The 288358-nt window shown below is 40.7% G+C and overlaps 1 protein-coding gene across 3 annotated transcripts; it reads right to left on the bottom strand.

Annotated features, from left to right (window-relative positions):
- Positions 1-144995: 144995 nt before the first annotated feature.
- On the bottom strand, positions 144996-282606 carry LOC136865874 (luciferin 4-monooxygenase). Of its 3 annotated transcripts, XM_068226980.1 has the most exons (8): positions 282450-282606; positions 234357-234564; positions 227258-227558; positions 197183-197351; positions 189794-190063; positions 173019-173246; positions 165485-165650; positions 144996-145729 (listed from the first exon to the last, which is right to left on the bottom strand). In XM_068226980.1, exons 1-8 carry the CDS (start codon positions 282564-282566, stop codon positions 145614-145616), a joined length of 1575 nt encoding a protein of 524 aa, XP_068083081.1. In that variant the 5' UTR covers positions 282567-282606; the 3' UTR covers positions 144996-145613. The 3 variants fall into 3 exon arrangements, with proteins under 3 accessions (XP_068083081.1, XP_068083082.1, XP_068083083.1); XM_068226981.1 differs by lacking the exon at positions 173019-173246; XM_068226982.1 differs by lacking the exon at positions 189794-190063.
- Positions 282607-288358: the final 5752 nt, after the last annotated feature.

Below are 288358 nucleotides of genomic sequence, written 5' to 3'. Positions count from 1 at the left end.
AATGTGGAATACATACCAACGTGATCATTGTAGCTATTGAAGGGTACATTGTGAGGCAGAAATGCCGAACTCCATAGCTGATGACTGAATGGGTAGGTCACCTTTTTCGCAGTAAGGATAGACGTTTCTTGAGGTCTCTCTGCACCTGAGATGCAACACAGGGAAACTCATAACCCACGTCTATTGTGGTCAGTATAGATATGAGCCAAATGTTGCCATGTGGTAGTGAGAAATGTCGATGTAAACACAATGTATGTATTGATATACACGATCACAACGGTCTTGTAGTGGGCTTGTCTACCTGCCGGCGGTGGGACGCCATGTTTTTCAAATCGGAGCACCATCTCTGTCTTGAACAGCAGCCATCATTCTGTGGTGGTGCTGGCGATTTTGGTTTCAAAAGGAAGTATACTCCCTGGCACGTAAGCCTATACACTAAGGTTACAACCTTACCCTTTCTCCCCTATTAATATTGAAGGTAGTGAATTTTAGTTACTTTCTAACTGTTAGGTTCGATTCAGTGTTGCTAACCATACAGTTCAGCGACCCTACTTGCCGATACGACGTCTTACGGATAGTGCTAATCCGGCACGTTGGCACTGTACAGTCATGGTTTATTGCGTGTATTGCCACTGCCGTATTCCTAGAAACACGGATTTTCGTGTATAATTAAAGCATATTAATGTTTCTGTTGTATTGTAAGTCTGTATACCAAGTGAATAGAATCCTGACATATTTATAACGTAGATGATGTGAAATCACGAGCTCAGCATTTCGTTCCATGCTTACTTATAAAATTCGATTACGGGGTCTAAGAAGCAAGAAAAATCTCCAAGAACTCCTTCCGAAAGGAAGAAACATAACCTCCTATATAAAGGCAAGTTCAGTTCAAATGGAAGGAAATTTCGTTATCAACTAACGTAACGTAACGTAACGTAACGTAACGTAACCTAACCTAACCTTAGCTAACCTAACCTAACCTAACCTAACCTAACCTAACCTAACCTAACCTAACCTAACCTTGTCTTGTCACGATCTTGGCACTGTTTGCAGACGTAGCTTTTGTGTATTCTTATTGAATTACGACATATGTACATGTAATATATTTGCTAGTGTGTATTATTACAGCGTGGTTCCTCTTCAGTCCGACAAATAATAGTAAATTTCCAGAAGGGAGCTGAATTATTTACACAAGGTAAACACGGTTAGAGTACGGTTATAGTAACGCGTATATCGAGATAAAGGCAGAAATATATAACATTACTTTGAGTGAGGGGGTGAGAAATGGTGGCGGTGGTGATTATTGTTTTAAGAGAAAGTACAACTAGGCAGCCAACCTCTATATAACACTAATCAGAGGTATAAATGGAAGGGATCTTCGAAAAATGAAGATATCGGCCAGAGGTAGACAGGGCCACGAAGGGCGTGAAAATGAAAGACTCCCTAGTCCTAGCAACCTAACAGTATCGGGGTCAGAAAAGAACAAGAGTTGATCAAGTAAGGTCAGATAGGATGGATGAAAGTGAGGAACCAGGCACAAGTAAGTGGAAGCAATGCCAGGACTCAGCTAAGGGCTCCGTGGTCCCCAACCCACGCTCCAAAGTTCAGAGCCCCTGCAGCCCCTTTTAGTCGCCTCTTACGACAAGCAGGGGATACCGTGTGTGTTATTCTACCGCCCCAAACCCACAGGGGGAGGGGGAGAGAGAGTGCGTGCATTTTTTTAAATTCTTCATTATGGGTGAAAACTGACGTAATTATGAATAACTTTATTGACAATTTATTATCGTTTACGTGGGTAAAGGAATCTCCATCATTGATACTTCCATTAACGTTAGTTTGTTGATGGTTACGTGTCGTTTTTTCAATATGTAACTACTAAGTTGGCAACAGTGAAGAGAATTGGGCAGCGATATTTTCCTTTTAGTGTATATGCTTATGTGGCGAGTACTATACAAGTAGGTGAATATTCCCTCAGCACAAATGAAATGGAGACAAAAATTTAAATAAACTAAAATAATTTAATCGAAATCAACTTTCAACCTATAACGTCTTTTTCGAACTCACAACCTCCCGATATCGCTTTGGTTGCTCTACCAATTGAGCTAAGGTGGCCTAAGTCATACCTGTTCTGTCGGGGAAGGTTGCTATTTTGGCTCCCATTGGTGTCCGGTTGGCCATTTTTGTTCTGTATTCAACATCTCTTCAACACGTACAATATGTACAGGACAGACCTAATAGGTTGAAAGTTGATTTCGATTACAATGCGGTCGTGAACACCTTGAAAGACAAGAGAAGGAAAGTTCTTATTCATAGGACATATGCAATATTATGTTTTGAAGAAATGATTAGCATTTAAACCATGTCGGTCCTCAGGTTCAAGGTCCACATCGATATCTCGGCGCACCACCACCGACTGGTAAAATGGATCAGTGTAACTCGAGCAGACGTGCAGGATGCCTCGCAGATGTATGCGAGAACCGGACCGTCATATGAGAGAGTTTGAAGGACGGCGCAATATTGCCATGAGAGAACGTGATGTATCCATCCGGGGAATTGCTGCTCGTGTGGGACGAAGTGTGTCGGCAATGCAACGGATGAGTACAGAGTGGTTCGCAGAAGGCCGTAGAACACAACGAGACGGGTCTGGTCTCACCACCCAGACCACCGCCCGAGAAGATCGACACCTCATCCGAATGGCATTGCAGGACAAATCTGCTTCCTCCTAGGCTCTGCCTCAACAGCGGGACAGTGTAACACATTACAGTCCGCCGCCGTTTATCACGGTCTGGGTGACCAGCGCGTCGTCCGCTTTTCCGCCTACCTTTGACTGAAAATGAAAAATGAAAACCTACAACCTGTTTTCCAGTCATGGACCGGGTCAGGGATATTTGATGAATGAAGCAGATATATAGGCCAGTACGATGGGGTCGCCACTCCCAAAGTGATATTTTAATGACTGATAAATGCTATGAAATGAGAATGGAGAGTGTTGCTGGAATGAAAGATGACAGGGAAAACCGGTGTACCCGGAGAAAAACCTATCCCGCCTCCGCTTTGTCCAGCACAAATCTCACATGGAGTGACCGGGATTTGAACCACGGTATCCAGCGGTGAGAGGCCGACGCGCTGCCGTCTGAGGCACGGAGGCTCCTCTACCTTTGACTAATGTTCATAAACACGTCAGATTGTAATAGTGTATGGAACGATGTCACTAGGGGCAGGGATGGCAGCAGATAGTGTTTTCAGACGAATCCAGCTTCTGTTTGTTTGAAAATGATGGCCATATTTTGGTTCGCCGCAGACAGGGGGAGAGGCATCACATTGGCTGTATTCGCACAAGAAATACAACGCCAACTCAAGGCCTTATGGTGTGGGGTGCTATCGGGTACAACCACAAATCACAGTTGATGCCTTTCCAGGGCACTGTGACCAGTTTGATCTATGTGAATGGTATCCTACGACCAGTAGCCATACCCTTTATGCACGACACCACAGACGCCATATTTCAACAGGGCAATGCGCACCACATGTTGCTACACGAACACGTGCCTTCTTGTTGTCACAGGATGTCAGACTGTTGCCCTGGCCCGCCCGATCACCGGACTTGTCGCCAATCGAAAATATGTACAATATGGTGAAAAGACGGGTGCAGCGCTGTCACCCAGTGGCAACCACCGAGGATGAACTGTAAAACCAAGTGAATGCAGCAAGTATGGCTATACTCCAGGGTGCCATTCGCGCCTTATACGCGTCGACGCCATCACGCATGGAGCAAGTTATCAGTACCCATGGAGGACCCAATGCCTACTAGGCAACAGAACACATGCTGAACCTAGGTGAGTGAAATACTAATCGTTTCTGCAGAACATACTAAAGAATATGTCCCGTGAATATGAACTTCCAATTTCTAGTATTTCAAGGGGTTCTGATTTTGATGAAAATGGATAGTTTATTCAACGGAAGAATTTGAAAGTGAATCAAAACAAATCACACATGATTTTATTTGACTGAGATGTCACTAAAGCATCAAAATGGAGCGAGGGGAGCTGTTAACACACACTGTTGGTGATGGTGTGTATTCCACACCGGCAGCCCCACATATTGCTGATCCCTGGCAGCGCGGTGAGCTGGCACTCGCAGCACCTCCCAGAAGAAGGAAATTACTGGAAGGCAGTTTTCGGCAGTGTCTCTATCTCGAAAGTTAAGATGAAATTCTCCGTGTCGTAAAGGTTGTAACCGACACGCCTCTTACGAGGTTTAACGTGGATAATTTCTCTAAGAGCAAAGCTGCGGATAAGGTCATCGTCTGAGGCCATGATCAAGTCCCAATTTAAGATAACTCCTTTACAGAGGTTAAGGGACTTGTGGCTCCCAACCTTAACTCACAATGACCCGAAGACTGTGGCTGCGAAGAGCTTTCTGCTCTGCACGAGGAATTTCCGCATTTCATCTACTTCACCAATGAGACCCACCGTAGCATTACTATTCAGGAACGGGTACTCTTGAAGAAAGTTCTGTCCACCGACCCTCGTCGCAACTGGAAATACTGGTAGACGTTCTTCAGATGCTTCCTTATTTCTCAGGTGATTAAAACGTTTGCGCTTCTTTACTGAACTTTTAAAGGACGCCGTATGAAAGCCGACAACTTTAGAAAAACCGAAATACAAATTATTCATAATTTCCATTTTCATTCCACGAGTATTTAGGAAGTATTCTGTCAACCGTCAGCAAAGACCCACTAGGCGAGGTAAGACTTTACACTTCATATGGCACCCAATATCTGCAGGTGGGCCACTACTGACCACTATCACCTTGTCAAACCGAAACTTGTGATTGCTGGAGGATGAAACCTCCATACAAACTTATACTCCCCGAGTCAGGGAGGGTTGCTAGGCAGTAAGAGAGATGAAATTTAATACGATAGGGATAGAAAAGGAAGAAACTGAAGTGAAAAAGAAGTACACAGACACTCCTCCGGCAACTCGGGGTTCGCCATGTTAGTCTGGCCCTACTCCGATGCCAATCCAGTATGTGTAAATCTGAGTTGATATAGATGTCGATTCCCATAGACAACCTGAAATATTTGTCCCGAATGAGTATATTTATAACACCAATATAAATGGTTCTTTATTGGACATTATACATTTTCCAGCTAACTCATTCCTGGTTGCCAGCGTTTCGCCCTCGTGTCCCAAGTTGGGCGTTCTGTATCCGACAGCGTGATGCTACGGAGGCAGCTCAGTCCCTCCTCCTCCTTACAGTTTTTGCGGACAAAGGCCCTCCCCCTCTACTATTTTTCGAAGAAGCCAAACTGGACAGGCTTTATGTCACCATCCGACGCGTGACCTCCCCTCCTAAACAAGATAAAACATGTTTTAATCAATCCTGTTACGGAGTGCCTTGCTCCCTCTACTCAGAGGAACACATTTTTTTGTACTTGGAAAATATATAATCTGCTGTTATCTTAAAGATTTGCATAGTCAGCTTCCATTCCCCATCGTGTTCTGAACAAAAATTTTATCTTTATTATAAATATATGATAGAAGGAGGGCGCGGTAGCTTGTTGATAAAAAGAAGGCAAATTGACAAGCATTCAGATGATGATGACTGCATGGAATAAAACTACCACTCTCTCCTTATTTGGTGAATTTAACATCAAATACAATAGTCACCGTCAACAGATTAAAAATCATGGATTCGAACTCTGTTCTCTTTCTGTTCAACATTAGAATTAAAAATCTCTAACACATGCATCACATGGATTTTGAACCCTGCTCCCTCACTTCATCGTCAGAATAAAAAGTAAAAAGTATCTAATACAGCCAACAATAGGAATTGAACCCTACTCTCACAGGATTAATGCTAGAATAAAAATACCTCACTCCTTATTTTGTATGCTGTCTACACATGATTCATAACACAGATAGCTTAAAAAAATTACATGGATGGAATCGAACACTGAAAGTCTCTGATGTGCAAGAATAACAACCGACTTTACATGATTATAAACGCACTACTTCTTTGGTGTTATACGCACCCAACCTTTTCTATCGTAAAACCGAACACACACAAAAACACGGAATCGGTTGTAGGACAAGCAAATGCTGTGAGGTAGCCCTTACACACGTACATTTCCTCACTACGCGCAAGCACACATGAGTTTCAATTCTCTGCACACTTCATTTACAGATATAGCAATCACATTTTTAGTATTTAATTTTGATTACCTGAGATACATGTAAAGAAGAACATGTTATAAGAGAGATGGTAGTAACATATACACCTTCTGGTATCGATTAGCATTATGAGGTTAGCAAAAAGGCTTTACGTCTCTATCTGACAAACAAAATAACTATGAACAGCATCCTCTCGCTGCCGAGATGATTTATTTTAAATTTAATCATGACTCACACACAGAATGGTATATAACTACTCAGTTAATTGCTTGGACGGCGCTGGCCTTATCGTCGCAATAAAACCGGTTTAATCTTGTTTTTGGCTGTGTGAGGTAGAGGAAGGGGAGATGGACCGAAAATGTATTCATACATTGTCTGTTGTTAACCCTCTACTGCCCAAATTATTTTGTTGTGTTTAAAAAAAAATTCTCTGCCATATACTAAGCAAAATATGTTGTAAACTACACATAAATGCAGTTTTTATTGAATTTCATTTTTGATTTTCAAAAATTAGGTTTGTGACTTCCAGGTCACACTGAGCAGTAATGTTTTAATATGTGAAAATTGACTAATTTATAAAATATTCAAGATGCTTACCTTTGGTTTCTATATTTTTTATGCATATAATTTGTTAGTAATAACACAAAACATAATTGTAAAACTAGCTATCCGCCATGTGCCTGGGAAATGCTCCCAACCGTTGCCTACGTTATAATACAAGGCCTGGAAATAGAGCCCGTAAAACGCTATGGAAGTGGTTACACTGAAGTTCAATGCCGGGCCGCTAGGATCGCTATCTCGCCCCCTGTCTACCAGGCTCACGCCTTTAAACGTATTCATTAACTGAGTTGGTTGTGAATGTATTATGTATTTGTCTGATGTTAAGCATTCGCAGTTCCAGTCATAGTTTATTCACGAGAAATTAAAGGTAGTGGAATTTCGTTTCACAATTTCCAGTGAATATTCAATATTCGAAACATTATACAGAGGAAGTATTACGCATGAGATACGAATTCAAGCCGATCGAAGTAGGCCTCTGCCTAAGTTTTGATCCGAGTTACGTCATAAGAATCGGGCGATCCCAAAATTTGTCACTGGACTTTTTTTAAACTATGCTACTGTGACCGGCAATCATTTGAGAGGCATTTTCAAACTCAGAAATCTTAAATTAGGAAACCAACGAGGAAAATAATTTGCCCAATAAATTTCACGAAAATGAATGTAGCAAGAGCTAAAAATATTGTATTTTCCCCTGAAACAATCTCTGGTTTGAAAAGTATGGAGGTGGTTTTGTCCCGAGAGCATAAAATACAGTTTAAAATAAGCCATTTGTTTTATGGAGCATTTTATTAAATTGTTCAGTGCGCATAACGTCTGCAACACCTCACATGGGACATATTCAGGAACTAGAACAAACGAGCCTCTGTTAACAGGGCGAGTTGGTCGTACGGTTAGGGGCGCGCGGCTGTGAGCTTGCATCCGGGAGATAGTGGGTTCGAATCCCACTGTTGGCAGCCCTGAAGATGGTTTTTCGTGGTTTCCCATTTTGACAGCAGGCAAATGCTGGGGCTGTACCTTAATTAAGGCCACGGCCGCTTTCTTCCAACTCCTAGGCCTTTCCTATCCCATCGTCGCCATAATACCTATCTGTGTCGGTGCGATGTAAAGCCACTAGCAAAAAAAAAGCATCTTTTAGTACTGAAGATGAACTCCTCGGTTGGCTAATTAATGATATCCTGTCATATATTAAGAAACTTAAAAATGCATTCAGAGAAAGTAAAAAAGAATCATTAGAAAAATGTATCAGGCATAGATCTTGACTACCCAGTCCACTGTGGCCTGCGTAAAATACCTCATAAGTATACATTTGCATTATGCATTGACGAGGAACCTAACGATCTGACATCGAGCTCTTCTTCACCTACCTAAGACGCCAAGCGGAATACAATGACATTATGGTTCGTGTGGCAAAAGAAAAAAACAGACTGTAAAGGCTGTTTAGAACATATCTCTTCGCCAGCTACTCAAATTCCAACATTGTGTCTTATTCGTTTTCAAGATCGAGGAGCCCTCAGATACCGAAAATCATCGCCTGTGGCACTTCTGCAGTGAACTACGGAATTTGTCACTTCCGCTACGCAGTACTTGTCCCGAAGAGAGTTACTAAAAGGTGTACGTTTATTTTTTCGAAAGACATGTTCAACAGTGAAATTAAGTGTGAAAAGTGTAAAGGCGACAAACCACCTCTTTTTCTACTATGAAAATTTCTGAGACCTCTGTTAGACAACATTGCTTTGAGCCACTCAAGTAGAAAAGAGAAAGTTTTAAACTTGATAAGAAGCCCCTCAGAAGGAAAGTTTTGAAACTTCAACGACATATCCAAGCCAATGCAGCATCGCTCTATAAATAGAGTACTGTCAATACTCGCAAAAACATTCAGTTCTTTTTATTTAGGATATACTTTACTTATTGACATATACGGCCATGCGACTACAAGGGGGCAAGAACGCGATCCTAGCGGCTGAATGGTGAACTAGGAAGCAACCCGTTTCCACGAGTGCATTTCAAGGCCTTGTATTATAGCGTAGGCAACGCTCCCAACCATACATTTGGCGCTTCCTGGTGGCTTATGCATATAACTATTAAACTATAAACAGTTGAAAATCACACAGCCATACTGTAACTTGAAAGTTACACTAGGAAGTAGTGGCTTAATTGGATTCTAACAGTAGAAAATGTGTACAGAATGATGTGTGACTTCAAAGTCACATTGGGCAGTAGAGGGATAACTTACCTTGTTTATAAAATTATTTCACTCTTTTAGTCACTACTTACGACAAGCAGGGCGATATCGTAAAAATCCCTAATCTGGCTATATATCGAACATAGTCACAAAAAATGAATCTGTTACGCTGAATAGCTCGGACGGCTACTAAGGCGGCACCCTTTTAGTCGTCTCTTTCAACAGGTTTTTGATAAAGAGAACACTGAATTTTTGATTGTAACATTCGAGCTTGTACTGTAGATTTGAACACTAGATACTTTTAGTTGTCTACTGTAATGTTGACATTACTTAGTGAATAATAATATTTACCTGGTGTAAAATAGGAAACCACGTAATTCTATGGTCATGGCTGACGGCATAAGTAATTGAAAGGTACAACACCTAGTATTTTGCTTCGTAGTGTTAATTTGTATTACGTATTCCGCGGTGCCTACACAATAAAACATAAATGAAGTATGATTTAACTAGATTGTAAAAAATAAGGAAACAACGGGATGGTTAGCGAACACAAGCTGTATGACAAGAACTACGATTATTATTTTCATTACTTCTGAACATGCATCACAGTACTTACTTTAAAACGTGATTGATTGTTATATTGTAAGAACAAAGATACCGAGAATGAACATCAGGCAGAGGATACTATTCTTAAAACAATAATCACTACTGCTATTAATGTTAATAAGACGATGGATGTACAGTGGTACCTCCTCTTAAAACCATAATCACTACTACAATAAATTATAATAGAAGATGGATGTATAGTTGTACTTCTGCCCGTGGTTTCACATTTTTACTCTACGCATATAGAAGTTACGAATGAACTATCCCTAGAATTTAACAAAGGCACGCAGCATTAAAATATTACTACGAACACAGAACACATTTTAATCGTAATTATATTGAAGAAAATATGCATCGTTTGAAGAAAACAATATAACCAGCTCGATAGCTGCAGTCCCTTAAGTGCAGCCAGTATCCAGTATTCGGGAGATAGTGGGTTCGAACCCCACTGTCGGCAGCTCTGAAGGTGGTTTTCCGTGGTTTCCCATTTCCACACCAGGCAAATGCTGGGGCTGTACCTTAACTTAGGCCATGGCCGCTTCCTTCCCAGTCCTAGCCCTTTCCTGTCCCATCGTCACCATAAGACCTCTCTGTGTCTATGCGACGTAAAACCAATAGCAAAGAAAGATAAAATAATCACTACTACTATTAATAAAGGATAGATCTACACACGCGCACACAAGCTGTAAGCTCCCTTAAAACAATAATCACTACTGCTATTAATCATCATACGCTAAATAAATAATAATAAATAACTGCTATTAATGACAATGGAGGATGGATGTACAGTTGTACTTCCTCTTAAAACAATAATCACCACTACCACTACTATTGATGTTAATATACGATTAGCCGACAAGCTACCAAGCAAATGCTAGGACCCAATCAGTATTGTTCTGTCTCCTCAGTAAAATGATTAGCGATGTTACTGTGCAAATGCTGGGGAGGGATGTCTGTAAAAAATAAGCTACCTATCTCTTTCGAATACACAATTACATAGCCACTGAGCTTAAATAAAAAATTTCAATCACAGAACCTTGAACTTCCTTTGAAGAAAACAACGGGAAACTAACTTGCTGACTTTTCTTTATAAGCCTCTTCTGTGTTGCCTACACAATAAGAAAGACCTAGGTTAAAATATCGTATACTTTGAAAATCATTCTCCCCTAAGCGGTTTATGTGGTGGTTGACTCTCAAAAACACAATAGGCCTATTCTTTCTTCCGAAACCGTTTCAAGCACGAACTTACTTTTTTATGAAGGGTGGTCTTCCGTATCCGAGATGTATATACATATTTTAAAACATTCACCCTAAAGAAAGTATACATGTCGAGAAGGGCAGCTAGCCTTAAATCTATAATAATCTGAGGTTATACCCCGCTCTAAGATTATGTTGGGAAGGGACATGTCGAGAAGGGTAGAAGGCCTTAAAACTAGTGGCCTTAGGTCCCTTCTAAGATGGGAAGGGAGATGTAGAGAAGGTCAGCTAGCCTTGAAACTAGGGTCCTTCGACCGCACCAGGATGGTGTCGGGAAGGGGCGTGTCGAGAAGGACAGCTTGCCTTAAAACTAGAGTCCTCTGATGTTTTTTTGCTAGGGGCCTTACGTCGCACCGACACAGATAGGTCTTATGGCGACGATGGGATAGGAAAGGCCTAGGAGTTGGAAGGAAGCGGCCGTGGCCTTAATTAAGGTACAGCCCCAGCATTTGCCTGGTGTGAAAATGGAAACCACGGAAAACCATTTTCAGGGCTGCCGATAGTGGGATTCGAACCTACTATCTCCCGGATGCAAGCTCACAGACGCGCGCCTCTACGCGCACGGCCAACTCGCCCGGTCCTCTGATGTTAGGCCCCCTCCAAGATGGTAACATGTCTGGAAGGGCAACATGCCTTAAACTAGGGTTCTTAGGCCATCTCCAAGATGATGTCGAGAAAGGCAGCTAGCCTTAAATCTAGGATCCTCTGAGATTAGGCCCACTAAGATAGTGTCGAACACGGCTAAGTCCCGTCAAGATAGCAGCTGTAAGATTAGGGTCGTTCAAAAATTCCGCGCCCAAATTGCACGTGATTAGACCTTTCAAGGTGACAGTTGTCATTTGTCAGCTGTTACTTATTCAAATTCTGCGGCCCACGTTGTTAAGCTGGCAGCAGTGAGGTTAGCCACGTTCACTGTCGTCTTGACAGCTGTTTGAATTCCGTGCTCCCACGTAGTTAAGAGGGCAGCAGCGAGGTTAGGACCTTTCAAGATGGGAACCGTGAGGTTAGCTACGTTCACTTGTTCAACAAGTACACGTGGTTAGTACCTGTCAAGATAACAGCAGTGAGGTCAGCCGCGGTCACTTGTTCAAATTCCGTGCCGCACGTGCCACATAGAGTACGGTTAGGACCTGTTGAGATGGCAGCAGTGACGTTAGCTACGCCCACGTGTTTAAAAACGTGAGGTTAGGGTCTCTCAATATGACAGCTTTCATCTTGACAGCTGTCAGAACACGTGGCTTTGTTTACAAACAATAACACGTGGCCGGTCACGTGGTCAATATGTCATGGGGTCATTGACCGTGACCGGTGTCAATGGCCTCGGGTGCTGACCTAGGACAAAAATGCTGACGAGGTGGCTCAGAATCCCCCTTTCCCTACTGCTGCACCATGTTGTAATTTTACCAGAAGCGTCTTCTTTTGTGTCCTAGGTGTAAAATATCGTATACTTGAAAATCATGCTGTCCTAAGCGGTTTAGATGGTGGTTGACTCTCCAAAATACAACAGGCCTATTCATTCTTCAGAAACCGTTTCAGGCACGAACATAACTTTTTTATGAAGGGTGGTCTTCAGTGTCCTAGTTGTATATACATATTTTAAAACTTTCACCCTTAAGAAAGTACGCATTCCTCCATTATCGTTCGACGTACAAAATTAAAATTTGACAGGTTGGTAGCTTTCACAGCCTAGATGTTTAATAACGTAGGGTTTAAAACATTCAAATTCTTCCGTATGGGGTCCAAAGGATTGTTAGATCAGAAAATAAATAATCATTCCGCCAAAACCGTTTGACGTACGAACTGAGGGCGTATTTTACAGGCTTGGGTGACAGTGAACTCCCCAAAATGTAAAGTTTTCAATAATAACTTTCATTTGTAAACCGATGCGAAGCGCGGGTATCTTGATATTTTATTAATATTTCTTGTGATATCTTCCCCCCACGTGGCCCGGGTTCGATTCCCGGCACTGCAATGAATTTTAAAAATGGTATGAAAACTGGAACCGAGTCCACTCAGCCTCAGGAGGTCAACTGAACAGACGAGGTTTCCATTTCCGTCTCAGCAATCCTCGAAGTGGTTTTCCGTGGTTTCTCAATTCTCCTCCAGGCAAATGACGGGATGGTATGTAACTTAAGGCCACAGGCGCTTCCTTTCCTCTTTCTTGTCTATCCCTTAAAATCTTCCCATACCCCACACAAGGCCCCTGCTCAGCATTGTAGGTGAGGCTGATTGGGCGAGGTACTGGTCCTCCTTCCCAATTTCATACTCGAACCGAAGTCTCACACTCCAGGCTACTCCCATTGAGGCAGTAAAGGTGGGATCGCTCGCTGAGTCCGAAGGAAAAATAGACCCTGGAGTGCAAACGGACAAAGCAGAAGGAGAAGAAGAATAATTAATACTTCTTATTCTACTTCCAATTCCTCTGCCATTTCCTCTGGCGTCACGAAAGAGAGCTTTATCGCATTTGTATACTAGATTTAGTTTTACGACCAGATGCCCTTCCTGATACCAATCCTTCGTAGTGGGATGTATTCACTTCCGTGGGTTTGTGCGGTGGTTCGATAGCATAGCTAGAGGAATTACACTAACGTGGCTGAAATTGTGGACAGAAAAGTTAGTCGAACTCACGACCATTAGAACCAAAACATTACTCTATCCATTCGGCCGGAGAAATAAATAAATAAATAAATAAATAAATAAATAAATAAATAAATAAATAAATAAATAAATGCATCCATTAATTAATGTTGTTTTATAAAACCAATCACCTGTGCCGAATGACTTCACTGTAAGTACCAAATAAATAAATAAATAAATAAATAAATAAATAAATAAATAAATAAATAAATAAATAAATAAATAAATAAATAAATAAATAAATAAATAAATGCATCAATTAATTAATGTTGTTTTATAAAACTAATCACCTGTGCCGAATGACGTCACTGTAAGTACCTCCTCTTCTGAATGCCAGACCCATGGTTATCGGGTACACGGTGGTCTCGGGAAGTGACAGGATTCTGCATTCCAGCTTTGATCGAAGAGCTTCAATAAAATTTTCGGGGAAAATGAAGGCTACTCTTTCTCTACAGACTCTCTGTAGTGCCTCCATGAGGTTCCTCGGCAAATTATTCGTGTGAGGAGACAGTTTCTTCAAGAACAGTTGCCTTATTAGAGGATCCCTGCTGACCTGTAAACGAAAATAAACCTGTAAGATCCACAAGAAGTGAGGAATAGGTGAGGCGGTACAATCAATCAATGATCTGCTGTCGCCTAGGTAGTAGATTCTCTATCCGATGTTTACCTAGCTTTCTCTTAAAGGTTTTCAAAAACTTGAGTTTTTAGCTAACATTCCAAACCCTCACACTTCGTCCAATAAATGAAGATTTGCTCCTGTTCGTCTTCTTGAATTTCAAATTGATTACTATCCTCCCTAGCTCCGCTCAAGTTTATTGGTCTACACATTTCATTCCACGCCATCTCTACACTGACAGTTATAAACATAGTAACTCGTCTGCTTACTCCTAAGTCGTCCCAGCCCAAATTTGCAACATTTTCGTAACACTATTCTTTTGTCCGAAATCACCCAGAACAAATCGTGCTGCTGTTTACCACTTCTCGTATAAAGTAGTCCTGGAGGGGGTCCCATACATTAGAGCCATACTCCGTCTCCTTCACAACCACTAAATACCCTCGTAACCACGTGAAGAGATCTGGAAACTTTCTTAACAACCTCGTTAAAGTGGTAATCCCTAAATCAGTTAGATTGGTATCATAGTTATATTTTGGTGTCATTATTGAACACCATTGAACAACAGGAACATTCTTCTTAATTGAGATGACGGAAACGTGAATGTGATTATTCCAACTATAACTAGTGTCGTGCATTGTTTGAACCTGAGATGGGTAACCAGAACATGTGCCTTGCTGCAAATGGAACCACTATCACGGAGAGTGTAATCTAAAAATCCTGAGTTTCCTTCAATTCGTTCGACAAGTCATATTCGAAGTGAAGTTGGCTGCCTAGGGAGGATGACCTCGGTTACCTTACTGCACTTCATCCAGAGATTAGTAAGCCTTTGTGTACAAAGAGCGAAGGCCGGTAATTTGTAGGTATAAAAGAATGATGGAGTGGTTGAGTTAAACATTACTTTTGAGCTGAAGTTCACCATGCTACGTGAATCGACGGACAGCGTTGTGACTAAAATTCTAAACAATGAATATGAACTAATCAGGAGACTATTTTCTTATTATTAACATGCCTGATGTTACTTACCATCCACTATCGAATATCGTCACAAGACTATAAAAAGAATATTTTTACTTCATCATTATTAGTGTGTGTGCGTGCTTCTACATCGAAGATCATCGATAGGAAAGAAGAAATCAGGGACGATGGAGTAACAAAACTTGTTTATGCAAATCTTGCACTGAATCTAATGATACACTAGTAAGTATGGCTATTACATGTTTCTATAAACTTTGCCCAGTTCTGGTGTTTGGAAAAAATTCCTACCTGTGATCACTACAGAAAATCTGTAGACAGGGTATGTTTCCAGTGAAACGTCCAATGCACTGCTCACATATAAATCCGGCAAAGGTTATTTAGGAGAACACGTTCGCAAATATAGTGATAGCGCTTCTCGCCAAGCATTGCCCTGCAATACAAAGCAAAACAAACTAGCGCTTGTGTTTTCATGTGTGCCAATGTTTTCCGATCGTTCAACACTGTTGCTGTGGAAGACTTTAAAGAATTAGGGCATGAAGCGATTAATATCGGTGTTAATTTTGGCGAAGTAGGCATTGTTGATGTGTTACAACATCCTTACACCATTAGCAGAAACTTATACCTGTAACTGAGATAGCGCATGAAGGAGCGAGTATCAAGTGGAAGGTCGAACGAACATAGCTCGCCTCGCTTTTGAGAAGCAAATTCGGTCACAGTTATGCTCGACAAATATGAACCGAGCATTGAGCGCTTTTGGCATGAAACAAGCAACGAGTTTAAGTTGAAAAGTATGTCTGTCCACTACCTAGTGATGATGCTCACTGCTCTACGCTGAACTGATGCCTGCCTGGTGAGATATTCAGTTGCTCGTGCTATTGATGTGAGGACTTCGCTCCCCTTGGGGAGATTGTTGTTGCTTTCTGCCGTCTCTTCATTTCTCGAGTTTCTCCGAAGGATGCGAGGGAATTTAAAGATCACGTGCGTAAAAGCCATCACACATAGAATGCTAAGTTAAGCTACGCTACTGTAAGCAATGCCAAGCTATGGTGTGCTATGACACATATAAAAAGCTAAGATAATCTCTGCTAGGCAGCCTTCTAATTATAGAGTATTAATTGAAGAGGATGCTTTCTTATTGGCCGCTGTCGGGGAAGATCAAGAAAGAGAAAGAAACGGAAAGAGGAGAAGATTTGTTTATGTAAAGTTGAACGGATTCCATCATTTGATTCAAGCATTGCATGGAGATGATGCATTAAAAATTATTTTCGTCTAAATCATGAACCCCTTCATGAACTACCTTCTATCACTAATGACTAAATTTAGAATAATGAACATGAAGTACCTAAATTATATAATGTAGGGTAAAACTGTATTCTACATTACTGGAAGAATCGCCACATGGCTGTGTACGGCCAGCTGAGAGAGGAAAAAACGGGTCTCATATTCATTTGCTTATTAATCACAGCAGGAGATGATCTAAAACATCGAGTGAGATCGGGACACTTCGGAAGTCCTCCAGAAATTAGCTAATGTTAGCTAATAATCCCGACTGTGAGCGATTTAGGCACTGTCATGAGCGAGCAAGTAATTAATTACGAATTTTGGAATCATGTGATGAAGCTCACTTGACAGGGGTAAATATATTTAATTATGCCCCGAGTGAAGTTCGCCTGTCTGTCGATAGAGTGCAATTAGCATGAGGCAAGATCACCCAGTCAAAATACGCTGGAATGTTGTCCAACGAATTAATTAATTACGCCCGTGCAAGAAGCAGGAGAAATAAACGAACAACACCATTGTGTTCGGCAAAATAGGCGGAATCTCTGGAGTGAGTCTCGAGAAATCGGTGCAGCGGTTAACAGATGGAATGATTGGACAATAAGAGATAACGCAAGGTACCGCATCCCCAGATTGCGTATAAATACCCTTTCTCCAAACGAGTAAAGAACTCCGGAATCATCCGTCCGATAGGACGAACCTGTGCTGGTCCGACATCAAGAAAAGGACTTAGAGAAATTAGTGTTAGAAGCTAGCCTTGGAAATCTCAAAAGACAGTTGGTTTGAGAGAGAAGAAATTTATAAAGTGTTAATGAGGAATAGAGACAACTCTGAATTTAAAACATTTTATTTACGACAGTTCATCATAGTAGGTGGGAATATGATAGTAGTTATATGTAGGATTTATGAACTTCCGCGAAGAAGACGGCGAGGTCCCAGATAGCTCATTTAAATTATTATTAACACGGTCATTTTGATACTCGGTAAAGGAGAACAGGTTTCTTTTTTGCTAGTGGCTTTACGTCGCACCGATACAGACAGGTTTTATGGCGAGGATGGGATTGGAAGGAGCTAGGAGTGGGAAGGAAGCATCCGTGGCCTTAATTGAGGTACAGTCCCAGCATTTACCTGGTGTGAAAATGGGAACCACGGAAAACCATATTCAGGACTGTCGACAGCGGGGTTCGAACCCACTATCTCCCGGATGCAAGCTCACAGCTGCGCGCTCCTAACCGCACGACCAACTCGCCTGGTAGGAAAACTGTTGGTCTCTTGTGAGAGATAGCATCATTTTCCCACGGTCATTCACGTTTGGTAAACACCTGGTAAAAAGAGGTAGGAGCTTTCCACGATTCCGTCAGTTGACTGGCCAATAACGGAGTGGTGCGGTCCATTTTGTGTTGTGTGCATAATAAAATCTGTTATTATGTTAGTTCAGGCTCAAGAAAATTGATTTTTGTTGCATCAAGACGTATGCTGATAAGGTAGTATTTATGTGAAGAATGCCGCCAACCATTACGAGCTATCAAGTCGGATGATGCTGGCTTGCTAAATGCAGCCAAGATGACACCACATCAATCAACACAATTACAGGTCTGTCTAATTCCAATATAATGTCTATTTGGTTAAAAATATAAATGCTTGTCCCTTTAAATTAGGTAGTAAATCATGGCACCCCGTTGTATATGTGGCGTGTGTAGAATTAAGGGTGTTGCAATGACAATTACGTGTAATTTCGATAATCCAGGAAACACTCCAGGTGCGATTGTCTGTTAGTTTTTGTTTCTTAAAAGGCGTGTTAAATTTCTTAAAATGCGAAGATAAATATTACAATGACAATCAGTTCAATCTATTCGTACCGGTAAAAGTTATAGTAATGATAATGATCAAGATAACAATTATAAATGTATTAAACTCAAATATTAACAATAATAATAACAATGATAATATTCACGTTAGGAAAAGATTGAGAAAATAGTAATAATGTATTAAGCAGTTGTGTGAGGGAGTTTTACAATTTTATATCTAAATCCAGTTAAGTGAGATAATTTTTGCATTCTGGAGACTTAATTTTGTGACACCGTGTATTTGAGGTATAGAATCAAGGCATGTTATTTTGCTCCTGAGGTCTGGGAAAATTTAGAGAAGCTACTTTGTGGTCACTATGAAGTTGTTTGGTTATGGGATAGCTCCTACTTAAAATCTGATCAAGCAAGAAGTAATAAATCCCAATGATGAACAAAATATTATGAGAATAATTTGGAAGAAAGTTTGAGGCAGAATAAGCGTTGTGTTTTATTAGTGGGAAGTTCTAAGCAGCATGCCGAAGAGAAAAGTCCCTGTAGTTTGATGGAGAGGGGTTTTTGTGACAGGGTGTATATGTTGATGTGTAATATTTCCAAGACAGGCTGTCTAAGAGGAGCGACATCCTGTAGCGATCCTGAATTATATTAAACGTAGCGATTGAAAACTTTAAGGATTGTCAAATCCAAGTGAATGCGTTGTAACGCATATTTTAAGGACAAGTGAAGTCTCGCATGATTATTACTTTACGTAAGACTGTCGATAACGTCACTTAAGTCAAGTTGACGATTTCACTTGATACCAGCTATGTGCATTCTGTTATAGCCGACCTCATGAACAAGATATATTCTTACGCAAGGTCGAGGTAATACTCAGTTATTGGAAATTTGAATTTCATTCCGTATCTTTACGAAGCGAAAAACATCACGGATTTGGAACGTTGCGGGTATAAGAATGAATTTATCAGATTGAGAGTTTACCCTGTGTATGCTGATGAGAGTTCACCTCACTCGAGAATTTACAATGATACATGTTTGGACTGTTGATATTGCAGGTTATTTGGAGCCTCACACTATAGGCTATGCCGCTAATATCGTGGTGGTTGTGATTATTGTTTTCAGTGATATCACGCAACATCACACGAGATTTGAGTTTACTTGTATTTAGCGAAATTCATTGCATGCTTTTAAATTTTAATAAGTGATAGATTGAATTATTCAAACCCGTTATTTAATTTCGGTTTCACAGTTTACCGTAGGAAATGACATAGTTGATATTATTCCTAATTCGAGTTCATTTCCGTAGCGGATTTTTGTTCATGTGTTCGAATTTCAATGATAATTAGATTTAAATATCCGGACATTGTTTTAAATTTTCTATTTCACCCCACAGTATCAGTGATGGGTAGATACCATAGTGTTGGCTAAATGATAGGTTCAGGATGCCGCATGTACATGATTATTGTTCGAGGTGTGTGGACTCTGTAGCATTGGGTCAACGATAGGATCAGGATGCCGTTTGTCTAACTCAAAAGTTAGGTATGTTCATGAATCGACTTGAAAGACGATAGTGTCTGCAGTAGTGGATGCAGGTACGGAAGATATTAGCAGGTACAATTAAGGCCATATTTCGGCATAAACTTTACTAGCTGGAAGTTGTTCCCATAATAGCGTTGCATCAGTAGTGGCTTAAATGTAAGATTTGTCACATGTGGAAAACTGGCTAATGGTCCCTACTACTTATCCGCGTGCGTTCAATTTCGATGAACTTTCGTTTTCTATTTGACATCGTTATTCGCTTATTTCCAGATTGAATTGTTCGAGTGAGTGGTATGTAACGATAATGCAGTGTGTTCACACTCAGTTTTTTGTACTGAGGAATTTACACTACGAATTTTGTTTCCATTCGTCAGCTGTTATAATGTTTTATTTTAATTTACGTTATTCCCGTTACTTAGGTGAGCCGTAGGTCTACCGATCATTCGTAGTTTAAGGGGATAAGTGTAAGTAGACAGTTTTAATAACAAAGTACATCAGAGGGATATGTGATGATAAAAATTTGTTCATGAGTAGCCAGTATGGATTTAGAAGTCATTTTCTTGTGAGGTACAATTGGTGGGATTTCAGCAGGACATATCAGATCAGTTGGATTCAGGAGGCCAGTTAGATTGCATAGCCATAGATCTTTCCAAAGCCTTTGATAGAGTGAAACATGGAATTTATTAAAGAAATTGGAGGGAACAGGATTGGACGTAACGGTTATACGTTGGATAAGAACATTTCTAAATTCAAGGGTTCAGAAAGTCAAAGTAGGAAATAATATATCACAGGAAGAGAAAGTTTGGAAGGCAATAGCACAGGGTAGTAAAATTGGTCCGTTACATTTCTTAATATAAGCAAATGATTTAGGGAACAATATAACATCAAAAATAAGATTGTATGCAGATGACATAATTGTTTATAGGGAAATAAATAACATTGAGGATAGTTCAGAATTACAAAGGGACCTTGAGAGTATCCAACAATGGGTTGAAGGAAATAATACGAAGGTTAATGGAGGCAAATCAACTGTTACAACATTTACAAACAGGAGTTTAACACGGAAGTTGAATATAGTTTGGATGAGGTAGTTAACCCGAAAGATGGCAAGTGCAAATACTTAGGCCATCCCAGTGGGGACAGGTTTTTAGCCTTTCTCCCCAAACATTTTAGGCCTAGGTGACTCACCTTTGAAATTTTTATCACCTTGGAATTTTATCCCTACTCTGTTTTAATTTTATTTCCTGTGCGACTTATGTCGCTAAATTTCATTGCATCTTATCCGCCCGCGGGGTTATACTCCATTGTTCATATACGATGTATTCTGCTCCTATCCTTGTTATTTTCTGGTCCTGTGTTGGGCCAACTCTAGAGTGCGTCTCTCTCCCGTAGCTCGTTTGCTAGCCAGCTAAGTTCTGCTTCTCGTAGCTAGTTGGCATGAAGTCAGTTCATTGTCGTCCATCATGGATGCTGGATGTGTCTTGCGTTGGCTCATGGCTAGAGCATCAAAATACCACAGCATGCCTGGGTAATTCATAAATTATGGGGCCTAATGCCCTCAAAAGTTTTTATGATTCTTCTGGGAGTGGACGTCCCCAACTTACAAACTAATTTTATACATTCGGACGGTTGTGAGTATAAGATCCCGACTGCCGCCATGCGTTAGCTTACGTGCAAGGACCAAATGTAAGTTCTGTTTTTCAAGATAATATTGTTGTTATGTTCTTTTCTCCTGGTGCTGGATTGCCTCGTGTCAAAACTTAATTAACTTTGTGGATATTATTCCGTCCTACGAATAACAGTTCTGGTAGGTCTTCATTCCAAATGAACTTGGATATTTTGTAAAGTGAAAAGTACTCGGCTTACTAACTGCACCTTTTCAAACTCCGTACCGCAGGAAGAACTCTATCAAAACCTGTTTATGTCTCTGCATTTTTCTGCGAGAAATGACTTCATTGTTAATCTTAACCATATTTCGCATCATGTAAAAGATATGTTGTTAATAAGAAATGAATTAATTTGACTAACGCGTAGTCGTCTGCTGTAAAAATTGAGACCACGCGATTTTCCCAGGAAACCCGAATCTTCTTATTCTCTAGTTCTCCTTTTCCGTATGTAAAATATTTTTTAAATGGTTCTTGCTCTTGTTGGTTGTTTCTATGGCAACCGCTGCCATTGGAGATGCGTTGTTGGCTTGATGATTATTAAAAAAAGATTGATGTGATAATTTGGCAGTGGCCTGAAGTTTGAGCTGTTGCTATTTCCCTCTCGTTTACTATTTTATTGGAATGCATTCGCTCTGTATTTATGATATATGATATTGTGTTGATTTGGGCATGGTTGTTGTGTTGATGTGTTTAACCCTTAAATCTTGGTGTTTGATGATTTATTTTCGCGGGTTGTCGCCCTAGTTTAGAGGTACCTCGTATCTTTAATGAAGCGCGGTGAATTTTGGGTCGTGTTGTTGACCTGTTTTGTGTTAACCTTGGTGTCTCTTTTCGTTTTGAACTGGTATTCGGTCTACTTTCCTTTACTCTTCCCGGAGTCCCCTTGAGTTCTGGTTTCTTCGTGAGTCTCTCATTATTAAGTCCTATAATAAATTAAAATTAATTACAAATAAATAATTAAAATAAATTAAAGGGCAAGAAGTCGTGTAAAGTTTTGAAACTAATGTGCTGGAAAAACTGTTTATATTAACGGCTTCTAATAGTAGATGATTTTTCTCCTTGATTATTTCATTTTTTAATGTTCATTTTTGTTTTTTAATTTAGAAAGCGTCCCTCATCTCAATAGAAAATGTTCTGGCTTTATCCAGTCTTAATTTATTTAATTGACTTCTATCTTCTATCTATTGTTGGGAAGCATACAGATCGTTACATGTCATAATGAGGCTACTTAAAGGATACAACAAAGAATTAAAAGAAAAATGTTACTTAAGTGTGGTTCGTCCATTATTGGAATATGCAAACAGTGCTTGGGATCCTCTCCAAGATTACTTAATCAAAGATATAGATAGTGTGCAGAGGAAAGCAGCAATATTTGTAACAGGAGACTTTAGGAAAAAAAGTAGTGTCAGAAATATTAGAGGAACTTGAGTGGGAAACTTTAAGTAAGAGAAGGGAGAAAACTAGACTTATAGGATTATATAGAGCCTATACAGGAGAATAACCGCGGGAAGAAATCCATGAGAGGCTTCAGTTGGAAAATAATTATATTAGCAGAACTGACCATAAGTATAAAATTAAAAGGAATTTTAGCAGAAGCGATTGGGGTAATTTTCATTCATTGGGAAGGGCGTGAAAGAGTGGAAGAGTTTACCAGGGGTAGTGTTTGATCCATTTCCAAAATCTGTACAGATATTCAAGAAGAGAATATACAGCAACAGAAAAAATAAATGAAATGTTAGAGGGCATTCGACCAGTGCAGGATATTGTAAATAAAATATGTGTGTGATTAAACTAAATCCATCCCCAGGTCTATGGAGTTTGCACAGCCGAAGTAGGGGACTGCCTGAAGGGGTGAAGTACAGTGGGGACTTCGAGGGCCCTGGGACGGCTACGGTAGCTGTGAAGGCCCTTCAGGAACTCTGAGAAGTGGTAGCAAAAGGGGCTCTGTTTAAGATGCAGCAGGTCGTTATGCTACTTAGGCTCCAAAAAGTGTAAAAAATAAATGAGTAAAAACATGCAATGTTAATTTTAATCTTATACCAGTTGTATAGTATTATTAGAAGTAATTTCGCATACTGTATATGAGTTGACTATGTTTGTAAGTACAGGAGTTATTATAAGTATAAATTTGTAAACAATATAAATTTACTATGGATGAGGTGTAAATTTAATAGAAAAAGCTGCTAGCGTAAATTGTATAATATCGTATTCTGTGAACATCTTTTTCTCTTGTTAATTTAAAATTTAGTGCTTGACAATAACGTATTTTAGTGTACCATTTACCACCGAGATAGGCACCTCATTTGCAAATAAAGAGATTTTGATTTGATTTGATTTGATTTGATTTGATTTGATTTGATTTGATTTGATTTGATTTGATTTGATTTGATTTGATTTGATTTGATTTGATTTGATTTGATTTGATTTGATTTGATTTGATTTGATTTGATTTGATTTGATTTGATTTGATTTGATTTGATTTGATTTGATTTGATTTGATTTGATTTGATTTGATTTGATTTGATTTGATTTGATTTGATTTGATTTGATTTGATTTGATTTGATTTGATTTGATTTGATTTGATTTGATTTGATTTGATTTGATTTGATTTGATTTGATTTGATTTGATTTGATTTGATTTGATTTGATTTGATTTGATTTGATTTGATTTGATTTGATTTGATTTGATTTGATTTGATTTGATTTGATTTGATTTGATTTGATTTGATTTGATTTGATTTGATTTGATTTGATTTGATTTGATTTGATTTGATTTGATTTGATTTGATTTGATTTGATTTGATTTGATTTGATTTGATTTGATTTGATTTGATTTGATTTGATTTGATTTGATTTGATTTGATTTGATTTGATTTGATTTGATTTGATTTGATTTGATTTGATTTGATTTGATTTGATTTGATTTGATTTGATTTGATTTGATTTGATTTGATTCGATTCGATTTGATTTGATTTGATTTGATTTGATTTGATTTGATTTGATTTGATTTGATTTGATTTGATTTGATTTGATTTGATTTGATTTGATTTGATTTGATTTGTAATTTTAATTGTAGTTATGTATAATTGGAAAGATTTCATGTTGTTGTTTTATATTGTGGCCGTGTACTTCAACTAATTTAACGACGTAACTGTTTCACAACCTGCAAGATGGCTTAATAAGAAAATTTGTAGACTGATTTATCACTTCATTGTTTGGCGTTTCTTCTAAATGCATAGTGAATTAAAAATTCTCTGCATTTCACAGTTTTGTTCCATCAGAACGATGTAACATAAGATCCTCTGGGATGAAGTGTCGTTGGTTCATTCTGAACATCTGTTTGGGGACATCTATATTTCAGCATCGGGATTCAACTAAGTTAACCCTTTCAGACCGAGTACGCACAATTGTGCGGGTTCGTATTTTAGTTATCCCTGACCGTATTTGATGTTTTTTCGGCGCTACACCGGACTGCAGTGATTGTGCAGGACACATGGCGTGTATTTCAATTGATTTTAGTATGCGCTTGACCGCCAGGGCGAAGGAAGAAGAGTTTAAAAAGCACAGATGATCGGCGAGATGGCAGGAAGCAGTAGTGCCGAAAGTAAGTATTTATTTACTGCGTTTATATTAATCTAGAAGCTTTACTGAATACCGGAATATATTCAATGAAGTGTGTACATTGGTTAGTGAACGTAAATTTTGAAGCTACACCATCGTACGTGATACAACGAGGTTTTGAATTTTGATACGCACAATTGTGTTGGTCCTGTTTTTCGGATGTTAGTTTTTATTTTATAAAATAAATTATTAATATGTGTATTGAGCAGCATTTTAGTCAGTTCTTGACGTACAAACAAAAATTCACACCTCCAGTTTTCTTTCAGGTCTGAAAGGGTTAAGGATGTCGCGAGATGACAGCACATGGTGGAATTTTATTTCAGATTGAGATGATTGCTGCTAACTCGTAATGAATACCATGCTTTCAAGTAACATTTTGCAACGTATCCAGAGCAACAGATAGTTAATTTGGTTCGATTTAGGATCCATTCAGGGGATGTTCCTGTATGCGGGAGAATATTCGACTGGTGGATAACCTTAATTAAATGTAGATCTGGAATTCCACTTGTTGAAGGTTAGATATTTCACGGATCTTGTGGGTTAACTCTCAGTTATCTTTTGGGTCAGTGTTGCCCATTTTCAGGTTTCATGTTCCTTTTCTGGTTTTGCTGTTCACAAATCTTATATTGCATTTTCACACTTTAAAGACACTGAAGTAAATAATTTCAGGATATTTCCACGCTTCACATCACGAAATGTGATTGCGTTACAACATTTTGTGGCAAATTTAATTTTTTCCTGGGTTATTCAGTAAATATGATTATCGTGATTTTATTCAATACATTTTTAACAAACATATTTCTGCGCCTCATTTGAAGTAGTTATGTTCTCCTCTGAACCCTGTCGATCGGTCAGTGATGTGACTGAAAAGAATAAGACGCGACCCCGAGATATAGGACTCAATATTGTTCTACCGAAGTAGCCGAGGCATACAACCGACGATGGGACGGTAAGTTGAAGGGTTCAGTATGTAAATGCAATACATCAATTTCCAGAGTTTCATTTATTTCTTGCCAACCGTTGTCTTTCATGGTTATAATAATAATAAGAAGAAGAAGAAGAAGAAATCGACAGACAAGTTTTTTAAAAATCTTCAATCAGTCTTTCTTCCTTTCGTCTGCCTTCCAAGATAAGTAACAAACACATAAACATTAAGCAATATAATAGCTACTGTATTCAGGTATTACAGGAAAGTCACACGCATGCTAGATGCCGGGCAAAAAAAGTGATTACCCGCATGTTCGAAGCCAGTTAAGGCTATGAAAATCGCCTCCTTAGTGATCTGTAAAATTTAACTTGGTATTGCTTAGGTTAGCGTAGTTTAGCATAGCAGTCTGCGTGCCATTCCATGTAATTACATTGGAACGAATTCTTCATTAAGTTGCGTATCTTATGTTAGCTTTCTGTGTTTGATGACCTTAAGTGAATGTCAAACACATATTTCTGACCTTCAAATGAATAACCTGACTAAAATTAAATTCTAATGTGAGAAATCTGCGTGTATCTCGTGTGGAACTCTGTATGAAATGTAATTGTTTTGGGGCTGTATCTTTGGAAACATGAATGTCGAAACATGCTCTTCGAGTGGAGAGTGTTGAGAAAGATCTTTGGACCTCATTGGGATGGGAATGACTAAAAAAGCAGAGAGGACTAAGATTTGTGTTGACCCAAGCCTTCATTGAACATTTTAAGCTAGAAAGTCGAAATGGCAGGATATGAGGCCCGCAAGGTTTGCGGTGCTTCCTGAATGCCGCGTGCCGGTAAACACATACCGTTCGCACATACCCGCAGAAAACCCGTCAACTTCCATGAATGGATAATCAAAGAGAAAAACAGAGAGAAAGGTAATAAAACATATCTAATTACAGCAAGTGTGGAAAATGCTCTCCCTGAACAAGCGTTATATTGTGTGACAATATTTCGGTTCCCCCTCTGCCATTCAGTCTCTTGAATCTTTTAAATACACAGGCCAACGAGGAAAAAACCATTTTCATGAAGTGGGAGTGTTCTTATGGGTCTTAGTATGTTGTATGCGAATATGACAATAAGAAGCTGTATTACCCACCATATCTTACATTTCAAAACTAAATATTTAATGAACTTAAATTTATAGCAAATTCGAAGGTATATAATTAATATATAGATTAATATATAGGCAATAAATTGTTTAAATTAAAACGACAGTGGTTGCACTACACTTAACAAGGCATTGACAGAATTGTCTCACTATTATAGGGAGAGCCAACTGAGACCAAATCCGAATAAAAGACAGACTTGCGCTTTCCACCTTATAAACAGACAAGCAGCAAGGTCCCCTAATATTACCTGGGAAGGAATCACACTAGAACACTGCACAACTCTGAAATATCTAGGAATCACCCTCCGTCGTGCTCTGACATAGATGAGGCAGTGCCTGATTATCAAACAAAAAGTGGCAGCGGAAACAAAATTATAAGGAGGTTAACAGACGCAACATAGGGAGCTGACCCTACCACTATAAGAACATTTCCCTTGCACTCTGTTACTGTGTCGGAGAATATGCAAACCCAGTGTGGTCTCGATCGAGTCATGCCAAATTAGTAGATGTTGATCTTAACGATACATGCCGGATCATCACAGAGTGCTTAAAGCCCACTCCGCTTGACAAACTTCAATGCCTTGCTGGTATTGCAGCTCATGGCATCAGTAGAGACGTAGCGGCAAGACGTGAGATGTACAAACTTTGTACATGGACACGAACCAGAAACCCCACGTCTAAAACCAAGGAACAGCGTCCTCAGAACCACAGAGGCTCTTGTCGGGACACCGCAGTGATATCTGGCGTGAAAGGTTTAACAGCCCTGAGGGATGGCTCACATTCTGTAAAAAACTTCCCGCTGGATACACAGAGAAACACATGGAGATCGCTCAGTAGATTACAATCAATAGATAACAGTCAGATCGCAGCATTCTTGATTCCTATTTCTCTTCTTTTTGCGCAAGAACCTCGTGGATCTGGAAAACATCCTTACATCACTTCTACACATGAAATTAGGCCGAATGAAACAGTTCGTGCAAGCCTTATCAAAAGTTGGGTAATGTTTCAAGAATCTCCGCGAGAAGTTTCCTCATTTATTATAGGCAAAAATTAAAGTAGGCGCGTTTGTTAGACCTGATATTCGAATGTAAGTGAACATCAGTGAGAGGGAGGCTTGGGTGTCATTCATGCAAGTTGTTACCAAGTTCATGGGCAAAAAAACGTGCCCACGTTATATTTCCACTAGTATGTAAGCCTGTCTTCGACAGTAAAATTTAGTGTGTAAAATGTAATTGAAATGAACATGTTAGTGTTTCTTAGGAACAATAGTTACACTTTCTACTTTAGATACATATCAATTGTTCAGAATCGTAACAGGAATTATTAAATTTACACATCAACCATACTTCGTTGGCAGAAACGTATTTTTCATTCAAAAAAGTACGAAATCCCTGGTCGTGAAGTTGTAGATCGGAGTTGTACTTGAACGTTCACGGTTCTGGTAACTCTATAGTGTACCAGGAAAGCCTAGGTCCTGGCGCATATCAATTGGAAAAACTTTATTTCAGCATACAATTTCCGTCCGACATGCGAACAGCTAAGCGAAGGAACATTCCAGTACATACCACACTCCGCGAGCGAACCAGGCGAGGTCAAGCTTGAAACTCGCCTCCCCTAGAGATATTTCTCGAAAGAATTTTTCTTTCGTGAACTTTTTAACGCCTTAACCGATTTGAACAGGACCAACGCTAAATTGTAGCAGACATCCTAAAAGGGAAATCCTGTACATTTCAAAACAATCTGTCCAGTAGTTTCTGAGTTATAACAATATAAATTTTAAGAAGATTGAGCGCTCTCGGTCACATGATTAAGAACACCCCTCCCGACGCAGATATATAGGCCAGTATGTCAAGGCTGACAAGCAGTGCAGCGGTCCAGTCCAGTCCAGTGCAGTGCAGAGCAGTGCAGTATGTGTGTGTGTGTGTGTGTGTGTGTGTGTGTGTGTGTGTGTGTGTGTGTGAGAGAGAGAGAGAGAGAGAGAGTGAGACAGAGGGGAGACTGACCCTCGTACAGTCTGTCAGTGCAGTCTCGAAGATAGTACTTTCCGTCGCGTTTCGCGGAGACGAAATTATGGGATAATCAATCGCCATCGCACTTGTAAAAGACGTCGCACCGTACTTAGTTTATCGTGCCGCGACTACGATATAATTCACAGACATTTCAAAATATAACACATGTGAAATCATTGAAATACGAAGTCAAATATTTTATATTCACGGACTAGAACATGACGTGTGGACTCAGTTAATTTCACATAATATTGAACTACTACAAAAAACAGAAACTGTCGTGTACAATAACTCTAATTTTAAGGACTCATTTCTTTTAATACAGTATGTCTTTGAACTGTGTTTCTTTATTTACGTAGTGTTCGTGCCACATTAGGACACGACTTACTCCAATGATAAACTTGGTAAATATTAAAAACTTTTTCTAAGGTAATATAATACTATCACAACCAGAAAATCAGTGTTGTCTGCTTGGATAGTGATTCAAAGACTGTGATCAGAGACTGTGATAAAAGTGTTTGAACTGTGTATTTATGGACGTTCTCAGTTACGATTTCAAATAGTGTTTTATACAGCAACGACTGTGATTATTAATTTCACGTCATAAAATTAAAATACGAACTGAACTGTGTTTGACAGTGAATGATAGCATCTGTAATTACTACTCGCGCCAATTGACCTTTCCGTATGCTAAAATCACCTCCACGCGCAGCGGAAATCTTGGTGAAATTCTACAAGATCCAGCTACCTCAAACATCAGCTCATCTATGGTACCCATCGAGGGACGTCAACGTGGTTTCTTCGTGGAACATCAAGTTCGAGTCTCCATCCGCACTCCGCGGAATGTTCCAGACTCCCATTCTCCACATCAACATTTGTAAGCCAAATTTTCTTTACTAAGTGAGTAGTCACAAACTGACTGACTTTTTCTTATCAATCTTAAACAGTGATTTTTTCAGTGCTGCGTGTGAACGATATTACGTAGTTTTTCATCATTACTCAAATATTCATCTTTAATGATAAATTTATTTTTCAAAATTTGATATTCATATTACATAGAAGAACTCTAGGATTTTCAAGTGTTCTATATTTAAAGGCTAACAAACTAAGAAACTCTGTACAGACATTTAAATTCTTATTCCAATTTTAATTATAAGTGTGTGTGCATTTCATGAATTAATACTTAGAAAGACTTTAGGTGAAGAACTGACACTTCGTGTTTTCACAAAATTTAGAGGGACTACAGGATCAGTGATATTTATTTATTTTCACGAACTCAATTCAAGAAGATTTACGTTTAAACTTTTGATTTCAATGAAAATCTGAGTCTTATATTGATATTGCAGGGTAATGAATCATTCAACATTATTAATAAACTAGCTGATGTACCCGTGCTTCGCTACGGGATTCTCAGAAAGACTGACTTGGTGGTTTTCCTAACTGAATTCAACATAGGTCATTACAAAAACGTCCGTAGGAATGTAGCGATTGAAAGCAATGTTATCATATAAAATACTTGATCAAATGAGAAACCGCACACTTTCTCACTTTCAACGAACAGTATTACGGTGCCGATCTAAGAGTCCAAAGTTCCAGAGCTGGAATAACAGGTCGCAGACTGCCATGAACACTTCTCTGTCATTATTCCGTTAAATACGCACACTACTCATTCCAATCAGTGGCTCAGAGTAGGGATTGTATAGCTCGAATACTATGATGAACCAGTGTGTTACGTACAAGATATATCAGAAAATGTATGAACCAGAGGAATGGCACGCTAAAGAAGAAAGTTCTCTTACACCCCAGCTACTTCCCACCAATATACAGGCAGGCTGTTACAGTCGGTACGACCAGGCGAGTTTGCCGTGTGGTTAGGGGCGCGCAGCTGTGAGCTTGCATCCGGGAGATAGTGGATTCGAACCCCACTGCCGGCAAACTTGAAAATGGTATTCGGGAGATAGTGGGTTTGAGCCCCACTGTTGGCAGCCCTGACGATGGTTTTCCGTGGTTTCCCATTTTCATACCAGGCAAATGCTGGGACTGTACCTTAATTAAAGCCACGGCCGCTTCCTTCCACTTCCTAGACCTTTCCTATCCCATCGTCGCCATAAGACATATCTGTGTCGGTGCGACGTTAAGCAAAAAAATGGTATTCCGTGGTTTCCCATTTTCACACCAGTCACGCCAGGCTGTACCTTAAAGCCAAGGCCGCTTCCTTCACACCACTATTCATTTCCTATCCCATCGTCGCCGTAAGACTTACCTGTGTCGGTGCGCCGTCAAGTAAATTTAAAAAAAAAATCGGTACGCTGCAGTAATCCTATCTATAGGGGATGAGAGGAAACAGAAGACAAAAAGCACATCACAACAAACAATGGACAATGTAATGTTATTGTTGATAAAGTTTATGAGCTTTCTATATTGCAGGCCTTGACATTAGTTTTCTTTCGACTCTGTGATATTAGGGTGTCTTACAAAATTATTTATATCGTAGACTGTAGTTCCTTATTCTCAGACCTTACATACCGATTTTCACTAAATTCTGTTTACCCATTTTCTCGTGACTCGGCGCTGATATGGACTTAGTAACAAAAATCCAAATTCATGAATATCTCCGAATATATGCGGTATGGTAACAATGTATAAGACATAAGTGATCGGAAATTTAATTTCTTACATAACTACTACTGACTTACGACGAACTAAAGTTATGTCAGTTATGTAGTATTTATCGATACGACCACTAATAACATAAATAACTTATTTGAGAATTACATTGCAGACCTTCCCCTAAACTACCATTTCACTCAGCAATAAAATAATTTGTAGCCTAGATTGCAGTGGTTCATCACCCGACATTACATACCGATTTCCATTAAATTAACTTCAGCCGTTTTCTCGTGATGCGTGCACATACATACAGACAGACAGACAGATAGACAGACATTACAGACAGAAATTACGGAAATAGATTTATCGATACGACCACTAATAACATAAATAACTTATTTGAGAATTACATTTCAGGCCTTCCCCTAAACTACCATTTCACTCAGCGTGATTAAAATAATTTATAGCCTAGATTGTAGCGGTTCATCACCCGACTTTACATTCCGATTTTCATTAAATTCACTTCAGCCGTTTTCTCGTGATGCGTGCACATACATACAGACAGACAGACAGATAGACAGACAGACAGACAGACAGAAATTATGGAAAAGTAAAAAATGCATTTTCTTCTTACTGTAGACATGACCGATATAGAAATACCATTCTTTTCAAATTCTGAACAATGTACAGACAAAATTCTTATTTTACATATATAGATTATTTGGAAAAGGTATAACCATCTATTATTCGCCCTGCGATTCTATCCTGCTCTGTATCGGCTCCAAAATCAACCTCCACTCCCTGAGGTCCTTCTCATGCCCTAAAACCACGAACTTTTTCTGGTACAATAGAAATGGACCTACACTGGAGTGGAGAGGTCCATCCCAAATGTATGTCAAGTTTGATAAAGTTAGTTCCAGTGCCTTGTTGCGTGTCACAGAGGAGACTAGATTCAGAGGAAATTGCCTCTCCGCTTAATGGTATGTCAGTATTTCCAAATCTGTTTATGGCATAAACAGGCTCTTCCTGCAGCTGAGCCCATCAGGTTTTCTGCATGAACAATATTCTTGTCTAGCTTTACCACAGTCAAACTCGTCGCACCATTTGCACGTAGATTGGTCCCTAAGTTCGTACCTTCATTTTTGTTGCAACTCCTTTCAACATCCCAATAAACCCAAATAATAACACTGAATATTTGTATTTACTTCCAGTATATTAACTTGATAAATAACAGACAGCAGCCCAAACAATATGGCGGTCGCGCGTGTCTGTTGGCACATTGGTGAGGAGCCGTATTTTATCTTATTCTGTGCTCGTTGGCAATCGTCTACAATGAAGCATCAGACACATCACTTTCTTTTAAAAGTGCTAAATGTTTTATTGTGAGAATATCTGTGTGAATTTCTTGTAAAGAAGTCATAGAAATGTATAACTAGTACCAGTTTCATCTGTTGAAACCTTCTCGGTTTGTGAATGACAGACAGAATTAAGCATTTTATATATATAAATTGTAGCCAATATGTTGGGTAAGTTCAAAAGGTTAGGATGTTTGATGAGTCTGAACAATCACTTTGATGTTTTTCAGGTAATTTGGAGGAACTGAGTGAGGAGAAAAGTGAGCGTTTCCATAAAGGTGTCAAAGTTACGGGAAGAATGTATCAGGGCTGCTGGAATACCAGACTACTTATGGTCAGTTCATCGAGCGACTGACGGGACACATAAGCGCCTGCAATAGACTTGTTTTTATCTTTATAATAAAAAAACTTTAAACATATTGTAACACTAGCAAATGTACCCGTGCTTCGCTACGGTATTCTGCATTGTATACGAATATTGCAGTAAATACTGTACATGCAGTAAATAAGATTGTTTTAAAATATCATGTCTCTTAGCGTTATCCGAGAAATAGCATGGAGAGGTCCCCATACGTTGTTTCCAATGTAAAGTGCTTGTTACGGATTTGTGATGATAACGACAGGCTCACTTGCCTACTGCCATTCACAATCGAGTTGGGAAGTTTACATTATAATTTCAGGCCCCGTTGCCTACTACAATCGATTTGGGGAGTTTCCGTTACAATGGCAGCCCCCTTTCCTACTTCCAGGCATATTACAAATTGAGGAGTTTTTATTATAATGGCAGGAAACTTCCCTACAACCAGTCAAAATTGAGTTGTGCCGTTATCATTAAAATGACAGGCCCCTTTTTCCAACTGCCAGCCAGCTTACTGCCAGTCACAGCAAGTTGGTGAGTTTCCATCAAAATAGCAGGCCACTATGCCTAATGCCAGTCACATTTTAGATGGGTACATCTGTTTATAACTGCGGGAACGCTTGCCTAGAGCCAAACACAGTCGGGTAAGGGGAGTTTTGAACAAAACTGCATGCTCCCTTGCCTTCTGCAAGTCAAATCGAGAAGTGAATTATTCATTACAATGGTAGGCCTGCCTTATTAATGCCAGTTACACAGGAATTGGAGAAGGACCCCATTCCTAGTGCCAGTCAAAGTCCGTGTGGGCAGTACTGATTACAATAGCAGACGCACCCTTTCTCGATCGCTACAAAATCGACATCAATGAATATATATATTTCGACATAAGAAAGTATGTGCTTGTTTACAATATTGCAGACCTTCATTTACAGATTAACTGCTGCTAAACGGTACATCATATCGACAAAGGATTGTACCATAAGACGCCGGATTTAGCGGCCTAAATTGCTGGTCTTACGATATCTCATTTATTCATGGGTCAGATTGAGTTAGAAACGTGGAATAGGTAAAATTTGTGTATATCTCACATTGCATTGCTTTTCGGATAATTAAGTGACAGCTACATACATAGCATTTGGCTCACATATGGCTACTGGGTGGACCAATTTTCGTGTAGAGTTTGATGATTATATCCTTCCTATAAATGATGGAAGGTATGAATTATGTATGTGAAAAGTCCAAATTTACTTAACATCGAGGAATAGAGAAACATCAAACGTAAAAGGGGTAGAAATACGACAAAAAGTCGTAAGACCAAGGTTGTAGATCACTCCAAACTGAACGGGGATTGTGCCATCCGTTTGTGATAATACTTCCCAAAGGTCTGCACCATCATTAAAATTGCCTCCATATTTCGATATTCTTCGGGATGAAAAGGGAAAAATTTAAAGATCTTCGAAGTTTTCCGTCCGTTACAGGCTAAAACGTATAATTTTGCTAAATTTCAATATCCTTCTTCGACTAGCAGATTATGCCGCAACCTGGGTTTTTGGTGAGGAGTGCAAAAATTAGGACTTTCAAGAAACTAAACCAAAAAATGTGCAGATGGACATTATTACCCCTTCAACGTGTAGCTGTACGAAAATTTCTATAAAATAATCAATGTACAGGCACACAGTCGTTACGATTTTATTTATATATATAGATAAGGAACCTGCTCCACGTACAACACCTTTTGTGCTATATCCGCTGGACGTAACCTGAGAAACGAACCGTTCATGATATCTCCCTTATTAATCCTCCTGACGAAAAAATTCACATGAAAAAATGTTTTAGAGATGGAATTTCATCACGTTTGGTCGATTTCCAGTCAGGTTGGTCTTGTACTGTATATATTGTGTAAGAGTAAAATCACCATTTCGGTTCCCTATAAACCGCCAGTCCATTCCGGGAACATGAAATGTTATTGACAATTAACACCTACCGTTGGACAGGTGGATGTTAATGTAAAGTTTGACTCAAATATCTTCAGTAGTTTTCAAGTTGTAAGAAATACGCTTTACACGCACCCGCTCTTGAGTTAAGTCCGGTGGGACTTGTACCGGAAAACGGTCCGTTAATGATATCTCCCTTATTAATCCTCGTATTGAAATGATGCACATGAGGAAAATGGCTTAGAAATTAATTTCCAATAAGGCTGGTAAATTTACATTAAGTTTGGTTGTGTATATTTTGTGGGAATGCAAAATCACGGTTTCGGTTTCGCATAATCCCTCAGTCAATTCAGGTATTTAGAAACAATATTTGCCCTAAAACCTACCAAAGGACAGGTGGATTCTAAATATAAAGTTTGGTGGAAATATATCCAGTAGTTTCCAAGGTATAGACAAACAGATAAACAAACAAACGAACAGAGAGACACAAAAACTGAATATATGCAGATGGTCATTATTACACCTGAAACGGATAACTGTACGGAAATTTCGCCAAAATTGTCAATGTAAAGACACACTCTAGAAGTGCAGACCTTTATTTCGATAGTTACTGCTTTGAAACTGTACGACGTATCTACAAACGGACTTCACCATCAGACGCCCCTTTCAGTGCTCTACATGGTTGGTCCTATGACATCTTCTCGTATTTTCTATATTTATGGGTTAGATTGAGTTAGACTCATTGAATGGGGTGAAATTTTGTACAGTTTTCACATAGTACTTTATATATTTCATACTCATGTGACAGCTAGAATCACAAAATTTGGCTATAACATGGTCAATGGTCATGTCAATGTGCGTGCCGAATGTCTTGAATCTACCTTTCCTATAAGTGTGCCAAATGATAACATATACGTGTAAAATTACAAAATCGACTTGAAATCGAGAAATACAGCTGTATTTAACGTATTAGGGATAGAAATACGACGAAAAGTCATACGGCAAAAGTTGTAGATCTCTCCAAAATGAAACGCTATTTGCTTTCTGACTTGTGATACGACTTACTGATTAGCCACCAATTACCCCGAAACGAAGGTCTGCACCGTCGTTAAAATTGCATCCATATTTCGGAATTTTCCTGGGCCAAAAGTTATACATTTGCGTAGCTTAGAATATTTCCTCAAAGAAAAGAGTGTCCAGCATTCGGGATTAGCACTCGCATACATACGTGGTAATTAAGGAAGAAAATAATACAGTTTAGTAAGTTGAAATTAATAGAAAATGGATTATAACTGAGGACATCCGGATGACGACAAATATGTAAATACCAAGTGAGTGTATTGGAAAATCAAATGCTCCTCAATAAATTATGCCGGTGTGGGTTATGGATATAAGAAAGCGGTAATCGGAGAGAAATTTAGGCGTAGAGATTCTTAGGTAATCAGACAAGAAGATGAATATTTGTGTTATTACTTAAGCTATTCGAGGACGGTTATAACCTCCTATGATATTCCGCCAATATCCCGCAGAATGGCCGATTGACGACTCTCTTGCTTTCTACCCAAGGAACAACCAAGAATTTAAAGGAATGATGAAGAAAATGGCAATACGTTACTTCCCTGCTGGCAAGCAGTCAGAGACGTTGCTATGGTAACCCATATGTTCGTTGTCGTTCTGTCGGTCACTCAATGCAGAGCATGGTATCGGCAGAAAATAGTAAATTCCTTCGTCATTTGAAGAGTAAGGTAAATTATGAACATAACGAAAGTTGTTTATACTGAAGAGACCTTTCACATACGGTCCACAGAGTTTACATAAAATCAATAGTATAAGAGAAAATGGAGTAAAACCGTTTTGGTTTTCCTATAATTCCCGTTTTTTTCAAAGATTTTAAAATGATATGCATATCGAAACCTTCCCCGGGATGAGTATACTCTAAATATGAAGTCTGGTTGAGATCTATCCAGCCGTTTCGACGTGATGGTGGAACAAACAAACAAACAAACAGACAAACAGACACGAAAAGTAAAAACCACCGATTCGGTCTTGAGTTGACCTAAAACGGACAAATATTTGAAGATTTGGCAAAACAAAAGGAGTTACAGACAGCGGAATCCCCTACAACTTTAGTTATAAGATTAATTTGGTTTCCATTCCTATAGTATGTTCCACTAATTTTCTGGTTTGTAACGAAGTCATATTGTGACTAATCCGGCGGTGATAGAAAATAATTGACGGCAGATCTGGAATCAATAAAAACAAAACCATAAGAATTTAGGTTTAAAAGTGTTTTTGAAACTTTGTGTTTTGTTGGTCCGTGATATCGGGGCGATTTGCATTTTAAAATATGAAGCACAAAAAATGCGATCTTCAATATTTAATACGGAAGCTATGAAAGGCACTAAATCTTTCAATTACTGTTGTATAAGAAGCAATCACCATGTACGCTGTACGGGAACATCTCGCAGACTAGCTGAAACAATGACATCACTGGGCGAGCAGTATGGATCAGTTTGCTGTGCATCTGGTATCAGTCAGTCTCCTTCAGTAGATCCGCTAGCTAACTTTGTTTTCTTTCCCAGCTACCAAATGAATGCTACATGCAAACTGCAATGAAGTATTCTAAACATACAGATTCAAAATAAGGCGCTATAACCTGATTTCATTCCTGATCATTTATCAGTGCAAAAGTAGTCAACGAATAGAACTAAATGGCTATTTGATGATGTTCAAGCAAACTGTCAGCATTCTTTTTATATGCTGTTGTGCTTTGAGGAATTAATCAAGCTTTTCAACTCCAAACCTAAACTGAGGAGATTACTGTATTCTTAAAATAATTTCAATCATGAAATGTAAATTTTCGATGTTATGGTCCTTGCATTGTCATTTACTAGAGCAATTGTCCTACATGATTTAGAAAATAAACGACTCAACTACACTCAAGAACAAATGCATAACCTACCTTAAAATAACCTTCATAGAAGCTGTTTTCACCAAAATGAGTCCATAGCTATCTTCTTTCAGGAGCCCCTCCAAAGTAGTGAATGGTAAACTTGGAGGAGGTTTCTCAGTCAAGTAAGCAACTAAATTGGCCGAATAGGAAGCCCAGAGTACACCAACTGTGGCGAACATGACCCAGTAAATGAGGCGCGAGGGCCACTGCTTCGGGGTTGTCCCACAAGCTGAAAAATACATGTACTGTTAGGCTTCTGGATAACTTCAGAGGGTATCTTCATTATGAGACAAAAATATTATTACATATTTAGGATGCAGAAAAGAAACAAATCCGTAATAACGAGCAATGTTGTTGTTGTTGATGATAACGTAAGAACAAGCTAAATGGTTATTTCAATTCCTAAATGGTTATTTCAGTTCCAAACCGTAATTGGTTTGTCAGCTGAACGAGCAGTTGTTGGGAAATTTTATAAATAACATTTCTTATAAATATTTCTTCACTGCTGCGAGATTTCTACTGAGCACATGCAGCAACGAAGGGAGATACGCAACTTCACTGTTAAACGCCTACCTTTGGCTATCAAATACTCAATTATGTTCCCAGAAGGGAACCATAATTGAGTCGTCTGTTTGCAAAACCGTCTATCTCCAAGAAAAAACCCGAAATAAAGCTTTTTGTGCTGAATGTGTTTTTAGTCTACTTTTACACAAGACAGCAAACTGTTAGCTGCAAGCTCGGCCTATAACCAGCTTACTATCTCTATCGAAAATTGGATTTAGGCAAAATATGTCGACTCTCTGTTGACTAAAAATTTGGGACTCAGTGGTGAAATGTGGATGGGCTGAAGTTTTACAAAGAACTCATTGATAATATTAACCGTCCACAAAACAACCCAGAATGTGGGGAAGATGCACGCGAACACAGTGGCAATGCCATTAATTAACGTTTAATTCTGCTTCATTTCTTGTAAATACATTTGCTTTTTACAATGCATTGATTTCCTTTCAGACTTGTAAATGAAGCGTTTTTGTACATTTTAATTCCTTCAGTTTCTTCCGTTTGGTGCAAACCCGGCCATTTACAAAATTTAAATTTAAATATTCCAAATAATTACACAAATAAAACATTGGTATTCTGTTACATTCTATCCAATGCTATTTATAAAAGATTTAGCAAATAAAAATAATTCCAAATCTCGTTATTTAGATTTTATACCATTCTTTTGTTACCTGAAAAATTGAACCATTTGGAGATTGCCGGTTTGCGAATAGACGAATCAATTTATTTTCACCAACTGTGAATATCTTCTAAGTGTTAAAGCCATTTTGGTCTCTATAACCGTAAAATTATCAGTTTCATCCTCGGTGAGGCTGTGAGTTCATCAGATTATCACATTGAGTGGGCTATTTTCCTTAACGGAGCAAAACGCAGATAATTTCACGGTTGAGAAATTTTAAAATCTTGAGTACTTATAGAATCCCACAGTTTACTAAGGGGGAAATTCGGACTGAAAACTGAAGGGTGATCTGAGGGAATTGGTGTTGCCTCATTCCAGTCTACAACGATTTCTAAGAAAATACGGAGATGAAACACAAGGAAATGTCTGTTTTTCCTTTGTCAAATCCAACCTTTCACCGAAAATCTCTCCTCAGAATTTAGAACATTCAACAAACAGGAAAATTAGGTTGGCGGCCAACGCCCTACTTTCTGCTTCTAAGTGTTCCGCATGCACTAATGGTGAATGGGATGTCTAATAGCGGATTTTAAAGAGGTATTAAAAAGTAAACTAAAGACAGTACTCGACACTTCCGTATTCTCCCGTACTAAACTGAGAGAAATGTTGAGAGTGCCGCATCTGGCGGCCCGGTCTTAATCATCAGGCAGCAAGATCCAAACTACAAATGTTGCAATTTAAAATTGATAGGAATAATGAATGTAAATAATGATTTTTGCTTGAAAATTGTTCATGGTGTGGGTTACTGTAGTCACGTCCTAGTTAGTGAACCACGGGCAACGGCTGAGTGGCCTATATAGTGGTCCGTAGAGTCTTGGTACCATTTGCTATGGATTGGGAGTGGGGATCTCGGACATAATCTGAGTCCTGGCCCTCCTTGTGCTCAGGCGGCTAGGACTGTACAATCCACCGATGGTCCATAACCAGTTAGAGGAGAGATCCTCACTTGGACTATGTGCAAGTAGGGTAGCATCCTGCTTCATGAATTTACCGAGTTCAGAAAATTTAAAGCAAGCCTTTGGGAGTAACGGAGTCCTACTCCCATTTGACAGGCGAGGAACTCCTTGGAAACAACTTGGCGAACGAAATGGAATTTGATCGGGAGCTATCAATATCAATGGGGCTTATAGAATAAAGAAAGTAGTACTGGCTGCGTCAGCAAAGAGGATGCACTTGGATGTGGTAGGAGCAAGTGATATTCGGGTAAGGGGGAGATAACGAGGAAGAGATTGGAGATTATAAAGTGTACCTGACGGGTGTTAGAAAGGGAAGGGTAAAGTATGGGGTAGGGCTGTTTATCAGGAATACCACTGCACGCAACATAGTTTCGGTTAGGTACGTAAAATAGAGAATGATGTGGGTAGATTTGGCAGTTAGAGGAATTATGACGAGAATTTTCGCAGTTTATTCACCATGTTAGGGTGCAGATGAGGATGAAGTTGACAAGTTTTCTGAAGTATTGCATGACATCGTGGTCAGGGTCAACAGCAAGTATAGGATAGTGCTAATGGGCGATTTCAATGCGAGAGTTGTAAATAGAACTGAAGGATACGAAAGGGTGATTGGTAAATGTGGGGAAGATATTCAAGCTAATGCGAATGGGAAGCGTTTGTTGGACTTCTGTGCTAGCATGGGTTTAGCAGTTACGAACACATTATTCAAGCATAAAGCTATTCACCGCTATACGTGGGAGACTAGGAGTACCAGATCCATATTGGACTATATCTTAACCGACTTCGAATTCAGGAAATCTGTTTTCCGGGGATTTTTCGATGACACAGACCATTATCTGATCTGTAGTGAACTGTGTATTTCTAGGCCTAGGATAGAGAAAGTGAAATCTGTCTGTAAACGAATAAGGGTATAAAATCTCCAGGACGAGGAAATTAGGCAGAAGTACATGGATATGATTAGTGAGAAGTTTCGGACAATAGACAGTAAGCAGGTTCAGCATATAGTAAGAGATTTGGTGGCGTACAGGGATGCTCTAGTAGAAACATCAAGAGAATGCCTTGGAACAACTGTGTGTAAAGATGGGAAAAGGTGAACTACTTGATGGAATCATGAAGTGAGAGCAGCTTGTAAACGTAAAAAGAAGGCTTGTCAGAAATGGCTCCAAAAAGGGCCGAGGCAGACAAGGAATTGTACGTGGATGAAATAAACAGAGTGAAACGAATAGTTGTTGAATCCAAAAAGAAGTCTTGGGAAGATTTTGGTATTAACCTTGCAAGGCTAGGTCAAGCAGCAGGGATACATTTATGGACAGTAATAAAGAATCTTAGGAAGGAAGGGAAAAAGGAAATGAACAGTGTTTTGAGTAATTCAGGTGAACTCATACTAGATCCCTGGGAATCACTGGAGAGGTGGAGGGACAATTTTCAACATCTTCTCAACGTAAAAGGAAATCTTCCTAATGGTGTTGCGAACAGCGAAGTTCATGCGGAGGAGAAAAATTATTTTGGTGAAATTACGCTTGAGGAAGTGGAAAGGATGGTAAATGATCTCCGTTGTCATAAAGCAGCAGGAATAGATGAAATTAAACCTGAAATGGTGAAGTATAGTGGGAAGGCATGTATGAAATGGCTTTATAGAGTAGTAAGATTAGCATGGAGTGTTGATAAGGTACCTAGAGATTGGACAAAAGCAGCAATGCACCTATCTATAAGCAAGGGAACAGGAATGATTGCAACAACTATCGAGGTATCTCATTGGTTAGTATACCAGGCAAAATATTCACTGGCATCTTTTAAGGGAGGGTGCGATCAATAGTTGAGAGGAAGTTGGATGAAAACCTGTGTTGTTTCAGACCACAACGGGGCTGTCAGGATCAGATTTTCAGTATGCGCCAGGTAACTGAAAAATGCTACGAGAGGAATGGACAGTTACATTCATGTTTGGTAGATTTAGAGAAAGCATATGACATTGTACCTAGGGAAAAGGTGTTCGCTATAGTGGGGGGACTATGCGATTAAGGGTAGATTAGTAAAATCAATCAGAGGCATTTATGTTGTCATTTGGGCTTCAGTGAGAATTGATGGTAGAATGAGCTCTTGGTTCTGGGTACTTACTTACAGTTTTGCTGTTCGTAGTTTCCATGGATCATCTGCTAAAAGGTGTAAAGTGGCACTGAGGGATTCAGTTAGGTGGAATTTGTAGTAAGCAGTCTGATCTATACTGACGACTTGGTCTTAACGGCAGATTATGCCGAAAGCCTGCAGTCTAATATCTTGGAACTTGAAAATAGGTGCAATGAGTATGGTATGGAAATTAGCTGGAACTGGTAGATAATTTCAAGTATTTAGGATGTGTGTTCTCCCAGAATAGTAGCATAGTAAGTGAGATTGAATCAAGGTGTACTAAAGCTAATGCAGTGAGCTCGTAGTTGCCATCAACAGTACTCTGTAAGAAGGAAGTCAGCTCCCAGACGAAACTATCTTTACATCGATCTGTTTTCAGACCAACTTTTCTTTACGGGAGTGAAAGGTAGGTTGACTCAATATCTTATTCATAAGTTATAAGTAACATATATGAAAGTAGCGAGAATGTTTGCTGGTAAAACAGGTGGGAACAATGGCAGGAGGGTACTCGGAATGAGGAGATCAAGGCTAATATAGGAATTAAATCGATGGATTAATCTGTACGCATAAAGTAGCTTCGGTGGTGCGTTATATGAGGCGAATGGAGGAGGATAAGTTACCTAGGAGAATAATGGACTCTGTTATGAAGGGTAAGAGAAGTAGAGGGAGACCCAGACGACGACGGCGGTTAGACTCAGTTTCTAAAGATTTAGAGATAAGTGGTATAGAACTAACTGAGGCCACAGCACTAGTTGAAAATAGAGGATTGTGGAGACGTTTATTAAATTCACAGAGCCTTGCAGACTGAACACTGAAAGGCATGACAGTCTATAAATATAATGTATGTATGTATGTATGTATGTATGTATGTATGTATGTATGTATGTATGTATGTATGTATGTATGTATGTATGTATGTATGTATGTATGTCTACTATGAAAGCTGAACGTTGAATATTCTGATAACTTCTAACCACCACGGAAACATGCAATAGCGATTAGTAGACCTCGGGTTATTAGGTGCCTAAATGTTATTTTACCTGCCTAAAATGGATTCTCAAATAGTTTTAAAATATTTTTGGCATCTCGAATTATAAGTATGTTATCATGAATCAATTAAAAACATGTTTATTTTGATAAATTGATAATAACTCGTTAGGGGAAAATATAAAACATGTTTCACTCATCTCTTAACTGCGAACGTCACAGAATCAAACTTTTTCCTCCGATGTGAAATGGGGAAAGTCCTGTAACCACTGTTTAATTAACTACAACTTGGAAGCTAACACTTTCGGCACAATTCATAGTGCGCTCGCCCATTTGCGTTATTAAGCCTTGTGTTCGAACGCCCAGTTGTGGGTTGGTATTTGGCACAGTAGCACTAGAGTTGCTGTCAACATATCAACAATGGCTGGTGTGTTCAACAATGACGAATACACAAACATATTTTTAATCTATAGAGAATCTGGTCGGAATGCAGCCGAAGCTCGCAGACGGTTTGAGCAAGAGTTCCCAAATAGCCGCCTGCCTTCTATACACGTATTTAGTCGAATAAAGTTGCAATTCAGAGCTAATGAATCATCATCTTGATATACCTGTCGTAGTCATACGGCTTGGCCTGCACTTTCCAATGGTTTTATGAACATTTAATAAGAAGCGCATTATGGTACGCCGCAGCTCGTAGTCTGACATCATCATGCCGTCTGCTTGGTAAAAATCTATCCATATATTTGCTTTATTATCCTGCAGTTCTTGATGTAAATCTTTGTTTTTTGTCCTAGAATATAATGGTATTTATAATCACAGTTACCTGTGGAACTTGTCTTGTTGTCTTGTGAGCTCAAATATTAGTCTCAAAGGAACGTTTTTTGCCAGGCAGAGAACATTTTTTTAGATACATGGTCTTCACTCTTTCTACTGTAGTTAGGTAATCCTTCGACAGGTTTTCCCAGAAAACGTCTAAGGCGTATGTTATGATGGGGTCTGATTGTACGAAGAATGTTATCTCTTAGCAGCATGTAAGTTATAAGGAACGCTTTACCATCTCTTGAATACATTTGGAAGCAGGGAAAGGTTAGAAAATCAAAGAGTATCTCTTTCGTGATCAGAGGAAGTGTATACTCTCTGGCTTGACAGGTAGTAATCAAACACAACTACACGCAATGACATTACTAAGGATGAAAGTCACGTATGTCAGAATATTAATGAAAGTGTTTGTCGCTTAGCAACCTGGTAACTACGGAATGTATTGCGGGTTAGGGTAAGTCTTCGCCTGCAATTATTGGAGTGATCATTAATATTTTATGATTATTCAAAGTTGGCTGAACTTAGAGACCTATCAATGTCTCATGATGATTCACCTGCAGAGAATTCTGGAGAGAATAGAACGTAATTTTTTTTTTTTTTTGCTAGGGGCTTTACGTCGCACCGACACAGATAGGTCTTATGGCGACGATGGGATAGGAAAGGCCTAGGAGTTGGAAGGAAGAGGCCGTGGCCTTAAGTAAGGTACAGCCCCAGCATTTGCCTGGTGTGAAAATGGGAAACCACGGAAAACCATTTTCAGGGCTGCCGATAGTGGGATTCGAACCTACTATCTCCCGGATGCAAGCTCACAGCCGCGCGCCTCTACGCGCACGGCCAACTCGCCCGGTAGAACGTAAATTACGCGACTCGGTACAGGAGAACCGACGGAGGGATTTGCCAAAGCTGTTTTTAGTAAACATAGTTTAAACTTTATTTTCTGCTTCGTTGGCGTGTTTACAAATGCACTCTGTTACAGGACGTGTGTTGAAATGATTGCTATTTGATTCACATCCGAAATAACGCACCTTGTAGCGCTCCGTTTTAAACTAGCAATCAGGCATCCCATGCATCATTATTGTATGCGGGACACTCACAAGTAGAATGTACGGGGTTGAAGGTCCGTATGTTGAAGTGTGTAAAAATAAGGGAGACCAAACTTTCAGGACACATTCCGCACACGTGCAAGAAGAAAATTTCTTGTATGGTCATGGGTTTGGAAACGCTTTAATTCCATGTTAGAACTTATTTTCTACAAGTCTACATAGTACATTAGTCATGGGAAATACACAACTACCAAAAAAGGTATCAATATAACACAAGAAACTCTTTCTTCCATGAAATATTCAGAGCTACATCAGCGAACCCCGTATGAAATGTGCCGGTGGGTTGATTCATTTATCAATGCTAGTGAATGGAATTTCTGCTCTGCTTGCAGCAAAGGTACTTAAAAAGAACTTCTGCCCCTTAGATTTTTTTGAGGAAAAAATATTAATACTTCGACGACGTTTATCCCTAGATAATGTATTATTTCACCACGGGCTTGTGTTTTTATTTCTTCTTGATTTATACTGGGGATCTCTTCTGAATACTTCCCTGCCATGACGCATACAGCTACAGATTTAGAGTCGGGGAGCACTGGGTATCCCACGTCACAGGGTGTTCCTCAAGTAGGTATAGTATTTTTCTGCTGACATCATCAAGGACACTGACCACGGCCAAGGTCATTGAACCCGGTCATGTGATCATGACGTCATCACCGGAAATGACGTCAGCATCGTTTTCTGCTGCGTCAGCACGCGAGGTCATTGACCACTCCGCCACAGGGTGTTCCTAAAGTAGGTAAACTATTCTTCTGCTGCGTCAGCACCGGAGGTCATTGAACCCTAGTATAGTAGTAGAGCTAGGCCGATTTGTGGATTTTGCATAAGAGAGCGAGCCTAACCTCACAGTCGCAATCTTGAGGGGAGTAACCTTACTGTAACAGCTAGTTGCCCTGCCCGACGCCTAAGAGTTCAAGCCTAACCTCACATCCGCCATATTGAAAGGACTGCCCTTAGTTTTACGGCAAGATGCCCTTTCCGACGCCAATTGCACAAGATGGCTGCAGCACTTTTGAGACGGCTTAATGGCGCTTGGGCAAGATGGCAGCTACACATAGGCTCTTATGAGACGGCCATGGGCGATTGCACAAGACGGTGGCTATACCCAGACTCTTATGGAGAAAGCTAGCTTAGAGGCTACTACACAAGATAGTGGCTGCTCTTATGAGACGTTTTAAGGGCGCTTGCGTAAGATGGAGGCTATACATGGGCTCTTATGGAGAAAGATGATGACTATAGACTCTTGTGAAAGATGGCGGCTATACACAGCCTTTTAAGGAGAAAGCTACCTTAGAGGCTACTGCGCAAGATAGCGGCTATACACAGGCTCCTATGCGCCTAACTCCTAGAACGTGGGTCAGAGCAAGATCGCGGCTATACATAGGCTCTTATGGAGAAACTGGCACAGGGATGACATAGGAATTAAGGTGAGGGCCTAAGGCTGATTGCGCAAGATGGCGGCCGCGTACAACTTCCTAGCGCTGGGGACCCCGAAGAAAGATCATCGCTATACATTGGTTGTATGAGACTAATTTTAAGGAGATAGACTAGGAGCTAATGGCGATACATTGTTCTTAAAGGCCTAACTCTACGGAGCTGCCTAAAGGGCGCACAACTTGTAACTTATGACCTATTAATTTGGTCAGCTTAACATTCGAGAAATGAGACAAGGGCTACTGTGCAATGTGACTGCTATACTGTATTCGTATAGGCCTTAATTAGAGGGCTAACTCAGGGGCTCACAACTTGTATCTTATGACCTATTAGTTTCACCAGCCTAACTTCCGAGGGACTGAGGTAAGCGTAACTATGCAAGATAACTGCCATACTCTATTCGTATAGACCTTAACTAGAGGGTCGCCTCAGGGGCAAAGAGTTGTCACTTATAAGCTATTAGTTTGATCAACCTGAAATTCGAGAAATGAGGCAAGGGTTATTATGCAAGGTAACTGCTACACCCTATTCGTATAGATCAGATGGCGACTGCTCTTGTGAAAAAATCTGGCTAGGGAAGCCTGCTGCACAATATGGAGGCTAAACACAGGCTCTTATGATGAAAGGTAGCTTAGAGGCTACTACAAAATATGGCGGCTATACTCAGGCCGTTATGACTTCCTCCTCTGTCAAGGCATAGCTTTATGTCTCTATCAAACAAGTTTAAACATGCATTGTACTGCGCAAGATGGCTGTTATACACAGGCTCTTATGGAGAAACCTAGCTTAGCGGCTACAACACAAGATGGCGGCTGTACATAAGCTGTATGATCTTTTCCTCCTCCTTTGTCGAGGCATAGCTTTATATCTCTATCGAACAAGTTTAAACATGCATTACTATAACGACGCGATCTTAAGGCTAGAGTGAGCACGTGCAATTATTCTGTTTAACCTGCAGCGATGACGTCATTATAGTTATACATGTTTAGCCTTGTTGGTTTTCTCAAGCCTTAATAGATAGAATGAGTAGGTGTAAGGAGGCAAAGGAATGCAATAAGTACAATATTTTAAATGCAATAAATTATTTATTTACAATGTACTACAACACTTTTCGTTTTGCTGCTGACTAGGTTTCTATGCTTCTTAACAGCTTTCTGCGAAGAGGTAGCATTCTTCCGAAATTGTAATACCTCCTGAAACATCGAAATTAAACAAAACATTTAGAAATACGTTATACGGAATTGAGCTAACCTCAGTAACTGCGCGGAGGAGGAACGTAGCTGACCTGTGAGGCGGAGGAGAAGGAACACGGCTATGTCCGGTCGGAGAAGGAGGAAGAAGCAGTTACCTTAACAGCTGTTATATTTTAAATAGTTACATGCCGTATGTCTTTATCCGACAAGGCAAAATAAGATGACTATTATACAGAAAACTTTTATCGCTACTGTGCTTCGTCAAGACAAGTTACAATTAGCACACACTAGAATTGATTGTAGAACAAGACGAAACATGTTGGTTATTAGTGTTCAGTACAGAAAAGCTTATAACGCAAAAGGTTATAAGATTAATCTCTCTGTTGATACGGTCGCGCTCTTATGCAATCAGCGCGCACACATAGAATTGCAAATGTTGTATATATCTATCCGACATACTTCTTCTTATTTACTGCAGATAAAATTATTTTACTACTTCACAATGGATACTTTTGTCTTAAGGAGAAAAATTTTGCGGGATTCCAACACATGGAACAGAAAAAATCGCTATATATTTCGAACTCTGATTTAGTTACAATAGGAAAAACATAGATTCAAACCCTGTTCTCTTATCGTAAGCACGGAAAGTGAAATTAAACGGAACGCTAGTGCTATAAGAAATAAACTAATTATATTTAAGGCCCTACCAGTTGAACAATTTATCGCATAAACATGTAACATTAAATATCGCTTCGAAAACACATAATTTCAATTTTTGGCATGGGTTACAAGCATGTATCTCATGCGGAAAGTGAAATTAAACAGAACGTCTATTGCTATAAGAAATAAACTGCTTACATTTGAGGCCCCAGTAGTCGAACAAATCATCGGATAAACATGTGACTTGAAATTTCGGTTCGGAAACATATTACTTCAATCTGTTGTCATGGGTTACAAGCATGTAGCTTGTGCAGTAGAGGGCTACTAAGCAAGATGATTGCAAAATGCTGAACCGAAAAATAATCCTGCTACACACATGATAGGGAATGGAATCCAGGGGTCACGTCTTATCAGAAGGGCAAAGGATGAAAAGACTCCTCCTCCTAGGGATAAAGGACTAATGGGCTAATGGGCAAAAGGGCTAATGGTCTAAAGGGATAATGGGCTAAAGGGCACGAGGGCTAATGGGCTAAAGGGCTCCTCCTCTTCTTACCACACCCTCCTTCTACTCCTCCTCCTTCTAGGGCTAAGTAGATAAAGGGTTAATGGGCTACAGGGATAAAGGGCAAAAGGGCTGCTCCTCCTCTACCTTACTGCGACCTTGTTATAGTCCTTCTACTATTAGTAGTTACAATCTAAATTGCGTAACATTTGTATTATTCTCGGTGCAAATACGCGGAAAATCTGATAACTGTCTCGTCCTAAAAACGAAAAGTTATCGTATTAATGATCATGAGTCAAAACTTTGTGTTCAGAACCGAAGAAATTCATGCCATTATATTTAAACACAAATTTGTCAAAACAAATAAAATACGACAGGTCTTAACCTTGAGATGATTATATAGGCTGAGGATGCTTGAAATTCAAGCGAAACATGTCCCTATAAGACAGTGTTGTTGCATTATCTAACAACATAAAACCAATTGTATTGAAAAGGTGGAATAACACATCTGAATATTGTAATCATATTATAGCAAAATCAATACGGGTCTAATTATGAGATTAGTTACATGTGACCTGGGTTCCACTCCCTATCATGTGTGTATCCGATTATTTTTCGGTTCAGCATTTTGCAATCAACTTGCATAGTAGCCCTCTGCTGCACAAGCTACATGCTTCTAACCCATGCCAACAGATTGAAATAATACGTTTCCGAGCCGATATTCCATGTTACATGTTTATGCGATAACTTGTTCGACTGGTAGGGCCTTAAATGTAAGCAGTGTATTTCTTATAGCACTAGCGTTCTTTTTAATTTCACTTTCCGTGTTTGCAGTAAGAGAACATTGTTTGAATATATAATTTTTCTATTTTAATTGAATCAGAGTCCGAAATATATAGAGATTTTTCTGTTGCATGTGTTCGAATCCCGCAAAATTTATCTCCTTAGGACAAAGTATTAAAACCATCTTATCTGAAGTAAATAAGAAGTACGTCAGATAGAGATATACAACATTTGCAATTCTATGTGTGCGCGCTGATTGCATAAGAGTGCGACTACATCAACAGAGAGATTAATCTTTTAATGTTTTGCGTTTTAAGTTTTTCTGTACTGAACACTGATACCCAACATGTTTCGTCTTGTTCTACAATCAATTCTCGTGTGTGCTAATTGTAACATGTCTCGACGAAGCACAGTAGCGATAGACGTTTTCTGTTTAAAATTCAACATGTTTTGTCTTGTCGGATAAAGACATACATCACGTCAATTCTATTTGAAATATAGCAGCTGTTAAGATAACAGTTTCCCCTCCTCCTCCTGCGCCTCCTTCACCTCCGACCGGACATAGCCGTGATCTTTCTCCTCCGCCTCACAGGTCAGCAACGATCCTCCTCTTCGTCCTCTTTCTCGCAGTTACTGAGGTTAGATCAATCCCGTGTTATATATTTCTAAATGTTTTGTATAATTTCAATGTCTCAGGAAGCATGCTACCTCTTCGCAGAAAGCAGTTAAGAAGCATAGCAACCTTGTTAGTAGCATAACGAAAACTGTTGTAGTAAATTGTAAATATATATTTTGTTGCATTCATTATGTTGTACTTATTTCATTCCTATGCCTCCTTACACCTACTAATTCTATCTATTAAGGCTTGAGAAAATGAACGAGGCTAAGCATGTATAACTACAATGAATCATCGCTGCAGGCTAAAACAGAATAATTGCACGTGCTCACTCTAGCCTTAATCATAAGAAAGCGTCGTTAAAGTAATGCATGTTTAAACTTGTTCGATAGAGATATAAAGCTATTACTTGATAAAGGAAGAGGAGGAGAAGGTGATAATAACCTATGTATAGCCGTCATCTTGTGCTATAGCCTCTAAGCTAAGGTCTCTTCATAAGAGCCTGTGTACAACCGCCATCTTGCGCAGTAGAATGCATGATTAAACTTGTTTGATAGAGACATAAAGATATGCCTTGACAGAGGTGGAAGAGGAGGAGGAAGTTAAAACTGCCTATGTATAGCCGCGATGTTGTGCAGTAGGTCTCCTCAGCCAGCTTTCTCCATAAGAGCAGTAGCCATCTGCTCTATGCCAATAGAGTATAGCAGTTATCTTGCGTAATAACCCTTACCTCATTTCTCGAATTTCATGCTGATAAAACTAATAGGTTATAAGTTACAGTTGCGAGCCCCTGGGGTGACCCTCTAGTTAAGATCGGTACGAAGAGTGTTTTGCTGTTATCTTGCATTGTAACCATTACCTCAGTCCCTCGGAAATTAGGCTGGTAAAACGAATAGGTCAAAAGATACAAGTTGTGAGCCCCTGAGTTAGCCCTCTAGTTAAGGCCTATACGATTACAGTATAGCAGTCATCCTGCATAGTAGCCATTGTCTCATTTCTCGAATTTTAAGCTGTACAAATTAATAGGTCATAAGTTACAAGTTGTGAGTCCTTGACGCAGCTCTGTAGAGTTAGGCCTATAAGAAAAACGTATCGCCTTTAGCTCCTAGTCTCTCTTTAAAATTAGTCTCATATAACCAATGTATAGCGACGAACTTTCTTCGGGGTCCCTAGCACTATCAAGTTATACGCGGCCGCAATCTTGCGCAATCGGCCTTAGGCCGTCACCTTAATTCCTATGTCACCCCTGTGCCAGGTATCTCCATAAGAGCCTATGTATAGTTGAGATCTTGCTCAGACCCATGTTCTAGGAGTTAGCTTCATAAGAGCCTGTGTATAGCCGCCATCCTGCGCAAACGCCCTTAAGCCGTCTCATAAGAGCAGCCGCCACCTTGTGTAGTAGCCTCTAAGCTAGCTTTCTACACAAGAGTCTGTGTATAGCCGCCATCTTGTGCAATCCCCCAGGTCCGTCTCATAAGAGCCTATGTATAGCTGCCATCTTGCGCATGGGCCCTTAAGCCGTCTCATAAGAGCTGCAGCCATCTTGTGCAATTAGATAGCCGCCATCTTGCGCAAGCGTCCATAAGGTGTCTCATAACAGAAGCAGCCATCTTGTGCAAGCACCCCCACTGCATCTCATAAGAGCCGCAGACATCTTGCGTAATCGCCCCTGTGCCGTCTCATAAGGAGCTCTGTATAGCCGCCATATTGTGGAATTGGCGTCGGGAAGGGCATATTGCCGTAAAACTAAGGATACCCCTTCGAGATGGCGGATGTGAGGTTAGGCTTGCTCTCTTAGGCGTCGGGAACGGCAACTAGACGTTAAAGTGAGGGTAGGCCCCTCAAGCTGGCGACTGTGAGGGTAGGCTCGCTCTCTTATGCATAATCCACAAATCGGCCTAGACCTACTACTAGTACAGTAGGGGTCAATGACCTCGGTGAATGACCTTGGGTCCGACGCAGCAGAAAAATAGTACACCTACTTGAGGAACACCCTGTGACGGAGGGGTCAATGACCTCGGGTCCATGACCTGGGGTTAATGACCTCTGGTGCTGACGCAGCAGAAAAATAGTATACCTACTTGAGAAACATTCTGTGGCGGAGGGGTCAATGACCTGGGACAAAGACCTCGGGTGCCGACGCAGCAGAAAAATGCTGACGTCATTTCCGGTGATGACGTGACGGTCACTTGATGAACAACCTGTGACGTGGGATCCCAACTGCTCTCCTACTATTTAGAAACACTTACGGTGATGCCTATTTCTGGAAAATGTTGAAGGAAATATTAGACAGCTCAACAGCTGCGTCCAAGTTGTTGCTGGTGATTACCACGTAATATGCGAAATTCATGATCGCCAGTCTTCGTTCTGTTTTGATTACAGGGAACCCGTACTGACTACCGACGAATTCTTCAGATAACGCTGGAAGATAGTGATGTGTTACTAAATTATACAGAGGAGTTTACAGAGGAGCACCTTACAATACACAACGTTCAAAATATAGTGTATTGTACCCGCCCAAGGCTTCAGTACATAAACAAATGACCGTGGCTCGTAAACATGATATTAAAATGGAAGACCGCCGATGAGCTTCGAAATCAGACCGGTACCGAAGACTCATCTCCCCTACTAGAATAATACGCTAGCTAGGTCGGTAGAAGATTAGGGGTCCGACCGTCCGATTGTTATTCTCTATAGAGTCATAAATAAGTTAAAAGATTGTGAGCAACTGCAACGTGACCACGAAAATGTTGTGAGATGGACAGCAGGCAATGGTATGTTGATAAACGGGGTTAAAAGTCAGGTAGTGAGTTTCACAAATAGGAAAAGTCCTCTCAGTTTTAATTACTGCGTTGATGGGGTGAAAGTTCCTTTTGGGGATCACTGTAGGTATCTAGGTGTTAATATAAGGAAAGATCTTCATTGGGGTAATCACATAAATGGGATTGTAAATAAAGGGTACAGATCACTGCACATGGTTATGAGGGTGTTTAGGGGTTGTAGTAAGGATGTAAAGGAGAGGGCGTATAAGTCTCTGGTAAGACCCCAACTAGAGTATGGTTCCAGTGTATGGGACCCTCACCAGGATTACCTGATTCAAGAACTGGAAAAAATCCAAAGAAAAGCAGCTCGATTTGTTCTGGGTGATTTCCGACAAAAGAGTAGCGTTACAAAAATGTTGCAATGTTTGGGTTGGGAAGAATTGAGAGAAAGAAGAAGAACTGCTCGACTAAGTGGTATGTTCCGAGCTGTCAGCGGAGAGATGGCGTGGAATGACATTAGTAGACGAATAAGTTTGAATGGCGTTTATAAAAGTAGGAAAGATCACAATATGAAGATAAAGTTGGAATTCAAGAGGACAAACTGGGGCAAATGTTCATTTATAGGAAGGGGAGTTAGGGATTGGAATAACTTACCAAGGGAGATGTTCAATAAATTTCCAATTTCTTTGAAATCATTTAGGAAAAGGCTAGGAAAGCAACAGATAGGGAATCTGCCACCTCGGCGACTGCCCTAAATGCAGATCAGTATTGATTGATTGATTGATTGATTGATGGGGTTATAATCTTCTAATAATCTCTATAGTAGGGGAATATTAATTATGAGAGGAATACTAGTTCATTACTAATGACAAGAGAAACTTTATCCTATATAACAACTTTACTATACTAGTGAAACACATCCTATTCACATGGATATGCCATACAACACACTTTTCAAATAATATTTACAGTGATCTTGAAGTGATAAATGTCGGTAGTCTCTTTCTACACTTCATTCTACGTTCAATTACTTCAATTTTAAAGGGGCATTTCCTCTTGAATTGTTTACACTTTGCACTTGCACTTATCACACTTCGCATTGCCTATCACGATTATACACATTTAATTAGTATGGACATACCCTGCCATAATTCCTGAAGTAACTGAAGTAAATTGTATGATTTTATGACTACATTTCCAAATATGTGAAGGTCGTATCACGTCATATGCCTCGCGCTAATCAGTTTTACTCGAAGGGAGCTTCATTTACATTTTGTGATACCAGTCTGAACTATATCCTGGATACTAAGCTGTCTGTTACCAGTCGACACGCTGAAAACAAGCCACCTGGCAGATAATTTTACTACAAGGGTCAAGTTACTTCAAGCACTTCCGAGCTGAATAGGTACACAATGCATATTCCATTCTCATGTATCGTTCGTTGTCTCCGACGTCTTAAATTCTTATATCATTTTGAGAAGCGTCCAATCAACATATTGGGAAACTTTTGATGACTCCTGTTAGCTAGTGAATCGGTGATGATCTGAGTCATTTATACAGAATATTTACGCCCTATAATTTTACGACACTTCGCGCTTGGTTAATCTAGGGTTCTTAAATCTACGTCATGAACTATAATCTCTTTTAAATAAACAGAAATGAAATATGTTTTCCCCAACCATGAAGAAACATCTCCTATAAATCCCATCAAATAAAATGCTGTCATCCCGCTGAAATCGCATATTGGCGATCTACGTTACGTCTACATGCAAATTTACTTTATATTTACACTAGTATACGACGTTCAAAGATACTCATAGTTGACAATGTACACATCCTTCAGAAACCACGAACATAGCTTTACAGGAGGGCACACCCATAGATTTACTCGGCCTTCATGATGCCCTCAGCGATGTGAAGACCCTTGGTGACCAACTGGCGAATCACGAACATGACGGCTTGATCTCGTGCGAAGTTGCAGACGATTCTGCTATACCAGACGAAATTCCGGCAGGCGACTAGATGTCTCGTTCACTCCGACATCTTGTAGACTCCTTATGTAAATGAGGGGAAGTTATTTCATGTGAATGCGTTAGTTTATATCACATATCACAGATTGTGGTTATTTCCACATACATTCACAGACTTCAATCAATCACTGTATTACACTGTTCACACTACAGAATGATTTCTTCATAAAAGACCCACACTCAAATCACGATGAACTGGTAACGAACTGATGTCGAACGGAAAATGAACTGGTGGTGTCTGTTCTGCAGATCCCTACAATATAGGCAAGACACCCTGAAGCGAGCAGTGGGGGGGAAGAAACACCGCTTTCTCGAAATGTGCTCCGGTAATACGTAACGGAAAGTGACGAACAGGGTATCTAATTGTAGTTGCTGTACTCCGATTTTCACTGAGTGAATGTAAAATAGATTCGTGTATCTCAAGCAATCTTAAATGCGTACTTTGATCTCTGTCGGTGGATGATGACGAGCGCTAGGGGAATCCTTGAGGTAGTTGCCACGGTTGAGATTCAACATCTGGTAACCGTTAAGGCACGCACTTGTTACGGCGTAAGTACCGTTCTTTCAGTTATGTAGAGGACTTCTCGGCCTCATAATTGTGTGTAAAATTCTCTGATTCAAACGAATGTTCTCATGTTACTCTTCGTTGAGTATTTTGCGATCATATTAATTATCTGGCGAAATCAATTGAATTCGGCGAGTTGACAATGGTGAATGAATGAAGAAAATACTTCTTCAGGATCTTCTTCATCCGCCACGTCTACTCCGTCATCGTTCTCGCCTTATTCAGGTTGTCCTTCATCTTCTAGGTCTTCTGGATCGTTTGGATTCTCCTCTGGTAATTGCTCTGGTACATGGTAGAGTTTTAAATCTTACGTTGGGTATCCTCCCTGAAGTCTGCTAGTGACCTAAAGTCTCTTTCACGTGATAATGTGTCTCTTTTCATCTCGCTCGTGGTTGGAGTGAGAAAACGTCATGTACAAGCACTCCTGCGATGCCTCTCTGCTAATTAACGGCAACTAGAATTAGGTCGCGCGAGTCGGAATACTGCCATTCGTATCCCGGAGCGGTTCGGAAAATCCTTAGACAGTTTTTACCGTAGAATGACGCGGTAAACGGCATATTTAATCTCCCGAGTATAATGATATACTATTGGTGACGTTGTGAACGGTCACATCCCTCCCCCACATAAAATAAAAAAACACGGGTAGGGATTTTTCTTACCAATCGCATTGGTCTCAAACCTTTAAGTGGGAGTGTATCGTAGGACGGCGTTTTCTTGCCTTAATGTGTATCCGAACATAAGGATACGCAAGTATACTTGGTTCATGATATCTCGTCTTTCCGCGCATGCTAGACAGTCCACAGCTTCTGACTCATCATCACTGTTATCACCTCATGGTTATCTTCTAGTTCCTGATACTTTATTCTATCCATCACTTCTTCAGGATCTTCTTCATCCGCGACGTCTACTCCGTCATCGTCCTCGCCTTATTCAGGTTGTTCTTCATCTTCTAGGTCTTCTGGATCGTTTGGATTCTCCTCTGGTAATTGCCCTGGTACATGGTAGAGTTTCAAATCTGACGTCTTTTAGATGGTTTATCTTCTATTCCTTATACTAATTAGATTAATATTATTTAGTATGTACATAATATAAATTTCAAAGCGGATCGTAGGTTGTCATTTGTATATCGATTCTTCCTTCTGTTCACTCAACCCTACTTCCAAAGCATGAGGTCTTGGTCTGAGCATCCCTGGTCCTTTATTCTGGCCATGCGACATAGCAAATTTCTCCTTCTTAGTGCGCCTCCTATCTCTCAAAATGAGAGTGGTCTTCTCAAGTCGGTAGCTTGTCTAGAATGCTGAGTTGAGGCGAAAATTTCCTTTCTTCCTCTGTCTTCTAAGTACATTCTGACGTATCCATTCATTGACGATTTTCTTCTCCAATTTCTTCCTGACGAACTGAATATTGTCATGCGACCGGTTTGAGCCAGTTACGCATCTTTTCATTATCCAAAATAACCTTCGATAACTCATAATAACGTTCATTCCTTTAGTCCATTTCATAAATTTCTGGAGCTCTTTGATTATGCCTTCATGAAGACCGACCTTAAGCGTACTCTTCCGGATTACTGGTAATTCTCTCATCTTCTTCTTCCTCCCGCATTTTACCATATCCGTCTTCCTCTTTTCGTTCTTCCGACGTCTCGTCATGCCTTTCTTAATTTTCCGCATTTCTGCGGCTTACCATTGTCGAATATTCAGTTGCCCCGCTGCTCCATTCACTGGTTTGCTAACATCATCTACTGGTTTGTCATTTACATCCCTTTGAAGTGTGCCTAAGATAATTTCCTGTTCCCCTTCCTCGGCGGTGACTCAGTTCAACCTTCACTCGATCCATCTGATGGTCGATATATTCTTTGCACTTCGCGTCTGTGTTGCCCGAACGTGCGTTATCTGTCCTTTCATTCCTGCAGTCCTTAATGACAAGCCCTCAACTTTGGCTTGTAGGTCAATTATGCCTTCCGTACTGGCGTTAACCTTACTTCCATTTCTCCCATTTTGCTTTCCTGAGCTATCATTTTTATTTCTATTTCGGTTGTACGCTCGTCTAGACGGCTACTGGTTTGCTCTGGCTTCAACGTGAGGGAATCTATGCGTGTCGTCACGTCATCAATGCGGGAGGTAACGTGTTCTTAAGCTCGACGGCTTGGGCTTTACACGACGCCTCGTATCCGTCTAACCGTGCAGTGAGTTGACCAATTTGATTATTGTGCGGGTCTAAACGTTCTTCAATTTTTGTGGTTTCTTGTCCAAGTTTATTCATTAGATCCGCCTGCTTCTCATTATCGGCCCTCATCTGTTCCTTCAAAAGTTCTGCCTGCCTTTCTGGTTTCGCAAAATGCTCATCAAACTTCACACTTTGTTCGGCCAGTAGGGCGGCCATCATTTCCCTAATACCTTCCACATCCATAATACTTCGATTCCTGAGAAATCTATGCCCCCCCTGAATGAAGTTGCTCGTGGTTCTTCAGTTCATACGATTTAATTTCCTAAACTTAGGAAGGTGTGCTATTTTTAATGACCTAATCGTATTATGCCAAAATTAGCTTCAAAACAGCTGCGTCACACCTCCGAACAATTACTTGAGTTTCCCTAGTACTATCCTTAGTAATTGATAAATATTATCCCGAAATATTGTTTTAAAAATAAATTTATGTATTCCTTTATTGAAATAAATATTACCTAAATCCGCGACCTAAATGGGCACGGTAATTTACGTGTGCCAGAAATGTCGTACACTTAATAAACATTGGATGCTTTCAGTTTCAAGATTGGCAAGATGCTTTAGCAGACAATTCCCCGTCTCGAACTGACAACATTGCACTGTTCATTCTGAGAAAATAAGAGTAATGGGATGAGGTTTCCACTCTTGTCCGTGATGTCTAGTCTGTTTACCTGGGATGAATCCCCTAAACTACCAAGACCAGCTACAAATGCATCGCCTTCGGTATGAATCTGTGACAAAAAGAATTTGAATAATTCACTCCAGTCATTTTATCCTCAACAATGGGAAGGTAATTTTATTGCTCCCCTGAAGTTTCACAACTCTATAATTGTATCAGGTCTGCCATACTTTTGAGTGACCATCGTGCATATATCCACTCAATCTGGTACACGATCTCTTCATTCTTCTCCCTATATCCGTTGAATGTAATTTATTCCAGTCACTCATTTAAAATATCGTTACGTGTGACGTAAGTGCCAATATTAAGGATTTACGCACTCCATCCGACATATTATTCATATTATGTTCACACGCACTGATCCGGTTTCGTATTCCTTTCTCCTAACACATTTAATATGCGGGTAAATTTTGTGTTTCCATTCTTTCAGTTCTAACCTATCAGTTTGGTAATCCTACTATCTCAGGTACTCCTTTTATAATAGTGGTATTCGAATTTCTGCCTTAATACCGGCTATATCAATATTTATAGTGCCATAAGGGCATTACAAGACTTTCCCCAACAAAAACAATACCACACATTACGGGACGCTAAATTATGCGCAGCGACAACTATATGAAATTCTCCCCTAACAAGATCGGGCCACACGTTGGGCTACGCCAAGTTATATACCTGTCCAAAGCTTCAGTACATAAACAAATGACCGTGGCTCGTAAACATGATATTACAATGGAGCACCTCCGATGAGCTTCGAAGTCAGACCGGTACCGAAGTCTCATCTCCCGTACCAGAATAATACGCCAGCTAAGTCGGTAGAAAATTACGGGTCTCAATGGACCTTCCTATGCGGTGATATTCTTCTAATAATCTCTATAGTACGGGAATATTAATTATGAGAGGAATACTAGTTCATTACTAATGACAAGAGAAATTTTACCCTAAATAACAACTTTACTATACTAGTGAAACACATCCTATTCACATGGATATGCCATACAATACATTTTACAAACAATATTTAGAGTGATCTTGAAGTGATAAATGTCGGTAGTCTCTTCCTACACTTCTTTCTACGTTCAATTACTTCAAACTTAAAGAGGCGTTTTCTCTTCAATTGTTTACACTTTGCACTAGCACTTATCACACTGCGCATTGCCTAATACGATCATACACATTTAATTAGTATCGCATACCCTGCCATAAGTCCATTTATCTATCGAGAATTAATAAATTCAAATTATACCAAGTTACCATACAGTAACATCGGATAAACTAAATAAATTTCATGTTTTATGACTACATTTCCAAATATTTGAAGGTCGTATCACGTCATTTCCCTAAATTAATCATTGCTGAATATGCAATATAATACGCACGCTCGTTTCATCAGGATTCCACCAAATACACCAACATGACATTATATACAATGTTGCAACACTGTGTACGAAAACATGGAACGATTTCAACGTCCAATATCTCATGAATATACAATTTGCACTTCCTGTAATAAATAGACAAACATATGCAGTTTAAATACACTAGATGAAGTTACAGGAGGTACAATCCATCTGTTGGTAGTAACAGTGAACACAAACTTTCACTGTATTCAAAGGAGCGAATCTGGGTCTCCTGAGACATGAATATGCTAATCTGTAACCCTATACTTTTTAAATAGTTCAAGAAGAAATTGGTGGGATCGATCATTTCAGAACACTGTAGCTTAATCAACGGTGTTGATGATAACTGGTAGCTTGGAATCATTGTTTCGAGGGAAATACGACAGATAATGCTCCTCTAACCTTCACAGATTTCGCCCTGTCTTCGTCCTTTCGCCGGGTACCATAAATCTCGCTAACTATGGCCTCGTTCATTTTTAAAATACAAAGCGTCGCCTCTCTGGGCTCCTTTAAATCTGTCTCCGCACAGCGAAATATATTATTCTTTTCCTGGCGGCATATCTCAACTTATTACACCTTGTATCTACTTCCAGCCTTAATTATTTTATGTATAGCGTGGCATATGCCTCGCGCTAATCAATTTTACCTGAAAGGAGCTTCATTTACATTTCGCAATACCAGTCTGAACTATAGCCTGGATACTAAGCTGTCTCTTATCCCCCGACACGCTGAAAACAAGCCACCTGGCAGATGATTCTACTACATGGGTCAAGTTATTTCAAGCACTTCCGAGCTAAATAGTTACACAATGTATATTCTATTCTCATGTCTCGTTCGTTGTATCCGACATCTTAAATTCTAAATGGGATTTTCTTATATCATTATAAGAAGCGTTCAACATATTGAGAAACTTGTGATTACTCCTGTTAGCTAGTGAATTGGTCATGATCTGAGTCATTTATACAGAATATTTAGCCCTATTATTTTACGACACTTCGCACTTGGTTAATCTAGGGTTCTTATCTACGTCATGCAGTGTAGTCCCTTGTAAACAAACAGAAATGAAATATGGTTGCCCCAACCCTGAAGAAACATCTCCTATAAATTCCATCAAATAAAATGCTGTCATCACGCTTATATAGCATATTGGCGATCTCCGTTACGTCTACATGCAAATTTACTTTGTATTTACACTAGTATACGACGTTCAAAGATACTAATAGTTGAAAATCCTTCAGAAACCACGAACACAGCTTTACAGGAAGGCACACCCTTAGATTTATTCGGCCTTCATGATGTCCTCGGCGGTGTGAAGACCCTTGCTGACCAACTGGCGAGTCACGAACATGACGGCTTGATCTCGTGCCAAGTTGCAGACGATTCTGCAATACCAGGCGAAATTCCGGCAGGCAACTAGATGTCTCCTTCACTCCGACGTTCTTGTAGACTCCTTATGTAAATGAGGGGATGTTATTTCATGTGAATGAGTTAGTTTATATCACACATCAGAGATTAAGTATATGGTGGGATCTGCTCAATGACACAAGCACACCAGCCTAATGACGGTTATGTCTCTGAAGCCCGATGTTATTCCCTCCTCATCTACCTATCCTCCTTATTGACAGCTACTCTAGGTCCTAAAGTTCCACTGGTACACTTAGAAACGTCACTGGACACGCCAGTACTGTGTTAACATTATCGTAGTGCGTTACAATAATTCAGGCATACTCCACTGCACTTAGTCATACGTAAGTCGAGCGAGCTCTTTACGGCATTAGGGATTGATCTGACGAGGCACTGACCTTATACATTCCGACAATGAGCCGTTCATTAACTCTCCTAAATATTTCACGTTCGTTTCTGATACATTCGCTCCACGCCTTTTGTTAAATGCGTGCCGATTTATGTTAATTCAGCCAGAATGGTTTAGGCATATATGAGGCTCGATGCACGACCTCCACGTCACACGGACAGCGATCATAACTGTTTCTTACCGTTTCTACTAAATTTGTTAGCGGCACACTTTCCGCGCAAATAGCTTGATCAAATTCTGGTTATTTCCACATACATTCACAGACTTTAATCAATAACTGCATTACACTGTTCACACCACAAAATGATTTCTTCATAAAGGACTCACACACAAATCACGACGAATTGTGAACGAACTGTTGTTGAACTGAAAATGAACTGGTGTTGTCTGATCTCTAATTTCATACCATTTTAGTAAAATTTTAGAAACAAACACCCAAAACAAGAAATCAAATGGAGCAACCAGAAGTCGAGAAACCTACCCAATGGACATGCTGCACAAGGGTGTTAAATACCAATCAACGGAACACGGTCATAAAATACTTCCTATACAACAGCATGAGAAGCAGAAAAAAAAGGAAAGGCAGACTCGAAGAATTCATTACTATGCCCTACTCACCGCCAAAGCAGTTTTGGTATGATAAATTAAAGTTTAAACCTAGAAAAGGAAAGATATATGGTGTACAGGTTATATATATTGTACCCGCTCAAAGCCTGAGTCCCAACCAGCATTTATCTCAGGGAGTGTTACGGTCCGAATCCATCGCAACTAATACTCAATAAAAAATATGTAGAGATATAAGATCTCAAACTAAATGTAAGGGCGCCATCCAATCAGTACTACAGGGTTGAACGGGACACTCTAATCTTTATCTTTAAGGCTCATCATAAAACACACAAATTATATATATTCAGATCAAAGGGAAATTATGAAGGCTCCATCCTAGGGATGGGGACGGATATTTAAACGGTCACCAAGGGTTTACTATTCTATAAGAACAAGAACCTGGAACTGTTTCCTTGCAAATGCTAAAGGAGCATTTTATTTAAGTAAACAAAATAATTTTTACACACAACAAAATCTGTTGACCCTTGATTTGCCGGTAATTTGGAAAATTATTCCTGAAAAATGATTACATAATATTTATCACTTTTGACCACCCTTCCGTTTGGGTGGTAGAACCGTTGATATCTGAAGGTATCAGATTTACCTTCGTTAACACCATGACCATATTTGATCATGGACCAATTACCTGTTGGCTAAGTAGGCGCGATCACATGGACCATGTTATCGCCTCCACTTTGATTGAGATGAGACCAACCCGGGAAACTACAAACTCCCCCCGGGTTCCTAACCAAGATATGCTAATCGTTAGTTGAAGGAATACGACAAAGGGACTCTAACCTAATGGTCCAGATGTAGGGATTTGCCTTCATTTACACACATTAACTTAACTTATTATTTACAACCAATTGACATTATTACGTTAATTCGCCAGCTGACTTCCCTAGTATCATCCATCATCATCATCCGAAATAATAAGAAAAACTAGTAAAATAAAAAATATTTTATTAAATATTATTATTATTATTATTTTTATTATTATTATTATTATTATTATTATTATTATTATTATTATTATTATTTGTGGAGATCATAATTATCGTAACCCGTAATCATCCTCGGAATAATATTTCAACTTTTCGCGATTTTTATTTTCATCTGAAATAAATAAAAGTAGCTTCTTTGATTATTCTTCTTCTCATTCTTCAAATATTCTCATTATTATTATTATTATTATTATTAGTTAAAAACCTCAAATTTTTCATTTCAACTCCCAACATCATTATTATGTCCAAAATATAAAAAAGAAGTAAATTCTTCTTCAAAAAAATAGTTTTTTAATATATATTTATTATTATTATTAATTTAAAAAAATTAATTTCGCCTGTTACACGGTAGTCCACTCTTAATATGTTTAACGCATAACCCCTTTTACAATTCCGATTTATTTTGGCACTAATCAATCCAAATATGATTTACTTGGAATATTATTATTATTATTAATAGTATTATTATTCTTTCGAGAATACTTTTATTCCCCATCGTTATAATTTAGTCACATACGTTCTCTCCCAAACAGAAATCACCAAGATCCGAATTCACATCGGTCGGGACATAATAGTGTTCGAACCCGCAACCTTATTTTCGTACTGTCGTTAATTCATGGAGACCATATGCTCCTAAGACAATTCTCAAATCCCATAACACCTCGCAGTTGGGCAAATACCTCCAATCTCTGCAAGTATTAAATTATTCCTTCCTTTTCCATTTTGAAGTCCATTTGTCCATTGGAACTCTTCAAAACATTTTCACTAATTAACCCTCGGTGTGTGGACTCTATTCTGCCACTCAATACACCGGTATACATATACAACCTCTATGTGGGCCTTAAGATCCATCTATTTCTTCATCAACATCAGTACAATTCACTTTCATTTCGGGCCGGATTTCTGTCCCATAAAACTCCAAATCTCAACCTGTGGCTCAAATCCCTCTGGATCTCAAACATAGCGTGACCATATTATAAAAGTGCCTATCTCGTTTCTACCAAATTTATTTACGATTATTATTGAGTCCAAAAACGTTAAATCAAAAATTAGTGTTAAAACCGGATTCACTGCACAAATTAATTATTCATGCCACATAATATCTCCACATTTAAATTACTTTAATTTGCAATCATTCTATCCAACTAGGCCCGTGCCTTTATTCTCAAAGATTATTATTAAACACGCCTTTACGCATTACCAAATTTTAATGTACTACTTCGACACTTGTACAGATTATTATTATTATTTTGTCCACTGGCCAACTTCGCGATATTTACAAACAAATCAATGGACTTCATTCCGTCCCACAACAATTTATATCACTTGGCAATCCTACCTCTGGATTATCTTAACAACATGCCTTAATATCTGTAAAAGTTCCGATAACGGAAAAACACTTTGGAAGCACTTCTAAATGAATATTAACATTATCTTTACGTGAAACGTGCTCCATATCATATCAAACAACTCAAGCACTTGAATGAACAACTCAACCCTACTATACTCTATTTAATAATCAAAATTATGATGAGTGCTCGATCTAATCATGTACTTATTAATTTGTCCCTTTGTCTATCTATCTTTGAATTTATACGAGCCGGAAACTGCTCGTTTCACAATCAAGTTACCATGATAAAATAATATGATTTCCTCCCCCTAACGATAGCAATCTACTAATATTTTAAAAGGTTACTTATCTCTGCCACTGTAGTCTGCTAAAACCGGACGAGAAGCACAGGCCCCGTCCAGTCTTTAGCCCTGCATTCCACTGGTATTCATGCCTGCTTGAAGAATTAATCCTTGACCCTTTTCAACTTTACACATTTTGAATAAAAACAAATAAAATAACTGTTGCACTCTGGAATAATTTCCACCCTAAATTCCACTCACAAATTTTACACTCTCGGCCTTGTATCTAGCCCACTTAATGTAGATATACATTCTTCATTCCTTTCCCGGACACTAGGAACATGGGATACCTCGGGATCCAATTTACAACGGCCCGTGCGCGCACTTGAATTTCCCGTCTCACGTTCGTGTAGCTGACCAGGTATCAGTTTAGAATCGACTGTTTACTAGGTGATATAAACACTCGTGACCTTTCTCATGTAACGCACTTCCTAATCTGTTGGTAGAATCTCACACTCCGTAAGTTATGCTTTACTGAGTCCTGTCTATTTGAAACACTTCATACTAGTATACTGCTCAAGACTGTAATATGAGCTACATCACGTCATGAATCACTGTACTATATAACAATATAATACTTCGAACTCTACTCCACGAGTAAGTACACACTCGCACCTCTGGCGTAATCACGGCTCGAACAAAATATCAGAAGTTGTCACGCACCCCTGGCGTGGTGACCGCTCGAACGCTTTGTCAAAAGTAGTTACGCACCACTGGCGTGGTGACCGCCCGAACACTTTGTCAGAAGTAGTTGTCAGTCCTTGTCCACGACCTCATATTTATACTTGTATCCCCTCTCTTCCGGGTTCACCGGAGTTCATCTTGGGACGCACAGTCCCGATATCTTCATACGACACTTTGCGGTTTGGCCCGTGGCTTTAATATATGATCCAATGATGTAATTATGTTCTCAAACGCTCTATACCAATTCTCAACTATTATCGTTCGCTGGTAATGGATATATTCGCGAATTTAGCTGCCGTATCCCGGCTCGGGTTTTCGCGCTCTTTTGTGGCTTCCTTTGCCTTCAGCCAATCAACGAATAGCGTCCATGAATTCTCAGAATTACACCATGCAATCTCCCGCAATTATTAACTTTTTATAAGTTTTATGATATAGTAAGGCTCCTAAATTCCACTTTATTCTGAATTGATAATTCACTTCCTTCAATCAGTTTAATCCACGGAGTTAGCCTCGCTAGTGCTTCTTACAATACGAAGTTGTCGCCTTGCTTTGGTCAAGTGAATTTTTCCATTGGTCCACCTAAACCACGTGACCGGGAAGGCTCATATTTTTTTCTTCCAGTGCCAACCCCGCGTTCAACTCCCGCTAGTTACATGGCGATACCCGGCCATCATTTCTCAGAAATTTGCATCCGGCTCTCTGCGCTCTTGTCACTACCTATTCGGCCCGGGGCTATGAAAACCTTCCGCAACTAGTCAACAACTCGTGCCTTTCTCTTTCCCCCTCGTCACGATTTCTGAGAATTCTAATTCTGCTGTTCATTGTTTTTGTTAATCTCAATGGAGACAACAGTCTGTGGTATGGTGAAACCTGCCATCTCGGCCTGGCCTGTTCTTACTGTATGTACACTACGATCTTCTTGCTTCTGAAAATGAAATATATATTCCTCCATAACTAATTATAATTGCATGACGCTTATCACACCCCCACCAGGGCGCAATATATTGGTAACAACCTCCAAGAAACGGTCATGTGATAAATTCCACACACTACCAAACCACAATGTTCACACCAGATACAATACCAGTACCAAAACAAATAGAAACATATCAAACCTAGCTTTTAAAATCACAGAAGCATGTACGACAATGAAAACTCCAGGAAGAATTAAATTACACTTAAACAGTAAGATGATATTTTACTTTTAATTAGCTCACAGAAATGTAGTTCTCAGCTGTATGTCTCTTTCAGTACCTTAGAACTTCACAAAGCAGAAACCCAAAGGAAGGGAATTAGGAACCAGTACTGTACATTAACCAGGTTTAACTTGTGACAGATGGACTCTCCTAATCCTTTTAGCAACCGGATCACTCACTAACATTGATACCGGGGACAGAAATTGCAATACGGTGCAAGGACCTTGACCTGGGTGCCAGTTTGGCGGAAAACTTATTAACAGCTTTACTGACTGGGTAACACTTTATGAAGACTGTATCACCAACCTTTACCTTAGTTGTTTTCCTACCCAAATTGTACCTTTTCTTGGTCTTCTCATATGAAACAGACAGATTTTTCTTTGCTTCGTCCCAAATCTTCTGGACATCAAGAAGTTTAGATAGATCAGGCAAAAGGTCATCGATGCCTAGTACATTTGACATTGGGGAGTATGGAGTGTAGGAAAACATAAGGGACATGGGCGTTTTCCCATGAGACTCATGGATCGCAGAGTTAAATGCATGAGCTAGCCAATGTAAACAGGAGTCCCACTTAGGCTGGTTATGGTGATGGTAGACTATCAATGCAGACTTCAAATTTCTATTTACCCTCTCAGCATAGGATGGATTAGGATAATATGGGGTAGTAGTGACATGAGAGATGCACAACTCGAAAAGGTATTTTTTGAACAGATGACTAGTAAACCCACTAGCGTTATCGGAGACAAGGAACTTGGGAGGACCAAAAGAAGCAAAGATATAATTTAGACATTTAATAGTGGACCTAGAAGTGGTAGACCTAGTTGGAATAAGCCAAGTGAACCGTGAGAATGCATCGACACACACGAAAATGTGCGTGTTCCCCAAAGAAGATCGAACCATAGGTCCCACGTAGTCGATGAACAGACGTTCCATGGGGCGTGAAGCTTGTGAGGACGACAACAAACCCACACGTTTGTTTAGACTGGGTTTACTTATGGAACAAACCTTGCAAGATTTAATCATACTTCTGATGTCACTGTCCATTCTTTCCAGATGAAAAATTCCCTAATTTTCTGCCTAGTTTTGAACGTTCCTAAATGACCTCCAATGGGACAGTGGTGGTAATACTTGAAGATGACAGGTAGCTCAGAAAGAATGGCATTGACTTTAATCACATTACCATCATCAAAATTTTCAACATTAGATTTTACCTCAGGACAAGGTTCCCCATCAAACATTCTGCTGAGACTATCAGCGATGACATTATCTGTACCCCTAATATGTTTGACTTGAAAATTGAAGGCAGAAATCCTAAGTGCCCAACGGGTGATTCTCCCAGTTCTTTTGGGTCGGTTCAAAACCCACGACAACGCCTGATTATCCGTTTCCAGGTCAAAATGTTCAACAAAGGGCCGAAATTTTTCGAGAGCGAATAGGACAGCAAGGCATTCCAACTCGTAAATCGAGTATTTGCTCTCAAGATCATTGGGGGTTCGGGAGGCATACGCAACAGGTCTTCGACCATCCTCGTACTCTTGCAGGAGTACTCCGGCAATAGCTCTTCCAGATGCGTCGGTCTGAACAATGAAGCGTTTAGAAAAGTCAGGTATTGCCAAAACAGGGGCGTTCGAGAGAGCGAACTTCAATTTCTCAAAAGCTGCTTGTTAGAGAGGACCCCAGACAAACTTAACATCTTTTCGCCTTAAATGGTTGAGAGGAGCAGCAACCTCAGCGAAGTTAGGAATAAATTTCCTGAAAAAGTTAACCATTCCCACAAAACGGGCAATGCTTTTGACATCTTTAGGAGGTTGAAAATCACGAATGGCCTGGGTCCTGGATTGATCAATCGATATTCCACTCGAAGACACAATGTGTCCAAGAAAAGACATACTTGGCTGGGGGAAGGTTACCTTAGAAAGCTTAACAGTCAAGCCAGCTTTCCTCAAGCGTTCAAGGACTTCCCGTACATGAATCACATGTTCTTCAAAGGTTTTAGAATACACGACGCAATCGTCGAGATAGTGAAAAACACATTTAAATTTAATGTCAGAGAAGATAGTATCCAGCAATCGTGTCAAAATTCCAGCACCAGAGTTCAGACCGAAGGGTAATCTGACAAATTCATACAAATTCCAGTCAGTGATGAAGGCAGTTAGTGGAATGGACCTCTTGGATAAAGGAAATTGATAATAGGCCTGGTTAAGGTCCAGTACTGTAAAACACTTTGCCCCAGAAAACCACCCAAAGCATGTGTGCAGATCAGGTAACGGGATAGACTGAAGGACCACCTTCTGATTTAATTTTCTATAGTCCAGAACAGCCCGAAAGCCCCCACAGGACTTGGGTACAAGGAAAACAGGAGAGGCATATGGGGAGCTAGAAGGTTGTATAACCCCTTCTGCTAGAAGTTTTTCAATAATCTTCTTCAATTCCAGCATACGTGGAGGAGAGAGTCTATATGGAGGGGATCTCACAGGTTTGGTATCAGTTAGTTCGATATCATATTCCATAACATCAGTTACCCCTAGTTTACTAGTGAACACTTCAGGGAATTCGCTGCAAAGAGCACGAATTTCATCAGCTTGTTCCTTACTCAAATGATTAAGTTTTAATTCCTTAACATTGCTAATTTCATCAGAGACTGACTCAGAAACACAATTCGCATTTAAATTACCCTTAGAACCATCAGTCAAATTAAATTTATTAGCAGGGGAAAACTTAAAGAAAAATTTCCTGTCTTGAAGGTCGAGCACAAGTCCAGTTTTGGACAAAAACCCAGTTCCTAGAATGAAATTACACGAAAGGTTAGGAACCACCAGGCACGACACTTTCCAGGTGAAATTTCCAATTCTCAATTTCACCCTAGCAGTCCCTAGAATTTCTACATCATTACCATTAGCAGTAACACACTTTACATCAGAAGGTTGTAAGGTCGGTAACTTACAAGCATATTTCATTTTAGAATACCAATCAGAATTGATTAAATTTACAACGCTCCCAGAGTCAATCAAAGCCATCAATGGTTCATTATTCACTTCAACAGTGGTGAAGGTTCCTTCAGAGACAACATTCCCACAAATTTTGTTACAGTTACGAGGACAAATAACCTCATCAGAGTTCCCTACATTCTTAAAAGGTTGAAACTTACGAGACCGGTTTTTAGGTATTAGTCATTTATGGCGTCTTTGAAATGAATTTGGGCAAAAAATTTAGTGTGCTGCTTAGAGCCACAAAGATAACAACAAACATCACGTCCATTACTCTTAGACGGGCACGAATTCCTTAGATGTTCCGTAGAACCACACACAAAACATTTTTTTGTTTTCATGTTACAGGGTACATTAGCATAACCAGTACACTTAGAATTGGTAATAGGAGGGGTAAGGTGTACAGGCCTGGACGCGTCTCCGTGCTTTACATCTTCAGCGAAGGTACACGCAGTCTCGAGTTCAATGAAATTAGTGGGACACTTCACAAGGGAAAGGTAAGATCGATAAGCAGGAGATATACCTTTTAATATGCGAGTTACCATTTCTTCCTCAGGAACCAAAATTCGAAACACTTTACAATAGAACTTTACATCAACAATGTACGTTAGCAAATTTTCGTGAAGGTACTGAGTTCGGAAACAATACTGAGGGATGAGACTCTGAAGGGCTAAGGAGGGGATAAATTTGTTAAGAATTAGTTCATGAAATTCATCAATTTTACACTTCTGAGAGATAGCCTCGGAAATTTCCTTTTTTTGAATACCCTCGCAGTGGGAAAATAAGGCCCTATACATGCCTAGTTCATCAACAGAGTATACACTAGCGGACTCCTTCATTTCTACAAGGAACCTTAAAAATCTAAAGCACTCCTCGATTGAGTATACGGAGAAATTCTTTACACCGTGAAACAGCTCTTTCAAGGAATTATGCGATGTACCACTTAATCGTGATAAAATAGACTCAAGGACAGGAGAAGTTACGCAGCATGCACCTTGAATAGGAGGAGATAAATTTTGACTTACACTTTTATTATTACTAAGAGTATTGGTCCTATCCGTAACCAACAAGTTCTCCATTTCCCTACTTGCAATTATTAAATCAAGTTCAGTAGAAATACTGGACGCTAAAGTCAAAAGTCGGGTGCATTCGCTAATGAATTCCCTCTCAGGTTTCAAAGTAAGGAGATCTTGGATACGCCCCGAGTGGTGGTACACTCTAGCTTTGAGTCTACTAACTTGAGACTTCGTAGGAGGCGTTTCAGTAAATTATTTAAGAATTATGGAAATTTCATTTAAAGAACAATTAATTAAATGCAAAAACTCACCAATCTTCGAGATATCTATTTTAGATAGATTAAGAGGCACCTGGAGATGAGCTGAAAGTAAGGCGGCACACTCAGAGACCACTGGTTCTAAACCTCGGACCGGAAGCTCATACTGCAACTCCGACTTACGCAGGTGATGGGGGTGAATAACCGGACGGGCCATGACGATAGACAATATGAAACAAAACAATTCAAAGTTGGAATAAGATGGTTGCAATTCTTTTACAAAGGATATTATACCAGTTTAATACTATGTCCTTCTTTCAATAAATTTGAACTTGATACCAGGTAAATTAAAAAAAACAAAGGATACAAACAACCTCCGAGTATGTACGAGCCACAGGTGCATGAATCAAAAAACGCAGCTCTGATACCAAAATACTGTCCCGTAACGTAGGTCAAACCCGAACACTACGATAAGGGCAGCAAAGGTGGTCAACTAGCTGGTACACAAATAAGCTAGTTGAAAAGTACAAACAGGAAGCGTAACTAGGGTCACCCAAAACAGACCAAATTACTAGACGAGAACAGAAAACTTACCATAAAAGGGCGAAGAAGTGTTACCAACAACTCGTACTCAGAAATTCGTACCTGGTATCAATTACTTCAAGAAAGAAGAACACATTCTTAGGAAATTTAAAACAAGGGATTTATTTAGTTAAATAAATTTTTACAATGTTAGGAAAAGAAATCAACAACGCAGGAACAATAAATAAGGAAAAGTTACTTAAATTAGGAAACTAAGTTAAACTTGATTTAAAATCTACGGTGATCGATCACTAGAAAATTGAAAAACAAACAAAACTCTTAATTAAGCGAGGCCTCAACATTCCAGGGAAAATGGCAGTTGGTCAGAACTCACATGGTTAAAACAAACTTACTTGGGGTGTTAGATACGGTAGCAATACTGTAAAACATTTCAAGACGTACCAAAGATATTTCGCATTAGCATAAGGTACTCAACTTCCCCCCAATACATCTTAATTTACATCATTAACAACACGAAAAGTTACATTACGGAAAGATGATAATAATATTTTTTTTTTATGATTTTTTAAAAGGAGCTTCGAAGATCTTGCTTTCCCAGAAATTTAGACTTCACAAACGTCACCAAACCAAAACTTGAATTGTCCGAAGTTGAAGAGGATAACATACTTAAAAAATGCCGAAAATCTTCACCGAAGCAATGACGCCATCGCCATTTTTAAAGATTACTTACAGGCTGAAGAGGCTGAGCGAACAAATGCATTAAGCATACAAACTAGAGAAGAATATCCCGCGTTGGTTGAAACAGAAACACATAATGAGGGCAAGGGAGAAACCCTCTTACTCCTTCCTTCAAGTTACATCCATTGCGAACGCCACAAACTTCTCACAGATGAGACACGCCAAATCCACGTCCATCTCAAACCACAGTCCAGACAATAATGGCCGGCTCGCCAAAACAAGAATCAACAAGGCAGAGTTCGTTCGGCAGTGAGCTCTAATTGGTTAATGGGCGGAGTCTCGTAGTTCTAGCCCACAGTTCAGATGTCAGTACGTACGAGGAGCTCAGACTTGAGCGCCTACACAGATTAGTAGCGGAAAAGTGAACCCTGATATACCACGAAACAGAATTGAAAACGATACCGCCAGGGTAAAGTTAATCTTGACACAATTTCCATGCCCTTAGGCTACTTCGAAAATGTAGTTAGGAAGAGGAATAACACAATGACATGTCCATGTCACTATGAATTCGACACTATTCTCGATTATTATTAAAACTACCCCCCTGACCCCCTTACTTAAGGGCGCTAGGGATGGTTTACCCCTCACAGTGATCGTCTCCCGATAGTAAGTAACACGTGTACCAAGTTTGGTTGAAATTGCTCCAGTGGTTTAGGAGGAGATGTGTCATTTACACACACACACTTCCATTTCTATATATACAGCAGTAAGATTTTTATACTCGTACTTCACCCCCTTTCCATCCCCGCCCAAAGGAGTCCTATGAGTACCTTACACAATAGTATATTTTTCCAGATATTAAATCTAATTTGTACCAATTTTGGTTGGCAGCTATGCCCAAACGTACATACGTAATCTCACTGCTCTAGAAGAATGGAGCTGACGTTGCCATGGTTACGGCAGTTCATTTCTTTATCTGATTCCTAGAGCAGGGGTAGTGTGGTGCCAGTATCTTCGTAACGGTTGGTTTTAAGGCCTTAAAACATGGTTTTCGGGCCCGTAGGGCTTACCGAGTTTTGTTCTTTGCGTCAAGGGGATTAAATTGAGCTTTGCCTCGTCCTTATACGACAAATTCGATATTTTGTCTATATTAGCCTATTATTTTTATATTTCTCCCCCGTGTCCCCCCCCCCCACATCGAATTGCCTTGAAAATAAAATACAGCCCATGTTACTCACTGGCAATGTATCTTTCTATAGGTGAAGAAATTTTTAAAATCGGTTCAGTAGTTTTTGAGCCTATTTGTTACAAACAAACAAATTTTTCCTCTTTATAATATTAGTATAGATGTACCTAAAATCATTTCCCGCGTCCTCGTTTATTTCTTAGCAATACAGTATCAACACAGGTGGCTTCGACGAAATCCATGTTGAACGGAAGTCATTATTTTATCACCAAGTACAGGAAAACACTAACAAAACTTTATAACCGCACTATTCAAAGAAGCGTTTTGAAAGATATTGCTGGAGGGAGTAGCATTTCACGTGCCATTTTACGGTGTTGTCATATTCCTGTTTTCCTTTCTCCTTCCCTTCGCTTCTGGCTCACTTGTTCGTACAGACCGCTGTGTTCTGCTGTACGTAGCTCAGAAGTGAGAGGTTTGGTAACTCCAAACAACACGAGCTGGCCAGCAGGCCACTCACGTTTCCATGGCAACTATACCCCCTACTCCCTTATTCCCACCCAGGCAGGCAGTAAATGAACCTCTCTCTAAGAAATGTCCGAACGGACCTTTCAATATTACGACTATAGTTACGTGGCTTTATTGTGTGAGCTAGTGAGCGCCTGCCTTTAAATGACCTGGAGAAGAGACAATACCTTCAAATAGAACGAGGTAAAAAGAAATATATCATTTACGTAAAGGAACAGGTTATCTTATTTATTTAGTAAGCACTGGTGTGTTTGTGAACCGAATTGCAATTTTCGGAAATAAAATAAACTCTCACAGGGCTTTAACTTAAAAAAAATTAAAATCCACCGCCTGATGCGAAGAAGTTTGTATTCTCCATAGGGGAAAGTGCACTATCGTTGTATGAAAATGTCAACACAGTTTGTCCAACACTTTTGTACATGATGCATGTGGTAACAATTTGTACGGGTTATTTTTAAACATTCAGTTTAGTAATATCGGCTACTCCAAGACAGATGAAAATAAATTTGCTAACTTCGAAAATTGATATGGGAATTAGGAAGATGTTTTTGAAAACTTTTGTCTGCAGTGTTACGTTGTACGGAAGTGAAAAATGGACGATAACTAGTTCAGACAAAAATAGAATAGAAGCTTTTTGAAATGTGGTGTTAGAGAGAATTGCTGAAGGTGAGATGGGTAGATAGAATCACAAATGAAAAGATACTGAATTGAATTGGTGAGAGTAGAAGTATTTGGCGAAATTTGCCCAGAAGAAGAAATAGAGTGGTAGAGCATATTTTAAGACATCCAGGTCTTGTATTTGGTTTCTGAGGGAATTGTAGGTGATAACAACGGTAGTGTTAGACCAGAGTATGAGTATAACAAACACATTAGAGTTGATGTAGGATGTAAGGTAGAAATGAAAAGGTTTGACCAGGATATGGTGGCATGAAGAGGTGTATCAAATCAGTCTCTGGAAACATGATACAGATAACAACAACACGCTGTAGAAGTAAAAATACAGTAGTTAAGAATTCTTCCTGTAATAGCAAACAGGCTAGCCATTCAGCCAATGTGAAGGATGAATTCCGTAGAATCCAGGAACAAAAGCGAGAGATATTAATGCATATTAATGAGGACAAGGCTGCAAATGACAAGTGGTGCTGGTGAATGAATAAAAACAAAAAGGACAGAGTTCTCTAACTTTCAAACAGAACTGACTTTTCTTCTTAATATTCGCCGGCTCGTTTGGACTGGAAAGTTTTATGTCCCTTTCTGGAATACATTTAACTGCTGTGACGCTTGAAAAATTCGTCATGTAAGTCGTCTTTGTCTACTCAAAGGTCGAGGAGTTACATTGTCTAGAAGGTTAACACTTACTCTGTACTTGGAAGGGGCTGCCATGCCGAGGCGGTAAAGGCGTGCTCGCTTCGCCCGGAAGAACGTGTGTTAAAATCCACGTCAGAAAGTGGTAAATTTTAAGAAACGAGATTTCCACTTCCGGAGGTGCATATGGCCCTGAGGTTCACTCAGCCTTCACAAAAATGAATACCAGGTTAATTCCTGGGGGCAAAGGTGGCCGGGCGTAGAGCTAACCACTCTACCTCATCACGTGCCGCGGTTAACAACGGTGGAAGCCTTTACCTTCCACTCCTCCAAGGACCTTCATGGCCTGTACGGAGGTGACTTTGCTTTGCTTTCTGTACTAGGAAATATTGATTAATGCAAATTGGTGTTAACATCTACCTTGAACGGAAGTACAAGAAGGGCACGGCTCGCTGTTAAATGAAGGACATGAAGGGCCACATTAGGCACGGCACTCCTAAATGATCACATTTAGAATACGCTAACAAACAACATTTCAACTCGCTAAGATAAGGATTGTTTTTAACATCTGCAACTTACGCCCGTCCATTATTACCTGTGGATGGGGGTGGATGAATAACGCCCACGGTATCCCCTGTCTGTCATAAAAGGTGTCTAAAAGGGGTCCCGGGGACTCTTAACTTGGGAGTGGATGTTGGCAACTACGGGATACTTAGCTGACACCTGGCATTGCTTTCGCTCACTTGTGTCAGGCTCCTCACTTTCATCTATCCTACTCCCTTCGTTAACTCTTGTTCTTTTCCGACCCCCGACGGAGGACGAGAAGTTTTTCATTTTCATCCCTTCGTGGCCGTTTCTTTCTTTCTTGAAAGTGTTGGACCTCTTCCATTTTTCCCTCCGATTATTATTATTATTATTATTATTATTATTATTATTATTATTATTATTATTATTATTATTATTATTATTAACAAACGCATTGCAAATGGGAAATATCCTGGTGGCAATGGTCGCATAGAGTAATGTATTAATAAAGTGACGTTAACTTAAATACCCAACAACTACAACAAACAAACAAACAAACAACAAGAGTGCAACAGGCACATCCATGAAAAGAAAATATTACAAGAATTACTACTAGTTTAATAATAAAAATCCAACATCATATACGAATTCACAAACAACTTAAATGTTTCCACTGCTTAACACTACGGCTTGCAATGCTATAGGTTGAACTTGCTACTAGCTCAACATTATAAGTGATAATAAAGTAAGTTAAACCGCAGTTACCCTACACAACAGCAACAACAACAACAAGAGTATAGCAAGCAAGAACTACTACTAGTTTCACCTTCTAAATCCAGCGTCATTATATACAAATTAGCACACAAGTGTATCCAGTACTTAAAACTACGAATTACAATACTGTAGGTTGAACTTCCTCCTCTGCGAACCATGTGACCTTGCCGCGGTGAGGAGGCTTGCGTGTCCCAATGATGCAGATAGCCGAGCCGTAGGTGCAACCATATCGGATGGGTATCTGTTGAGAGACCAGACTAACGAATGGTTCATCGAAAGGGGGGTAGCAGCCTTTCGGTAGTTGCAAGGGCGGCAGTCTAGATGATTGACTGATACGGCCTTGTAATAATACTCAACATGGCTTAGCTGTGTTGATACTGCTACACCGCTGAAAGCAACGGGAAACTACAGCCGTAACTACCTCCCGAGGACATGCAGCTCTCTCTGTATGAATGATGTACTGATGATGGCTTCCTCCCGGGTAAAATGTTCCGGAGGTAAACTAGTCCCCCATTCGGATCTCCGGGTGGGGACTACACGAGAGGGGGCGATCATCAGGAAGATGGTTACTGACATTCTGCGAGTCGGGGCGTGGAATGTTAGAAGTTTGAATCGTTGTGGTAGATTAGAGAATCTGAAAAGGGAGATGGATAGGCTAAAGTTAGATGTAGTTGATATAAGTGAAGTACGTTGGCAGGAAGAACAGGATTTTTGGTCAGGCGACTACCGAATTATCAACACGAAATCAAACAGGGGAAATGCAGGAGTTGGTTTAATAATGAATAAGAAAATAGGGCAGCGGATAAGCTACTACTACCAGCATAGTGTCCGCCTATGTAGCGTAACGGTTAGTGTGATTAGCTGCCGTCCTCGGGGGCCCGGGTTCGATTCCTGGTACTGCCAGAAATTTAAGAATGGCAGGAGGGCTGGTATGTGATTGAAATGGTACATGCAGCTCACCTCCAATGGGGGTGTGCCTGACAAGAGCTGCACCACCTCGGGATGAGGACACGAATTTATTTATTACCAGCATAGTGAAAGAATTATTGTTGTCAAGATAGACACCAAACCAATGCCCACCAGAATAGTGCAGGTCTATATGCCTACTAGTTCAGCGGATGATGAAGAAATCGAAAGAATATATGAGGAGATAGAAGATTTAATTCAATATGTAAAAGGTGACGAGAATCTAATTGTGATGGGAGACTGGAATGCAGTGGTAGGCCAAGGAAGAGAAGGTAGTACAGTAGGAGAATTCGGATTGGGACAAAGGAACGAAAGAGGAAGTCGGCTGGTTGAATTCTGCACTGATCATAATTTAGTCCTTGCCAACACTTGGTTCAAACACCACAAACGACGGCTGTATACGTGGACGAGACCTGGAGACACTGGAAGGTATCAAATAGACTTCATTATGATTAGGCAGAGATTCAGAAACCAGGTGTTGGATTGCAAAACTTTCCCGGGAGACAATGTGGACTCTGACCACAACTTGTTGGTCATGAAATGCCATCTGAAGTTGAAGAAATTGAAGAAAGGAAAGAATGCAAAAAGATGGGATCTAGACAAGTTGAAAGAAAAGAGTGTGAGAGATTGTTTCAAGGAACATGTTGCACAAGGACTAAATGAAAAGTCTGAAGGAAACACAATAGAGGAAGAGTGGAGAGTCATGAAAAATGAAGTCAGTAGGGCGGCTGAAGAAATGTTAGGAAGGAAGAAAAGATCAACCAAGAATCAGTGGATAACTCAGTAGATACTAGACCTGATTGATGAACGACGAAAATACAAGAATGCTAGAAATGAAGAGGGTAGAAAAGAATACAGGCGATTAAAGAATCAAGTGGATAGAAAGTGCAAGGTAGCTAAGGAAGAATGGCTGAAGGAGAAGTGCAAGGATGTCGAAGACTGTATGGTCTTGGGAAAGGTAGATGCTGCATACAGTAAAATCAAGGAAACCTTTGGAGAAAGGAAATCTAGGTGCATGAATATTAAGAGCTCAGATGGAAAGCCACTTCTAGGGAAAGAAGACAAAGCAGAAAGATGGTGTTTAACTATAGTTTTGTTCTTTTATTTCTATGTATTTTGCATTATTTATTACCTGTGATCGTTTGGTGCCCTAACATATGGACAGGTCATCCGCCTTTGTTAGGAGCATCGTAGTAGATTTAGTGAGGTAGTTTAGGTAGATTTTAAGAGAGGATAGTAGATATTGTATGTTTGCCTTTGTATTTTTGTATCCATTTTGTCTTTATTGCTAGTAAGCCGAAGGTGTAAACTAGGGTGGCAATAAAGAAATGTTCTAATTCTAACTCAGAAAGATGGCAGGAGCATATCCAACAGTTGTATCAAGGTAACGATGTAGATAATTTGATTCTGGAACATGAAGAGGCTGTTGATGCTGATGAAATGGTAGACCCAGTTTTGAGGTCAGAGTTTGACAGAGCTGTGAGTGACCTAAATAGGAACAAGGCACCTGGAATTGATGATATTTCCTCTGAACTATTGACTGCCTTAGGAGAAACCAGCATGGTAAGGTTATTTCATTTAGTGTGCAGGATGTATGAGACAGGAGAAGTCCCATCCGATTTTCGGCTGAATGTTGTTATACCTATTCCGAAGAAAGCCGGTGCTGACAGGTGTGAAAACTACCGCACCATTAGTTTAGTATCTCATGCCTGCAAAATTTAAACACGTATTATTTACAGAAGAATGGAAAAACAAGTTGAAGCTGAGTTGGGAGAAGATCAATTTGGCTTCAGGAGAAATGTAGGAACACGTGAAGCAATCTTGACTTTACGTCTTATCTTAGAGGATCGAATCAAGAAGGACAAGCCCACGTGCATGGCATTCGTAGATCTAGAAAAGGCATTCGATAATGTTGATTGGAACAAGCTATTTATGATTCTGAGGATGATAGGGATCAGATACCGAGAACGAAGAATTATATACAACCTGTATAAAAATCAGTCTGCAGTGATAAGAATCGAGGGCTTTGAAAAAGAAGCAGCAATCCAGAAAGGAGTGAGGCAATTCTGCAGTTTGTCCCCTCTCCTTTTCAATGTTTACATAGAACAGGCAGTAAAGGAAATCAAAGAGAAATTTGGAAAGGGAATCACAGTCCAAGGAGAGGAAATCAAAACCTTGAGATTTGCCGATGATATTGTTATTTTATCTGAGACTGCAGAAGATCTCGAGAAGTTGCTGAATGGTATGGATGAAGTCTTGGGTAAGGAGTACAAGATGAAAATAAATAAGTCCAAAACAAAAGTAATGGAGTGCAGTCGAACGAAGGCAGGTGATGTAGGAAATATTAGATTAGGAAACGAAGTCTTAAAGGAAGTAGATGAATATTGTTACTTGGGTAGTAAAGTAACTAACGATGGCAGAATTAAGGAGGACATAAAATGCAGACTAGAACAAGCAAGGAAGAGCTTTTTTAAGAAAAGAAATTTGCTCACTTCAAACATTGATATCGGAATTAGAAAGATGTTTTTGAAGACTTTCGTGTGGAGCGTGGCATTGTATGGAAGTGAAACATGGACGATAACTAGCTCAGAAAGAAAGAGAATAGAAGCTTTTGAAATGTGATGTTACAGAAGAATGCTGAAGGTGAGATGGATAGATCGAATCACGAATGAAGAGATACTGAATCGAATTGGTGAGAGGAGATCGATTTGGCTAAATTTGACGAGAAGAAGAGATAGAATGATAGGACACATCTTAAGACACCCAGGACTTGTTCATTTGGTTTTTGAAGGAAGTGTAGGTGGTAAGAACGGTAGGGGTAGACCAAGGTATGAATATGACAAACAGATTAGAGCAGATGTAGGATGCAATAGTTACGTAGAAATGATAAAGGTTAGCACAGGGTAGGGTGGCATGGAGGGCTGTATCAAACCAGTCTATGGACTGATGACTCAAACACAACACACAGGTTGAACTTACTACTAGTTTAACACTACAGGTAATAATAAAGTCAACTTAAAAACATAACTACCCAACAACTACAACAATCGAGTACAAAAAGCAATTCGATGGAAAAAAGTATTACAGTAAATACTACTAGTTTGACGTTCTAAATCCAGCATTATCGTATAAAATTTCATACGAAACTTAATTAATTCTAGTGCTTAACGCTACGGTTTACAATACTCTAGGTTGAGCTTACTAATACGTTAACAATACAATGTTAATAAAGTAATGTTAAATACATAATTACCCTACAAGAACAACGACAGTACAACAAGCAAATCCCTAGATTACAATTACAAGAAATACTACTAGTTTAATTTTAAAATTCTAAATCCATCATCATATACAATTCACACAAAACTTAAGTATTTCCCAGTGCTTCACACTACAGCTTACAATACTAGCTTAACATTACAAGTGATAATGAAGTAAAGATAAAAACATTGGTAATTACCCAACAACAAAAACTACTACAAGAGCATGAGTACAACAAGCAATTCCCTGGAAAGGCGATACCACAAAAAACTCATAGCTTCACAATCTAAACCAAACAGAAAAAACACAAATTCAGTGTCCGCAATTTACAACTTTTACTTTTCACTTTACACTAGCACTGATGGTCTTCTTAAATGATTTGTTTAGTGTTAATGCAGGATGGTTGCCCAGTTGTACGTCACCTTAAAAAGAACAATCACCACCACCACCACCACCAACAACAACAACAACAACAACAACAACAACACCACTACCACCATTAGGTCCTACCACCTAATTCACAGCACATCCCTGTCTTCAAGCCCTCCAAACTCAACTCGTTTCGAATTTCAGAAGTGTGCTACTCAGTAAGCCATGACTGAAATTTAACTAAATACATTAAATTATTGGAAGTCAGCTTTAATACGCAGTTGCAATCAATTGAGCAAAACTGGGCGTGGTCAATACTCGGATATGTAATCGCTACGATACACCACCTGCCAACAACTCCAATCAATCAATCAATCAATCAATACTGATCTGCATTTAGGGCAGTCGCCCAGGTGGCAGATTCCCTATTTGTTGTTTTCCTAGCCTTTTCCTAAATGATTTCAAAGAAATTGGAAATTTATTGAACATCTCTCTTGGTAAGTTATTCCAATCCCTAACTCCCCTTCCTATAAATGAATATTTGCCCCAGTTTGTCCTCTTGAATTCCAACTTTATCTTCATACTAGCAAATGTACCCGTGCTTCGCTACGGTACTCTACATTGTATACGGATTCCTCCGTAAATTACTGTAAAGGCAGTGAGTAGGCCCGTAACTTGGCAGAGTGGGCTCGCGACCACGGACCCTTAGGTGAGTCTCCAAAGCGACTTCAATTTATTAATATATAGATTATATTTCACCCCCCTACCGAGGGGTTCTAGGGGCGTCTTGCTCCCACAGTACTTTTTCCACATAGTAGGTTATATTTGTACGCCCCCACCGCAAAGGGGGCTGAAGTTGAACTTTAAAAAATCCGAAGTGTCAGTATTCATGTCAGCGACCCCGAAATCTATGGATTCGACACTATTTTCGATTATTTGTATATATCACTCCCCCCCTCGCCACAAAGGGCGTGAAAATGAAAGGCCTCCACACGTAATACCGTGCGAGTTGAAATAGAACGAAAGTTGACCAAGGGAGGTCGAAAAGGATAGATGAAAGTGAGAAGCCTAGCACAAGGAAACAGAAGCAATGCCAGGACTCAGCTAAGGCCCCGCGATCGCCAACCCATACTCCCTACTTAACAGCCCCTGAGGTTGCTTGTAGTCGCCTCTTATGACACGGCATCATGATAGCACTCGAATTCGACTGCGACTGACAGTAGTAAAGGGAACGTGCCATTATAATGAAAATACCTTCCCTATTTCCAGTCATAGTGTAGTTGGGGAAGTATCATGAAATCGCAGGTGGCCTTGGGTGTTAGCAATCAAAAACGTGATGGAGTTTTTCCGTTTTAATGCCAGGCCACCGTGTGTACTTCCAGTCGCTGTCGAGTTGGAGAGTTCCCATTACAATGGGATATCTTGTTTCCTTTTTCCAATGATAATCAGTTGGGGAGTTTTAACTATAATGGCAAGCGGACTTGTCTACCGACAGTATTAGTCCAATTGGGGAGTTCGAGTAGAAGTCAGAGTCGAGTTGGGAGTTTTAATTATAATGACAGTTCTGCTTACTTATTTTTTTGCTATTTGCTTTAGGTCGCACCGACACAGATATGTCTTATGGCGATGAAGGGATAGGAAAGGCCTAGGAAGTGAAAGGAAGCGGCCGTGGCCTTAATTAAGGTACAGCCCCGGCTTTTGCCTGGTGTGAAAATGGGAAACCACGGAAAACCATCTTCAGGGCTGCCGACAGTGAGGCTCGAACCCACTATCCCCCGATTACTGGATACTGGCCGCACCTAAGCGACTGCAGCTATCGAGCTCGGTTGCTTACTTAGTGCCGGTCACAGTCGAGGTGGAGGGTTTCCGTTATTACGGTAGATCATTTTTGCTATTCCCAGTCAGATGAGTTGGAAAGTTTCGGTTAGAAAAGAAGGCCCATTTGTCTACTGTTAGCGAAATGTATTTAGGGTTCTTCAATATAATGGCAGGCCCACTGGTGGGCAGGCGGTCACAATCGAATTTCAAGGTTCCCATTATCATTATAGGTCGTCTTTGCTATCCCCAGTCACTGTTGATTTGCGAAGTTTTCATTGAAATGGCATTTCCGCTTGCCTATGGCCAGTTAGTATCAAGTTGGCGACTTTTCATGACAATGTCAAGCCTTCTTGCCTATTACCAATCAAAAATGTGTTCGGGCGTGTGGGTTATAAAAGTAGGTCCCCTTGCTACTGCCAAACCCAGTCAATTTGGGGGTTCCCATGATAACGGCAGATCTTCTTTCCTATTTCCGGTTATCGTGTTTTGATTATATTGCCAGGCCCCCTTGCGTATTGGCAGTCACAACGAAGTTGGACAGTTTTCATTGTAATATTATTCCAGTTTGTCTACTGCGAAAAACATTGAGTTGAGGAGTTAAAATTATATTGGCAGGCCCCCTTACCTTCTGCCAGTCACAACCGACGTGGGGTATTTTCATTACAGTGGCAGATCCTCTTGCCTATTGCCAGTCACAGTCGAGGTGGAAGGTTCCCTACCGCTACAGACAGTAGATTTGAGCAGCTTTGGTTATGATGACAGCCAACGGCCGTAGCCGTGTTGAAGCACCGGATCCTGTGAGATCTCCGAAGTTAAGCAACACTGGACGTGGTCAAGATTTGGATGGGTTGCCACGCGCTGTTGGGTGGGGTTAAGGGAATGGAGGAGCGGAAAGGGACTGGCCACCCTACCGTACGTAAACTCCGGCTCAGGCACACCTCTGCGGAGGTTCGGACCTGCCTTCGGGCAGAATACACCCTTTAGTTATGATGACAGGCATACTTTCTCTTATTGCCTGTCACAATGGACTTGCGCAGGTTTCATTATAATGGCCGGCCCACTTGCCTATCGATAGCCACAGCCCTCTTTCCTATATTCAGTCATAGTGTAATTGGCGAGGTTTGGTTATAATGGTAGTCCCGCTTGCCTACTGCGAGTCACAATCGAGTTGAGGAGTTTTAATTATAGTAGCAGTTCCCCTTGCCTACTACCAGTCACATTCAAAATGGGGAGTTTTCATCATCAATGCTGGTAGAGTTTACCAGTGCTAGTCACAGTCGAGTTTGAAGTTGCTATTATAACGGCCGATCTCCTTTCCTATTTCCAGTCATAGTCGAATTGGGAAGGATTTTTATAATAGCAAGGCCCTTACCTACTGCAATTCACAATCGAGTTGAGGAGTTTTAATTATAATAGCACTCCCCCTTGCCTACCACCAGTGTCAATCAAGCTCGAGAGTTTTCATTTTAAGGGCAGACCCCCATACCTAGGGCCAATCGCAGTCAATTCGGAGAATTCCCATTTTAACGTAGGTCTTCTTCCCTATTCCCAGTCAGTGTCGATTTGGCCAGTTTTCATTATGTTGGCATGCCCCCATTTCTACTTCCAGATAATCAACAGTGTGCTTGGAAAAATTAAGTAACACTGATGATCTTCCCATAATTAGGAGTCTATTCGTTTATGGGATCAATTTCATTTAATTTGTCACCAGTACACGTACTGAAGCGAAGGAAGAACAGAGTCATTGAAGAACCTCTTGATAAACAATGTTTCGTGTTTTATTTTCTGGTGCACATATAAACAGGGACTTGCTGCTGCTGACTCGGGAACATGCGACGTACAGTTGCCCGTGGGAAAAGCAGGGTGATCTGAGGTCAAGTCCAGCAATACTCAACGTCTGGCCTTGGGATTTATTAATAGTCATCGCAAAGCAGAGGCTGACTGGAAACTGCAGACGCTTGAACTCAAACGGGTAGTTGGTTGGGATTAGTGGTATCCGCGGGATAAGAACTGACTCTCCTTCACCGCATCCAGTCATGATAGTTGCCTCTATCACATGTTTGTGGAGGGCGTTTACCTGAAGTCTTGTCCCATTGCACAAATTAGGTGGGCTGAGATTGCGCATGAGTATGATTGGTGCGCCGATCTTTAAGGTAATTTTGTGCGATGGAAGCCCCGGAGCCGTTATAGAATTCAGGAACTCAGGAGGATAGTGAACTGCGTCGTCAGAGTTGATTACTTCATTGACAGACGTATAAACTGTCTCCTCGCCGTGGAACATTGTGAGGATAGTCGAATTAATGTACGCCGCTTGTTCATTAGTTGGAGTTAAGATCGCTCTGCAGCAGAGCCATGAGATGGGTTTGCTCCTAATATTTTCTACGTCCGGGTACACCGATGAAATGAGAGCTTCAAGGTTACAAAGCGGCAAACAAAATTCATCAGAAAGAGTAATGATCCCGTTACTGTCTCCCAGTGAGCCGTTCCCAATCGACAACAATATTTCAGTGAATGTATGTATGTTTTCATCACCACCTAGATGTACCCTCATATTCTGTGTCAGAGACAGTTTTTTGATATTTGGCCAAAGTGATGATCTCCTTAATGAAGCGTTCACTTCATCTGCTCTGCTCCCTCTTGGAACAACCGGTAACGTTTGACGAAAATCACCAGAAAAGAGGATAGGGACACCTCCAAAGAAGTTATCACTGTTTCGGATGTCCCGCAGCGTTCGGTCAACTGCTTCAATCGCCTTTCTGTGAGCCATAGTGCATTCATCCCAAATTATAAGACTGCAGTCTTGCAGAACCTTGGATATGTTACTTTGTTTTGTGATGTTACATATTGGTGACTCTGTGCAGTCAAGATCTATAGGCACTTTAAACATCGAGTGAGCAGTTTTGCCACCGGGTAAAAGAGTGGCTGCGATCCCCGAAGAGGCTACTGCTACAGCAATCTTACTATCCTGTCTGATCTTAGACAACAGTAAGTTAATCAGGAATGTTTTTCCAGTTCCGCCCGGAGCGTCTAAGAAAAACATTCTACTTTCCTTATTTCTAACACAGTTTAATATTTCCCGATATACTACAGTCTGTTCATCTGTAAGTTTTGGTTCATTTAATAGAACAAAAGACCTTAACGCTTCTTTATTGTAATTTGTTTCCCTGAGATAGTCAGCATTTAACGTTTGTAAGATCTGAGGGGAAGGAAGGCCGTAAATGTTCAAAGGCTGACCGCCAATCGATAGAACGTATTCTTCGAGGTCTTGAAGACATCTGTCTTCCACATGGGCGATCATTTCATGAGCAGTACCGTCGTTACAGGGGGAAAGTTGTCGTAAGAAATCTTCTGCTAGGCTCTCCTTATATTTGTTCCACAGATCCAACGGATCAGAGAGACTGCAAAAGACTAACAATATGCCAAAAAGCCGGCGAAGTTTTGCTGGGCTTTGTGAAACTATCGCCTCCTTCAGTGTCTCTTCCCATTGAGAGTCATCCAGGAGTAATCCATGGGCTTTGCATGCACTCCGATATGTAGGGTGAAGTATGCCATTGACGGTGCGAAGGTCAGTGAAGGATGTTGGTCCCCTGACAGTGAACAGAAGCATGCGTAAATAGAAGCACTCGGAATTATTAGGATGGACTGCATACACTCGGCTAATTACGTGCTGCTTTCTAACGCCCGAAAATGCTACCACAGGTACTCCTTTCTTTCTTCTTACAAATGTACCTTGCTGTTTGTTATACGTATAGTAAGAGGGAACGTCTTCATACAACAGTGTCTTAGCAAAATCATCTGTCTGACATAAGTTAAAGAATGCCATTAAGGTGGTGTTACGTGGATTTTCTACTATGTCATGAGCCGTTTCTGCAGTAAAGACAATTCTTTGAAAATTTTGTAGAAGAACATCTAAATGCATTACTGGAGGATACCTTTCATGGATAGGAAATGAAAGAATTCGCCAAACTGCTTCTGAGCTGGATATGTACCTTCCGCTCTGATACTGGCACACTTCATCATTTTTGTCTTGCAAACCTAAGACTGCCTGATCGCTTCCTTTGTTGATGTACTTACAGATGTATTTGATGGACTTAACACTGCTACAGTATTCAACATTGATGTGTGTTTTGAATACCCTAGACAAAACAGGACAGTATGGCACTATCCATCTATTATCCACTTCCATATCCTGTCCATTTATCATAAGGCGTGCAGTGAAGCCACCCATAGAAGGAATCCTGCGCTTGTAGGATGGGTACCCATCGTTCCCTGTGACAGTTTCATTGACGAATGCTCGTGGGTATCGTTTTGAGCATCGTCCACCTTTCATACATGGTGAGCCTACGTTGAAAGATCCGCATGGTCCATGGACCATGTGACATTTAACTATGTTAAAAAGCTGTGGATCTTTATCAGGATCTGGAAATTCAGCACTAATAACCTTATCAATATCGACGGGTCGTATCTTGTCCTCAAGCCATAATAATATGTGGGCGTGAGGCAAGCCACGCTTTTGCCATTCAACAGAGTACATAAAACAAAGAGTTGGCCCAAATATTTGTTCTCTGGTTAGTAAGTCCATGAGAGATTTTAATTTCATGTGAAATACACGTGTAATAATGTCGTGACGATCATTCGCTGACTGACCATTATATACGGCATTACCAATTTCTTCCCATTTTGGATTAGTTGTAGCTGTAATAAAAAGATCTGGACATGAGTATTTTCGCACATAACAGAGTGCATCTTGAGATCGCTCGTGCATATATCGGGGTCCTCCAGTGAAAGTGGACGGTAAAATGACTAACCGTCCCAAATCTGCCATGTTACCCTCGTCCTTCCTCAGGGCGTCTTTAAGGTGAATGTAGCTCTCAGCCCTTAATTCCCTTTGGTGTGTTCTGATATAGACTAACCTTTCAGTCTCTATTTTAGCATACATGTCTACCCAGAACTGATTGGACAGTTGACGGTAACAATGTAAGTAGTTTACCTCGCCTTGTCTTATCATTATACGATAAGAATAAAACTGAAGATAAGATGTTTTCTTGAGAGGGGTCTTTAGTTCTCCGGTTCGTGGGTCTACGTGGTACAGTAGGAAGTGGTAGCCATCATCTCCACGAGGGAACATCAGGGGATATTGAAGAGCGTCGTATGATCGGTGGGTTTCAGATATTCGTCTCAGGCCCTGGTCTCTTGTCCGAAGCACGATGTCTCGCTTATCACATTCGTGTCCAACCAATATGACAGCTATCTCGTTTGTTGTCGGCTGATTATAACAGCCTCTGTGCTCACCAGCAGGAACTCGGTCGGCGTGGATCACAATCTTGTGGGTGTCACCGTCCGGCATTGTCTCTAGAGTTGTCTTCAGTTCCTTGACATATGGGTTCACATCATGTAACATGCCCTGCAAATCATTAACTAAATGGGTTTTTAAATTTGGTATTATTGCTGTTCTTTGATCTACCTGTGCTTTGTGGTCTGCAATGAAATATATTTGAAGATATTTAGAATTTTCATTGTTTGCAGGGAGAAGTGAACCTATTAAGTGGTATACTTGTCCTTGAATTTTGAATGTTGGCATAAAATTTCCTTCCACTACTTTAGTAGCTCCGAAGCTTGTCATTTGGAATGCGCTGTTGTAGGCTCGCACAAATTGAAGAAAATGGCGAGAGTCAGTATGCGTCCCATTTAACAGAGAAATAAGAAGTTCCGGTAGAGGAGTTAGATGATTTAATTTAATTTTTCCGGAAGAGCAGCACATTCCCTCTGGCTCTTGCTTCCATTTGAGAGCCCTACAGAAAGGGCACACTTTACTCAAAGACCCTATATGGGCTCTTGGATGGTAGTCGATAAGAGGGTTATAAGCAAATGCACTTCGCTGCTTTTCATGCCATGGAATCATATTAGGACACCTAGATTCAATTGACGTTGAATGTAATTCTCTAACATTGGCATGTCTCACTCTACAACGGGGCAACTATCCTCTATTAACACTAATCAGAAGAAAACTGAAAGAGATCCGATACTTCGAAGAATGAAGTTATCGGCAAAATAAAGGGAAGGGCCGCAATGAGCTCGAAAATATCAAAAACAGAAACCCCTCCCAGAGCAGAAACTGGGAAGGCAGGAAGTACTAAGGGGTAATAGTCAACAAAATAGAGGTAGTTGTGATTATTGTTTCGAGAGGTAGTACAAATGCGCAACAATCTTCTGTTAACACTAATCAGAACGAAATATGAAGAGATGCGATACTTCGAAGAATGAAGATATCGGAAAAGGAAGATAAAGTCCACAAAGGGGTTAAAAATCGCAATCAGCAACAGAATTGAAATGGCCGTATTGGTGATTGTTTCAAAAGGAAGGACAACTCCTCAACAATCCTGCCTTATCACTAATCAGAACGAAATTGAAAGAGATCCGATACTTCGAAGAATGAAGATATCGGCAAAAGAAAGGGAAAGGCCGCAAAATGCTTCCAAATAACAACCACAAACCCCGCCCAGAAAAGAATTTCAGATGCAGTGGTTCCCAATGAAATTAGAGTATCCGAAAATTTCTAAAGTGGAAATAAATTAACGTACCGTCGCAACACTTCTGAAACAGGAAACAATATTTCAGATATTTTTAAACGCAATAACTGACATGAACACTCACATAGATATGTTAACAATCTCAGTTAGAAAGTAACAATGTAATACAGAGAAGAACTAAGCGCCACCAGTGTGAATACCATTAAGCAGTCAAGTTCCTTTTGCTCAGAGCAATATTGATTTCGGTTACGCTTATCGACATGGATGATATAGACTGCTGAAGCTGACCGAAGTAGCTGTTGCCTGTGACTCACGGGTGGCCCAGATTGGTTGCGCAGTAGTGTCGTAGGACAGGTATCCTAATTAGGATAAAACCTTCAATACTGGTATTTTGAAGGTTTATGATGAGCCGAAATTATTATGTTATTATATTTATGTTTCGTGTCCATGGACGTATAACGTGCGGACGTACGGCACACAGATTTCCAATATGGCGTCAAGGAACAGCACCATTAGATCTCTGATGTAAAACATGTATAAATTCTATGTAGATTGTTTTAGAGAGCGATTGTTTTCTTTTTTGTATTCCGAGAGAGGCACTGAATGTTTTCTTCTATCTGACAGGATAAGTTCGTAGCGATAATAAAGTTGCTTTTAGAATACGTTAAAGTGTTCTCGTGTGATATTTTTATTGCGTAAAATAGAAAATCGCATATAGAGAACGACAGTAGATGTTGGTTTTCCCCACAGGAGCACCGTGACTGTGTAGCACACAACCGCACGTGTATCTTATTTCTTTGTTTATAGCTGTCTCTCTTATAAAGGAAAGATTTCCATGTAACATCTGTACGTAATTTCTTTCCTTATATTGCTGTTGGTGTATATAGTGACCTACTGTATTTTGCGTAGCGTGTGCATCGTAGTTCGTTTCTGTGAACCGCCTGTTGCGTGGTGAAGGTGGGAGGGGGGGGGGGGAGGAATACATCCGGGTTATTCCCTGCCTGTCGTAACAGGTGACTGAAATCGCCCCAGGGGTCCTTAACTTGGCAGGGTGGGCTCGCGACCACGGACCCTTTTAGGTGCACTTACTTATGCCACGCTCCTCACTTTAGCTATATTATCCGAACTTCCGTGGTCTATTCTTGTTCTTTGCAGACTCCGACGGCATAAGAACATTCGAGGCCTCATTTCCACGCCCTTCGCGGATAACTTAATTTCGGAAGAGTCGGATTCCTCCATTTTTGTCACTGATTACTGTTAATATAGGATGGTTGCCCCGTTGTAGTTCCTCTTGAAACAAAAATCAGCACCATCACCACTCTCTTCTCTCATCCGACTTGTGTTCTTATGTTTGAGAGATCTCGGGAGTTGGCCCAATTTTAAGATCGTATGCCGTTCCTGAGGCCAACCGAATGTGGAGGATTGTATTGAACAATTACGCCTTTCTGCTGGGATTCAATCAATCAATCAATCGATCAATCAATCAATCAATCAATCAATCAATCAATCAATCAACATACATACGGAGTAATTAAGGAAGAAAATAATAGTTAAGAAATCTGACATTAATGGAAAATAGATTATAATAACTGAGGAGAGCCGGATGACGACAAATATGTAAATACCAAGTGAATGTATTGCTCTTACTTATGCCCCTCAATAAATTATGCTGGTGTGAGTTATGGATATAAGAAAGCCGTAACAGAGGAGCAAATTAGGCGCAGGGATTCTTAGGTAAACATATAAGATGACTAATAGTGTTATTACTGAAGCTGTTCGAGAACGGTTATAGGCCTAACCTCCAACGATATTCCGCCATTATCCCGCAGAATGGCCGATTGACACCTCTCTTGTTATTCTACCGCCCCCACCCACAGGGGGACGTTGTCGGTCTGTCGGTCACTCAATGCAGAGCATGGTACCAGCAGAAAATTGTAAATTTCTCCGTCATGTGAAGAGTAAGGTAAATTATGAACATAACGAAAGTTGTTTATAATGAAGAGACGTTTCACGTACGGTAAACGAAGTTTACAGAAAATCAATAGTATAAGAGAAAAAGGAGGAAAACCATTCTGGTTTTCCTATAAACCCCCCATCTATTGTAATATTTTAAAATGATATGCACATAGAAACCTTCCCCGGGATGAGCATACTCTAAATATGAAGTTTGGTTGAGATCTATTTAGCCGTTTCGACGTGATAGCTTTCGTATAAACACCCCGTGTATTGAAAGATTTTAAAATGATATGCATATCGAAACCTTCCCCGGGATAAGTATACTGTAAATATGAAGTTTGGTTGAACAGACAAACAGACAGACAAACAGACAAACAGACAAACAGACAAACAAACAAACAGACACGAAACGTAAAAACCACCGATTCGGTCTTGAGTTGACCTAAAACGGATAAATATCTGAAAAATTGGCAAAACAAAAGAAATTACAGACAGCGGACCCCCTACAATTTTATTTATATAGATAATTTCGCTGCTGTAGAATCCTGGAGCTGACGTTGCCATGGTACGGTATTCTACATTGTATTCGAATATCGAAGTAAATAGTGTACATGCAGTAAATAAGATAGTTTTAAAATTGCATGTCTCTTAGCGTTATCCGAGAAAGAGCATGGGGAGGTCCCCGTACGTTTCCAATGTAAAGTGTTTGTTACGGATTTGTGATATAACGGCAGGCTCACTTGCCTACTGGCATTCACAATCAGGTTGGGAAGTTTACATTATAATTGCAGGCCCCATTGCCTACTATGCGGACAGAATCGATTTGGGGAGTTTTCGTTAAAATGGCAGCCCCCCTTTCCTACCTCCAGACAGATTACAGTTTTTATTATAATGGCAGGCAATTACCCTACTATCACTCGAAATTGAGTTGTGCAGTTATCATTATAATGACAGGCCCCTTTTCCTACTGCCAGCCAGCGTACTGCCAGTCACACCAAGTTGGTGAGTTTCCATCAAAATAGCAGGCCACTATGCCTAATGCCAGTCACATTTTAGATGAGTACATTTCTTTATAATGGCGGGCACCCTTGCCTACTGCCAAACACAATCGGGTAGGGGAGTTTTAAACAAAACTGCATGCTCACTTACCTTCTGCAAGTCAAATCGAGAAGGGAACTATTCATTACAATTGTAGGCCTTCCTTACTAATGACAGTTACACAGGAGTTGGAGAAGGAACCCTTTCCTACTGCCAGTCAAAGTCGGTGTGGGGAGTACTGATTACAATAGCAGACCGACCCTTTCTCGATCGCTAAATCGACATCAGTGAATATATATAGATCGACATACGAAAGTATATGCGTGTTTACAATATTGAAGACCTTCATTTACAGATTAACTGCTACTAAACGTACGTCATATCGACAAAGGATTATACCATAAGACACGCCGGATTTAGTGGCCTAAATGGCTGGTCCAATGATATGTCATCTATTCTTGGGTCAGATTTAGAAACGTGGAACAGGGTAAAGGTTTTGTAAGATCATCTCACATTACATTACTTTTCGGATAATAATGTGACAGCTACATACGTAGCATTTGGCTCACATATGGCTACTGAGTGGGCCAATTTTCGTGAAGAGTTTGATGATTCTGTATTTCATATAAGTAATTGAAAGTATGAATAATGCATGTGAAAATTCCAAATTGACTTAACATCGATTAATAGAGAAAAATCAAACGTAAAAGGGATACAGATACGGTACGGCATAAAGTCATAAGACCAAGGTTGTAGATCATTCCAAATTGAACGGAGATTGTGCAATCCGTTACGTGATAGGAATTTCCGAAGGTCTGCACCATCATTAAAATTGCCTGCATATTTCGATATTCTTCGGGGATAAAAAATGAAAAATTTAATGATATAGGATTTTTCATTCGTTACAGGCTAAAACGTATAATTTTGTCAAATTTCAATTATCTTCTTATTCTTCTGGCAGATTATGCCACAATGTGGATTTTGGGCGAGGCGGGTAAAAATTAGGACTTTCAGGAAATCAAAAATTATGGAGATTGTTATTATTACCCCTTAAACGGAAAGCTGTACGAAAATTTCGCCAAAATAGTCAGTGTAGAGGTACACAGTCGTTACGATTTGATTTATATAGATAAGGAATCTGCTCCATGTAAAACACCTTTTGGGCTATGTCCGCTGGACTTAACCTGCAAAAGTGACCATTCATGATATCTCCCTTATTAATCCTCCTGACGAAAAAATGCACATGAAAAAAAAAGGTTTAGAGGTGGAATTCCATCAGGTTTGGTCGATTTCCAGTCAGGTTGGTCTTGTTCTGTATATATTGTGGAAGAGTAAAATCACCATTTCGGTTCCTTATAAACCGCCAGTCCATTCCGGAACATGAAATGTTATTTACGTTTAAAACCTACCTTTGGACAGGTGGATGCTAAATATAAATTTTGTTTCGAATGTCTTCAGTAGTTTTCAAGTTGTAAGGAATACGCTTTACACGCACCCGCTCGTGAGTTAAGTCCGATGGGACTTGTACAGAAAAACGGTCCTTTAATGATATCTCCCTTATTGATCCTCGTATCGAAATGATGCACATGAGAAAAAAAGGTTTAGACATTAATTTCTACCAAGGTAGGTAGACTTCCATAAACTTTTGTTGTGTATATTTTTTGGAAGTGCAAAATCACTGTTTCGGTTTCGTATAAACCCCCAGTTAGTTCAGGGATTTAGAAACAATATTTGCCCTGAAACCTATCAAGGACAGGTGTATTCTAAATACGAATCTTGGTGGAAATGCATCCAGTAGTTTCTAGCATTCACGTACATACGGCGTAATTAAGGAAGAAAATAATACAGTTAAGAATGTTGAAACTAATAGAAAATGGATTATAACTGAGGACAGCCGGATAACGACAAATAAATAAATGCCGTGAGTTATGGATATAATAAAGCGCTAACAGAGGAGAAATTTAGGTTCAGTGATTCTTAGGTAAACAAATATGAAGATGACTAATGGTGTTATTACTTAATCTATTCGAGGGCGGTTATAACCTCCAACGATATTCCGCCAATATCCCGCAGATGAGCCGATTGATGCCTCTCTTGCCATTTACCCAAGGAACAACCACGAATTTAAAAGCATGATGAGGAAAATGGCAATACGTTACTTCCCTACTGGCATGCAGTCAGAGACGTTGCCATGGTAACCTGTAGGTTCGTTGTCGGTCTGTCGGTCACTAAATGCAGAGCATGATACCAGCAGAAAATTGTAAATTTCTCCGTCATGTGAAGAGTAAGGTAAATTATGAACATAACGAAAGTTGTTTATAATGAAGAGACGTCTCACGTACGGTAAACGAAGTTTACAGAAAATCAATAGTATAAGAGAAAATAGAGGAAAACCACTGTGGTTTTCCTATAAACACCCCGTCTATTCAAAGATTTTAAAATTATATGCATATCGGAACCTTTCCTGGGATGAGTATACTCTAAATATGAAGTTTGGCTGAGATCTATCCAGCCGTTTCGACGTGATGGTGGGAAAACCACTCTGGTTTTCCTATAAACCCCCCGTCTATTCAAGGATTTTAAAATGATATGCATATCTAAACCTTCCCCGGGATTAGTATACTCTAAATACAATGTTTGGTTGAGATCCATCCAGCCGTTTCGACGTGATGGTGGAAAAACCATTCTGATTTTCCTATAAACCCCCCATATATTCAAATATTTTAAAATGATATGCATATGGAAAACTTCCCCGCGATGAGTATCCTCTAAATATGAAGTTTGGTTGAGATCTATCCAGCCGTTTCGACGTGATGGTGGAAAAACCATTCTGGTTTTCCTATAAACCCCCTGTCTATTCAAGGATTTTAAAATGATATGCATATCAAAACCTTCTCCGGGATGAGTATACCCTGAATATGAAGTTTGGTTGAGATCTATCCAGCCGTTTCGACTTGATGGTGGAACAGACAAACAGACAGACAAACAGAAACAATTTTATTTATATAGATTTTTACACTCGTTCTTCACCCCCTTTCCATCCCCGCCCAAAGGAGTCCTATGAGTGCCTTACACAACAGTATATTTTTTTCCCAGATATTAAGTCTTATTTGTACCTATTTTGGTTGACAGCTATGCCCAAACGTACATCCATAATCTCACTGCTCTAGAATCCTGGAGCTGACGTTGCCATGGTTACGGCAGTTCATTTCTTTATCCGATTCCTAGAGCAGGGGTAGTGTGGTGCCCATATCTCCGTAACGGTTAGTTTTAGGGCCTTAAAACATGGTTTTCGGGCCCGTAGGGCTTACCGAGTTTTGTTCTTTGCGTCAAGAGGATTAAATTGAGCTTTGTCTCGTCCTTATACGACAAATTCGATATTTTGCCTATAATAGTATAAGAGAAAATGGAGGAAAACTGTTTTTCCTATAAAACCCCCGTCTTTTCAAAGATTTTAAAATGATATGCATATCGAAACCTTCCCCGGGGTCAGTATACTCAAAATATGAAGTTTGGTTGAGATCTATCCAGCCGTTTCGACGTGATGGTGGAACAGACAAACAGACAAACAGAAACAATTTTATTTATATAGATTGTGATCTTTCCTACTTTTATAAACGCCATTCAAACTTATTCGTCTACTAATGTCATTCCACGCCATCTCTCCGCTGACAGCCCGGAACATACCACTTAGTCGAGCAGCTCTTCTTCTTTCTCTCAATTCTTCCCAAACCAAACATTGCAACATTTTTGTAACGCTACTCTTTTGTCGGAAATCGCCCAGAACAAATCGAGCTGCTTTTCTTTGGATTTTTTCCAGTTCTTGAATCAGGTAATCCTGGTGAGGGTCCCATACACTGGAACCATACTCTAGTTGGGGTCTTACCAGAGACTTATATGCCCTCTCCTTTACATCCTTACTACAACCCCTAAACACCCTCATAACCATGTGCAGAGATCTGTACCCTTTATTTTCAATCCCATTTATGTGATTACCCCAATGAAGATCTTTCCTTATATTAACACCTAGATACTTACAATGATCCCCAAAAGGAACTTTCACCCCATCAATGCAGTAATTAAAACTGAGAGGACTTTTCCTACTTGTAAAACTCACAACCTGACTTTTAACCCCGTTTATCAACATACCATTGCCTGCTGTCCATCTCACAACATTTTCGAGGTCACATTGCAGTTGCTCACAATCTTGTAACTTATTTATCACTCTATAGAGAATAACATCATCCGCAAAAAGCCTTACCTCCGATTCCACTCCTTTACTCATATCATTTATATATATAAGAAAACATAAAGGTCCGATAATACTGCCTTGAGGAATTCCCCTCTTAATTACTACAGGGTCAGATAAAGCTTCACCTACTCTAATTCTCTGAGATCTATTTTCTAGAAATATAGCAACCCATTCAGTCACTCTTTTGTCTAGTCCAATTGCACTCATTTTTGCCAGTAGTCTCCCATGATCCACCCTATCAAATGCTTTAGACAGGTCAATCGCGATACAGTCCATTTGACCTCCTGAATCCAAGATATCTGCTATATCTTGCTGGAATCCTACAAGTTGAGCTTCAGTGGAATAACCTTTCCTAAAACCGAATTGCCTTCTATCGAACCAGTTATTAATTTCACAAACATGTCTAATATAATCAGAAAGAATGCCTTCCCAAAGCTTACATACAATGCATGTCAAACTTACTGGCCTGTAATTTTCAGCTTTATGTCTATCACCCTTTCCTTTATACACAGGGGCAACTATAGCAACTCTCCATTCATCTGGTATAGCTCCTCTGACCAAACAATAATCAAATAAGTACTTCAGATATGGTACTATATCCCAACCCATTGTCTTTAGTATATCCCCAGAAATCTGATCAATTCCAGTCGCTTTTCTAGTTTTTAACTTTTGTATCTTATTGCAAATGTCATTGTTATCATATGTAAATTTTATTACTTCTTTGGCCTTAGTCTCCTCCTCTATCTCGACATTATCCTTGTAACCAACAATCTTTACATACTGCTGACTGAATACTTCTGCCTTTTGAAGATCCTCACATACACACTCCCCTTGTTCATTAATTATTCCTGGAATGTCCTTCTTGGAACCTGTTTCTGCCTTAAAATACCTATATATACCCTTCCATTTTTCACTAAAATTTGTATGACTGCCAATTATGCTTGCCATCATATTATCCTTAGCTGCCTTCTTTGCTAGATTCAATTTTCTAGTAAGTTCCTTCAATTTCTCCTTACTTCCACAGCCATTTCTAACTCTATTTCTTTCCAGTCTGCACCTCCTTCTTAGTCTCTTTATTTCTCTATTATAATAAGGTGGGTCTTTACCATTCCTTACCACCCTTAATGGTACAAACCTGTTTTCGCATTCCTCAACAATTTCTTTAAACCCATCCCAGAGTCTGTTTACATTTATATTTACCGTTTTCCACCGATCATAGCTACTTTTTAGAAACTGCCTCATGCCTGCTTTATCAGCCATGTGGTACTGCCTAACAGTCCTACTTTTAAGACCTTCCTTTCTATCACATTTATTTTTAACTACCACAAAAACAGCTTCATGATCACTAATACCATCTATTACTTCAGTTTCCCTATAGAGCTCATCTGGTTTTATCAGCACGACATCCAGGATATTTTTCCCTCTGGTTGGTTCCATCACTTTCTGAATCAGCTGTCCTTCCCATATTAACTTATTTGCCATTTGTTGGTCATGCTTTCTGTCGTTCGCATTTCCTTCCCAATTGACATCTGGCAAATTCAGATCTCCCGCTACAATCACATTTCTTTCCATGTCGTTTCCCACATAGCTGACTATCCTATCAAATAATTCTGAATCCGCGTCAGTGGTACCCTTTCCCGATCTGTACACTCCAAATATATCAAGTTGCCTATTATCTTTAGAAATGAGCCTTACACCTAGAATTTCATGTGTCTCATCTTTAACTTTTTCGTAGCTTACAAATTCTTCTTTCACCAGAATGAACACTCCGCCTCCCACCCTTCCTATCCTATCTCTACGATACACACTCCAGTGCCGTGAGAAAATTTCTGCATCCATTATATCATTTCTCAGCCATGATTCAACTCCTATTACAATATCTGGTGAATATATATCTATTAAATTACTTAATTCTATTCCTTTCCTTACAATACTTCTACAGTTCAACACTAACAATTTTATGTCATCCCTACTTGATTTCCAGTTCCCTGTTCCCTTATCACCGCTCCCTAGGCCATCCCGTTTCCCTGAATGTACCTCCCTATTACCCTTCCAAACAAATTTCCTAACTTATACGTACCACTGCGGTTTAAATGAAGGCCATCTGAGCGTAGATCCCTATCTCCTACCCATCCATTTGGATCTAGAAATTTCACTCCCAGTTTCCCACATACCCACTCCATAGTCTCATTTAAATCCCCAATCACCCTCCAGTCAGTATCCCTTCTACACAGTATTCCACTAATAACAATCTCCGCTTTCTTAAACTTCACCCGTGCTGCATTTACCAGATCCCACACATCTCCAACTATGTTGGTACTTATATCAGCTTGCCTTACGTTGTTGGTACCAACGTGAAACACTACCACCTTCTCCTTCCCCTCCTCTCTCTCTTCTACTTTCCTCAACATCTGCCTCAACCTAATTCCTGGATAACACTCTACCCTGGTACCCTTTCCTCCACACACTTTCCCCACGTGTCTAACGATGGAATCTCCCATGACCAGAGCCTCAACCCTACCCACCTCGTTTGATCCCCTCCCCTCCTGGTCAGCCCTATCTTTCCTGATAACTGCAGAAGCTACTTCCTCCTCCCTTTTCTCCTTCCCATGACCCTGTTCCACCTGTCTTTTCCTATCACCTACTCTACATTTTCCTTTCCTACCTTTTCCCTTCCTCCTACTCCCACACATCTCAGCAAAAGTTCCCTGTCCCTCATCTTCCCTCTGTTGTTCTACCTGGAGTGACTCGTACCGATTTTGCACAGACACCTGTCCTGAATTCTGATCCTGAATAGAGCTCTTAGCCTGCAATCTCCTTCCCCTTAGAACATTAGACCACCTGTCTTCTACAACTCCTCCCTTTCCTTCCCCTCCCTCTTGTACACCTACTGTAACCTGTACGTTGTTTGAGGGAGTCCTATCTTCCTTCCTGTCTTCTGTGAGAATCCTAATTATCTCCCTCAAACTTTCCAACTCCTCCCTCATACCCCTCAATGCCTCGCCACACCCACAGAAACTACACTCGCGCTCCTTAGCCATTCTTTACGGGGGGGGAAAAATGAAATTAAAAATAAAATAACTTATTTGCAAAAAATAAATGAATGGAGGGATATATTGTCTGGGATAGTACACAACAATAAGGTAATTAATATACGACTACACTACAATACTACTTAGTCGTGCTCTATTTTTTTATCCTACAACCCCTGACAGGATAAAAACTGCTGTTAATTACTGAATATCGAAAGTAATAGCCTACACAAGAACTACACAATTCCAAACTGCAATTAAGCCTATTCTAATTACAACAACAGTATTTTAGTACGAGTTTCTACGGATACCTCTACTACACCAGTACTACACAAATATTTTACAATAATAAAATAATCACACTAAATTCTAATAGGATATTACTCGTATACTACTGTACAGTACACTACAGTAATGTTAAACTACTTTCAGACGTATCCTAATTACGGAACCGTACCGTATGTCACTAAACTAAGCACAACAGAAATGAAATTTGCAAGAACTACTGTACTCAAAGATTACCAACGAAGCTAAATGCTTAGACAAATTATTATTAGTATTACGGTCTAATAGATACACACGAAAAATAACACACGAATATAGCAGGCAAGATACGGCACTATCTAAATGTACTGTATCTATACTACAATGTATCTACACTACACTACACTGCGTTTGGTTAAATGCTTAAGTATCGAAAAGATTGCCGTACACGAAGAAAAACACGAATATAACTGGCAAGATACTATCTAATATATTATACCTTATCTTCACTACAATTCTACTGAAATGTGGTTATGTGATTATTACAGCTGGTGGATTACTATTATTTTCCCTACTCCACGGGACGGGGACGGAGAATAAAAGTGTCCTTAATTAGGCCTACTGAAAAATACGAGGTTGTCTACAGTAATTTCTCAAATATTTCTATCAAAACTACTACTACTACTCCAGGGACTTGAACTGCAATTACTGGGATATATGAACTTTATTATTATTAGCTAACCGCTCATAAATACTGAAAGATCGAGGGAGCTAAAAATAAATTACGGATACTTTAACTACCTACTTAGAAGTACCAATGAATGGAATACAAGATCAGCTGATTTTTATTGATATATACTTGACTACACTACACCCTTTGTTCACAACTTAGCCAACAATGCAATATTTGAATATGAGGACCGACAATAATCAATAACAATACAACGACTGTTAACTACACCGTGTAATCTCTTTAACCTCTTTTTAAATGGAGGTTTACAGGCGTATCGTGGTTTTTTTTTAATGTAGTAAATTATTACCTTCGCGATAGTTTGAACGGATATCTATACGAAATACCGGAGAAGTTGCTGCAGAAGTTACGGTACTATTCCTTATGATAACCTACCTTTGTAAGTATAACCAACGAACCTACAGATATTTACAAATATTTTTAAAGTTAATATTATTACCTAAAGTATTTCCTAAACCTAAAATCGAAACAAGGTACACCTAGCTAGCCTACTTAACCTAGAAAACGTAATTTACTGAAGACCAACTGAGTAGTATAATAGACGGGTTCTGCCGCCTCCTCCTCCTCCGGCTCTCGGGAGAGGCCTCCTCCTCCCGCGGGAAATTTGAATTTTGGCGGGAAATTTGAATTTTGGCGGGAGATTTGAATTTGTAAACAAAGCCACGTGCTTTTTGACAGCTGTCATCGACAACAACGCATCGCAAACCTCAGTACTGCCATCTTGACGGGCCTAAACCTCAGTAGTGCCAACTTAACCTAACTAGCGCGAGGTAAACAAAGCCACGTGCTTTTTGACAGCCACGTGCTTTTTGACAGATTTGTAAACAAAGCCACGTGCTTTTTGACAGACAACAACGCATCGCAAACCTCAGTACTACCATCTTGACGGGCCTAAACCTTAGTGGTACCAACTTAACCTAACTAGCATGAGGTAAACAAAGCCACGTGTTTTTTTGACAGCCACGTGCTTTTCGACAGATTTGTAAACAAAGCCACGTGCTTTTTGACAGACAACAACGCATCGCTAACCCCAGTACTGCCATCTTGACGGGCTTAAACCTCAGTAGTACCAACTTAACCTAACTAGCGCGAGATAAACAAAGCCACGTGCTTTTTGACAGCCACGTGCTTTTTTGACAGCTGTCATCCGCCATCTTTAAACTACAGAGCGCTGTGCTGCCCTCTTGCGTCACCTGTCATCGGCAGTGCTGCCATCTTGGCGGGCCTAAACCTTAGTGCTACCAACTTAACCTCACTAGCTCGAGATAAACAAATCCACGTGCTTTTTGACAGCCACGTGCTTTTTTGACAGCTGTCATCCGCCATCTTTAATCCATAGAGCACAGTGCTGCCCTCTTTAGCTACTTACCTTTGAAATGTGGTGGCGGATAATTTGAAAAATGCTTTTTGACAGCAGCCATCTTGCATCGCAAACCTCAGTGCTGCCCTCTTTAGCTAGATACCTGTGGTAGCAGACAATTCCACGTGACAGCAGCCATCTTTAATCAAGAGAGCACCGTGCTGCCCTCTATGTGGTGGCGGCAAATTCCACGTGCTCTTGTTTGGAAACAAACTCACGTGCTTTTTTGACAGCTACCATCCACCATCTTTAATCAACAGAGCACAGTGCTGTACTCTTTAGCTAGATACCTTTGAAATGTGGTGGCGGCAAATTCTATGTGCTCTTGTTGGGAAACAAAGCCACGTGCTTTTTTGACAGCTGTCATCCGCCATCTTTAATCAATAGAGCACCGTGCTGCTATCATGCGGGCAATTTCATCACCTATCACCCGCCATCTTTAATCTACAGAACACCGTGCTGCCCTCTTTATGGCTACTACCTTAAGCATGTAGTAGCGGGCAATTTGAAAAGTTCTGTTAGCTATCATCCGCCATCTTTAATCAAGAGAGCACCGTGCTGCCATCTTTATCTAGATACCTTTGAAATGTGGTGGCGGCAAATTGAAAAATTCCACATGCTCTTGTTTGGAAACAAACTCACGTGCTTTTTGACAGCTACCATCCGCCATCTTTAATCAACAGAGCATAGTGCTGCCCTCTTTAGTTTGAAATGTGGTGGCGGTAAATTCTACATGCTCTTGTTTGGTAAACATAGCCACGTGCTTTTTTGACAGCTATCAACCGCCATCTTTAATCCAGAGAGCACCGTGCTGCCCTCTTTATCGCAGTAGATGTAAATTCGTCACCTGTCATACGCAGTGCTGCTATCTTTAGCTAGATACCTTTGAAATGTGGTGGTGGATAATTTAAAAAGAAAAATTCTACAGCAGTCCTCTCTCGACGCTAATTGCATAAGATGGCGGCTATACATGACTCCTTAAGGGTGCTTACGCAAGATGGCTGCTATACACAGGTTCTTATGAGACGCCCTTGGGATGCTTGCGCAAGATGGTGGTTATACAAGGCTCCTTATGAGACACCCTAGTGATGCTTGCGCAAGATGGCGGTTGCTCTTATGAGGCGGCTTAAGGGTCCTTGCACAAGATGGCTAGAGACGCCCTAAGGATGCTTGCGCAAGATGGCGGACACAAGATGGCGGCTATACACGTCTCCATATGAGACGCCTTAAGGGTGCTTGCGCAAGATGGCTGCTGCTCTTAGCTTAGAGGCTAACGTGTCGAAATATCTCGAAAGCAGTGCACCGTAGAGCAAAACGGACAAAATTTTTCTGCCTAATACCTAGGTTCGCAGTATGAGGAACAAGAAAATCATAGTCTAATGATGGGATCAACGGTTCGGTTCCTACTTAGGCCCTTTGGCATTTGCTCTGTTTTAGCTTGTATTGAAGCGAGTCTTCGTAACATGATCAGGTTTAGCTATGGTAGAGAGTATAACGTGCCGTGCAGGTTCGATTCATTAAATTTGGAGGCTTAAATGCAAAATGTTAAATATCTCGAAAACGATGCATCGTAGAGCAAAACGGACAAAATTTTTCCGCCTAATACGTAGGTTCGTAGTATCAGGAACAAGAAAAAACATAGTCTAATGATGAGATCAACGGTTCGATTCCTACTTAAGCCCTTTGCCATTCGCAGCTATCTATTTCTACAAGATGGTGGCTGCTCTTATGAGAAACAAGATGCCTTGAGACGTCCTAGGGATGCTTACGCAAGATGGCAGACACAAAATGGTGACTATACATAGCTCCTTATGAGACGGCCTAGGGGTGCTCGCACAAGATGGCGGCTACTCTTATGAAGAAAGCTAGCTTAGAGGCTACTGCGCAAGATAACAGCTGCTGTTATGCATGTGGTGGAGGGCAATTTGAAATTCTATGTGCTTAATCAACAGAGCACCCTGCTGCCCTCTTTAGCTGAAATGTGGTGGTGGATAATTTGAAAAATTCTTTTGACAGCTATCATCTTTAAAAACAATGGCGACTATACATAGGCTGTTAAGGCCTTATCATTCTCCTCCTCCTCCTCCTCCTCCTCCTCCTCTACCTCCTCCTCCGCCTCTTATGTCAAGGCATAGCTTTATATCGAACAAGTTTAAACCTGCATCGCGAAGGCAAGCGTGTGCAGCGATAACATTATTGTGCATGTTTAGACTTTCGAAACATAAGAAGAGTAGAATCAAACGCTGTACTCGATACGACATGTGATTAGAACATTGATTGATGCGTTCAGAAAACAAAATAAGTGATCAAGACTAGAATCGAACAATGTACTCAATACATCATGTGTTTAGAATATGTCAGGGGATACGCTTGTTCTAAGAAGATCAGATTGAAACATAACAAGACTAGAATAGAACACTGTAATCGATGTTGTTAACTTCAACATGTGATCAGAACATTGATTGATGTGTTCAGAACACAAAATAAGTGATCATGACTAGAATCGAACACTGTACTCGATACAACATGTGATCAGAACATTGATCGATGTGTTCAGAACACGAAATAAGTGATCAAGACTAGAATCGAACACTGTACTCAATACAACATGTGTTTAGAACATGTTAGGGGGTACCCTCGTTCTAAGAAGATCAGAATGAAACATAACAAGACTAGAATCGAACACTGTAATCGATGTTGTTAACCTCAACATATGATCAGAACATTGTTTGATGTGTTCAGAGCAAAAGTACAATTTTGATGATTTGCGCAGCTAACTCGCTCGGTAAACGATGTGGCCAAAGTATAACTTCAAATTATTTACCTTCCATCATTCGTCTTGTGTGTAAAAATCAGTCGAACAAGTTATCGCATAAACATGGCTGAAAAAAAATCGTGATAGGGAATGGAACCCAGGGGTTACATCTTATCAGAAGGGCAAAAAGGATGAAAGGACTCTTCCTCCTCCTTACCGCACATTCCTTGGCTAAAGGGCTAAAGGGCTAATGGGCTAAAGGGCTAAAGGGCTAATGGGCTAAAGGGTTAAAGGGCTAAAGGTGCAACAACCTCATCGATCGCTATCAGCAAGAACGCTTGTACTTTGTAGAAAATTAATCTTTATTGGTAAATGGTTTTATGTTCAGAACAAGGAATGGAACCTAGGGGTTACGTCTTACCTAATAAAATCCCCGAGGTGCGATGAGTTACGTTTTTCGAACTAGTGTTTGGAACACTGAACTTTTCAAGATGGCAAGAGTGAGGTTAGCAATGTTCTGTTGTTGGATTTTAAATTCCGCGCTACAACATGCATAAGGTGGCAGCCCTTGAGGTTTACTCCCGTAAAGATGGCAAGAGTGAGGTTAGCAATGTTCCGTTGTTGGATTTTTAAAATTCCCCGCTATAACATGCAAAAGGTGGCAGCCTTGAGGTTTACCGCCGTAAAGATGGCAGCAGTGAGGTTAGCGACGCTCCATTGTCCTTCAAAGTGAGGTTAGGGTTCGTCAAGAAGACAGCTGTCAAAAAAGCACGTGGCTATGTTTACCAAACAAGAGCACGTGGTCGTGACGTCACGGTCACGTAATCAATCCTTAGCTCGACGTCGCTAAGAGCAGCATTAGGGTTAGCTATGCTTAAAAGTCTTAGGAACAGAGCAGCAGTATGAATTGCTATGTTTCAAAGCGTGTACACATCACCTATCGATTTTACATACATCGACCATCGAACTAAACTTCATCCGCTAGATCGTGCTGCTATCTTAGCATGACTTTAAAGTACAATGAATAGCCATGTTTCAAAGCGTGTACACATTACCTATCGATTTTGCACGCATCGACTCTCGTACTAAACTTCTCCCGCTAGATTGTGCTGCTATCTTAGCATGACTAAGATGCATGAACTGAAAGTACGAAGAATAACCATGTTTTAAAGCGTGTACACATTACCTATCAACTTTGCATGTATCGACTCTCGTACTAAACTTCTGCAGGTAGATTGTGCTGCTATCTTAGCATAACTTATACGCATGAACTTAAAGTACAGAGAATAGCTATGTCTCAAAGCGTGTACACATTACTTATTGATTTTGCATGCAACAAATATCGTACTAAACTTCTTCCTCTAGATTGTACTGCTATCTTAGCATAACTTATACACATGAACTTAAAAGTAGAAAGAATAGCCATGTTTCAAAGCGTGTACACATTACTTATTGATTTTGCATGCATCAAATATCGTACTAAACTCCTTCCGCTAGATTGTGCTGCTATCTTAACACAACCTATACGCATGACCTTAAAGTAAAAAGGTGTGTACACATCACCTATCGATTTTGCATGCATCGAATCTCGTACTGAACTTCGTCCGCTAGATTGTGCTGGTATCTTAGCATAACTTATACACATGAACTTAAAAGTACAAAGAATAGCCATATTTCAAAGCGTGTACACATCAACTATCGAATTTGCATGTATTGACTCTCGTACTAAACTCCTTCCGCTAGATCGTGCTGCTATCTTAGCATAACCAATACGCATGACCTTAAAGTAAAAAAGAATAGCCATGTTTCAAAGTGTGTACACATTACCTATCGACTTTGCATGCAACAAATATTGTACTGAACTTCTTCCGCTAGGTTGTGCTGCTATCTTAGCATAACCTGTACGCATGTACTTAAAGTACAAAGAATAGCCATGTTTCAAAGCGTGTACACATTACTTATTGATTTTGCATGCATCAAATCTCGTACTAAATTTATTCCGCTAGATTGTGCTGCTATCTTAGCATAACCTATACCAATGAACTTAAAGTACAATGATTAGTCATGTTTCAAAGCGTGTACACATCAACTATCGAATTTGCATGTATCGACTCTCGTACTAAACTTCTGCAGGTAGATTGTGCTGCTATCTTAGCATAACTAAGACGCATGAACTTAAAGTACAAAGAATAGCTATGTCTCAAAGCATGTACACATTACCTATCGATTTTACAAGCATCGACTCTCGTACTAAACTTCTTCCGCTAGATTGTGCTGGTATCTTAGCATAACCTATACGCATGGCCTTAAGGTACAAAGAATAGCCATGTTTCAAAGCGTGTACACATTACCTATCGATTTTGCATGCATTGACTCTCGTACTGAACTTCTTCCGCTAGATTGTGCTGACATCTTAGCATAACTTATACACATGAACTTAAAAGTACAAAGAATAGCCATGTTTCAAAGCATGTACACATTACCTATGGATTTTGCATGCATTGACTCTCGTACTAATCTCCTCCCGCTAGATTGTGCTGCTATCCTAGCATAACCTATACGCATGACCTTAAAGTAAAAAGAATAGCCATGTTTCAAAGTGTTTACACATCACCTATCGATTTGCATGCAACAAATATCGTACTAAACTTCTTCCGCTAGATTGTGCTGCTATCTTAGCATAACTAAGATGCATGAACTGAAAGTACGAAGAATAACCATGTTTTAAAGCGTGTACTCATTACTTATCGATTTTACATACATCGACTCTCGTACTAAACTTCTTGCGCTAGATTGTGCCGCTATCTTAGCATAACCTGTACGCATGAACTTAAAGTACAAAGAATAGCCTTGTTTCGAAGCGTTTACACATTACCTAATGATTTTGCACGAAACGACTATCATACTAAACATTTCCCACTAGATTGTGCTAAAATCATGTAAGTGTGCTGCTATCTTAGCATAACCTATCGATTTTACATGCATCTACTATCGTACTAGACTTCTTCCGCTAGAGCATGTAGCAATCGCTTTTGAGTATCCCTAACCCATGTGCATGAACTTAAAGCATAAAGATGAGCTATGTTCTAAAGCGTGTACACATCACCTATCGATAATGTATGTATCGAATATCGTACTAAACTTCTCCTGCTAGAGCGTACGAGTATCGCTTGTGCGTGCACGAACTTAAAGCATAAAGAATAGCAATGTATAAAAATCTTGTAAACAAAGCAGCAGCATTACGTATAGTTAAGATTAAATGCGTGCACACATCATGTATCCATGACGCACACAGTACTAAACTTATTCCATTAGAATGTACAAAGTTCGCATGTGTTTGTGCTGCTATCTTAGCATAGCCTATGTGAATGAACTTAAAGCTTAAAGAATAGTGATGTATAAAAATCTTGTGAACATAGCAGAGTGTTAACTACGTAGGTGTAGACATTGAACCTTACATGCTGAGGCAGCATACTACGTGACCGTGACGTCACGACCACGTGCTCTTGTTTGGTAAACATAGCCACGTGCTTTTTTGACAGCTGTCTTCTTGACGAACCCTAACCTCACTTTGAAGGACAATGGAGCGTCGCTAACCTCACTGCTGCCATCTTTACGGCGGTAAACCTCAAGGCTGCCACCTTTTGCATGTTATAGCGGGGAATTTTAAAAATCCAACAACGGAACATTGCTAACCTCACTCTTGCCATCTTTACGGGAGTAAACCTCAAGGGCTGCCACCTTATGCATGTTGTAGCGCGGAATTTAAAATCCAACAACAGAACATTGCTAACCTCACTCTTGCCATCTTGAAAAGTTCAGTGTTCCAAACACTAGTTCGAAAAACGTAACTCATCGCACCTCGGGGATTTTATTAGGTAAGACGTAACCCCTAGGTTCCATTCCTTGTTCTGAACATAAAACCATTTACCAATAAAGATTAATTTTCTACAAAGTACAAGCGTTCTTGCTGATAGCGATCGATGAGGTTGTTGCACCTTTAACCCTTTAACCCTTTAGCCCATTAGCCCTTTAGCCCTTTAGCCCATTAGCCCTTTAGCCCTTTAGCCAAGGAATGTGCGGTAAGGAGGAGGAAGAGTCCTTTCATCCTTTTTGCCCTTCTGATAAGATGTAACCCCTGGGTTCCATTCCCTATCACGATTTTTTTTCAGCCATGTTTATGCGATAACTTGTTCGACTGATTTTTACACACAAGACGAATGATGGAAGGTAAATAATTTGAAGTTATACTTTGGCTATATCGTTTACCGAGCGAGTTAGCTGCGCAAATCATCAAAATTGTACTTTTGCTCTGAACACATCAAACAATGTTCTGATCATATGTTGAGGTTAACAACATCGATTACAGTGTTCGATTCTAGTCTTGTTATGTTTCATTCTGATCTTCTTAGAACGAGGGTACTCCCTAACATGTTCTAAACACATGTTGTATTGAGTACAGTGTTCGATTCTAGTCTTGATCACTTATTTCGTGTTCTGAACACATCGATCAATGTTCTGATCACATGTTGTATCGAGTACAGTGTTCGATTCTAGTCATGATCACTTATTTTGTGTTCTGAACACATCAATCAATGTTCTGATCACATGTTGAAGTTAACAACATCGATTACAGTGTTCTATTCTAGTCTTGTTATGTTTCAATCTGATCTTCTTAGAACAAGCGTATCCCCTGACATATTCTAAACACATGATGTATTGAGTACATTGTTCGATTCTAGTCTTGATCACTTATTTTGTTTTCTGAACGCATCAATCAATGTTCTAATCACATGTCGTATCGAGTACAGCGTTTGATTCTACTCTTCTTATGTTTCGAAAGTCTAAACATGCACAATAATGTTATCGCTGCACACGCTTGCCTTCGCGATGCAGGTTTAAACTTGTTCGATATAAAGCTATGCCTTGACATAAGAGGCGGAGGAGGAGGTAGAGGAGGAGGAGGAGGAGGAGGAGGAGGAGAATGATAAGGCCTTAACAGCCTATGTATAGTCGCCATTGTTTTTAAAGATGATAGCTGTCAAAAGAATTTTTCAAATTATCCACCACCACATTTCAGCTAAAGAGGGCAGCAGGGTGCTCTGTTGATTAAGCACATAGAATTTCAAATTGCCCTCCACCACATGCATAACAGCAGCTGTTATCTTGCGCAGTAGCCTCTAAGCTAGCTTTCTTCATAAGAGTAGCCGCCATCTTGTGCGAGCACCCCTAGGCCGTCTCATAAGGAGCTATGTATAGTCACCATTTTGTGTCTGCCATCTTGCGTAAGCATCCCTAGGACGTCTCAAGGCATCTTGTTTCTCATAAGAGCAGCCACCATCTTGTAGAAATAGATAGCTGCGAATGGCAAAGGGCTTAAGTAGGAATCGAACCGTTGATCTCATCATTAGACTATGTTTTTTCTTGTTCCTGATACTACGAACCTACGTATTAGGCGGAAAAATTTTGTCCGTTTTGCTCTACGATGCATCGTTTTCGAGATATTTAACATTTTGCATTTAAGCCTCCAAATTTAATGAATCGAACCTGCACGGCACGTTATACTCTCTACCATAGCTAAACCTGATCATGTTACGAAGACTCGCTTCAATACAAGCTAAAACAGAGCAAATGCCAAAGGGCCTAAGTAGGAACCGAACCGTTGATCCCATCATTAGACTATGATTTTCTTGTTCCTCATACTGCGAACCTAGGTATTAGGCAGAAAAATTTTGTCCGTTTTGCTCTACGGTGCACTGCTTTCGAGATATTTCGACACGTTAGCCTCTAAGCTAAGAGCAGCAGCCATCTTGCGCAAGCACCCTTAAGGCGTCTCATATGGAGACGTGTATAGCCGCCATCTTGTGTCCGCCATCTTGCGCAAGCATCCTTAGGGCGTCTCTAGCCATCTTGTGCAAGGACCCTTAAGCCGCCTCATAAGAGCAACCGCCATCTTGCGCAAGCATCACTAGGGTGTCTCATAAGGAGCCTTGTATAACCACCATCTTGCGCAAGCATCCCAAGGGCGTCTCATAAGAACCTGTGTATAGCAGCCATCTTGCGTAAGCACCCTTAAGGAGTCATGTATAGCCGCCATCTTATGCAATTAGCGTCGAGAGAGGACTGCTGTAGAATTTTTCTTTTTAAATTATCCACCACCACATTTCAAAGGTATCTAGCTAAAGATAGCAGCACTGCGTATGACAGGTGACGAATTTACATCTACTGCGATAAAGAGGGCAGCACGGTGCTCTCTGGATTAAAGATGGCGGATGATAGCTGTCAAAAAAGCACGTGGCTATGTTTACCAAACAAGAGCATGTAGAATTTACCGCCACCACATTTCAAACTAAAGAGGGCAGCACTATGCTCTGTTGATTAAAGATGGCGGATGGTAGCTGTCAAAAAGCACGTGAGTTTGTTTCCAAACAAGAGCATGTGGAATTTTTCAATTTGCCGCCACCACATTTCAAAGGTATCTAGATAAAGATGGCAGCACGGTGCTCTCTTGATTAAAGATGGCGGATGATAGCTAACAGAACTTTTCAAATTGCCCGCTACTACATGCTTAAGGTAGTAGCCATAAAGAGGGCAGCACGGTGTTCTGTAGATTAAAGATGGCGGGTGATAGGTGATGAAATTGCCCGCATGATAGCAGCACGGTGCTCTATTGATTAAAGATGGCGGATGACAGCTGTCAAAAAAGCACGTGGCTTTGTTTCCCAACAAGAGCACATAGAATTTGCCGCCACCACATTTCAAAGGTATCTAGCTAAAGAGTACAGCACTGTGCTCTGTTGATTAAAGATGGTGGATGGTAGCTGTCAAAAAAGCACGTGAGTTTGTTTCCAAACAAGAGCACGTGGAATTTGCCGCCACCACATAGAGGGCAGCACGGTGCTCTCTTGATTAAAGATGGCTGCTGTCACGTGGAATTGTCTGCTACCACAGGTATCTAGCTAAAGAGGGCAGCACTGAGGTTTGCGATGCAAGATGGCTGCTGTCAAAAAGCATTTTTCAAATTATCCGCCACCACATTTCAAAGGTAAGTAGCTAAAGAGGGCAGCACTGTGCTCTATGGATTAAAGATGGCGGATGACAGCTGTCAAAAAAGCACGTGGCTGTCAAAAAGCACGTGGATTTGTTTATCTCGAGCTAGTGAGGTTAAGTTGGTAGCACTAAGGTTTAGGCCCGCCAAGATGGCAGCACTGCCGATGACAGGTGACGCAAGAGGGCAGCACAGCGCTCTGTAGTTTAAAGATGGCGGATGACAGCTGTCAAAAAAGCATGTGGCTGTCAAAAAGCACGTGGCTTTGTTTATCTCGCGCTAGTTAGGTTAAGTTGGTACTACTGAGGTTTAGGCCCGTCAAGATGGCAGTACTGGGGTTAGCGATGCGTTGTTGTCTGTCAAAAAGCACGTGGCTTTGTTTACAAATCTGTCGAAAAGCACGTGGCTGTCAAAAAAACACGTGGCTTTGTTTACCTCATGCTAGTTAGGTTAAGTTGGTACCACTAAGGTTTAGGCCCGTCAAGATGGTAGTACTGAGGTTTGCGATGCGTTGTTGTCTGTCCAAAAGCACGTGGCTTTGTTTACAAATCTGTCAAAAAGCACGTGGCTGTCAAAAAGCACGTGGCTTTGTTTACCTCGCGCTAGTTAGGTTAAGTTGGCACTACTGAGGTTTAGGCCCGTCAAGATGGCAGTACTGAGGTTTGCGATGCGTTGTTGTCGATGACAGCTGTCAAAAAGCACGTGGCTTTGTTTACAAATTCAAATCTCCCGCCAAAATTCAAATTTCCCGCCAAAATTCAAATTTCCCGCGGGAGGAGGAGGCCTCTCCCGAGAGCCGGAGGAGGAGGAGGCGGCAGAACCCGTCTATTATACTACTCAACTGAATTACTTGTTACAAAATTTAAATAAATGTCACTACTCCCAATTTCTACCAACAAGCACTAAACACCACTATATAAACAGCACTAAATGAATCAGATATACACAAAATTTAGCTGTTTCAATAGGTTTTCACTACTTTATCACTACAATAATGCAAGAGCTCTCTCAACAGCCAACCGTTCTCAAGCGCATCCAACAATGCAAACTGCAAACTAAACTGTGAAAGTCATGTTAGTCCAAACACTGTTAACAGAAGAATTATTTTTCCTAATTTTCTTCAAAAAATAGTTTTCTTCCTCTTAAACATAATTATATTATTATCAATATCAATTCGTATCTTTCATCTGCTCTTTTTAATTACTAAAATACTCGTACTAACAATTCATCGGTTACTCTAAAAGCTCTCAATAATAATAATAATAATAATAATAATAATAATAATAATAATAATAATAATAATAATAATAATAATAATAATGGCAATATTGTTCAGAAAGGTGTGAAATAGGACTGCAGATTGTCCTCCATCCTTTGCAGTATTGATACAGGATATCCGGTAAAGAAAATCGGAGACAAATCTTTAAAATATTTGAGCGAATTGGCTATTTTACATGAGTCGTGTAGCCTTGAACATAAAACTGGAAGATGATCGGCACGAGCTGCTCCGTTGTTCACTCCGATTATTGTTTCCGATGGTTTCCTCTTTCACATTCTTTTAGTGCGCAGCTCGGAGGCTGGTTTGGACCTCAACAGCTCTACAATCAGTCGTCAGGTGCCCCAAGTGTCACTGAAGAGGCGTACTAGGGAAATGAGAAGTGAGGAAGTTTGCCGTTGGTTTCCAATATTTTAACTATTTGTTTTTCATCACACCGACACCGATCGGTATTACGGCGACGATAGGATGGGAAAGATCTAGGAGGAGGAAGCAAGCTGCCGTGACCTTAATTAAGGTACAGCCCCAGAATTTGCCTGGTGTGAAAATGGGAAACCAAGGAAAATCATGCTCAGGGTTGCCGACAGTGGAATTCGAACCCACTATCTCCCGGATGCCAGCTCACAGTGTAGGGGGTAAGAACGGTACGATTAGACCAAGGTATGAATATGACAAGCGGGTTAGAACAGATGTAGGTTGTAGCAGTTAAATAGAAATGAAAACTCTAGCACAGGGTAGGGTGGCGTGGAGGCTGCATCAAACCAATCTATGGACTGATGACTCAAACAACAGCATGTCTTCCGGTGTGGGCTAGAACAAATTCGTCTCAGTCTCGTCCTTGGCTTAGACAATATGAATGTGAGTGAGGTATGAGGGATGCTAGTAATACCATTTCTTATCATCCAGTTCCTGTTATGAATGTTGTGAAAATGTTGCTCTTACGGTCAGTTGATGCGGGCATTTCAGTGGGCTTGGCAGACTGATATATAATAACAACTTCTGGCTCAGTAAGTTGTGGCTGTGCGGTTAGGGGCGTCCAGTTCTACGATGAGTAACATTTTGTATTTTAATGCCAGGTGTAAAATCCAGTTTTGCAAGACTTGTAGTTTGTGTGTGTTAGTTTTGGAGGTTGTGCCAATTGCTGGTGTTGCATAGGCAAGTATTGGTCTGATGAAAGGGCTCGTTTGGCCAGTGGATATAGATAATAGTGGATAGATGATGTAATCGATGTGCTGGAGGTTGCAAGTGTGCAACTGAAGTGCTCCCTTGAATAAGCATGTAACCAACAATTTTTTGAAAAGTGAGATTTCACTGCAAATAATGTGTATCATCATGCCTCTATTTTGTGTAGTCATCTTATGTCTTACATTTGAACTTCAAGCAGAACATTTTCCTGCGTGGTGTGAGGATGGAACATCAGTCGTGATCGTGGATAATGCTTGTTCAGGTGTAAAACGAGCAGATCATTTAAATAAAGGCCATAGATGAAATCACATCCATATTTTGAAATATCTTCTTGGCATTTTTGTTATCATTGTTACTTTTATTATTACTCTAAAATTATTTCCTATCACTTTTGTTCCAAGTGAATGTACAGTATTTCTCTTGTGTTATATACAAGCGTAGGACATACTTGTAAGTCATAACAATAAAATCTTGTTTTTAATAGATGAACTCACTTGTACACGTGCATATGCAATTCATTCAAGTAGTGTATATCATGAAATAAACCCCAAAAAAGTTTCCTCTCTCCTCAAAAATTATCAACCAATCAATCACCACTGATCTGCATTTAGGGCAGTCGCCCAGGTGACAGATTCCCTATCTGTTGTTTTCTTAGCTTTTTCCTAAATAATTTCAAAGAAATTGGAAATTTATTGAACATCAACCATGGTAAGTTATTCCAATCCCTAACTCCCCTTCCCATAAACGAATATTTGCCACAATTTGTCCCCTTGAATTCCAGCTTTATCTTGATAATTTGATCTTTCCTACTTTTAAAGACACCACCCATACTTATTCGTCTACCAATGTCATTCCACGCCATCTCTCCACTGACAGCTGGGAACATACCACTTAGTCGAGCAGCTCGTCTCCTTTCTCCCAAGTCTTCCCAGTCCAAACTTTGTAATATTTTTGTAACGCTACTCTTTTGTCGGAAATCACCCAGAACAAGTCGAACAGCTTTTCTTTGGATTTTTTCCAGTTCTTGAACCAAGTATCCTGGCGAGAGTCCCATACGCTGGAACCATACTCTAGTTGGATCTTACCAGAGACTCACATGCCCTCTTCTTTATGTTCTCACTACAGCCCCTAAATACCCTCATAAACATGTGGAGAGATCTGTACCCTTTTTTTTTTTTTTTTTTTTTTACAATCATATTTAAGTGTTTAGCGCAATGGAGGTCTTTGGTATATTAACACCTAGGTACTTACAATGATCCCCAAAAGGAACTTCGTAAGTACCTAGGTGTTAATTATCTGTTTGTTGGTTATATCCTTATTCTGGGAAGGTCTTCAATTCCACAGCATTCTCAAGGAGAAATCCTGGCCAAAAGGGGAAATCTTTCAAAAGCTACACTTTGCACATTCGTTGATTTCTAACTGCACAAAATGGGTTAGATTCGTCGTTAAATGATCACGCAGAAACTGCTGCCCTATTGTTCTTCAATGCGTAGTCTTATTGAACAAAACATCGTCATAATATTTGTGACTCGATGAAGTATTATCCGCGAAACTTCGGCTCCCTATACTCCGCAGCGCCTTACTTCTAAATTGAAGTTTCGCAAAACAAATGAGCATCGCCTTAGTACCGTACTCAGAAAAACTAATCAATATCGATTGAAAACAAATGCACAAAAACTACGCTTACTAACAACATCGGACACTAATAAGAGAATATATTATTGAGAATAAAAGAGAAAAAGGAAAAATCATATCACTCTCCGCTAATGGCTGGCACAGGAAGGAGGTTATGGCCTACAAAGGGAACACTCCACTGATCTCAGAGTCACTAGAATCCCCAACAATATGAAAAATACACTAATTACTGAAGGAAAATGTAAAAGATCGTGAACTGTACCGAATACCATATACGCTGAGGGAGATAGGTTAACCACGTGGTTAATGTAAATATTAGAGTTGGCAACTAGGTTTCGAGATCGTGCTCTGCCGATATAAATCGATATGAATAACAGCTTGGGATTGGTTGGATGTCTATGCTTCAACGCATAACCACCAGACAGAGCCAAAATCTGCCAAAACGTCAATTTAGAAGTAGTTCAGTGTGGAGTATACTGCTGAATCGGTAGACCTCGGTTATCTGCGAGAAACGGATTAGCCAAGTCCATATATAATAGAATCAGACCAACGAGCTAGAAAGAGGACTATAGAGTGGCTATTGGACCGCCATATTTGAATCTACTTGAAAGCCACGTCCACCATATTGTAAGCGATCAAATCGAGTGGGCGTGTGATGAAGCAAGTACAGAAGCTGCGGGAATAAATACAGTTTCACAGTTTTCTTTATTAGAGAAGCACTCAAAGATGCATAATGCCTGTTTAAAGGGACATTAAAAATACAAGGTACAGACTACATACTTACATTTTTTTTTTTTGCTATTGGCTTTACGACGCATCGACACAGATAAGTCTTATGGCGACGATGGGACAGGAAAGGACTAGGAATGGGAAGGAATCGGCCGTGGCCTTAATTAAGGTACAGCCGCAGCATTTGCCTGGTGTGAAAATGGGAAACACAGAAAACCATCTTCAGGGCTGCCAATAGTGGGGTTCGAACCCGCTATCACCCGAATACTGGATACTGGCCGCACTTAAGCGACTGCAGCTATCGAGCTCCGTCTTACATATTGTATAAAGAAAGAAAATTAGTGCATTTCCAGTACGGTAGCCCTAATTACAAAACATATCACAATAGTACATTGCCATTAAACAAATTTAGACCTACATACAGGGAATGAAAATATAGAACAGAAAACCTTGAACAAAGTAATATAACAACATCGAGAAATAATGCATATAACTTTAATGAAAATGAAAACCTACAATCTGGTTTCCAGTCATTGACCGGGTCAGGAATGTAATGAATGAAGCAGATATAGGCTGTTAGTGCGATGGGGTCGCCACTCCCAACGTGATTTATTAATGACTGATGGATGCTATGAAATGAGAATGGAGAGTGTTGCTGGAATGAAAGATGACAGGAAAAACCGGAGTACCCGGAGAAAAACCTGTCCCGCCTCCGCTTTGTCCAGCACAAATCTCACATGGTGTGACCGGGATTTGAACCACGGTATCCAGCGGTGAGAGGCCGACGCGCTGCCGTCTGAGCCATGGAGGCTCCGATAACTTTAATAATAATAATAATAATAATAATAATAATAATAATAATAATAATAATAATAATAATAATAATAATAATAATAATAATAATAATAATAATAATAATAATAATAATAATAATAATAATAATAAATCCTGGTATTTTGCCAGTTACCTGGATTTGGCATTTGTATGGATTTAGCCTGATTCTACGACCGGAGGCCCTTCCTGAGAACGACGCCAACCCTGAGTGGAGTGATGTATTTACTATTACGTGTTTCTGTGGTGGTTTGTAGTATGTTCTGTTGTGTCTAGATGAAGATTGTTATCCAGTCGCCGATCCAGAGGAATTAACTGTCAACTACCCGGTAAAAATCCTCAACTCGGTCGAATCCGGGGCCCTCTGAACCAAAGGCCAGCACGCTGATCATTCAGCCAAGGAGCCGGACACAAAGCAACTAGGCAGGTTCGATCCTAGCTCAATACGATGGTATCTGACGGTGCTCAAATCCCTCAGCCTCGTGTCAGTAGATTTACTGGCACGCAAAAGAACTCGTGCGGGTCTACATTCAGACACCTCGGCTTATCAGAAAAAGTAGTTAGTAGGACGTAAAACTAATAATAATTTACGAAAAACAAGTATTTGTTCACATTACTTCTTTTTCAAAATGCTGAGGAAATGTGCTCTGTAGGATACAATGTAATAATAAATAGTGTTATTAGTTTTTCGTCCTACCAACTACTTGGTACGGTTTTCGGAGACGCTGAAGTGGCGGACATATGTCCCGCCGGAGTTCCCTTACGTGCTAGTAAATCTACTGATAGAAGGGTGACGTATCTGAACACCTTCAAATACCAAATATGCCAACTTAGCTCAGAATACCAGCGCTCTACCGTCTGAGCCACTCAGCCAGGCAGGATACAGTTTATCGTGTCTGGCTGTCTGGTCAGTTCCTACAACAAAATAAAAGTAGGCCTACCCTACACGTGCTGGATTGTGCTACACAGGCAACGTAATTCTGCTAATCGCTCATAACTGTGTACTTTAGTTAAAAAAAATCTTTTTTGAAATATGATTACATTCTTCGTGTTTTTTTCTACAATTTATGCATTAGCTTGCCACACACGTAGAGAGCATAATCTATTCGATCTAATCTATTAAAAGTAACGCATCGTAAGCGGAAGAATGGCGCTTAAAGTATGGAGTCGCTATTTCGCCTTGGCACCACCCAGAGCGCTGTAGCAGCCATTTTAGCCACTCTATAGTCCTCTTTCTAGCTCGTTGAATCAGACCTTAACACAAAATCAACATGGCCGACGCATCGGCTGAATGTAAGCAAACCTCTGATATTTATAAACATAACCTTCTGATTATCGTATTGAGTTGCTAAGTTGCCAATAATGACGCACAAATCTAAATATCGTATTAAGGTAAAATAACACAATATGGAGATCCATCCGAAAACTAAATGTTGGCACTAGACAGTTGTAACACAGAGGCCTATTTGGAAGAAAACATTTGTGCACTAATGGCATTGATATATCAGAGATATTGAACACTAATTGTACCACTAGAACTCTCTGAAATTCTTGCATTACAAGTTAAACGTCAATTATGAGGGTATATGGTGTATCAGTTGAATAAAAATAGCAGTGAAGGTCAATAATGTCTTATTTCACGGATATGACATTGAATAAATAAAAACCGATATCTACTCTATTTTCTGGCATACGCAATACTTTCCATCCTCTTAACGTCAGTACACACGCTACATTCCTGATTCCTAAAGCAGTTTTACTATTTTCATTCACGAATGCTTTACTTGGGGTAAAGAACTAATACTATTTAGACATATATTTACATAAGCATTATGTGTAAAATTAAAAACACTAGCAGTTTCCCGCTGGCTCCGACCGCAGTGTACAAAGTATGGTGTTGCTTGTTACTATCCCCACGGATGTATTTGCCAAGTTTGAAGTTAATGAAATAAAGCACATGATCTGCTGCGGCAATAGAATGTAATACTATGTCAACAAAACACTTGAAAATACATCACACAAAGAAATTGAATTAAACGTTCCTCGGAACAAAACTACGCGTCGAACTGTTAAAAAGTCCTTTAAAGATCTTCGTCATGGAGACAAATGTACTCATAACTTTTCTCATAATCTACCATTTTAAGTGGTTATTACCTCAAAAGAAAGCGCTTGATCCACTGAGTGTTGTCAGACCAAAACGAACTGCGTACCATAATTAGAACGAAAGATACGATTGTTTCAATGAGAAAAAATGTTGAAGAAATGAGACGTCAAATTGAATGTGCACTCATAACTTTCCTCAAAATAAACCGATTTGAATAGTTAAGGGCTGAAATGAAATAGCTTGATCTAATGAGTGTTCTTAGGCCAAAACGAACCCCGCGCCTCAATTAGAACCAAAGGTATGATTGCTTCAAAGGGACAAAAAAAATTAAAAAAATCAAATAATTTGTGGAAGGCGGAAGTTAAAGTGATTTGCAGTACCTGTTGACAAATCTGTGCATGAATACCTTTCCGTTAAAAAAAGAATGACGGAAATCGACCGGATAGAATGGCCGGACTGACTTTAGTTTTCATAAAAAAATTAATATATAGATACGTTTTTTCTGTGAACTAGTATGGTCCAGGAAATAGGTAAGATAGGATTGCACTCAAAAATATCAGTCTTCGAGTATATCAGATGCGTTTCAAAGGAGTGGCAGTTTCAACTTAATCAGCCAGTCACCAATGATCTGACCTTAGGGCTATCGTCCAAGTGACATATTACCTTTATTTAATGATTTAAAAGAAGTTGGAAATTTATCGAATTGGTGTAGAAAGCACAATTGGTAAATTATTCCAGTCCGTAATTCTTTCTATAAATCAATACTTTGCTTAGAAATACATTTGAATGACCTTTCTATTGCCATACGCTTTACAGTAAACATAATAGCCTACCTCGTTCAAGAAATGTATTACAAACAGATAATCTTTGTCTCTCCAATGACATATAGGTAAGGGTTATTCTGCCCGAAGGCAGGTCCGAACCTCCGCAGAGGTGTTCCTGAGCCGGAGTTTACGTGCGGTAGGGTGGCCAGTTCCTTTCCGCTCCTCCATTCCCTTACCCCCACCAACAGTGCATGGCAACCCATCCAACTCCTGACCACGCCCAATGTTGCTTAACTGCGGAGATATCACGGGATCCGGTGTTTCAACACGGCTACGGCCGTTGGCCAATGACATATAAAGCAGATTAACACTCAAATAGTTGACCATTTAAATACTTACTGTAAGTGACAGCCAAATAGTTGACACCTTGTCCTCTAATTTAACAAAGAGAATATAATCTTCATTCGCTTTATCACTTGCTATAACCTCACTTTTAAAAACCTCAAAAGGTATAGTAATTAGAAAAATATACGAGAATAGGCACCAGCACAGAATTTTTGCCTTGTCCGGAAGAAAATATCTCATCAAGTGCACGGAAAACATAACCTCCAAACCTGACAAATTTATCCTCGAATATTTTAATGCACCCTCATGAATTATTTGGAACTACGAGATCATCACGACGAGTACACTTGATCTGAATGTGGGTGCAACTGCTTTACTATGAACTACAACCAGGCACACAACACGATCGACACGTCCTAGTATATCATATTAGTTTTAAAACCAACATTCAATAAAAACATCACTACACTGACACTTCCTTATCAAACCAAACCAAACAGAACGAACTAAACTGATGATGCTTCGTACATGCTCATGTACATTTGAACAAACCGAACGCCTCGCCATTTTATCTAATATCGACAGCTGCATTAAGGTCTGATATATCAAGGATATATTGTAGTTAGTGTAATCGTAAAACTTTGAATACTATTGTTATTTATGCAGCAGAGAAAAGGAATATAAGTAAAAAAAACTGAAATTTTGAAATCTGTTGAAATGGCTGAGGAAAATAGAAGTACATCATAGGGACACCTTAAAACTCCTACTCGGAAATGAACATCATGGGCAGTGAGGACAGAAAAAATGATATCAGAAGAAGCACATTGATATAAGCTGTTGCTCTTCATCCTCAGCACGTCGATGGAACGAGCTGCCGCATGTAGGAGAAAATCTGTTCCCACGATTAAAAGCATTAAAACATTTTCCGCCTCTCACCCTAGCGAATCTCCAGGCACCGCTGATATTATTATGGATAATAAATAAAAATAATTCACACCGAGACATGATATGTGCGTCTGCATGAGGCAGTTGTGGGCTTTAGATAATAAGGTTTGGAAAGTTCATGCCAATCGTACTATCAATTCAATTCAGATTTCAGTTCCGTTCAGTTGGCAGTACGATCAGCACCGTTGAAGCTTCCTCCTTGTCCCTAAAGCCTGTAAAACGAAGTGTGACTGAAAGTTTCACGGATAGTATTTTGAATTCACATTTATACGAGTACTTTCCTGGCAATGACATTGTGTCCACTTCCCGTATCACGTGATGGTGTATTATTGAAGATAACGAACGCACTGCTCCGGTTGGAATTGTTGATGCTTATGAACAGGATGGAAATATCCCCTCTGTGTGTGGACCGTTACAAGGTCTAAATCGAGTAACTTCTGTGGGTTGCATATAGACGAGCTGCAAGTGCGGTCGTAACGTACGAAAAACAAACACCAAGTGAGAATAGATTATAACGTAATGGTGCCAAAAACCCATGAATGTGGATGAGACTTGCCAAATGCTATTCATTAAGCAATTGTGAGTCTTCGTAAAACGACTGTTACTAGGTTAATATTTATACGAATACACGATATGGGAAGCAAGATTAACAATCAAGTACAAGCGTGTTAGTTTATGTTATCGTGATTATTTAATTTAAAAAGGAACTCTTCATGTTACAGAACAGTGCTTAGAGGAGGTGAGTAATGTCATAGGAAAATCCACAGCCTGTTTCCAGTCATTTGACCAGATCAGGAATGGAATGAATGAAACCCCATCTAGCGGAGAGGATAGGAAATGTGTCGGCTGCCGAAGCCTGTCGCACTCCACTGGGGCGACGATAAATGACCTACAGATGAAATGAAATGTTAATAGAGAGTGTTCTAGAAATGAAAGATGACAGAAAAAACCGGAGTACCCGGAGAAAAACCAATCCCACCTCCACTTTGTCCAGCACAAATCTCACATGGAGTGACCGGGATTTGAACCACGATGTCCAGCGATGAGAGGCCGCCGCGCTGCCACCCCAGCCACGGAGGCCTAGTAATGCCATAGAGGTACTCAAATGTATATACGAATAGCTGACGTACCCGTGCTTCGATACGGAATTCTAGTGCATATCTCTTAACGTCACCCCAGAAACGCGACGGGGAAGTCACCATACATATTTCTTCATGTGAAGACCGGGTTAGGGCATTTTAATTGTAATGGCAGGCATCTTGCCTAATATCAGTCACCATAAAATTGGGCAGTTTTCATTGTAGTGGCAGACACTCGCTCTCCACCTAGCTTATTAAATCCTCAAGAAGACTGTCTTTGTGGATTTTCTAACTGAAATAAACATAGGTCATTACAATGACGTCAGTAGGAATGTCGCTATTAAAAGCAATATTATCATATAAAATACACTATCAAATGAAAAACTACACATTTGCTCTCTTTTAACGAACAGTACTACGGAGCCAATCTAACAGTCCAGAGTTCCAGAGCTGGTATGACCAGGCTGCAGACAGCCGCGAAGACTTCCCTGCCATTATTCCGTTAAGTGTGCACACAGCTCATTCCCATCAACGCCTCAGATTAGGTATCGAATAGCTGGAATACTACGATGAATGAGTGTGTTACGTACAAATAGTATCAGAAAATTTATGAACCAGAGGATTGATATATAAAAGAAGAAATGTACCTAACTCCCTAGCTGCTTCCGCTAATGTACAGGCAGGTTGTTATAGTCGGTACGCAGCAGTAGTCCCATCTATTGGAGATGAATGGCAGCAGAAGAGAGAAAGACGATCACAAAACAAACAATGTAAACAGACTCTGGGATGGGTTTAAAGAAATTGTTGAGGAATGCGAAAACAGGTTTCTACCTTTAAGGGTGGTAAGGAATGGTAAGGACCCACCTTATTATAAAGACCTGAAAGAAAACTGGAGGCGTGAATTTTTGTTTGTATGTCAAAAACTGACTAAAATGCTCCTCAATACACATATTGATAGTTTATTTTACAAAATAAAAACTAACATCCGAAAAAAAGGACCCACACAATTGTGCGTATCAAAATTCAAAACCTCGTTGTATCACATACGATGATGTATCTTCAAAATTTACGTTCACTAACCAATGTACACACTTCATTGAATATATTCCGGTATTCAGTAAAGCTTCTAGATTAATATAAACGCAATAAATAAATACTTACTTTTGGCACTACTGCTCCTCGCCATCTCGCCGATCAACTGTGCTTTTTAAACTCTTCTTCCTTCGCCCTGGCGCTCAAGCGCATACTAAAAACAATTGAAATAGACGCCACGTGTCCCGCACAATCACTGCAGTCCGGTCTAGCGCCGAAAAAAACATCAAATACGGTCAGGGATAAACAAAATACGAACCCGCACAATTGTGCGTACTCGGTCTGAAAGGGATAATAGAGAAATAAAGAGACTAAGAAGGAGGTGCAGACTGGAAAGAAATAGAGTTAGAAAAGGCTGTGGAAGTAAGGAGAAATTGAAGGAACTTACTAGAAAATTGAATCTAGCAAAGAAGGCAGCTAAGGATAACATGATGGCAAGCATAATTGGCAGTCATACAAATTTTAGTGAAAAATGGAAGGGTATTTATAGGTATTTTAAGGCAGAAACAGGTTCCAAGAAGGACATTCCAAGAATAATTAATGAACAAGGGGAGTGTGTATGTCAGGATCTTCAAAAGGCAGAAGTATTCAGTCAGCAGTATGTAAAGATTGTTGGTTACAAGGATAATGTCGAGATAGAGGAAGAGACTAAGGCCAAAGAAGTAATAAAATTTACGTATGATAACAATGACATTTACAATAAGATACAAAAGTTGAAAACTAGAAAAGCGGCTGGAATTGATCAGATTTCTGGGGATATACTAAAGACAATGGGTTGGGATATAGTACCATATCTGAAGTACTTATTTGATTATTGTTTGGCCGAAGGAGCTATACCAGATGAATGGAGAGTTGCTATAGTAGCCCCTGTGTATAAAGGAAAGGGTGATAGACATAAAGCTGAAAATTACAGGCCAGTAAGTTTGACATGCATTGTATGTAAGCTTTGGGAAGGCATTCTTTCTGATTATATTAGACATGTTTGTGAAATTAATAACTGGTTCGATAGAAGGCAATTCGGTTTTAGGAAAGGTTATTCCACTGAAGCTCAACTTGTAGGATTCCAGCAAGATATAGCAGATATCTTGGATTCTGGAGGTCAAATGGACTGTATCGCGATTGACATGTCTAAAGCATTTGATAGGGTGGATCATGGGAGACTACTGGCAAAAATGAGTGCAATTGGACTAGACAAAAGAGTGACTGAATGGGTTGCTATATTTCTAGAAAATAGATCTCAGAGAGTTAGAGTAGGTGAAGCATTGTCTGACCCTGTAATAGTTGAGAGGGGAGTTCCTCAGGGCAGTGTTATCGGACCTTTATGTTTTCTTATATATATAAATGATATGAGTAAAGGAGTGGAATCGGATGTAAGGCTTTTTGCGGATGATGTTATTCTCTATAGAGTGATAAATAAGTTACAAGATTGTGAGCAACTGCAACGTGACCTCGAAAATATTGTGAGATGGACAGCAGGCAATGGTATGTTGATAAACGGGGCTAAAAGTCAGGTTGTGAGTTTCACAAATAGGAAAAGTCCTCTCAGTTTTAATTACTGCGTTGATGGGGTGAAAGTTCCTTTTGGGGATCATTGTAAGTATCTAGGTGTTAATATAAGGAAAGATCTTCACTGGGGTAATCACATAAATGGGATTGTAAATAAAGGGTACCGATCTCTGCACATGGTTATGAGGGTGTTTAGGGGTTGTAGTAAGGATGTAAAGGAGAGTGCATATAAGTCTCTGGTAAGACCCCAACTAGAGTATGGTTCCAGTGCATGGGACCCTCACCAGGATTACCTGATTCAAGAACTGGAAAAAAATCCAAAGAAAAGCAGCTCGATTTGTTCTGGGTGATTTCCGACAAAAGTGTAGCGTTACAAAAATGTTGCAATGTTTGGGTTGGGAAGAATTGAGAGAAAGAAGACGAGCTGCTCGACTAAGTGGTATGTTCCGAGCCGTCAGCGGAGAGATGGCGTGGAATGACATTAGTAGACGAATAGGTTTGAATGGCGTTTATAAAAGTAGGAAAGATCACAGTATGAAGATAAAGTTGGAATTCAAGAGGACAAACTGGGGCAAATATTCATTTATAGGAAGGGGAGTTAGGGATTGGAATAACTTACCAAGGGAGATGTTCAATAAATTTCCAATTTCTTTGAAATCATTTCGGAAAAGGCTAGGAAAGCAACAGATAGGGAATCTGCCACCTAGGCGACTGCCCTAAATGCAGATCAGTATTGATTGATTGATTGAATGGTAAATGTAATGTTATTGTTGATCCATATTAGGAGCTTTCGATATTGTAGTCCTTCACATTTAGTTTTCTACCGACTCTGTGATATTGGGGGGTCCTCCTTTCTTTTATTATTGTCTTATTCTTCAAGCGATAGTTCCTTTGCTATTATTTTCAACCACAATTCATCAATCACTACTGATCAGCATTTAGGGCAGTCACCCAGGTGCCAGATGCCGTATCTGTTGTTTTCCTAGCCTTTTCTTAAATGATTGCAAAGAAATTGGAAAATTACTGAATATCTCCCTTGGTAAGTTATTCCGATCCCTCACTCACCTTCCTATAAACGATTATTTGCCCCAATTTGTCCTCTTGAATTCCAACTTTATCTTCATATAGTGATCTTTCCTACTTTCAAAGACACCACTCAAAATTATTCGTCTACTGATGTCCTCCCACGCCGTATCTCCACTGACAGCTCGAAACATACCACTTAATCGAGCAGCTCGTCTCCTTTCTCCCAAGTCTTCCCAGCCCAAACTTTGCAACATTTGTGTAACGCTACTCTTTTGTCGGAAATCACTCAGAACAAATCGAGCTGCTTTTCTTTCGATTTCTTCCAGTTCTTGAATCAAGTAATCCTGGTGAGGGCCCCATACACTGGAAGCATACTCTAGTTGGGGTCTTACCAGATACTTATATGCACTCTCTTTTTCATCCTTACTACAACCCCTAAAAACTCTTATAACCATGTGCAGAGATCTGCACAATTTATTAACAATCATATTTATGTGATTAATACATATTTCTTTTCTTTTTTTGCTAGTTGCTTTACGTCGCACCGACACAGATAGGTCTTATGGCGACGATGGGACAGGGAAGGGCTAGGAGTGGGAAGGAAGCGGCCGTGGCCTTAATTAAGGTACAGCCCCAGCATTTGCTTGGTGTGAAAATGGGAAACCATGGAAAACCATTTTCAGGGCTGCCGACAGTGGGGTTCAAACCTACTACTGTATCTCCCGCATACTGGATACCGGCCGCACTTAAGCGACTGCAGCTATCGAGCTCGGTGTGATTAATACAGTGAAGGTATTTTCTTATATTAACATCTAGGTACTTACAATGATTCCCAAAAGGACGCGGTAATTGAAACTGAGAGGACTTTTCCTCTTTGTGAAACTCACAACCTGACTTTTAACCCCGTTTTTCATCATACCATTGCCTGCTGTCCATCTCACAACACTATCGAGGTCACCCTGCAGCCGCTCACAATATTGTAACTTATTTATTACTCTGTACAGAATACATCACCTCCAAACAGCCTTATCTCTGATCTCACTTCTTTACACATATCATTGATGTATATAAGAAAATATAATGGTCCAATAATACTGCCTTGAGGAATTCCCTTTTTTTTTTTTTTTTTTTTTTTTTTTTTAAATAATCATCTTCGCAATTTTCCTTGTTGATATGGACCGATGGCCACGCGTATTTACATCTTAGGACAATCATGACAAAAAACATCACCCGTCAACAACGAATGAAAAATATTTCCATGTCGGCGTTGATAAGGACTAAGAAACAAAAGTCTAAATTCATCTAAATTCATGAATTCTCTTATCATAGTGGGAAGGGGCGGACGAAAGCCACAGGATGCCCTGCCTGACCCAATAGGGACCTGATCTGGGGAGCGTGGGTTGGCGACCACGGGGCCCTTAGATGACATTTCTTCCATTTATTTGTGCCAGGCTCCTCACTTCATCTATCCTATCCAATAATATCCTATCTGATCTCCCTTCGTCAACTCTTGTTCTTTTCTGACCCCAACAGTATTACGTATGGAGGCTTAGGGAATCTTCCATTTTCACTGCCTTCGTTGCCCTAGCATTTTTTCTTAGGCCAATACCTTTATTTTTTGAAGCATCAGACTCCTCCCACTTTTCTTTCTATTTAGTATTATGTAGAGAATAGTTGCTTATAGTTGTTTTTCCTCTTAAAACAAAAATCAATAATGAGATATAAATGATTGAAAATTGTATCTGTAACTATTGTTATGCAGTACTGTTCGATAAGACCGATAACATAGGTATTTAAAAATTACTTTTTAGGCTTTTCCCCTAAATTACCATTTCACTTAGCATGAATAAAAAAAATTATAGCCTAGATTGTAGTAGTTCATTTCCCGACTTTACATACCGATTTTCATTCAATGCTCTTCGGCCGTTTCCTCGTGATCCGCGTACGTACATACATACATACATACATACTGTACCAGTATTTTTTGCAAGTTGCTTTACGTCGCACCGACACAGATAGGTCTTATGGCGACGATGGAACAGGAAAAGGCTAGGAATGGGAAGGAAGCTGCCGTGGCCTTAATTAAGGTACAGCCTCAGCATTTGCTGGTGTGAAAATGGGAAACCACGGAAAACCATCTTCAGGGTTGCCGACAGTGGGGCTCGAACGCACGATTTCCCGAATACTGGATACTGGAGCACTTAAGCGACTGCGGCCATCGAGCTCGGTTACTGTACCAGTAAAAGATAGCCCGAACTAAGTTGTTATTTAAAAGAACATGGATGAAAGTTCTCAAGGTGTTTCCTAGGAAAAAAGTGGCTAGGGCTTAGTACAGGAGAATAGGTTCTATCTACAATAAGTGAGGATGTATTTCGAAACTATAATTTATTCAAAATTATTAGCATGTTGAAACTCATATCACCTTGTTGCATTGAACCGCCATCTCCCGAATTGACTTCCCAAATGGTTCTCCAGGCAAACTCGTACTCACGGATCCTCTCTTCACCGTGGACTCGAACCCCTACCTCGTAACTGAAGGTCTCGAATTTCTCGAAGGTCTGCGGCATAATCACTCGTGATGTAACTTTATACGAATGTCCACAGTCGCACAGTCCCCCGACACGTTCAGAATCACTTGACACCAAACCTGACTTTAATTGATGTAGGTAGACGCACAAAACGTAGAGTGAAATATGCCAAAAACTTCACTTCACACTTGCAGAAAGAAATTATTGAATGCCACTTCAAAAGTTGAAAATGCGGATAGCATTGATTTAATAAACTAAATGATGGAACACAGTTCATGGTTATTTACCACTGAAAATGATGAAACTAAATACCGGTCACTTGTAGTGCACTGCCTGTGGTTACTTGCCACAACGAGTAATAATATTGTCGCCCTTGACACAAAAATGGCTATTAAAGAGTTTATCCGGAAGACACTGCTAATAGCGATGAAATAAATAATGACTTATCAGTCACTCTTATCACAGTAAATCTCGTAAAATAATAAAGTCCTGAAGAAAAGAAGAAAAATGGCGTCAGCGAAGGATGTAAGTGAATGTAGCTACCGGTTCTCTTGTGAAATAATCGGGAATAAGTGTGGTGTAAACAACAACCGAGTGAAGAATAGTATCCAGTGTGAAAATTGTTTAATTTGGTACCATTTTGAGTATATATATAGTGCTGGTTATGAGGAAAATAAAGATACTGGGACCTGTGTGAGCTGTGGCGAGTGCAGTTTGAAAAGCGGTAACAAACCTAGGCCTACAACGGTCAACGAATCGCTGGCATCTCATTCTTTGGAAGATGGAGGTAATTATAATATTCTTGTAATTCTATATTTATTGCAACAGGATTTACAAGCATTAAAAGAGGATAGTGTGGTCCTAAAGGAGAAGGTACGTTTACTGGTATCGAAAGTAAACATTCAGAACACAGATTCTCCGCGAATTCAAGCGCGTGGTGTCAAATTGTTTCGCATTCTAGTAGGAAAAGTGTACAGTTAGACAAAGACAACTTTTTAATTGATAACAGAAATAGATTATCAGCTCTGAGGGAAATAAGCGATACGTAAGGGCTTATCCGTAGGGGAAACAACTAGGCTGATAGCACCAAATCCGTTACGAGACGCGGCAAACTTAGGCCTAAAATCCCACACAGTGCACCGGCGAAAGTGTCAAAAAATTTTATATTTGGTTACAGCCAGGCGAGAGGAACTGCGAAGGAAATGAACAGTGAAGATATTGCAGCATCGCCCGTCATCTATACTGGGGCCCCAATCAAGAAAGTACAGAAAAACACGGAACAGGAAGAAAGAAATCTCGAAAGTCGTGATGCGGTAGTGATCATCGGCGGGACGAACGATGTAGGAAGCTCACAATGACGCCAAGAAACACCTTAATTATTTAATTTAATTAATTCAATTAATTTTCAGGTTTGATCTGTTGTTAAAAGTTTTATTTCTGAAGTATTTTATAAATTTTATGTAATCATAAATTGGTTTCGACAGACATAAGAACCTAACAGTTATAGATTAACAAGGTTTATTATCTGGCAAATGAATGCAGGTACCAGCAAAATATGAAACATGTAGGCTTTGTTCTATAACATTTGGTATATATATATTGCCATGTTTTTATATACCAAGTGTGAGTACGAGGTCCAACGATTGTGTATTTTATTTAATGAATATTAATTTTCATATTGTTTCATTTAAATGCAATTAGTATGTTTTCAAGTAAGTAAAAGGTATTAGGAACCTTACAATGGGTCCCTGCATCCAGCCAAAACATTGGATATGATGTCCGGCTCCATAGCTAAATGGTCAGCGCGCTGGCCTTTGGTCAGAGGGGTCCCGGGTTCGATTTCCGGGAGGGTCGGGAATTTTAACCATCTTCGATTATTTTTCCTTGCACTGGAGCTGGGTGTATGTGTTGTCTTCATCATCATTTCATCCTCATCAGGACGCGCAGGTCGCCTACGGGTGTCCTCGGACACTCCCGGCATTAAAAGCCATGCGCCATTTCATTTAATTTCATTGGATATAATTAGAAAAGGTGGACTTGAAAATATTCGGAAGAGAAAGATTGATCCTAAGAAGAATTGGGAGGGAAGACTCAAATCTAACAAAGAATTGTATCAAAGAACAGAAGGAGGGGATGAGGAAGAGGTAGAGAAGGTTACAGTTCTATGCACACATGCCGAGGATAGACGATAACAGACTGACGAACATAATCTTTGAATTGTTCAGGAAGAGGAAGACATAACTGAAATGGTTTCCAGAAGTCCGGTGGGACTTGACGAGGATGGGATTTACGGATTATTATATCAATGAATTACTTAATCAATCACTACTGATCTGCATTTAGGGCAGTCGCCCAGGTGGCAGATTCCCTATCTGTTGTTTCCTTAGGCTTTTCTTAAATGATTGCAAAGACATTGCAAAGTTATTGAACACCTCCCTTGGTAAGTTATTCCAATCCCTAACTCCCCTTCCTATAGACGAATGTTTGCCACAAGTTTTCCTTTCAAATTCCAACTTTATCTTCATATTGTGATCTTTCCTACTTTTAAAGACACCACTCAAACTTATTTGTCTACTAATGTCATTCCACGCCATCTCTCCACTGACAGCTCGGTACATACCGCTTAGTCGAACAGCTCGTCTTCTTTCTCCTAAGTCTTCCTAGCCTAAACTTTGCAACATTTTTGTAACGCTACTCTTTTGTCGGAAATCGACCACAACAAATCGAGTAATCCTGGTGAGGGTCCCATACACTGGAACCATACTCTAGTTGGGGTCTTATCAGAGACGTATATGCCCTCTCCTTTACATCCTTAGTGCATCCCCTAAATACACTCATAACGATCTACCCTTTATTTACAGTCCCATTTGTGTGATTACCCCAATGAAGACCTTTACTTATATTAACAGCTAGGTACTTAGAGTCAACCCCATACGGAACTTTCACCCCATCAACGCAGTAATTGAAACTGAAAGAACTTTTCCTGTTAGTGAAACTCACAACCTGACTTTTAACCCCGTTTATTATCATATATCATGGACAGAAATCGATTTAGTCAACTCGTCAAAACGTTCCGTGGTTTACAGGACACTGGAGAAACGCTAATGAGAAAACGAAGATCCTACACAAAAGAGCAGAAGAAGAAAATATGAAATGGCGTATGGCTTTTAGTGTCGGGAGATCCCAGGACGGGTGCGGCTCGCCAGGTGCAGGTCTTTATATTTGACTCCCGAAGACGACCTGCGCGCCGTGATGAGGATGAAATGATGATGAGGACAACACATACACCGAGCCTCTGTGCCAGGTAAATTAACCAATGATGGTTAAAATTCCCGACTCTGTCGGAAATTGAACCCGGGACCCCTGTGACCAAAGGCCAGCACGCTAACCAATTAGCCATGGAGCCGGACAGAGCAGAAGAACGAAGTAGGAGAAAGAATGAAAAGATCCTGATAGGGAATACTGCAAAGATTGTCAAACTTTGTCCTTAGCGAAAGAGATAATAATAATAATAATAATAATAATAATAATAATAATAATATTTTAATTCCCACTGACTACTATTACGGTTATCGGTTTTAGGAGACGCCGAGATGCCAGAATCATTTCTCGCAGGAATTCTTTAATTTATTGCTACCGTAAATCTAAGTACAGGAGTCTGACTTATTTTAGCATTTTCAAATACCACTCGAATCAAAATATCACTTAAAATGAATAAACTTTGACTCAGTTGGAAATGTTTACTGGTGCAGTGAAAAATATGTAGAATCCTGCGTTAAAGTAGAGCGCCCTGTAATGTAACAGTTTTGATTAATGTCTCGGTGACAATTTTAATTTTGCAATATTCGCGGTAGAATTGTCGAGTAGATTTAATATACCGTAGATGGATTCTAACAGCCTAATCCTTGATTGTTTCACATTGGAATTTATGCAAATCCGTGTCCATAACTTAGCGGCATATGGAATGGTCATGGACAAAATGCGATTGTAGTGTTGGCGGCTGTGACAATTGTCACACTCAATGATTTATCAGTAGCCATTTTAAACACGTGTTAGCGCCCGCTGCAAACTTGTAGCTTAACATATTTCACATCGACAGACTTTGTTGTTATCAGCAGCGTTGTCAGTTTGCAGTTATCGGTTTTCCTGCCGGTATTTCTAATGCTAGCAAATTTTCACTTCATGAGGATGTTAATGTGTGCTCCTTTTCTAGTTGAAGAACAGAGAGTCCTAGGAGTAATATTTGACCGTAAACTTACGGTAATCATAAATATAGCTTGAAAATCCAAAGCATTAACAAATTTGGAAAAATTCCTTTAAATACTTTTTTAATAGCAAAGATTTCTGCATCGGCCAATTATCATCTCTGTTAACACTATTTATCAAGGATTGCCTAATATTCTTCACTTCACTGGACTCGAAAATTATATGATCTGTTGTCTGAAGGCTGCTGTTACAGGAACACTCGGAGTTACGTATAATTTTAAGTCTGTATACTTACGAAGCCGGCCCTGTGGTGTAGGGGTAGCGTGCTTGTCCCTTATCCGGAGGCCCCGGGTTCGATTCCCGGCCAGGTCAGGGATTGTTACCTGGACCTGAGGGCTGGTTCGAGGTCCATTCAGCCTACGTGATTAGAATTGAGGAGCTATCTGACGTTGATATAGCGGGCCCGGTCTAGAAAGCCAAGAATAACGGCCGAGAGGATTCGTTGTGCTGACCATACAACACCTCGTAATCTGCAGGCCTTCGGGCTGAGCAGCGGTCGCTTGGTATGCCAAGGCCCTTCAACGGCTGTAGTGCCATGGGGTTTGGGGGTTTATAATTATGAAGCAATATTTCCATGTTCAGTCAGTATTGTAGTCGTATTTGGTGATATGTTAAGTTTGGATTTTAATCTGCCTGCAACTGTTGGAAAGAATTCCTTTGTAAGTGTTCCCTTTGAAATTTGTTCCCATTTTTGCTGCCATCCATGAATTAATTCTTCTCTGAGATATAGAGATGGGAATTCTATCGAAACAGATTTCACTTAATTTTACAGCTTTCTTTGCAATTTTATCAGACAGTTCATTGCCTTCAAGTTTTATTCTCCAATTATTTTTTTAGAATAGTTGTAGTCTTTCTTATATTCTCAATCAGTTGGTTATGATTTCTGAAGTCCGCAGTGGAGTCAATTGCTATCTTACTATCTGTGTAAATAATTGCTTTCTTATCTTCGTCATCCTCTGTTCTAGTAGTTACTAAGAATTCCAGAGATTTTAATCTGGCTAATTGCTCAGCCTGATTATTCGAACAGTTGTCTTGCAATTTAAATTTTAATTGGTCTATCAATTCATGAGATCTGTATATAGCTATGCCAACTCACACTCTTTCTTCACTTTTGCTTCCATCTGTGTAAATTTTCCATGGGATATATTCATTTAATTCTATTCTTGGGTCTTCGGTACCAGGAAACTTGGCTGGGTGGAGCCATCTCAGTGGATTTTTCTGGGTGATCAATGACATAATTCATAGTTGCTTTGCCTGATTTTATATTGTATAGAGTAACAACCTTTCTAGCCTTTATATCTATTGGAGTGATGATGGACAGTGCCTCATGAGATACAGTGCGGTTCGATCTTGATATTCTCGATAGAATAAGTCTTTGCACTCTCACGTATTTAATCAGACTGCATTTCTTTTTCAGCGATTCTATCCAGATCGGTACAGCATATATCAACATTGGTAATATTGCTCCTTTATATATTATTTCCAAAGCCTGGTGTTTTAGAGCCCATCTTATTCTCGCCGATTTTGATAATGCGTTTATTAATTTAATACATTTTTCAGTGACTTTATTGATGTGGTCATTGAACTTGAAGCAAAAGTCTATAGTTATTCCATCTTGTCTCCAATGTCAATTGTCTTCTTTGCTTTTCTTCCTCTTGAAATTAACATAACTTTTGACTTACTTTCATTGAAGCGGGTTCTTCTTCTCTGCTGACCACTTAGTAACTTTCCGTAATTCCATATTCACAATATTTTCTGCTTCAATTTCAGTTTCAGCCCTGACTGCTATTGTAAGGTCATCAGTAAATGCTATAGCTTTGGTGTTTTTCCAGTATTCCAAACTGAGCAGTGCATTATACTGTACATTCCAGTACCCCGGTCCACAACATGAACCTTGAGGACATCCTTTTAACTGCTGTTTCGATTTGGATACTATTGGAATTCATGATCACCATTCTAGAAGTAGCTCTTGGTAAGGTTGTACAAATTCCTCGGGCATTTAAAATCTTTTAGGGCCTTTAGGACACATGACCACCACGCAGAGTCAAAAGCTCCTTTTACATTAAGACTAACAATAACAGTAACTTGACCATTTTTTAACGCCTCAGTTATAAATTCCCTAAGTGTCATAGTTGCATCAGTAGTACACTTCTGAGCTGTGAAGTCATATGATTTTCGTTCAGTAGTTTACTGGTATAAAGGTAGTGGAATAATTCTATTTATTAGAAATTTCTCTAGTACTTTGCCCGCTAAATTTAGAAGGCTCATTGGTCGGAATTTGGATGGATCCTGAAGCTTCTCTTTCCCTGGTTTTGTGATTGGTATGATTCTCGCATATTTTTTACATCGCTTCGGGAAACAAGCATTCTTCAAGCAACCATTATATAATGATGTCATAGTTTTAGGGGTACTTTCATACGTCCACCATAATATTTTGCTAGTGATTCCATCTTTACCTGGTGTCTTTTTAAGAACTATATCTTTGATTGCAGATTTTATTTCTTCTTCTGTAAATTCCCAGTCGTCCGGAGTGTCCATTGGTTCCTCTACTTCCTTCCTTATTTGCTTTCGTTGATCAGTATCTTCGATTTCATCATCTTTCTGAATGAGATGGTTTAATATGTACTGCATCGCTTCCTTTAAATCTCTTGTGTAGTGACCTTCATTGTTCATAAGAGTTGATACCATTTGACTGTTCTTAATTTTACCTGACGCTGATTTATAGACTATGTCCCAGAGATTTGAAGATATGTTACTACAGTATTCTTTCCAAGACAGTACCTTTGCATTTCTGATTTTTGCTCGGTATTTAGCTTTTTCAGCAAAGTATTCAGTTTTGCGCTGATCTCGGAGGGCATTGTTATTTAACGTTCTCTGGAATTTTCTTCTAAATGCTTTTACTTTCTTCCGCATTACCGTAAGTTCTTCATTCCACCAAGGCACTGTTCTGTGTTTTGGGCTAATAGTTTTGTCGGATGGTCTACTCACTTTGAAAGCCTGCATACAAGCTTTTATTTGGGCAGCGTTTAATTTATTTACTATGTCCTCCATATCTTCAGAATTATTTATGTGCACCGATAGTCCATTGTCAAGATCATCAGTAAGTTCTTCGTATCTTGTTTCGCCAGAACTGTCTTAATATTTCTTGATATAATTCTCGATCTTCTTCTCTCGTTGTATATTTTATACCGGTGAATGTGGTTTCTGTTGAATTATAACACAAGTTTTGTGCTACTGAGAATTGTAAGATTCTGTGATCTGAACAGCTCTCTTCTTCGCTTACCCTCCAGTCATAATTACATTTTCTTAAGAAGTTTATTATTGCAGATGGTCAAATCCACGTTACTTTTTCCCCTACTACTTTGGAAAGAGGTTATATTACTGCTTTCGTTATGTACAAACAGCTGATTTATTACAAGAAATTCCTCTGGATTCTTTCCCGTTTCATTGGTGAGTATATCGTGCCATGTTGTAGATCTGGAATTACTGTCCATTGCAAGCCCTTGTCTACTTGTATGCTTCAAGATGTTGTTGATTTTGTTAAGGTCCCTTTCTATTATTACTTAACTATAAAAATACATGTTAACAGAATAAAATTTTAAACCCCTGTACATTCATTCTACAATAAATCACTGGGTGTTTGTCAGTCAATTCATTTATAAGTAGAGCATCTATTTGTGGGTTTGTCACCAACGTTACTGTTCGACATCGACCTTCACTTGCCGCAAACTTCCTGTATCTATTTGTGATACCAATAAGCCTAATGTTGATAATTCGTGGCTCTTGTATAACTACCACGTCTATCCTTTCACGTAAAATCAGATTCAAGTTATTAGTTGCTGCTATCAAGTGTTGTAAATTTATCTGTAGGCAGTTGATATTATCATAATTATTTGAGTTTTTAAGACCTGTTAATTTCTTGGTGTTGGTTGCTGTATCCATATTAGTAGTCTGTATTCTGAATTTGCTTCATAATTGCAGCTTGCAAGCTTGGGCAATTCTTGTCAAGGGACGTGTGATTTATAATAATAATAATGTTATTTGCTTTACGTCCCACTAACTACTCTTTTACGCTTTTCGGAGACGCCGAGATGCCGGAATTTAGTCCCGCAGGAATTATTTTACGTGCCAGTAAATCTACCGACACCAGGCTGACGTATTTGAGCACCTTCAAATACCACCGGACTGAGCCAGGATCGAACCTGCCAAGTTGGGGTCAGAAGGCCAGCGCCTCAATCTTCTGAGCCACTCAGTTCGGCACGTGTGATTTATGCACGTTGTGTGATTAGGGTTATATTTATTATAGGTTAAGAAATTGATGATGATGATGCTGCTGATGATGATGATGATGCTTGTTGTTTGAAGGGGCCTAACATCGAAGGTCATCGGCCCCAAGCAATTGATGTATTTGTATTCTTCTTCTGAAGCTTTTCATTCCTTTAAACTATGAGGGCCTGTACATGTGGGGCAAGTTACTTCTCCTTTACAATCGGTACGTCTATGATTGTATTTACTACACTTAAAGCAACGATTAACTCGAAAATAATCTTCAACATTGCAAATCAACCATCCTATTTTCATCTTTATTGTCTGGATCAACCTTCGGGTTTGGGAGTTGACTTCAATCACTAGATTTCTTTTATTTCGCTTAGTGTTAAATATGAATTTTGGCGTGATCCTAATTTCTTCTGATTGTAATTCAGGGTTTTAATTTATTATTACATTACATGCATTTTCCGTGGCAATTTCTTCAGGAATATTATATACAACTAGTAGTGGCTGACATAGTTCCTGTACCTTAGCTTCCAGTTCTCTCCCACATTTTCTTCTGCAGATTTGCTTACTTTCTCTATCTCTTCCTTACTACATATTTCTGTTAATATTCTTCCGTCTTTAAGAGTCTTGAATGCGCCGATGCCGACTTTCATCTCAACTGGATTGAGGTTCGTTTTCAGAATATTCTTAATTGTTTCTGCAGAATGATTTCACCGGGCGAGTTGGCCGTGCGTGTAGAGGCGCGCGGCTGTGAGCTTGCATCCGGGAGATAGTAGGTTCGAATCCCACTATCAGCAGCCCTGAAAATGGTTTTCCGTGGTTTCCCATTTTCACACCAGGCAAATGCTGGGGCTGTACCTTAATTAAGGCCACGGCCGCTTCCTTCCAACTCCTAGGCTTTTCCTATCCCATCGTCGCCATAAGACCTATCTGTGTCGGTGCGACGTAAAGCCCCTAGCAAAAAAAAAAAAAAAAGAATGATTTCCTTTAGTCTTTACTGTAATCTTAAACTTACTCACTTTGCATTTATTGGCAGCAACGTCTGCGAATGACTTCTTGTTTATGTCACCAGATGGACTCTTACTCTCCCTGCTTGCATCAGCTGTGCTGTTAAAATCCAGTTTACGGCCATGGCCAATAGACTGCGCCACTTGTTCCGCCATGCATGTGTCTAGTCTGTCGATCTTCTCTTTGACATTAATAACCTCTCGATGCAGTTCACTATTTTCACGTGTCAAATCGTCTACTCTCTTATTTAAATCAAAAAAGAGTTTTCTGATAGTACTTACTGAGTCTGATATTGACGTCTTTGATTGCCTCTTTAAATTTTTATTTTCATCCACGAAAACGAGGATACTTTCGAGAGCACTGTCAACATCACGACTATCCTCTTCCGCTATATAATAATAATAATAATAATAATAATAATAATAATAATAATAATAATAATAATATATGTTCTACTCCTTGTTACATAAGTTCACTGTCACTGCCATTGAATATCCAACGGGTTACATGAATTCATTCATTTCAATCAATCAATCAATCAATCAATCAATCAATCAATCAATCAATCAATAAACAAATAAATAAATAAATAAATATAATAATAATAATAATAATAATTATTATTATTATTATTATTATTATTATTATTATTATTATTATTATTATTATTATTATTATTATTATTATTATTATTATTATTATTATTATTATAGCTCCTTCATTTTTAATTTAACAGTAATTCTGATTCATTATTTTTGAACGTCAGTCAATTGTTGTTTTCTTATAAACATCCGCTGGAACTTCATTGCAGTTGCTATATATACGCATACTTGAATTTAAACGAATTATCCATTTTTCGGAACCGAAAAAAGAAAGATAGGCAGCTCTACAACAAAGAAAAATCTCGGTAAGTGTGTGACAATTTGCTATCATAAACAAACTAAATTGGCATGCTTTTGGTCGAATAGCACTTACATAATCTTTTCAAATATTTTGCACAACTAGTTTCCTTGTTTAGTTCTACGTACGCTCAAATTCTTTGCTACTCGATTTACGTCGTACCGACACAGACAGGTCTTATGGCAACGATTGGACAGGAAAGGCCTAGGAGTTGGAAGGAAGCGGTTGTGCCATTAATTAAGGTACAACCCCCAGCATTTGCCTGATGGTAAAATTGGAAACTACGGAAAACCATCTTCAGGGCTGCCGACAGTGTGGTTCGAACCCACTATCTCCCGGACGCAAGCTCACAGCCGCGTTCCCCTGATCGCATGGGCAACTAGCCCGGTACACTCAAATTTTATGCTCTGTTTTAAAACTTACTTTTTTTCCTATTACTGTATGTTCTACTCCTGGTTACATAAGTTCACTGTCATTGAATATCCAACGGTTTACATGAATTCATTCATTCATTTCAATCAATCAATCAATCAATCAATCAATCAATCAATCAATCAATCAATCAATCAATCAATCAATCAATCAATCAATCAATCAATCAATCAAATCACCACTGATTTACATTTAGGGCAGTCGCCCAGGTGGCAGATTCCCGATCAACGGTAAATGTAGTATTTTCTTAAATAATTTCAACGAAATTGAAAATATATTTCCTTTGATAAATTATTCCATTCCCTAACTCTTTTTCCTCTTCAACTAAAATATTATCTTCATATTCCTTCTACTTCTGAAAACATCACTCAGTCCTATTTGTCTACTAATGCCATTCCACGCCATCTCTCCGCTGACAGCTCGGAACATACCACTTAGTCGAATAGCTCGCTTCCTTTCTTCCAAGTCTCCCCAGCCCAAACTTTGCAACATCTGCGTGACGCTACTCGTTTGTCCGAAATCGAGTTGTTTTTGTTTGGATTTTTCCATTTCTCGAATCAATTAATCCTGGTGAGGGTCCCATAAACTGGAACCATACTCCAGTGTTGATGTTACCAGAGGCGTAGGCGCCCTCTCCTTTACATCCTTACTACAACCCTAAGTGCCCTTATAACCTCCCCCTGTGGGTGGGGCGGAAGAATAACACCCACGGTATCCCCTGCCTGTCATAAGAGGCGACTAAAAGGGACCTCAGGAGGCTCTGAACTTTGGAGCGTAGGTTGGCGACCAAGTAGCCCTCAGTTGAGTCCTGGCATTGCTTCCACTTACTTGTGCCAGGCTCCTCATTTTCATCTATTCTGTCCGACCTCCCTTGGTCAACTCTTGTTCTTTTCAGACCCCGACGGTATTACGTATGGAGGCCTAGAGAGCCTTTTATTTTCATGCCCTTCGTGGCTCTTGTCTTCCTTTGACCGATACCTTCATTTTTCGAAGTGTCGGACCCCTTCCATATTTTCCTCCCTGATTAATGTTATACAGGGTGAAGCGAAATTCGCGCACTCCTCACATGCCAGCAATAAAAAAATGTCTCTCACAAAAGTTTGTCCTGCGAGTATATCCGGGAGAAAAAGGACGTTGAAGAGTGGCAATCTGCCAACACTCTAACCATATGTAGGGTAACTACCTCTGTCAGCACGTATTACTCGTGCTGTACAGTTGGTGTAGTGGATAGAGATATGGGTTGACATGCGGGAGCTCGAGGGTTCGATGTTGGGTTGAGGCGCATTTTGTTATTTGCTCATTTCTATCGGACATTACATACTGTAATAGAGTAAGACACCGTTTCTTAGGTCACATGTATCCTACATTTACAAAATTTAGTAACGCTGAACACGTTGTAACGCATCTAGTAGATGAAGTGGTGCGAATAAATTCACGCCCACGACGTGGAAAGGGCATTTTTCAAAGATGACCAATGAAAACGAATGATCGTGCCTTTTTATGATCGTAGTATTTAAGTGCAAATGGTTTCTAGATGACCCGCTGCAATCGCTGTTGACGATTAAGATGTCAGATACCATACCACCTAGACTACATTTACGAAATAACAAACATACGCCTCAAACCAGGATCGACCCCTCGACCTCCTGCATGCTAACCCAAAACTATCCACTGCACCAACTGTACAGCACGAGAAAGATGTGCTGACAGAGGTAGTTACCCTACATGTGGTTACAGTGTTGTCAGATTGCCACTCTTCAACGTCCTTTTTCTCCTCGATATACTCGCAGGACGAACTTTTATGAGAGACTCGTTTTATTGCTGGCATGTGAGGAGTCACACTAAGACGCCCGAGTGCGCGAATTTCGCTTCATCCTGTATATTAAATAAGCTACAGGTTTGTAAGTGACTACAAAAAGAGATCAACAATGTTGTGAGATTGACAGGAGACAAGGGTATGATGGTAAATGGGATGAAAAGTCTGGTTGTAATTTTGACAAAGAGGAAAAGTCCTCTCAGATTTAATTACTCTATTGATCAGGTGACTGTACCTCATGGGGATCACGGTCTAGGTCTTAATATAAGGAAAGATCTTCATTCATGAATGAGGTACCATTTTTCATATGGTTATGAGGTTATTTAAGGGTTGTAGTCAGGAGGTAAACCAAAGGGCATATACAGTAAGTCTCTGGTAAGACCCAATCAGAGGATGGCTTCAGTGTGTGAGACACCCACCAGGATTACTTGATACAAAACTGGAGAAGATCCAAAGGAAAGCAGCATAATTTCTTCTGGTGATTTCCGACATAGGAGTAGTGTTTTGAATATGTTGCAAAGAAAATATTTAGGAGTAAGGAGACAAGATGCTCGACTAAGCTGGATGCTCTGAGCTGTCAGCGAAGAGATGGATGAAACGGGCGTAGCCAGGAGGAGTGAGTTTACTGGGGGGGGGGGGGGGGTAGAAACCCCATGGATATTTTATAAAAGAAAATAAACCGAAACTGACAATAAACAAGTGAAAGTCGACTCGATGTGTTGGCTCTTTTGAGCATTCACAGGGACATAATTGTAAAGTCAACATATATCTTCAATCTGTCTTCTAAGAAGGCTCAAAAGTTGGATTTTAGATTGTAAACTGAACATTCCATTTGCTGTAAAACTGCTGAGCTTGATCGTATTGTTTTTTGTTTTGTTTTCTGTATTTTAATGTAAGATTCTGTAGTGTACTGCAATCTGAAGACACTCAAGCATGCACAAGCACCTTCATTATGTTCTGTCATAATTTTGTAACTTTCATCCCTCTCCCATAAGTTGATCCGTAACTGGCGTATAATGGCATTAGTAGACGAATAAGCTTGGAGTGGAGCTTTTAAAGGTCACAATATGAGGATAACGTTGGAATTCAAGAGGACAAATTAGGGCAAATATTTATTTATAAGAAGACGAGTTAGGGACTGGATCAATTTATCGTGGGAAATGTTTGATAGATTTCAGTGTTCTTTGAAATCGTTGAAGAAAATACTAGGTAAAATGATAGGGAATCTGCCAACTGGGCTACAGCTCTAAATGCAGATCATTGATCACGGACTTGATAGAATCCTTCATAATTCATCAATGAAGTTATAACACGTAAAAATATCCCGAATCATTATTTCTGCTAACCAAGCTTGAAAAGTCTAATAAATTGTACAAAACTACATGCAGTAGTAAATGTGAATAATGAAAAGCACCGAAACTAATTCCTCGAAGTATAGACAGTCCTAAATGCAGATCAATGATTTCATAGAATCCTTCATAATTCATCAGTTATATTATCGCGTATAAAGAACACCCCATATCCTCGTTTTTCTGCTAACATAGGTTGAAATGTCGAATACCTCAGGCAAAACTATCTGTTACTCAATTCTAAACGTGAACAAATAAGAATGCTGACTCGGATTTCTGTGTAACAACCTGAAATAATTCCATAAAATAACGTGGACAATAAAAACACTCTCTCGGTTTTCTGAGCAAAATTACCTGAATTCATTCATAGTAAACCGAAAAAAGAATCGTATCCTTCCGTATTCGAGTTTAATTATTACTTTGATAAATTTCATTCTTCTGTTTCAGGTTATCAGACAAACGTATAGAGTGGCATAAATAGGCTGGATTCGATCACTGATGCCCTCATCAGCTGATCATCGTAAACAAGCAAGTTGCGAAGTCGCCAGCACCAAACCAAGGGAATTATGGGAATGAAAGTGGCCATGGCCACTGACACTGAGAGAATGCGTTGTGATTGACCAGGTCGTATTATTGCAGTGTTTTATCGAGACGCTTGTCAAAATTCAATTCCATTACTGTATACCGCTCTGGGCGCTTTATGTAAAGAAACAAAAGCCGGTCACTGCCAAACGCGTTCAGAAATATCATCGAAACGTATTATTTGTCTTTAACAATAGTTTCATAACAAATGCTGGAAATGTGTTCGTGAAACTAAGGACATTTAACCTAAGTGCTAAATTAATAACAATTGTTAAGTAAAATGTAACACAGAGTTGAAAAAAACAGGCATGTTAACATTCATTATCAGATTTGTTGTCGATTTATTTGCCCTTTTTGTTTTTTGCTACTTGTTTAAAGCCGCAGTAACAAATCCAAGACTTTTGGCAACGTTTGGATGGAAGAAAGGAAGCTGAGGTAGCGTTAATTAAGGCATAGTTCAAGTATTTGCCTGGTATGAAAATGTGAAACACGGAAACGCATATTCAAGGCTGACGACGGTAGGATTAGAACTCATAATTCAAGTTCAGAGCTGCACGACCCTGACCACACGGGCAACTCGCCCCATCAAATGGATGTTAAAGTAAAATATCTCTAAACTTAGAAGAGATATATCATACAACTTTTGATGTTCTGTTATTTATTTATTTATTTATTTATTTATTTATTTATTTATTTATTTATTTATTTATTTATTTATTTATTTATTTATTTATTTATTTATTTATTTATTTATTTATTTATTTATTTATTTATTTATTTATTTATTTATTTATTTATTTATTTATTTATTTATATTAAACAAAACGAAGGAACAGGGTTGAAACACATTTCCTAAAACAATAACAGTTGAGATTCAAATCTTCATATTTTTTATATTTGTAGTTCACTAAACGAAGTATCAATCCTTATCGCTCGTTTATTTTTAATACATAGATGCTGCTTCAATTCATGTTCGTTATTGCACTTTTGATCTCCTAAAACTGTTTTATCAACTCCTTTTAAATATTCTGAAGATATTCACTAACTGACACCTGCCAGATAATCTAGTCCAATGGGACAAGGGACCACAACACATCAATCTGAGAATCTCGATATTCCTGCCGATATTCAGTCACCACTTATCTTACAATAATATGAGAGATTTATGCCATGTTAGAGTCTGCAAGCTATCGTCTTACGAACTTTACGGTAAACACCAATGCGCATTGAGTTTACTATGATTATTATTTAAAAACACGAGAAAATGGTATTCTTCGCTCGCATCATTCATCGGCCATCTGCTTCCCAAGAATCGAATAGTCGAGCAGCAATATCCAGTTCTTAAGTTGCTATCAGCCTGTTGATACAACTTACTGATAACTGTCGTTTCACTAACACTTGTAATAAGCACTGGAGAGTGCTACCTGTGTATAATTTGGATAAATCGATAACAGTCTAAATGATAAGATGACGTTAAGAGTTGACCATATCCCTAACTTTTCGACGTTGTACTTTTCCTGTTGGTGTCATTGGCAATTCATCCACAAAGCGAACTCCACCTCTCAGCCACTTGTGTTCAGCCAGTTTATCTGAAAACAAAAATATTCATCAAAAATATAAACTTAGACCCAACAACCAAACACACAAATAATAATAATAATAATAATAATAATAATAATAATAATAATAATAATAATAATAATAATAATAATAATTGCTACCTTTAACTTGTATGGCATTGGGAGGAGTATCTTAGCCTGGCCCTGGTCGTGAGTGACTTCACCACTCGCCGCACAGTGAAAGCAATCAGGAACGCGCCGAGCTTGCAAATCTATTGCCCTCTGCCACCACTCTGTTGGCGCCCTGTCCTCTTAATTCGGACCTCCTGACGGCGTGAAAAAGAACTAGAATGTGAACCCAGAGCTTTCGTATTCAAGAGGATTCTGGATGCTTCTCCTTTCGAGAATTACCTGTCCTCCCTCTTTAAGGCCGGCCGGACAAACTATTCAGTTCACTGAGAGAGTCAGTGCTGTTGAGGAGTTCTACTGTGGAAAAATACAGAGACGGAAACAGAAAGCTTTCAGTGGAAGAAAACATTCGACAGGATCCCAAGAGACGAATTAGAGGTACTAGAATTGGAGGTGCTTGACGAAGAAAAATGAATGTTCAGATAATCCAGCACATGTACAGGAACAGTACAACACATGTTAAATGTTCATCAGGAGTCACGGAGGCTTTTCAGTAAAGGTAGTTCACCAGCGATCAGCACTGAGGCATTTACTATTCAATATTGTAATGGATGTGCTAACAGGAACAGTAAGGAAGCACCAAGGACGAGATGTGATATATGCACAGATTCGCAAAATGAAGCGGAACTATTGATGGAGGACTGGAGAAAGATCTTCAGGATAATTGTATTAGGGTGAGCAAAAGTAAAACAGAGTGCAGTATGAGCTATGAAGAATCTATAACCTTACAAGGAGTGAGCATATCAGTGGTGAAAAGATCTAAATAGCTTGGCTCTAACATGAATGACAAAGCCTATTTCGGAAGCGAAATATCAAACAAAATCCATCCTGGGTGTACAAGGGTTTCCAGCATGTTGTGTGACAAGAGGATCACAGCCAAATTGAAAGGGAAAATACACAAGGTAGTTACGAGACCAGCACTTATACATGAAGAGGAAAGATGGTCTGTCACCAGAGGGCTGGTGCAAACGATACGTATCACAGAGTTGAGGACGCTGGGATATTCGTGTGAAATGACAAGGAGAGATAGAGTAAGGGATGAGACAATCATAGGAACACTAGGTGCTGGGGAATAAATCAGAAACCTGAGGGAACCACGATTGAGGTGGTGTGATCATATAGGACGGAGGGTCAGGAATATGGTTGTGCGTTGGAAGAGCAGAAAGGGAAGACCATAAAGAATATGGGTGGACTCTATAAAAGACTATATGACAGAGCTACACGTACAGGAAAACCTAGTCCCAGATAGGTTATCCGCATTCGCAAAATGGTTACACCCAAGGTATTGAAACGGATAGATCTGTTAACATAATACAATACGCCTGACACCTGGCACCAAAACCTCTACAGTCGCAGGTTTATGAGCGATTTTCTCTTGCGACAACTACCGACGTATTGACCTTTGTTCCTTCTTCCATTAATTCCGGGCAGGAGCCATTTAGGCTTAGGTAAGATTTATGGCTTTATGGCCTCAAAGCTCTTTATATATCCCATACCAATGTCAAGGGTCGCCTAACACAAGCAAAAGCAAGAGCATACCTGAATGACAATCAATAAACGTCATTAGCTAGAAATTATCAGCAAAATTATCCGCACAGTCATATCCGCGGATATTCTTATCCGTGCGGTGTTCTACCCATAAACGGGTTTAATGCAGCTCTCCATCAACCCTATCCTTTGCAAAAGTGTTTATTCCTACATAATTACTACATCCTACATCTACCCTAGTGTCTTTGTCACATTCATACCTTAGTCTACCTCTCCCACTCTTGACTCCTAGATTTCCCTAAAAATCCAACTGAACAAGTCTTGGGTGTCTTAAGATATGTCCTAACATTCTGTCTCTTCTTCTTCTCCTGCTTCTCAAATTTACCTAAATCGACCTCCTCTCATCAATTGAATTTCTCTTCATTCGTGATTCGATATATCGATCTTACCCTCGGCACTCTCCTGTAACACCATATTTCAAGAGGTTCTATTCTCTTTCTTTGTGAGCTAGTTATTGTCCATGTTTCACTTCCATACAATGGCACGCTCTGGAGTCTAAGACATCTGTGTAAGTCCTATGGCACTTTTCGAATTGAGCCTATTTATCTTCTTCAGATAACCCTTCCTTGCATTTGTTAGCATGTAGTTTATGTCCTCCTTACTACTGCCCTTCTTAGTTATTCCTCTCCCGAAGTAAAAACATCCATACACTTTATTTAAGACATCATTTCCTAATCGAATATTCCTGCATCACCTCAATTCGTACGGCCGCACAGCATTAATTTTGTTTTGAATGTATTTAGTTTTGTCCTCTACTCCTTCTCCAATGCTCTGTTCACAGCATTCAGCAGTTTCTCCTGATCTTCTGCAGACTCGGATAAAATAACAATGTCATCGGCAAACCTCAGAGTTTTGATTTGCTCTCCTTGGATTGTGATTCCCTTCAAAAATTTTCACTGATTTCCTTAGCCACCTGTTCTATGTAAATGTTGAAAAGGAGAGAAACAAACTTCAGCCTTGCCTCACTCCTTTCTGGATGGCTTCCTTTTCATGGCCCTCGCTTTTTATCATGCCAGGCTGATTTTTGTTCTTATTGTACAAAATGCTTGTTTCTCGGTTTCGGAACCCGGTCACATTCAGAATTTCAAATAGTTTGGATCAATCAACATTAACACATTGCTGACCGGATGCTTGAGCTTGTCACATAGCCTGTGGACCGGACATTTTTCTACTAAGCATACTAGGGTGCACTTGACTATAAAATGTACATAAATATTAAACCAGTCAAGATTTTATCTTTAAAGTTGGTATGAGTACTCATCAATGCCCTTAGTAGTACTTCAACATATCTAAGATAAGCAAGCAAATACGTGTTAATTCAACAACACATCATTAATGTTTAAATCCTTGTCGTCGTCAGTCATTGAATAAATTAGCACACTAGGTAAATTACGGCGTGTAGAGGCTTGAATAGCACTTCCACTATCACTCTGACAATCAGTTTCCACTAATTCATTATCACTATATCCATTTGAACGATCATCGGCATATAATTCTTATCGTCGTCAGCTAACATCGTATTTCGCGGGCGCTCCATCTTGTCATTGACTGAACCGGCAGAAAGAAAGTCGACGTTTCGAAACTAAATCAAAGAATAAAAGAAGCCGTGAATAAAATAAAAGTGGCAGATATACATCTACAATTTATTATACTCAATGTGCAAGTTCGAAATAGTTCAATATATGGTCAAGAGATGTCACAGGAAGACCGAAAACAATGTCGTGAATAAAACCGAGATTTCTCGGGGCCCGTCACGTACCGCTGTCAAGCGTACTACGAGATTTCTCGGGGCCCGTCACCCATGTGTTAACAAATGCCTTTCCTACGTCTACGAATGGAATGTACGTGGGTTTGCTCTTCTAAATTGTATCCTCTAACGAAGATCAGGCATGAAACCAGATTTTCTTCATGTGTTTCTACATTCATTTAAACTGATTTTCTCTCAACTCAGATTCAACTTTTTCTTTCATCTTCTGTAATATGCATTGAAATGTTGCAAGGGTGAAATACTAAACCAATGTAAAAACCAAAATTTCCTTTCTCCTTCGTTTCGGCCGTATTTACAACACGTTTGACAATCTCTGCGGTATTTTTACGCTTCTCTGCCTTTTCTCTCTGCTTTCATCCTTTGTCCTACTTCAATCTTCTGTTCTTGTGTATCGGATCTACCTTTTCTCACCAGTGTCGCTCCTGTCTCCTAGCAAACATGAACCGTTTTGTCGAATTGTCTAAATGGAATCCTGTCCATGATGTAACCTTCCTGAACCCCGTCTTCGTCAAGTCCAACCACATTTCTCGAAACCATTTCAGTTCCGTCCTTGTCTTCCGGACAAATGCAAAGAATCTTTTCGTTGGTGTGTTACTGTTTCCAATAATAATAACCTTTCGGCCTCAGCTACCGTGCGCAGATATTTTAATTAGACGTCAGTAGGTAGTAAAGGACAGAGCTATCCCAGGGGCAAGTGGACAAGATGGCCGCCACGCGCAATTCACTTCTAGATACGTGCTACGATCTCTGGCACTTTCAAAAAATAGGATGTCGTCATCTTGTGGAATACTGTTGAAAGAGGCAACTAAAAGGGCCCCTGACTTGAGAGAGCATGGGTTAGCGAACTCAGGGTTTTTAGCTGAGTCTAGGCACGATATGTGCTAAGCTGTTGTCTATTTAACTACCCTGGCCAACACTTGTAGGACACTTTATTCCGAGGTGGGGGAGTCGATCAGAGTAAAGCTCCTCCAGGGGCACCCTTGCCTTAGGAAGGAGCCGAGCAACCTGTGCTGTTGTTGTGTTTGCATTGTAAACTAGGGGTCTTTAGCTGGGTCTAGACATGTGTGCTAAGCCGTCGTCTATTTAACCTCCTTGGCCAACTCTTTTAGGACACTTCATTTTGATGTGGTGAGGTTCTAGCAGAGTAAAGCTCCTCCAGGGGCACTCTTGTCTTAGGTAGGCGAAATCAAGGAGTCTTTAGCTGAGTCTAGACATGTTGTGCGCTAAGCTGTTGACTATTTAACTTCCTTGGCTAACTCTTGTAGGGGACACTTCAGAGTAAATGTCACTTCTAAGGATTTGAACTTGGAGTTGTTGACATAAACTCAAAACTGAAGAGCTTATGTGTAATTCAAATATCCTCACTCTGATTGAAACGTGCGCACGATGAGACATGCACATCTCAGCAGAAAGAAAAATGATTTTGCGAGCTAAGCTGTATTTTTCCGATCTGGTGTTGTAAAGGAATGCGACAGTGTGTTATGACGCAAGACATGTAACTTGAGAGAACTCAGAGTCTTCAGCTGCAGGTCAAAACTTGTTCGCAGTGACTTTACTACAACTCTTGCTACTCCACTTCCATCTTAATTTTTTATGAGGTAGGAGGGGGAGAGGTAGAATTTTATTAATGTTATACTGGTAGTCGTAAGGGTGACTAAAAGGGATGGGCTAACTCAGGGGAGAGCTGTGCTAGGACACAGGGCTAAATAGACATAGACAGAGCCTTATAGAGTCATTCTCTAATGTCTCTTTTTCTTCTTTATCTGTTTACTATCCAGTGTCTGTTTTTCTATCCGGCTCATCAAGGGATTCTACCTCTACCGCCTTAAGGACATTGTCTTAGAGCTACAGACTCTGGGTCGGGGGATACAACTGAGGAGGATGACTAGTACCTCGCCCTACCAGGCCTACGTGTTAACCTCTTAAGATCTAATTGCTGACGTGATTATGGTTTTATGGAGAAAGCAGGCGTAAGAGCTACTGCGCAATATGGCGGCTATACATAGGCTCTTGTGGAGAAAGCAGGCTCAGGAGAGACATAGGACTTAAGGAGACGGCCTAAGAGCGATTCCAGAAGATGGCGGCTATACACGGGCTCTTATGGAGAAAGCTGTTACAGGGGCACATACACAAGAGGCGGCTATACATAGGCTCTTATGGAGAAAGCTAGCCTAGGGTAGGACTTAAGTTGATGGCCTAGGAGCGATTACAGAAGATGGCGGCTATACACGGGCTTTTATGGAGAAAGCTGGTACAGGGGCACGTAACACAAGACGTGGCTATACATAGGCTCTTATGGAGAAAGCTAGCCTAGGGTAGGACTTAAGGAGATGGCCTAGGAGCGATTACAGAAGATGGCGGCTATACACGGGCTATTATGGAGAAAGCTGGTGCAGGGGCACATATACAAGAGGCGGCTATACATAGGTTCTTATGGAGAAAGCTAGCCTAGGGTAGGACTTAAGGAGATGGTCTAGGAGCGATTACAGAAGATGGCGGCTATACACAGGCTCTTATGGAGAAAGCTGGTACAGGGGCACATACACAAGAGGCGGCTATACATAGGCTCTTATGGAGAAAGCTAGCCTAGGGTAGGACTTAAGGAGATGGTCTAGGAGCGATTACAGAAGATGGCGGCTATACACGGGCTCTTATGGAGAAAGCTGGTACAGGGGCACATACACAAGAGGCGGCTATACATAGGCTCTTATGCAGAAAGCTAGCCTAGGGTAGGACTTAAGGAGATGGCCTAGGAGCGATTACAGAAGATGGCGGCTATACACGGGCTCTTATGGAGAAAGCTAGCCTAGGGTAGGACTTAAGGAGATGGCCTAGGAGCAATTGCGCAAGATGGTGGCCGCGTACAACTTCCCAGTGCTAGGGCCTCCGAGGCAAGATAGTTGCTACACATTGGTTATATGAGACTAACTTTAAGGAGATGGACCAGGAGCTAATAGCGATACCGGTACATTGTTCTTATTGGCCTAACTCTACAGAGCTGCCTCAGGGGCTCACAACTTGTAATATGACCTATTAGTTTGATCAGCTTAACATTCGAGAACTGAGACAAGGGCTACCATGCAAGATGACTGCTGTACTTGTATTCGTATAGACCTTAACGGGAGGGCCGCCTCAGGGGATGACAACTTGTAACTTATAACCTATCAGTTTGATCAGCCTGACATTCGAGAACTGAGGCAAGAGCTATTATGCAAGATAGCTGCTATACTCTATTCTCATGGATCGAACTCTAGAGAGCTACCTCAGGGGCTTACAACTTGTAATTTATAGCCTATTAATGTTATTGCCTAACTGTTTGGAATTGGGCAGGGGCTACTAGGCAATGTAGGTGCTGTATATTGGTTATATCGGACTAACTTTAAGGAGGTGGACTATCGCTTATCCTTCTAACCAGCTACCCTTTATAACTTTAGTCTAGCACAGGAGCTAGCGGTGATACATGGCTTTATGGCGCTAACTTGGGGAGAGTTGTGCTAGGGGGTTTTCACGTATTGGGCTAATGCGGGCGTTTTATTCTCCTAACCGCATGCCCTTCCTAACTTCAGTCTAGCGCAGGGGCTCTTGTGTATACATAGGCTCTTATGGGACTATCAGGGCTCTCGAGGAAGGACAGTCGCTCCAAGCTAAAAGCATAATCAGAATGATGAGATGTAGATAAACAAAGAATATTGTTATAACCTAACTTTGTTATACTCTTAGAAGTGATAACATTCAGTGTAGGATTGCAGAATGCTGAGCCGAAAAGAATTCGTGCTACACACATTGTAGGGAATGGAACTCAGGGGTCACATCTTATTAGAAGGGCAAAAGAGCAAAAGGACTCTTCCTCCTCCACCTCACCGCGCCCTCCTCCTCCTTCTCTTAAGGATAAAAGGTTAGTGGGCTAAAGGGCTAATTGGCTAATGGGCTAAAGGGCTAATGGTCTAATGGGAAAACGGGCTAAATGTCTAAAGAGCACATGTGCTTACATTTTTGTAGTATTTATTGTGCCTCTCCTCTGTTTATCCGGGCTTGAGACCGGCTCTACAGCCAGAGGTGGAGTTAACACACTAAGGAAGGGAGAATGTTGGAAAAGAGTCTGTACCAATGTAGGTAATCGATCCGCTATATGCTAAAGAAGGATGACTTAGGTGAGAGTGAAGGTGAGAACTTGAAATAGGAAGGTGTTTAGGCTGTTGTTCTGTCAAGAGAGAGCTTACGGGCAAGGTCTTTACTTTGAAGAGCTATTACTCAATAATACCCGCACGACGTAATTCTTGCTCTATTGAAAATATATCTGCTTTATACTATGTGTAAGCAGCATCTTGATAGACTCTTAGCAGTTGTAAACGTATTACGAGTACGTTAGAGTCTTTACAGTACCTTACGTTTACATGGGGTAACAGAGGCTTGTTGTGTACTTTGAGCCCGCATGCAGACAGTGGATGTGTAGGGACTTCCTTTGATGTAATACGTGCTTCTGTAATAGCGTTTCCAGGTACTAACTTAACTTGTTTTGATACCAAAGAACAGTTGAAATCTTCTTCTACTTCATCTTGCACCTCTTCTTGAGATGTTTGCACGGTGACAGAACGTGTAACTTGTTTTGATAGCAAAGAAGCGTTGAAATCATCTACTTCACCTTTCATCTCTTGTTGGGATGTTTGCACGACGACAGAACGTGTAGTAGGATTAGAAAATGAAGTAAAATCATAATGCTCTAATGGCAAATAAATATTGAGTTATTTTTGTTCTTCTCCTTTTCCTTTACTATCACAATTATTATCAGCATCCTAATCGTCATCATCATCATCCTGCTTCTCTTTATCTCGAAATGTCTGCTCAGTAACAGAACTTGTAGCAAGCCTAGACAGCAAGGGAGAATTAAACATCTCCCGCAGAGGTGAACTCTTTAAATATAACTCAGTATTTCCTTGAATACGGTTGAGCTCTTTGTATTTTCTTTTCGATGAAGCTACATTACACGCGGCTCCGTGACGTTGAGCGTTGTAAGCGTTCTTGAACTCTCTTCTACAATGTTTGCATTTAAAAATTGTCCTACAAGATATATCATGACGTCTTTTGTGATAGCCTCAGGGAAATGTTTTTCCACACTCTTTGCAAATATAGCTAGAAATGGGTTGTTCCATGACGGACTGCATCTTCTGGTAACAGATTATTCTTTAAAAGATACAAGTTAAATCTACTAGACACTTGCTACTCTCTACTTCCACGATGTGAACAGCTTAACGATTAACAGTAAACTAACACAAAAGCGTAAAAACCTATATTATACACCTTATGCAGGGTAGGTGTGGACGGTAGAAGAGATAGTCGAGGAAGTGGGAAGCAGTGAAGTTAGACCCTGCCCGGATGTCAGCAGTGGGGTTAGCGACCTTCTCTTGTCAATAAATGTGAGGTTAGGGTCCGACAAGTTAACCGCTTCCATTTTGATATGTCCTAAATACGTGCACTAGTTTGTCGCGGATTTTAAACGTGGCTATCTTTACTGCTGCTATCTTGGCAGACCCTAACGTCATTGCTGCCATCATAACTACGCGGGCACGGAATTTAAACAGCTCTCAAGATGGAAGCGGTTAACTTGTCGGACACTAACCTCACATTCGTGGACGAGAGAACGTCGCTAACACCACTGCTGGCATCCTGGCAGGGAATAACTTTACTGCTCCCCTCTTCGTTGACTATTTCTTCTAACCACGACACTTACTCTGCATAAGGTGTATAAGATAGACTTTTACGTTTTCATGTTACTTTACTGTTAATCATTAAGCTGTTCACATCGTGGAAGTAGAGAGTAGCAAGTGTCTAGTAGATTTAACTTGTATCTTTTAAAGAATAAGCTGTTGGCAGAAGATAAAATCTGTCTTGAAACAACCCATTTCTAGCTATATTTGCAAACAGTGTGGAAGAAACATTTCCCCGAGGGTATCACAAGAGACGCCATGAGATATCTCGGAGGAAAATTTTTAAATGCAAAATACAGCTCAGCTCGCAAAGTCATTTTTCTTTCTGCTGAGATGTGCATGTCTCCACATTTACTGTAGTCATTACACCTTCATCGTGCGCACATTTCAATCAGAGTGAGGATATTTGAATTGCACTTAAGCTCTTCAGGTTTCAGTTTGTGTCAACTTACGTTCAAATCCTTCGAAGTGACATTTACTCTGCTCCCCTAGGGCTGAAGTTTTACCTGCAAGAGTTAGCCAAGGAAGTTAATAGACGACAGCTTAGCGCACAACATGTCCAGACTTAGCTAAAGACTACGCGATTTCGCCTACCTAAGACAAGGGTAACCCTGGAGGAGCTTTACTCTGCTAGAACCTCGCCACATCAAAATGAAGTGTCCTAAAAGAGTTGGCCAAGGAGGTTTAAAAACGACGGCTTAGCACAAAACATGTCTGGACTCAGATAAAGACCCCTAGATTACCAATGCAAACACAACACCAGCAGAGGTTGCTCGGCTCCTACCTAAGGCAAGGGTGCCCCTGGAGGAGCTTTACTCTGATCGACTCCCCCACCTCGGAATAAAGTGTCCTACAAATGTTGGACAGGGAAGTTATATAGACAACAGCTTAGCACACATCATGCCTAGACTCAGCTAAAAACCCTGAGTTCGCTAACCCATGCTCTCTCAAGTCAGGGACACTATTAGTTGCCTCTTTCAACAGTATTCCACAAGATGACGACATCCTATTGTCTGAAAGTGCTAGAAATCGTAGCGCGTAGCTAGAAGTAAATTGCGGTTGGCGGCCATCTTGCGCAGTTACCCCTGGCCCAGCTCTGCCCTTTACTACCTACTGACGCCATCTGGCTGTCTGCTTGTCAATTTCGACGTTCTGTTTTACTCTAGGTCCACTAGATGGCAGAATAAACCGAACCTCTCTTGGGTGTCTTTGGCTGAAATTTAATTTTGTCGAGTAAACACCAAATGTGTTACCAGAGATCTTTCATATGCCGACATCGTACGACATGGAGCGTCGAATGGATTTCCTTCTGTTCTTCAAAAATCCGACTACCACGTTATCTTGGGATCCGGAATTCGACACTCTACCAGTGAAACACAGAGGCAGATATAATAATAATAATAATAATAATAATAATAATAATAATAATAATAATAAAGGCCTTGCGTCTCACTAACTACTTTTGCAGATCTGCAGACACTGAGGTGCCGGCATTTAGTCTCGCAGGAGTTCTTTTACGTGCCAATAAATTTATCGACACGAGGCTGACGTAGTTCAGCACCTTTAAATACAACCGGACTTAGCCAGGATTGAACCTGCCAAGATGTTGTCAGAAGGCCAGCGCTTCAACAGTGTTACTCTTTTTATTAGGCTATTATTATTATTATTATTGTTACCGTGTTTTTGTGGTAGTTAAGCATGAAAGAAGGTGCTGGGTGGTGAATAGGTCTCAAGCTACTAAAGAGAAATTAAATTTTAAAATTTAACAAGGTTATATTTTCTTTTCAAAATTAGGTAACAACAAATAGAACAGGTACTTAGTAGCCGAAATACAACTTGAAATGTACAATTACAGGGATTAAAGAATTTGGGCTTCGAGCCCTGAAAACACAATTCTTGAGCAACTAGCTCAACTTTACGATATACCAATTTCAACAAAAGGGGCAGAAGACCCCACTCAAACCCTGGAGCCCTTGCTCCAAATTACACAGCAAAGCCTCCTCGAGGCATACAACTCTCAGTTTTAGAAAAGAGCCACTCGCTCTTAAAGTTAAGCCTCTCCCAGGCCACACCAAACTCAACTTTCAAGTTGTCCTCAAAGGACATATACACAGGGGTAAAATACCCAACCTACTGAGGTCTATTAGGTGAGAAAAGATTAATACGTGACCTCTAAAATACAACTTGAGAGGAGGCGAACTTGCACTCCTAATACACTTTGCTTTTAAAACCTAATCTGGCTCTGGGCCACTAACGCAAGGGCTAATCCCATACTACGGAGGTGACTTAGAGAAGAACACTTTACATTACATAAACGAAGAAAAGTTTGAGAAAATAAGTTCACCTCAAAACAAATGTGAGTGGGAGCTCGAGAGGGTTAGCACTCTCTATCCCAATATGTAGCTTTACAAGAAAAAGAAGAAAAGAGTAGTTACATTTTAGGAAAAGGTTACATGATGGAAAACGCTTCGAACCCGCCGCGAGAGTTAAACTGCCGACCTAGCAAGAAAAGAAGATATTAATAGGCCATTACCTGGTAGTAGATCGCTGCCGGGGAAAGAGGCGCTTCCCGCCTCCTGCTATGTACTTAATACACTGAAAGATGGAACAGAAGTGGCCCGGAGACCCCAAAATCAGCAGTTTATATACTCTCGCGGAAGTTTCTAGGCGTTAGGGGAAAGAAAACACCCTCCCACAAAATCTTTATTGGTTCGGGAAAAGAAACCCCTACCCAGATAAAGAAGAAACACATTATTGGTGGAAAATTAATTAAAGAAATTCGGGATTGGCTAGATCCAAACTAAGGGGAAAAAGAGGGGTATACAGCCAACTTAAACAATAACAGAAAGAAATTTAACAAGAAACAAACTTTTGAAATAAAAATATCTCCAACAAAATAGTTCTTTGATTTCGCACTAGGTTGCACTATTGTAATTCTTCAGTAGTGTCCTCTAGAAGAGAAAGTTCACACTTCTTACTTCAAGCGAAACAAAAACACATCAAAAGTGACACAGTTCAAAAACTCAAAATTTTCCACGTGGTGACATCTTCTGAGAAAGTAGAGAATTAATAGAATAGATAAAGTTCAACCTTCCTCCAGAAGAGGAGTTTCAACTGGCGCAACTTTTAAATAAACGGTGTAGAGGTGTACCGCCCGGTACAGACCTCCCCCCCCAAAAGTTCCTCCAAGGGGTAACACAGAAGAACATAAGCTTTGTTTCCAAAATAAGGTCCAAGTTTTGATGTTGATATTAAGATTAATTGCGGAAGCATTTATAAGATTTTAGTAATTTGGTTGGTTGCAATTTCAAAATTTTGTTGTTGCCGGTGCAGTAAAGTTTTTCTGTTGTAGTAGTTGAATTTCTGAAGATAAACCTTTAATGCTTAAAAGTTAAGAAAAGTTTTGCAATGTCCACCAAATATTGTTGTTAAATTCCCAAATGTAATTATTGCTTATGGTGACTGTCCATGTAGTTGATGTAGATTGAGTCGGATGGCCAGACCGGCCGTTGCAGCTTGCGTCCAACGGAGGCCGCTCGGACCCCTCAAGTACCCTGAGATACCGCTCGCCCGCACTATGAGGGGAGCAGAGGTGTTGAAGTACGCCGCGCCCGCGGTGAACAGATACAGGCTGCGGGCATGTAGCAGGACGTGCGCCGCACATCAGCCTTGGCCGGGGGGAGAGCTCCGGCTCGCCGTGCACATGTCGTCCTCGCTGGAGAGGAGGGGGCCCATCCCCCTCCCCAGTCGCTGCACGGCGCTGCGCGGCTGCGGGGGCACTGAAACATTAAAGCTAGGCGGCAGAATTGTGTTGGACAATCCTTTTCTTTGAGGGTACAGGCTTGTGGAGAGGTTGAGGGGCCAGCGGCGTGTAGATATCCATGGCATTTACTATTATTAAGCCACAGTGTATGGTGGAGCAGGAGACGGGAGCGTGGTAATGGCCGTGGCAAAGACAGGATGGCAGTTAAACAATCGAGGGAGGTTTACAAGAACAGCTTACATATAAAACAAAATATTATAGAAGGAGCAGAAAGCCTTAAGCGTGGAACTCAAAAAAAATATAACCATCGTATTCCTATAAAATTATATGAAGCAAGTTGACACAAAAATTACACCGGTTTCACCTGGGACAGGTGAACCCTAAATATCCTCTCGGTGGCTGGATTACTTAACAATAAGGTAACCGGCGTAAGAAAATCGAGAATGACACAAGGCCCATGAAATCTGGGGGCAAGCTTGCCCGCGGGAACAAAGTTCTTGACCATAACCTGGTCACCTACCTTCAAAGGGGTGGGTCTCCGTCCACGATCATACCTTTCCCTAACCTTTTCATGAGACACTTTAAGATTGGCTTTAGCCTTCTTCCAAAGATCTTTAATGTTATCCGGATCTATTGTCTCGGGTAGAATGTCATTCAAAGACCAGAGGTTAGAGAGCGGCGAGTTGGGAACGAACTTAAACATCAAAGAAGCTGGAGTAAATTTGTGAGATTCATGAACCGCCGAATTCAAAGCAAAAGCTAACCAATGCAGGGACGTGTCCCACCTAGAATGATCTTCATGATGATAGGCAATAAGTGCGGACCTGAGATTACGGTTAACCCGTTCAGCCAGAGATGGTTGAGGGTAATAAGCAGATGTAGTTACATGAGAGATGGACAAGTCAAAACAGAATTTACGAAACAGATTTGATGTAAAAGCTTTAGCATTATCAGATACAATGTATTGGCACGGACCAAAAGAAGCAAAAATGGAATTTAGGCAAGTAATTGTGGACTGAGCGGTAGCCAGCTTAGTCGGAAATAACCAGGAAAATCTTGTAAAACCATCTACACACACAAAGATGAACTTGTTGGCATTACCCTTTGACTGGGGGAAGGGTCCCACATAATCGATATACAGGCGTTCCATGGGGCGCGACGCTTGATGAGAAGACAAAAGGCCTACTTTAGTGGACATGGTGGGTTTACTGAGCAAACAAGATTTACAAGCTTTTACAAGTTCACGGATTTCACCGTCCATACCTTTCCAGATGAACATTTCACGAATCTTTTCACGAGTTTTAAAGATACCCAGATGCCCTCCCAATGGGGTCTCATGATAGTATTTGAAGATCATAGGTACAAGAACCGCTGGAACAACAACTTTCATTAACTTATCATGCCTCGAAGGGCAACATAGAACACCATTCCTCAGAACATAAGGGACAGCATGTTCCCCAGAAGAAAGGGTTTCCATTATCGGAGCCAGCGTCGGATCTTCACGTTGGTATTTCTCAATATCCCTAAAAAGCATGGGAGCATCTGTTAAGATGGCATTAACACCAGATAGTATGGACTCGGAAGGTGATGAACTATCGACCGGTTCGTGGGTTTCGACGTCGTTATGAAACATACGGCTGAGTCCATCAGCAACAGCATTTTCGGTACCTCTGATATGTCGTACATCAAATTGGAAGGCAGAAATACGGATGGCCCAACGGGCTATACGACCAGTACGACGCGGCCTACCTAAGACCCAGCTTAAGGCTTGATTATCTGTCTCCAGGTCGAATTTGACATGTTCCAGATAGAGACGGAACTTTTCTAAGGCGAATAAGACTGCCAACCCTTCGAGCTCATAGATGGAATACTTGGCTTCTTGAACCGATAGAGTCCTAGATGCATAGGCGATGGGACGCCTCCCTAGTTCAGTCTCTTGAAGAAGGACTGCAGCTACAGCTGACGACGACGCGTCCGTTTGGACGATGAATTTCTTCGAGAAATCAGGCATAGCAAGTACAGGGGCATTACAGAGAGCTAATTTAAGATCTTCAAAAGCGGCTTGTTGAGAAGGTCCCCACTCGAATTTGATGCCTTTCCTACGAAGAAGGTTTAAGGGCGCCGCTCTATTAGCAAAGTTAGGAATGAACTTCCTGAAGAAATTCACCATACCAATGAACCTGGCGATACCTTTGATGTCCTTGGGAGGTTTAAAATCACGGATGGCCTGTGTTCTAGAATGATCGACAGATACCCCATCGGGTGACACAATATGCCCTAGGAATGACATTGAGGGCTTAGCAAAGGCAACCTTGGACAACTTAACAGTTAACCCAGCCTTACGAAGGCGATCGAGAACTTCTCGCAGATGATCTAGATGTTCTTCAAAAGTCTCGGAAAATACGACGACATCATCCAAGTAGTGATATAAGTACTCAAATTTGATGTCGGAAAAGACCCTATCTAGTAGCCTAGTTAGCACAGCTGCCCCCGTGGGGAGTCCGAAAGGCACGCGGTTGTATTCGTATAAGTTCCAGTCCGTGGCAAACGCTGTAAGATGTTTAGACTCTTCGGCAAGGGGAATTTGATTATAGGCCTGATTCAAGTCCAAGATGGTGAAGAACTTGGCCTTACGAAACCATGAAAAGCAAGAATGAAGGTCGGGAAGGGGCACAGATTGCCACACCACCTTCCGATTGAGAGCCCTGTAATCAATGACAGGCCTGAAGCCTCCTTGGGGTTTCGGGACTAGAAAAAAAGGCGAAGAATACGCTGACTTAGAGGGCCTAATAATACCATCCTTCAACATCTGATCGATGATTTCTTTCAGAGCCTTCATTTTAGGTGGAGATAGCCTATACGGTGGAAAACGGACAGGAATCGAGTCCGTGACCTCAATTTTGTATTCAATAAGGTCAGTAACACCAAGAGTATCAGAGAACACCTCGGGAAACGACTGACACAGTTTGCGAATACTATCAGCCTGCTCCTCAGGTAGATGTCTAAGGTCTAACAACATCTCATCCTGGGTAGGCGAAATAGATGAACATGATACAGAATTACACTTTAAGAGTGGGATTTTATAACTAGAAGCAAATTTGAATGTGCACGACCTAGACCGAAGATCGAGCACAAGACCAGTGTGAGAAATAAAGTCAGCTCCCAATATAATGGGGCAAGACAATTGCTTGGCCACAAACAATTTAACTTTCCATGTAAACTTAAAAACACGAATTTTGACCAGTAAGGAACCTAGAATTTCTAATGGAGATGAATTAGCCGAAACGTATTGAACAGGAGAAGAGACATAGTCAGGGAGTTTACAAACAGATTTCAATTTAGAATACCAATCAGCCGAAATAATGGAACAAACACTGCCTGAATCTAAGAGAGCTGTTACAGGCTCGTTATTTAACTCAATCTTAAGAAAAGGAACAGGTGCGGGGGTATCCGCCGCAATCCTAAGACACTCTTTAGGGCATTCAAAAGATGAATTTGAAGGCTGGTCGTTCTCTGCATTTACAACCTGTTTACTAGGGGCTGAGTCTCGGGAATATGGATTAGTCGGCTCAGCCGACGCCACTAGTCACTTTTTATTATTGGCATAGTTGGAATTTGCACCAGAAGTTGAGCAGGAGGGGGTGCTATTTGAGTTTGGGCAATTCTTGGCGATATGTGAGAAGGCCCCACACTTAAAACAGCCTTGTGATGACCCTGCTCCATTCCTTGTCCCACTTGACTTGATCAGAGGACACTTATTCCGCAGATGGTCAGGCGACCCACAAGCATAACATTTACGGGGATTGACTGGTCGGCGAGGTGGAGGCCGAGTGTTACTGAAGGAAGGCGGGGGTTCTTTCGCCACACGCAAGGAATCGGCATACCTAACTCCTTCCGCAGAGACGGCTAATGCTTCCAGTTCAGAGAAGGTTTGCGGGCACGCCGCGAAACACAAATATGACCTGTAGGGTGGTGAAATCCCTTCAACAATAGCTTGCACGATCTGATCCTCAGGGAAGTGGAGAGCAAACACCCTAGTATAAAACTTAATATCTTGGATGAAGTCTGCCAGGTTTTCATCCAAGCGCTGTACCCGATAATAGTATTTCTGAATAAGGGAGGACCTGGCCCTAGCCGGGATGAAGTTAGCTAGCAAATGGGCATGGAAATCCTCAATAGAAGATTGCTCGGCAATGGCTCTAACTATTTTGTCAGATAGAACACCAATAGCATAAGGATAGATAATTTGCAAAATTTGACATGGGGAAAGAGAAAACACAAGGGCATGATCCTGAAATTCCACTAGAAATCTTAAAAATGAAATTACGTCACTGGTGGTGTTGACGGAAAACTTAGAGATACCTCTAAGCAACATTGCCAATGGATGAGGCAAGCTGCTGAACCCAGGTGTCATAGTCGTTAAAGGTTTCAAGGGCAAAGAAGTTAATTCAGAGCGGATGTTACTCAATGACGCCCGGCGTTCAGATTCGTTGTTCGATGGGGCAGAGATAGTTTGAGCAGCAACGGTTATCCTATTGACTTCTCCCTGAGGAGGCTCTTCCTCGTTACCTACATTCACCGTGGCGGGTTGATCAGTTTTGGGAGGAGCTTCGCCGGTTAGCAATTGAGTGACCTTATTAGACAATTCAGAAATAGTTTCAAGGAGCGTATTAGCTTGCTTCCTCTGAACGTCATTCACCTTTAGAGACAATAGATCATTAACTCTATTTGCAAAGTGATACAGCCTGCCTTGCACACGCTTAATTTGATTAGGAGATGGATCGTTTTCATCAAAAAAGCTGACTACCGATGCTAGCCCAGTAATATTCTCGACAATCGTGGAAAGAGAGTCATCAATTTCTTTCTCTCCCAAATTGGGGATGGAAATGGGCAAATCAAGGGACTCTCTAAGCTTGTTAGTATCTATTGCAACCGTGCCTCCAGATTGAACGTTTCTGATAGTTAACTCGTATATCAACTCCTCTTTGCGCAAGTAGTTAAGGAGGAGAACATCGCGAGGGCCGGGCATGATGACAGAACAATTTTGAAAAACTCAACAAATTCCAGCAACTGAGAAAATTGTTAGAGTTCGAATCAAAGCAATGTTTAGCCGTCAAAAGGGGCTAAATTGAGACCCATTCAACCACGCTCTGCTACCACTTGTTACCGTGTTTTTGTGGTAGTTAAGCATGAAAGAAGGTGCTGGGTGGTGAATAGGTCTCAAGCTACTAAAGAGAAATTAAATTTTAAAATTTAACAAGGTTATATTTTCTTTTCAAAATTAGGTAACAACAAATAGAACAGGTACTTAGTAGCCGAAATACAACTTGAAATGTACAATTACAGGGATTAAAGAATTTGGGCTTCGAGCCCTGAAAACACAATTCTTGAGCAACTAGCTCAACTTTACGATATACCAATTTCAACAAAAGGGGCAGAAGACCCCACTCAAACCCTGGAGCCCTTGCTCCAAATTACACAGCAAAGCCTCCTCGAGGCATACAACTCTCAGTTTTAGAAAAGAGCCACTCGCTCTTAAAGTTAAGCCTCTCCCAGGCCACACCAAACTCAACTTTCAAGTTGTCCTCAAAGGACATATACACAGGGGTAAAATACCCAACCTACTGAGGTCTATTAGGTGAGAAAAGATTAATACGTGACCTCTAAAATACAACTTGAGAGGAGGCGAACTTGCACTCCTAATACACTTTGCTTTTAAAACCTAATCTGGCTCTGGGCCACTAACGCAAGGGCTAATCCCATACTACGGAGGTGACTTAGAGAAGAACACTTTACATTACATAAACGAAGAAAAGTTTGAGAAAATAAGTTCACCTCAAAACAAATGTGAGTGGGAGCTCGAGAGGGTTAGCACTCTCTATCCCAATATGTAGCTTTACAAGAAAAAGAAGAAAAGAGTAGTTACATTTTAGGAAAAGGTTACATGATGGAAAACGCTTCGAACCCGCCGCGAGAGTTAAACTGCCGACCTAGCAAGAAAAGAAGATATTAATAGGCCATTACCTGGTAGTAGATCGCTGCCGGGGAAAGAGGCGCTTCCCGCCTCCTGCTATGTACTTAATACACTGAAAGATGGAACAGAAGTGGCCCGGAGACCCCAAAATCAGCAGTTTATATACTCTCGCGGAAGTTTCTAGGCGTTAGGGGAAAGAAAACACCCTCCCACAAAATCTTTATTGGTTCGGGAAAAGAAACCCCTACCCAGATAAAGAAGAAACACATTATTGGTGGAAAATTAATTAAAGAAATTCGGGATTGGCTAGATCCAAACTAAGGGGAAAAAGAGGGGTATACAGCCAACTTAAACAATAACAGAAAGAAATTTAACAAGAAACAAACTTTTGAAATAAAAATATCTCCAACAAAATAGTTCTTTGATTTCGCACTAGGTTGCACTATTGTAATTCTTCAGTAGTGTCCTCTAGAAGAGAAAGTTCACACTTCTTACTTCAAGCGAAACAAAAACACATCAAAAGTGACACAGTTCAAAAACTCAAAATTTTCCACGTGGTGACATCTTCTGAGAAAGTAGAGAATTAATAGAATAGATAAAGTTCAACCTTCCTCCAGAAGAGGAGTTTCAACTGGCGCAACTTTTAAATAAACGGTGTAGAGGTGTACCGCCCGGTACAATTATTATTATTATTATTATTATTATTATTATTATTATTATTATTGTTTTTGTTGTTATTATTACTATGTCATCAACATAACGATACTGTAACTACTTGCTTTCTAAGACTCAAGAGGTATTCACTGCAGAAAGTGAAGAAGGTAAGTGTTGTACTTACCCTGCACAAGATCCACGAGTTCCTTCTCTGTCACCTTGGAGCCCGGCTGTCGTATCACCACCGCCATCGGACGCTCTTGATTCAGATCATGTTTCACCCCTACTACGGCACAATCCTTCACTTCAGGGTGTTCCAACAGCTGTGATTCAATCTCCACGGGTGCAACCTGCGACAAAGTAAAGTCGGTCAGTATATCTAATTGAATATACAATTATCATATACAATTCTTCGCAAAAACATCCTCTCCTGCGAGTGTGTCTTGAGAAGGATATCATCTGGATATCCTCCATGCTTCTCCGTCTTGAGCATTTTGTTCATAGCTTCTGCCTTGCTTCACATCTGCAAACATTCCAAACCTTCTTCTTCTCGTTCCTCTTCGTCCATCTATTTTCGCTCCATCGCTCTATGTTGAAGACAGTTACTGAGTAGTATGTGACCAAACCAGGGCATCTTTCTCTCCCTTATCGTTTTCATCAGGCGCCTCTTCTCTCCTACTCTTCTTAGAACCTCATCTAATCTCCCTTCATCTGTCCATTTCACTTTTCCCATTCTTCTCCACAACCAAATTTCAAAACTTTCCAAATATCTTTCCTTCAGCTTTCTATGACACCGCACTCCACGCCAAACATTTTGCGAACCTCTTTCTTAACATAATACTGACTGTCTGAGACTCAAAAGCCCTCTCACCTTTCCGAAAACTTCTTATCTCATAGATATACTGCTTCTTACTTCTTCTGTACAGCTTCCATTCCACGATAGCGAACTCCCAAATTTCTGAATGGTTTTACTTGTTTCAATTTCTTTTCCTCCAATGTTATATCAACAGTATTTTCCTCCTTTTCTACTCTCTTCACCTTAGACTTGACAATGTTGACCTTTATTCCGAACTCTTTGCCCATTTCTTCAATATTTTCCGAAATGTCTCGTAGATATTTTCGTGATTCCGCGAATACTGCCATATCATCCGCATATTTTATGATTCTTTTGTGGTATTTTATTGGTTCTTCAAAAACTACAACGCCCCTTGCTTTTCCTAAGGCCTTATCTAACAGTTTATCAGCATATAGATCTATCAGAACCGGTGACATGCAACACATGTATTCTTATACAACTCTTTTAACAGGCTTATATCGTTCCAATCTACACCACAATCTTCATCAGAGTACACCAGTTCACGCTGTCAGATACTTTTTCCCAATCAATGAAACATATATATATTTCCTGTTCACTCCTAACATCCTTTTTTGCGATCACCTTCAGGCATCTATTTGCATTTCTGGTTCATTTTTTCCTTTATAATAATTTATTTAATGCGCACAATGTGCAAGGAATTGATATACAAAATATTAATCTACGCTACAAAATTTCACCAGTGATTCCGATCGCTGTTTACAACTTAAAACATGGTACCTAGTACAGTGTGCACACCTATTGAACATACAGAGTTCAAACCTGGTTCATGCTAATGCTTTATATTACATAGTTTATAATGGAACCCATGAACGGAGAACCTTGTCAGCAAGTGTCGCAGTTCATATCCACCTGAACTCACTCGCGATTTAGCATGGCATCGGTAGAGTAGAAATCTTCCCAGAAGTCAGCCTTCTTCGATCGTAGGTCTCGAAGCAGATGTATATAGGATGTTGTTGCTGGAAGTAACAACTGTAACCTTAGCTCTTCTACATAAAATCCCTCTCTGGATAGCTCATACACGAGCCGGGAAGGAGAATATTTGGAGAGGCATAGAGCCCGTTTCAAGTTTATAAATCAAGCTGGACATATTCGATATTCTTCTGAGCACTATCCTGAATACTGCCTCAGTAACATGACATATAAAACAGACTGTTCTATAATCTTTACGTTCTTTAGCGTTACATTTCTTCGGTAAGGGAACCATAATGGTTTTAAGAAGATCTTGTAGCCTAATGTCTTTTTCGTATTTTGTGTTTACCAGATTCGTCAGTCTAACTATGCCTTCATTTCCTAAAGCCTTCAGTGCTCAACTCCTTATTCATAATCAATGAAATTTTCATACGATTGTCACTTATAGTGAGCTCAGACAACACGGACGGGTTCCTCTTAATGAAGCAACAAACAAATAAAATCCACAGTTGTAGCCTTTCAGGCAACTCAATGTTAAAAACATGCTAGGGATATGAGCTACGAATATTAAATAAAATAAAACATAATAAATGATGAGAATATATTCTTTATTTATTCCTAAAAATTACAATCCTTTTCTTAATTATCGTTATCCGGTCGGTTAGATTAGGAGCTTGCCCCTTTTTTCCCACTACGACCGCTAATGTGAGTCGATGCAGAGATTCACTTAAGCCCTTATAACTACATTCGGAGTGGACGTTTTTCAAAAAATCATAAAAGCCTTAGCGTATTAAACCAAGGAACACATTACAGAAATAATTATGTAAATAAGTTAATTCGGCTAGGATTTGAATTTTTTTTAAACGAGTAAAGAAACGAACGATTTTAGTGTGTTTGTCGGGAACTGCATTTGGTACTGAAGTGATTATCCACATTTGTAATTTTAGTATGATATAACTATCCAAGACTAAAAATTTTAAACCTTTCCGGGCCCTTTAGCCCTTCAACATTCGGCGCAATTGAGAAAATGGCTTAACATTAAGTTTTTCGTAGTACGGGGACCCCTACTTCGTCTGCTAAGAAATGTTTTAACATAAAAAACAAATGTTTAAAAATACTTCGCGTTGAGCTACAAGGTTGACATTTTCTCACAATGCAAATAATACATCATTATTTCAAAAAAGATAATTTTGAAATTTTCCACAGCTGTAAATAACACATCATTATTTTGGAAAACATGATTTTGAAATTTTCTCACGCTGTAAATAATACATCAATATTTCAGAAAACAATTTAGAAATTTTCTTACGCTGTAAATAATAAATCATTTTTTTCAAAATATAATTTTGAAATGTTTTACCCTGTAAATAATACAGCGTTATTTCGGAAAGCATACTTTTGAAATTTCCTTACGCTGTAAATAACATATCATTATTTTGGAAAACATAATTTTGAAATTTTCTTACGCTGTAAATAATAAATCATTATTTTGCAAAAAATTATACTGAAATTTTCTTACGCTGTCAATAATACATCATTATTTTGCAAAAAATTATTTTGAAATTTTCTTACGCTGTAAATAATAAATCATTATTTCAGAAAACATAATTTTGAAATTTTCTTACGCTGTAAATAATAAATCATTTTTTGGAAAACATAATTTCGAAATTTTCTTACGCTCTAAATAATACATCATTATTTCGGAAGACATAATTTTTAAAATTCCGAATTTTTGAGCGCAATTGGGTCAAACACAGCTTAAGGCTGCAGCAAGAAAATAAGAATACTTATCGTTGACTAGTGAATGTACCCGTGCTTCGCTACGGTATTCTACATTGTATTCGAATATCGAAGTATATAGTGTACATGCAGTAAATATGATTGTTTTAAAATTGCATGTCTCTTAGCGTTATCCGAGAAAGAGCATGGGGAGGTCCCCGTACGTTGTTTCCAATGTAAAGTGTTTGTTACGGATTTGTGATATAACGGCAGGCTCACTTGCCTACTGGCATTCACAATCGAGTTGGGAAGTTTATATTATAATTGCAGGCCCCATTGCCTACTACGCGGACAGAATCGATTTGGGGAGTTTTCGTTAAAATGCCAGCCCCCCTTTCCTACTTCCAGACAGATTACAGTTGAGGGGTTTCTATTATAATGGCAGGAAATTACAATACTATCACTCGAAATTTAGTTGTGCAGTTATCGTTATAATGCCAGGCCCATTTTTCTACTGCCAGCCAGCTTACTGCCAGTCACACCAAGTTGGTGAGTTTCCATCAAGATAGCAGGCCACTATGCCTAATGCCAGTCACATTTTAGATGAGGACATTTCTTTATAATGGCGGGCACCCTTGAATACTGCCAATCACAATCGGGTAGGGGAGTTTTAAACAAAACTGCATGCTCACTTGCCTTCTGCAAGTCAAATCGAGAAGGGAACTATTCATTACAATTGTAGGCCTTCCTTACTAATGACAGTTACACAGGAGTTGGAGAAGGAACCCTTTCCTACTGCCAGTCAAAGTCGGTGTGGGGAGTACTGATTACAATAGCAGACCCACCCTTTCTCGATCGCTAAAAGTCGACATCAGTGAATACATATAGATCGACATACGAAAGTATATGCGTGTTTGCAATATTGAAGGCCTTCATTTACAGATTAACTGCTACTAAACGTACGTCATATCGACAAAGGATTATACCATAAGACACGCCAGATTTAGTGGCCTAAATGGCTGGTCCTATGATATGTCATCTATTCTTGGGTCAGATTGAGTTAGAAACGTGGAACAGGGTAAAGGTTTTGTAAGATTATCTCACATTACATTACTTTTCGGATAATTATGTGACAGCTACATACACAGCATTTGGCTCCCATATGGCTACTCGGTGGGCCAATTTTCGTGAAGAGTTTCATGATTCTGTATTTCATATAAGTAATCGAAAGTATGAATTATGCATGTGAAAATTCCAAATTGACTTAACATCGATTGACAGAGAAAAATCAAACGTAAAAGGGATACAGATACGGCAAAAAGTCATCAGACCAAGGTTGTAAATCATTCCAAATTGAACGGAGATTGTGCAATCCGTTATGTGATAGGAATTTCCGAAGGTCTGCACCATCATTAAAATTGCCTGCATATTTCGATACTCTTCGGGGATAAAAAGTAAAAAAGTTAATGATCTAGGATGTTTTCCGTTCGTTACAGGCTAAAACGTATAATTTTGTCAAATTTCAATTATCTTCTTTTTCTTCTGGCAGATTATGCCGCAATCTGGACTTTGAGCGAGGCGGGTAAAATTAGGACTTCAGGAAACTAAACCAAAAATTATGGAGATGGTCATTATTACCCCTTAAACGGAAAGCTGTACGAAAATTTCGCCAAAATAGTCAGTGTAGTGGCACACAGTCGTTACGATTTGATTCATATAAATAAGGAATCTGCTCCATGTAAAACACCTTTGTGGCTATGTCCGCTGGACTTAACCTGCAAAACTGACCATTCATGGTATCTCCCTTATTAATCCTCCTGACGAAAAAATGCACATGAAAAAAAGGTTTAGAGGTGGAATTCCATCACGTTTGGTCGATTTCCAGTCAGGTTGATCCTGTTCTGTATATATTGTGGAAGAGTAAAATCACCATTTCGGTTCCCTATAAACCACCAGTCCATTCCGGAACATGAAATGATATTTACGTTTAAAACCTACCTATGGACAGGTGGATGCTAAATATAAATTTTGGTTCGAATGTCTTCAGTAGTTTTCAAGTTGTAAGGAATACGCTTTACACGCACCCGCTCGTGAGTTAAGTCCGATGAGACTTGTACAGAAAAACGGTCCGTTAATGATATCTCCCTTATTAATCCTCGTATCGAAATGATGCACATGAGAAAAAAGGTTTAGAAATTAATTTCTACCAAGGCAGGTAGATTTAAAATAACGTTGGTTGTGTATATTTTGTGGAAGTGCAAAATCCTGTTTCTGTTTCGTATAAACCCCCAGTCAGTTCAGGGATTTAGAAACAATATTTGCCCTAAAACCTATCAAGGACAGGTGTATATTCTAAATATGAGTCTTGGTGGAAATACATCCAGTAGTTTGTAGCACACGCGTACATACGGCGTAATTAAGGAAGAAAATAATACAGTTAAGAAAGTTAAAGTAATAGAAATAGGATTATAACTGAGGACACCCGGATAACGACAAATATGTAAATGCCAAGTGAATGTATTGGAAAATCAAATGCCCCTCAATAAATTATGCTAGTGTGAGTTATGGATATAATAAAGCGGTAACAGAGGAGAAATTTAGGTCCAGTGATTCCTAGGTAAACAAATAAGAAGAAGATGACTAATGGTGTTATTACTTAATCTATTCGAGGGCGGTTATAACAACCAACGATATTCCGCCAATATCCCGCAGGTAGACCGATTGACGCCTCTCTTGTCTTCTACCCAAGGAACAACCACGAATTTAAAAGCACGATGAGAAAAATGGCAATACGTTACTTCCCTGCTGGCATGCAGTCAGAAACTTTGCCATGGTAACCTGTAGGTTCGTTATCGGTCTGTCTGTCACTCAATGCAGAGCATGATACCAGCGGAAAATTGTAAATTTCTCCGTCATGTGAAGAGTAAGGTAAATTATGAACATAACGAAAGTTGTTTATAATGAAGAGACGTTTCCCGCACGGTAAACGAAGTTTACAGAAAATCAATAGTATAAGAGAAAATGGAGGAAAACCATTCTGGTTTTCCTATAAACCCCCCGTCTTTTCAAATATTTTAAAATGATATGCATATCGAAACCTTCCCCGGGATGAGTGTACTCTAAATATGAAGTTTGGTTGAGATCTATCTAGCCGTTTCGACGTGATGGTGGAAAAACCATTCTGGTTTTCCTATAAACCCCCCGTATATTCAAAGATTTTAAAATGATGTGCATATCGAAACCTTCCCCGGGATGAGTATACTCTAAATATGAAGTTTGGTTGAGATCTATCTAGCCATTTCGACGTGATGGTGGAAAAACCATTCTGGTTTTCCTATAAACCCCCGTATATTTAAAGATTTTAAAATGATATGCATATCGAAACCTTCCCCGGGATGAGTATAATCTAAATATGAAGTTTGGTTGAGATCTATCTAGCCGTTTCGACGTGATGGTGGAAAAACCATTCTGATTTTCCTATAAACCCCCCGTCTATTCAATGATTTTAAAATGATATGCATATCGAACCTTCCTCGGGATGAGTATACTCTGAATATGAAGTTTGGTTGAGATCTATCTAGCCGTTTCGACGTGATGGTGGAAAAACCATTCTGGTTTTCCTATAAACCCCCCGTATATTCAAGGATTTTAAAATGATATGCATATCAAAACCTTCCCCGGGTGAGTATACTCTAAATATGAAGTTTGGTTGAGATCTATCCAGCCGTTTCGACGTGATGGTGGAAAAACCATTCTGGTTTTCCTATAAACCCCCCGTCTATTCAAAGATTTTAAAATGATATGCATATCGAAACCTTCCCCGGGATGAGTATACTCTGAATATGAAGTTTGGTTGAAATCTATCCAGCCGTTTCGACGTGATGTTGGAACAGACAAACAAACAGACAGGCAGACAAACAGACAAACAGACAAACAAACAGACACGAAACGTAAAAACCACCGATTCGGTCTTGAGTTGACCTAAAACGGATAAATATCTGAAAAATTGGCAAAACAAAAGAAATTACAGACAGCGGATCCCCTACAATTTTATTTATATAGATTACAGAAACATTGACATTTTCACACAATGTAAAGAAAACATTAATTCAGCAATTTACACAATGTCGAATTGTTGACCCCTGATCAGTTACATACTTGGAGATCGTACAAAGTACTTTAGTAGTAACTTAATATTCGACTGTTTACTTACGTGGTTTCCTCTGTATTTTATGAGGTCCTTAATTCTGTCGACGATGTAGAAGAAGCCCTCATCATCGTAGTACGCCACATCTCCAGAGTGGAGCCAGCCGTCTTTGTCGATGGCGGCGGCCGTAGCCTCGGGGTTACGGTAGTAGCCCTTGGTGAGTGTCGGGCCCTTCATGCAGAGCTCGCCCTCCACGTACGGCCCCACTGCTCGGCCTGTGTCCTCATCCACAACCTGAACAAGAATATCAATATTCCTGGAGCTCAAGGATAAGTTCTAATATGTATATATGCTAGCTGATGTACCCGCAACTCGCTACGGAATTCTACATTCTATACAGAATTCTAGGTTAGGTAGTGTACACGTTGTGAGCAAGATTGTACTAAATTGCAAAGCTCTCAACGTTACCCTAGAAACACGACGGAGAAATCATCAAACATCTTTTCTCATGTGAAGTCTGCGTTAGGGAATTTTCATTGTAGTGGTAGGCCCGCTTGCCTACCATCAGTCACAATTACGTTAGGAAATTGCATTATAATGGCTGACACTCACTCTTCACCTGCCTTTTTACATCCTCAGAAAGACTGTCTTAATGGTTTTCCTAACTGAAATGAACATAATTCATTAAAACGGCGTCAGTAGGAATGGCGCTAGTAAAAGCAATCATTTCACATAAAATATTCGATCAAATGAGAAACCACACATTTTCTCACTTTTAACGTACAGTACTACGCTGCCGATATAACAGCCCGAAGTTCCAGAGCTGGAATGACTAGGCCGCAGACAGCCGTGATCCGTGAACACTCCTAGTCTTTTTTCTGGGGGGCTGGTATCGAAGAGTGGAGAGTCCCAGGGCAAAAACTATGCCCTTTTACTAATCTATTTCCTAGGAGTACCCGATGAGTCGGAAAATCTCAATTCACTACACTGGCGGCGCAAAACTCTATCTGACTTGGAGGCAATTTTTTCCTCCAAGCCACTGCTAATTTTGAATAAAATGAAAGTAGAATTAATAAAAGTGAAGAAGAAGAAGAAGCTATTTTTAAGGAACGGCTCATTTCAGAGATGAGTTATTTAGTGAATTGTGGTGCTATAAGTAGAAATATGCCTATATTGTAATTCTAGACCAGGTCATACTGCTACTACTAAGTGAGCCTCTGGTCAATCAAAACAGCGCGTCTGAGTAGGGATCGAATATCTAGAATACTATGATGGACCAGTGAGTTACGTACCAGCAGTACGGTACCAGAAAATGTATGAACCAGAGGAATGACATGCTAAAGAAGAAAGTTTTCTAACTCCCCAGCTATTTCCCGCCAATGTCAGGCACTTATACTCGGTACGCAGCAGTAATCCCATCTATCGGAGTTCAATGTCAGCATAAGAGATAAAGAACATCACCACAAACAATGGTCAATGTAATGTTATTGTTGATCAATGTTATGCGCTTTCAATATTGTAGTTTTCTTCCGACTCCGAAATACCACTCTGATCACAGTCGGTACGGTAAAATTGAATAAAACATAAGTGGTCGGAAATTGTGTTCCCTATAACTTTTGTTATGTAGTACTTTTTGATAGGTCCAATAACATAGGTATTTAAAAAATAAATTTTAAATGCCTTCCCCTAAACTACAATTTTATACAGGGCGAATAATATTGTTTATAACTATGAGTCTACTTATATCTCAAAAACTACAGATGTTGCAGACATGAAAATTGGTGTTTGGAATTCCCTTAAAAAGTAAAGTAACACATATTCCTTTGATTTCGCTAAATTCAATTAAGGGGGTGAAAGAATTGAAACTTTTACTGAATTATTTGTATGAGGATACTTATATCTTATGAAAACCAAAGTTGATGCAGACGTGAAAATTGGTATTTTAATCTCTTTTAAAATACAGAAACGCGAATTATAAGGGGAAAATAAACTTGGGGTAAGGGGTGAAAAGGAATTGAATTCCTTTTATGAGGGCACATATCTCTAAAACTGAAGATATTACAGTCGTGATATTGGTAATTAAAAGCTCCTTTATAAATAAACACGTATTTTTGTTTTCGGAAAATTCACTTAAGGAGGGAGGGTGAAAGGAAGTGAAAAAATTGAATTATTCTTTTGTGGATCTCAAACATTGATGGTAACAGATATCAAAATTGGTGTTTGGAATCTCTTTTAAAAATCGACTTGGGGGTGAGGGGTGAAAATACGTAAAGAAGGAGTGAATTCTGTTTAAGAGGATACTTATATCCCAGAAACTGGAGATGTTACAGACGTGAAAGTTAGTACTTTGAATCCTCTTTAAAAAACAGAAACACATACTTTTTTCGGAAAGTTTACTTAAATGGAGAGGGGGTGGAAAAAAAAGGCAAAAAGAAGTTGAATTCATTTTATGTGGATACATATATCTCAAAAACTGAAGATGTTACAGACCTGAAATTTGGTACTGTATTTTGAATCTTTTTTAAAATAAAGGAACACGTATTTTTGTTTTCGGAAAATCCACTTCAGGGGTTGAAAAGAATTGAAAACGTGCGTGAATTTTGAAAATGAGTACCGGTATATCTACAGGATATGTAAAAAAACAAGAAACCCGGTATTTGGAAAGTCCTCAAGAATATGTATTTATAAAACACCTAAGGAAGAAATGAAAACAGAAAAGTGTTTATACATTTGAAATTATCGAAGAAAGGAAGTATAACTTTCGGTTACCAAATGCACAGAACATGATACAAGGAACACACTGTCTATGAAGCGTCCATAAGATGTCTGCGAATTTCACTAGCTGACGAGTGAAATATATCCACCATCCCGCTAATTTCGTTCAGGGATCTTAGGGCCTGCATAAACCAAGAGTTCCTGTGTGATTCTGTTCTGCACCTGGGTAAGTGCAGGGTGACAGTCTGTCGGGTGGTGCGGGAAGGAACATGAATTGGTAGCAACTGAAGTAAATTGGGACAATCAAGGAAATTACCTATACACTTGTGTTGGAAACGTGCGTTGACATCCCTGCGCCTAGCTCTAAGAGACTCAATACACATGTTTGTACCAAAGAAATCATAATCTATCGATGAAAGCTTGATACCCAAACATTTTTTACTGATCCATTTTGAGAATCTGATCTGTACTCGTTCTATGGCATTAACTAAGTATTGCTATGAGGGGAACCACATTTCAGAGCAGTATTCTAGACTAGATCGTATAAGCGAGAAATACAGGGTTTTCGTTGGGACAACAGCATTAAAACTCTTGCAATTTCTTTTCAGAAAACCTAACGTTTTAAATGATATTTAACGATATTTAACACATGCTCATAGAAAGATAGACATATTTGATTGCTAAAGGTAATACCAAGATCGTTAATTATATTAACATGCTTCATTTCTTGATCCTTTATATGATAATTGAATATATTGACTTGCGATTTTCTAGTGAAGCATGATGCACTGCACTTTGAAATATTTATGGTTAAATGCCATCTTAGCACGAATTACTGATATTATTTATATAATACTGTAACAATTCACAGCCACTCATTTTTAATTACCCTGTTGAGATTAAGGTCATCAGCATAGAGCAGGTAGTTGCTCTAATGGATTTGTGATGGCAGATCATTAACAAATAGAAGTAAACACAAAGGTCCCAGTAGTGAACCTTGTGGAACGCCAGATAAGGGCTGATAATGACGAGAAATGATACCCTCGTATTTTACTGAATACCTCCTCTCGTAAAGATAGCCTATAAACTATTCAAGCAAGCTTCCTTGAATGCCATATGCTGACAACTTAGTCCGAAGAGCATTATGCTGCACAGAGTCGAAAGCCTTGGAAAAGTCCGTGTACAAGGCATCAACCTGCTTGCAATTGTCCAGAGCGATAGATATGAAGTAGGAGTGCACAGCAAGATTGGTGGTAGTTGAGCGTTTCTGGACAAAACCATGATGGTTAATATTAATTAAACCTCTGATTGCACTATACAAGGCTTTGTACACGATTCTTTCCGCTACTTTGGAAATTAGTGAAAGAAGAACTACTGGTCTGTAATTGACAAATAAAGATCTGTAACCTTTCTTAAAGACTTGAATAACATATCCTTTCTTCCACTCGGACGGGAAATTGCCTGCACGAAGAGACCAGTTGATTATCGTGGCTAATGGGGTTGCCAGCTCCTCAGCATACTCACGTAACACAATTCCTGGAATGTGATCTGGACCACATGACTTCTTCGTATCCATCGACTTCAAGATGTTGCAGACTTCTGATGCCGAAGTTGCCACTGATGATAAGTTAATTTCCTCGAATTGTTCGGTGTCAGAATTACAGGGAACACTGGGTGGATGGGATGTTTTGAAAGTGTCAGCAAAATTATCCAGAACATCCTTCAGTGAGCTAATTTCCTTGTCTTCATTAATCATCATAGAGGGTAGCCACCTAAATTTTGTTTTGCAATTAATAAATTTCCAAAATCTTTGTGGGTGTCTGATAATATCTTCCTCAACAGATCCGACATAATCCTTGTACTTTCTCTGCTGCATTTGTTTGTATTCCTTTCTTAGCGCCGCGAATTCGATGTAATCTGAAGGAAGTGAAGACTTTGCAGCGCGTTTCCTTTCTCTTTCCTTTGCCCTCATTTTGTCTGTAAGTTCGGGATCATACCAAGACGGAAGATGCCTAGTCTTCATTATGCGGGAAGGTATGGCGTCCTTAAGAGCACTGTGCGGTAAGTCATAAAAGAAGTCAACTGCGGCATCAAGAGATGGACAGGATTCGAGCAAATTACACGGACAGCGGGATAAGATATTTCGTAGATCAAGTAAGTCTGCTTTTGTCCATACGAATAATGATTTTGTAGTCTGTGGTAAACGAGGAACACGGGAAATATGATGTCTGAGCTCAAGCACAGAATGATCTGATTGTATGAACTATTCTGTTGCTTCACACAGGGTATTATTAATGACTTTTTCAGACACGAAAAAGCAAGGTCCAGGAAGTTACTTCCTCGTGCTGGAAAACTGCAAACTGGGCGAAGGTTAAATTCATTTGTGATCTCTAAAAGAAATCGGGCTTCCTCGTTGACGTGGGTGAGGATAGGATTAATAGATCCCGAATCGTCTCAGGCCCAGGCTCATTGGCTTATATTGAAATCACCGTACACGGTAATAGTGTCATTTTGTTTTGCTACGCGATTGATTCTAGCCAGGGTTTCTCGGAGATCTGTGAGCCATACTTTTACCTCGTCCGGGGCAGATAACAGCAGACTATGTACAGCGTCACTATGGGGGTACATGTGCCACTGACCTAAGGCTTGTGCTTTACACGCTGACTGGACGCCATTCGCTGCTGCTTGCCGTCAATAAACAGCACGTGGGCACTCATTTGCAACTTATTATTGGGGAGTATATCCTCCCAACAAGTTATACCGCACTTAGCATCAAAGTATACGCTAGTCGGTTCAATTTCGTTCATACGTAACCGTGATGAAAGCACTTGGACGACAGAAACACACAACACGCCTGTAACCGTCCGAAATCTTGATTTGGCTGTTTGTCTTTTTGTTATTTGTTGTTAAATCTCCATCACTGTTGTTGTTTTCTCATAAGAGTTTCCTAAAAATCACTCTAGTGGTTAGAAAATCATGCAGTAAATAGCAAAAAAATTATTTATCTTTCATCCAAAAAACACATAAAGTAAACAAAGTATGCTCTATCCTAGCCCTGAGATGCATTGCAGTTGTTCTGTCTTGTATTATATACTGCCTGACAAATAAAATTAAGCATCCAGAGGGAATGGTCCAATATTATCCCACTTTAGAATATATGCATACCATTGATGTGTGAGTAAATTATTAGATTTACAGGGATCTGTAATGTGTAATAATAATAATAATAATCGTATGGCCTCAGCTACCGTGTGCAGACATTTCAATTTGACGCCATCTGGCTGTCTGCTCGTCAATTTCGACGTTCCGTTTTACTCTAGGCCACCACTAGATGGCAGACCGAGTAAACCGAAACTCTCTTGGGCGTCTATGGCTGAGATTTGTAATGAATTTTGTCGGGTAAACACCAAATGTGTCACCAGAGATCTTTTACATGCCGACATCGTACGACATGGAGTGTCGAATGGACTTTTTTCCGCCCTTCAAAAATCCGACTACCTCTGCCGGGTTTGAACCCGCTATCTTGGGATCCGGAGGCCGACACTCTACCGCTGATCCACAGAGGCAGCTTGTAATGTGTAGAACGCCCACCAGAGTGCATTCATAATGGCACAGTCGTGTTGTTGATAAGTTGTTAGGTACCAGTCAACAGCTGTGAGTCAGACAGTTAAGCAAGACGTGCAGAGAGGACTACACAGTACGAAGCACCCGCGATGCCTCTCAGACGCGTTAAACAGTCTATCCACCAATTGACAGCGTTTGACAGGGGCCGCACTGTGGGATAGGACGAGGCTGGTTGGTCGTATCGTGAAATTGCCAGGCATGTGGACCATTCTGATGTCACAGTGGCCCCATGTTGCACTCAGTGGGTACATGATGAGCACCAGGTTCGGGTCGACCAGGAAACACCATCCCGAGGGAAGACCGTCGTATGGTACGCCAAGTATTGCGGGATCCCATAACGCGGCTTATGCCATTCGCGAAAATGTACTGGAGACTCTACATCCTGTGAGTTCCCGCGCGGTGAATCGAAGACTCGCATCCACCACATTGGGGTCCTACCCCCCATGCGTCGGTTGCCACTGACACCTGGAAACCATCGCCTGCGTTTGAAGTGGTGCCTTGCCCGGGAGACATGAACAGAACACGACTCGCATCGCACCATGTTCAGTGAGGAGTCCCGCTTCTCCACAAACTCCGATGACCATCGTGTGCGGCTTTGGCGACGTCGAGGCCAAAGTGCAGATCCTCCCCCTACTGTGGAAAGACACACAGGCGTAATCCCTGGCATCATGGTGTGGGGAACCATAGATATGCGTTCACGTCACCTATAATAGTGCTTCGGCAGACTTTGACGGCACAGCGATACGTAACAGATATTCTGTGTCCGCACGCCCTACCCCTTATGGCACAGCACCCTGGGACAGTGTTCCAACCAGATAACGCACGTCCACACACATCACATGTGTCTATGGACTGCGTAGAACATGCTGAAGTCCTCCTGTGGCCAGCAAGATCCCAGGACCTCTCCATCATTGAACACGTGTGGGATGAATCCCAGTACCAACCTGCGGGATGTGGAGGGACAGCTGCAACAAGTGTGGAGGACGTGCATTACGGCCAGGGTGGGGAAGGGTTCGACACCCTACTGAGCTGGCGCCAACATTCTACCTGCAACATTCTTCGATTAACAGCGCGGGAACTCACAGGATGTAGAGTCTCCAGTACATTTTCGCGGATGGCGTGAGCCGCGTTACGGGATCCCGCAATACTTGGCGTACCATACCCATACTGTAATCAGCTCAAAAAGGTACATGGTCTTTCATCATATGTACACTGACTGACAGAGCAAATGCAACACCAAGAAGGAGTGGTCAGAACTTTATGCCAATTGCAGGGCAGACTGACGTCACTGAGGTATGCTCATGATGTGAAATGCGCCGCTGTGCTGCGCACGTAGCGAACGATAAATGGGACACGGCGTTGGCGAATGGCCCACTTCGTACCGTGATTTCTCAGCCGACAGTCATTGTAGAACGTGTTGTCGTGTGCCACAGGACACGTGTATAGCTAAGAATGCCAGGCCGCCGTCAACGGAGGCATTTCCTGTGTATAAAGGAAAGGGTGATAGACATAAAGCTGAAAATTACAGGCCAGTGAGTTTGACATGCATTGTATGTAAGCTCTGGGAAGGCATTCTTTCTGATTATATTAGACATGTTTGTGAAATGAATAACTGGTTCGATAGAAGGCCATTCGGTTTTAGGAAAGGTTACTCCACTGAAGCTCAACTTGTAGGATTCCAGCAAGATATAGCAGATATCTTGGATTCTGGAGATCAAATGGACTGTATCGCGATTGACATGTCTAAAGCATTTGATAGGGTGGATCATGGGAGACTACTGGCAAAAATGAGTGCAATTGGACTAGACAAAAGAGTGACTGAATGGGTTGCTATATTTCTAGAAAATAGATCTCAGAGAGTTAGAGTAGGTGAAGCTTTGTCTGACCCTGTAATAGTTGAGAGGGGAGTTCCTCAAGGCAGTGTTATCGGACCTTTATGTTTTCTTATATATATAAATGATATGAGTAGAGGAGTGGAATCGGAGGTAAGGCTTTTTGCGGATGATGTTATTCTCTATAGAGTGATAAATAAGTTACAAGATTGTGAGCAACTGCAACGTGACCTCGAAAATGTTGTGAGATGGGCAGCAGGCAATGGTATGTTGATAAACGGGGTTAAAAGTCAGGTTGTGAGTTTCACAAATCGGAAAAGTCCTCTCAGTTTTAATTACTGCGTTGATGGGGTGAAAGTTCCTTTTGGGAATCATTGTAAGTATCTAGGTGTTAATATAAGGAAAGATCTTCACTGGGGAAATCACATAAATGGGATTGTAAATAAAGGGTACCGATCTCTACACATGGTTATGAGGGTGTTTAGGGGTTGTAGTAAGGATGTAAAGGAGAGGGCATATAAGTCTCTGGTAAGACCCCAACTAGAGTATGGTTCCAGTGTATGGGACCCTCACCAGGATTACCTGATTCAAGAACTGGAAAAAATCCAAAGAAAAGCAGCTCGATTAGTTCTGGGTGATTTCCGACAAAAGAGTAGCGTTACAAAAATGTTGCAATGTTTGGGTTGGGAAGAATTGAGAGAAAGAAGAAGAGCTGCTCGACTAAGTGGTATGTTCCGAGCTGTCAGCGGAGAGATGGCGTGGAATGACATTAGTAGACGAATAGGTTTGAATGGCGTTTATAAAAGTAGGAAAGATCACGATAAGAAGATAAAGTTGGAATTCAAGAGGACAAACTTGGGCAAATATTCATTTATAGGAAGGGGGGTTAGGGATTGGAATAACTTACCAAGGGAGATGTTCAATAAATTTCCAATTTCTTTGAAATCATTTCGGAAAAGGCTAGGAAAGCAACAGAAAGGAATCTGCCACCTAGGCGACTGCCCTAAATGCAGATCAGTATTGATTGATTGATAAGAGGGGCATGGTGATCGGGCTGAGAAGGGCAGGTTGGTCGCTTCGTCAAATCGCAGCCGATACCCATAGGGATGTGTCCACGGTGCAGCGCCTGTGGCGAAGATGGTTGGCGCAGGGACATGTGGCACGTGCGAGGGGTCCAGGCGTAGCCCGAGTGACGTCAGCACGCGAGGATCGGCGCATCCGCCGCCAAGCGGTGGCAGCCCCGCACTTCACGTCAACCGCCATTCTTCAGCATGTGCAAGACACCCTGGCTGTTCCAATATCGACCAGAACAATTTCCCATCGATTGGTTGAAGGAGGCCTGCACTCCCGGCGTCCGCTCAGAAGACTACCATTGACTCCACAGCATAGACGTGCACGCCTGGCATGGTGCCGGGCTAGAGCGACTTGGATGAGGGAATGGCGGAACGTCGTGTTCTCCGATGAGTCACGCTTCTGTTCTGTCAGTGATAGTCACCACAGACGAGTGTGGCGTCGGCGTGGAGAAAGGTCAAATCAGGCAGTAACTGTGGAGCGCCCTACCGCTAGACAACGCGGCATCATGGTTTGGGGCGCTATTGCGTATGATTCCACGTCACCTCTAGTGCGTATTCAAGGCACGTTAAATGCCCACCGCTACGTGCAGCATGTGCTGCGGCCGGTGGCACTCCCGTACCTTCAGGGGCTGCCCAATGCTCTGTTTCAGCAGGATAATGCCCGCCCACACACTGCTCGCATCTTCCAACAGGCTCTACGAGGTGTACAGATGCTTCCGTGGCCAGCGTACTCTCCGGATCTCTCACCAATCGAACACGTGTGGGATCTCATTGGACGCCGTTTGCAAACTCTGCCCCAGCCTCGTACGGACGACCAACTGTGGCAAATGGTTGACAGAGAATGGAGAACCATCCCTCAGGACACCATCCGCACTCTTATTGACTCTGTACCTCGACGTGTTTCTGCATGTATCGCCGCTCGCGGTGGTCCTACATCCTACTGAGTCGATGCCGTGCGCATTGTGTAACCTGCATATCGGGTTGAAATAAACATCAATTATTCGTCCGTGCTGTCTCTGTTTTTTTCCCAACTTTCATCCCTTTCGAACCACTCCTCCTTGGTGTTGCATTTGCTCTGTCAGTCAGTGTAGTTCATTCACTTTCAACCACTACTTCTATGTGCTTAACATTTTTTCTGTCAGGCAGTGCATCTTCTGTCAAACATTCTTTCACACCTTGGATCCACTGGTTTCTATTCTTTCTCTTGTAAACACGGTTACACTCTCGTTTTGATAAACTGCTTGTATCCATCCTCATTATGTGACCAAAAAATGTTTAGTCGTGTCTGACATCCCTCCATTTTCTTCGTCCTTGCATAGATCATTATACTCTAAACTCTCCTTCTTCCGTTTTCAATAGTCCCCAGATTTTCCTCAACATTTTCCCTTCCTCTGTCTCTTCTATTTCACCGGTTTTCATTGATTATTGTGTTGTAGTGTTTGATTTTAGTTTTCCTAAAGGGATTCTTATTATTGTAGGTATGCCATTATTTTCACCGCCTCGCCGTTCGCCTTGTCTATTTCGCATTTTATAAGCTCCTGCAGGTCGCTCTGAATTAAATGGTCTATTATTTGTGTGCTATCTTTCTATGTGTTCTTAATAAATTGTATAACTTGCCCCTTTCTCCCCTTTATGGCTGCGGGGTAAAGGAAGTTTTCTTCCGCCCCGCAGCGCTCTTTTCCATTTATGTTGGCTGGCCTACTTCTTCCTTGCATGTCCACGCTGACACGCCCCGGCTCCCTTGGCTGGCCCAATAAGAGTCTGCGCATGCTGCATATATTCTGCGGCGATTGCATCGCTGAGTGCGAGCGACTTGACTTGGCCGTTAGTGCGGGCTGGGCCCACTTCCTGCTCGACCCCTGGACTGCTAAGGGCATGGAAGGTAGAAAGTTGGCTTGTCGAAACACTTTTAAAGACAAAGCGAGGAACTATTTGTGATCATTGCAATTTGCATCACCACATTGAAATGATATCTAGGATTACCTACGGGCAAACTTCTTTCGAATTAAGCAGTCGGTTGTAAACTACCGTTGTATGTGCCAGCTTTAACTGGGTCATTACTAGTTTGTTCTAGTGATTTTATAATGTTTGATGGGTGGCTGAGCCCCCGTTTCATATGTTTGTACTTGATTTTTTACGAAGATTGAGCATAGTATGTCATTTCGACCCCTTTGAAGTGAAGTAATGTGTCTAAATATTTTAAGTGCTTGGTATGCACGAAGGTTGCAAAGGAATGAGAATTTTTATAAGGTCGTGGTTGATGTCTGTTAACTTTCCTTGACAGGAAGCCTTCTGCTTCCTGGGTTCGACCTTCAAGCGCATTTTAGCGTTCCTTGTATAAGAGAGAGAAAATTTATATAATACTTGTGTAATTCATGTTCTTACTTAATTTTACTAATGAGTTAAAGCGAATGTTGGAGGCCCTCCTCTTTAAAATTTTGGAAAACCTGTTGCTTGGTTATGGGGCTGAATAGTGAATAGTTTGTTCGAATGAATAAATTTTTCTCATAGCAATTAGCCCCGGTCCGCGCTAATTTATCTATTATGTTCATTGCCCTACTGGTAAATGGCATTGATCCTTTCGCCCGCACCTTCTTTGCCTACCACATACAATTACCGGTGCAGTAGGTATCTTTAGTCAGTTGGTATCCTAGTTCCAGTTTTCTTGCTCTTGAGCGGTTAGCTTCCTCATTAAGTCCATTAATCTGAATTATTTCACCAGGTATTTAAATTTATTAACGTTATTGATTTCCCCGCACTCTGTTTTTAGCGCTGTGGATCCCTACCAGTGGTCATGAAAATAGTCTTCTCAAAAGATTTCTGAAATACAACTTTTCCTACTTGTTTTTTTCGGGATTTGTTCTAAGGCAGTCTTTATGCTTTCAGAGAGGATTGCTATGTTATCAGAAAATACCAAACTGTTTACACCCATTTGTCCTTTGATGCTGACCATACCTCATGATGGAGTCCCCTTTTCTGTTTAGTCTTTCTACCCATGCTCTTATTACCTTTTCCAGGACGGTATTGAAAAGAATCGGGGAAATCCATTATTATTATTATTATTATTATTATTATTATTATTATTATTATTATTATTATTATTATTATTATTCTTGTTTCGTATAGGCCAGCTAAGGACCACGACATTCAACTATTGCACTTTGGAATGGGCTTTGATGTTTGCCCAGTAGTTGCGCATCCTCAGGCTGTGTTGCTCCTTCCTCTCCTTTGTCCAAAGGGCGCCAGTCTTCTTTGTTGATAATCTGTCCTGGAACTTCTTATGTTTAAGCATCTTCCTGAGTGCTGTACGATCCTTTAAGATTCCTTCTGTTATTCCCAGTTCCTGTAGATCTTTATTCACTTCCATCAACCATGGTGACTTGGTCTTCCTATTTTGCCAGTAGCTGAGAATCCGGTTGGTCAACCTGGTAGGATGCATCCTGTAGACGTGCCCATAGAATGCTATGCGTCTCTTCCTTGCTACATTCGTTATTCTTTCACAGTACTTGTAGAGCTCTTGGTTAGGCCGTCTTTTATAACTGTCCCCTTCCTTGACTGGCCCCAGTATCTTCCTCATTATCTTTCTTTCCTGGATTTCAAGTTTTTCCATGAGTCCCTTCCTGTTGAATGTTAGACATTCTGAAGCATATAAGGCTTCAGGGCGGATGACTGTCTGGTAGTGCTTCATCTTAGTATTACGAGAGAGACACTTTTTATTATACGTATTCTTGGTCAGTTGGTAGGCCATTTCAAGCCTGTTAACTCGAGTTGACAAAGCTGTTCCTTCAGAGAGATTGGATTCCAACCATTCTCCCAAGTACTTAAACCTATTGGTTTTCCTGATCTCTCCCTGTTCCAGATGCAACGTACAAGGAGATTCACCGATGTTCGTGATGAATTGTGTTTTTTTGAGAGATACATGTAGCCCAACCTTTGCTGCTTGTTGTCTGAGAACATTTAGTTGTTTCACTGAAGTTTCTATTGAATTAGATATCAGGGCCAGATCATCGGCATACGCCAGACAGTCAACATTGAGCTCATTGCGCTTATGTCCCAAATAAATGCCACTTGGAATCTCCATTCTAGCTAACTCCTTTCGCCACTCTCTTATTACTTTCTCCAAGGCACAGTTAAAGAGGAGAGGGGACAGACCATCTCCCTGTCTCACTCCTGATTTAATTTCAAAACTTTCTGATATGACTCCTCTGAACTTTACTCGTGACCTGGTGTTGCTTAAAGTCGGTTTGATTAGGTTATGGGTCTTCTCATCAAGTCCTAGTTCCTGCAAAATCTTCATAAGAGTAGGTCTGTCTACCGAGTCATACGCCTTTGTAAAGTCGACGAAAATGACAACGTATTTCTTACCAGCCATTTTTGCTTGATGTAATACTGATTGCAGATTGAGTATCTGTTCTGTACAAGAGCGTCCTTTTCTAAATCCTGCCTGGTACTCTCCTAATTGTGGGTCTAGTTGAGGTTCGGCTCTATTTAATAAGGCTTTAGAGAAAATTTTGTATGTGACTGGTACCAATGAGATTCCTCGATAATTATTGATGTCAGTCAAGTCTCCTTTCTTGTGCAAGGGATGAATCAGTGCAGTGGTCCAGTCACTAGGTAATGTTTCGGTCTCCCAGATGTTTTGTAGAATTTCTGTCAGCTTGCTTACAGTCTTGTCTCCAGCCTGCTTCCATAGTTCGGCTACTATCGAATCTTCTCCGGATGCTTTGTTGTTTTTCAGAGACTGGATGATTTGTATTACTTCTTCTTTGGATGGTGGTTGCGAGTTTGGTTGCTTGATGTTGTCTTGGTAAACAAAAAAGGTATCAGGTGATTCACAATTAAGGAGATCCTCGAAGTACTTGGCGAGAAGGTGGCAATTGTCAGTGTCATTATAGGCTATCTTCCCATCTGGTCCACGGAAATGGAGACTGGGTGGACTGTAGTGACTAACGTTCCGTTTAAAGCCTCTGTAAAAGTTTCTGGTATTGTTCTTCTTGAAGTCATCATCCAACTGTGTCAATTGGTCTTTTGTGAATTGCCGTTTCACTTGTCTGATGATATTGGCAGTTATCTTCCGTTGCTCTATGAACTTCTGTCTGTTTTCTTGTGTCTTCTGTGAGTTCCACTTTAACCAGGCCATCTACCTCTGCATTACCGCTTCTTCACATCTAGCTGTCCACCAGGCATGCTTCTTCTGTTTTAGTAATGGCGCAGTCTCTGTTGCTACTTTTACTAGATTTTTCCTCAATTCATCCCAATCTCTGCATTCTATTCTTTCCAATTTCTCTGTAAACTGTTTGCAAGTTGCAAGTTTTTCTAAATCAAACTTAGTAAGTTTAACTGACTTGGTTCTTTTAGTGTTCCTAGGTAGAAATTTCAGCTTTATTTTGGAGAGGTAGTGGTCGGAGTCCAAATTCGCTCCTCTTAACACTCTTACATTCTGGATCTCTCTATGGGCTTTCCTTGCAATGGCAACATGATCTATCTGAAATTCCCCTAAGAGGTTGTTGGGTGACGTCCAGGTCTTCTGTTTCCTTGGTAGTTTCTTAAAGGCCGTTGACTTCATTACCAGGTTGAAAGCTTTGCAGAGTCCCACTAGACGCTCCCCATTTCTATTTGTTCGTAAGTGAGCTGGGTATTCTCCCACAATGTCTCTAAATTTGCGCTCTTTCCCTAACTGTGCGTTGAAGTCCCCGAGTAGAATGATTGTATGACGCTCTGGGACTTTGCTGATGATGTCCTCTAGTTCTTCCCAAAATTTGTTGGTACTTTCAGGGTTACGTTTATTGTCCTCATTGATAGGTGCGTGAACATTTACTGCAGTGTATATCTTGTTTGTGCACCGGAAGGTTAGAAGGGACACTCGACTATTGGGCGAGTCGAAGTCAATTACCGAGTCCAGTATCTTATGGCTTACAATGAACCCAGTCCCCAGGTGTGGCACATTCTTCATTCTCCTGCGCCCTACCTTTCCCTTAAAAATACGGTACCCCTGCGAATCAAAGGCATTCTCATCTGTATACCTGGTTTCCTGTATTGCTGTGAGTAGTATCTTGTGGTGAGTCAAAGTATCAGTTAAATGCTTCAGTTTGCCTAGCTTAAGTAGTGAGTTGATGTTCAATGTGGCGAAATAGTTATGTTCCTTATATCGGATCTTATTGCTAGTAGTTCCAGGACGCTCCGACTCGTCCTCAAAGCATGTTGGTGTGGGCTCCCCAGAATCCGAAGGCCTACTAACACCGCCAAAGGCGGAGGTGGATTTGATACCACCTGGGGTAGTTACTTCCGTGAGTTTGTCCTCCATGCTTTCGTTGAAAATTGTCTTAGGAGACCAGAGGTTAAACCCCCTGATCGAGATACTACCGAGGTTGTGAGCTCCGGTAGGTTTATTTAGGGTTTTCTCCCTTAGACTGGTTGCCTTCCCAGGCTTATAACGGAGACCAATCTTCCCCACATATGGTGTTTATTATTATATTATTATTATTATTATTATTATTATTATTATTATTATTATTATTATTATTATTATTATTATATCTTATTTCTTCGTTATTTCCATTCAAAGCGCGCCTTTGAACTTGTTCGTTGACCTGATGGTTTTCGCCTTCTTATCCTCCGAAGAACTCTTCATGAATGCACTGTGTTACATCTTCCGTTCAGCGTACCACTTCCTACCAATTTTTCTTTTAGTTTTCTCCACGAATGTCTGCTTCGGTACTATCGTCCTAAAGGCTCCACGTTCTTCTATGATGTCATCCGTTTTATTCATTTCCTGGAGCTCCGCCTTAGCTTCTTCTAGCCAGTTTATTTTGACCTTCTTTGATTACCTTAAATAACCTTTGGGAGAGTCTCTCGCTGTCCATCCGATAGATATGGCCATAGAATTCAAGGCGCCTCATGTGTACGGCATCAATGAACCTGTCAGTTAATGAGTAGATATCCGCTCTTCTCCTCTTAATTCGCTTTCCATTTTCTCCCGTGGGATCATACATTTTCGGGAGAATTTTCCTTTCTTGCTTATCAATTTCTATAATTTTAGAATGACCTCCAAGGGATATGGTTTCCGAGGCGTATAGAGCTTATGGCAAAACAACTCTCTTGTAGTGTGTAATTTTGCAATATGCGATATTATTATTATTATTATTATTAGTGTCCGACTCGTTGGCTGAATGGTCAGCGTACTGGCCTTCGGTTCAGAAGGTCCCGGGTTCGATTCCTGGCCGGGTCGGGGATTTTAACCTCCGTTAGTTAACTCCAGTGGCCCGGGGGCTGCGTGTTTGTGCTGTCCTCAACATCCCTGCAACTCACATACCACACACAACACTATCCTCCACCACAATAACACGCAGTTACCTACACATTGCAGATGCCGCCCGCCCTCATCGGAGGGTCTGTCTTACAAGGGCTGCACTCGGCTAGAAATAGCCACACGAAATTTTTATATATTATATATTATTATTAGTATTATTCCATAATCTGTAATTGGATTAATATTCACTCTGTTAATGACAAATAAACAAATTAAATTCGTAGGCCAACGTGACATATCTATAACAGAGTGAACATAATGGTCTGTGCCTGGTTAAAAGCTACGAACCTTGCATACGATTCTTCGGACAGGCTTTCCAGAAGATCCTTCCTTGTGGCCAAAATCGGGAAGCATTCTTATGGCGAACAGGATCTCCGTCATTCCATAGCCTTGAACGACGGTAATCTTGAGTCTCTGTTCGACCAGTTGCTGTGTCTCCTTGCCCATTGAAGCACCGCCAACAAAGAGACCCCGAAGACTTGAGATGTCGTAGTGATCTATTATAGAACTCTTCGCAACTGCAACGGCGTGGTTGGGAGGTAGGAGGGGGAATGTCACCTGAAATCATCATAATAAAATCGTATATTATATCGCTATTTAGCTCATAAAAGCATGACTTTTTATTTTGACATTTAAGTAATGTTTCTTTGAATTCCACTGAGCTCAATAGCTACAGTCGCTTAAGTGCGGCCAGTATCCAGTATTCGGGAGATAGTAGGTTCGAACTCTACCATCGGCAGCCCTGAAAATGGTTTTCCGTGGTTTCCCATTTTCACACCTGGCAGATGCTGGGGCTGTACCTTACTTAAGGCCACGGCCGCTGCCTTCCCACTTCTAGCCCTTTCCTCTCCCATCGTCGACATAAGACATACCTGTGTCGGTGCGACGTAAAACAACTAGCAAGAAAAATATTTGAATTCCCGGTTTCCCTGGAAGGTTTATCTCAAGAAAAAATATATTTAATATTCCTTGTTGGATTTTTAATGAGCAGTGATGTATATGCTCACGTGACAGGAAATGTGTCAGTCTAGTGCGCACGCACAGGTGGATCGCCATATGGCGTCACGGTGGTCTACAAATTTGAGATGGCGTGACGCCATATGGCGGCACACCGTTCTTGAAATCAGAGTTGGCGTGACGCCATATGGCGGCACAGTTGAGTTTCAGGCGATGCGCCGTAGATAATCAGCTGTGACATCTATGCGCGTAAAATTGGTACTAAGTGAAGGGCGAACTTCAGGGTCTAATCCAGCTATGTATTTTTACTGTATGCCACCATGTGGCGCCACAGTATTCTTCCGAATCCACTGACTGGCCAGTGGTCTTTGTCACAGGTGAAAGCGCGCCAGGCTTTGTTTATTCCTCGTTTACGTACGTATTATCACTCAGTTTATATAGTTGTGCAAAAATATAAAAAAATGGAAGATATTGGTAATAATCTTACGAGGGAACACATACATGTGTTACACTGGGATTCGGTTGAAATTTGGTAGGAATATTCGTGGGAGGCAGTAGAATGCCAAGGTGAAAACTGCATGTACCCAGCGCAAGTTTAAACGCCAAATTTGAGCAAATAAATAGTCATAAAATTAGAAGTACCACGGGAGTATCGGGGTGTGGCGGAGAGGTAGGGAGGAGCGAAGCATCGGACGTGAACCAACCGAGCTGCGTCGAGCTGCGCCAGCAGCCAGGTAGCGTACAGTTAGCGCGTTTCCCTTAACTTCCCGATCAGATGTGCAAAACGTAAATATGAAAACAGCACATGAGACAAGTGTACAAAGGACGATGTTTGAACAACGATGCCGATAAGGTTTGAAAAATTACAACGAGTAACAAGAACTCGGGCATGCCGAGACGCATATTTTCATTGTTTAGAGTTATCAGAAAACTGTTCACAACAATATGTAATGCAATATAAGTACTTGTTTTGCATTTTACTAGGTTTTTCATAAATATTGCGTTAATTTGAATTAGGAAATAAATATCCCGTATTGGAAATTCGTATTGAACATTCCATGTCAAAAAATTGTGTGACACCATATGGCGTCACGCTATATTTTATCTTTCCTAAAAATTGATGTGACACCATATGGCGTCACGCATGACCATGGTATGGTGAGATAAAATTTACTTAGTACATCATATAAATACATCCCAAGATTATATAAACAGTCTACAACGCGTACAATTGCTTTGGCACCAGCGGAATGCAATTCAAAAACATGCCTGGCACCAGTGGAATAGTGTGCTACAATCGGCTCGGCACTCAACGTTTTAAGCTGTAGATGGCGCAGCGAACGAGTCGCCTACTCAACCGCACGCGCACTGCTTCTACGTGAGCATAAGGCAGGAGCGATGTTTGAAGTGGACAGGATGTGAGAGAGTGGTAGAAAGGGCCTCACCCATGACCATACGGTGCATGATGTTGCTGTACTCGTTGGTATTCCTCAGCGGACTGTTCCACGTGTCTACAAGCAGTGGTGTACTACACGTGGCAACGAAACACGACGTCAGAATTGTTATCGGAAGGAGATCCTGACTGTGAGTGACGGGAGACACGTTTCACGGCTTGTGAATCAAAATCGCTTCCAAACCCGATAGGAACTGCTGCAGTTTGCGAATGAAGGTCCATCGCAACCTGCCAGCGAGAGAACACTGCGATGGGAACTGCATGCAATGAACATTTGGAGCGGTCACCTCGCAAGAGGCCATTGCTTACGCAGGCACATAAAGACGCGCGCCTTTAATGGACTAGAAATCATCGCACGTGAACAGTAGCTGACTGGCGGAACCCAATGTTCTCTGACGAATCACGTTTTTGCCTCTGACCGAGTGGATCGAAAGCCAACTGAAGCATTTCATCCTGGATGTGTGCAAGGTCATGCTCAAGCCAGAGGTGGGTCTGTGATGTTTCGGGGGTGATTTTGGTATCAAAGACTGGGCTCGATCACTGCGGTGACCACTAACATTTATACATTCTGGATGATGTGTACGCTAATACCCCTATTTTACAAGTTGATGACAGGAAAGTCCATCGGACTGGACGCATACGTGACTGCTTTTATGAACACTCTCTCGCCACATTACATCTCGACTGGCCAGCAAAATCACCTGACTTGAACCCCATTGAAAATGTGTGAGACATGTTGGAACAGCGGGTGAAAGGCAGATATCAGCATCCCCGCAATTTGGTGGAACTGCGCGATCAAATCCTCAGCGAGTGGCTTAATCATGACCGGGATGCGTCGTACCAACACAATCTTGTGCACTCAGTTCCTAGCCGGATGCAGGCGGTTATCAAGTCCAGAGGCGAAGTTGCACGGTATTAAATAATGATTCTTGTAATGATTTCTCGAGGGATGAATTTTTTCGATGACTTTATATTTCGATGTTATACATATTTTATATCCTTGATAAACATTCGATACCAATCGACATTTTCTATACACAATATAGACCTGCAGATAAAAAGTGTTGTCTCCTTTCTTCCTAATTATTTGCTATATAGGATTTGTATCCAAAGACTATGCTCTTTTTTCGCTGATAAAAAATGTATATGAACGGGTGATTCAGCCCACCTTCCTAGTTTCAGTTCCTTTGTCTCACTTTGGGAAAACAAGAATACCAGAGATCACTCGAGGCTACTGGTGGAAACCTCAGTAGGAGTTTGTGCACTTGTTGATAAAGAAATACTTCACATTTCGTGAAAGGGAAAAATGTATCAAGAAAGAGGCCATTCATCCGGAAATATTATCAGTCAATCACTAATGATCTGCATTTAGGGCAGTCGCCCAGGTGGCGACTGTATCGTTTGATTTTGCACTCGGGCCTTGGAAAACAATGGAATGGCGTATGGCATTTAGTGCCGGGAATGTCCGAGGAAATGTCCGGCTCGCCAGGTGCAGGTCTTTTGAATTGACTCCCGTAGGCAACTTGCGCTTCATGATGAGGATGAAATGATGATGAACAGGACACATACACCCAGCCTCCGTGCTAGCGGAAACTAATTATGGTTAAAATTCCCGACTTCGCCGGGAATCCAACCGATGACTGTTGTGTGTGTCCTCCGCAGCCCGCCCAGCATGGACGCTTCAAGATACCACGAGGTGGACGGCAGAGCATTGACGTAATCGTCTGTGACGTCAGCCAGCGCTATATATTGGGCGACGATTTCTCCTCTCCAGGCAGTCCCACAGTGTCCCGCGATCAGACTACACCGTATGTCAGACACGGAGGTACCCTCTTAAATAAGTGTTCTGAACAGGTGGACTAACTCTGGTCGGGAGGTGTCACCTCAGGACAGCCTCAAGTATCCTGTATCCCGTCCTAGCGTTCTGCTACTCATGAACTTTAACACAAGTTCCCTGCAAGTTCTCCGACTTCAATCCTGATATTCTGCTATTCATGAACTTTACCGCAAGTTCCTTGCAAGTTCCTCAACTTCTAACTAGCATTTTGCTACTACAGACTTTACTACAAGTCCCACTTGTAATTCTACGTACTACAGATAGTCATCAGCTCTCACGGACAATCATTCATTCGAGCAGCCTATCTGATCAAGATAGAGCTCAATGTACATACAAGTATTAGTGTATATAATTGTAAATAATTCCCAGACCAACAGTCTGTTACTTTTATGTTATTAATTAACGTGTGCATCACTACAAACATCAAGACAAATTTTGTTTCTTTTATGTACATACTGTATGAATATTTTCAAATAATAAACTTTTGTGTAGTGCTTTGTATATCAAGTTCCTTGTATACAACAGTGACCCCTGTGACCGAAGGCCAGCACGCTAATCATTTAGCCATGGAGCCGGACAAAGTCGGGCCAGTGAACAGTTGTGTCTTAAGCCTCATAAAGAGTGACGCAAAACGAATTGCGAAGTAGAGGTTAATGCAGCATTATGTAACCTCTTTCCGCTCATCAGTAGATACCACTGAAAATCAACCATCCACTTAATCACCAATGAGCGCATCCAGGATTATTTACAGGTGGAAACATAGCCTTTCCGCCTCTGTGGTGTAGTGGTTAATGTGATTACTGCCACCCCTGGGGGCCCGGGTTCGATTCTCGGCTCTGCCTCGAAATTTGAAAAAGTGGTACGAGGGCTGGAACGTAGTCCACTCAGCCTCGGGAGGTCTACTGAGTGGAGGAAGGATCGATTCCCAACTCAGTCATCCTGAAGTGGTTTTCCGTGGTTTCCCATTTCTCCTCCAGGCAAATGCCGGGATGGTACCTAACTTAAGGCCACGGCCGCTTCCTTCCTTTATTCTTGTCTATCCCTTCAAATATTCCCATCTCCCTACAAGGCTCCTGTTCAGCATAGCAGGTGAGGCCGCCTAGACGAGGTACTGGTCATTCTCCCAAGTTGTATCCCCCGACCCTAACTCTGAAGCTCCAGGATCCTGCTCTTGAGGCGGTAGAGGTGGGATCCCTCTCTATGTCCGAGGAAAAAGGCAACCCTGGAGGGTAAACGGATTAAGTAAGTAAGTATTTTCAATATTTGAGAAACCATAATTCCAAACCGAAATGTATTATTCCCTCATTAGAATGATATCATTCCTATCTTCCACCTGAACACTCTTACTCCGAATTACCTATATTAACTAATATTACAGAATAGTGCGGTAGATTTAAGCTCTACATATAAATTTCACCGTTGTATTAGAACATGTGAACTTGATCGAATTTAAATTTACAAAATAGTGCCTCTCCGTTAATAGAACGACTGATTTTCTTCCATGACCACAAACTTTTTATCTTATTGATAATTTCCATTTTGGTAGCTTATGTTATAAGAAATTTAATATTCAATACATTTACACATCGTTACCTCCTTGAAGGGCAAACAATTGAAGTAATCTGAACAGCTCTACCTGCTATTAGGCTTACCTTTATTGCTTTCCCATCCCTCCGACTTCTTTACATTCTTGACCAGGAGAGCTGGCCGTGTGGTTAGGGGCGCGGAGCTGTGAGTTTGTATCCGGTAGATAGTGGGTTCGAACACCACTGACGGCAGTTCTGAAGATGGTCTTCCGTGGTTTACCATGTTCACACCATGCAAATGCTGGGACTGTACCTTAATTAAGGCCACGGTCGTTTCTTTCCAAATCTTAGCCCTTTCCTATCCCTTCGACGCCATAAGACCTATCTGTGTCGGTGCGATGTAAAGCGACTAGCAAAAAAAATATACATTCTTCACGAATCTATAGATCCAATTATTCCAGTAAAAACTGTTCGACAGATGGATATTGAAGCTATGAATATAGAGATTTTACTACTCCCATACGAATTTGATTCACAGGCCTACATACTCCCTTCCGGTTATTAGATGTAGGTAGTTAACTCAACGGGCAGATCAAGGTATGGTCCTACCGGACCAATCCACCGTTCATGGAAGGCCCGCCAGAGGTGTCGCCTAACCGTACGATGAAGTTGGACCGGTGCCCCATCATAATAAGACCGTAACACAATACAATGTTCTTTTCTGCAACTTGCGTCACGTCGCACCGACACAGATAGGTCCCATGGCGACGATGGGAGAGGAAAGGGCTGGGAGTGGGAAGGAAGCGGCCGTGCCCGTAGTTAAGGTAAAATCGCAACATTTTTGCCTAGTTTGAAAATAAGAAACCGTGGAAAACCATCTTCAGGACTGCCGACAGTGGGGTCCGAACACAGTACCTCCCGAATACTGGATACTGGCCGCACTTAAGCGACTGCAGCTATCGAGCTCGGTACAAGCAATGTTCAGGTAGAAACATATTTTCGTCTGTTGTTGCATACGACCGCCCGTAAATTATCGTAACATTGTTATCACTGAAGGGCCTTCATAGCTCATGCGGCAGCCCGCCGGCCACTCACCGCTGGGTTCCATGGTTCAAATCCCGATCACTCCATGTGAGATTTGTGCTGGAGAAAGCGGGGGCGGGACAGATTTTTCTCCGGGTACTCCTGTTTTCCCCGTCATCTTTCATTCCAGCAACACTCTCGAATAATATTTCATCTCATCTATCATTCAATAACCATTGCCCGAGAGGAGTGCGTCAGGCTTCGGCAGCCGGCGCAATTCCTATCCTCGCCGCTAGATGGTGGCTCATTCATTCCATTCCTGGCCCGGTCGAATGACTGGAAACGGGCTGTAGATTCTTTATGTGATGACTGAGAGCAGTGATGGCTGACCATAACGCCGATGATACTGGGTACGCGACGAACGTTTTCAAGACCTCTTTTCCTTCGTTTGTTGAGTGCTATGACCTCTGCAAATATTGGAAGCTTTGTGGAGGACATTCTGTATAGCAAAAGAGTATGTTTCACACTCTTCCCTCCTTTGTTATGATCATCATTCCACATCCGTACACGCAGGATATCGGCTGATATACGAGTTATATATTGCAATTTTCAAGCAAGCAATTCCCAGGTGAATTTTTCTTATGTTATTTATAAAATAACTCATCATTTTTTCTTTTCAATATATTTACGTGCGAATACAGTTGTGTAGATATTAGGCTCACATTAGTGGAAATAACTTACAAAGAGATGCATGTTAATGAACAAGAAATATAAATGACAAATAAAAATACATAACAATAATAATAACAACAATAATACCTCGAGAAAATTAGAGGAAATTTGAATCAAGAGTTGTATTTAATGAATGTACAAAGCCGTACCTTATGTTCTTCTATTGTTTTGAGGAACATCTCTTCCTCGAAGCGCACTCCAAGTAACATCTCCACGCCCATATAAATACCTAGCAGGTTAAGTACTGGTGCAGATATCCAGAACGGTGAAGAGTAGTGGAGTAATTTATCGTCGAGCTTGATGAGATCGTCTCCCCTCCTGCAGACGAAGTTCACACCACTCGATATATTATATTATATTATAGAGCGAACACTTCCTTCAGAAAATAACATTTGGAACATTTATCTTGGTTAATACTGAGTTATTGTAAATCAGTGGTGTTCAAGACTTGCGCACCAGGAGCAGACTCCGGCTATCCGCCATCACTGCAATGTTAGTGAGAGAGACGGATATGTGCTGCTAGTGGCGATAGTGGAGGTGAGTGGAGGGTGTGTTTGTAGTGAGATTGGACCGATACAGGAAAATCAGCCTTCGTAATCAAACATAATCATTTTCTTTTTGTTGTCCTTGTTCCCCATTTTACTGACGTTTTAATGTGAATTCGGCCTACTTATACGACCGAATGCCCTTTGTGATATAATATGACTAGCTGATTCTCCGCTCTCTGCACGAGATAATGCGGTTTTTTTTTTTTTTCTTAAGAGGAGTCATGACTGAAGTTGGAATTTCTACAAATTACCAGTTACCACAACTTATTGTTTTTTTTACGTCGCACCGACACAAGAGAGGTCGTATGGCGACGATGGGATAGGAAAGGGCTAGCAGTGGGAAGTAAGGGGCCATGGCCTTAATTAAGGTACAGACCCAGCATTTTCCTGGTGTGAACATGAGAAAACACGGAAAGCCATTCTCAGGGCTGCCGGCAGGTGGTGTTGGTGGTGGTGATTACTTTTTTGAGATGAAGTACAACTAGGCAACCACCCTCTATATAACACTAATCAGAGAAAAATGAAAGAAATCCGATACTTCGAAAAATGATGGTATCGGCCAAAGAAAGTCAAGGGCCATGAAGGGCGTGGATATGAAAGACTCCCTATCCCTCGTAAACCTAATTGCGTCGGGGTCGGAAAAGAACGAAACTTGTCCAAGAAAGGTCGAATAGGATGAATGTAGATGAATTGGGGAATTTTTAAGATTGAAATTAAAATTCGATTTTTAAAATAAAATATAGCAGCGTTTCAGTCATGACTCCCCTTCATCTGTAACATGAAAACATCTACATATATTTGTTTATTTGGCATGTCTACTCGTGTATTGAAATGTTATCTATCATTGTCGCTCATTGTTTGGAACTGTCGTCTGATTCTGGAATCTACCATGCATATTTAATTTAAAAACTCTATCTCCTATTATTACGTAACTCTGAATGCTGGGAGCGGTCTGACTTCCGTCTCCTCTGTGAGCGAGGAACCAGTAACTTGAGTGCCATCGTCCAGCATGGCTGCGTTCGCCCATGTTCGTAAGAAGACATCTTGGAGCGTGTGGAAAATGAGCGGGACACACATGGTAGATCTGAGAGGAAGCTAGTACTATGCCATTTGTTCTTTTTTAATGTATATTTGTGAGCTCCAACCTATACTTAACATTACTGTAGGAAGAAAACTTCGAATGTGTGAATTAACCGTTTATCGGCATGGCAATTTTACAAGTAATGTAAGTTCTAATATTGGATACCCCGCTCAAGTACTGGAAATTATAACTAATTCTGGTGATCTCGTACGGCCATGGATTAAAAGTGAGTGATCTAATCGTGAATTTGACCTAAATTGTAACGCACCCTTTCGGCAAACAAAATTTTCTTTTATCGGTTATGGACTAAATTCATAAAAGCAATGTAACTAAATTATGTGGGAATTTGGAATCGCTAGTTATGCGTCTATGAAGTTGTATTTTGTGTGATTTGTTTAAACTTACTGTGTTGTCGTTTGTGCTTGATTGTAAACTCGTTCTTCGCAAATTTTATTATTCTAGTTATTTAATTTTGGTGTGTATTTTCATTCCTATTTTCTTTGTTGTTTGGATTTGCCTTCTAGCTGTGTTGCTATTGCGTTTTCTGGCTGACTATTTGTATGGGATCGTTATCTGCATTGTTCGGTACTTTAATTAAATGACACGTCATGTACGCATCTTAGCGCTATCCAAAGCCCCCTCCATTCTAAATTATCTAAGCTGTTGGCGAACTGTTTAACAAAAGCAAATGTAATTTCGTACTATCAACCATGGGGCTAATAATAATTATTATTATGATTTTTAATAAGATCGAGTCTGTGAGAAATTGAAATTTCGTGGTCGATATTTAACTTAATGTATGCCATTCTCTTAAAGTTTTCTTGTCACATACTACCCATTGTTTAGGGTCTTTGCATTTGTTTATTATTACGTAAAGGGTCATCTCATCTTATCTTATCTTATCTGATGGACACGTTTTCGTTTTGGTGGCTTTGATGATTTTGATGGGATTATGGCTTGGCGTCGATAGCGACTTGCTCCTGTTGTGTACGTCCGTGTTTAAGTGTGGAACGTTACTTTTCCCTGGATATACTTGATTTATTTGGGATAGCTTTCTGCCATAATTTTATTGTAATTTCATCTTGTTTCGTATATTTGTGTAATTTTTATTCGGGGTTGGAGCCACAATCTTCTTAGTGTGTGTGACTTTGCGTGTGACTTGTAATTATTTGTGTAGGTACTGTAGCAAATTTCAATTTTAAGCAGTTCTAGTAGTTGTGGGCCCGTATAATAATTATCTAGTGTTTATCGTTCAAATATTTATAGATAAGTTGCAACCTATTTTTTTTCTTAATATTTTAATATTTCTATACCTTAAATAAACATTACTTACGTTATTATTTAACTATATGAGTTTTAAGTCTTCCAATATTTGATTATTTGAAGAAGCCTATGATGATATCAGCTTCATTTATCCCAATTTTAAATTAATTATGAAATATTCTCTCATGTTTTAATTTTCTTTGCGTTTTGGGTTTTAAATAAATATATATTTAACTGTACATAAATATTATGAAATTTAATATTTAATTTATTAAGTAAAATTGTTTCATTTAATTTTAATCTTGCTTCTTATTTAGTAGCTGGTAATATTGACCTGGCAACCTTTCAAGCGCTAATTTTAAGATCCAGACCTTTATCTTTGATGCTTGGGCCCTTCACACGTTGTATTTTGTGCTTCTGCCCTCATGGTAAATAACTGTGGTTTTTTTCATTGTGCAATTTATGTATTTGCATTGTTATGTCTGTGTTCATCTTAATGGTGTTGCACATCACAAAATATAAAGCATCCTTACGTTTCTTAATTAGCTTATAAGGAATACTTGTGCCGAATGTCATCCCTCCATCTATGTGGGAAGTGTGCGATTTAGTGATATCTTGTTTAGGGAATTGCCCCAAAATTCAACCCATTTATCAAAAAAATATGGGAATAAAACATACTTACTTTTCCATATTGGCTTATAAGGAACATCCGTGCAAAATTTCAACCCTCTAGTTTCGTGAGAATGAATCATATTCTAGTTAGGGTAGATATGCCAATTTCACCTCTTTAATCAAAAAACCATTTATTATTTACAGAAGAATGGAAAGATAAGGCTAAACTGACTTGGGAGAAGATCAATTTGGCTCAGAAGAAATGTAGGAACACGTGAAGCTCTCTGACTTTGTGTCTGATCTTAGAGGACCGAATTAAGAAGAACAAGCCTACGTACATGGCGTTCGTAGATCTAGTATAGTATAGTATTTATTCAAACATAACAGTCGCTTAGTCCCGATACATGTTTACACAGCCTCGTTCCATGCACAGACAACTAACAACCTAAAGAAAAGAAACACGAGACTCCATGGGGCCCGTCAGATACTCCGGAAACGAGTGCCACCACGGCAGTCATCCTCAGTCCCCCATGCCCCGTCCATCGTCTCCATTTAATATTAAGGAACAAAATAAATAATAAATAAATAAAATATAATAATATCAATAATATAACCCAACTACCTCCTCCTACTACTACTACTACTACTACTGTCCGGCCGCGCCATCGCCCCTGGTGAGAAAAAGGCCACCGTCCCTGCGAAGGCCCAAAAGAGGACCCCTCTACCTTCACCCGATGACAGCGCAGTTCTCTCCCCATTCCATTTACGGCCAGCCACTTGTGGCTGAAACCGCTCTCGTCCTGTTCCTCTCCCCTCTCACTTCTCATCCCACATTTATCTTCATCATTTTTTGGGGCGGGCCCGTCCCACCCCATCCTCTTACGAGCATGCCTTCCTCTCCCTTACCCATCTACTATACATACATAGTGAGAAAACCGCACATGCCTTCTTAGCTATAAATAAGTGTCCTCCTGCTATCGCACTACAATTAATAATAAGGGAAAAATAATAATGATGAACAATTAATAGTCACAATTAGCTACCATACAAATGAAATACTAATTGAATACTTACAATTCCGTTCCTAAATAAATCCAGTCTGGTCCTACTCTATGTTTATATTCTACACGTATCATTTATATCAGGTCATTGTTACAAAATCAGCCGACATCAGATTTCATCAACTATTAGCACATGACCTTGCCTGCCTATCTACTGCGTTCTTGTCCACTGTTCTACTATGGCTGAATTACAATAAACTGTTAGTCTACAGTTTCACAGTCACCTGTCGTACCCCGATCCATAGGGCCTCCTACAGTTAAAAAATCTAACAAGCTACCTACTTAATACATTACACTCACCTTCTTTTTTCAATGACATAAACACAGTTCCATCTTTTCAGCCTTTACACATCCACTTATTCTTCCTATGCCTTCTCCTCTCTCACCTTTCCCTCACACTCCTTTTTAACGGCACATAAGTACCTGTTCAACTGCTCCCCATCATCCCATTGCCTAATAATCCACCTTATAATATTCCTCTCATCCCCTTTTTCTAATAATTCGCGATGTTTGGCACTCAATAGACGATTCCTTAACTTACTCGTTTCTTTACAATTACTACCCCACATAATACACATACGGTCTTATCACTACTACTTAGCCATCCCTTGTTCTTGTGGAGTTCCATCAACCGCCATGCCATCCCACCTCTATTAAGCCTATCAACATACCTAATATTTATCTCCGTTACTTCTAACACTTTATTTAAAACACTAAGGGAACTTCTTAGCCTAATTTCTTCTAATAATCTCTGCTTTTGCATATCTCTCATCCTCCTGGAGAGTACTTTCCTCCCTCTTGCTTCCGTCCAAACCGCATCCCACATGTACCCCAAACCTATCTTCTCCAAATATACTTTAATTTTTTCTAGCCAATATCCCTTATGCATGCTCTTCAGTTGTTGATTGTACGCGGCTTGCAACAATTTCCCGCCCTCTCCTCTTTTTCAAATCATCCAGTATCTAACTATTCTTGTCACACACTCAACGTCTGTATCTTCCCCACATAGTAATTCCACCCCTGCATTACCTGTGAACTGCGGGAGCCGCATCACCGACTTACTGAAATTACAAATGATTCGTCTTAATTCCACTCTTTTCTTATCCAACCCCCAAACTTCAGCCCCATACATTACCCTACCAAAAACCACCGATCTTAAAACTAACCTCAAGGATTTATAACTGATGCTAGGGCGGCAAAACCTTTGCTTCTCCCTCGGCTTATTTGATGGTCCCAAGTCCATTTTCCGTTAATAATAACTCCTAAATATTCCAACTTACTTACTTGCTCCAGCCTTTCTCCCTGCACGACCCATTTCCCACCTTCCTTTCTTCCGTTGTGTACCTGGGCTACTAGCACTTTCGATTTATTCCCGTTAATTTTCAAGGCCCATTTCTTTGCGAAATCCGACACAGCACCTAAGCGCCTCTGCATCCCTCTTGAAACTAGCGTCCACAATATCACATCATCAGCAAAAATCAATCCCGGTATCTCCAACCCATTAATCACCGGAACGGCCCAACTGATTCCCCCATGTCCATCCAGAATATCGTTAATAAATAAAATAAACAATATTGGCGATAATTTACACCCTTGATTTAAACCCACCTTAGACTCTAGTGGTCTGCTCAACCTACCGTCACCCAATTTTACACAGCACCTAACCAATTTATATATCGCCTCCACTGCCCTTAACATCTTTTCCGACACCCCCAACCTACCCAATTTCTCTAATAGAGCCCCTCTATTCACCCTATCAAACTCCTTTTCAAAGTCAATTGTCGCAACATACACCGTACCTCTTGGCAAGCTTATATACTTCTCCAAAACCGTCTTCACTCACATTATATTGTCCACTGTTCTTTTCTTTTTTTTCTAAACCCCCCTTGGTAATCTGACAATAATTCGTTTCTTTCTGCCCATTAACCTAACCTGCTCGCTAACACCCCTGTATAATTTTTACTTAAGGAATCTAGCAGAGATATACCCCTATAGTTATTCAATACTGTTTGTACTACCCTTTCCCTTATATATTGGGCATAAAATTCCTGTCTCCCACTCCCTAGGGTACCTCATCAAAAATCTTATTGAATAGTTTACCTATGCCGTCTATCATTTTCCCATTTTTGCTAATTTCCTTCCAGAACTTATTATTCATACCATTGCAACCCCCGCCGCCCTGCCCCTAATTCTTCTTATCACTCCCAAAGTTTCTTATGATTTCCTTATCTAGTTCGTAAATTGCCACTCTTCTATTCCTCCTAATTTCTTCGTCCCTGGCCTCACTCAACCATACCTCCCCCTTTCACCCCGAGTAATTCCCTAAAGTAGCTAACCGTCTGTACATCCTCAATACTCGTTTTCTCGAGACTCCTCCTACCCTTAATTATTCTATTTGTCCTTCCCCAAACTTTCTCAGTGTTGTTCAAATTACATTCTTTATTAATGCCTTCGGTCTGTTTCTCTAACCACGCCTTTTTTACCCCACAAATTTTCTTTTCGTAATCTTTCTTTAACTTACAGAAAACCTCTCTTCCTAAGCTACCCCTTTTTTCTATATACCCCGAACGTTCCCAGCACCCTCTTTCGTATACCTTCACACTCTATATTAAACCATTCTTCTCCCTCTTTTCACTTCTTCCACCATTATCTATCTGAGCTATCATCTTTATTCGATGTAGCAGCAATTCCAAAGCTTTATCGATCTTATTCTCCTCTAACGCCCTTTCTCATCCATATTTCAGTAAGTGTAATTCTTATTTTGCTACTCTGTCCCAATCCTTTTCCACTTTCTCTGTCCATTTGTACTTATTATACCCTCTCCCTAGTTCGTCCTTCATCTTAATTTCTTTCCTCATATTCTTCTCCTCGCCCCTTTTTCACAGAACCCACACTGAAAAATGGTGTGATTCAATCCAGTCTCCTACTTCCATCCTTATAATATCCTCGAACACTCCCTCCGAGCTTAAAACTATATCTATCACACTACCCCCCTGCTTTGAGACATAGGTCAATTTACCCGTACTGTTACCCTCTTTCCATCCATTCATAATATATAAATTCCCCGCTGCTCACAACTCTAAGAGCTTCTCCCCATAACTGATTATAGTTGTATCCTCACTTCTTCTACTTCTCTACATGCCACTCCCGTCTTCCGTACTATATACTGGGCTCTGTTCCCATATTCTCGCTTTCCAATCTACAAATGGCAGCAAGTCCTCTTCTTCTGCAAACCTCTCCCTTATCATACTAATCTCCACCAACAGCTCTTCAAAAAGATGCTTATTTGTGTATACGGAACTATAAGGATGGCAATACACGAACGCTAGGATTATTTTCATCATCCTTCCCTTTACCCATCCGATATTAAATCTTATCCATACAACTTCCTGCATATCTGTCTCGATATCTTCTACTAGTCCACTAATCTCTACTTTAATTAGTACTACCATTGCTCCTGCGGCGCGCCCCTTATTCCTCTCCTTTCTTCTATATTTATATTTAATCACAAACCCCTTCCATGAAATCTCTTTCCCTGCTTCCAATCACGTCTCCAAGAGTGCCACAACATCGAAACTTTCTACTACTTCTCTAACCTGTTTATTTCCTATTTTGTTTCTTATCCCCTTTATAATCACAAATCCTATTTTCCAATATACTTATAACTTATCCCCCATCCCTTCTAAATTACCTCCCTTATTCTTACTCCTTGTAGCTCTCACCCCCTCATTCCCTGTTTCATTACCTCCTTTCCTTAACATTCTTTGCCGTTCATGCCCTCCGTATCCTCCCCCCACCACTTTGAACACTTTACCCCACACGTCTTTTAGGCTCCTACTTCTTCCTCTGTTCAAAACATCTGTACATTTTTGTCGATCACTCTTCTCGTGTATTTTCTTGCTCTCTAAACCACTACACACTGCACTCGCTGGTTATTGCTGCTCACACTGACTCGCCCCTTCACTGCTCTGTTCTTCTGTTTCCACATTGCGTTGCCCACTTCCACATGGGTTGATCTCCACTCCTTCCTCCACTTCACCCCTAGTTGTTTCTGCCTCCTGCCTTCCATCATGCACTGCCATCACTCCCCCCTCGGAACTGACGTATTCGTCCATCTCTTTCACCTTCGCCACTGGGTGCTCCCTAACCCACTTCCCATTCGCCACCACTAGTCTCTGACCTCTTATGCGGGCTTTTAGCCCTTGCTGCCTCGCTCTCCAAAGATGCCTATTCATAATCTTCATGTTTTTCGCACCTTCTTTTCCCATGTCCCTCCTCACCCATACTTTCTGACCCTGCAAGTTACTGCCATTTCTTAGCACAATTTCTGCCATTAGGGTAGAGAAAAACTGTACCCTAATTGGTCTCCGTCCTTTTGCTTTGCCCAATCTCTCCACATCGCCTATGTCCACTTCACTGAAATTCATCTTCATCCTATCCCGTATGACCTCTACCACCTTATAGATTAAATCAATCTTTCCTTCTTTCTCACCTTCTTCCACACCATATATAAATATGGCTTTCTTCATTCTCACCTGCCTGTACCCCTCTGCTTCCTTCTTCTTCATCATCACCTCCTTTTCCAGATGTTTCACCTTCCCTCTTAATAATTCTATCTCTTTCTCATTGTTGCACGCTCTCTCGTTCGATTCATCAGTCTTCGTTTCTAACCATCCTTTCATGTTCCCTATCTCCTTTCTCCGTTCTTCCATCATGTCCTTTATTTCTTCCACCTTATCCCATTGACAATTTTCTTCAATTACTTCCTTTACTGCCACCTTCAGTGCTGCCATATCTTCTATGCTGAATTTGCAACTGGTATTTGGGCCTGGGTTTAATTCCACCACCTCCCCTCCTCCCTCAATGACCAGAAGCACAGCTAACACTGCTGATACCAGCACTGCTTCACCAGATTTTACCTCCTCTCTTCCTTTTGCTAGTCCATTCTTGGCCTCCTTCCTCTGCTTCAGCTGCCACCTCGCAATCGCGGCCCGGTACTGCTCGATACCAATCATATTTACGGCACGCACTGTACAAAGCGACTTCGTTCCTCGCTTGCTCAAGTCAGACTGCGTTCGTAGATCTAGAAAAGGTATTCAATAATGTTGCTTGGACCAAGCTATTTGGGATACTGAAGGTGATCGGGATCAGATACTGAGAACGAGGAATTGTGTACGGTTTGTATAGAAGTCAGTCTGCAGTGATAAGAATCGAGGGCTTTGGAAAAAATCAGCAATTAATAATTAGAAATGTCATGATCCGTATTGAAGTGGGATTACAATATTTAAAAATTAAGCGGGTTCCTCCTATTCAATACAAGGATGTTTATTAATGTGAAAGAATCACATATCATTCACATGAGGTACTAGTTTCGGCACCAGATATGTTCCATCATCAGCCACAAAGTCAAATCGGGCAAACACAATAAAACTTTAAAACCTTAAACCTTAAACCTTAAAACAATTCATGTTTACGTTTATTTTCCGGAACCAAACTACAGAACACACATAGTGTCAACTTCATATGACAATAAAACCCCACAGCATAATTTAACAGTTTTAGAAAACTAAAGATATATACAAGCTGGACAACCCGCCATGGGTATACAACAACGGAGTCATCATTTTAACGGATTTTAAAATGAAATGCAACTTCATCATCTACCATATTTTATTTTATATTCATCTGTGCAAATGTTATAGTATGTTTTTAAAGTTGTTTTAAAGTCATATTTTATATTCATACATGCAGATGTTATAGTGTGTTTAAAGTTGTTTTAAGGTTTTATTGTGTTTGCCCGATTTGACTTTGTGGCTGATGATGGCACATGTCTGGTGCCGAAACTAGTACCTCATGTGAACGATATGTGATTCTTTCACATTAATAAACATCTTTGTATTGAATAGGAGGATCCCTCCTAATTTTTAAATATTGTAATCCCACTTCAATACGGATCATGAAATTTGTGAATATTAATGAAAATACCTGCCAGGCAAAAAGATAAGCCTATCAATATATGGGTTTAAAAATTAAAGTCGCCAAATTGGTAAAGGTATTAGCTTCTTGAAGCAATGTATTATACACAATTTAACACCGAACTTTCTGAAAGGAACTCTCAAAAAACATCGTTCCGCACCACATTCCGTCCAAGCCCATCAAGAAACGAACAAAATTTGGTTGAAACACGAACTTTGTTTTTTATATAAGAAAAAATAGTTTTCAAACAGTAAACTTTACGAGACTCACATTGAAGCAGCCAATCTGCTTCCTGGCATGCAATGGAATTTATTTCTAAATCAGGTCAATAATAGAATGTTTGACATACTTTCACAAAAACAGTTTACGTTAGAGAAGAAATTAGCTGCATTAAAAATGAACAAAAATGCATCAAAAACTCAGCCCAAAGACACTAGTATGCAAAGAAACTCAATCGAGAATTTCCATCCTCCTGTTGTCAATCTTTCGAACGTAATTTTAACCACGGAAGAAGCCGCCATTTTAGCGAAGGGTCCGAAGCATAATTGACCTAATATGAACGAAATAAAAGCAGTCACTAACTTAATGATTGAGTCGGAAGCTACAATCAATAAAATGCCGCTAGAAGATAAAGACGAAATTAGATTTGAAGTAAAAAAGAAAATTAGATAAGATGTTCAGTTCTAATAACGTAAATAAAAGAAATCCCCCTATCAATTCTAATGCCAATTATTTTACTTCCGAACATAAACAAATCGCGGAACTCAAAAAGAAAATTAAAAATAACGATCTAATTGTCACAAAAGCGGACAAAGGAAATACTACAGTTATTTTGGACAAAACTAATTACATATCTAAAACCAAAGAATTTTTTAACAACAGCACGTTTACAATAATCAATAAAGATCCTACACAGAAAATACAGCGACACTTAAAACAAACATTAAAGAATACATCTTTCCTTTTTACAGATCAAGAAAAATCAAAACTATTAAATATGAATCCAGGTCTACCCACAGTTAAAGCCCTCCCTAAAATACATAAAATTGACGTCCCTATCCGGCCTATTATTAACTATAAACCCAGCCCTCTATATTAAATTGCGCAATTTGTTCAACGATTTTTAACTTAGAACTATCAATTTCTCTCTAAAATATCCATCATGAACACTACAGAACTAATTGAAAAAATGAAGTCATTTAATGTACAACCCAACCGTACCCTTCATTCTTTCGACATATGTATCCAAGCATACCCACAACCAAACATTTCTCCATTATTGAAGATAACTTAAACAAACAGAGCTCTCTCAGCAAATTAGACATACAAGATTTTATTTTTCTTCTGAAACTGGTCATCAACAATAATTTCTTTAAATTTGATGAAACCATCTATCAGTAATATGGACTGGCCATGGGATCACCCGCATCGAGAATTCTAGCGGACATTTATTCAGATTTTCTGGAATACACAAAAATAAATAGCAATACTTTTCCAAACATTCTCATGTGGGCCAGATATGTTGACGACACATTTGTTATAATGGATGAAGAAATCAAGAATGCGACCTCTACCCTGCAAGAACTAAACAACATTGACCCCCACATCAAATTTACACTTGAGTCCGAAAATAATAAAGTAATTATTTTCTGGATTTAACTATTCTCAGAAATCCATCTGCTCTTTCATATAGAATTTTTCAGAAAGCAGACACAAACTACCAATACTATTCGTCAAGATTCCATACACCCTCAAACACACAAACGTGCAGCGTAAAATAGCATGGTTCATCGTGCATTCACGATACCTATGTCTAAAAAAGAACTCAATAGCGAACTCAACACTATAAGAGCAATCGCCAAATTCAACGGTTACAGCAGATCATTTATAGAACAGATAATCAATAAATTTAGACACCGGCCCAAGACTACTCTCACTAAAGAAAAACCTATAACTAACGTTTCATCTACTTTTACATTCAACGACGGTATCCATCAAATCACCAATGTTTTTCGAAAACATAACGTAAAAATCTTCTTCAGAACTAATAATAGGACCTCAGAAATTATACATAATTCAACATCAGTCAACACCTCTAACAGATTTTCCAAATCTGGAATCTATAGATTCAAGTGTATCGACTGCAGCGCCTCCTACGTGGGACAAACAGGACGCAACTTCATAACCAGATATTCAGAGCACGTCAACGCGGTAAGATATAACAAGTTTTCTGCTATAGGCCAACACATTCACGATTCTAATCATAAGTTTACTGATATAGAACATGATTTTGAAATACTTCAAATAGCAAACAAAGGGCCAATTATGAACATTGTCGAAAATTGTTTCATTCATTGCGATCAATATTTCAACCCTAACTATAATTTAAATGAAATTTCCGAGAAATCTAATATTCTTTATGATCTCTTAATTAAATGGCTAAGAAATATTAGACCACCTAAAAACAATTCGATCTTTCAAACCATACGCAGTACATATCCACATCATTTACCCCCACTACCACATCTTTCCGCTCCACCTTAGCTCCGTGACAGTTACTCCACCTCTACCCCTCCTCTCTCCTCCCTTCCGCCACGCCCCTTAACCTTATAATCGCATCCATCAGTCCAGCTCCGTCCGCCGATCACTCAGGCTGCTCAAGGTGAGTTCGTTTCTAGTATTCTCTGGGTTTTTCTAGGCTTTTCTTTTTGATCTTTCCTTCCGATCTTTTGCCTAATTCGACTTCTAATTTCTCCCCCAGGTTCCTCAACCCATATTGAAGTGGGAATTAATGCTTTGGATCTAACCAACTTCATGTTTACGTTTATTTCCCGGAACCAAACTACAGAACACACATAGTGTCAACTTCATATGACAATAAAACCCCACAGCATAATTTAACAGTTTTAGAAAACTAAAGATATATACAAGCTGGACAACCCGCCATGGGTATACAACAACGGAGTCATCATTTTAACGGATTTTAAAATAAAATGCAACTCCATCATCAACCATATGTTATTTCATATTCATCCATGCAGATGTTATAGTGTGTTTAAAGTTGTTTTAAGGTTTTATTGTGTTTGCCCGATTTACCTTTGTGGCTGATGATGGCACATGTCTGATGCCGAAACTAGTACCTCATGTGAACGATATGTGATTCTTTCACATTAATAGACATCTTTGTATTGAATAGGAGGAACCCTCTTAATTTTTAATTGTTGTAAACATCAGCAATCCAGAAAGGAGCGCGGCAAGACTACAGTTTGTCCCCCGCCATTTCAATATTTATATATAGAACACGCAGTGAAATTAATCAGTGAGGAATTTCGAAAGGGAATTACATTCCAAGGAGACGAAATCAAAGCCTCAGATTTGCCGATTGTACTGTTATTTTTCGTGAGACTGCAGAAGATCTGAAGAAAATGCTGAATGGTGTGGACGGAGTCTTCGGTAATGAATACAAGAAGAAAATAAATAAGCACAAAACAAAATTAACAGAGTGCAGTTCAACAAAGTCAGGTGATATAGGTAATAGTGGATTAGAAAATTAAGTCTTAAGGGAAGTAGATGATTATTGTTAGATGGGTAGCAACATAACTAACGATGGCAGAAGTAAGAAGGACATTAAATACAGAGTATTACAAGCAAGAACGCCTATTTTTAGAAAAGAAATTTGCTCACTTCGAACACTGATATAGGAATTAGAAAGACGTGTAGGAACTCTTTCGTCTGGAGCGTGGCATTGTATAGAAGTGAATGATTACGATAACTAGCTCAGAAAGAAAGAAAAAGAATATAAGCTTGTGAAATGTGGTTTTACAGAAGAAGGCTGAAGTTGAGATTGATATATCGAATCACAAATGAATAGATACTGAATCGAATTGGTGAGAGGAAATCGATTTGACTACATTTGACAAGAAGAAGAGATAGAATAATAGGACACATATTAAGACAACCAGGACTTATTCGGTTTGTTCCTGAGGGAAGTTTTGGCGGTAAGAAAGGCAGAGGTAGGCTAAGGTATGAATATAACAAGCATATTAGAGCAGAGGTAGGATGCAGTAGTTACGCAGAAATGAAAAGATTAGCGCCGGATAGGTTGGCATGGAGAGCTGCATCAAACCAGTCTATGGACTGATGACTTAAACAAAAACAGTCACGAAATATCACAATGACACATATTGTGTTTTACTAATTACCCGATGAGAAAAAGCTGAGCTAAATCGCAGCTCTCAATTAGTATGGGAAGTGAGAGAAATAAAAATTGTAATTAGATGAGTTCATCATATTCCATCTCCTTTATCATAAATCAGATGGTCACTTACCAATTAATATGAAAAATCGGAGACGCGAAGAATTTACTGACATTTATCCCAGGAGGTTGTAATTTAAGGCTTCTATTAACATACACCAGACCGAGCTCGATAGCTGCAGTCGCTTAAGTGCGGCCAGTATCCAATAATCGGGAGATAGTGGGTTCGAACCCCACTGTCGGCAGCCCTGAACATGGTTTTCCGTGGTTTCCCATTTTCACACCAGGCAAATGCCGGGGCTGTACCTTAATTAAGGCCACGGACGCTTCCTTCCAATTCCTAGGTCATTCCTATCCCATTGTCGCCATAAGACCTATATGTGTCGGTGCGACGTAAAGCAACTACATACATTACATACATTACATTATCATTATAGACTGTTATGCCTTTCAGCGTTCAGTCTGCAAGCCTCTGTGAATTTACTAAACGTCGCCACAATCCTCGATTTGCAACTAGTGTTGTGGCCTCATTTAGTTCTATACCTCTTATCTTTAAATCGTTGGAAACCGAGTCTAACTATCGTCGTCTTGGTCTACCTCTACTTCTTTTACCCTCCATAGCAGAGTCCATTATTCTCCTAGGTAACCTATCCTTCTCCATTCGCCTCACATGACCCCACCACCGAAGCCGGTTTATGCGTACAGCTTCATCCATCGAGTTCATTCCTAAATTAGCCTTTATCTCCTCATTCCGAGTACCCTCCTGCCATTGTTCCGACCTGTTTGTCCCAGCAATCATTCTTGCTACTTTCATGTCTGTTACTTCTAACTTATGAAGAAGGTATCCTGAGTCCACCCAGCTTTCGCTCCCGTAAAGCAAAGTTGGTCTGAAAACAGACCGATGTAAAGATAGTTTCGTCTGGGAGCTGACTTCCTTCTTACAGAATACTGTTGATCGCAGCTGCGAGCTCACTGCATTAACTTTACGACACCTTGATTCAGTCTCACTTACTATATTACCATCCTGGGAGAACACACAACCTAAATACTTGAAATTATCGACCTGTTCTAGCTTTGTATCACCGATCTGACATTCAATTCTGTTGAATTTCTTACCTACTGACATCAATTTGGTCTTCGAGAGGCTAATTTTCATACCATACTCATTGCACCTAGTTTCTAGTTCCAAGGCTTTCGGGCACCATCTGCCATTAACACCAAATCGTCAGCATCGGCCAGACTGCTTACTACATTTCCACCTAACTGAATCACTCCGTGCCATTTTATACCTTTCAGCAGATGATCCATGTAAACTACAAACAGCAAAGGTTAAAGATTACAGCCTTGTTTAACTCCTGTAAGTACCCTGAACCAAGAACTCATTCTACCATCAATTCTCACTGAAGCCCAACTATCAACATAAATGCCTTTGATTGATTTTAATAATCTGCCTTTAATTCCATAGTCCCCCAGTATGGCGAACATCTTTTCCCTCGGTACCCTGTCATATGCTTTCTCTAGATCTACGCAACATAAACACAACTGCCTATTCCTCTCGTAACATTTTTCAATTACCTGGCGCATACTGAAAATCTGATCCTGACAGCCTCTCTGTGGCCTGAAACCACACTGGTTTTCATCCAGCTTCCTCTCAACGACTGATCACACCCTCCCTCCCTTCCAAGATGCCAGTGAATACTTTGCGTGGTATACTAAACAATGAGATACCTCGATAGTTGTTGCAATCCTTCCTGTTCCCTTGCTTATAGATAGGTGCAATTACTGCTTTTGCCCAATCTGAAGGTACCTTACCAACACTCCATGCTAATTTTACTACTCTATGAAGCCATTTCATCCCTGCCTTCCCACTATACTTCACCATTTCAGGTCTAATTTCATCTATTCCTGCTGCCTTATGACAATGGAGTTTATTTACCATCCTTTCCACTTCTTCAAGCATAATTTCACCAACATCATTTTCCTCCTCCCCATGAGCTTGGCTGTTCACAACACCACCAGGATGATTTTCTTTTACATTGAGAAGATGTTCACAATATTCCCTCCACCTCTCCAGTGATTCCCTGGGATCTATTATGAGTTCACCTGAATTACTCAAACGCTGTTCATTTCCTTTTTCCCTCCCTTCCTAAGATTCTTTATTACTGTCCAGAAAGGTTTCCCTGCTGCTTGACCTAGCCTTTCCAGGTTGTTACCAAAATCTTCCCAGGACTTCGTTTTGGATTCATCAACTATTTGTTTCGCCCTGTTTCTTTCATCTGCGTAAAACTCCCTGTCTGCCTCGGCCCTTGTTTGGAGCCATTTCTGATAAGCCTTCTTTTTACGTTTACAAGCTGCTCTCACTTCATCATTCCACCAAGATGTTCGCCCTTTCCCATCTTTACACACAGTTGTTCCAAGGCATTCCCTTGCTGTTTCTACTACAGCATCCCTGTATGCAACCCATTCACTTTCTATATCCTGAACCTGCTTACTGTCTACTGTTCGAAACTTTTCACTAATCATATCCATGTACTTCTGTCTAATGTTCTCGTCCTGGAGATGTTCTACCCTTATTCGTTTGCAGACAGATTTCACTTTCTCTACCCTAGGCCTAGAGATACTTAGTTCACTACAGATCAGATAGTGGTCTGTATCATCGAAAAATCCGCGGAAAACTCGTACATTCCTAACAGATTTCCTGAATTCAAAGTGTGTTAAGATATAGTCTATTATGGATCTGGTACCCCTAGCCTCCCATGTGTAGCGGTGAATAGCCTTATGCTTGAAGAATGTATTCGTAACAGCTAAACCCATACTAGCACAGAAGTCCAGCAAACGCTTCCCATTCCCATTAGCTTCCATATCTTCCCCACATTTACCAATCACCCTTTCATATCCTTCAGTTCTATTCCCAACTCTCGCATTGAAATCGCCCATTAGCACTATTCTATCCTTGCTGTTGACCCTGACCACGATGTCACTCATTGCTTCATAAAACTTGTCAACTTCATCCTCATCCGCACCCTCACATGGTGAATACACGGACACAATTCTAGTCCTAATTCCTCCAAGTGACAAACCTACCCACATCATTCGCTCATTTACGTGCCTAACAGAAACTATGTTCCGTGCAATGGTATTCCTGATAAAGAGCCCTACCCCAGACTCTGCCCTTCCCTTTCTAACATCCGTCAAGTACACTTTATAATCTCCTATCTCTTCCTCCTTATCTCCCCTTACCCGAATATCACTTACTCCTAGCCCATCCAGATGCATCCTCTTCGCTGACTCAGCCAGTTCTACCTTCTTTCTTCCATAAGCCCCATTAATATTGATAGCTCCCCATCGAATTCCACTTCGTTCGCCAAGTTGTTTCCAAGGAGTCCCTCGCCTGTCAAATGGGAGTGGGACTCCGTTACTCCCATAGGTCCGAGGCTTGCTTAAAATGTTCTGAGCTCGGTAAATTCATGAATCAGGATGCTGCCCTACTTGCACATAGTCCAAGTGAGGATCTCTCCTCTATTGGGTTATAGCCCTAGCCGCCTGAGCACAAGGAGGGCCACGACTCAGAATATGTCCGAGATGCCCACTCCCATTCCATAGCAACTGGTATCCCGACTCTCAGGACCACTTACTAGGCCACTCAGCCGTTGCCCATGGTCACGAACCAGGACGTGACTACAGTAACCCACACCATGAATCATATAAAGCAACTAGTAAAAAAAAAAAAAAGCATACACCAGAGTGACCGAAAGTCATGTGAAGACACTGAATGTGGTGTTAATAACGAGTTGCTCTCTCAAAACGGCAGCAATAGCACGAGGCATCGATTCTACGAGGTGTTTGAATCGTTGTGGAGGAATCTGGGCCCACGCATCTTTCATTATTATTATTAACAAATACATCGCAAGTGGAAAATACCCCGGTGGCAATGGTCACTTACGGTAATGTAATAATAAAGTAAATATAATTACCCAACAAAAACAACAAACAAACAAACAAACAAACAACAAAATTGCAAAAATTACTACTAGTTTAACATTCTAGATCCAGCATTATCGTATAAAATTTCATACACAACTTAAGTATTCCTAGTGCTTTCTTTTTTTTTTTTTTTTGCTAGTTGCTTTACGTCGCACCGACACAGATAGGTCTTATGGCGACGATGGGGCAGGAAAGGGCTAGGAGTGGGAAGGAAGCGGCCGTGGCCTTAATTAAGGTACAGATCCAGCATTTGCCTGGTGTGAAAATGGGAAACCATGGAAAACCATTTTCAGGGCTGCCGACAGTGGGATTCGAACCTACTATCTCCCGAATACTGGATACTGCCCGCACTTAAGCGACTGCAGCTATCGAGCTCGGTATTTCCTAGTGCTTAACACCACAGCTTACACTACTATAGGTTTAACTTACTACTAGCTTAACTTTTCAATGATAATAAAGTACAGTTAAAAACATTGGTAATTACCCAACAACAACAACAACAATAACAACTAGTACAAAACTAAATACTTACAACAGAAATCCCCTGGAAAGTGAATACCACAAGAAAAAAGTCCTAGTTTCACAACCTAAACCAAGCAGAAAATTACAAATTTAGGGTCCGTAAGTTACAACTCCTACTTTTCACTTTACACTAGCACTAGGCCTAATGGCTTCTTAAATGACTTGATACCGGAAGAGAATCTATCGAAGACTGCTGCAGGTAATTTATTCCAATTCCTTATGGTCCTGTTAATGAAGGAAACTTACCCACGTCCGTATGCTGGTTTCTGGCCCTAATTTTATGCATATGATCGTATCTCGGCAAGTATGAGGGAGGTCCCAACCTATTCCTAGTACTACTCCAGGCAGGTCTTCCCGTATATCTCGTATAAAGCCCATACAGACGAGCTCTTGTTCTTCTAGATTCAAGATTTTCCCAATTAATGGTATTCTTCCTATTCCCGGTTACGAATCTCATCGCTAGGGAATTTATTAAACCCAGCCTGTACGGATCCCAGCATGCAGATCCATATTCGAGAATCGGTTCTAACAAGCATTTATAAGTTTGGCTCTAGAATAATTTTTTTGAGATTCCGCATAATGAAATGTAACGATCTCCAGGACTTCTTAGCTACATTTTGCACTTGCTCTGACCAGTTTAAGTCTTTTCTAATAGTAACACCTAAGTACTTATAACTATCAACTTCAACAACACTTTTTCCTCCTATTTCGTAATTCCTCTTTCCTGTCATTTTCTTTTTACTGGAACACAATTTCTTGCTATATCCACTGTGGATTCCCTATCGATTTTCACGCGCCCATTTTTCAATCGTATCTAAATCCTGCTGAAGCAATAGCTCGTCCTCCTCTGTCTTTATCTCCCGACTAGCAAGATACCCGTGCTTCGCTACGGTATTATACTGAAATTTATAATTGAATGCTTATTGTTTTAGATATATAATCCGCCGAAATTCGCGATCTGACTCGTTTTCTGCGAGAATCCGCCAAAATTCGCGATCTGACTCGTTTTCTAATAGATTACGGCAAGTTTCCTCCCATTCCTCAATCTTTCTTTCCAGCAATCGATTTCGTACTTCCCGGGCTAGATCCAAATATTCCACCCGGTCAGTTGGGTCCCTAAATCTTTGCCATCTTTTCCTATAAGCATTTTTAATATGGATCAAATCCTTCAGGAGATCCGGCGTGGTATCATCTTGGGTGTCTTGGCGATACTGAAACCGCGACCGGACTGCATAGTCATTACCCGGCCAGTACCCGTTTCCAGCGAGGTCCGCACATTTGACGACGGTCCAGAACATTATTATTATTATTATTATTATTATTATTATTATTATTATTATTATTATTATTATTATAGATGTTCTGGAGCCCACAACAAGATGCAAGACCGCTACTTGGTGGTAAATTACATCTGCTGCCATTGTCATTGTTGCAATGTGACCAGCAGCATTGTCGCGCGTAGGCAAGTGTGCGGGATTTCTGGCGATACGAATGACATACTTCCGTGCATTATTGACCTTATTATAGAGGTGAACAATTGGACGGTCAATCTCATTCCTATCGTTTATTTCAAATGTGTTTAAATTTTTGTTTATATGCCAGGAGAATCTACTGTAATCTAAGAACGTTCTCCGAAGGAAAAGATGGCTGTTGAAAACGAACCCAGAAAAGATTAAAAATGGTCGGTTTATGATTAGAATAAGTACATCGAAAATCTACAGCCTGTTTCCAGTCATTCGACAGGGTCAGGAATGGAATGAATAAAGCCCCATATAGCGGCGACAATAGGAATTGTGCCGGCTGCCGAAGCACTCTTCTGGGGCAATGATCGATGAATGACAAATGAAATGAAATATTGGACAGTGTAGCTGGAATGAATGATGAGAGGGAAAACCGGAGTATCCGGAGAAACACCTGTTCCGCCTCCGTTTTGTCCAGCACGAATGTCGGATGGAGTGACCGGGATTTGAACCACGGAACCCAGCTGTGAGAGGCCGGTGCGCTGCCGCCTGAGCAACGGAGGCTCCTTATAAGTACATTATGAACAGTAAAATCAATTGGTCTCACCTCCTTTTACACCCCACCACCGTTAAATTTATTTACCCCCACCACCAAAAAATTAAAGGAAGGCGTGTTCCTTTATGTTTAAAGGAGATTCCAAACACCAATGTTCACGTCTATTACCTTCAGTTTTGAGATATAAGTATCCCCGTAAAAATAATGCACTTTTTCACTTCCTTTCACACTCCTCCCCCCCCCCCCCCCCCCAAGTGAATTTTCCGGCAAAAAAGACTTGTTTCTTTAATAGTAAATGATCTTCTAAATACCAATTATCACGACTCTAACTTCTTCAGTTTTTGATTTATGTGTCCTCATGAAAGGAATTCAACTCCTTTTCACTCCCGTCCCCAAGATGGTTTCCCCCCACCACCAAAACGCGTTTTTTTTTTTTTTAAAAGAGATCCAAATACCAATTTTCACGTCTGTAACAACTTTAGTTTTTATTAAATGTATGTATTCTCATACAATTAAGTCAATTAATTTTTCAATTCTTTCACACACACACACACACCCCCCCCCCCACTTCATTGGATTTTTCGAGAATACATGTTTCTTTACCTTTTAAGCAGATTCCAAATATCAAATTTCACGTCTGTAACATCTTCATTTTTGAGATATCTGTAGCCTAATTAAAATAATTCAACACCATTTTCAGTCACTTTTACACCCTCCTCCACCCAAGTGGTATTTCCGAAAACTAGAAATACACGTTTCTTTACTTTTAATAGAGATAAAAAATACCATTTTTCACTTCTGTAACATGTTAAGTTTTTGAGATATACTGTAGAAATTCTCATTTTAAAATTTCACCCCCTTTTTAGTTCCCCTTAAGTGGAGTTTCCAAAAAACAATCACCTATGTTTCCTTACATTTACATGAAATTCCAAATACCCACTTTTTACGTCTAACATTTTACGTTTCTCAGATATTCTGTAGTATAGTCTTTCAAAAATTCACCCCAATTTGACACTCCTGTTTAACCACCATTAATTGGATTTTCCAAAAACAAAAAATAAGTGTTTCTTAATTTTTTAAGGAGATCCCATACGCAAATTTTCAGTTCTGTAATATCTTCAGTTTATGAGATATATGTATCCTCATTAAAGGCATTCAACCCATTATTCACCATTTTACACTCCTCCTATTAGGATTTACAGAAAACAAAAAGTACGTGTTCCTTTATTCTTAAAGGAGATTCTAAATACCAATTTTTACATTTGTAAACTTTTAAAGTTTTAAGATGTAGACACACTCATTTTAAGAATTCACCCCCTCTTCACCCCCCATTATTTGGATTTTCAAAAAACGAAAAAAAATACATGTTTCTTTATTTTTAAAGTAGATCCCAAATACCAATTTTCAGGTCTGTAATATCTTCAGGTTCTGAAATATAAGTACCCTCATTAAAGGCATGCAACCACTTTTTCACCCTTTTCCATCCTTCCTATTGGGATTTTCCAAAAACAAAAAAATACGTGTGTGTTTATTTTTAAAGGAGGTTCTAAATACCAATTTTTACATCTATAAACCTTAAAAGTTTTGAGACAAAGACATTGAATACCACTGAGGATTGGACAACACCGGAAGGCACCGTACAAAAGGTGGACAAATTCAAGTACCTAGGAGAATTTATAACAGGAAGGAATAGGAGTAATGAGGGAATAACAGAGAGGATAAAGAAGATGCGATCAGCCTTCTGTATGACCAGAGATATATACAATAAAAAGAATATATCTACAGACGCAAAGATCAGACATTACAAGGCAACGGTGAGAAATGCTGTATTATATGCTGCTGAGACAATAGCACTAGGAAGAAATGGTGCGGAACAACTAGAGAAAGAAGAGAGAAAAATATTGAGGAAAATACTAGGCCCTAAGAGAGGAGGTGAGAGATGGATGAGGAGACCCAGGGAAGAACTATACCGGAACATGAGGACAATCTCAGAAGAAATCAGACTGAAAAGAGCACGGTTTGCGGGACATGTAATCAGGATGAATATGGATAGAATGACGAAAAGAGTATGGGAAACAACAGCGAGGACACGAGGAAAGACAGGAACCAAGTGGGTAGTTGAACTCCGGAAAGATTGGTCAGAATTGGGGATCAAGGTGGAAGAAAAGGAAAATTGGAAAAGCAAGTACATACCGACTAATATGCCAGAGATCAATGATAGGGATGGATACAGGAAAAGGATTGAAAGTCACCAGTGGAGTAGACAAGAGAAGAGGATACTGAATATCTCGGAAGAAGAGCGGGAGAGAAGAAGAGAAAGGATGAAGAGGTTCTGGGAGGAGAAGAAGAAAATGCAATCCGTGAAGGAGCTGTCCGTGGTCCTACAGAGGCCGTAACGCAAGAAGAAGAAGAAGAAGAAGAAGATATAGATATATTCATTTTAAAAATTCACCCCCTTTTCACCCCCCCCCCATTAAATGGATTTTCCAAAAACAAAATAATACGTGTTTCTTTATTTTTAAAGGAGATCTCAAACAAATTTTCAGGTCTGTAATATCTTCAGTTTCTGAGATATAAGTATCCTCATTAAAGGCATTCTACCACTTTTTCAACCCTTTTCACCCCTCCTATTGGAATTTTCCCAAAACAAAAAAATACGTATTTCTTTATTTTTAATTAAGATTCTAAATATCAAATTTTATATCTGTAAACTTTAAAAGTTTTGAGATATACATGCACTCATTTTAAAACTTAACCCCCCTTTTCACCCTCCCATTAATTGGATTTTACAGAAACAAAAAAATACGTGTTACTTTATTTTTAAAAGAGATCAAAAGTACCAATTTTCAGGTCTGTAATGTCTTCAGTTTCTGAGATATAAGTACCGGTATCCTGAATAAAGGCATTCAATCACTTTTTCACCCCTCGTATTGGGATTTTCTGAAAACAAAAAAATACGCATTTCCTTATTTTTAAAGAAGATTCTAAATACCAATTTTTACATCTGTAAACTTTTAAAGTTTTGAGATATAGATACACTAATTTTAAAACTTCACCCCCCTTTTCACCCTCTTAGCGATGGAATATCCAAAAATCCTCTCTTAGCGAGCACCTACATCTTAATATGAATATATCCCCATAATTTCATTTCTTTATGTCCAGAAGTTTTGGCTCGGCGATGATGAATCAGTCAGTCAGTCAGGACAAGTTATTTTATATATATAGATATATGACACAATCATATGCAAAGAGGCGCACTTCCGATTTTATCGAATCAGGTATATTATTAATGGAAAGTATGAAAAGAATTGGCCCAATAACGCTACCCTGAGCTACATCCGACGTAACACTTATTGGAGAAGATACTGTTTCTCCCACACGCATCCTCTGAGTTCTTCCGTTGAGGAGTTCTCGTATCCATTTCGCAACTCTGATGTCAATGCCGATACGCGCTAACTTGTTAAGGAGGATGTCGTGTGGCACAAGATGAAATGCCTTAGCAATATCAATTACTATTTCGTCAATCCTTGACCCACGTTCCAGCTTATCCCATATATCTTGGCATAAGGAAAAAAGAGCTGACTTTCGAAGGGGAAGCCTTCCCTAAAACCATGCTAACCCTTAAATATCATTACAGAACAGTCCCATTTTATCCTCAAATAATCTACTATTAATTGCTCCATTAGTCTGCATACGATTGACGTCAAACTTACTGGCCTGTGGTTATTCAAGTCGCTCTTTTGATCCCCTTTGTGAATAGGAACTACAATGGCCGATTTCGAATCTTCTGGAACCTTTGTATTGTTGAGTGATATATATTCTTATTAAATATGGTAGGATCGCTTCACCGCCTAGTTTAAGTGCCTCTCCGGAAATAGTTTCTGGCCCACAGGATTTACTTCTTCTGAGTTTAGAAAGACCTTTACGCAATAATGAAGCCTTAATTTGTAAATCATTATTAGTTTTCGGAAAATTGTCCCTGAAAACCTTTCCGTAGTCCTTATTTAATGCTTCCACTTTATCTACATCTGTTGTCTCCAGTAAATCGCCTCCTATACTTTGTACAAAGAGAAGGAACTAACTTGTTCTCTCCCTTCAATCTTCGTATATGTTTTTTAAAAAGGGATTCCAGGAATTGCGATTTTCATTTAGGATATTGTCAAGATATTTCTCTTCAGCCACTTTCTTTTCTGTTAGCCAAAGCTTCACCAAACGCCTATACCCCGCTTTGCACGTAACGTTATTATTTCTTCTGTCGAACGCTCTCCTAGTCTTACGTCTAAGCTTCCTAATCGTTGCGGTGTAGTGCGGTGGATCTGAATTTTCCCTAATTATCCTTTTGGGAACGAATTTATTCTGTGCAATATTTAAAATGTGTTTGGAATTCTCCCAAATGTCATCCATCCCCTTGCCATCCTTTAACCAATTAGTATAGCACAACCTCAAATAGTTCTGAAAACCTATGGAGTCTGCCCTCGCATAGCACCAAATAGTCTTAGAAATTCCCACATGCCTCGTATTACAAGTTTTCCAAGGGAGATCGAGTACCACTGCACTGTGGTCACTAATCCCCTGAATTACGTCACAAGATGTAACTATGTCATCCGGTCTGACTAGAAAAATATCTAAAAGTGTTCGTTTACGTGTGTTCTTTGTAACGACTTGGGAAAAGCCATTATTCCACACGGATAAGTTAACTGCTTCCTGCGATAGCCCCCCCCCCCCGTACTTGACCCAGCCCCATTTACTGAAGGTAGCTTTAGATTATTTGCACATGTAAATTCTGAAAGACGAGTGATCGTGTTTAAACCTGATTTTGGCGGGCGATAAGCTCAAATAAGGACTATATTTTGTTTATTGGATGCATTATTTACCTCCACACCAATTATTTCGCAGTCATCGACAACACATTTTAACGTATTGCTTAGATCTGACCGAACACAAATTAAAAATTCCCCCTCATTTAGACCCTATATTCCGCCTAAACGTTAGATATTGTGACCTGAATATTTCTGAATTAAACACATATATCCGATAACCAACTTTCCTTTCCCACAGTTATATCAGGGTCACTCACATCAACCATGTTCTCGAATTTTGCAATTTTATTACCAATACTTCCGCGGTTTACCTGCAACAATCTAAGAAACTCACCCGGTCCTGTATCACTGCCTCTCACGATGTCCTGTCGGTGGCCCCGATGTCGTTGTAGTTGCATCGAATAGCACCCGCCGTGGATCGTCATTCGGCTGACAGTTCTGCACCGTCATCCGTTTGGGTGGAAAATGAGTCGGTTACCCTCGAAAAGAGTTCACCTAGTCTCGCCACTCCTGGCTGGTTCAGATAAAGTCCATCCCGGCTGAAGTCCCTGTCGTCGATCCAATTGTTGCCGTCTACAAATAATGATTCCGAACTTTCGGCAACCCACTGAAGCTCTTCGTTCTATCGATCGATCTTCTTCCATGATATATCTGGTCCCTTAGTGACCAATTAATTACAATATTTGCCTTCGGGAACTTTTTCTTAGTCGAGTTCACTAGATCATAAATGTCCCCCATTATATATTCAGTGCGTTGCCTTTTTAAGTATTACTTTCTACGTGGAGAATTACTACTTCCTCATTCCCGCCGCATTTGTCCTCTATTTTTCTGTTCAACTGTTCCGCTCTTATTCCCGGCATGCACATCACCTTCACTGACATATTTCCCCGTCCTATATGCCGCACGGTAAGCACACAGCTTACAGCTTTCACATTATCCACAGATTAATGGGTGCCTACATTTCTCCTATACACTTCCCGTAACTTCTTTTGTAGCTTTGCAATAATGAGATTTGCTTCATTTCATTCCCGTTGTGGTCCTTCAATTCTTGCTTTGCCGCTAGTCAGATTACCATTAATGAAATACTTGCTACATGTCATCCTTTCCTTATCACTGTGCAGGGCCTGTAGTTTACCACACTTGAAATGAAGCCACATTCCACATGTATCACACTTAGCACCAGATCTTAAGTTTCTCTTACACCCCATACACTTCACGTTTACGTTCACTACCTCTTCTGAAGCTGGTGAACAGGGCCTTGTTTTAACTCCGAGCCTCCTATAACAAGTAATGTGGTAATGAGTGCCAACGATACAACACTCACCAGGTAAGTGCCTGCTGCAGGTCAATCAATCAATACTGATCTGCATTTAGGGCAGTCGCCCAGGTGGCAGATTCCCTATCTGTTGCTTTCCTAGCCTTTTCCGAAATGATTTCAAAGAAATTGGAAATTTATTGAACATCTCCCTTGGTAAGTTATTCCAATCCCTAACTCCCCTTCCTATAAATGAATATTTGCCCCAGTTTGTCCTCTTGAATTCCAACTTTATCTTCATATTGTGATCTTTCCTACTTTTATAGACGCCATTCAAACCTATTCGTCTACTAATGTCAATCTACGCCATCTCTCCGCTGACAGCTCGGAACATACCACTTAGTCGAGCAGCTCTTCTTCTTTCTCTCAATTCTTCCAAACCCAAACATTGCAACATTTTAGTAACGCTACTCTTTTGTCGGAAATCACCCAGAACAAATCGAGGTCCGCATTCCGGCACGCACTTGCAGCCCACATCCTGCTTGCCCACGTCCCGACTGTTTCTCGCCATCACTGCAAAAGACGTCTGCTCCCTTCATATGTCATCTAGCAACTCCTAATAATTTTATTGGCGTTACCTCCTACTAGCTAATTTTATAGTTTTCGGAAACACCGAAATGCTGAATTTTTAGTCCCGCGCGAGTTGTTTTACCTGCCAGTAAATCTACCGACACGAGGCTGACGTACCAAGCCAGGATCGAAACTGCTAAGTTGGGGTCAGAAGGCCAGCGCTCCAACTGCCTGAGCCACTCATCCCGGTGGTTGCTACCTAAACTTGGTCTTGTGTAGCTGTTGCGGGGTTCATGGAGCGTACAGCAGCAAAGACAGCATCCCATATGTTCGAGTGGATTAAGATCGGGGGGTTTGGTGGGCCAATCCACGGTCGTAAATTCACTGAAGTGCTCCTCGCACCACTTGCGTGCCACCAGAGAGCGGTGAGATGGCGCATTGTCCTGTTGAAACATGGCATCTCTATCAGGGTACTCTAAGGCCAGAAAGAGACGCAGATGGTCTGAATGAATGTCCATATAACGTGCACCTTTCCAACCGGACAATGGGGCCTAATTGTGACCATGAGAACACCATCCAGACTAGAACTGAGCCACCTCCCGTCTTGACACAACCTTGTTGACACGCAAGATCCATAGATTCATGGGGCATACGCCACACTCTCACACGTCCATCAGCCCGATACAATTGGAAACGAGAATCGGACCATACCATACGCCGCCACTGTTCCATGAACCATTGCCAATGTTCGCGGGCCCATGCAAGTCACTGAGCTCTGTGTCGAGGTGTCAGCAAAGGGTCATGAGTTGGTTGTCGGCTGCTGAAGCCTATGCGGTGCAGTTGCCTCCTTACAATCCTGGTAGAAATTGGTTTCTGACTACCAACATTCAACTGGGCGGTGATCTGACCCACAGTAGCCCATCGAGCGCCCAGTATGTTTCTGCGGAGGGGACGTGATGTCCGTTCGTTAAACACCTGTGGTCTTCCCATGCGGCGGTTTAGGTGGGTGGTAACATTCTCTCTGCGATATTGAAGATCATCCCTCTTGACACTGTTGACTCGGAAACCCGAATTCGCGTGTAACCTGAGCAATGAGCCGTGCGCCGATGATCATCCCACGTTCAAAGTTGGTTAACTCGGAACGTGTTGCCTTCTTCACGTCACTGGTGTCTGTGACAGACTGCTCAGCTAGCCTCCACGCTCACTAGTCATGCATGGCTGGTTTTCTTCACTTTTGCCTACTCAGTGTATATTCCCTAGTCTACTGTTAAATGCGAGGAGACAGCTGAAGAACATGAATAAAAATCACTAGGGGACCCGTGCGAGAAATCTCACATGTTCATAAATTATGTGGTGGAGTAGCTCCCTGGTGAACTACTGATGAATTAAGGAATACACAAATCAGTACAATATTAGACAGTCTCACTTACCACTTTAATCTTTGAATTTTTAATATTTATGATTTCCACTTGAACGGAAGCATATGTAAGTGCATTATTATACTGACGGATGTTCAGGAAGTAATTTTTGGTTTTACTATCATTCTTGTCTGACAATTACAGCATATTATAATGATACAAATCAGGCGTCCCAGAGGCCTAAATATGAATTGGACAGAAATGATGGCGTTTATTTTCCTACAGGAGCAGTATTTGCCAATCGCACACTTCGTACAATATTTTAAAACTCATTTGAAAAAAAAATTATCGATATTTATGAAATGAGAGCGCAATTTGTCACTGCTATTATCTATTTTCTTTCTTTTGAATGCCAGTTTGTCATGATGGGTTCCTTGTGAGCGCCGCAAAAGGGATCTATACTACGAAAATAATGCATATGATTCTAGTTCTCCTGGTCAACGGTTAATTCAGATTTTACATCCAATTAAATTGAATAAGAGACACTGTTAAGAGAAAATATTCGAAAGCGTTCAGAATTTTGACATTAAATTTAATGTATGGAAGGAGATTTCAACTCACAACTCAATTCCTAGATTTAATTAAGACACTAGACTGTGCATGAATATTGTTTGTGAGCTTTAGGTAGGAAATCAATCGATTTAACTTATATAGTTTGGTGGTAAAAATCTTTTGATTAGAGAAATCACAGGTGTTCACCTCTCCCTTAAATAAATGGATAACTTTATAAATGTTTTTAAAAATCGCAAAACTCTCATAAATGAACTCTTTTGATATCAGAAATAACAAGCTATACACCTTCCTCAAGACTAGTAGCAATGAACGCTTGTGGTTAATACTCACTCCCATATGGCGAGCTGTACCATCAAAGCCTTCTGAGTTACCATCACACCTTTGGGCAGCCCCGTGGTGCCACTGGAACACATGATAAGAGCCTCCTTGTCCTCATGATCCTTCACATCTGCCGGCTGGTAGTCAGGTCCCGTGGCGTGGCTCAGGAACTTATTCCAACTGGGTGTACCGAGAATAACAACCTCTGTTTTGAGTTTCAAGTTTGAGAGAACTCTTTCTATATTTCCTACTGATTCCGGCGTAGAAATTATAATACGGGGTTGGACGAGTTCCAGAACGATGCCAAAGTCATCTGAAAAGAAACAACAAGGCTATTACACTGTATGACTAGGGAAACTTATAAGAGAGTTCGAGCTCACAGGTGTGAGAGCAAGCGCCGAATGAGAGAAATAGCGAGTGAGATGAATATACGACGCGATTCAGCCGCCCCTTTCAGTGTAGGTGTATGCAACCCGCAATAAAAATGCCGTCCTGAAAACATCTGTATAATGTTGGAAGTTTAGATAATGAGGCAATGTAACAGGTTTCATTCAAACAACATTTATTCGATATATTTATACCATGGTCTTGTAGTTTAAGGACTTCAGAATAATAATCAAGTGCTACACTCGCACTGTTCACTATTTTTAAAGATGAAAATTCTTCAAAACCTTTCTTCTGTAACTGTTTTTCGAACAATGTAAATTACATGAGAAAGAAAGAAATAAAGTAAATAACATAACACCAATTACCACACCTAGGCTTTACAAAGAAACATTTAAATCACTCAAATGGTTAGTTATGTCGGCTTAACAGGAAGATCAGCAATCCAGCGAGTGCGTTCTTTCGTCACTCCAGCCACAGCCGTAGAGAGTAGTGGGAAGGTGGGGTTGGCCCAGCGCAGGCACCGGGCAATGTCAGGGGTCCGTAGTAGAAATAAGAAACTAGCTCATTGTCCCTAGTGATAGAAATTTTCCGAAAATTCAAGAATTCAAGAAATATTTTCGGAAAGTTGTCCGCATTTTTATACAATTACGACTGTTTAAAAGTAATAATGTTAAATTCTGCTAAAATTATAGTGAAAAAGGTTATCATTCGTACTTTACCGGATCAAGAAATTACACGACCGCATAAGAAGCACATTTAAACATAGTTTCTTACACCTCAGACGGTTGAGGCGCTGGCCTTCTGACACCAACTTGGCAGATTCGATCCTGGCTCAGTCCGGTGGTATTTGAAGGTGCTCAAATACGACAGCCCCGTGTCGGTAGATTTACTTGCACGTAAAAGAAATCCCGCGGGACTAAATTCCGGCACCTCGGCGTCTCCGAAGACCTTAAAAAAGTAGTTAGTGGGACGTAAAACAAATAACATTATTATTATTAGTTTCTCACACACCATACTAATATGTTTTTGATAATCTACCCCGTAGCGCAATGGTTAGCATTATTAGCTGCCATCCTCTGCCGCCCGGGTTCGATTTCCCGTATTTCCAGAAACGTAAAAATGCCAGAAAAGTGGTATGTGGTTAAAATGGAACCTGCAGCACACCTCCATTGTGGTTGTATCTCAAGAGAGCTGCACAACCTCTGGAAGTGCGTAGTTATAAAGGAAGTAAAGCAAACCGGGAGAATTGTGATTCTGGGATCGTGACTACGCTGAATGAACTGTTTGTCCTGTCAAGAATGGAACTCAAAATGTCAACTTGCAATTTTCTACAAAGTTTTCCTACTACCTAACTAGAACTGTTTCCCACGAAGGCTCTTCTACAGCCTAGAAGGGCCTTGGCGTACCAAGCGACCGCTGTTTACTTTCACCTCTAAAACCTGTAGATTACCACGAGTAAAAGAGTATGATACGTGCTGTAAAATGAAAAGCGAAACATCTGAAGCCAGAGCCAGTGAATTCGCAAGAGAGTTGAGAAATGGCGTGGAACGAATAAGCGTGTAAAGAGTTTTTAAAAGTAGGAAAGATCATAATGAAGACAAAATTGGAGTGGTGGTGGTGATTATTGTTTTAAGAGGCAGTACACCTAGGTAACCTTCCCCTATACAAGACTAATCCGAGAGAAAAAATGGAAGGGACCCGAAACTTCGAAAAATGAAGGCATCGGTCAAAAACAGGCAAGGACCGCGAAGGGCGTGTAAATGGAAGACTCTCTAGGACTCGATGCTTAATACCGTCGGGGTCAGAAAAGGACAGGAGTTCACACAAGGGAGGTGAGATAGGATAGAGGAAAATGAGGAGCCTGGTGCAAGTATGTGGAAGCAATGCCAGGATTAGCTAAGGGTCCTGTGGACGCCAACGCATGCTCCCTGTTTGTGGGCCCCTGGGGCCCCTTTTATTCGCCTCTTACCACAGCCAGAGGATACCATGGGTGTAATTCTACCGCCCCTACCCACAGGGGATAAATAAATAAATATGCCGTGTGAATTCTCTAAGGGATATGGCCTCCTGCAATGGAGAGACAGTGCTCAGTTTACAGTAAATCACCAAGTGAGCAGGACCTGAAGAGCAAAACAGATCCACGTAATAAGAACTTTAAATAACAGCAACATGAGCATTCACGGTCAACAGATTTCATTTGACGATTTTTTTTTTTTTTTTTTTTTTTTTTTTTTTTTTTTTTTTTTTTTTTGCAGGGTTGGTGTATATATCTGTAGGGTAAAACGCAAATTCAACGCTTTAAGGTACGTCACGACCAACTGTTACGATTTAACAGCCACGCAAATGACCAAAATCCCTAAATAGGACAGAGCCGATGTATCGGTGCCGTGAGCTTTCTCGCCATAACCTCTCGCGCCGATAGATCGGCGCGCTGAGTGCGAAAGGGATAACGTGATAACGTGTTATCGCATACTGTACACTTGTGTAGTCTCACCCTCGAGTGAATACAATTGTGTTTTTCTGGATCAGCAATTTGCGAAAACGCACTGTTTCATTAACGACACGTGTACACTTTCTTCCCAGGGAGGGTTTATGTTCCTTCTTGGTGAAAGCGTAAACTTGCACTCTTCGTTCTTCCAGAGCTTCTTCTCCGAATGTTGTAGACGTTTCTTCTAATTTCTTGAGCTTATCCTCCGTTGAAATTCTCTTGACATATATTACAATTGCATATCCTCCTTCTACTATGTGTTCCGTGATGAGTTATCATGTCACTACTTCATGCAAACGTCTTAATGTCTGCTTGACATTCGGTTTGCTATTCCCCCGAGTGCTCAGAAGATGACCATCACGGTATCCTCTTCGTCGAAGCGTACAATCGTAAGTTGTATACTTCGCCCCTTTACTTTACCTACACTTGCGCGGCTTCTTTCCGCAGTGTGCGCGAGGATGCTAATTTTATATTCACCACTTCATAAAAACATGTTTTTGTATTCCTGTCACTTTTACTGTGCTATACCGGAGTGATCAGAGAGGTGACCTTCAGGTTTCCCTCTTTGTGGAAGTGCACTGTTGCTTATTTCACTGCTGCACAATATCAATGTGTCTTGATCGACCTATATTATCATAGGGCTTGAACAAATGTGTATCCCGTAAGGTTAGTGATCCCTGCACATATTTTTTCCCAGCTTTTTCCGCTCTTGTCTTATCTTTGCTATTCTTGTCCATTGTTTTCCTCCCCATCTCGCAAACCAGTCTGCCCATCTAGTTCTTTGCCTTCCCACGTTCCGTCTTCCTTGTCTGGGATCCCACATTGTCATTTTGTAGGTCCATCGATTTTGATCCAGTCTCGCTACATGTCCTCCCCATTTCCACTTTAGCTGATCGGCTGTCGTCAGAGCGTCTTTCATGCCAGTTCTCCTTCGTATATCTTCGTTCCGTATCCTGTCTCTCAATGAGACCTGGACTATTTTTCTTTCCATTTTGCGCTGGCATATCTGGAGCATTTTCCTTTGTTTTAGTGTTAGTGCCCAGGTTTTGCATCCATATAGTTTGACTGGTATCACACATTTTTCTAGAACTTCAGCTTTAAGGGTGAGTTTCTGAGTCTTGTCTGTCAGTATGAACTTTAGAGACCAGAACCTAGTCCATGCTTGTCCTATCCACCGTTTAACCTCTTTTCCTTAGCAGTTTGAGAATGATATGTTCTGGCCACGGTATACACATTCCTCTATGCATTCCAGTCTGGAGTTTCTAATGCATTGGTAATCAACTTTGTTTTTCGTGGGTTCGTTGTCAGGCCCGCTTCTTTGCTGGTGTTGTCTAATTCTATTGTCATTTGTTCTAGCTCCGTTGCCGACTCTGCCACAAATACGATGTCGTCTGCAAACCGTAAGTGCGTTAGTCTTGTTCCATCTATTTTGATGCCGTATTTGTTTTCCCAATCTAGCTTTCTGAACTGATTCTACAGTAATCACGTGAATAATTTTGGTGAGAGAGGGTCACCTTGCTTAACTCCTTTTTCTATCTTGATGTTATTTCCTTCTTCTCTTTCTGTTCCTATTCTGGCCTCGCTTCCTTCGTAGAGTTTATCCAGGAGTCTTATGTATTTGTTCTGGATACCTTGTTTGCTCAGTGCTTCTGAAACGTATTACCGTTCCACGGAGTAGAATGATTTATTGCCGTCCACAAATGCTATATAAACATCCAGATTGAATTCTTGCGTTTTCTCGATCAGTTGATTCGCTGCTTGTAGGTGGTCTGATGTACTGTAATTTGTTCTAAATCCTGCTTGTGTCACTGGTTTTTGTTCGTTTAGTGTCTTCGCCATTCTCTTAGTTAGGGTCTTTATGAAGAGTTTGTAAAGATTTACAGTTACAGGGGGTAATAAAACTGTAATCCAATAGGATTATTTTTTGGGGTCAAATATACGATTATAGTAGAGGAATTGGAGATTGGAGTCCGGCTCCATGGCTAAATGGTTAGCGCACTGGCCTTTGGCCACAGGGGTGCGGAGTTCGATTCCCGGCAGGGTCGGAAATTTTAACCATAATTGGTTAATTTCGCTTGCACGGGGGCTGGGTGTATGCGTCGTCTTCATCATCATTTCGTCCTCATCACGACGCGCAGGTCGCCTACGGGAGTCAAATCAAGAGACTTGCATCTGGCGAGGCGACCTAGTCCTCGGACACTCCCGGCACTAAAAGCCATCCGCCTTTTCATTTTTGAGGTGGGGGTATTTGAATAATTAACCAATGCAGCTGATCCATATACACTGACTGACAGAGCAAATGCAACACCAAGAAGGAGTGGTTCGAAAGGGATGAAAGTTGGGGAAAAAACATAGACGGCACGGACGAATAATTGATGTTTATTTCAAACCGATATGCAGGTTACACAATGCGCACGGCATCGACTCAGTAGGATGTAGGACCACCGCGAGCGGCGATGCACGCAGAAACACGTCGAGGTACAGAGTCAATAAGAGTGCGGATGGTGTCCTGAGGGATGGTTCTCCATTCTCTGTGAACCATTTGCCACAGTTGGTCGTCCGTACGAGGCTGGGGCAGAGTTTGCAAACGGCATCCAATGAGATCCCACACGTGTTCGATTGGTGAGAGATCCGGAGAGTACGCTGGCCACGGAAGCATCTGTACACCTCGTAGAGCCTGCTGGAAGATGCGAGCAGTGTGTGGGCGGGCATTATCCTGCTGAAACAGAGCATTGGGCAGCCCCTGAAGGTACGGGAGTGCCACCGGCCGCAGCACATGCTGCACGTAGCGGTGGGCATTTAACGTGCCTTGAATACGCACTAGAGGTGACGTGGAATCATACGCAATAGCGCCCCAAACTATGATGCCGCGTTGTCTAGCGGTAGGGCGCTCCACAGTTACTGCCGGATTTGACCTTTCTCCACGCCGACGCCACACTCGTCTGCGGTGACTATCACTGACAGAACAGAAGCGTGACTCATCGGAGAACACGACGTTCCGCCATTCCCTCATCCAAGTCGCTCTAGCCCGGCACCATGCCAGGCGTGCACGTCTATGCTGTGGAGTCAATGGTAGTCTTCTAAGCGGGCGCCGCGAGTGCAGGCCTCCTTCAACCAATCGACGGGAAATTGTTCTGGTCGATATTGGAACAGCCAGGGTGTCTTGCACATGCTGAAGAATGGCGGTTGACGTGGAGTGGGGGGCTGCCACCGCTTGGCGGCGGATGCGCCGATCCTCGCGTGCTGACGTCACTCGGGCTGCGCCTGGACCCCTCGCACGTGCCACATGTCCCTGCGCCAACCATCTTCGCCACAGGCGCTGCACCGTGGACACATCCCTATGGGTATCAGCTGCGATTTGACGAAGCGACCAACCTGCCCTTCTCAGTCCGATCACCATACCCCTCGTAAAGTCGTCTGTCTGCTGGAAATGCCTCCGTTGACGGCGGCCTGGCATTCTTAGCTATACACGTGTCCTGTGGCACACGATAACACGTTCTACAATGACTGTCGGCTGAGAAATCACGGTCCGAAGTGGGCCATTCGCCAACGCCGTGTCCCATTTATCGTTCGCTACGTGCGCAGCACAGCGGCGCATTTCACATCATGAGCATACCTCAGTGACGTCAGTCTACCCTGCAATTGGCATAAAGTTCTGACCACTCCTTCTTGGTGTTGCTCTGTCAGTCAGTGTATTTTCAACGTCTTTGAAATGTAAGGAACGCCTTTATAAACAACTGATAGAGAATCTGCCACCTGGCCGACAGCTCTAACTGCAGATCCACGATGATGTGGTGATCATGATGATGATGATGTGATGATGGTGATGATGATGATGATGATGATGTGAAGATGATGGTGATGATAATGATGATGATGGTGATGATCACAATCATTTACTTCTTATGCAGTGAGTTAAATGAGTGCGGAATATATCATCAGCGGTATAGTCATGAGTGTAGGAGTAGGATGCCTTTATCTTACTCGGAGGCCTTGGTTTCGATTCTCGGCCAGGACTGAGAACTGGAAGGGGATTTATTCAGTCTCGTGAGTCAAACATAGGAGCTGTTTCACACGAGAGGTAACGATACCGGTCAAGAAAGTCAAGCGACACGACTGAGGATATCGTCATAGTGACTACGTGAAACTACAGTATCTATGGTCCACCTGGCTGGGCGGCAGTTGACTCGGAAAGGCCTAGGCCTCTAAACTTGAAAATGAGTGTTCAATACTTACTTGTGTCGAACTTGTAGTTGAGAGGTGAGAGTGTGGCTCCCACAAACAAGGTACCCAGCATTATGGGAGTGAACTCAGGACACACCCCAATGCACACACTCACGATGTCTCCAACACCAATCCCTCGAGCCTCGAGCTCCACAGCCACGCTGCATCCTCGCTCGGCGAGATCAGAGAATGTGTACTTGTGGCCGTCATTGATGAACGTCTGAAACAGGCAAGTTACATCTCATTATTAAACTCCTTCCACGTCATTTCTCACACCTTGGTGCGGTTGTGAGAATGACCTGTACCTCCAAATGTGTACTTGCCTCAGTTTTGCGGCTCTATGCCCTTCCTGACGGCAAGAACAGGTGGAGAAATGATTTGTATATGGATAAGTAAAGTGCTTAGTTGAAAGTGGTAGCACGAGAAGAGTAGATAAACAGAGAGATCGTTAAGTAATATTGGACGAAACAGTACGTCTAGAATCAGGCGAACAACAGGCGCATGATGTGCACTCTCAGAAGCAGGCAATCTACCTTATAGTATAGAAATACATCACGGAGAAATATTATGTGAACTCTGTCACCGTGAACAGGTCTCTATTGGCGAAGTTGCCAGTTGACGTGGGTACGGGCAAACAGAAGGGAAGCTCGCGATGTTGCTGCGTTAAACGGGGCACTCGAACGGGACGTCTGGGTCGGTATGACCCCTCTCTCAACATGTACCTTATTGTCTGGTCAAACACCGTGACTCCAGTGAGGCGTACTTGCACTTCCCTGGCAGTTGCTGAACGACGCCAGAACACACAGATGGTCAGATATCGGTCATCCTGTGGGGTTGTCATGCGTCCATGACCTTGTCCAACCCTCCTTGTGAACTGGCCTGTCTCACCGTAACGATTACACAAGCGTTGAATAACTGACGGAGAGACATTGAGATCCACAGCACCATGAAAAAAGTCCATCCTTCCTGGCCCTTGCGACTTGAACCTCGTTAAGATGTCTCACGTGATGTGCTGGTTGACGAACAACGTGCTCAAATGACCGCCGTAGTCTGTGTACTTCACAACAACACACGGACGCACCGTTATTCACTTTGTTTTGAGGGCTCACCTGACAGTTTTATGCCTGGCTACGTCTACAGATGGATTATAACTTTGATTAGACATGCCCTGAGTAGCTAAGGTCTCATTGTATGCTATACGACCATTGGAATCCCATCTACCAAATTAACGTTCACATACCTGACGTTACAAAATATATGTCCTCCTAATTTTTTGAACTGTACCGCAGCCACCCTTCTTCACAGCACATGCAAAGTCCCCACTACTTGCTATGGCGCTACAAAAATCGGGTAGCAGTGAGGACGATATTTGGTGCGTATTTCCGCTAATAATTTTGTTGATAATTTTAGAAAATAAAGGAAAGAATTAGCTGCTAAGACAACAGGGCTTGTACAAACTGATGTTTTTAATAATTCCTATAATTGCTAGTTTCAGGCAGATAAAATGAAATAAAAATGTAATATTTTGCCCAGAAAGTGAGGGGAGGGGCGACTGCCGAGCTGTGGAAGAGGTTTGCCCTAGCGTGGCTCCGTGCTTCTTTTACGGAACCATTTTCATTCGAAAACATAACAATACTGTGCCTTTTTTATTTTGTAAGCTGCTCTACGTCGCACCGACACATATAGGTCTTATGGCGACGATGGGATAGGAAAGGTCTAGGAATGGGAAGGAAGCGGCTGTGGCCTCAATTAAGGTATAGCCTCAGCATTTGCCTGGTGCGAAAATGGGAAACAACGGAACAACATCTTCATGGCTGCCAACAGTGGGGTTTGAACCCACTAATTCCCGGATGCAAGCTCTCAGCTGCGCGCTCCTAACCGCACGGCCAACTCGCCCAGTTATCTACTGTGTGTTACTGTACTGGTTGGTAGAGTGATGTGTTGTGAGTATCTAAAGAAGTGTGTATTGACCAAATCACGAACATCTAGTCCTCCAATGAGAAGTGGCTATGAAACTCGACCCCAGCCGGGAAGCGAACCCTATATCCTCGGATTTGATCATTCAGAGAAGGAGTTGGACTATAGTCATTATTGTTATAAGCTAGCTGTGAACGCTGGTCAATGAAGGAGTCGGGTCTAACATTACTTAACATTGACATATTTGACTTATGTTCTGTGGCTCCTTCAGGAGCGTAGGGCTTCGATGAATTTTCGCCAGCGGACTCTGCTGCGGGCCATCCGACGTAGTTCTCCTCAAGTCTTTCCTGCCCAACTTCCAAATCGTGTTACCTGCTTCGTGCTAAATGTCGTCAGCTTTTGTCAGAGTCGTCAGCTTTTTGTCAGTCCGGCTATTTCCCATCTCTTTCTTTAATAGGTTTATTTAAGAGCTTTCGTGTTACTAACCCAGAAACTCCGAGTGCCTTGGTGGGGCTGCCACCTGAAGGCCAAGGCAATGGCCCTGTTGGTGTATACACTGAAGAAAGAGCATTTCCTCTCCTCTTTTTAACTTCGGTTATACCGCCGGTACTCGGTCGCCATTGACCCAAACTGTGATAACAGGGAACACCACGAGAAGGTTGGGTTTGACATTTGGCTGTGTATTGCGCATCATCAGACCTTACTCCCCATTACTTAACACGAATATGCCAAATGAGTTCTGCGGCTTCTCGGCTGAATGGGCAGTGTAGTTTCCCTCGGTTCAGAGGGCCCCGGGTTCAATTCCTGGCCAAGAGGGATATTATAACCATATCTGGTGAATTCCTTTAGCTCGGGGCTCGAGTGTTCGTGTTCATCACTAAAACACGTCACACCACCAGCCACCATAGAAGCACGCGATAATGAATACATCTCTCTACATGGGGTTGGCTTAATTTTGCTAGTGGTTTTACGTCGCTCCGACACAGATAGATCATATGGGGATAATGGGATAGGAAAGGCCTAGGAGTTTGAAGGAAGCGGCCGTGGCCTTAATTAAGGTAAAGCCCCGTCATTTGCCTGGTGTGAAAATGGGAAAACACGGAAAACCATCTTCATGGCTGGGATTCGAACCCACTATCTCCCAGATGCAAGCTCACAGCCGCGTGCCTCTAACCGCACGACCAACTCACCCGGTGGGGTTGGCATCAGGAAGGGCTGTGTAATTATTGAAAATCAGGCTGTGAGACACACAAGGTGGGCAAAAGAAAACTCGCCACGAAATAAAACTGACACGGAACTGGCCATTACAGGAAATGCTGGAAACCGTGATTTCGATGCACCAATCAGTTGCTGTCACATGTCTGCGCATGCGCATCTCCCGCTTGTCCCAAGTATGTCGCTGTATCATTACGTGTGAGTGAGTGAGAGGCGCAGACGTGTTTAGCGACCAGTTGAATGGTGCTCTTGATAAAACAGCACATGGTGTTACTTGGTGTAGAGTCTTCAGACCACCGTCAAATGTACAAAGTGGGCACTCTTGAACAATGTGTTGTGTGGTTTGGTCCTCCATTCCACAGTCGCAGGCAGCAGATGTACGGAAACCCCATTTCTTTAAGGTGTGACCACACCTCACTTGACCCAGTCAGCTTCGACCAGGTTTGGCGCGGTAGTTGGATTCCCTCTACCTTCTTTGTAGGACCTTCAACCAGGTGAGCATTGTTGGGTGGATGTTCGTTCCAACGTTGTTGTCACTTGTAGGTCATGTTGAAAGAATTGATACCTTCTAAATCAACCCAGGGTGGCTTGCGTGCTTTCAAACGTGTTGTTGCTGGATCTTGAAGGGCATCATACAACGGAGAGTTCTTATGAGAGGTGATCTTCTTGAGCAAGATTACCTTAGCTGCTCTCTTCCTTAGATCTTGCGGAGCGATATTAGCTAGGACTGGTAGCCACTGTGTGGGAGTAGATACAACATTACCAGTGATAATCCTCATGGTCTCATTGAGTTGCACATCAATCTTAGTAGTATGAGCGCTGTTTTCCCATACAGAGGCACAATATTCACCAGCAGAATACACAAGAGCGAGTGCAGCAGAACGTAGAGTATTAGCGCATGCACCAAAGCTACTTGCGGCAATCTTTCGAAGTAGATTCGCTCTTGAGACAAGTTTCTTCGATAACTTGATGCACTGTTGTTTGAATGCCAAGGACCGATCCAGAGTGATCCCAAGATATATTGGATTGTAGTTATGGGGTACTTTGATTCCGTCAAAAGTCACATGTAGCTTCCTTTGGGCTTCTTTATTATTTTGATGGAATGCAGTAACCTCATTCTTGTTTGGGTTAGGTTGAAGTCTCCATTTGTGGAAGTAATCGCTCAGTTTCTCCAGATCACTAGTTAGAACATTCTCACAGTTCATGATATCTTTACTCTGGATAATTAATGCTAGGTCGTCTGCATACTGGATTTTCATGGAATCTGTGTGAGGAATGTCATGGATATACAGGTTAAACAAAATGGGGGCCAGAACTGATCCCTGAGGTAGGCCATTGTTTAGAACCCTCCACCTGCTGGCTTGCCCATTCAGGAACACCTTAAATCGCCTGTCAGAAAGCATGTTGTTCATTAAAAGTGCCAACTTTTGACATGGGATGATTTCAATAAATTTGGACATCAAGAGCTCCCTCCATACAGTGCCGTAAGCTGCTGTATGATCCAAGAAAACTGCAGCTGATTTGAGACCCCGTTGAAATCCAGCTTCTACTACAGTTGTCAATGTTAAGACCTGATCGCAGCAACTCCGATGTTTCCTAAAGCCACCATTTGATCAATGGCCTCTTGAATGCGATTTAGAATAAGCCTTTCTAGTAGCTGATAGGTCATGCTGACTAGTGATATTGGTCGATAATGAGAAGCATCAGTTCCCTCTTTTCCCGATTTCAAGATGGCAATTATTTTAGCCTGTTTGAAAAGCTTCCGTAATTTTCCATTTTTTCAGAATTTCATTGAAAAATCCAATAAGCCACATCTTTGTTTTCGGTCCGATGGATTTAAGAAAATCTGGATATATGCCATCAAAGCCAGCGGCTTTCTTTACCTTTAGCATATTCAAGGCTTTATCAAGTTCCACATTGCAGACGTCATGTGACTAGACTGGATGTCGTTTTAGATGGGACCTCTTTATGTACAGTTCATTTTTCACAGTTCGTGTATGTTCTTTGTCTATTTTAGGTTTTGAAATATTCATCAGTCTGGATGCAACAGCATTAGCATTCACCAAGTTTTCTAATGAGGTTCCAGGCTTTCCGACTAGAATGTGTGAAGTTGAGTCCTGCCGTTGTTTTATGCCATTTTTCTCTTCTGTTCTTATTCAGAGCTTTCAAGAGGTCATCAGCTGTCACGTCGTCGTGAGATTCTTGATATTTGGCATATAACTCATCACATTCTTGGGACCATCCTGGGATGTTCTCCTTCCGGAAATCACGTGGGATACATTTCGTGGCACGTTCATAATTGGATGGTACTGGAGGAATCCATTGAACGGTATTATCTAGACCTTTATGAGATAATTCCCAGTTTGCATGTTGAAAATTCCATCGAGCTTGAGGTACGGAGGTGACTAATGGAATTTCAGTACCAAAATGAATTATGACCGGCCTATGCTGGCTGTGTGAGAAAGACATGATGACTTTTCGTTGCGTCATTTCGTTATTTCTAGATCTAGATGTGATGCACAAATCAAGATAATAATCCTGTAACCATCTGCCAGATCGGAACGTTCCAGAATCTTTAGCATTATACACAAGATGAAGATTGTGATGTCCATCCATTCATTTAGAATAGCTCCATTTTGGTCTTCTTTCTGGTATCCCCAGACATGACTTTGACTGTTGAAATCACCAACATACACAACTGGATGACTGAAGAATCTTACAGGTGGATTTGGCCAACTAACTTGCGGTGGTTTAAAATATTTGCAACCGTGGTGCCGGCAACTTCTACATCCAAAACCAAAATATCCGCCGTTCTATCCCGGTAAGTTACTTTGTAGTCAGTTTTATGGGACCTGAAATATGTTGCAATGCCGTACTGTTCATCATTTATGTACCCATCCAGAACATATCAATAAATTCTTCCTCTTCTGTAAAGATCTGAATCATTCTTGGTGTGAGTCTCCTGTATTGCTATAACATCTACTTCGTTCTGCAGCATCAGACGTGAAAGGTATTGACTTCTAGCAGAGGAAATCGATTGAATGTTCAAGTGATATATTCGTAAGCTGTTACCAATAGGGATTTACGAGTGTTGTGTGCATGGTTTGCCCTGAAAAGGACTTTTCGTTAGTAAGACCTCTTGCATATTTGGTGCTGTGTAGCAGCACCTTTGTGGAAGAATTAGCCGGTATTAAATCGTTGCCCAGGAATCGCCCGATTGCAGTGGCCACAATCTTCGGGAAGGCTCCTTCCTTGATCGACAGGTGTATGACATTGACACACGCCTGGACTGAAACATCTGGCGACGAGGAACGTACGAATTTGGAGAACACCGAGAGGAAATAACAACAGGGAAGGGAGAGGGAAGGGAACTACCTACGTAAATCCTTAATGGCTGACAACCAGGTATTACTGAATTGATAGCCAGTGTCCCTGCTAAAATTGTGCCACGTCCGTGGAGCCATCTGGCGACGAATGAACGAACCATTTTCACTTCTATTAGAACGTCTAAATTTCGAAACGTCATTGTTTAAGAAGCCATTCTCGCGGACAGTCGAGATTTTCTTCTGATGACGCAGAGCACAGTTCTCTGCGAAGCGTAAAGAATTTCACCTTATTTTCTTGACACGGCATAAGCCCAAAGGCCCATAGAGTATCATGTCTATTTTCAAATATTGTTAAGAGAAGCGACGGATTCAGAATTATAGGAAAATATTGCGCAAGTACATTCTCTCCTCTACATGCTAAAGCCAGAATCGAACCCTCATAATTTGGATCATGAGTGGAACAAACCACTGATTGAGCGGTGTGTGAGTTAAGTTTGTAGCTTTTTACGGCTAACGGTCCCTCAGTTAAGTTTGTAGCTTTTTACGGCTAACGGTCCCTCGAATTCGAACCGTGTCTGCGTGTTCCTTAACTCAGAAAGGATTGAAGACTTTTTGTAGAATAACTTTTTATTACAAGTAGAAAGGTCTGGTTGCTAATTACAAAGTTGCTTACATGGTCTGCTTAGTATAAGACCAGCAGCATGTCACGTTTGTGACCGTCGTGTACTGCACAGAACAGTGGTGAAGAGAATGAACCTCGAGTAGGGATTCCTTCCTTCATTTATACTATCTTAATGTACAAAGATCAATATAGTCATAACAGCAAGAGGCTGTTATGACCAACAGCCCTCATGACGCATGGGGTACAATGGTCAGTGCGAGTCATGATGTTGGTTCTCCAGTGAGTAACCACCTCATGACTGGCCTTTACAAAGTTTGTCCTGACTCACAGGGAGAGTCATCTTATTTGTGAAATATGTCTTATGATTAATATATACAGATCTGAGTAATATCTTACAGTTTGGAACCTTTCAGACAATACATTAAAATGAATATTCCTGTGAATTAGCAGGAATATTAGATACAGGTGATATTTCGGGCAAGGAATATAACTCCTCCCCTCTTTGTCTATTGTTACTGTCCTCAGTAACATTTGGTTTTCTAGTTCTACAGTTTACATATATTTGATACAGTTTTTTTCTAAAAATTAACAGTATTATACATAGTATGATTATCATAATGGTCATATTAACAGGAGTAACCTCTTTCATTACAGTATATTCGGGAGTTAGAGGTTGTAGGTCCAGTTTTAACTTATTCACATCGAGGTGGGAATAATGGAAATGGATTTCATTCCTTGTAAAGTGTTCCTTTTGAGCATAGAGGAATGGGAACTTATGGACATATTTCGTTGGTTTTTGTTCAAGAGTAACTCCCATAGCTGATATGGGGCATGAGATATTAGAATATACAATACAAGGCCCTGAGATATATACAGATTTTTGAGAATTAGGGCATGTTTGTAATAACATAGTAGGTTTTACACTATAAAAAAGGATATGTTCATCATTTAAGGGTTGGAATAATCTCACATCATTTTTCACAACTGCAAACTCACATCCTGTGGTTTCAGTTAAATTACATGCGGTTATTCTAGTATTATAATAAACACATACATAAGATTGAGTACCTTTTTTACATGAGACACTGGACCATTTTAATGTTGGTCCTTGCAAGTAATATCTTTCTAAAGGGATAAGTATAATTTCATCCATAGTTGGTAACGGAGATACTTCATACAATTGGTATTGGTTTGCATCTGTGATAGGTACTGACAACACTACAATTAATTCTGAGTCCAACATAAGAACTTGGGTTTTAGTAAATTTAAGGTTTTCATACAAGTGATAAGAGTCCGTATGAATTATAGATTTTGTTGGGTAGACAGATTGTAAATGCTTCATAATGTTCGTGAGATCCTTTTGGGAAAACATCTTGACGTTTGTCATATCACTGAAGGAAAGGCTGATGGTATCTTCCAGAGTGTGCACTATCTTGTTGAATTTATCCACACAGAGTAAAATATATTGGTAATGTTCTAGTATACTTATTTCAAAATTATCTTTCTGTAACATACTTTGAATTACCCTCATATTTAGATTGACCTGGTTCATTTCATTGTAAAATTTCTTAGCGACAGTATTGCTAAAAGAAACAAGTTTATTAATGTGCTGAATTTCGTCCGTACGGCTCTTTCTTAAAGCATTTATTTGATTCTGTAGGTGATCCAAATCGTCCTGGTCCAGATTACCAGAAATGAATTTAATTACACTTCCTAATCCATTGATTAAACCTCTCTTGTACCTGGGTGAACTGGGCAATAATTTATTTAACTCCTTCCTAGTGTTCTTTAAACTTTCTGTTAGTTCATACATTAAATATGGGAAGGTGTTGATGGCATGTGATAAAAGGTGAGAAGTGGTTTCGTGAATATTGTTGTATGAGTCGAGTAGACTGGTTAAATTAAAGCTGAACATAAATTTGTGATAATTACTAATTATGACTGCGGGTCCCAGTGGATCGGCATAGAATCCCTGAGTCTTTACTCGTTCGGTGTTGATGAAGCAGTGTCCTGGGAAGAACCTGAAAGGGAAAGGATTTCTCTCTTAGGTTTGATATCCCTGAAATTTCTAACGTGGGTCTTACAATTTTTCATCTTGCAATAAACCCTGTTTTTCTGAATCTTAGTAATGGTGCCCTCGTTATAGAGGTTTTTGGATTTCTTATTTCGGGTTAAGGGGTCTAGTACATAGACAGTTTCCCCGATTTTGTACGAGTGAGAAAAGGTAGAGGTGTTAGGTTGAATGTTACTACTTCTTAAAACTTGTAACTGCTGGCTTTGTCTTTGGATATATTCATTGACTTGAGGAGAAGGGGAAAAAATATGATCTAGAGCTTTATAGTATGGACCATAGATTATATTGAATGGGGGTTGCTTGGTAGCAGAATGTATTGAGGAATTATAGTTCGTGATGGTAGTAGTTAAAAGTTGCGTGAGAGGGGTAAACTTGTCGTGATCTCTTGAAATACGCAATTTCTCTAACAGGGTGGAATTCAGTCTCTCTGCTGGGGAATTCGATGAAGAATTTAGTGGAGTTGTAGCATGATACTCGATATTAGTAGCTTTGCAGTACTCCTTAATTAAGTTATTCTCGAACTCTCCGCCTTGGTCATGGGTGATTTGTTTGGGAAATCCATGGTGTGAGAAATACACCTGGAGTTGGTTCAGTACGGCAAAGGCTGTGCCATTGGGCAGTACATAGGCTTGTCCGTACTTCGAAAATACATCCAAAAGTGTCAAGACACGATTTTGTTCGAAGTGGAACGTGTCCACGTGAATCTGAGCAAAGGGGGTGATCAGCAGTGATCGGACCTTGGTTCGATACTTGGTTGGGGTGTCGTTCGTACTTATTCCGTTGGCAGAGGTTGCACTGGTTTATTAGGTTTCGAACGTGTTCCCTTAGATGTGGCCAATAATATTTTGTTTGTAGATGTTCGACAGTCTCCGTAATTCCATTGTGGTTTGTAGAGTGATACTGTAGGATTAATTGTTTCTGTTTGTCATGAGCTTCGACATCTTCCAGAAACTTGGATGTTTTTATGATTATTAATTCTGAAGTAAAGAGCTTTTGACAAGTCCTAATAAATGGGATCTCTAATGTTAAATCATCAAAGTAGACAGCGTATCTGTTAGACGTGATGATTGTCCGGAGTAAAAGATTATTTAAATCTTGATAGAGGTTTTCGTGTGTAACCAACATGATGTGTCGTGTATGTCTCTTGAATAGCTTTTGTTCAATGACTTTCGGAGTATTACCATATTTAACAATGATTTGGTTTCGGTTCTGATTTAGACTCCTTCCAGATAATTTCAAAGTAAAAATGGGATCCTCTTGGTTTGAATGCACCGTTTCGTTATCAATCTCATCCTGGTATTTGTCATCTCCAGGGATGGCTACATTTGACATTGTTTCTTCATTCAAGTTGATCTCTACTCGCGAGAGCGCGTCTGCTACGCAGTTTGACTTTCCTTTGATGTATTTAATGTCAAAGTCGAATTCTCCTAGTTTTACTTTCCATCGGTAAAGTCTAGAACTAGGGTCCTTCAACGTGAATAGCCATTGCAGTGGGCGGTGGTCACACTCTACTTGAAAGTGTCGGCCCCATAAGTAGGGTTTGAAATGCCTGCAGCTTTCTACTATTGCAAGTAACTCTCTTTCGATAGTAGAATACTTCCTCTCGGCAGGGTTTAGTGTCCTAGAATAATATGCAATGGGATGCCCCTTCTGTGATAGGACGCTTCCCAAAGCGAAGTCTGAACTGTCTGTAGTGAAGACAAAAGTTTCCTCAAAGTCAGGATAGGCTAGCACAGGAGAGTTAATTAGAAGGGTCTTGAGAGTCTCGAATGCGCACTGGTATTCGGCATTCTCAGTATCAATTTTTGATCCCTTTTTCAGACAGCGAGTCATAGGCTGAGCGACTTTAGCGAAATCCTTAATGAATTTCCTATAGAATCCTGCCAAACCAAGAAATTGCTTGATTTCCTTGGTGGTTTTCGGTATGGGGTATCCCTTTATTGATGCTATTTTGTCAGGATTGGGCTTCACTCCGTCTTGTGATACAACGTGACCAAGAAAAGCGACCTCCTTGTGGAGAAACCCTGTTTTGTCAAGTTGTATCTTGAGGTTTACCTCCCTGAGTTTCTGGAGCACTAGTTCCAAATGTTGGATGTGTTCCTCCAATGATTTGCTGTACACAATTATATCATCGATATAAACAAAGCAAAACTTGTACAAGAATGGCCTTAAGACATTGTCCATTACACGCTGAAACGTGGCCGGAGCATTTCGGAGTCCGAATGGCATCTTTGGAACATTAAGTGCCTATTATCAATGGTGAAGGCTGTCTTTTCTATGGACCTGGGGTCCATCTCTATTTGGTGAAAACCTTGGTCTAGATCTAGTGTGCTGAAATATTGGCAGTTCCCTAAATTGTCGAGGATTTCTTCAATTCTAGGAAGAGGGTATTTATCCTCAATGGTCTTTCTGTTTAATTGCCTAAAGTCAATTACCAATCTCCATTTCTTCTGTCCTGAAGGGTCAGGTTTCTTTGGTACTATCCAAATCGGATTACAGTACGGAGATTCACTGTGGGTTATTATCCCCTGATCCAGTAATTTCTCTACCTCCTCGTTGAGTATTTTCTTTAATTGCGGGGGGTAGCGGTAGTTCTTTTGATAAACCGGATCTTCGTCTGTCGTGCGAATGTAATGTTTCATCGCACTGGAGAAGGAAAGGTCACAGCCCGGATAGTAGAAGACATCAAAATATTGTGAACAAAGTTTCTGAATAGCCTTACTTTCTAAGTCATTCGTGTGCTGTGTGCGAAGGTGATCTGTTATGTCTCTGTCTGAAATGGAGTTTGTTTCCAAAGGTTGGATATCTATGTTTTCCAGGGGTTCGACAAGTATGGGTTCGTCGAACTGTTGTTTCAACTGCGTTTTCGTAGGATATAACACTTGGTAATCTTCTGCATGTAATATCGCATCAGGGAAATACATTCCCTTGTATTCGAACATAGGAACATATACATCGCCTTGCTGGATGTTAACCGGAATTGCGGTAAACTGAGAGTCTGAAGCGAGTTGAAAGCTTTTTTGCTTGTTAGGTGAGTGGTAGTAGAAAGGTATGTCTTTACCTGCTAAGGTGACTTTCTTTAAACCATAGTCAATTTTCGCACCTAGCTTAGCAAAATCGGCAGTACCGATCAAAGCATCAAAATAGTTGTGCCATTGCATTACTCTAAAATTTACAGGAATGTTTATGTCATGGTCTTGGAAAATAGGGTACTGAACATTGTCATCACCTATAGTCTCAGAGTGAACAGACTGAATACAAAACTGTTCTTTGAATATGAAATCCGGAAAGAGCGAATATGCTACAGAGGGATTCATAATGGAGTTGCAAGCTCCGCTATCAATGAGAAGCTTAAGACCGCATAGTGTGATGAAAGGCAACTGAGGAGCATTGTAAATGTTATTCAGGTCTTCGGCCGTGGAGACTGGGCCAAACGAAATTCCTGAGTGTAGTCCTCGTTTTCGCTCTCAAAGTACTCATTTGGAAAGTAGGATGAGTCGACCTGAGTGTCGTATGTATTTTCCATCTGAAGATATTCTTCGCTAGAAGAGTTTTCAGGCGGTGGGTCTTCGATTGTTTCCGCGTGGGAGTTCAAATTTCCTCGAATAGTGGAAACGCCTGACATGGGTTTTGGAAATTGTTGATGTGATTGTTGGGGAGAGAAACGTCTACCAATATGGCTGGGCGTAGGGTAGGGACGATTCGTTGGAATATTTGGTCTCGAAGGTTGTGGGTTTCGTTGAGCTGCAGGCTGAGAAATTTGTTGAGGTGTGATAGTAGTCCAATGAGGTCGGCTTGGTTGGTTCGGTACATGATGTGCAGGTTGGTTTGAATGATTATATGTGTTCTGAGGTCTCCCTTGTGAGAAGGGTCTTGAAAACGTGAATGGATTATGACTTGAGTTGTGTGAGGGCGGCTTACTACTCATGAATCTATTTTGAGTTGTCGACCGTGTTCCTCTTAATTGATCCATGTAGTTTTCGTGTGATCTGTCATTGTCATATGATCTACAGGTTCTAAGAGCTTGGCTGAGGTCTGTGATTTGAGCGTAACGTAGGTATGAGCGATATGGCTCTAATATACCGGCTTTAAATGTGTGTAAGCTTATTTCTTCTAACTCTCTTAGTTTCAATTCTAATATCTGGTCTCTGTAGTTGATTTTACAGAGGCTTTTGTACCGAAGGGTTAGCGAATCTAAGCGTTCATGGTAATCAGTGTAGGATTCATTAGCTTTCTGAAAACAATTCGAGATTTCCTGTATTAAGAGGCGTTTGTCTCTAACATCTCCATATTTTCTTACTAACTTCTCTTTAAATCTCTCGTAACTAGTGTTGGCATCTAAATCCAAAATGCTACATGCGTCTCCTTTCAATTTAGATTTTACCACATTGAATAGGAAGTTATTAATGAGGTCTGCATGTGGGACTGTAGCAGCTCTCTTAAAATTATTTAAGAAAGAGTCGCACCTTGCAAGAAAATAATCTAAGCTACAGGAAGAACTTCCGTTAAATTCAGGTAATAGTTGGATATGAGCATATTCAAATTTTGAAAGAAGTTCTTGCTCAGACATATTGAATTATTAATAATATGTGAACGAGATAAAATAAGTTAATAAATTATTAGTTTATTTCAATGATGGTGAAAAGCAAAGAATCTATTGGATCTTGCTAGTTCGCATTCAATTGAAAAAGAATTGTATAATTATTATTATTATTATTATTATTATTATTATTATTATTAAGTTTGAATTGAACCAGATTATCTAACTTGGGTTCACCGAAAGTATTCTTTTAAAGAAAACGAGGAAAGCGAAAAACCTAATTAATTGATCTCAGTAATGCACTCTTTTACTTTGTGTGGCTGATGTTTCACTTACAGACTGGAAAAGATGAGCAGCGATTTCAGCATCCTCTTGTCCTGGTGGTGATCAGCTTGGCGTCTTGTCCTTGGTGAGTCGGGTACAGCAGCAGTAGAACGGATAGCCAGCAGGCGTGTCGGCAGGTAGTCGGAAAGGCTTCTCGTGGAAGTTGTCACTCACACCTCCAACAGCTTTGTAGTCTATCTGGCTAGGATGGACGGTTTGCCTATCCCGGACGGGCCCCCAGTTAAGTTTGTAGCTTTTTACGGCTAACGGTCCCTCAGTTAAGTTTGTAGCTTTTTACGGCTAACGGTCCCTCGAATTCGAACCGTGTCTGCGTGTTCCTTAACTCAGAAAGGATTGAAGACTTTTTGTAGAATAACTTTTTATTACAAGTAGAAAGGTCTGGTTGCTAATTACAAAGTTGCTTACATGGTCTGCTTAGTATAAGACCAGCAGCATGTCACGTTTGTGACCGTCGTGTACTGCACAGAACAGTGGTGAAGAGAATGAACCTCGAGTAGGGATTCCTTCCTCCATTTATACTATCTTAATGTACAAAGATCAATATAGTCATAACAGCAAGAGGCTGTTATGACCAACAGCCCTCATGACGCATGGGGTACAATGGTCAGTGCGAGTCATGATGTTGGTTCTCCAGTGAGTAACCACCTCATGACTGGCCTTTACAAAGTTTGTCCTGACTCACAGGGAGAGTCATCTTATTTGTGAAATATGTCTTATGATTAATATATACAGATCTGAGTAATATCTTACAGTTTGGAACCTTTCAGACAATACATTAAAATGAATATTCCTGTGAATTAGCAGGAATATTAGATACAGGTGATATTTCGGGCAAGGAATATAACTTGTGTAGTCATGGTGACTTTGTTGTTCATGAAAGTGCAAGTCATGTTGTGTTGTCAGAAATATTTCCTGTCCTTTATTTGGAAAGCATGGCGTTAGTGATATATTACAGCCGACGTAGAAATGATAAAGTGGTGGCTTACGTTGTATATCTGTCAGGGTTCAAGGACGACGTGACAACAGACATTCCATCTCGGCAGAAAGACCTCATGCCGGTAAGAAGAAGTCGCCATCTACAAAAGATTAAACCAGGGGTACCCGACACATCTTCCGACGTCTTTGACGTGATCGTTTCCGTCTACAGCAGGGTTTCTGTCTCTGAGGTACGCTCAAGGACCCCTTAGTCACTGAGCATTCAGTAAACATAAAACAGAATTTTCTAATGATACCATGTCTGATTTTATTCGTATAGTTTAGAACTAGTATTTACCTTCCTTGAAAGTTTAACTTAACTTAATTTACATAACGATGCCGCCGGCCGTAGCCGTGTTGAAACACCGGATCGCGTGAGATCTCCGAAGTTAAGCAACATCGGGCGTGGTAAAGATTTGGGTGGGTTGCCACGCGCTGTTAGTGAAGGGAATGGAGGAGCGGAAAGGAACTGGCAACCCTATCGTACACTCTTACCTTACCTTACACAAAGATACTTTATAGATGCACAGAAATTATAAAACAGTGCGACACAAGGCTAAAAATTAACACAGTCTGGATCTGGAGACTTACTTGAAAAAATTCGCTTGTTGGGGTTGTTGGATCAATGGGACGGATGATGGCTGTTTTCCAAAGACCAAGTGTTTTACAAGCGTAGTCACTCGAAGCGAAGATCAGCCTCTAAATTAGCTCTGTTTCCGCAGCTCGTTTCTATTTGTGTGAGAGCAGACAAGGCACACTCAGACAGGTATGTTGTCGTGAAAGGCATTAAACGCAATATTTCTTCTCTAGAAAGTGTAGGGTATAGAGGACGTCGTACACACAAGAGTCGATCAGAGACGTGGAGTTGTGATCATTCATGGAACTTCCTGGACCTAAACATGCCACTCCAATCTCATTCTCTACATACATCATACTTCTATTTATTTTTCACTTTCTCTCTGCCAAGATACTTCGGCTAGTTTATCTTCCTCAACGGAAGGCAGATCAAGTTCAGTATCAAAGAAGGGATTTCTGATCCACGGGATTTTCTCAGCCAGATATGGAAAATATGGTCTGCATGTGGATACTAGCAATTCCAAGTGTCTCACAATTACATCACTTGAAGTATATCTTCTTTTTTCGCTCCTAACTTGTACTGTATATCGACCAAGTTAAGAGTTACAATACTGTATATAAGTTATACAACAGTGAAGACATTTAATAGAATGGTAGAATTGTGTGTGTACAATAACATTTCTTACAGCTTATATTTGTATACAACTTAAATCCAACAGCTGTCATTGTCAGAGCAATAGCTTAGGCGTGTTCTCACATCGGTACGTGCTGGATTAGGGGTCACACTGTGTTTACTGGTAATGAAAAAGGAAAAGCAGAATGCTTAGGTAAATCAGCTGCTACGTCTCATTTGGGTATTGCATATCACAAATCTCCGATATTCTACGTTCAAAGACAAATCCGGCAAGATACATTTTATATCACTAGAATATATTATGGACATGTAGTTTGAAAGGATCTGTTACGCGAGAAATACTTTTTTCCGGAAGTTCAAAATCGATTATTGTAAAAGCATTAGTGCCGAACTTTGTTTTCACTCAAGTTCTAAATGGTCTTGGAAAATTTAAATCTTATTTGGAACGCTTTAAACTTAACGTTACAAACGCCTACTTATGTTTCTGTGGATCAATTCAGACAGTGAATAATTATATATTTGAGTGTTCTGTGTTTGAAATGAGAAGATATTTTTTGCAATACTACCTGAATAGCTGTAAGCTGGAACTTCTTCAAGAGACAGTGTTTTTAAGTGCAGTTTCTCGCAATCATTAACAAAATTATTTTAAACTAAGTTATTTTATAAGAATTCTCTTTATTATGATTTTAACCTATAACCCTGATAGAGGTACCTTTGGTAAAATATGGTTTCTGTTTTGTTTTGGGTTACAAGTGTTTGGGAATGGCTCCACTGCGCTATCCTCTCGGTCTGAGTAGGTGACGCTCAAATCTCAGAAACAATGTAACGCTGAACAAAGTAACACGTGCCACCGTACACTTGGCATTATTACGCACGAGATAACTCAACAATCACATCCGATGATGACGTTATCGGATTGCAGCGAGTGAAAACAAAATGGCGCCGAATACAGAGTATCTTCTTTTCTTTCTTTTCTTAGAAGCGGGAGGTCAGTGCGTGACCATGCAGTGCGGCCAATTAGATACGTTATGCTTTCACTAGAGGGAAACGTGAAACCTCGTGTCGGCGTATAGCCCACTCCTGTCGAATGACACTTAACGTCTCCATCCGATAGACGAAACACCATCAACAGCACATTTTCACTTCATACGTGCACTGCGGAGATGTTTGGAATTGAAATCAGAATATTAGCACGTAATCTAGTGATTAGTATTTATTTCAATCAATCAATCAATCAATCAATCAATCAATCAATCAATCAATCAATCAATCAATCAATCAATCAATCAATCAATCACCACTGATCTGCATTTAGGGTGGTCGCCCAGGTGACAGATTCCCTATTGTTGTTTTCCTAGCTTTTTCTTAAATGATTGCAAAGAAGTTGGAAAATTATTGAACATTTCCCTTAGTAAGTTATTCCAATCTCTAACTCCCCTTCCTATAAACGAATATTTGCCGCAATTTTTCCTCTTGAATTTCAACTCTATCTTCATATTGTGATCTTTCCAGCTTTTAAAGACACCACTCAACCTATATCCGTAATATTACAGGAAGCGGTTCAAGAGATAGGGCTGGAGGGAGGAGCATCGCACGTGCCATTGCACAGTGTTGCCACATTCCTGAATTCCTTTCTCATTCCCTTCGCTTTTGGCACTCTTTTACGTTAGTTCAGACCGCTGTGTTCTGCAGTACGTAACTCAGAAATGAGAAGTTCGTCAACACCAGAAAAACGAGCCGGCCAGAAAGCTTATCTCCATGGCGACCGCAGTGCATCCACCCTCGTATCCATGGCAACCCTATCCCCTAGTCCCTTCTCCCCATCCAAGCAGGCAGTAAACGATCCGCTCTCTAGGAACTGTCAGAATCCATCCTTCAGTATTATGACTATAGTGTCATTCCAGGCCATCTCTTCACTGACAGCTCGGGACATACCGCTTAGTCGAGCAGCTCCTTTCCTTACTCCGAAGTCTTCCCAGCCCAAAATTGGCAACAATTGATAAAAATACTCTTCTTATTCTTCTTCTTCATCCGTTTGCCCTCCAGGGTCGTTTTTTCCCTCAGACTCAGCCAGGGATCCCGCCTCTACAACCTCAACGGCAGTGTCCTGGAGCTTCAGACTCTGGGCCGGGGGATACAACGGGGGAGGTTGACCAGTAACTCGCCCAGGCGGCCTGACCTGCTATGCTGAACAGGGACCTTGTGGGGGGATGGGAAGTTTGGAAGGCATAGATAAGGAAGATCGAAGGAAGCGGCCGTGCCCGTAAGTTAGGTACCATCCCAGCATTTGCCTGGAGGAGAAGTAGGAAACCACCGAGGTCGATAGCTGCAGTCGCTTAAGTGCGGCCAGTATTCAGTAATCGGGAGATAGTAGGTTCGAACCCCACTGTCGGCAGCCCTAAATGGCTTTCCGTGGTTTCCCATTTTCACACCAGGCAAATGTTGGGGCTGTACCTTAATTAAGGCCACGGCCGCTTCCTTCCCATTCCTAGGCCGTTCCTATCCCATCGTCGCCGTAAGACCTATCCGCGTCTGTGCGACGTAAAGCAAATAGAAAGGTAGAAGTAGGAAACCACGGAAAATCACTTCCAGGATGGCTGAGGAGGGAATCGTACCTCCTCTACTCAGCTGACCTCCCGAGGCTAAGTGGACCCCGTTCCAGCCCTCGTACTACTTTTACAATTTTCGTGGCAGAGCCGAGAAACGAACCCGGGATTCTGGGGGGGTAACACTACTCTTTTTTCGGAAATCACCCAGACCAAATCAGGCTGATTTTCTGTTGATTTTTTCGGTTCTCGGGTCAAGTAGTCCTGGTGATGATCCCATACACTGGAGTCATACTCTAATTGGCGTCTTACCAGAGACTTATATGCCCTCGCCTTTACATCCTTACTACAACTCCTAAATACCCTCATAACCATATGAAGAGAACCGTAACTTTTATTTACATTCCCGTTTATATCATTACCCAAATGATAGTCTTTCCTTCTATTAACACCTTGGTATTAACATGAGACTGTCACTCAAATCGCCAAGGAGAAATTGGCGAATTGGAATTGGGATGATAAGAGGACGTCGAAAAGAATCTACTGGTGTGCATAAAAGCAATGTTTCACGTTGTGGAGAGTATGAGGTCAGTCTTCAAGACGGGCGTCACAGCGGACAGTGTGAGTGAGTGCAATGTTTATGCGTCTATTGTGAAGTAGGCTATAAGAGCAACCTGACGGTACGGTTCATGTGGCTAAAAGTATGGACAACGGGCAGTACTTGGCACGTTTTAAAGCTAAACGTCAAAGTGCTTAGTCGCTGGATCTGGATAAACGAAGCTCAAAAGTAAGTCACAGCATTTATCTTTCCAGATCGTACAGTTACATGCGGCTCTATCCGATATGACCTAATATGCCACCAACAGCGCTGAATTGAGTGGTATCAACGACAGCACTGCTCTTGTCAAGTGCGAGCTAAAATATGTTCATGGACCGAGACAAGAAATATCCTCGGATACCTCGTCAACCCACCTCATGTCAATATTTCAAAAGAGCGACATCATTCACCTTTTCGTGAAGTTATCAGGTCATAAATGTCCTCGGTATGACTTCAACTAAGCTCGTGACAGTATTTCTTAAACGAGGAACGTCATCCACCATTTAAAATAGTTATTAGCCCATAAATGTGCTCGAGACAGAAAGATTTATTAAATCATCCGTCCTCCAATGAGGGTGACCGTTCGGATCCGGAATACAGTTACAACTTCAATGGAATTAATGCGGGAGGAATGTTAATCACGTTCTCAGGTAGAGATGGAAGTGAATGATAAAGTCTCTTAGTATTACTACTTCTTCTATTTTGCAGAGTGGAACTTCCAAATTGTGTAGGAAGGTCAATGTCTGACTAGGGAGAGTTCCTCCTCCTCCAAATAGCAGGCCTCTGACAATCCACCGACCGACAGGTATTTTATACTGATGACAGGTAAGGCAAGCACGGAACATAAATAGCTTGCATTTCTAGGTCCACATCCCGAGCCTGATTTAGGTCTCTTTCGAAGCGAAAGGTGGGATCTAAGACCACTGCTTTTAAGTACTTTCTGTTGATGGCTATGATGTCCGCCCTGAGTCATCGGTAGGGACGCAGTGAACCTCCTCGTGCTCCTCCCATCCACGCTGTCTCAAGCCTGGAGCAATCGACCTTCTTACATGGTGGTGGCGATGGTTGCGCATTAGCTCAGCGCTCCGGCACAATCCCGGTACATATCCAAGGGTTTCTGTCTCATTGTAGCCATTTTGGCGGCAACGGGTTGTGTTGAATGACCTCTCAACCTTCTATTTAACTCACCTCACTGTCTAGCAGGTATCTCTCCTCCAGATATACATCGTGAGTCTGCAGCAAGACTGTAGGAATCTAAGGCATTGATCTTCAGGATCCGTACCCTATACGAATTACAACCACAAATCCGAAGGCTTAATAAAAAGCCTCGTTCATTCAAGAGAAAGCCTCAATGAACCTCCTTCAAAATTTCGAGTAAATTCATGGCGTTTCAGACACAGCTACCTCGCAGACTGGAAGCCACACTTCAGATCACGAGGAAAGTTGGTCAACATGGAAGGCGCTCACCAGGCTGCGCGCTGGATTTGGCAGATCAAAGACCAACATGAGAAAATGGATGTTCGCCTGCGGCGAAAAGAAGACCTTGAACCACTTCCTTGTGTGCAAGTTCTCGTCAAAACCTGATTGAACCCCCCAAGGAAGCGAGCGAATTGGCTAGATAATTGTTACATTCATGAATATTGAATTTTCACGACCGCATTGTCAACTTATTAGTTCGTGTTACGTAACACATTATACTTTGTTGAGAGGTGAGGCAAGCACGGAGCATAATAGCTTGCTTTTCTAGCTCCACATCCCGTGTCTGATTTAGGTGTTACGAAACACGACCTAGTAGGTTGAAAGTCGATTTCGATAATTGTTCATTACATTTTATTTGTGCAAGGTAGAAGGGGAGTACGACAAGGCTGCCCACTATCACCATATCTCTTTAAACTGTTCATAGGAAATGCAGTTGGAGAAATGAAAGGACATACTAAAGGGGTGATTTTTTAACTGTATTCAAGTGCACAGTATCCGATTTGCGGATGATATTGCTATCATAGCTCATTCTGAAAAGGATATGAATAAGAGGCTAAGAATATTCAACAAACCCTCATAAAAATGTAAACATACCGAAAGCATTATTAATGATAGACAAAAAGAACCTGCCGGTAGGAAAAACTAAAAATTAAATAACACACCGATAGAACAAGTCTCAGAATTTTCCTGTTTGGGTAGTGTAATTACTTCTGATAACAGATCTCTTTCGGAAATCAAGAAAAGGATAGTGCTAGCAAAACAAGCCTTCCGAAATAAGAAAAAACTTACTACTAAACAGCCATCTCACTTTGGAGATCAGAAAAATCATTTCTCAACATCTTTGTTTGGAGTGTGCTACTGTAAGGACGCGAAACATGGACATTAGGGAAACAGGAAGAAACAAAACTTAATGCTGTAGAAGTGTGGGTTTGGAGAAGAATTTAAAAAAACAAGTTAGATGGATAAAAAAACAAATGACTTCGTTTTATAGAATGTAAAGGAGGATCGATGTTTTATTAAATACGATAAAGAAGAGGAAAATAAAGTTCCTTGGACACGTACTGAGACATGCCTCTCTTCTCCGAACCAACACTGAAGGTAAAGAGACCCAGGGGACGACCGAGGGTGTGATACATCAGGAACTGGCATGTGGTTCACACGGCAACATGAAGAGGCTAGCAGAAGACCGTCAGATGTGGCTACAGCGACAAGGCATTGCCTTTAGTAAGTGACGATCATGTGATGTGGTATCACCTAGTTACTAGAAATGATATGTTTATAGTACCAGATTTGGGATGTATTTAGTTTTAATACCTTTGACGTTATATGTTATGCTACTGACCTCATGACAGCATTTCTTAAAACAGCGACTTTATCATGTTAAGGATCTTTGGATCTCATGTGTCTTTCGCAAGGTCGTGAGATGAGGTTATATGATAATTTCACCATCGTAGTATGTATTTTCTCCTTTGTAAGAATTAGACCGATTTTACCATTTGTGCCATCTTAACAGAAGACTGAGTCCAGGAACGTGAGGGAGTGGACAGACTCTGAGAGACAGTGGAGCAATAAGCGAGCTCAACTGAAAGTGACGAAACCTACTTGTCACTTCTTCGCGCGTTCGTTGCTCGGTTACGTGCCAGATGCGACCGTGCCGGATGCGACCCGGCCATTATCGTGCCAATAGCGACCGAGCGGATAAGCACCGTCTCGCATGCGACCCATCAATCACTTACACTTGATCTGCATTAAGGGCTGTGACCAAGCGGCAGATTGCTCATAAGTAGCTAACTTGGTCTTTTCTAAAATAAAGGTCTGACACCGTTGTTAGCAGGTTCGAGTGCCATTGGTCGAAAGAAAAATATAATAATGTTGCTGGCTTTACGTCCCCGTAACTACTTTTATGGTTTAAGAAGACGCCGAGGTGCCGGAATTTAGTCCCGCAGGACTTATTTTACGTGCCAGTAAATCCACCGACACAAAGCTGACGTATTTGAGCATGTTCAAATACCACCGGACTGAGCCAGGATCGAACCTGGCAAGTTGGAGTCGGAAGACCAGCATCTCTACCGTCTGAGCCGTCTGAGCCACTTAGCATGGATGAAAAAAAAATCACCATCAGAATGTTGGCCGGCAGGGTGGGAAAGTTGGTGGTAGACAGTTTCTAATCACTAGATTGCATGCCAAAAGCCGGGATTCAAATCCAAACCTTTTGTCAGTGTTCAAATTGTGTGAGGGGATATGATGCTGTTGATGGTGATTCGGCCGTCGGATGACGACGTAAAGCATTGAGTAGACCCCTTGGTATTATTCGAGAGGAGTAGGCTACGTACCGAAACCGGGTTTCATCTCTCCCTACTTCATTACCATAATCCCACATCCAGACGCGCAGGCCGCCCAAGGGTGTCAGGTAGAAAGACCTGCACAAGGCAAGCCGAACACGTCCTCGGACACTCCTGGTATTAATAGGACACGATAAATAAGTATGCCTAAGTCGTAAATAATTTCAGAGAATTAGGATCTTTTTTATTGCTAGTGGCATTACGTCACACCGACACAGACAGGTCTCAATGCGACGATGGGAGAGGAAAGGGCTAGGAATGGGAAGGAAGCGGCCCTGATCTTAATTAAAGTACATCCCCAGCATTTGCCTGGTGTGAAAATGGGAAACCACGGAAAACCATCTTAAGGGCTGCCGACAGTGGGATTCGAACCCACTATCTCCCGGATGCAAGCTCAGGGCCGCGCGCCTCTAACCGCATGGCCAACTCGCCCGGTAAAGACGTAAACGCATCACCATGGTTCGTATTGTAAAACAAGTTTCCCCCAGAAGTGTTATGTAAAGTAGGGGCAGTAGCTGCTTATAGGACTTTTCTGAAATGGCATTGCACTTCGTTTAGCTTACCTTATCTTGGATGATGACACAACTTATCAAATGACAATTTGCTTGTCAACGCCGGTCGCATCCGGCACGGTTACAGATTATGCGGTCGCTAGTGGCACGGGTCGCATGCGGCACGGTCGCATCTGGCACGCCACCCGTTGCTCGTTGTCTTTCTCCGACGGGTAATCTCCATCAACATAGCCTCACTCCATATAAACACTGAGAAGAGGTTTAGAATTGAATCCAAGCGTTTGGCAAGCAGTCTAGTGGTTAAACATAGTATACCAAGACCCTGCCGGCGAATATCCTGATGGTGAACAATTCTTGCATCAACAAGACTTGAAGCGGCTAACCACAGTTCAGACCACGTTGTTCCACGTTCCATTTTTCTTATTTTACAGTAGAAGCAATTTCATTTTAGGGCAGTCAATTTTTTACCTTCTCACTTTTTGAGTTTCCTATGTAATTATAAGGTGTATTAAAGAACAAACCATTCCAAGCATCGGAAATTAATAGGCCACAGGGAGATGATAGTGATGGACACAGAAGAAAATGGCTTACAGAAATAGATTTCTTTCAGAGATAAAGGACAAAGGACATTCATATTAGTTACAGCAGAACAACGATACCTCGAACCTCCAATACTCGAATTTTCAGTATCTCGAAGTAACTTAAATTTCCCTGTGGTTTGTCCTATTCTTCACGTGTGTTTATTTCTCTATTACCAGAAATTCGTTTGCACGAATTTATCGACTTATCGCAACAAACATTTCCTCCCTTGAAGCAAAAATACTCTGTAACTGGAATTTTGTGTAACATTAACTGTGCAACACGGCATTTGTGATTTGTGAAGAAGAGTTCACAAGTCAAGGAAGGGTTACAGTGATGCTGGGAGCTAATATGACGGGAACTGAAAAACTAAACTTAAAATATCGGGAAATCGGTAATGAAATGTCGTATGGCTTTTAGTGCCGGGATATCCCACAACGGGTTCGGCTCGTCAGGTGCAGGTCTTTCTATTTGACTCGTGTAGGCGACCTACGCGCCGTGATGAGGATGAAATGATGATGAAGACAACACATACAACCAGCCCCCCGTGCCATTGGAATTAACCAATTAAGGTTAAAATCCCCGACCCGGCCGGGAATCAAACCCGGGAGCCTCTGAACCGAAGGCCAGTACGCTGACCGTTCATCCAACGAGTCGGGCGGGAAATCGGTGAAACCTCGCTGTTTCTCGGGTGTGAATTAATTACCGGTCACATACGAAAGCAACCGCCGCAGTCGCGGATTACAAGCTCCATTTACGAATGTCGGCTGAGTGGTATTGACGAGAAGTTTCAACGTGAGGGAGGAAAGGTTAACACTAACAAACAGAAAAGTCTAACGTTTGTTTTTCGAAAGATGTTAACGGAGATATGTTTCCTGTTTCACTCCTGCATGTACTGTATCCAGTATTCTAAAAATTACTATAATAAGGGTTATAAGTAAAGTGATGCCGTAAAGTAGAATTTATTGTATACTTTGAAGTACGTTTAAAAATAATGTTTACAGTATAGGTCCGTAGATACATATGATTTAAGTATGTGCTATACATGCCCAATAACGGCATTCTCTGTATCTCGAAATACGATAACTCGAAATAAAATTTAGCTCCCGAGGTGATTCAAGATATCAAGGTTCCACTGTATACTCATTTTGACGAATAATTGTAATACACTATTATTCTCATTTTCTGTCCGGCTCCATGGCTAAATGGTTAGCGTGCTGGCCTTTGGTCACAGGTGTACCACGTTCCATTCCCGGCAGGGTCGGGAATTTTAACCATCAATGGTTAATTTCGCTGGCACGGGGACTGAGTGTATGTATCATCTTCATCATCATTTCATCCTCATCACTACGCGGAGGTCAAATAAAAAGACCTGCACCTGGCGAGCCGAACATGTCTTCGGACACTCCCGCCACTGAAAGCCATACGCCCTTTCATTTCATATCTCATTTTCTGACATCATTGATACAACTTTCCCTTCAGGAAACACTTCCATGCCTCTTTGTCCTCTAATGAGAAATACTTGTAAAGTGACTTAATGTCCTTTAATTTTTCAACAATTTACTAATTACGTTTGGTTGTGGTAAACGTACTGTAGAATCAGACCTCGTCTTAGTGTGCACTAATATGTTAACTTCCTTAAAGTCACAATGTGAAAATGAGCATTTGTATTTCACTGAAGTACAACCTTGTCATATTGTATGTGTTTTAACCTCCCCTGCGAGCCATGTGACTTTGCCGTGGTGGGGAGGCTTGCGTGTACCAGTGAAGCAGATAGCCGAGCCGCAAGTGAAACCATATCGATGGGTATCGGTCGCGAGACCAGACTAATTAATGGTTCATCGAAAGGCGGGTAGCTACCTTTCGGAAGATGCAAGGGTGGCAGTCTAGATGATTGACTGATATGGCCTTGTAATAATACTCAGTATGGCTTAGCTGTGCTGATCTGCTACACGGCTGAAAGCAACGGAAAACTACAACAGTAACTAACTCCCGAGGACATGCAGCTCTCCCTGTACGAATGATGTACTGATGATGGTTTCCTCCCGGGTAAAATATTCCGGAGGTATAACAATCCTCCATTCGGATCTCCGAGTGGCGACTACACGAGAGGGGGCGATCATCACCGCGAGTTGGAGCGTGGAATGTTAGAAGTTTGAATCGTTGTGGTATGTTAGAGAATCTGGAAAGGGAGATGGATAGACTAAATTTAGATGTAGTTCGTATAGTGAAGTATGTTGCCAGGATAAGCAGGATTTTTGGTGAGGTGACTACAGAATTATTAACACGAAATCACACAGAGGAGATGCAGGAGTTAGTTTAATAATGAATAGAAAATAGGCCAGGAGGAAAGCTACTATGGCCAGCATAGTGAAAGTATTGTTGTCAAGATTGACGCCGAACCAACGTCCACCATAACTTGCTGGTCATGAAATGCAATCTAAAGTTGAATAAATTGAAGAAAGGAAGGAATGCAAGGATATGCTGGTCAATATGCCTACTAGTTGAGCAGGTGATGAATAAATCGAAATAATACATGAAGAGATAGAAGATTTAATACAATATGTAAAAGGTGACGAGAATCTAATTGTGATGGGAGAAAAGAATGCATTGGTAGTCCAAGGAAGAGAAGGTAATACAGTAGGAGTATCCGGATTGCGACAAAGGAATGAAAGAGGAAGTCGGGTGGTTGAATTCTGCACTGATCATCATTTAGTCCTTGATAATACTGGGATTCAAATACCACAAACGACGGCTGTATACATGGACGAGACCTGCAGATACTGGAAGGTATCAAATAGACTTCATTATGATTAGGCAGAGATTCAGAAACAATGTGTTGAATTCGAAAACTTTCTCAGGAGCAGACGTGGACTCTGACCACAACTTACTGGTCATGAAATGCAATCTGAAGTTGAAGAAATCGAAGAAAGGAAGGAATGCAAGGCGATGGGATTTAGACAACTTGAAGGAAAAGAGTGTGAGGGACTGCTTCAAGAAAAATGTTACAGGGAAACTAAATGAAAAGGCAGAAGGAAACGCAATAGGGGAAGAATGGACAGTCGTGAAGAATGAGGTCTGTAGGGCTGCTGAAGAAATGGGAAGAATGGAAAGATCAACTAAGAAGCAATGGATAACTCACGAGATACTAGACCTGATTGATGAACGGCGGAAGTACAAGAATGCAAGAAATAAAGAGGGCACAAAGGAATAAAGGATGAAAGCATGAAGTGGATAGGAAGTGCAGGACAGCTGTGGAAGAATGGCTGAAGGAGAAGTGCAAGGCTGTTGGAGGTTGTTTGGTCCTAGGAAAGGTAGATGCTGCACACAGGAAAATCAAGGAAACCTTTGGAGAAATTAAAACAAGCTGCACGAATATTAAGAGCTCAGACTGAAAACCACTTCTAGAGAAAGGATACAAGGTAGAAACATGGCAGGAACATATCCAATAGTTGTATCAAGGTGAAGACGTAGATGATACGGTTCTGGAACAGGAAGAGGCTGCTGATCCTAATGAAATCGGAGACCCAAATTTGAGGTCAGAATTCAACGGAGCTTTGAGAGACCCAAATAGAAAGAAGGCACCTGGAATTGATGACATTACCTGGGAATTACTGACTGTCTTAGGAGAAACCAGCGTGGCGAGGTTATTCCAATTAGTGTGTAAGATATATGAGACAGGAGAAGTGCCATCCATTTTTCGGCAGAATGTTGTTAATACCTATTCCCAAGAAAGTCGGTACTCACAAATGTGAAAGGTACCATTAGTTTAGTACCTCACCCTCGCAAAATTTTAACACGTATTATTTACAGAAGAATGGAAAACCAAGTTGAAACTGAGTTTGGAGATAAATTTGGCTTGCGAAAAAATATAGGACCACATGAAGCAACCCTGACTTTACGTCTGATCTTAGAGGATTGAATTAAGAAGGACAAGCCCACGTACATGGCGTTCGTAGATCTTCAAAGGTATTTGAAAATGTTGACTGGACCAAGCTATTTAAGATTCTGAAGGTGATTGCGATCAGGTACTGAGAACGAAGAATTATCTACAATTTGTATAAAAGTCAGTCTGCAGTGATAAGAATCGAGGGCTTTGAAAAAGAAGCAGCAATCGCGAAAGGAGTGAGGCAAGGTTGCAGTTTTCCCCTCGTTTTTAATATGTATATAGAACAGGCAGTAAATGAAATCAGAGAATTTGGGAAGGGAATCATAATCCAAGGAGATGAAATCAAAATCCTGAGATTTTCTGATGATATTGTTATTTTATCTAAGATTGCAGAAGATATGCAAAAACTGCTGAAAGGAATGGACAGAGTCTTGGGTAAGGAGTACAAGATGAAAATAAATAAGTCCAAAACAAAAGTAATGGAGTGCAGCCTAACTAAGTCAGGTGAGGCAGGAAATATTAGATTGGGAAATAAAGTCTTAAAGGAAGTAGACGAATATTGTTACTTGGGTAGTAAAATAACTAACGATGGCAGAAGTAAGGAGGACATAAAATGCAGACTAGCACAAGCAGAGAAGGCCTTTCTTAAGAAAAGAAATTTGCTCACTTTCAACATTGATATAGGAATTAGAACGATGTTTTTGAAGACTTTCGTCTGGAGAGTGGCATTGTATGGAAGTGAAACATGGACGATAACTAGCTCTGAAAGAATGAGTAGAGAGGCTTATGAAGTGTGCTGTTACAGAAGAATGCTGAAAGTGAGATGGATAGGTCGAAACACTAATGAAGAGATACTAAATCGAATTGGTGAGAGGAGATCTATTTGGCTAAATTTGACGAGAAGAAGACATAGAATGATAGGACACATCTTAAGACACCCAGGACCTGTGCGGTTGGTTTTTGAGGGAACGGTAATAACACTAGAGTTAGACCAAGGTATGAATATGATAAGCAGAATAGAGGAGATGTAGGATGCAGCAGTTATGTAGAAATGAAAAGGTTAGCACAGGATAGGGTGAGATGGAGGACTGCTTCGAACCAGTATATGGACTGATGACTCAAACAAAGAAATATAGTTTAATTTTGATGATGATGATGATTATGCTGTTGTTTAAAGGGGCCTAGCATCTAGGTCATCGGCCCGTATTTAATTTTGAGTATGACAGATTTCATTCAACTTAAGAGCCCCTGATTTAAAATCAAAATCGAAAGCATATTTTGGCTAATATGAATGTCATATTTTATCGACAGATCAGAATAACCCTGAACACAGACAACGGAACATGGAGATCCATATTTCTACTATAACTGCATGCAGTGAAACACCAGCGAGGCATGCCACCTGTACAGCCTCAAGGGCAGTGTCCTGGAGCGTGACGCTTTGGGTCGGGGATAAAACTAGATAGGAGGACAAGTACTTCTCTCGGGCCGCCTCATATGCTGTGCTGAACAGGGGCCTTGTGGCGGGATGCGAAGATTGGAAGGGATAGAAAAGGAAGAGGAAAGGAAGCGGCCGTGGCCTTAAGTTACGTACCATCCCGGCATTTGCCTAGAGGAGAAGTGCAAAACCACGGAAAACCACTTGGAGGATGGCTAAAGTTGAAATCGAACGCCCCTGTACTCAGTTGACCTCCCGAGGCTGAGTGGACTCCGATCCAGCCCACGTACCGCTTTTCGAATTTCGCGGCAGAGCCGGGAATCACACTCGGGCCTCCTAACCACTAACCATTACAGCACAGAGTTTCCTTATTTTGCGCACCATATTCCTACCGATGTTGCTAATAGCTGTCACTCACTTCGTAGCTTGTCCATGTCACATGTGATGACACTGTAAGCTTTCCGCGTCGCTTGACTACCTATCAGCATACAGAGCAGTGTTATACTAGCACTCAGCAGTACAAGCGCAGCCCGTACCAGCTTGTACGGCGTAACTCAATGTTGTTCCGCCGTACGCTGACGTGCATCTTGGCCGTGTGGAGCTCTTGTTGCCATGACTGTTTACAAATAATACAGAAATATCAATCATCTCTTCTTTGATATGAAGTAACTTCAACAGGGAGCCTCCCTGGCTCATGCGACAGAGCGCCGGCCTCTCACCGCTGGGTCCCGCTCACTCATTGTGAGATTTGTGCTGGACAAAACGGAGACGAGGCAGGTTTTTCTCCTGGTACTTTGGTTTTCCCTCTTATCTCTCATTCCGGCAACACTCTCCAATATAATTGTATTTCATCTGTTTGTCATTAATCATTGCCCCAGAAGAGTGCGACAGGCTTCGGCAGCCGGCACAATTCCTATCCTCGCCGATAGATCGCCTCTTAATTCATCCCATTCCCCACCTGGCTGATTGACGGGAAACAAGCTGTGGATTTCCACTTTCATAGCGGTCCGGCTCCATGGCTGAATGGTTAGCGTGCTGGCTTTTGATCCCGGCTTCGATTGCCGGCTGGGTCGGGGATTTTAACCTTTATTGGGTGTTTGTGCTGTCCCCGACATCCCTTCAACTCACACACCACACATAGCACTATCCTCCACCACAATAACACGCTCTTACCTACACATGGCAGATGCCGCCCACCCTCATCGGAGGGTCAGCCTTACAAGGGCCGCACTCGGCTAGAAATTGCAACACAAAATTACAATTATTATTATTATTTTCACAGCTTCCATTAAACTTAAAAGAAAAATCGTTCTATTTTCTTGGAACTCCTTCAAAGCATTGAAGTAGACTGGGGTGTTACGAGCTGTCAGTGGTGTGGAGTTTTCTTAGTAGACGAATAAGCTTGAGTCGAGCTTTTACAGAGCGAGTTAGCCCTGCGGTTAGGGTCGCGTAGCTGTGAGCTTGCATTCATGAGATAGTGGGTTTGAATCCCACCGTCGGTAGCGCTGAAGATGGCTTTCCGTGGTTCCCATATTTCACACACGGCAAATACTGGGGCTGTACCTTAATTAAGGCCACGGTCGCTTCCTTCCCCTCATTAAGTCGCGGAAAACCTTCGATGTGCTAGTGCGATGTTAATCCACTAGGAAAAGACCATCTCTGTGGCGCAGTGGTTAGTGTGATTAGCTGCAACTTCGGGAGGCCCGGATTCGACTCCCGCCTCTGCCACGAAATGAAAAATTCGTGCGAGAGCTGGAACGGGATCCACTCAGCCTCAGGAGGTAAACTGAGTACAGGATATTCGTTTCTCACCTCAGCCATCGTCGAAATGGTTTTCCGTGATTTCCCACTTCTCCTCTAGGCAAATGCCGGGATGGTACCTAACTTAAGGCCTGGGCCGCATTCTTTCCTCTTCCCTGTCAATTCCTTTCGATCTTCCCATCCCCTGACAAGACCCCTGTTCACCGTAGTAGGTAAGGACGCCCGCGCGTGGTACTGGTCCTCCTTCTCAGTTGTATCTCCGATAAAATGTCTCACGTTCCAGGACACTGACCTTGAGGCGGTAGAGGTAGGATCCCTCACTGAGTCCGAGGGAAAAACCAACCCTGGACAGTAAACTGATTAAATAACAATAACAAATACATTATTCCAGGCTTTCTGCACAATATTATAATCGTTCAATTGCAGTTTTTCGCTGAAATCCGCATCACTCACTCACTCACTCACTCACTCACTCAAACAATCAATCAATCATTCATTCAATAAATCAATCAATCATTCAATCAATGATGTCATTTAGGGCGGTTGTCCAGATTGCAGATTCCCTATTAATTTTCACCTCATATTTGCATTTATTTATAATTGTTTATCTAGCTTTTTCTTAAATATTTCCAACGAACTTAGACTGAAATGAACTGGATGGGGAATTAGTACACAAATTATTAACCGATGATGATGGTCCAAGGAGATGGCAAGAAATTAAGCTTCAATAACTCTACATTCCTCCGCGTGATGTGACAGGACTCTTTTCTTTATCCCTTAACGCTTAAGTTAATTTATGTTTAGTTTGCGTACATGAACAGTGCCTGAATACGTGGACACTTCAATAGAGCTGAAACCATTGATGTACTACATATATGTTCAGTCCTCATCCCGAAGGCTGGTTGGATCCTCAACATCTCCGCCATCAGCTGTCATAGATGGGCTAGGTATCACTGAAGAGGCATACTAGGAAAGTGAGGAGTGAGGTAGTTTCCCGTTGCTTTCCTCACCGAGCCAGAAGTTGCTATTACATATCAGTCTGCCAAGCCCGCTGGAATGCATGCAACAACTGACCCTACGAGCGACATTTTCACACCATTCGTAACTGGGACTGGCTGCATAAGGAATGGCATTACTAGCATCACTCATACCTCAGTCACTTTCATATTGTCAAAGCCAAGGATAAGACAGAGACAGATCAATGAAAGTAACAAAAGACCAGAAGACATTGTGCACTGTAAACACTAGGTGTCGCCAGCAAATGCCAAAACCATTGATATTGAGGCTTATTGAATGTGGTGGTGCCTGCAGATGTTCAGTGCCTTAATATTTGGCCACTTTCTGTTCTGCGTGTCATTTTCTCCAGTGTGCTGCCATCTGGGATGAAAGTGGCTAATATTTAGACACCGAGTTCTTGTGTACCTAGCAGTAGTATCACGTGCTGTGTACATTCTGAGTTTGTTCCAATTTATCGAGTGTTTCTGAAGTGATTGCCTTATCATATCGCGATATTCATATAAGTATAATAATGTTTAACCATTGTTAATAATCCATGTGGAGCTAATTCCTAATTGTGCACGTATTTAGCCCACCAGCCTATTGTCAGTACAAATGAACAGTGGCGAAATTTCGTTTGAAAGAGTGTTATGAAATAAGAATATCAAATCAAGTGACATCCAACAGTTACCTCTGCTACAAATACTGTTCTTCCGATAGAAAATACAATTTGATCCTTCAGAGAAAATTCGGGTGGCTAAATATTCAGCCACTGAGCTATAGAGTTAACAGAGTTAATACATTCAGTACAGTTGGTAAGACAGCAGAGATGTGTATAATCGTCAACTGTTAATTCCATTAATGATTGTTTCTGGAGTTCTTTCTCATCGTTGCAGCCGCAGGCCCCGATTTCAAGTAGTTAGCGCCCTGGGCAAATAATATTTAGCCCCCCTCCTCCCCACCCAAACGCTCGTTTTCCTGTTCCTCAAAAAAAATTGTTTACAAATTAAAGGTTACAGTTTTCGAGATTATGAGTTTTACAACAGCACATTACGCAAATAAAGTTAATTCTCATAATTAAATTTATCAAGCCAAACAAAGGTAACAGCCAAATAAGAATCAGGCTGTTTTTATTTTTATTTAAAACGACATTGGTTCAGTTTGATACTTTGTGTGTAAATAATTTTAGAAGTAAGGCACATATAAATTATCATTTAATTGTAACTAACTTATTTCGATCACATTCAAAAATACAAGTTTTCTATAGGCTACTTGTAATAATACTACTTTGCATAAGAGATTTCTTCCTAGAAATTTTCCTAGCGAACTCTTGAACAATTTCATCAAAGTTGATTTACAAAGTTAAATCTTTTTCAGTGCACATAAGGACTAATGAGCTTAACTTTTCATTAAGAAGAGTTGTCCTCTTTTACTCTGAATAAAACTGAAAAATCTCTTTCTGCACTACAGTTGGTTATTGGTAAGGTCAAAACATCCTAATTGCAATTTCAATGTTGGGAAAAGTACTCAACAAATTGTTTTGTTTAATGTAAGAATACACTTTAGGCAAGTTTTGGAATCTCTCGAACTCAACATACATTTGAAAGTGTACATACTCATTTACAAAATCTTGACTGATATCTTCAGGGTAGAGATAACTTTCAAAGCAGCGTTCTTCACTTCTGATGATTCGGATGAGCAAGTCAGTAGTAGAGGGAACACTTGAAATCGGGAAGCTACGGCTTCGTGTACTTGTCCTTCTTGCTAAGTTTCATATAAGTGTGTCCGTTATTTTAAGGAACACATCATTTTTTAAATTTGTCCTTGCATCTAGGTCTCCTTCAATCCCACGTGTTTTATCTGCAAATGTTTTTCGTTTTCTTACTCTTGAGTAGTTTGGAACATCACATCCACCTATTTTCAAAGCAGGTTGCTCATATATGTCAAACTCATCCCTTTTCGCTTTGATGAATCCTTCCAGGGTTTTCAATTATTTTACTCCTCCCTCAAGATTAAGATTTTCATACTGCAGGTTTTTAGAACACTTGTCAACTCTTTCCAAAATGTCATTCCACAAAACTAACAGAAGAATAGTCTCGATATTCTGAAATTTATTTTCAAGGTTTTGTGCCTCAAGTCTACAAGCTGGTTTTACAATGGAGTCTTCAGATAGCTGCCTCAACGATTGTCGTACTTCTTCATAACCTTTTACCAAAGCTCTGACAGCGTCTGTTCTTGCAGACCATCTGGTTTCTGATAAAGATTTTGCCACTGGCGTACCGTTCTTCCCAAGAATTGCTGCAAAATATTCCACCTGTACGTTGACACAGAAAAGTAATTATACAACTCCTAGACGAAGCCAATGAAAACTACTGTGGCAGTGCAGCATTCTGCGGCAGACGAATCAACAATGAATGTGCTGCACATAGTATACATTCAGCAAGGGGACTTTGCTGCTTAATTCGGGCCTGATGACTTGAGTAAGCTTCTGACATATTGGAAGCATGATCATAACTTTGGCCCCTACAGTTCTTGATGTTGATTTCGAAATTCTCAAGACATTCAGCTACAGCTTTCTCTAGTTCAGCAGATGTTTGTGATATTCCAAGCAGAAGCTTAATGAGTCGTTCTACAGGCTTTGGCTCTGTTTGATGTACATATCGTAAAACAATAGCCAACTGGTCAGTGTGAGAGCAATCAGGCGTCGAATCTACAATGAGAGTCGTATCTAGCTTCTTTTACTTCATCAACTACAGTTTTAAGCACACAATTCCCCATAACTTCAATAAATTCATTACATATTTGAGACGATAGGTATGAGGTGTTCCCTTGACCTTCATTACCATTTCTTCCAATGTGCTGGGCATGGAAAAAGCAATATTCACTGATTAACTCGAGGCATCAAAAATATAAACCATTTGAAGTTGATCCAAAATCCTCATTGTCTCCTTGGAAAGGTAAATCCCTAACTGCCAAAAATCGTACAACAGAAACTATTCTTGAGGTTATACTTCGCCAGTGGTTTACCTCTACATCACACTATGTAAACAGAATTGTATCAACATCATTAACTGTTTTTGTCTGGTGATGTACGTAAGAGCATTGCAACTGTGGTCATTATAATGTTCATGATGTTTCAGTAGTTCGCAGCTGTGCTTCCAGTCATTAAAACCGGTAGAAAACGTTGTTTTTGCATTGTCCGGTTGAAATAAGCAGCATTGAATACAGAATACTTTCCCAGTTGACTGTGAATACAACAATAAATTTCTTAAAACAACTTCTCTATTAAGAAGAGTACTCTTAAGCATGTTTTGAGACAATGTTCTTTTACCATCATTGTAACTTCGCAGAGATTTCAAAAAATTCACCATTACTTAATTTATTTTCCGGGTTGAACCGTGTTGTACTTGTACGCATATCACGTACAGTTTGCCGACGTTTCGAATACATTGCAGTATTCTTTGTCAAGGCGACTGAAATACCCCTACTCGATCCGAGGTAATCAGTCTCCCAGGCAGAAATTACACTACTAGAGTGGCCTTGATCTTGGCCTTTTATATCCTAGCCTATCTGGCTGACGTAAGCCCTGGCTGTCTCGCGAGGCTTCTGGAAAATTTTATGTCACAGCCAGGTAGTGGGGGCTTGCCCGCGCTGTTATGTAATGAGGTTGCGGCCCGTGTGTTTATGTTGTGGTCTGTATGTCTTAAACTATGAATGATGGGCATCCAAGAATTACTGATTTTGTATCCTTCTTCTAAATTTATGTTATTCGGATGTTTCTTGATTTCGACAGCCTCGCGGATTTTCCTTTCCAGGTTCCAAGGGATACCTGCTAGGATCTTGGTCTTGTCAAATGATATTCCGTGCCTAGTTTCGTAGGAATGCTTGGCTACCGCTGAAATATCAGTGTTTTGGTCATGTCACACCAAGAACCAAAACACTTATATTTCAGCAGTAGCCAAGCATTCCTGCGAAACTAGGCACGGAATATCATTTGACAAGACCAAGATCCTAGCAGGTATCCCTTGGAACCTGGAAAGGAAAATCCGCGAGGCTGTCGAAATCAAGAAACATCCGAATAACATAAATTTAGAAGAAGGATACAAAATCAGTAATTCTTGGATGCCCATCATTCATAGTTTAAGACATACAGACCACAACATAAACACACGGGCCGCAACCCCATTACATAACAGCGCGGGCAAGCCCCCACTACCTGGCTGTGACATAAACTTTCCAGAAGCCTCGCGAGACAGCCAGGGCTTACGTCAGCCAGATAGGTTAGGATATAAAAGGCCAAGATCAAGGCCACTCTAGTAGTGTAATTTCTGCCTGGGAGACTGATTACCTCGGATCGAGTAGGGGTATTTCAGTCGCCTTGACAAAGAATACTGCAATGTATTCGAAACGTCGGCAAACTGTACGTGATATGCGTACAAGTACAACACGGTTCAACCCGGAAAATAAATTAAATAATTCTTCACACCGTGGAAGCTTCACTTCTAAGATAATTCACCATTACGTTTTATTTTGGACAATGTTTAATAACATTCTCAACTACTGAATTTAACTTTACGTTCCAAGTAGCAAGATCATCTATGGAAAATGAATTAGGTAAGGTTACCTCAGATTGTGACTGTGAAATAGTTCCAAACGGCTTCTCGACAACTTCAGGCTCATCGTTCAATTTAATACTAATACATGGCTGATCAGTCTGTCTATATAGGTCTTGTACGTCCTCTTATGTAAAGTTAAATGGGACCGATGACGAAGTCGAATGTTTTGTTAAGTCACCTTGGCAGTTCGATTCCGAGGTTCTAGCTGAACGAGTCAATGTAAAGAACTTTCCCACTTTAGGCACTTTCTCAAGTAGTTCAAATTAGTCACTCTGCTTTTTAGCAGCGCGTATTTTGTATTCAGCACCACTTAAATACTGAAAAACTTGTAAGAATTACACGAGACAGTGAGTTGGCTAGGTGAGGTTATCAGGTAGATGGTGAGCGGATGTAAACAATACGCTCACGAACCGTCACGAGCCAATGACAGACAGGGCAGTGGCTGTCTAGACTAACAGGGTTGCCAAGCCACCAACTACAATTGCCCACCCCAGCACCCCCACGAGTCAAATAATACCTTTCTTATTGCTTTCAGTTATTTAATTTTCTTCATAAAATTTAAATATATAGATTAAATTCAGGTTTTAAAGATAGAATAGTTTAAATTGTTTTATACAGGCTAATAAAATAATTGGAATAATTTGTGGAAGTAATTTGAGTGTAATGAATTTAAGACGTAATTCACGCAGGCCATAATTACTCGATCCGCCGGCTGCCGCCCTTCAAAAACTGGCGCCCTGGGCAAATGCCCAGTCCGCCCATTTGTAAATCGGTGCCTGGTTGCAGGTCCGATTGTCATGCTATACGATGACACTCTGCGACGCCGTAGACAAGAATCGGGTTGCGTGGACGAATCGTATCCAAAAAATTCACTTTTGTGCCAAACGGAAGGTACTAATAGCTTTTACTCAAACAAAGTGTAAACTGTGCGGTAAATTGAGAAATACCGTCGTTACTAGAGAAAAATCTACACGTACCGACGGGCTGTAGACAGAACTCCTTTATTTGCATTCCGCTGCTCGTGCCGTTTTTGTTTATTTCTTGAGGTCCAGGGCTAGCACCAACGAATGTCTGTGAATTCTCATTATCTGTGTCCATGTGACTAGCGCGGACAATTCAAACAGCAATAGCATGATCCCTGGATCAATAAATTTATCACTTATTGAAGAGTTAGGGCACAAAACGAATGAGCAACATGAAGAAAACGACACGTAATTAATTCAAACTACTTCAGTGAGCAAAGACATCATACACGAAAGTGTTGGACAAACAAAACACTCACGGAAGCGCTGCGACGTAGCAGAAAAAAAATAGTTGTAAGGTAGTAAAGTATGTATCCATATTATTCTCTACAAGTAAAATATTTAGTACTATTTCTTAATTTACAGCAGATTTTACACTTTATTTGAATAAAAGCAATTATTATCCTCCATCACAAATAGGAAAAGTCCACTCAGTTTTAATTACTGCGTTGATGGGGTTAAAGTTCCTTTTGGAGAACATTGTACGTACCTAGGTGTTAATATGAGGAAAGACCTTCATTGGGGTAATCACATAAATTTATGATTGTAAATAAAGGATACGGATCTCTGCACATGGTTATGACTGTATTTAGGGATTGTAAAAAGGATGTAAAGGAGAGGATATATAAGTCTCTGGTAAGACGCCAACTAGAATATGGTTCCAGTGTATGAGACCCTCGCCTTGATTCAAGAACTGAAAAAATTCGAACGAAAAGCAGCTCGATTTGTTCTGGGTGATTTTCGACAAAACAGTATCGTTACAAAGTTTAGGCTGGGAAGACTTGGGATGTTCTGAGCTTTCAGTGGAGAGATGGCTTGGAATTACAATAGTAGACGAGTACATTTGATTCGTGTCTTTAAAAGTAGGAAAGATCACAATATGAAGATAAAGCTGGAATACAAGAGGACAAATTGGGGCAAATATTCGTTTATAGGAAGGGGAGTTGGGGATTGGAATAACTTACCAAGGGAGATGTTCAATAAATTTCTTTGAAATCATTTAAGGAAAGGCTAGGAAAACAACAGATAGGGAATCTGCCACCTGGGCGACTGCCCTCAGTACAGATCATTGGTGAGTGATTACAACGAGGGCACACCTCACGTGTACAATAGCTCAGTGAGTTGCAGCATTCTGACCTTGTATCGCCATGATTTAGTTGTCTTCTATGGCCTCGTGTTAACGTGCAGGCAATTACAACATTCTACATGACCTTCAAAAAATACCACGTGCTACATTAACACAGATACCTGAGAATGTTTCAAAAATTCTCTATGCTAGTCTAGTTTTATGTGCCTACAGATCTACAATGTATGATAAACCTTTCACTATCTCCACATGCCATTGGAAGAATCGATTTTCTAATAATATCATGCCTAAGAAAACAGAAGTGTATTTAAAGCAGTCCCGTGATAATTGTTGTGCGTCTAAATAACAGAGAACCTACAAGTTGTTGTTGAAACTTGTATAATTTTACTCATTAATTGACATTAAATTGACTCATACAAATTTTTACTGTATACAATTCTATTACGGAAGTCAATGTGTTATTGTATACATACATCTAAACGATTTCACTATAACTTCATTCACTTTGTTATTTTCTTAAGTATTCAAATGTAATTAGTTACAGTGTTAGGTCTATCGTTTGGATTATATTGCAGGTATACATTCAAATTATTGAGTATGTGCGGTAATTTGCATGAATTATTCTATATGTAGGTTTAATATTATTCATATAGCTACCACCTGAGTCATCATATACTTAATTAGGTATATAATAATAAGGCCAAAAGCTGGCATTATACCTGAGTAATGAAACCGAAAAGATTGTACGCTTGAGGGTGTCTTACTTCAAATGAAAAAGGGGAGCTGCAAGAACTCGAAAAGAAGGAAAGGAAAATACCGAAGAAAATTCTTGAACTTCAGAAGATTTCTAATGGGACTTGAAAGAAAGGGGGAAATGAGGAGGTCTACAAACATCACGGACACAATGCAGAAACGAAAGTTGAAATTCTACACACGCCTGGTGAGAATGGATGACAAACGACTGACCAAAAAGATCTTCAGATACATCCTGGTATTACAGGCCACCTCCACGTGAATAGAAGGGCCCAAAAGGGATATGGAATGAGTTGGAACTACATCACAGATTATCCACACTAGAAGAGAGTTCAGAAGAAAAGGAGACTCAAACAGATCACAGCTGAAGAGGAGAGAAATGAAATGGCGTGTGCCTTTCAGTGTTGGGGGTGTCCGGGGACATGTTCTGCTCGCAAGTCGCAGGTCTTTTTGATTTGAAACCCGTAGGCGACCGGCGCGTCGTGACGAAGATTAAATGATGATGAAGACGACACATACACCAAGCCCCCGTGCCAGCGGAATTAAACTAATGGTGGTGAAAATTCCCGATCCTACCGGGAATCGAACCCGGAGACCCTGTGACCGAAGGGCAGCACGCTAACCATTTAGTCATGGAGTCGGACAGAGGATAGAAAGATGAGAAGCGAAAGAATTAACAGCTTCTGGAAAGAAAAGAGAAGAGAAGAGAAGAGAAGAGAAGAGAAGAGAAGAGAAGAGAAGAGAAGAGAAGAGAAGAGGAGACCAAAAGTCTTATGTTCTATGCGGTCCACAGTTGGCCAAATTTTTGAAAAAGCACATTTTTATTAGTAGCAGTAGTATTTAACAGGGCTTATATTGACGAAAATAAGGGTCATTCTTTCTTACGGTGGTTGAGCGCGATGCCATTTGATAATTAAGTCATAGTCGAGACCGCTAATATTTCAGCCAGACCTCGCACACACGAATTACAAATAAACTGGAGAACTTGACCCTCAATGAGTTGACATTCACATTACGTCTGTTGCCTTGAAGGAAGGGTGTGGTTCCTCCCTTCGTTCCCCTCTCCCTTCATTGTCGAGTCAGTGGGACGTGTGGGCAGGCGGCGAAGCAAGTACGTTCCCCTCCGCGTGTGTTTCGTTCATGCTAGATATGCTCTACTTCAGTTTGCTCCACCTCCCCTCACTCTTCAGATTGTGCATGGGTTAACGTGTCGGATGAATGTGACCAATGAGAGAGTGTGTGTAAGCAGGTACTGCGTAGTACTCAGGGCTGTGCTGATTTCTTGCCTAAAATAAATATTTCTGGCCACGAGATAGTAAAGATTTCGAGTTTAACAGTTTTCAAATTTCGCGGCATAGCTGGGAATAGAACCCGGGCCTCCCGTATTATATGACAATTTACCTTTCCAAGACTAAATTGATGTCAGCAGGTAAGAAACCTAAGAGAATTGAATATCAAGTTAGGGATACAAAGCTGGAACAGGTAGACAATTCCAAGTATTTACGATGTGTGCTCTCCCAGGACGGTAGCATAGTAAGTGAGATTGAATCAAGGTGCAGTAAAGCTAATGCAGTGAGATCGCAGTTGCGATCAACAGTATTCATTAAGAAGGAAGTCATCTCCCGGACGAACTATCTTTACATCGGTCTGTTTTCAGACTAACTTTTCTTTACGGGAGTGAAAGCTGGGTGGATTCAGGGTATTTTTTTTGCTATGGGCTTTACGTCGCACCGACACAGATAGGTCTTATGGCGACGATGGGATAGGGAAGGCCTAGGAGTTGGAAGGAAGCGGCCGTGGCCTTAATTAAGGTACAGCCCCAGCATTTGCCTGGTGTGAAAATGGGAAACCACGGAAAACCATTTTCAGGGCTGCCGACAGGGGGATTCGAACCTACTATCTCCCGGATGCAAGCTCACAGCCGCGCGCCTCTACGCGCACGGCCAACTCGCCCGGTCAGGGTATTTTATTCATAAGTTAGAAGTAACAGACAGATGGGAACAATGACAGGAGGTACTCAGAATGAGGAGATAAAGGCTAATTTATCAATGAACTCAATATGTTAAGCTGTACATATAAACCGACTTCGGCGGTGGGGTCATGTGAGGCGAATGGAGCAGAATTGATTACCTAGGATAATAATTGAGTCAGTTATGGAGGGCAAGAAAAGTAAAGGGAGACAAATTCAACGACGGTTAGACTCATTTTTCTAACGATTTAAGGATAATAGGAGTAGAACCAAGGCAGCCACAGTAGATGATTGTGACAGCGTTTAATCAGTTCACAGAGGGTTGCAGACTAAACGCTGAAAGGCATAACAGTCTATAATGAAGATGCATGCCTATATTTATGTATTTGTGTATGCACCTGTACAATAAAACTGTCTGGAAAGACTGTCAACAGATCCTTCTTACCAGTCGCTAAATCTTTTATAGAGTCTATTTCTAAGGCGCGCATTCACCAACGCGAGTAAAAGCTCTTATCTTAGTTTAATGCTACGTAAACCGAGATAACAGTTAAGTTTGTATTCACCAGCAACATTATCTCAAACAACGGGTATTACCTCTGTTTAAAATATTACCGGAGATCAGTTGGCCGGTAAAATGAGAAATCTAAGATAATAGCCTTCCAAGATGGCTGCTCGTAGGCGGCTGAAATATCTAATTGCTACAGAAAATCACAGCGACGATTAACATGATCAAGATTATGCAATTAATAAACGTCCTCGGTGGATGAAAGTACATGTGGCATATTTGGAGGACTACGACGACCCTGACTTCCGATACATTTTATGTTTTCTAAAGCTTCGACATTGTCAACATTTTCCATGATCGAACATAACCAGTGTTGCCAACCCATAAATCTTTTCTCCGCTAAATTCCGCTAAATTTCGAACTGAAGCAAAATGGCGTATACCAGCTGTTTTAATAAAAGAGATTAAGTCAACACTCACCAGTTGCAGAACAGGAGTTCATCATCTCCGCGCATTATATGCTCTGAAGCAGATGTGCTGAGTTGAGGTCCTATGGCTTCATATGAAGCCACATGGTACTATTCTTTTTCAAAGAATATGCTGGAAGTTCACAGCAGCAAAGACCATACGGAAATTTAAAATCTATTTCGAAAGTTATTTTCACTTTCAATACTGTTCTCATTGTTTTTGATAAGTGCGGAAAGAATTAATGTCAAACAATTTCGCGTTTATATTGCACCGAGCTCGATAGCTGCAGTCGCTTAAGTCCAGTATTCGGGAGATAGTAGGTTCGAACCCCACTGTCGGCAGCTCTGAAAATGTTTTTCCGTGGTTTCCCATTTTCACACCAGGCAAATGCTGGGGTTGTACCTTAATTAAGGCCATGGCCGCTTCCTTCCTACTCCTAACCCTTCCCTGTCCCATCGTTGCCATAAGACCTATCTGTGTCGGTGCGACGTAAAGCAACTAGCATTTATATTGCACTGCCAATAGACGCACCGTCCGTGTTTGACATCACTGGGAAGCTCAACCAACTAGTCTTTTAAAGTTTAATTATTTAACTACTCTTTACGAAATATATCACTAGTTTTTAACCTCTTCTTTCGACGTACCAAAAAGAACCTGATGTCAAAAGAAACGTTATCAAAGACGACACTACCCGGCACATCAAGAGCACAGTAACGATTGTAACAAATAATGTACTGACTGAGGCTGTGGGCCAGAGCTGGTGCTAGTATGCAGCGTAAGTTCAATAAAACAGGAATAATTACACTATATGCCATACTAAGTTCTTTTTTTTTCTCCTGGTGATGAAGGTGAGATTGTTACCGCTGAAAATCGCTAAAAGAAGTTTGTAAATATCCGTCAAAAATCCGCTGAGTTGGCAACACTGAACATAACCTGGAATCCCCAACACATAGGTAGGCCTCTTGCACGGTACACAACTGGGGGACTTCCAAATGAAGAATTAAGGAATACCGCCTTATATTTTGAGTGAAATATACAAAGTGTAGGCTCTAATGTATGTTGGGTATTCAGCCCGAAGGCTGGTTTGATCCTCTGCAGCTCCGCCAACAGCTGTCATAAATAGCCTAGGCGTCACTGAAGAGGCGTACTAGGGAAATGAGGAGTGAGGTAGTTTCCCGTTGCTTTCCTCACCGAGCCAGCCGCTGCTATTACATGTCAGTCTGCCAAGCCCACTGAAATGCATGCACCAACCAACCCTATGAGCGATATCTTCACACCATTCATAACAGGGACTGGTTGTATAAGCAATGGTATTACTAGCATCACTCATACCTCAGTCACTTTCATATTGTCAAAACCAAGGGTGAGACTGAGACAGGTCAATGAAAGTAACAAATTTGATATAGCCCATACCAGAAGACATAGTGCACTGTAAACACTACATCTCGCCAGCAAAGGCATTAGGCTCTAATATGTTTTCTTATTCTCTATGTTGTTCATGCTTTCTGTCACCAAATTAAGTAACAATTCACTCATATCAGGCTTCTTTCTTCGTTCCTGCTCAATAGCGGGCATAATTTATGACAAATTATTTGCAAACTGCGAATGGAATCAAAATCTTGTTTACATTTCGATAGTAATCGGGAGATAGTGGGTTCGAATCCCACTGTCAGCAGTCCTGAAAATGGTTTTCCGTGGTTTACCATTTTCACACCAGGCAAATGCGGGGGTTGTACCTTAATTAAGGCCACGGCCGCTTCCTTCCCACTCCTAGGCCTTTCCTATCCCATCGTCGCCATAAGACTTGTTTGTGCCGGTGCGACGTAAAACAAATAGCATACCATACATTTCAATAGTGGTGGCAGCATGTAGTCATTTGTTTTCTGCGTCAGTATCAACAATTTTCGGTCAAACTCAGATTAAAGCGAAAACTTAGTTTTGGTAAACCGTGATTATGAATCATGTGGTGAATACAGAAGTGAGCGTTAACCGAGATTTGGAAATCTAAGATAACAAAACTACTGTAGTCATCGCTGAGAAGTGGCTCAGCGTAGCCAGGCTGCCGGGCGACCTTGGCCGCCTTACGAGAGATGCGGGAGGGTTGGCCACCGTTGTCAGATCCTTGTGTCAATATCAGGGGCGTAACGTCAGGATCTGTGGGCCCGGGCTTTCCAGGGGCCACAGTCGGTTCTAGGACATTCCGTACCACTTGAAAGAGTGGGAAGTATTGCGAAGTTAAAATGATATCCTAATTAATGTATTCACTTGTGTGTTCATTGTCCAATAGTGGCGCAGAAGCCTCCACACGGTGTGACCTTGTTAGCCTTCCGGCGGGCGTAACTGATCTGATTGGCAAGCGTGTTAATTCTTATGTCGTATTCGTCATTTGCGGGGACCTAGCTACTTCCTCCTTTCAGTAGTTTTCTATTCCCATATCGGCCAGTTCATCAGAATATTTTATTTTACTTGATAATGAAATAATGCAGTAATTTATAAATATTTACAATAATACTACTATTATCCATCCTTATGCTCGCCAGGCAAATTGCTCCGAACACGATGTTTTATTTCAGCTCAAACCTTGCAACATTTTCGTAAAAGTAATTAATAAAGGTTACAGATCTGTTCACATGGTTGTGAGTGTATTTAGGGTTTGTAGTAAGGTCGTGAAGCAAAGGGCGTATAAATCTTTGGTAAGACCGCAGTTAGAGTATGTCTCCAGTCTATGAACCCTCACGAGGACTACTTGATACGAGATGTGGAAAAAAAATCAAAGGAAAGCAAGACTATTTGTTCTGGGTGATATCCGACAAACGAGTAGTGTTACTAAAATGTTGCAACCTTGGGTTGGGAAGACTTGGGAGTAAGGAGACGAGATACTCGACTACATGGTATGTTTCGAGCTGGCAATGGCGAGCTGGCGTGGAATGACGGTAATAGACATATGCTTGAGTGGGGATTTTATAAGTAGGAAAAAAAGATAAAGTTGGAATACAAGAGGACAGATTGCGGCAAATATTCATTTATAGCACGAGGAGGAAGGAACTGGAATAAATCCTGAAGGGAAATGTTCGATAAATTTCAGTGAACATATTTAATAAAAAGCTGGCTAAACAATTAATAGGGAATCTGCCACCTGGGTGACCGCTTAAATGCAGATCATTGATTGATTGAATTCCACATATCTTCAGGCCACAAGACTTCATTGTCATCTACGTATTTATTGTCCCTCTTTCAAGAAACCTGGGTGGTAGGAAGATTCGCACCCGTCCTACAACTGGCTCTGGACCTTCTCATGCCACGTATACCTCTCCCATTTTCTCACCTGTTTGCAAACTACCAACAATCAGTCTCACTACGCTGGACGGGGTAGAGGGTCGATCCTGGCTCAGTCCGGTGGTATTTGAAGGTACTCAAATACGTCAGCATCGTATCGGTAGATTTACTGGGACGTTAAAGAACTCCTGAGGGACTAAATTCTGTTACCTCGACGTCTCCGAAAACCTTAAAACCAATAACATAGTTCTCGCTACTTTTATATCTGTTACTTCCCACTTACATCCCAAACTCCCGAGGCCGAGAACATAACATTTCTCTTTTAGTCATAAAAGTGCGTATTTCTGTAATGGTGTCTTTGTGGGAGACAGTGAATTGAGACGTACAGTATACCACACCAAGGTAAATGCTTTTCCAAAAAATTGGAACGAAAATATGTGCTCAATTTTCGGTTATACTATTTTTTAAATATATTTCAGTCGCATATTAAATTTTTAAACAGTATCCTTTTAAACGGACACCAAGCCTCAGGAGGCTAAGTCCACGCAGCCCCTTTCAAGTGGGGGTCGTTGAATACGTACATCCACGGTACCCCCTGCCTGTCGAAAGAGGCAACTAAAAGGGGCTCCATTGGTTATTAATTATGGAAAATGTGTCGACGACCACGGGTTCTCAGCTGAATTCTGGCATTGCTTCCACTTTCTTGTGCCAGGTTTCTCACGTTCATCTATCCTATTCGACCTCCCTTGGTCAACAATTGTAATTTTCCTATCCCAGCGATATTAGAGCATGCGAGGCCTCGCGAATCTTACATTTTCACGCCCTAGCTGGCCCTTCTCTTTCTTTGGTCAATATTAATAACAGTAATTTAATTAATTTCGTGTAGATATTTCTAGCCGAGTGCAGCCCTTGCAAGGCAGACCCTCCGATGAGGGTGGGCGGCATCTGCCATGTGTAGGTAATTGAGTGCTATTGTGGTGAAGGATAGTGTTATATGTGGTGTGTAAGTTGCAGGGATGTTGGGGACAACACAAACACCAAGCCCCCGGCCCATTGGAAATAACCAAACAAGGTTAAAATCCCCGACCCTGCCGGGAATCGAACCCGGGACCATCTGAAACGAAGACCGTACGCTGACCATTCAGCCAACGAGTCGGACAATAACAGTAATAATGGTCCGCCTCTGTGGTGAAGTGGTTAGTGCGATTAGCTGCCATCCCCGGAGGCAGGGTTCGATTCCCGGCTCTGCCACGAAATACGAAAAGTGGAACGAGGACTGGAACTGGGTCCACGCAGCCTATGGAAGTCAACTGACTAGAAGGGGGATCGATTTCCGCCTCACCCATCCTCGAAGTGGATTTCCGTGGTTTTCCACTTCACCTCCAGCACCTAACTTAAGGGTGTGGCCGCTTCCTTCCCATTTCCTTGTCTATCCCTCCAAATGTTCCCATCCCCCAACATAACCTCTGTTCAGTATAGCAGGTTAGACAGCCTGGGCGAGGTAGTGGTCATCCTCCCCAGTTGTATCCCCAGCCCAAAGTCTCACGCTCCAGGACACTGCCCTTGAGGCGGTACAGGTGGGATCCCTCGTTGAGTTCGAGGAAAAAAACCAACCCTGGAGGGTAAGCGAAGTAATAAATAAATAAATAAATAAATAAATAAATAAATAAATAAATAAATAAATAAATTAGTGTAGCTATCTCTACCCAGGTACATTTCTTGTAAGGTTGATCCTCCGAAGAGGGTGGGTGGCATCGGCCGTGCACGAGAAACTGCGTGCTATTGTGTTGGAGAATAGCGTAATGTGTGGTGTGTGAGTTGCAGGAATGTTGGGGACAGTGCAAACACCCAATCCCTGAGGCAGGGTAATGAACCATTTTTAGATCTCTGACCCAACCGGGAGTCGAACCCTAAGTCCCCTGAACGGAAGGCGACAACGCTTACCATTCAGCCAGACATTTTTTGAAGTGTCAGATCCTCCAATTAGTGTTAGTAGACGATGGTTGCCCAGGTGTACAAGCACCTATCTCTCAAAACAAATCCTACCTGTGCTGGCTTGTCGCCGTGATGTCGGAGACACTTCAGCAGGTGTTGCCCCAGCGGAATGTCAGGCACTGGGTACACCTCTGTGGGCCCGTACAAGATGTTCTCTCCTTTCGCCATCTCGCTCTACTGCGCTGCCAGAGACCTTCAGACCACTGCACTGCCGTCAACTCAAGCAAGGAACCACTTTCTGTCTTTCTTCCGTGCGAGAATTCCGCTCAGTCATCTCCTTGATAACGAACAACCTCTGCTCCACAGTAATCAGTTGAATGCAAGACCACCGACAGATCAGTACACGTGGCTAGAAGATACGACGTCAACAAGTCTAATAGTCTAATATATATATGTCTGTACATTGCTCAGAACTTGAAAATAATGGTATTTCTCTATCAGTCATGTCCATAGTAACAAGAAAATGCACTTTTTACCTTTCCGTAATGTCTGTCTGTCTGTCTGTCTGTCTGTCTGTCTGTCTGTCTGTCTGTCTGTCTGTCTGTCTGTCTGTCTGTGCACGCATCACGAGAAAACGGTTGAAGAGAATTTAATGAAAATCGGTATGTGAAGTCAGGGGATGAGCCTCTACAATCTAGGCTATAAATCATTTTACTCACGCTGAGTGAAATGGTAGTTTAGGGGAAAGCCTAAAATTGAATTTTCAACTGTTTGTGTTATTAGTGGTCTAATGAAAATCGGTATGTGAAGTCGGGGGATGAGCTTCTACAATCTAGGCTATAAAACATTTTACTCACGCTGAGTGAAATGGTATTTTAGGGGAAGGCCTAAAATGGAATTCTCAACTATTTATGTTATTAGTGGTCGTATTTTAAAGAAAATGGGTATGCAAAGTTGGGGAATAAATTGCTACAATCTAGGCTGTCAATGATTGTATTCACGCTGAGAAAAATGGTAGTTTAGGGGAAGACCTAAAATTTAATTCTCAAATATTGTTGTTATTAGTAGTCCTATCGTGATGAAAATCGGTATGTAAAGTCAGGAAATAAGTCGCTATAGTCTAGGCTGTAAATTATTTTATTCACGCTGAGTGAAATGGTAGTTTAAGGGAAGGCCTAAAATGTAATTCTCAAATATTTCTTATCAGAGGTGTAATCGATGAATGCTACATAACTAAGGTTATACAGTATTAAACTTCCTATTATTCATGTCTTATACATTGTTACCGTACTGGCTATGATCACAAAGATATTCATGAATTTGGATTTTTGTTACTACAGTAAGTCCGTATCAGCGCCGAGTACCTAACGAGAAAATGGTAAACAGTATTTAATGAAAATCGGTATGTAAAGTCGGAGAATAAGAAACTACAGTTTACGGTATAAAATATTTTACAAATCACAGAGTCGAAAGAAAACTAAATGTGTAGGCCTACAATATAGAAAGCTCATAACATTGATCAACAATAACATTACATTAACCATTGTTTGTCGTGATGTGCTTTGTGTCTTCTGTTGCCCATCATCTCCGGTAGATAGGATTACTGCTGCGTACAGAGTATTTTTTATTTGATTTACGTCGCACCGACATAGATAGGTTTTATGGCGACGATGGGATAGGAAAGGGCTAGGGGTGCCTTAGGCCTTAATTAAGGTACAGGCCCAGCATTTGACTGGTGTGAAAGTGAGAAACCACGGAATACCATCTTCAGCGCTGCCGTCAATGGGGTTCGAATCCACTATCTCTCGGATGCAAGCTCACAGCTGCGCACTTGCCCAGTCGTACAGAGTGTAACAGCCTGCCTGAATATTGATGGGAGTTAGATAACGTTCTTCTTTAGCATGCCATTCCCCTGGTTTATAAATTTTCTGATACTACTGGTACGTAAGACACTGGATCATCATAGCATTCGGGCTATTCAATCCCTACTCTGAGGCATTGATTGGAATGAACAGTGTGCATATTTAGCGGAATAATGGCAGATGAGTGTTCATGGTAATCTGCGACCTGGTCATCCCAGCTCTGGAACTTTGGACTATTAGATTGGCACCGCAATCTAACCGCAGCACTGTTCGTTAAAAGTGATAAAACGTGCGGCTTTCCATTTGATCGAGTATGTTATATGATAGCGTTGCTTTTAATCGCTACATTCATACTTACGTTTTTGTAATGAGCTATGTTGATTTCAGTTAGGAAAACCACAAAGTCAGTTTTCCGAGAATCCCGTAGCGAAGCACGGGTACATCAGCTAGTATATATATAAAATAACATGTCCTGAATGACTGGTTCATCATCGCCGAGCCAAAACTACTGGACATTGTTACGTAGAAGTATATTTACTTTATATATAATATATTTTTAGGAAAATGATAAAACCTCAATAACCAAATACTGATTTTCAGAAAATCCAGGCAATGTGTTAGTAATATAATTATATACTAGGCCGAGCAGAGTGCAGCGAGGCGATTCGTAGGAAAAATTACGCCAGCCAAGTCATACCGAAGGGGCGTACAACTCCCCCAACTTAAGCGATTAAGCAACACAAAGCAATTAGAATAAGTATCCAAGGCGTCAGCAGAGCAACGCAGAGATAGTTTATTGGGCATTTCTCCCAAGAGGCATTGCGTGGTAGGTGCATATAAAACCAAAAAAGGGGGGATACAAAAATAATGACAACCCAAACAAATAAGTTTCAAATAACATGTTGTATTGTAAGAGCATCAAAAGTTAACATCTTTACCAATTGAAAAAAAATGATCTTTGGTATATTCATATGAAAGTAAAGATGGCAGTGATAAACAATCGAAGTACAAATCATAACAGTGAAATTCAGAAAGGCAAAGGTTGGGAGATATTGAATGAAAATCCTAAAATACAGGGTGGAAATACCTAGAAATGTATAACAACGAGAATGTAACAATTACAAGAAGTAGAAAGGTATGTCCGCAAAAACCACAAGGTGGATATGTAGAAATAAGATAATCATAGAACAAGAGCCTATTGCCCCTAATAAACACTATTCCACTTGAGAGAAGTAACACGCAGACCGTTGCACAGGCAATGAGAAAAGGCAAAATCCAACTCACAGACCACTATTACAATTATGAAAGACATATAAATTCGTATTAATAGTAAAAGGGGAAAAGGGGGGGAAACAGACGAAGAGGAAAATAACTAAGAGGAGGAAAAGCAAATAGAGAATAAAAAAGAAAGTGGGAGGATGAGGAAACAGGTAGAGATCATGCTGCAATATCCATTTTCTTATCGATGACATTTCACGCTCACTAACAACACGCAGACTAAGTTCCATATCACTTGTAAAGTTCGCCGATCCACGACTCCTTTTCCTTCACTATTAGATAAAAAAACCACTAGATGTTGAAGTTTGTCCAACAAATTAGTAGTGCCCAGAGTGGGCGAAAGTTCAAAATCAATAACAATAGTAAGGCCAGAGAGACAAGGAAGTGAAGAAAATGAAAGACATAATAACAAGTCTGCTCACCCGGCTCGAAGAAAATATTGAAGTCAAGTAGAATAGACAGGACAAAATCAGCACGGACCAGCCGTGCGAGGAAGTTCCTGCTCCCACTGCTTTTACAAACACAATCCACACCTGATCCCCGATCGAAAGGGAGCGGCGAGTTATATAGGCGAGCGAAGCACATGCTGGAAAGTACTAGAAACAGATGACGTAATGATGTGCCGGTAAGGAAGGCCAGAGAGCAAGCAGTAGTGGACGGGGCGAGCAAGCAGACGGAACAATGGCGGAGCAGTACGATGTTTACAGCAGCGGGACGAGGAAATATGCAGAAGGTAAGAGCAATGTAGAAATAGGGAGCACGTAATAACATAAAGAAGTGAAATTTTGGTGATACATTAATATTAACATGTAGCTGCTCGCTAAGAGAGGATTTCTGGATATCCCGTCGCTAAGGGGCTGAAAAGGGGGGTGAAATTTTAAAATGTGTGTATCTGTATCTCAAAACTTCAAAAGTTTACGGATGTAAAAATTGGTATTTGGAACCTTCTTTAAAAATAAGGAAACACGTATTTATTTTGTTTTTCGAAATTCCAAATAATGGTAGGGTGAAAAGATGGGGGGGATTAAATTTGAAATGAGTGTATGTATATCTCAAAACATTAAATGTTTACAGATGTAAAATTGATATTTAGAATCTCCTTAAAAAATAAAGAATCACGTACATTTTTTGTTTTCGGTAAATCCCAATAGGAGGCTTGAAATGCGGTGAAAAATGGGTTGAATGCCTTAAATGAAGATACTTATATCTCAGAATCAGAAGATTGGTATTTGGGATCTCCTTTGAAAATAAAGAAACACGTATTTGTTTTTGGAAAATCTAATTAATGGGGGTTAAACAACAGTGACAAATTGGGGTGAATTTTTAGAAAGGCTATATCTGCAGCGTACCTCAGAAACGTAAAATGTTACAGACATAAAAATTGGTATTTGGAATCTCCTGTAAAAGTAAAGAAACATAGGTGATCTGTTTTGTAAACTCCACTTAAGGGAAACTAAAAGGGGGGTAAAATTTTAAAATGAGCATTTCTACAATATATCTCAAAGACTTAACATGTTACCGAAGTTAAATATAGTATTTTTATCTCTACTGATAATAAAGAAACATGTATTTTTTGTTTTCTAAAAAACCAGTCGGGTGGAGGGTAAAAGTGACTGAGAATGGGGTTGAATTATTTTAATTAGTATACTGATATCTCAAAAGCTGAAGATGTTACAGACGTGAAATTTTGTATTTGGAATTTCCTTTAAAAGTAAAGGAATACGTATTTTTTGTTTTCGGAAATCCACCTAAAGGGAGGAGGGAAATTGAAAAATTATTTGAATTACTTGTATGAGGATACTATTATCTCAAAAACGAAACATTTTTCAGACGTGAAAATTGGTATTCAGAATCTGCTTTAAAATTAAACAAACACGTATTGTCGGAAAATCCAATGAAAGGTGGGAGGTGAAATATGAAAAATTAATTGAATTAATTGTATGAGGATACTTACATCTAAAAAAAAACTAAAGTCGTTACAGACCTAAAAATTGATATTTGGATCTCCTTTAAAAACAAAGAAAAAAGCGTTTTTGGGCGAAATCATTTTGGGGGGAGGGGGTGAAAAGGAGTTGAATTCCTTTTATGTGGACAAATATCTCAAAAACTGAAGATGTTAGAGTCGTGATAATTGGTATTTAGAATATCCTTTAAAAGAGACAAGTATTTAACGGGAAATTCACTTAAGGGGGGGGGGAGTGTGTAAGGAAGTGAAAAAATGTGAATTCTCTTCATGGGGATACTTATATCTCAGAACTGGAGGTAACAGACATGAACATTGGTATTTGGAATCTCCTTTAAACATAAGGAAACACGCCTTCTTTTCTGGGGGGGGGGATCAACTTAACGGCATTGGGGTGAAAAAGTTGTTGAGACCAATTGATTTTACTGTTCATAATGTACTTATTCTGATCATAAAGTTGTGATCTTTAATCTTTCCTGTGCTCGCTTTCAAGAACTATCTTTTCCTTTGTAGTACAAAAAGTTAGATTACAGTAGATTCTCCGTCCGACTCGTTGGCTGAATGGTCAGCGTACTGGCCTTCGGTTCAGAGGATCCCGGGTTCGATTCCCGGCCGGGTCGGGGATTTTAACCTTAATTGGTTAATTCCAATGGCCCGGGGCTGGGTGTTTGTGCTGTACCCAACATTCCTGCAATTCACACACCACACTTAACACTATCCTCCACCACAACAACACGCAGTTACCTACACATGGCAGATGCCACCCACCCTCATTGGAGGGTCTGCCTTACAAGGGCTGCACTCGGCTAGAAATAGCCACACGAAATTATATTTTAGTAGATTCTCCTGGCATATAAATAAAAATTTACACACATTTGAAATAAACGATATGAATGATATTGACCGTGCACTTGTTC

Source organism: Anabrus simplex, chromosome 3 (genome assembly GCF_040414725.1).
Source record: "Anabrus simplex isolate iqAnaSimp1 chromosome 3, ASM4041472v1, whole genome shotgun sequence".
In the NCBI taxonomy this organism is placed as follows: domain Eukaryota; kingdom Metazoa; phylum Arthropoda; class Insecta; order Orthoptera; family Tettigoniidae; genus Anabrus; species Anabrus simplex.
This window is presented reverse-complemented; position numbering and strand designations above follow the sequence as displayed.

Bases quoted from the DNA above. Each gene is read 5' to 3' on its own strand.
- LOC136865874 (XM_068226980.1), bottom strand. From the start codon at position 282,566: ATGGCGAAAGGAGAGAACATCTTGTACGGGCCCACAGAGGTGTACCCA. The intron at 234,565-282,449 runs GTAGGATTTGTT...TGCCTGTTTCAG, and splicing joins ACGGCGACAAGCCAGCACAG to ACGTTCATCAATGACGGCCA. The intron at 197,352-227,257 runs GTGAGTATTAAC...CTTCGTCTGCAG, and splicing joins GTACAGCTCGCCATATGGGA to GAGGGGAGACGATCTCATCA.